The sequence below is a fragment of the Mirounga angustirostris genome, unplaced genomic scaffold, assembly GCF_029215605.1.
Source record: "Mirounga angustirostris isolate CCGP_5_RB_7025 unplaced genomic scaffold, mMirAng1.0.hap1 SCAF_4, whole genome shotgun sequence".
Classification (NCBI taxonomy): Eukaryota; Metazoa; Chordata; class Mammalia; order Carnivora; family Phocidae; genus Mirounga; species Mirounga angustirostris.
The window spans coordinates 149,422,409-149,654,514 of NW_026991712.1; the positions used below are offsets into that span (position 1 = coordinate 149,422,409).

The following is a 232,106-nucleotide window of genomic DNA, read 5'->3' on the forward strand; positions in this document are numbered from 1 at the left end:
GAGAAGCAAACTCCCTGCTGAGCAGGGAGCCTGATGCAGGACTCGATCCCAGGACTCCAGGATCATGACCTGAGCCGAAGGCAGTCGCTTAACCAACTGAGCCACCCAGGAGCCCAAGAATAGAGATTTTATCTGTCTTGCTTACAACTGTATACCCAACAACCAAAGCAGTACCTGAAATATGGTTGTGCCTTCATGAATGTTAATTGAAAGAATACTCTCTCCTCCCCTGCAAAGAACTTCTGATGTAGCTCAGTTCAGCAATTCAATGTATTAAAATTGTATAGAGTGAAAGACACTGGCTTATGGATATATGGATGCAGTCCCTTCCCTAAGAAAGTTTCCAGTCTAGTGGGAAGGATGGGCCACACACACAAAAGTCAGAGGAAAATAAAAGTCATCAAAGAGGTACAAAGAAAATGCAACTGGAAGTCATAGAAACAAGAAACCTGATCAGGGAATTAAAACTGATGGTCAATCAGCAAAGGTGCTTGTTAGGAAAAGGCCATTCTCATAATTATTGAAAACATATCATATGTTTCCTACAGTCATGAGTCTGTCTGAATACTGGCAGTTGGAGAATTTGAGTTTTTCGTACTGCTCATTGCAAACCACAATTTGTCTTTTTTTTTTTTTAAGATTTTATTTATTTATTTGACAGAAAGAGAGAGAGAGTACAAGTGGGGAGCGGTAGGCAGAGGGTGAGGGAGAAGCAGGCTCCCTGCTGATCAGGGAGCCCGATGTGGGGCTCGATCTCAGGACCCCAAGATCATGACCTGAACTGAAGGCAGACACTTAACTGGCTGAGCCACCCAGGCACGCCATAATTTGTCTTTTTAAAAGAAGTCCATGGGGCTCAGTCGTTAAGCATCTGCCGTCAGCTTGGGTCATGATCCCAGAGTGCTGGGATCAAGCCCAGCATCAGGCTCCCTGCTCCGTGGGGAGTCTGCCTCTCCCTCTCCCACTCCCCCTGCTTGTGTTCCCTCTCTCGCTGTGTCTCTCTCTATCAAATAAATAAATAAAATCTTTAAAAAAAATAAAAGAAGTCCATGGATTTCAATGTACATAAGGAATATTTTCTTTATTATCCTTATTTATGTGACTTTTCAATACTTTTCCATATGAGATAGCAAAATGGAATAGAAAGAACTTGATCCTAAAATTAAAGAGCTGAGGATGAGGTGTCCTAGTTTTGCCATTTTGGCTATGGCTTGGGTAAGCCTTTGTAAGACTTAAATTCCTCTTCTGTAATCATGAAAGTAATCATCTCTAACTAATTTAAGGAGCAAATGAGAATATATATGAAGGGAACAGCAGCCAATAAAAGTTACCTTCCTTCCTTTTCTTGGGATAGCCTCTTTCCTATAGGTTACAATTCAACAAAATTTGTTGAGAACATGGCACCTATTTGATACCTTCAAGAAAGCTAGAGATGAAGAGACAGTTTTTATCCAGTAGCTAGCCTGGGGCATGAAACATGCATGCAACTGAGTATAATACAAAGCTGTTCTCTTCTTGGATATCTTTTTTCTCATTAATTCTGCTACCTATTGAGTATCTACCCTGTGCAAGGGACTGTGCTAGGAGAGTGATATACCTTTTCACATTTAATCATTGTAATAACCCTATCAGTGTATTAACCTACATATTTCGCAAATAAAGAAAGTGAGATTCAAAGAGATTGACCAACTTGTCCAGCATTAATAGTATCAACCGGTGAGCATCTGAGTCCATATAAACACATGTCTATCTTTTTGTTATGCTACATGGCCACACTACACACCTCTCATAAAAACTTGATATTCTAGAAACATTATTCAGCGGAAAGCTTCATGTTGCTGCTATCTTCTGGGATAAACCAAGTGTAGGGATCTTGAAGCATCATGATTCAGACTGAGTGAAAAGATTTACATAGTGTTAATTACTACTTCTCTATTAGCTTCTTGTTTTTTTTAAGATTTTATTTATTTGTCAGAGAAGGAGAGAGAGAGAGCACAAGCAAGGGGAGCGGCAGGCAGAGGGAGAAGCAGGTTTCCTGCTGAGCAAGGAGCCCGACGGGGGACTTGATCCCAGGACTCTGGGATCATGACCTGAGCCAAAGGCAGACACTTAACTGACTGAGCCACCCAGGCGTCCCCTCTATTAGCTTCTTAAGAGCAGCAACCAGGTCTTACTTATCTTTGTAGCCCTAGAAACTAGCCCAGTGCCTGGTACACAGAGGTGCTTAATAATTATTGCTTGATCTGAATTACATATTCTGTTGAAATTGACCTAAGTTCCAAGGACTGTGCTAAGAACCATCACCTACCTTTTCTTCTTTAATCCCCACAACAGTCCTTTAAAATGATTACACCCATTTTATGGATGAGAACATTGGAACACAGAGTTATTGAGTGGCTTGTCCAAGGTCACACAGTTAGTGAACAGCAGAACCAGAATTGGAATCTAGGTCTTTTCAGCCCTGATCTATTCCACCCCAGCTGCAAGCTATATTTGCATTGTCTATGTCTAAATAAATGTCCTGGACATGACACAGGCAACACCATCAACTACTGAATCAGTTTTAACTTTTGTCAGGGTCACCAGAAATCAGCAGGCTCTACTTAGCTTCAAATGTCAAAACACGGGTCCTCAGGAAAAGCCAGAAGCAAGGGCAGTTTTTGATTCCTAAGACCATATCTAAGTGCACAGCACTCTGTCTACATTCTACACCAACTGTCCAACTACATGCTTTAGATCATCATCTAAAATTAAACATTGCAGAAATACATCAGCTCTCATTCCCACATTCCTCAGAGACTGGCCTCTCGTGGAATGAGGTAGCAGCTGAAGCAGAGCAGAAAATGAGGATTAGATTCAGAATCAGAGGTAGAGATGATATTAACCATTGAACATCATAAGTTCATCAAGAGTAGACACTTGGACTAATTTATCCTGCCACTTAGAATACCAATAAATGTTACCATAAAGATATGATTTTTAAAAGATCACTCTCAGCAAAATTGAGAACAAATTGAAGAGGGGTAAGACTAGAGGCAGGAAGACAAACTGACTTCTAAAAAGCCAACCAAGCAGTGGAAAGAGTCTAAATTTGGTCAGTGACAACAGGGATGGAGACTGGGAAAGATACTGTACTGTATATTTATTGAGAAATATTTTGGAGATGAGATTTTAAATCTCACTAAGCAATGGAATTAAATGAAGATGGAATAAGAGGAATCAGAGACAATACCAAGGTTTCTAACTTGTGTATAACTGAATGAGTATTTAAGCGATCAGGTTTGTTTGTTTGTTTTTTGTTTTTTTGTTTTTAAGGAAGAACAAAAATGGCTTATGTTTCTCCATATGAAGTTTCCTTCCTCTACACAGCTGTTTAAAAATGTGATTTTTTTTAGTTTCTAGCAAAGATGATTTCCAACTTTTCCACAGCCAAAATTGTAGGTGCAAATTGCTTCGTAAGGCATTCTGTTGTTGCTGGTTTGCTGCCCTCTCTTCTTAAACTTCCCACCAACTGCTTTTTGTTGTTGCTGTTATTATTGTCATGTTTCTTAATTGGCAGTTGTTGGGAATCAAATAAAACAATGTTTACAAGGGGCGCCTGGGTGGCTCAGTTGGTTAAGCGACTGCCTTCAGCTCAGGTCATGATCCCAGAGTCCTGGGATAGAGTCCCATATCGGGCTCCCTGCTCTGCGGGGAGCCTGCTTCTCCCTCTCCCACTCCCCCTGCTTGTGTTCCCTCTCTCGCTGTGTCTCTCTCTGTCAAATAAATAAAATCTTAAAAAAAAAAAAAAAAACAATGTTTACAAAATGCTGCCTTCTTAAGGGAAAACAGAAACCGATCAAAACTTGACTGTCCTTTGCTGAGTGTAGAGGAAACAGAAGATCAAGTGTAAATATGGAAAAAACAAAATAAGACAGACTATTTTGTCCACAAACAAGTCCTAGTTCTTTCCCACTCTTTCTTCTAGCTAGAGAGTAAGAAAGTGAAAAATGTGGTTATGGGGCGCATGGGTGGCTCAGTCATTAAGCGTCTGCCTTTGGCTCAGGTCATGATCCCAGGGTCCTGGGATCGAGCCCCACGTCGGGCTCCCTGCTCTGTGGGAAGCCTGCTTCTCCCTCTCCCACTCCCCCTGCTTGTGTTCCCTCTCTCGCTGTCTCTCTCTCTGTGTCAAATAAATAAACAAAATCTTAAAAAGAAAAATGTGGCTATGATTTTGAGACAGAAGGGAGCTGGAGAAGGGAGAGAAAATATTTTAGATTTAGGCTTTCTAATGAGAGAAAAGAGGAATGCACTCATCTTTTGCCGCCCTCACGTAATGTCCCCTTGAGATCCTCATCCCAGTTACCCCGGGCTTTAAACATTTCAGAAACATCCTCCCTCTCTCAGATGGAATTGACCCCTCATTCCCTTGTACTCCACCTGTACTCTGAACAAACTTCTAGCAGAGAATCTGGAACACCCTGCTGCATCTACTGATTCACAGAGTCTGAGTGCCCACTTGACAGTGGGTTCTTTGAGGATTTAGTCATATGTACCTCCTCAAATTTGGCACAGTACATGATATGGACAGTGAAGGAACAGTGGAAGCAATTTAGCAGCTGTAGGCAATCTGGATGAAAGGTGAGGGGAAGTTGGTTTGCTGGAAACACAATTTTTACTTGTATTTTATATTTATTTGGATTGGCTTAGAGGAACTAATAGAGATTAAGGAACTAAATCTCCTAAGCCACCCTCCTCAATAAATGATAGTCAAAAAGTAGCTCCTCCAGGGGCACCTGGGTGGCTTAGTCAGTTAAGTGGCTGGCTCTTGATTTCAGCTAAGTAAGAGCTAGGGTTCTGGGATTGAGCCCTGAGTCACGCCCTGGGTCAGGGTCCGCACTCAGTGGGTAGTCAGCTAGAGCATTCTCCCTCTCCCTCTGCCCCTCCTTCTGCTCGCTCTCTCTCTCTGAAATAAATAAATAAATCTTTTTTTTTAAAAGCAGCTCCTTTGGACTATAATCTTCTTGAGGTCAGTGACTTACTCACCTCTATATGTCCAATGTTAGAAAACTGCCTGAGTCAGCAGCCCACACTGAATGTCTGTGAAACTGATCTGACCTGAGCTCTTGCCTTTCTCTTGTTATTCCTTCTCTCTGGATTGTCCTTTCCTTCCTTCTCTGCTTTGGGAACCTTTTCCTCAACATTTGAGTCCCAATTCAAATGACAATTTCTCTTTGAGGTCTTCTTTGGACACCCACTCTATGCCAACAGCCAGATAGAATTAATCTTACCCTTTACCTTGTCCCCCAGCAGATTACACACTCCTCTAATACAGATAGCAATATATTTTATAATGTCTTGAATGAGTTCATCCACAATGTATTGTGACCGTGCATGCGACATCATCAGGATATATTTTAGAACAATTCTATCTATCGTGACCGAATGGATGCCATGCTGTAGTCAAGAAGACCACAGTCTGTAAGAGGAGTCTAGAGGAGAGAGGCTAAGGACTGGATTAAAGAAGGAACAGAAGGGATGAAAAGGAAGGAAGACAATGGAAAGGAGAAACGTTAAGGGATTAGGAAAAGGGAGGAATCAGGTTAACTCCAAATTTCTAGCTTGGGAACTCTGGAAAAGGTGTGGATTTGGGGAAACTCTTGATAAATGTAATGTTGGACATGTTGAATTTGAAGGATGTGGCACATCCAGATGGAAGTAGATGTTCACCAGGCAAGAGGAAATACTAATTTGGAGCTCAGGAAAGAAACCTGAACTAGAATTATAAATTTGATAGTTTTAATCCATAGGTGGTAGCTGAAGGCATGGGAAGCATTGAAATCACCCAGAGAATGTGGACTGAGTATATGGGTCAGGATGGAACCCTGGAAGACACCAACGTTTAAAAAAAGGGTTGGGGGGGGGGTGCGGTGGAGAAAAGCCAAGAAAAAAGACTGAGAATGAACAATTAGAATAAAGGAAAATGAGCGGACTTGGGGAAATGAAGGCTGAAGGAAAATATTTCAAGGTCATATGCAGGAAATTAAGAGGTCTCCTCCTCAAGGGACTCTTTCTGTGTGAATTAGAAGGTCATTGGTAGATAATTAGAGGGGAAGTATGGGGTGGGGGTGGGGTAGGGAAACAGGGAGTAGACCAGATAGTGAACTTTAGAAAGAGGATGAAGTGTAAAAGGCAGGTGGGAGGGGCCCTGTGAAATGAAAAAAGATTTCCAAGTAGCAATGGGGGCCTAGCTGAGTTTAAGGCTACAAACTATTAGCAGCACTGGCCTATCTGGTTGTGGGATTATTTTCCCTGCAGCAATTCTTAGCAACTTGACTGTAGGCACAGAAGAGGTGCATAATTGGAATTATCCAAGTTAGGGGGATTTAGATGGTAGGCATATGGCAACAGCTAGGAAGAAAGAGTTGAGAGTTGGTTGAGTTGGAGAGGTCATGAGATTTAGGCTGACTATGGCAGAAAAGGAAAACAGATAAGGAGAAAGGAGTCAAGAGACTGGATAGGATCTCCTGCGAGGTTTGAAGTTTTAGTAGAATTAAGAGAGCTTGGAGGAAAAGAAGCTTAAATAATCGGAGAGAGGAGTTTCAGATTTTACTAGTAGAACAATTTCAGGTGATGGAAGGTTGAGGAAATAGCCATAGGAGTGGAGAGCTGAAGTGTGTTGGGAGGTATAGACTACAGGAGACCTGGAAGTCAAGGAATTGTGAGGCCACTATACTGGATAAATCATTCACATGGAAGTTGACAGGACCCATTTGATTGCAGGGGTTGGAGTTGAAAAGAAAGCTGTGGGACAAGTGCCACAACCTTAATGAAGGAAGTTGCTAAATGCCAATGACAAAAGGACTCCTCTGTGATTGCCCAACTTTCCCAGGGGCCTAAGCAGAAGACTCAAGAAGGCTGAGTTTTGTAAATTATTTGAGTTTTATAAAATATTTGTGGCTATAAATGATCTATGGTACCCTTTCACAAAGACCAGCATGGACATTCTTCAGTTACTGCAGCAAAATAGCATCAAGAACTTCTAGGAATTTACCAATAAGGAAGTAAGCGGAGATTTATATGCTAAGATGTTTTTTGTAATAATGAAACCCTGGAAATAACCTAAACGCACAATAATATGGAAAAGGTTAAATACGTTATAATAGATCCATATAATGGGCTAAGGAATAGCCATTAAAAGTTAAGATATAATGATAAGTGAAAAAAAGTTATAATATAAAATTATATATGTATATATATCAATAGGTATAAAATGGTTAAATATTATATGCAGGGTATGATTCTAATTTTATAAAAATGTTTATAGCTTCCTGGAAGACTGTAAGGATGTATAGAAAAACATCCGAAGTCGGTTTGTAGGATTGTGGTTGACTTTTTTTTCTCTTTATCCTTCTACTGTAGTCTCCAAATTTTCTACAAGTAACAATTGTGTTTATAATGAGAAAAAAAAGGTCATTTTGTGAAGGAATTTTAAAAATAATATAATAAAAAATACCACCAGGTAATTACATCAGCTCTGAATTTGTCCAGTATTTGTCATTTATAGTCATAATATGCCTGCCTTCTTAAGGATCTGGAACAAGCAAGCATCACAGTTCAAACAGTAATATCCTGTCACAGCCTCTGTCTTAATCAGGATGCCTGCAGAATTCCTTTGCCCTCTCCTTCATTCTGTATCCATCTGTCCCCATGTGAGCTGACCCTGTAGTATGTCACCTTTGCAAACTTAGAGACAAGTCACCGAAGCCATGAATTTGCAGTGTATTCATTCACTCCTTTTTTCAGGAAAGTAGCCTTCACTGAGCAGCAGTTCTGTGTCAAGCCCTGGACCAGCTGCTAAGGATAGAGATGAGTCATGCATGGTTCCTGTCCTCAAGGGGGTTCAGACTGTGTTGCTGCACAAGGTGATTTATGCTAAACCAGTGGTGAGCAAGGCTGTTAGGGGAGCACAAGGAGGCACCTAGTGACAGCCAGCCTAGTGTCTGTCAGCCAGCCTTGTGACAGGGTGGAGTTTATCTGTGTGCTAAGGAAATGAGTAACCTTTCCTTTTCATGTCCACTGCTACCATCTTGGCTCAAGCCTGCACTATTTCGTGCTTGGATCACAATAGTAGCTTAGAGTTATCAACTCCATTCTTGCCCTCTTCAACTTGGCTTCCATACTGACTGTAAGAGACATTCATATTTCTTTTAAAAAAAAAGACAAAATTTGGGCACCTGGGTGGCTCAGTTGGTTAAGCGACTGCCTTCGGCTCAGGTCATGATCCTGGAGTCCCTGGATTGAGTCCCGCATCGGGCTCCCTGCTCGGCAGGGAGTCTGCTTCTCCCTCTGACCCTCCTCCCTCTCATGCTCTCTGTATCTCATTCTCTCTGTCTCAAATAAATAAATAAAATCTTTAAAAAAAAAAAAAAAGACAAAATTTAACTCCTTGCTTTCCAATTTTGCTTTTTGTGTCACTCCTCTCCTCACATCCAAATATGACACTAGTTTCCTAAATTCATCTTACTGATGATCTATGTTACATCTCTGCTATTTCTGCCCACTCTAGGTGGAATATCTTTCCTCCTCTATGTTTGTCTAGAAAATACCTACTCATTTTTTAGGGTTCTGCTAAAAGATCTGTTATATCTTTTATGAAGATGTTCTTGATTTCTCTCCCAACTAATTAAAAATCACCATTCCCTCATTTGAATTGCTACTATAGCACTTGTAACACTTTTTTTTGCACTTATTGGTTTACACATCTATCTTTACAGACAGGAGAATAATCTTATTCATCTCAATATCCCAAGTACCTACCTCAGAAGCTGGCAAACATTTTCTGTGAAGTGCCAGATAGTAAATATTTTAGATTTTGCAGGCCAGACACTCTGTACCACAACTACTTAATTCTGTCCCATTGTAGGGCAAAAGCATAAGCGAATGGGCATGGCCACAGTTATTTATAAAAACTAGCAACAGGCCAGATTTGCCTTCTACCCATAGTTTGCCCATCTCTGACCTAGTATATGATGGACTTACAATAAGTACCTAATGAACTTCTTCTCAACGTAGAATGAAGTGGTAGAGGCAGGATTTGTATCTCATTATATTCTGTAGCAGATGTTAATGGTTTCTTGTCCATATTTTCTTGACATTCACTTCTATACACTGAAGGCCTCTTACAAAGAACACCTACAGCTGTTTGCTTTGAAGTTAGTTTGTTTGTATTTTAACTTTGTGGCCAGAGAACATACTTGGCTTGTGCTGACAGCAAACTGGGAATTTCAGAGATTTAATACCACCAGATGCAGCCCTGAACTCAGTCATGGATAGTGAGTTGGTGACTAATACCCCAACTTCCTCACCCCTCCATTAGGATACCCTAAATGTGTCCTATACTGTCACCCAGAGCTCCCCTGCATAATTGAGCTTCAGTTGGCTACCATGGTAACTAGCTTGGTAATGTATACATTTTTGGCCTTCGCTCCCTGACTCACAACCCTACTCCCGCCCAGGTTTTCTGACATCCTAAGTAAGTTATTTGGATTCTAGCCCAAACCAAGACACACATTCATTCTACTACACCACAATGTTTAGCCAGAAGACCCTAGTTAAAATGTTTTTGGTGCCTAAAGAGTAACATATAAATTATTAGTATCTCTCAACATCACTAATCATCAGAGAAATGCAAATTAAAACCCCAATGCACCTCATATCTGTCAGATGACTAAAATCAAAAACACAAGAAACAAGTGTTGGTGACAATGTGGAGAAAAAGGAACCCTTGTGCACTGTTGGTGGGAATGCAAACTGGTGCAGCCGCTGTGGAAAACCATATGGAGGGTCCTCAAGAAATTAAAAATAGAGGGGTGCCTGGGTGGCTCAATTGGTTAAGTGTCAGACTCTTGGTTTTGGCTCCGGTCGTGACCTCAGGGTCATGGGATTGAGCCTTGCATCAGGCTCTGTGTTCTGTGCAGAGTCTGGTTAGGACTCTCTCTCCCTCTGCCCTTCCCTCCCACTCTCTTTCTCTCTAAAATAAATAAATAAATCTTATAAATATTCTCTCTCTCTCCCTCTGCCCCTCTTTACCTCTCCCTCTCTAAAAAATAAAAAAATAAAAATAAAAATAGAATTACCATATGATCCAGTAATTCCACTACTGGGTATTTACCCAAAGAATATAAAAATACTAATTTGAAAAGATATATACACCCCTATATAGCCAAGATATGGAAGCAGCCCAAGTGTCCATTGATAGATGAATGAATAAAGAAGATGTGGTATATATATACCATGGAACATTACTCAGCCATACAAAAGAACAAAATCTTGCCATTTGCAACAACATGGATTTATCTAGAGGGTATAATGCTAAGTGAAATAAGTCAGAGAAAGACAAATGCCATATGATCTCATTCATATGTGGAACTGAAGAAACAAAACAAACAAAGAAAAAAAGAGACAAACCAAAAAACAGACTCTTAACTACAGAGAACAAACTGGAGGTTACCAGAGGGGAGGAGGATGGGGGATGGGTGAAATAGGTGAAGAGGATTAAGCGTACACATGAGCCTCTTTTTTTTTTTTTTGAAAGATCTTATTTATTTATTTGAGAGATAGAGAGAGAGTACAAGCGGGGGAGTGGCAGAGGGAGAAGCAGGAGCAGGTTCCAGCAGGGAGCCTGACGCAGGGCTCAATCCCAGGACCAGGGGATCATGCCTGAGCTCAAGGCAGATGCTTAACTAACTGAGCCACCCAGGCACCCCTAAGCATCTGACTCTTGATCTCAGCTCAGGTCTTGATCTCAGGGTCATGAGTTCAAGCCCCTCTTTGGATTCCATGCTGGGCATGGAGCCTACTTAAAAAAAAAAAATAAATAAATAAATAAATAAAAGATATATATATATTTGACAAAAAATTCACAAAGCTCTTTTTTTCTTATGAATAAAGTCTTATTATTGTGTTAAAAAATAAATAAAATACTGACACAGAATAATCCAGCTATCATTTTTTAAAAAAGAAAAAAACCAGGGCTCTTAGAGGCTGGAACCTAGAATAGGCTCTGCTATAGTATATGTGCTGCTGAAGCGAGCACTAGGCTCTGCTATAAACCAGCTGTGTGACCTTGGGGAAAACACTTAACCTCTCAAACAAAGAGATTTTGTTCCCTTTCTGGGAAATAGAGTCAATATCACTCACTTCACTTGGTTTTTGTGAAGATGAAATAAGCTACTGTATTAATAGTGTCCCATCGGGCTCCCTAAATGGAACGCTTAACATGGTTTTCTTTCTTTTTTCTTCTTTTTTTTTAACAACACTTTTTTTTTTTTTAAAGATTTTATTTATTTATTTGACAGACAGAGACACAGCAAGAGAGGGAATACAAGCAGGGGGAGTGGGAGAGGGAGAAGCAGGCTTCCCGCCGAGCAGGGAGCCCGATGCGGGGCTCAATCCCAGGACCCTGGGATCATGACCTGAGCCGAAGGCAGACGCTTAACGACTGAGCCACCCAGGCACCCCACATGGTTTTCTTTCCAAGTCTAAAAATCTTTTTCTCAGTCCTCATTCTCCTTGGCCTCAGTTAATTTATTATATGGGTATGCAGTGTTGTTATTACTAATAATATTTTGTTCATTATCTTTTTCACCTGCATATAGATTGTGTTCTCATTTACATTGCTAGCTTCCAAGGGCAGGGATTTTATCTTATGCTTATTTATAATTAAATGAACTCATATATTTGAAAATGGCTTACAGACTGTGAAGTGCTTTGTTATTATTCACCTCATTCCATCAAGATGTTTTGAACACCCACTGTATGCCAATTATTATGCCATATGTTAAGGATACAGAGAGAAGTAATAATTGGTCTCTGGGGGTGCCTGGGTGGCTTAGTCAGTTAAGCGTCTGACTTCGGCTCAGGTCATGATCTCAGGGTCCTGGGATCAAGCTCCACTTCTGGCTTCTCACTTAGTGGAGAATCTGCTTACCCCTCCCCCTGCTCATACTCTCTCTCTCAAATAAATAAATAAAATCTTAAAAAAAAAAAAAAAGAATTGTTCTCTGATTCAACAGTTTAGTGAAGGAGACAGCTTATGCTGGTGTATAAATAAATTACCACACAGTGAGATGTGTTAGGGTAGGGGTAAGATGGAAAGGCTGTGAGAGCACCAATAATAGAACTGATTTTCCCGAGAGAGACAGCCAGACAAAACCAGGGTCCAGTGCCACTTCCACCATTCACTAGCATGAGACCTCAGCTAAGACACTTAACCATTAGAGCTCAGGTTCCTAACCTGGGAACTGAGAATAAGCATACATTCCACACAAAATTGCTCTGAGGATTAAATAAGGAGATGATAAATGCAAAAGATCCAGCATAGTATTTCTATATAAGTATGTCCAGCACAAGTGCATTCCTTTTCTTCCCTTCTAGAAAGGGAAGGTAAGAAAGTCTTCCAAAGGATGGGGCGCCCGGGTGGCTCAGTTGGTTAAGCGACTGCCTTCGGCTCGGGTCATGATCCTGGAGTCCCGGGATCAAGTCCCGCATTGGGCTCCCTGCTCGGCAGGGAGTCTGCTTCTCCCTCTGACCCTCCCCCCTGTCATGTGCTTGCTCTCTCTCATTCTCTCTCTCTCAAATAAATAAATAAAATCTTTAAAAAAAAAAAAAAAAGAAAGAAAGTCTTCCAAAGGAAATAGCATTTGAACTGAGCTTACCAACATGAAAAGTTCGCATTCTTACTCAGGAGAAACTAGTACTTGTAGAGTAGCTACTAGGAATAGGTACTCTCTCTAGGGTTTCCCAGAATGAAGAGGGGAAGAATATTCCAAAGAGAACAGTATAGGTAAAGACACAACATTTTGAAAGTATGTATTATGCATTTGGGAAATGGCATATCCTTCTGGATGCAGTGGGGTTAGGGGAACCAGTGAAACCATGGTGGGAGAGAAGGCTAGAGAAGGAGAGCAGGGCAGGATTGGGTAGCTGTTTGCAAAATTCTTTTACTTCTGTTATCTATTGTTTGGAATTTAATTGTCCAGCTAACTCTTGCAGAACTGCAGACACACTGTGTTTAGACAGAAAAAAAGTTCACATGGATCCACCAGGTTTCAACCCTTAAGTGGGAGCATATCAATTACAAAGATCTAACCTCCTCTCTAATTCCCAAGACTACACAGTGATTTCCCAAACACGGGCCGTGGTACATAATTTATGCACTCACTTTGTAGCTTTGTAGTTAAATCTGCAGAGGATCTGGAGCTATGCAGCAGTACGGTACAACTCCTTGCATGTGTAAACATACCACACACGACTATAAAATTGCTGGTTTTCCAAACTCCCCTCTCCTATCTATATGGTTAATAATAGATCGCGTTCTACTATACCACCAATGACAGCTGCACGATAGATTGTGTTACAAACGCAATTAGGGGACCAAGGCATGGATGCACTGGCAAAAAATTACACAGGATATGAACTGATTGACCCACATAATCCCTGCTGACCCAAATTCCTGTTACAGTCAGGGTCTGTACATACACTCCAGCTTTCAGCTATCTATGCTGTATGTACTAAACTGTTCTCCAGGACTTCTGGTGAAAGAAATCTGACAGTTGTCGAGTGTTTACTGTATTCTGGCACCGTTTAGATAATTTCACATTCATATTATTGAGTGCTTACTCTGTGTCGAGTGCTCTAGGTACACAGCTGAAAATAAATTAGACTTGGTTTCTGCCCTCGTGCAGTTTCCAAGTATCACAAATAATCCTGTAACAACCCTCCAAAACTGGAATGTTTAAGGAGAAGAAAATGAGAACTAGGTGAGGTCAGCAATTGGCCCCAGAGCCAACTTACCATTCGGCTCAAAGGCACAGTGCCTAGAGCGCAAGAAAACGTTTTAACATTAATTTATTTTTTTTTAAAGATTTTGTTTATTTATTGACAGAGAGAGACACAGCAAGAGAGGGAACACAAGCAGGGGGAGCGGGAGAGGGAGAAGCAGGCTTTCCGCCGAGCAGGGAGCCCGATGCGGGGCTCGATCCCAGGACCCAGGGATCATGACCTGAGCCGAAGGCAGATGCCTAATGACTGAGCCACCCAGGTGCCCCAACATTAATTTATCTTAAAACCAGAAGAAAATAATGAATATATAATAACGAATCCAACCTGCATTATGTTTGTCTTTATGCCATGCAGTCATAAATATGTATATAAACACTTTTTCTTATGAGGAAGGGGCTCATTAAGGCAAAGGTGCCTGGGACCGGCAAAAGTCATAGTATGGCCGTGACTGGCCCAAGATGACGCTGCACGTAGGTGATAGAACAAGGTCAGGGAGGCCCTGGTAAGCCTGACGTCCCTTTTGATTAGATGCATCAAGAGGATGGCCTTTATTCCTCTCCTGGTGCCTGGTTCACAGGGGTAGCCCAATGAATGCTGAATTAAATTGCATCGAGTCACTCCGAAGTGCTCTATACAGTGAACAATCAACAGTACATTCTTTTTTTTTTTTTAAGATTTTTATTTATTTATTTGAGAGAGAGAGAGAGAGAGAATGAGAGAGAGAGAGCATGAGAGGGGGTAGGGTCAGAGGGAGAAGCAGACTCCCTGCTGAGCAGGGAGCCAGATGCGGGACTCGATCCCGGGACTCCAGGATCATGACCCGAGCCGAAGGCAGTCGCTTAACCAACTGAGCCACCCAGGTGCCCTCAACAGTACACTCTTACAAATTGAAGAAAATCCTGTGGATGCTGCAAAAATCATGTGGGCCTATCTGATCTGGAAAAGAAACCTGTAAATGAAATCTATGCATTTTATCAATTTGTACAAGTTTTGGATGAAAAGATTAAAACAGGCAAGCAAACAAAGATATTTGTCTTCTACGATGTATTAGACACCTGACAAATCTCTGATATTGGTATATCCTAAAAATAAATATAATTATGTGTATAATAAAGTTTAAAGATTCACCCATTCGTTTAACATTCCCTCTGCTAAGAAGAGAAAGTATAAATACAAAGAATCCCCACTGTCCTTGAGGAGCATGTGGTCAACTTAATATACTTGTTTCACAAAAAAATGAACAGACTGTGTGGAAATGTTACAAAGTAGTATGAGTGATTCCAACTTCCTGAGCTGAAACATAATACCAGCATTCACATGGTGAGCATAACAGTGGTAGAGATTATTACTGTTAAGAGAGCACTCTTAGTGTTCATCTTGTCCCATTCCTTTCAAAACCGGGGAGCCTGAGTGGCTCAGTTGGTTAAGCGTCTGCCTTCGGCTCAGGTCATGATCTCAGGGTCCTGGGATCGAGCCCCGCATCGTGTTCCCCGCTCGGCCGGGAGCCTGCTTCTCCCTCTCCCACTCCCCCCTGCTTGTGTTCCCTCCCTCACAGTCTCTCTCTCTGTCAATTAAATAAATAAATAAAATCTTTGAAAAAAACACAAAAAACCCAAACCCCACCAGTGCCTAGGGCAGCAATTCTCAACTGGGGACCGAGTTTGTACACACATGCCCAGAGAGACATTTGGCAATGTCTGGAGATATTTTTAATTGTCACAGCTGTTGGGGGTGGTGTTGGGGGGGTGATGCTAGTGGCATCTAGTATGCAAAGGCCTGAGATCGTGCTAAACATCCAACAAATGCAAAGGACAGTCCCCCACAACAAAGGATTATCTGGCCCAAAACGTCACTAGTGCTGAGTTTGCAAACTGGCTAGAAGAACCAAATCCAAATCCAAACTCCTGCTGGTGTTCAAGGCTGGGACAAATTTGGCCTTTCCCACCTTTTTACTGTATTTCCTGTGTCTTCTTCTCTTGACCCACCATCTTCCCACGAGCCTTATGCTTCAGCTGTATCAGACCGTCACAAAATTTTAAAGAGTGATTAAGCACTTGGGCTCTGAAAGTCAGGCAGACCTGGCTGTAGATCCAGGCTTTACTACTGGTCATCTGTGCATCCTTGGATAAGTTACCCACCATCTCCGAGACTTAGTAACTTCTATAAAATGGGGATGACTATAGTTGCTGTTATTGTGAGAACTGCATCCTGCCTGCCTATACTGTCCTATCTGCCTTTGTCTCCTCAGAACTTGGCACGGCATTCTGCCCACGGTAGGTGATCAGTAAATATTAGTTGAATTGCAGTTTTGACACTCCCTTTAAGAGAAGAACACCTTGTCGATGGGTAAAAACTTAAACTTCTAGAGGAAATTCTTTCTTTAGGGGCCAGTCTTGGTTTCCTTTGCTGTCTCCACTTTCTCTGCTCACCTCTCAGAGCTGGGGTTCTCCAGGGGTGGGGTACCTGGCATAATTCTTGGCCAATCACCCCTCCCTCTTAAAAAGATCTCATCTAGCTATGTGGCAAAAACTACTACTTATATACCCCCAAATTTGTATTTATAGCCAGGAACCTTTTTCATGAACTCTGGATTTATATATTTTAAATGTCTACTTGATATTCTCAATTGGTTAAATGTTAATATCCTCAACCTAGCACACAGCAGTCAAAGTGATCCTTTTAAAATGGAAATCTGATGATGGCACTCCTATTAAAGGCTTCCCATTGAACCCATTATAAACTCTTCCCATGGCCTATAGGCCTGTTTGGGGTCTTGATTTCTCACCTCCTGACATTGTCCACCTTGCTCACTGTGCTTAAGCCACACTGGCCACATTTCCAATGCTCAAATGAAACAAACTTATTCCCCATCTCAGAGCCTTTGCACTTGATGTTGTCTCTGCCTGGAACACTTGCCCCCAGATAAATACATGGCTTCTCATTCAAAGCTCAACCAGGGTCACCTCGAGAAGGACTTCCCTGCCATCTCCCAGCCAATCAGTCTTCCCCCATCTCCTTCTAACTCGCTAAGTCATAACCTTGTTTTACTTTTTCAGAATGCATATTGTTAGCTGCTATTTATTGGCTTTCTTGATGATTTTGTTTCTCCCACTTGAAGGTGGTCCCTGTAAGAGCAGGAGACTTGTCAATCTTGTTCTCCACTGTATCTTCCGCACCTAGCCCAGTGCCTGGGACATAATGGAACCTCAATAAATAGACATTGAGTAGATGAATAGTGGAATCAAGGGCAGTGAAAGCACTGGAATGTGAAGACCTTTGTTCTAGTCCCTATTTCATCTCGGTGTGACCTTGGCATATTACTTTGCATCTCAGAGCCCGTTTGTTCGTCAGTAAAGCGAGCATAACACCGACCCCATGAGACTGGTGTGAGAATCAAATGATATCATGCATGTTAAGTGTCTGGTGCAGTGCTTAGCATACAGTATGATGATCAACAAGTATTAGTGCTTTTTTCTCTCTTAGATCCTCAGTTTCCTGACAACAGGGGAAATTCCACTGATTGCAGGGTATTAAGTTGTTGCAGAAGTCACATTAAAACTTACAAATCTTTCCCTTCCCTGGGCCTTTGCACATAGTATTCCTTCTGCTCCTCTCTCCCCTCTGCTCATTTCTTCCTGCCTGGCTAACTCAGAGTCACCTCCTCCAGGAAGACTTTCCTGAGATCTCATACTGGATTAGGGCCTCTTCAGGTCCCTCTAGGACCTTAGGTGTTTCTATTAAACTAAACAGATACCACACTATTGTTGTTCTGCATAGGTCCAGAGGATTGATGGATAGATAGAAGGTAGGATAGAGGGATAGAGGGGAGGAAAGAGAGAGGGATAGAGCGCATGCGCGTGCACCGAAGGCATGATGGAAGGAAGCATGTGAGAGCACTTGGAAACTGACCACACCAACATTAAGCAGGCTCGTGGGACCCCAGAGGCCAGCCCTAGCTGGCTCTGCCACACCCCCACTCCCTAGGAACCCTGCCCTGTAGCTCCTTCAACACTTAGTTTTCCCCCTCCACCTTGGTCTGTACTCTCAACAACGATTGGCTGCGGGGCTTATTACCCTAAGGTCGCAAAGGAGAGGCAGCCAGGTGCAGCGTGCAGGTGATCTCAGCCCCTGCGCCAGCGTCCAGGCAGAGGTGGCGACATCCGCGGACCACCTGGCATGGTAGTGGCTCTCCAAGGCTGAGCACTAGGATGCCCGCCCGCGGGATGAAGAGGCCGCAGCGGCTGCTGCTCCTGGCCACCCGCAGGCTGGGGGTGTGGACGCGGAGCCGGGTCTATTTGTGCAAGCAGATTGAAGACCAGGGTAAGGGGCCCGCACCAGGTCGGGGGTGGCAGGGTAGGGGAGGATGTGGAAAGGAGATGTGAGACCAGACCCTACCTGCTGTTCATCAATCACCTGCCCCTCCAGTCTGCAGTTCATATCCCTGCTGGTTCCTTCCTGACTGTGGGGCCCTGGGTGAGGAGCTCACCCTGCCTCTGTTTCAATTTCCTTCTCTATGAAATGAGGACAACAATATGGATCTTGCAAAATTGTTCTGAGAATGAAATGAAATAAGGTATGAAAAGCATTGGGGCGCCTGGGTGGCTCAGTCAGTTACGCATCTGCCTTCACCTTGGGTCATGATCCCGGGGTCCTGGGATCGAGCCCCACATCAGGCTCCCTGCTCAGCTGGGAGCCTGCTTCTCCCTCTGCCCCTCCCCGTGCACACACTCTGTGTCAAATAAGTAAAATCTTAAAAAAAAAAAAAAAAAGGTATGCAAAGCATTGCCCCCGTATATAGGTGGGCAATAAATGCTTGTTCTCCTCCCTTCATCCTAAAAACACAAACAAATAAACTCTAGAGGGAAAATGTGAGCACTACTTGTGATAGTGAAATTTTTTGTATTTCATAAAATATCAGAGCTCAGAAGATCTTGAAGGTTGCCTTGCCTAACCCCCTCCCTGGAACGTGTCATGAGCATCAGGGAATTATGGCAGAGTTTACTTACTGAAGGACAGATGTTTAATGGTACTGCTTCATCCCATAAAATACTCTCTCTGTGTGTGTATAAAATCTGATTGATTCTTTAAGAGTGAGGTGAGTAGGGCACTTGCCTAGGAATCAGGATTTTTTGGAGTTGAGTCCATATTCACCTTGAAAGCCTGGATAAGCCCTTTCCCTCTCCCGAGACTCAGTTTCCCCATCCATGATACAAGTAACACTGTGTTGAGAACAAGGTGCAGAGGTGGTACAGAGATAGGAATGAATAAGGCCAGGCAAGGGGACTGGATAGGAAGACTTCAGGGAGAAAATAAAACCAGAGCAGCACTTTGAAGGATGAAGAATTTATCAGATGAGCAGGGATGGAAAGAAACGCATTCCAGTCAAGAAGAACAGCATGTACACAGCTCCAAGTTATGATACGGCCGGCACTGGCAACTTCAGGGAACTGGAAAGTATGAAGGGGAAGGTAGTTAAGGTGAGGCTAGAGAGGAGGCAGGACCTAGATCAAGGGAGTTAAGGAGCCTGGCCTTTCTCTGAGCAGTGGGGAGCTAGTGACAGTGGTAAACAGAGGAAAAACAAAACAAAACAAAACAAACAGATCTGGCCTGGGTATTAAATAGAGCACTTTAGCAAAAATATGGACGATATATTATGAAGCTGACCAAAGTTCAGATTGGAGACAGAAAAATCATTTGGGAGACTATGGCAATCTTCTTGGTGAAAAGTGGAGAGGCCTACATGGGGGCATGGGAGTGGTGGGGAATATTAGGGGAGGAGCAACTAGGAGAGATGGTTAGGAGTTGGCTGACAAGTGGGATGCCAGAAGCTCACAGTTTCACTGACTGGTTGTGGGGGAATCTTCTGACAAGGCACAAGCCTCACCCAAGTGTAGGTTGGTAGTTCCCCATTTCCTGATTGACCTCAGCTATCCTTTGCAGTAAGCTCTGTGAGGCTAAGCTTCTGACTGCTAACTCCTGGGCCCACCCCTCTGCCTGGGGCGGCTTTACTCACACTGTAATTCCTCCTGTCCAAAGGCAGAGAGCATGTACAAACCTGCAGTCACTTCCCAAGGACTGAACTCCCCTTACCCAATGTGGCAGGAGTGAAATGCCCAAGGATGTCACTGAGAAATATTTCTGAAATTCTCCTCGGAATCAAAGGAAGAACGGCTTCAAGTCCCAAGTTCCAAGACAGTTGATGAGGTTAAAATCATGAATAAAACCCAGTGTTTTATGCATAGGAAAGATTGCTCTACATGACCTCACCTTCTCCAGGAAGCCTTGCCTAGAACTCCCCTAGTTCCCTCTACTTCTGTGCTTTTTGTGTTTCAGCCCTGCTCACACTGTGGTTGTTTATCTACCTGATTCTCCTGTGTTGCCAGCATCCAAGTCAGTGCCTGGCATAGAGAGGTGCCCAGTAAAGGATTGTTGAATGTTGAACCCTTTGACACACACACACAACCAAAAAATCACACACCGTGAAGAGAATCGATGTTCCAAGAAATCTTCCTGCAGTAGGATTTAGAGATATGTACTTGCTGAGGTCAAATGTCTACTTTAAAAGAATCAACCCAAAATATGATAATTATGCCAAAAGGAGAGAGAGGTCAGAGGAACGTGCTGAGGGGCTGATGCTGCTTAGACTGCCGGCGCAGGATTAGCTAGTGGGTCACCAGGGTTCTAAGGTGTATCCTCGATTTAGTAGATCCAGAAATCTAATACTGCTAGGGTATTCAGACCTAGGAAGATCTAGGCACCGACTTGTTCTACCAAACTCATGAGTGGCTGGTGTATAAACCATGTCCATAAATTCATGGGCATCTCAGATTTAACATGTCTAAAGCAAGCTCTTGTCTTTGCAAAACAAACTCTAGACTTGTTCTCTGCCGGTCTTCTCCATGTTAGTAAATGGCCCAAACATTTCATCTGGTTGTTTAGGTCAAAAATCTGAGTCATCATTGATTCTTTTATTTTCTTCTCCTTTACCAAATCCACCAGCAAGTCCAATTGATTCTACTTTCAAATTATATTTTGAACATATTTCTAACTCCCGTATTGCTACTCACCCTAGTCCAGGCTACCATCATCTCTCATTTGGCCTATTGCAGTAACTTGAATGACTTCTTTGCTTCTGTTTCTGCTTCTCCCTAGTCTCCTCTCATCAGAATGATCCTTTGGAAATGTAAATCAGATGGTATCCTTCTGGAACTTAAAAACGTCCACTGCCTTCCTGTTAGATTTAAAATAACATCCAGCCTTCTCACCATGATCTACAAGAACCTCCATGATCTAGAGGCCCCTCCCTTCCTCTACAGTCTTATCTCTTTCTTCTGTATTACATTCCATCCAGATTGTCTTTCTTGCTGTTTCTCAGACATCCCAAGCTTAACCCCATTTCAAGTCCTTTGTACTTGCTGTGACTCCTGTCTAGAATCTTCTTCTTTTAGGTCTTCACGTGGTTTATTCCTTCTCACCATTCAGGTTTCTGCTTAAGTGTCTCCTTTTTTTTTTTTTAAACTTTTTTTTTTTAAGTAATTTTATTTATTTATTTGAGAGAGAGAGCACAAGCAGGGTGAGGGGCAGAGGGAGAAGCAGACTCCCCGCTGAGCAGGGAGCCCGATGTGGGGCTCGATCCTGGAACTCCAGGATCACAACCTGAGCTGAAGGCAGACACTTAATGACTGAGCCACCCAGGGGCCCCAGGTGTCTCCTTCTTGATGGGCCTTTCTTCTTCATCCTAGTAAACATTAGTCCAACATACACAGTTATGTTATCCTCCTTTAAGTGACATTTTTTGAAAACTCAACTTTCTTGAGGTATTGTTTATTTATTTATTTAAGATTTATTTATTTTAGAGAGAGAGAGAGTATGCAGGGGGTGGGGGCAGAGGGAGAAGGAGAGAGAGTCTTAAGCAGACTCTGTACTAAGCACAGAGCCCGACACGGGCTCAATCTCACAACCCTGGGATCATGACCTGAAATCAAGAGTGGAACGCTTAACCAACTGCTACCCAGGCTCCCCATTTGAGATATAATTTATATACGATAAAATGCACCCATTTGAAGTGTATGAAGTATATCATTCATTGAGTTTTGAAACTGTGTGACCACCACCACAATTAATATGTAGAACATTTCCATGCCCCCTAAAAGTTCCGTGTGAACCTCTGCATGATTAATTTTTTAGAACACTTTTCACTATATGATAAGTTTCTTATTTGTGCATTTATTCATTGATTCTCCCTCTTTCGTCGCTGTTACTTTAGCTTTCTGATAACAGAGTGCTTCTCTGTTGTGTTCATTGCTCTATCTGTAGCCCCTAGAATGACACATAGTAGGTGCTTAATTTTTTTTTGAATGAATGAAAGAATTGCCCTAGAAAGTGACCCTTTCTAGAGATAAGAATGCTCCTAATAGCCAAGATAAACCCTTCCTGGTTGTCAGGGACACAGGAAACCAAATGCAATGAATCAGAACTTAATTTCTGTTGAATGCCTATTGTGTAACAGTGGATCTTTTTTCTTTATACATTATTTTATAGAATTTCTCAACAGTTCTTTCAGAAAGATGCTACTATCTCTCTTTCACTGATGAGAAAACTGAGTTTCAGAGAGGTTAAATGACTTTCCCAAGGTTGCACAGCTAATGTCAACAGTGGTTTAGAGGCCAATAGAGCAAAGTCTGGAAAACATTCACGCATTTTATAGTTAGAAGGCCATGTGATGACTCAGTGGAATGATGGAGGCGGTAGGCTGACTATAGTAGGTTTAAGGGTAAATGAGGACCTAGAAAATGAATAGAACAGGTATGGGCGTGTTTTGGAGAACTGAGAGAAGTAGAGATCTCAGTTAGGTAATTTGGAATGCAAAGTGAGAGTGGAAGGTTTGGATGAAAGGTAAATGGGCAAGTGAGTTGAGAGGAGTGAGTAAGGTGAAAGATCCACATCTCCTTCAACATTACAGACTTGCATTTGGTGCAGTACCTGGCACATAGAAAATGCTCAATTAAAATTTTGTGGAAAGAAGGAAGAGGGAGGGAAGAAGGAAGCACTGTGAAATTTAGATAGGAAGGAGCCAACCAACTGGAAAAAAAAAAAATGGAGAGGATCAAAGAGCAGGTGTACTTCAAGTAACAGAGTATGAGAACTTGAGGATAGGAGGCCACGATCATGCAGGGGAAGTTTGAGCTTGAAATTTCAGAAGTGGAAGAGTTCCTGGTGATGGTAAGACCCAATGTGTGAATGTAGGGGCAGATGGCTAAACTGCTGTGGGGGGAAGGTCGGTGGAGTTGGGGGTACATTATCAATAATTGGGAACATTTGGAGACAAACCTAAATGTCCAATGGAAGGGGCCCAGTCAAATAAAATATGATACAAACATAGAATGTTTGGGAAGCCTTTATTGTAGTAGGGAAATCTTTATGATAAAAGCTTAGATGTAAAATGAACAAGATTGTATCTAAGATATACATTGTCACTATTATAAAATAGATTTGTGTGTGGAAAAAGGAATAGAATATACTAAAATGTAAAAGGTCGATGTTGGAATTCCAGATGACTTTAATGTTTTATTTCCTACAATGAACTGGAGTTAGTCTTTTAATAAAAAAAAAAAAACACTATTAAAAAATTAAGAGAAGTGTTTTGCTGATCCATTTCTGCTTGGAACTAAATTTCCTCCTCTTAAACTCTAGTTTTTATAGCAAAATTGTATCAGAAACCTTAACTAACCTTTATTAAGCACAGTATTACTCAGTAGGCACAATGCTTTACACACTCCAGTCCTCACCTGAACTCTGCAAAGTAGCTATTTTTTTCCCCAGTCTATAGACAGTCTAACTGAAGCCCAGAGGAGTTGAATAATTTGTCTGATGTCACAGTTATTAAAAGGCAAAGCCAGAATTTGAACCGAGGCTATACGATATAAAAACTGATCTTTCTTGCATTACCCCTGCTCCCTACCTCACTGCCTCCCATGAGTCCAGTAAGTTGAAGTCCTTCTAGTTCACATTTTAAGCAGTATTTAGCAACCTCAAAGAAGGTAAATCTTAGTTTCTTCGATGTCAATACTAAAAGGGCCCTGAGAGCTCATCTAGCCCCAAATGGCTTCCTTCTTCCCATAGACAGATGAGAAAACTGAGGTCCGGAGAGAGGATATGACATGGCAGGGCCATTTAAAGGGTTTGTTCCAGGGTTTGATTCAGGCTCCTTTCTTTCTGCTGTTTTCCCAGACTATTCCAGGCCACAGGGCAGCTCAGCAACCAGAGGGCCTGCCAGGCCTTTAGAATCCAACCCTCTCATTGTACACAGAAACTGAGCCCCAGGTGGTTTTCCCAAAGTCACATAGTGGCAAAGATGCTTGTTGACCGCAGGTCTCTTGCCTCCATAAAGGAAGGATTGGCCACTGCTACCCGCTGCCAAGTGTCAGTTAGCCAGCAGGAAATAAGACCAGTGGCCTCAGGGGTAAAATGAGCTTTTGGAATCTGAGACCTTGCATAGAGGCTGGCACATTAAGATATGCAGGAATGTTGGTTGATTGAATTGGAGAATCACTGAATTAGTGATACAAATAAGTGTGAGGGGAGGGCTAAGGCAACGGCAGTGCCATTTGTAAAAGTACAAAATCAGGCAGAAAGAAAGAGGACTTCAGATGAGGATCTAAATGATGCAGAAGTCACAAGGGGATTGTGTGTGTGTGTGTGTGTGTGTGTGTGTGAATGTTAATTCTGTCAACTCTTAGACTTGACCATGAAAACTTGGCTGAAGAGACATTCTGAGACAAAGGGCCTCTGTGCCCAGCTGGCTCAGACCCACGGAGGACAGCTCAGAGGGCTGAGGAGCAGCCTGCTGCTCAGGCCTCCAACTGATATGCGATTGGGACCATCTGCCAACTGTGGGTACTTGGACATGCTTGGCCTGAGGAAAAGTCACCCTGGACAGATGCCCAAACCAAAGAGGCTGGATCCAGCTGGCCTTTCCAGGTCTCAAGTACACACTGATGGTAAGGGTCTCTGCAGAGGCCGCAGGGATGTAGAGGTGGGAGCAGGGGCCATTGTTAACATACAGAAAACAACAACAAAAAGGCTGGAAGGAGATATATCAGAATCTTGACAATGGTCACCTCTGTGAGGTAGATCATAGGTGTTTTTACTGCTTATCTGCTGCCTCTGGGCTTTTTACATTCTCTACAATAAATTATTTTGCTTTGAATAATCAAGAAACATAAAATAAGAAAAATAGACACTATTTGCCTGTCTTTCTCATTAGACTGTGAGCTCCTTGAGGGCTTGAGGGCTCAAGGAATTATGACTTACTAGTACTTTGATGTTTAGCACTCACGCTGGAAGAGTATAGGAGGTCTGTAAATATTTAAGTGAATGATCTATATGGTCTTCTACTTCAAGCATTTAGGCTCTTATTCAATGCCCACTTTGGCATTGTGCTTGGCTATGTGCTTCCAATGGCCTCAGACTTGGCTATGTGCTTCCCAGGGTATAGTTGATTAGAAATGACAACCTGTAAAATGAATGGAGGACCTACTAGAGGTGCCCATTCAATGACAGCAAAACTAATTATTTTTAATAATTATTATAATCACAATAATCTTTATTATTATTATCTTATTTAATTGGGTCCTCATGCCAATCTGTCATTCAACAAACATTGAGCACCTACTATGTGTACAGGATTACTTTCTTTGAAGAGTTTAAATATAAACCTTATTTACAGATGAGCACACAGATTCAGAAAAGTGATTGGCTCTAGTCATATACAGAAATAGGTGGAAAGGCTCAGATTGTTATCCAGTGCTGTTTATTACCCCACAAGGCATTTTTATCAGCTGATAAATATTTGAATGGCTATGGTCTATGTGGCAAACATGCAGACAGACTGGCCGGTAAAAAGAAAGGAAAGTAAGTGGGCGGATAAGCTGGTAGACAGGTAAGCAGGGACGTAAGTTCCCTGGTCTTGAGAATTGAGTAGAGGCAAACACATTGACCCCAGGGAGAAGTGAGTGCTCACAGCAGAACCAAAACAATGGAGAGAGAAAAATTTCAAAGCAAACCCATACCTCTGCTGTACATTACAACCTAATACAGAGTTTGAGTATTCAAGAAACTTTGTATTTTGTTTAAGGTTCTCTATACAAGGGGCGCCTGGGTGGCTCAATTGTTAGGGTCTGCCTTCAGCTCAGGTCATGATCCCAGGGTCTTGGGATCAAGCCCTGCATCGGGCTTCCTGCTAGGTGGGAAGCCTGCTTCTCCCTCTCTCACTCCCCCTGCTTGTGTCTCCTCTCTCATTGTCTCTCTCTGTCAAATAAATAAATAAAATCTTAAAAAAAAAAAAAAAGATTCTCTATAGAAGAGGTCAGAGTCTTTTACAATGTTTACAAAAAGTTTCCATTGAAAGTGGTAGGTAAAATGTTGGCACCCAAAGAACTAAACTTTAGTTCTTCTAGCAAATTTTCTTTTGCAAAATAAAATCTGATGATGCTGGATAAATGTTGCAGATATATTTTAATGTAATTATACAAGCATTTTCTAAAGGACCTATTGTATCCCAAGTTCAAGACTGGGTGTTGAGGAAGGCACAACTTTTATCTTCAAGGCTAAAAATATTTCTCTCTATCTTTGATGTTATATATCTTTGTATACATATACACATGTGTACAGATTCTGCTTCAAGTAGTATTTATTGAGCACTTACAATGTGCCTGACATTGTGTTGCATGCTATTTTATTTAATTCTCCCAGAGACTCAATGAGTTAGGTTACCTCTTTCTATAGACAAAGAAACTCAATCTCAGCAAGGTTAAAGATATTCCTAAAGCTTGTGGTGGAGATGAGTCCCTAGCCCAGTCTTTGGATTTGAGCTCCATCACAAGCTAGACATGGTAGGAGGTGCAATGTGGAGATAAGTTCATTTGACATAGGAATCATGGTTATGTGGCCTCCTTGGTTTTTCTCTCTACAAACTTGGATATGATTATGTGCTTATATCAGCTAGATGTACAAGGTTTCCAAACTCCTGTTACTTTTTGTTGATTGGATCTCTGGGGACATACAATATTTGACCAATGTGAAGGACAAACTTATCAGAGGAAAAAAGATAGTAGCATCCAACCTTCGTTGATACGCAGGTCTCTTGCTCTCAGTTAGTAAGAGCTCTCCTTGAGCTGGCCCCTATTTACTTTCCTCTCTTCTTCCCTGAAAACTATACAGTACTCTTTGCATTTCCCTTGAAACACCATGCTCTTTGATGCCTCTGGGTCTTTTTATGTGCAAGTTATTCCATTTAGAACACCCACTCCTCACCTTTTCTGCCTTTTCAATTCTTACTTCTTCAGGCTTGCATTCTCTGAAGTCCACCCTGTCTTTGGAGAGCAGACAGTGCTTTTCTGAATTTCACTGTCCTTGTGCTTCCTTCTATCACTGTCCTTACCACACTGTATTGTAACTCTCTACTTGTCTGTCTCTTCCACCAGACTCTGAGCTTTCTGAAGCTCATAGGTCCCTAAAGGGAACTTGTCAGATTCACGTCTGTGTGCCTAGTGCCTTGCACAAAGTGAATATTCAAGAAATATTTGTTGAATGAAGGAACAATGAACCCAGAGCCAGGGTGCAGAAGAACTGGGTTCTAATCTCAGCTCTGCAGCTGACAACTTTGTGTCTGTAAGCAAGTCATTTCCTTCTCCAGGCTTCAGTTTCCCTGCCTGTAATATGAGGTCAGACGAAATGACCACTAAGAGTCATTCTGGCTTGAGCCTTCTGTGATGTTTAGATGTTATGATGCTAAGAAGAAAAGTCTAAAACATTAAAGTTGAACTTTATTAACCATGTGACACTGTTCTCCTAACAAGAAAGGCTCCTTATTTTGGAACATCTTTAATTGTGTCAGGTTTGATTTGTATCAATACTGTTCACCCAGAAAAATAATTACTCATAAGAAGTTCTGAGTTCTGCCCTAACCTTTCTTACCATAGAGTTCAAGATTAAAGTTGTACAACTGTTTCTACATACTCGTTAAATTCAATGAACATTTGTCAAATGGATTAACAAATGGGTCAATCTTATTTGCAAAGCTGAGAATCTTATGGAATAGGCAAAAGGTAAGGTCATACATACATCCATTCAGCCATTCAACAGATATTTTGGCAATTAACTCTGTGTGAGATACTGGGACACAATGGTAAGTAAAATAGCTACGGAACTTACCAGCCTGGTGGTGTCTGGGGAAGACAGACATTACTCAAATTATATGCAAATAATTTTATTAATTACAAACTGTAAAGGACTATGTCTCTTACCTTTGCTGTGCACTCTTTAGGTTATAAAGGGCTTTTCACACACTTCACCTCATGGGAAGCCATATAGCATAAGGGTTAAAAGTAACGATTTTAGTGTTGTATAGGGCTGGGTCTGAATCTGGCTTGCCCACTTACTTACAAACTGGGCTCTTGGACAAGTTTCTAAGCTTCACTTTTCTCATCTTTTGAATGCGGGAAAAATAGCACATTCATCACAGAGCTATCATGAGAATGCAATGAGCTAATGCATGGGAAGCACTCAGCACAATGCTTGACATATGGTTGCTGAACAGTAGCTGTTAGTATGATTATACAATTTTTTGTTCTTCATAGCACTTTTCCCTGCATCTCCCTCTTATTCCAAAAGAAAGGCCGGGTCTGAAATCAGACAGGTTCATATCTCAGATCCACCACTTACTAGATACAAAATGAAACTAATAGTATCTTTTCACAGCATTATCCATCGGAGTAAATGAGGAGAAATTTTTAAGGGACCCACACGAAGGCCAAACATATAACAGGTCTTTTGACTTTGGTATTAATCCTTATCCTTCATGGGACAAATTGTGGTCAGGGAAGTGGTAATCACTCCAGTCTAACCACAGCAACGTTAGATGGAAAGGAGCTCTTGGGGCCCCACTGTCAGGAGTAGTGGGTGAGGTGGCCACTGAGATGTCTTGGCCTGTCTAACACTGAGATCTTGGGAGGGATAGGGGAAGACTGGGGAAAGCAAACCCACTCCCTGGGCCTCATGGGGGAGGTAGTTGAGTTGTTAGGTTTGAGTCACAGGAGCTGACAGAACCAGCTCAGAGTGATCTTCCAGGATGTGCGATAAAGTGGGGTTTTCAGGGGCAGAGCTAAGGCAATAACCCTAGATATTGGGTAGTGGAATTTGAGAAATACCCATTCAGCTGTGGGGAGAGATGAAATGAAGGCTACACCCAAGGCTTCTTCCATCTCAAGCTGCCAAATTGCCCTGTGACTCTTGGACCCCTGTGGGACCGGGAAGTGGGAGTCAGCATAAAATCAGAAAGAAGGAGGCATAAAATCAGAAAGGCACTGAATGTTTGGATGGAGTGCCAGGTCCCAAAAAGAATGCCTCTTTGTCTGTAGGCCATCTATGCCAAAGCAAAACAAATTTATCAGCATCTTCTCAAAATTGCAAGGGAGAGTCTAAAAAGTTTAAGCAATAAAAAAGGGCAAATGGAAATTGATTCTTTAATATCATCATTACTAATTCAAGAAGTATAAAATGGTATTACTAATCTCTTTACTTGAGGTGAAGTGATTTTATTATTTTACCTTATTAGACATAAATATGTATAATGGCTTTGTTCCCCTAGCCATATTTTTTCTATTTTTAAGAGAATGCCTCACGCCTTTCAACCATACATTGCCATGGTGGTTTTTAGGACTTCACTCCTACAGAGGAGGGTAGGTGGAGCATTAATGTGTACGTGGCTCAAATATTTGGTAGTCAAGCCTTTCCACATGGTAGGGCACAAATGGTAGAGTTTAGGCATCAAATAGTGAATGGGATTTCAGAAATATCAGAGTTATCCCATGATATTCCCTTACTGTTCCTGCAGGCTTGGTCAGCCTTAGCTGCATCTTACTGTCTTTAAGAAAACACAAATCAGGGGTGCCTGGGTGGCTCAGTTGTTAAGCGTCTGCCTTCGGCTCAGGTCATGATCCCAGGGTCCTGGGATCGAGCCCCGCGTGGGGCTCCCTGCTCAGCAGGAAGCCTGCTTCTCCCTCTCCCACTCCCCCTGCTTGTGTTCCCTCTCTCACTGTGTCTCTCTCTGTCAAATAAATAAATAAAATCTTTAAAAAAAAAAAAAAGAAAGAAAACACAAATCATTCTATATGTTCCTTAATTCTTCTTTACCCCATGGATGGATGGAAAAAGTGACGGGTGGAATCTAAACTTATGCTGGATTATGGTAATTTCAGTTTACCACAGGAAAATTTTATGGAGACAAAGGAAAGGATAAAGGTAAATGCTGGAATTCAGCAATATACTAATTGACTGGAAAAAAGTTCTGACTTTTATACAATTGTTTTTACACATGTTATCAATTCATTTCTCTTCATTAGAATAAAAAAAGTAGTAGATGGAAAAGAATGAACTGTCCACAAAAATAATAATGTCCACTTATTAAATAACAGGTATTCAGGGGCACCTAGGTGGCTCAGTTGGTTAAGCGTCTGCCTTTGGCTGAGGTCACGATCCCAGGGTCCTGCTCAGCAGAGAGCCTGCTTCTCCCTCTTCCTGCCACTCCCCCTGCTTGTGCTCTCTCTCTCAAGTAAATAAATAAAATCTTTAAATAACAGGTATTCAAAACTAAACTCTTAGACCCATTATCCCCATTAATCTTCCTAACAACTTCATGAGATGGTTACTATTATGTTCCCAGTTTTGCAGAGGGGCCCCAGAAAGGATGGGTAATTTGCCCAAAGCTATATACACAGCTAGTGAGAGGCAGAGCTGAGATTGGATTCTAGGTCTGACTCCAGGACTGTGTTCATTACTGCTGGACTAGCCTGCTTTTCCCCCACCCTGGGATTTTTTATATAACACTGTACTTGAAACAGGGAAAAGCACTGTATAACCTCCAAATGTTGCTTTCCCCTAGAGCAGCTTGATACAAAGGAGAGTGGAGCAGACAGACCTAAGGCTAACTCCCATGACTCACTAGCTGCATAATTTGGGCAAGTCTTTTCACTTCTCTGAGCCTTGATATTAGATAGAGATGATAATCATCAACTGCCATGCTCATCAGACAGGGCTGCTAGAAGAGCCAAATAATATAATGAGGGAAGGGGGAGCTCTGAGGACAAGGTCTACAAGCAAGGTTTTATTTATTTTTTTTTTTGTCTGAGAAAGCTTTTATCCTATAAATAGAATCCATTGATTGTCCCCAGGAGTAACTTCCCATCTTTTCTCTCCTGGCTACTGTTATGAATCTCATTTTCATGTTTATTGAAGGACAGAATTACAAACTGGCTTGAGCATTTAAAATCTCATTTAAATCCACTCTGGAAAATTGTTTCCAAAGGAGAGAGAATTGCAGACGGGGTGACTCGTGGGATGTCAGCTTCTTGGTGGCTCTGGGGGTAGTCTGCATAGCCACCCATTTCCCCTCAATTTGATTTCTTGTGTGTTGCTCCTCATGTCTCATCTCGCTCAAGTTCATTAGGTTCCCCTTGGTTGTCTAGAAGGGCTCTTGGGTACAAATGAGGCTCAGTAATGGGGGGGATTGTGTTGGACTACATAGCAGGATCTGGTAGAGCCGAGATTCTGCTCATGGTCTTCTGCTTATGGGTTCAGTGCTCTTTTACTTGGGCCCACACCCTTTCCCTAAAGTCTTCCCTGGCTACTCTAGCCTCACGTGAGGTCTTCGGGAAGTAAGCATACTCTTTAAACTACAGACAGTTCCTAATGCAATACAGACATGAAAGTGCTTAGCACTTAGCACTGGTGTGCAGTAAGCGCTTCAGAGACAGCTGAATCAGGAGCTGTGCTTCTTCTATGCAATTTAACACTTATTTATTGAACACTTCTATGCCAGGCCTTGGCCTAGACGCTAGGAACATAAAGATGCCCCTGCTCTTCAGAAGCTTAAAAACTATTCAAAGAGACTGAAATAAACCTCCTTGCAACCTAGTGTGACCCAGGGAAGTACAGAGAGCTATGGAATCATGGAAGATGGATCCTCTCTAAGCACGAATAATGATAGCCCTTTGCATTTTATGTTGGCAGTTTACAAAGTGCTTCTCACAGCTCTTACTCATTTGACTTTCATGGGATCCCTATGAGGTAGGAATAATTATCCACATTTTCTGATGAGGCAACTGAGGCTCAGAGAGTTAAAGTGACAGACAAAGTCAAACCAGTAAGCTGGATAGCAGCATGCAGCATGGGATAACGGAAAGACCGCTGACTTGGAAGTCAGGAGACTTGGCTTCTGTGTCTGCCATTTGTGACAATGTGATCTTGGATAATTTTCCTTCTCTGGGGCTTAGTTCCCTCATCTATAAGATAATGTACTTAGACTAGAAATGTTCTGTGAGTCTCGGGATAAACAGGGCCTTGTTTTGTAAAGCTGCAGAACAGTATTTAACTATCTTGAAAATTGAAGGCAGAATGGTATAAGGGGGAGAAACATGGATTAAAATCCCAGTTTAGTTCCTTATTTGCCATGTGGGCCTAGGGATGTCACTCCACCTCCCTATAACTCAGACTCCTAATTTGTAGAGATAATACCCATTTTGCAGAGTTCCTCTGAGGCTTGAATAAGGTAATGTGTCCAGCATAGCACCTGGCGCATAGTAGGTGTGTAAGAAAGTACCAAAGATTGGTGAGACCGAGTACTGGGTCTCTCTGGCTGTTCTTTGAGTATTTAAGCCTAAAGATTCTGTGCTCTCTGCTCCCAGGTCTCCAGACCAGTGAAAATGCCAAGTTTTGTGCCCTTTCATCCAGGTTTAAGCCATTCAGCATGAGAATAACACCTTGGTGGTCCAGTTTTCAGTAAAACATGAGCAAGGCATCGATTGTGGTGGCGGGTATGTGAAACTCTTTCCTGACACCCTGAACCAGGAGGATGTGCATTCAGAATCCGAGTATTACATCATGTTTATAAGCTTTCTGATAGCAGTCAGTATAAGCCCCATGAGGTCTTAATGAGAGCCACTGTAATTATTGAAGAGACTCAGATTGACCTGAAACAGGAAATTTCTAATTCACCTTCCTACGCAGTAAAATTCTTCAACAACCTGAAAACAAAGCACTTTAAACCTAAGTGTTAGTATAAGTAAACCAAAGAGGTAGAGAGCCACATGGCATTAGAAGGCTGTAGTACAGAGAGACAGTCCCCAGTTCTCAAAAAGGGAGAAAGGAAACATAAACTGTGTAGACAGTCTCAGAATGTACCTACTACAGTAGGCTTTATGCTCTGAAGGAGGTTCCAGCCCTTGATGAGGGAAGGCACAGAAGGTCAAGGAAATCACCTTTATCTAGCATTTATAATGAGTCCAGAGTATTGCATCTCCAACCTCACTATGTCACTAGGCCTCCTTGGGGCAGTCTAGGTCTTACTTCACTCCAACCTTGAATGGTGGTTGAGATTTAAAAAACCAACAAACAACAAAAACTAACCCAACTCCCAAAGCACTGATGAAGAATGTGAATTTTACTGAATGTTTTTATACAAAGTCAGAGGAAAGTGTTGCACCACATTTTGTTACAGCAAAATTTCCTTAAAATTCTCCTTAAACATTTCTTTCTTTTCCTAGGGAGTTTTACATCTCTTGCTTCAAGCCCTTACCAAAATCTTCCTCTTCAGCCTCTTTCCCTTTTTCTGTCTGCACCCCCTCCTCCCAACTCTTTCTCTCTCGTCTTTCAATCTTGTCCATGCATAGAATGATATAGCACTCTGGGGGCCTAAATGCCCCCAGAGTGCTATATCATTGCCCATCTCTATTCTCTTCAGAATCCACCCTCATCACAAGGAGTTTATGTGTGTGTGTGTGCGAGGTGGTTGTATAGGGAAATTGAAAATAAATTTTCAAATGTGATTTTTTTCATATGAATATTATTTTTTCAATGGTCAAACAATCAAACCATTTTCAGCTGTTATCAGGTCCATTTTACAGATGAGGAAACAAAGGCAAGAAATTTGCCCAAGGTGAGTAAGTGGGAAGCCAGAATTTGAACCCAGTCCATTTGGCTTAAAGCCTGTGCTTTTTTCTATTCTATACTTTGCCTTCTATTTGGTGGGGACACAGGCAATGTGAATTGTTTTTTAAAAGGCAGAATGAAAGACATACTTTAAAAAAGATATTGGTGAGGAGCTATGAGACCACAAAAGATGCACGACTCAGTCCAACTGGGGGCTTTTTGGAGGGGGTATTAATTGCTCTTTGAAGAATGAGTTAGATTTTAATAGGCAGAGAAGGAGGTGGAGGGAATATAATGAAGACAGAGGAAGCTGTGCAAAACTTCAGACACATGAAATAGAAATGCAAGTAGAAAAATGATGAGACCAATATGGCTAGAGCACCGTGTGTGTGTGTGTGTGTGTGTGTGTGTGTTTAGGATAGTCAGAGAGCAATAACATGGGGAATGAGGTTGAAAAACTAGGTTAAAACCTATTCTCAGAACTTTGTCACATTAAGCTCTCTAGGCTCAGAGCCACTGATCAACAATTGCCTCTGAAGTTTTCACAAAGCAGAAAGAACCCCAGGCTCTGTTTCTCGGTTGGCTTGGGCTGAATCCCAGCAATGCTACTTATTAGCGCTTTGACCTTGGGCGAATTGCTTAACTTTTCTGAGCCACAACTTTCCCAGCTAAAGGTGGAGATAATAACAGCTGCTAAATGGAGAGAACTAAATGATTTGATATAAGGTACCCTGGCACAGGAGGGGCTTTCTGATTGGGTTTGGTCAATGGAAGCCTTGGCAGGAGATCAGAGGGAGGCAAGAAAGCTGTGTCTCTCAACTGAAAGGCACAGCCTCCCTCCTGGCCATCCTCCCCAAGGGACTTTTTTTCTTCCAGGTTCTGGTAACTACTCTTGCTCCTTGCAAGGGTAGGGGTAGGAATAGCCCTACTGTTGCTAGCTGACAGCACAGTACTATTCCTATGTCTTCCCAATGTCCTGCCCCCTTCTTTGTAAATAGTTCCTTTATTAAATTCCCCTCAAGGAATCCTAAATTAGAGTGTGCTATTTATTTCTTGCTGGGACCCTGATTAATACATAGGCTATGTCTGTCTTAGCCTCAGACCTGGCAAACTGCCTAAAAATGATATAAAATCACGCATTAGGATTTAATTTCTAGGCCCTGACATCTGTGGCTTTGGCAACAACAAAATACAGGTCATCTTTTGCTACCAAGGGAAATACCATGAGAACAAAAAGACCATCAAATGCAGGGTGAGTATGTGGGCTGGTCCTCAGCCTGGGGGGGAAGGATAAGCATTTTATATATGTTATCTCACTTGATCCTTACAAGAACCCTATAAATTAAATACCATCAGAAAACAGATATAGAGGGGTGCCTGGGTGGCTCAGTCAGTTAAGCATCTGCCTTCGGCTCAAGTCATGATCCCAGGGTGCTAGGATCGAGCCCCACATCAGGCTCCCTGCTCGGCAGCAAGCTTGCTTCTCCCTCTCCCGCTCCTCCTGCTTGTGTTCTCTCTCTCGCTGTCTCTCTCTCTCAAATAAATAAATAAAATCTTAAAAAAAAATAGATATAGAGAAGTGCTACAAATTATAGAAGTTCACATAGGAGCAGTTTCTAAAAGCCTAGGAAGTCAGATAAGGTTCCCGCTTGGAAGAATATTTGGCAAGGTCTATTTGCCCACTACTAGATATTGAAAGGATGGGGGAGATGGGGAGTGCTGAGCTTAAATATGGGTGATGGGTATATCTTAGTAACATCCGGTTAGAGAGATCTAGGTTGGTTGGAGGATAGTAGCTGGATTTTATTAACAACTCAACAGGCATTCACCAATGCCAACTTTGTGTTGGGCCTTGGGCTAGGGATAGAGTGAGCCAGACATGGCCCCTGACCTCACAGAACTCACAGTCCAGTGAAGGTACAAATCAAAAAAAGGACAGGACTGCTTAGTTTGCTGAGGGTCTGGGGAAGCACAGAAGAAGCCCCCTACATAACCTGGAGACTCAGGAAATGCTTTTTAGAGGATTTCCCTGTGCTGAGTTTTGAAAGATGAGCATGAATTGGTTTTGTGAAAGAGTGACAATTTTAGGGAGGATTTAATTCCTGGAAGAGGTAATCACATGAAAAAAGTCAAGAAGACTTGAGAAATTTGCAAGAAATTTGGCACAACTAGAGTGCCAGAGAGGAGCAGGAACTGAGTCTAGAAAAGCCCGTAGGACTTGCGTCATTAGAGAACTTGTGTTCAGGCTCAAGGCCTTTGTTAGCAGGACTGTACATGCAGGGGCTTCCTGAGGTCCTCCTCTGGGGTAGGTCTTGTGCTGGAAGCTGCAGACACAACAAATGAGTCAGACATGACCTCTCCAGTCGAGAAGCTTACAATCTAGGGGGAGAGACAGAAAAACAGACAAGATCAGAGAATGAACACAGCCATGATGGAAGAAGGGTAGGGGCTAGGAGAAACCAAAGGAGTGTGTACTTAGGAGAATGAGATCCAGAGTCTCTATTGGGGTTAACCACTGAAATGGGATGAGAGATGTGGTGAAGTATGTTTGTGTATATGTGGGGGGTGGCATTCAGGAACTGTTTTCAGTGGTGCATTTAATGCTTGAGGTCCAAAGATGTCCAATATGGGCTGAAATATTCCCCATCCCCTTTCTAGATCAATAAAGACATTGACCTATACACTCTGATCATTTGCCCCAATGCTACTTATGAGGTCAAAATCAATAACTAGCAAGTGGCAGCTGGGGTTCTGGAGGATGACTGGGACTTCCTACCTCCCAGGAAGATAAAAGACCTCTGTGCCTGGAAACCAAGGAAATGGGATGAATGTCTGCAAATAGAGGATCCTAAAGATAAGAAGCCTGAGATCAGACAGTGTTTGTCAGGGAAGCAGGTGGAGAGGTCAGCTATGGGGCTGGGAAAAAAAGTCTGGGGAATAGAAGCAGAAACTGGGGCATTAATCCCTCAAGGAGGTGTCCAGCTAAGTATTGGTATCCAAAGAGGTGTGGAGGAAAGAGGAAAGTAAGTCACATTTGTTGAGACATTATTGATCCTTCTGTCAGCCTCTGTGAACAGTGTGCTCTGAATAAGGAAACTGACACTTAGAAAATGAAGTGACTTGCCAAGTACATATACATTAGCACCAGCATTTGAACCTGAATCTCTGATTCCAGAGTTATTGATATGGGGAGTGTATGGAGTATATTCACTGATTTATTATCATTCACTGGGAAGCTCTACTAGATATAGCTATGGATAGGACAATCCAGGGATTGAGAATCCTCCTGGGATTCAGAATCTTTTTCTCTCAGAAGGTTTTTTTTTCTCCTGTATTGGGTTTGTTTACAGAATCTTGAGATGGGCTTTCATAGGGGTAAGGACAGGAGGGTGGCAGGGTTAAGGAGCCAGGTCTAGCCTGACTATATGGATCCCAGTTTCATCCCAGCCCACTCACCTGTCCTCAAGGAGGAACATTTTGTTTTAGGACTGGGAGGACTTTGAATACATCCCAGACAGAAACGTCAAGAAGCCAGACGACTGGAATGAGGCAATGGATGGGGAGTAGGAAGGACCTCTGATACCAAACCTGAAGTATAAGGTGAGGGCGCCTCTCCTTGCAATGGGTATGAGAAATAAGACAGAAGAGATGTAAGGTTTAATTAATAGAAAAGAAACTCTGAGATCCTGTGGTCTTCTCTCACCACGCCCCACCACCCACTGCCCATAAGACTGCAGCCTCATCTGGGCCCTCCTCTCAGGGCTGTGCCTCCCTGGGACAGGGTGTTCTGGTAAAGGTCAATGCTGGAAGGGGGAGGTCCAGGAAGTGCTAGACAAGGGGTTTGTCCAGAGTGGTAGAAAGCAGCTAAAGGAACATGGTCAAAACAGGAAATGGGTCTGGGGTCAGGAACTGGAAATCTCAGCACTGATCCTGAAAGGGAAAAGTGGGACATGAATGAACCAAAGGTGTCAGGGGTGGGGATGGGGAACTTCTCTTCAAGGGCTAACTCCTGACCTCCTATCAGAAGTGAGAAGAAACTAAAGAAATCAGCGATCAAATGGTCCAGAGATAAAACGACACCAGCATGATTTTATTTGGCCACAGTTTCCTGTGTTACATATCAGGAAGAGAATGGCCCCAAGTCCCAAAGTCCTTAAATGGTGTTCCCTGTGAAGCTACATTTTCTTAATTTCGTGAAGAATTTAGGCACAGAGATGGGACCAGGCTCAGAATGGGTTTCTGTCACCTTGTTCAGCTCCCTCTAGGCAGAAAGGAGAACTTGGAGGAGTCTCATGCATTAGCTCAAAAAAAGAGAAAGAAACTACAGGAATCCTGCTCTGGTACACAATTGTCTTTATGAATTGATTGGTCTTATGGGAAAATACCGATGCCGTGTTCACTCTTTGGTTCTTTGTTTAGGGACAATGGAAACCTCAGATCATTAACAATCCCAATTACCAGGGGGAGTGGATTCATCCAGAAATAGACAAACCTAAATGTAAGCCTGACCCCACCATTTGTCACTATTAGAACATCAGAGTTCTTGGCCTGGACCTTTGGCAGGTAAAGTTCTCTGGGCTCAGAGCCACTGATCAACAGTCCCTCTAAAGTTTTCATAAAGTGGAGCTGCAGGCTAGAAATCACAAGACTTGAACGAGTCTTGATATTTCTAAGCCTCAAACTGCTCATCTTTAAAATGGGACTAATTATATTTGTCCTGATAACAACAATAGCTAAAATGTACTGAGTCCCTACCATGTACCAAGTACCATATTAGAGACTTTGCAAATACTACCTGATTCTCACTATGAAATCTCCTATTTCTAAATGTGAAAACTGAGGCTCAGAAAAGATAAATAATTTGCTCAAAGACACATTTGGTGAAACGAAAAGCTGAGATTTGAGCGTAGGTCTTTCTGAGGCCAGATTCAGGCTTCCGGTACTTTATATTGCCTTCCAGTACTTTATATTGCCTTGCTGGTCCTGCATGATTCTTGGGGCTAATTTTGGGCAAAGGGAATCATCAGAGATGTGGTAAAATTTTGAAATATTAAAATCCCCAGGGGCACCTGGGTGGCTCAGTTGGTTAGGTAGCTGACTCTTGTTTTTGGCTCAGGTCATGATCTCCAGGTCCTGGAATGGAGCCCGGCTCAGGCTCCCCACTCAGTGGGGAGTCTGCTTCAGGATTTTCTCTCTCTGTCCCTCCTGCTGCTCTCTCTCTCTAAAATAAATAAAATCTTTAAATAAATAAAAAATAAATAGGGGCGCCTGGGTGGCTCAGTTGGTTAAGCGACTGCCTTCAGCTCAGGTCATGATCCTGGAGTCCTGGGATCGAGTCCCGCATCGGGCTCCCTGCTGAGCAGGGAGTCTGCTTCTCCCTCTGACCCTCCCCCCTCTCATGCTCACTCTATCTCATTCTCTCTCTCAAAATAAATAAATAAAATCTTTAAAAAATAAATAAAAATAAATAAATAAATAAATAAATAAAATACCCAGACAGATGTCAGATGTGATTGACCCAGCCATGATGGCAATTCTTTTTTTAAAAAAATTTTTTTAAGATTTATTGATTTATTTTACAGAGAGAGAGTGAGAGAGAGTACAGGGAGGGGCAGAGGGAGAGGGTGGGTGAGAATCTCAAACAGACTCCCTGCTGAGTGTGGAGCCTGAAGCAGGGCTCTATCTCATGACCCTGAGATCATGACCTGAGCCAAAATCAAGAGTCAGATGCTCAACTGACTGAGCCGCCCAGGGGCCCCATGATGGCAATTCTTGACCTAGCCTTTCTCTCTCTTCCAATCATCTTTCCTGGCTCTGGTTGGAAGGGAAAGAGGAGGGCTCAGATACTCAGGCCTTCATGGAGTTGTTCTCTCTCTCTGTCTCTCTCCCCTGAGACCTGTTATTGAAGATGGGAAGGATTCTTTCCCAACTCAGGGGAGAAGAGAGCACCTCAAGTGCTGGCCCTAGAATGAAGGCCTTAGCCCAGAAGGCCTCTGAAAGACTACAATCTATACAAAAAACAAACAAAAACAAAACCCCTGCAATCTACATAGTCTTGGAATTCCCTTGGAGAGTAAGGGAATTCACTTTTGTTAAACACAGACCTGGGATCAATGCTTTACCTATGTTACCTCCCTTAATTCTCATAACTCTGTAAAATAAGTACTATTGTCTCTTATTATCCCATTTTACATTTGACAGAATTGAGACTCAGGAACGTCAAGCGATGCACCCAAGAGCACACAGCTAGCGCATGGTAGAGACAGGAATCAAACAAAGGTCTGTCAGCCTTTATTTACTACTATACAATAGAGCCTCTAGAAACTTGTCTTTGAGTGTATCCTGGAAGGTTCCATAGCCAGGGAAATCTGAATCTGACCAGCCAGGGAAATCTGTCTATAGTACAGGGCTGCCAAAGGGCTCTTGGACAGACACCCACTATATGAAGTTTTCTTGGTTTATTTATTTTCCACTTTATTTATTTCCACTTTCTTGGTTTCCTGGCTCAGTGAGACCAGCATAGGAGTGCAGGGATATAAATTGCCACATGCACAGCAGGGGTTCAGGAAAGAAGGAGGGGAGGGAGGAAGGGAGGGAAGGAAGGAAGGAAGCAAGGAAGACATGTCCTTTCCTTCCTTTCCTATCTGAAGAATGTGAATACAGTTTGCACAAGTTCCCATTGTTATCTCTTTTTTCAGTTGTCTCTTTTTAATAAATAATAAGAACTTTCTATATCTTGTGTAAATATGTGGTCATGTTAATATGTCTAATCTGATTGTTTCCTTAAAATGCATTGTAGTTTTTTTCACTGAAAACATTAAGGTATACATTTAAAACTGTATCTTTGTTAAAAATTTTGTACAAAATTTTAAAATGATTTGGCACTAATTGTTTTGAGTTGTATCAACTTCTCCAAGCAGGCAAACCTTCTGTCTGAGAATTTAAACCATGCTGAAGGAATGCTTCTCACACTTTAATGTGCATATGAATCACTGGAGGATCTTATTAAAATGCAGATTCTGATCCAGCATGTCTGGGATAAAGCCTGAGAGACTACATTTCTAAAACTTCAGCATTATCTCTTTAGATTGTTGTTTTTCTTGTGACAAAGTTCTGCATCATGCTCACATTATCCTTGCAGGCATCCTTTCCTTCTCGGTTCTAATCAGGTCTGATACTCCTAGGTCTTACTTCACCCGACACACTTAACCAACTGGACACATCCAGTTTACCACTGGATCCCTGCACCTTATTGGAAAAGCCTAGTGACTTTCAGCCTGGAGATAGGTGGGAATTCCCTCACCTGTCCCGGCCCAGCTGGGGTTTCCAGCCTTCAGAGGCTCTGTGAGCCCAGTTGTCCTCCTGGTGGGACCTAGCCTAGAAAGCTGGTCAACTTTCCTGCCTGGTCCCTGACCCTTTCACCCTTTGTTCTGACTCCTCGATACACAATCCCCTTGCTTTTGTTGTTGTTGTTGTTTTTAAGCAGAAGTAGTTGCATCGTTTCATCAGGTAGAGGCTGGGAAAAGATGGCCACAAAGAAAGAAAATTCTTTCTCTTGGGTGCCAGGGTGGCTCAGTCAGTTAAGTGTCTGCCTTCTGTTCAGGTCATGATCCCAGGGTCCTGGGCTTGAGCCCCACATTGGGCTTCCTGCTCAGCGGGGAGTCTGCTTCTCCATCTCCCCCCCCCCCGCCCCACACACACTTGTGATCTCATACTCTCTCTCAAATAAATAAATAAAATCTTAAAAAAAAAAAAAAAGAAAATTCTTTCTCTTACTTTTGGGACCTCTTACGATCTTTGAAGGAATAATGACACAGAAGGCAATGGTGTAGCTAAGCCACAAAGCAAACACATTGATGTCCCTTAAGTAGTATGGTCTGTGAGGCTGGAGGACTACTTACCATCTCCCTTTTACTGATGAGGAAGAAGAGAGCTCAGAGAGGTGACTTGACTTGTCAAGATGCGATAGCCAGTAAAGTGCCCAAACCTACACTCTTTCCATTTTATGATTCCAGTGGGATATAGCACAGGAAACAGGTAACTTTCAGTGAGCTAACTTTTCAGGCTTTACAGTCTAACCAGGTGCTTTCTTGTGCATTGTTTTCTTCTAAGAGCTGTATGAAGAAAGCAGGTAAGGTCCAGTTTCTTCCATTTGTCAGATGAAAACATGGAGGCACAGAGAGGATGTATGTAGACCAAGATCATTCCACTAGCAAGTTTTAGGAAGCAAAACTGGCCCTTGTGTCCTGATTTTTAATTGAATGCCGAACCATGAGTTTAGTGTGAGGGGGATGGGAATAAAGGGGCACTGAAGAGAACAGGGAAGATTAGAAATATTTTTTGTGGGAGTAAGGAAAATGGAAGAGCCAATAAATGAGCTGTTCTCTAGCCAAAACTGCTGATAACTCAAAAGAGAAAAAAAAATCACAAAGGTAAAAAAATCTCTTACAGTTGTACAAGGAATTATTAAAACCAGCTAAAAAATGGCTCAGAGCAAATAACAATCTCTATTCAAAGCAGCTATTTTGTCATTTATTCTATTGGAGGCAGGGTTGGTGGGATGATATAAGCCAAATAAAAGTCTTCTCATCAAAACAAAACAAAACAAAACTTTTTTCAAACCTTGGAGGAGGGACACATGATAACTCATGTTGCAAACTTTCTTTGGGTCACACAACTGCTCCCACACAATTAACTAACATACTGCTAAAGCAAAGAAATACAGAATGACCCTCTTTTTGCTCCTTCTGAAACAGATCCAGATATTGAAAAGTTATGATAATTATTGCGATTTACTGAGTGACTATTATCTGCCAGACACTGTGTTTTACATATATTATTTCTAATTCTTATGACAACACTGCAAGGGAGTTATTCTCAATATTTTACTTATGAGGGAAGAGGCTCAGGGGAGTTGAGTAATTTGCCCAAAGTCATACAGCTAGTATGTGGTTGAGCTGGTCTGTCTGACTCGATGACTCATGCTCACTGTATTCTGTTCCTTTATCATTAAATTAACACACACTGGACTTATATATATGCCATTGACTTAGTTCATCTTTTCCTTTAATTGTAAATACTAAATATATTATTTTAAGAAAACAGAGAAATATGGTAGAGAATCTAAGTTCTGCTCATACTTCTTGTCAACCCTTTTTCTTTTGTTCTCTTCATTTTTCTGATTACATTAAAGAGAGAATCTTTAAAAGGGCATCTCCAGGTGGCATCAAAGGTAGGTCCCATCAGTATGAGCTGGGGCAAGAGCCACTGGGCAGCAATTTGGAGCCTAGTAAAGTGATGAAAATCTCTTCATAATAGTGGTCAGAGGTTTGAGGAACACAAATCTTGGGAACTAGTAAATTAACTTCCTTCTAGAGTGGATCAGCTAAGGTGGTACATTTTGGACCCTCTATATTATTAATCACCTTTGTATTCCCCCATTCTGCCTCAATTATTGATTAAAATCTCTGGGCCCATGGCCTTTGAATTTGCACTTAGCAAGTGAATTTTTAAGCCCTTCAACCTCATTCTAATCCCACTGTTCTCATTTCAATAGGTAAAATCAGGTAGCATCTTTGAAAATTGCCTTCTTACAAATGATGAAGAGTTTGCTGAAGAAGTTGGAAATAAGACCTGAAATAAGAAAAGTAAGGTATTCCCCCACCCTGAATTCCAGATGTCTGACTCCTCAGTTGTGCAGTGTTCTTTACATTTGCAAAAGCAGCCTAATAGTCATTATCTCTTTTGCTGGTCACATTTTCCTGAGAGGAGGGGGGAGGAAAGAACTCACATTCATCAGACTTATGTATATGCCATATATATAACAACTTTGTACTTGAGCACTTTCCAAAAGTTATCCCACTTAGCCCTCAAAATCACCTAACAAGACAGATATTACTCCCATTTTTCGGATCTGGGAACTGAGATTCAGAAAGTATATATAAACTGCCCAAGGTCATGCCCAGCCTTAAACTTGGTGAATTAGAAGTCACACTCCTCTGTGTCATGCTCCCTGCTCACAGTGTGGTGATCTAGAAGGCGGCTGCTGAACCTATACCTAAGCATGCCTTGGAGAAAGAAGGAAGGTGTTAGTGGTGTTCACCAGCTTTCCTGCTCTCCTAGAACTGTTTTATGGGTGGAGTAATAATTGGGACAATGGCTTCATGACTACCTGGTTCTGTAGGAAGGTCCATTCAAGCAGGTTTGTGGCCAGTGGCAGGTCTGATTACCCAGTAGGCAGATTAAGCTCATGCTTAGAATACCAGCAAAGCACAAGCACCCAAAAAAACCTTTTTGAGAGACTTTTGTACTTATTATTTCCAAAGAAGCATTGAAGTAGTCATCATGGAAAAATAAAAATCTATGAAGCCTTTTTACACTTTTTAGTCTGGTTTTGTTTTGTTTTTACTTTGGGGTTATCATCTAATATTGTTTTGTTGAGGCAATATTACATATTGGTTAAGAGCATGAATTTTATTTTATTTTAATTTTTTTAGAGAAAAAAATTCTTTATTGAAAAATAAAAGGAAACTAACTCTAACCCAGCCAAATTTACAGATCAAGGGAATTCAGTGCTTATTTATATACTATATCAGAAAAGCTGCTATCTGACATGAAACATTACCGAAGATTAAAAATGATATTGCTAAATATATATCTTTTAAAGAATGATTGCTACACAGTTATAGGATCTATAGTGAATTCCAGTTTCAGTAAGAGCAAGAGCATGAATTTTAGAGTTAGATTGCTGAGGTTCAAATCCAGGCTCCATCACTTACTAGCTGTATGACTTTGTACAAGTTATTTAACCTTTCTGATCTTCAGTTTACTCATCTATAATTTGAGAATGATGATAGCAACTCTCTTATAAGTTCCTGGCATACAGTAAGTGCTCAATGTATGGTACCCATTGTTATTAAACCATACATTCACTCAATAAATATTTATTGAATGCACTGTTATAGGTCCTGAAGATCTATCAGTGAAATAAAATAGAAGTTTCTGTCCTCATGGGGATTACACTCAGTTAGGAAAGACTAACAAGAAACATATAAATAAGTCAATACCATATGTGTGAGATAAGCTATGGAGAACAATAAAGCAATAGAGAAGGCTATGATCATGAGGTTTTTGCTCTTTTATTATAGGGGTGGTCAGGAGAGGCTTCATTGAGTAAACAACATCTAAGAGACTTGGAGGAAGGAGCAAGCCAAGCAGGTATCTGGGGAAGAAAACCCAGGGAGAAAGAATAGCAAATGCAAAGTCACCCAAGTAGAAGCATAACTTGCTTACTCAGGAGTAAGAAGCCCAGCGTGATTAGACCTGAGTGAGAGAGAATGAGAGTAGTTAGGTCCGTATCCCTGAGTAAAGTGGGGAACCACTGGAAACATGTTTAGCAAAGGACTGATATGAACTGGCTCATAGTTTAAAATATTACTCTGGCTGCTATGTTGTAAAAGATGATAGGAATAAAAAAAGACTAGTAGAACAAAGGCAGAAGCAGGTGATAGTGGTGGAGGTAAAAAGAAAAGCTCAGATCCATTTTGAAGGCAAAACTCACAGGAGTGATGGATTAGATAGGGAATATGAGTGAGAGTAAACAAGGGTGGCTCCAGGGTTTTTTACTCAAGTGACTAGAGGATGAAGTTACTGAGATAGAGAACAAAGAAGGAGCATATCTGGGGGTGGGGGTGGGGACAGAAATAAAAGACCATAATTGTTAAATGTTAAGTCACATATGATTATTAGAAATCCAAATGTCAAAGAGGCAATTGAGTATGAGTCTGGTTAAGAAATATAAATTCAGGAATCATAATCAGCCTACAGGTAATACTGAAAACCCCCATGAAGCTGGGTAAAATTCCCTAAGGAATGAGTAAAGGAGATTCAGGGATAAGTTTTGGGGTACCTCAATATTTAGAGATCAAGAAGATAAAGTGGAACAAGCAAACAAGACAGAAAGAGTAGCAAGTAAGGTAGGAAAAGAACCAAGAAAGAGTAGTATCCTATAGATCAAGTCTAATATTTTAAGGGGAGAAGGAATGATCACTGGTGTCAAAAGGTCAAGAAAGATGAAGACTGAGAATAGACCAGTGTTTTTAGGACATGGAAAATGTTGGTCAAGATTTTTTTTTAATATATATATATAGAGAGAGAGAGATCCTCCTGCCTACATGTATGCTAGTGGGTATGATCCAATAAAGAGAGAAATCAATATAGGAGACACAGAGGAGAATTTCTGGAGCAACATCCTTGAGAATATGAGAGTGGATGAGATCTAGTGCCCAGGAAGATGAGTTGGCTTTCCATAGGAGTATGGATATTTCATCCATAATTGCAGACATAAAGAATGAAAACATGAGAGTAAAAACAGGTGGGTGGGTAGATATGGTACTGAGGGGTTTTCATCAGTTGAATTCTCTGGGAAGCAGACACCAAGATGGAGCTAGAAATGTAGGATATTTTTGGGAATAATGTTGGGGAGAGATGAAGGGCAGAGGGTACAGAAATAGGTAGAAAAGTCTGACACCTGCAAAAGAAGGATTGGGTAAGAATTGCTGTGAGGGCAGCACAGCTCTGAGAAAGTCTCAACTACCCAACAGGGCTCCAGTGGAAAGACTGCCTATAGAGGAGTTCTCTGTCAGGGATGGCCAGACCCTAGCACCCCCTCCATGCTCAGCCACTGTCTGGGGGCTGCTTTGGAATAGCATGTCCTAGGTTCAAATGCTGCAGTCGATCCCCAGGCTCTACAGCTACGAGCCAACAGCTCACTGCACTCCTCACCACTGACTGACAGGTTCTTCTTCAAGGAAAATCCATGTGGCATAACTGCATGGCTGCCACAGAGTATGTGGAAAATTTCTTCTGATTGTGAAATAGGAAGTGAGATTTAACAACTTAACCTGAGATTGAGAAAGATGTGTTGGAGGTTTGAGGAGAAGAAGATGTGAAATAGTTAACCAAGGAGAAGTAGAGTGAATCAACCACAGAAATACAGTGGGCTTACTGCCTCACCTGAATTTAGTCATAATGAGTTTAAAATGAGAACAACAGGTTTGGTTTTATTGTTTTCTCTAGCTATTTTTTCCTAGGTGCAAGCATGGAGAGTTGGATTTAACCAGAGTTGAGGGTTTGCTTAATTAAGGGAGGGCAAGGGAATTGAGGATGTTTGCAAGAGAGTGATCACACAAAAATAAAGAAAGGAGAAAAGGGAGGACATGAGCTGGTTGAGGTCTAACAAAAAATAGATAGGCTCCAAATGGCCAACAGACACATGAAAAAGTGCTCAACGTCACTCGGCATCAGGGAAATCCAAATCAAAACCTCAATGAGATACCACCTCACACCAGTCAGAATGGCTAAAATTAACAAGTCAGGAAATGACAGATGTTGGCGAGGATACAGAGAAATTGGAACCCTCCTACACTGTTGGTGGGAATGCAAGCTGGTGCAGCCACTCTGGAAGACAGTATGGAGGTTCCTCAAAAAGTTGAAAATAGAGCTACCCTGTGGCCCAGCAATTGTACTGCTGGGTATTTACCCCAAAGATACAAATGTGGTGATCCAAAGGGGCACATGCACCCCAATGTTTATAGCAGCAATGTTCACAAGAGCCAAACTATGGAAAGAGCCTAGATGTCTATCAACAGATGAATTGATAAAGAAGATGTTGTGTATATATATATATATATATATATATATATATATATATACACACACACACACACAATGGAATATTGTGCAGCCATCAAAAAGAAAGAAATCTTGCCATTTGCAACAACGTGGATGGAACTAGAGGGTATTATGCTAAGTGAAATAAATCAATCAGAGAAAGACAAGTATCATATGATCTCAGATGTGTTGGAGGAATTTGAGAAACAAGACAGAGGATCATAAGGGAAGGGAGGGAAAAATGAAACAAGACGAAACCAGAGAGGGAGACAAACCATAAGAGACTCTTAATCTCAGGAAACAAACTGAGGGTTGCTGGAGTGGAGGGAGGTGGGAGGGATGGGATGGCTGGGCGATGGACATTGGGGACGGTAGGTACTATGGTGAGCACCGTGAATTTTGTAAGGCTGATGAATCACAGACCTGCACTCCTGAAACAAATTATACATTATATGTTGAATTTTGTAAGGCTGATGAATCACAGACCTGCACTCCTGAAACAAATTATACATTGTATGTTAATAAAAAGAAAAAAGAAAAATAGATAGGCTCAATGGATTGTTGTAGGTCCAGGTGGAGCTGAGGAGTTGGTGGAGTTGGTGGTCTCTGGTTACCTTTGGCAAGAGCAGTTTTGGTAAAGAAAGGAGGGTGGAGACTGATGAGCGAGTAGAGCAGTGAGGGGGAAGTGGAGAAATAAAGATCTTAATTGTAGCCAGTGCTTTCCAGACATAAGAAAATGAAGGCCTGATTGAAAGAGAAAGTTTTTTTCTCTAATAAATGTGGGAAACACAACAAGATGTCAAGCATTTGCTCCCAGCAGGATTCTAGAAGGCCCCAGCCTACTGGGCTTGCAGGTTCTCAGTCTAGCTTTGTCCCCCAAAACTGGGTAAAAGACCAGTTGGCTCAGGAACGCTAGGTGAAGATTAAAGCCCTAGAGGAATTTAGATTGTATCCCTTCTTTAATGACCCTTTGGGTAGAAAAATCTATGAAGTTGACTCTAGGGGTCAAATTCTGGGACCTAGATGAACACATTAGCGAACATAGAAGGAGTCCCATTTCTGACCTATGGCAAGTTTGTACTGATCACAGGTCAAAAGCAAATTCAAAGAGTTCCATAAAGATTGTGTTACTGGATATAGCAGAAACAGGACCAGACTCAGATCCAGAAAACCTGGGTTTCTAATTCTAGTTCTACCGCTCACCAGCTATACAGCTTGGGCAAGTCATTTAATCAGTCCAAACCTCAGATCCCTTATCTAGGAAGTGGGACTAGTAATATTTACCTCATAGATGGTTGTGAGGAATAGAGATAACGTGTGTAGATTGTCTAGCACTATGCTTAGCAATGCTGTAGGCATTCAGTAAACGATTGTTGAATATGAACAAGTTTTATTTATGAACAAATTACACACACACAGGGTTGTCTCCACCGCACACATACTGAAAATTTGTATGTAAACAAACACCATCCCAGAAATCTTTAAGAGTGTGGGAAGACACCCAACATTTCTAAAGTGAGTTAACTTTGTTTATACCATCTGTAAATTATTTTGAAATTCTACATTCTAAGCAGTACAAAGAGAAGAAATGGAGGGAACTACGTGAAGAAATGGAAAAAGAAAACAGGCAGGAGAAGCCAAGAAGAAAAAAGAAAAGGAGGAGGAAAGAGAAGATGACATCTGGGGAGTTGAAGAAGAGGGAAGTGGAGAGGATTCTGCTGAGGAACCAGGAAATGACAGGCAGCGGAAGGAAGATGATGCCAAAGGAGCCATTCTGGGTAAAAATGAAGAAGTCTGTGTTGACCAGAGGGATGAACTGTAACTGGGTTAAAAAAAAAACAACCTTACACTCAGAGGCAAGTGATGTTGCTTGGAAGGAGAAATGTTGATGAGGTTAGCAGAATCTGGGGAGCAAAAGTATATGCTCTTTTTGAACAAATTTTGGATTTGTATTTCTACTCTACCTCCTTTAGTCTGTATGACCTTGGGAAAGTCACAACACCTCCTGGGGCTTCTATTTCCTTATCAATGGAAAGGGAGTGATAATTCCTATTTCATGAGGTTGTGATATGGACTAAATGAGCCATGTGTGTACATTGCCTGATATAACTATATAGTCAACAAATAGTCACAATTCCTACTATCATTATCGTGGTGTTTAGGAAATTAATTGTTGGTAAATAAGCTTCTATATGAACTTGATCCTCACTTTCAATTTATCTCAGTACATCCAGGGAATTCTATTTTGTGTAAATATCTGTATTACTTAGTATTTACTGAATAGTTCTGATGGTTGTACTTGTGGGTGATGATGTTTTCTTCTTACAGATGTATCAAACACTTAAACACAAAATCGGACTTCCTCTTAACATAAAGAAGTTATTTTGTCAAAGTCCTTTTGCTTCTCTGCTGTTTTGTGCCCTAATTTTTAAATAATTGTTACTTGTTTGCAGGGTTGCTGGTCTTACACTTATCTTTTCTTCCCACCTGCTCACAACATCACTATCATAGGCATTCACATAGCTCTTTACAGAATGCAAAGCACTTTCCCATAAATTTGAGGAGTTCCTGCCATGTGCTCATTTAACCCTCACAGCAGCAATTGTAGAGGATACCATTATTATCTTCATTTTACAGATGTAGAAACTGCTTAGAACAGGCAAGTCATTTGCTAAGGGTAAGGGACAGGTCCAGTATCTGAACTCAAGTTCATCTGGTTCCAAAGCTTTTCCTTCCGTTGCACTAGGCTGTTGAATGAGTGAGCAAATAGCTCTTATATTGAATACAGATCGTAGGCATCATCTGACACAGAAGAAATACCATTTTAAGATAAATAAGCAAAATGTAGTTTTCCTCTTTAAAATTTTTTTCCCCCAAAAACCAAACATACAGAGAAGCAATTGAGAGAAGTGTGACAGTCTTTTCATATTAAGAAGTGATACAGCTAATGTGACAGCCGGCTGTTTGAGGCCACTGAGGTGGATTCCTGGCTCCATTTACTTATCAGCTATATTTTCTCAGGCAAGTGCTCTAACTTTCCTGTGTCTCATTTTTCACATTTGTGAGATGGGGTTAATAACAGGACCTACCGCAAACTCAGCTGTGAGGATTAAATGCTGACTCCTTCCTGCCTTTGTTTTACAAGAAGTACACCAAGGACTAATTCCAGGCTAGCGGGGGGGGGGGGGGGGGGGGGTGTCAGGCCCAGACCCAGCTGTCATATGATAGCACAGGGCTACAAATATGGCCCCGGAACACAGTAGGTGCTCGATAAAAATAGTTGAAAGATTGAACAAAACTCTGCCTGGTGTTTTCAGGGAAGATTTCATGAAGGAAGTGACTTTTGAGCCAGATATTGAAGAATGTGTATGAGTATGTCTGTGGACCAAATTTCAGAGTCAAAGAGCGGGGCACCCAGGTAACAGGAGTTGGGTGGTGAGTCAGGGAGGAATAGCAGGTATTCCTTCTCATTTTTTCCCATAGGTTGGTGCCTAGTGTATTTTCTGAGCCTTATAATCTTTGGAATATTCTGGCTTGGGAAACTTGGCCTTTGTAGAGGAGGCAAAACTTTACCTCTGTCCTTTTGGGGTCTTTGGCCGGGCCTGAAAATTGAATTGACATAACGCAGATGAACAGGAGAAAAGCATACACATTTACTTAATATAAATTTTATGTGACACAGGAGCCCTCATAAGGAAATGAAGGCCCAAAGAAGGGGCAAAACTTAAATGCTTTTAAACTAGGTTGAACAAACAGAGACAATTGTGGAAAGATAACGAAAACGTACAGGGAGGCTATAGGAAGATAAGAATTATTTTAACAAGGTCTGCTTGTGCAGAATTCTCTGTTTCAACTTTCTGTCCTTGATGATAAGAATGTTTCTTTTCTCCTGGTAGATGGAGAGCAGCTCTCACGTGGGAGTTTATCTCCTGTTTTCAGGAAGAAAAGAAATCAGAGTGTCTCCATTGTATCTGCTGTTTTTCAAGTGCTTTTCACTAAAAATAATCTTTATACTAAAGTGGCATTTTTGGGGTGGCATATTTTGGCACCCTTCATTTTTATACCTATTTATTTAACATAAGCATCTTCCATTGTGAACAAGAGTAAAGCTTTTGGTGCCTGAGCCTGAATATTGTATTGGGGCTGGAGGGCTGGCTTGTGGGTAATCTATATTTTAGGCATTCCAGTTTGATGCGAGCATTGTTTACTACCAATGTCTGCCCCCACCAGATAAAGATACTGATTTTCATGCAAAAGAGTAAAAGAGTAAAAAAAAAAAAAAAAGACTAAACAATATGGATCTATTTAAATATTTTTTAAAGCTGCTGCTTTGGGAATCTTAAACAAATTTTTTTTAAGTAAGGGGTGACTCTGCAGTTCGGTTGGTTGGGCATCTGACTCTTGATTTCGGCTCAGCTCATGATCTTGGGTTTGTGAGATCGAGCCCCACATCTGGCTCCATGCTCAGTGGGGAGTCTGCTTAAGATTCTCTCTCTCCCTCTCCCTCAGCCTCCCCCCACTCTCTCTTTTTCTCTCTCTAAAATAAATAAATAAATCTTAAAAAGAAATTAGGGGCTCAGTTGATTGAACATCCAACTCTTGATTTTGGCTCAGGTCTTGATCTCAGAGTCATGAGATTGAGCTTTGTGGCAGGCTCTGTGCTCAGTGGGGAGGCTCTCTCTTCCCTCTGCCAACCCCCTCTCCCCCTGGCTCACTCTCTCTCAAATAAATAAATAGATCTTAAAAAGAATTAAAGCTGGGCGCCTGGGTGGCTCAGTTGGTTAAGCGACTGCCTTCGGCTCAGGTCATGATCCTGGAGTCCCTGGATTGAGTCCAGCATCAGGCTCCCTGCTCGGCAGGGAGTCTGCTTCTCCCTCTGACCCTCCCCCGTCTCATGTGCTCTCTCTCTCTCTCTCATTCTCTCTCTCATATAAATAAATAAATAAATAAATAAAATCTTTAAAAAAAAAAAAGAATTAAAGCTGATGCTTTGGGGCATGCAACTCTTGATCTTGGAGTTGTGATTTCAAGCCCCACATTGGGCATAGAGCTTACTTACTTTATTTATTTATTTTTTAAAGATTTTATTTATTTATTTATTTGAGAGAGAGAATGAGAGAGAGAGCACATGAGAGGGGGGAGGGTCAGAGGGAGAAGCAGACTCCCTGCTCAGCAGGGAGCCTGATGTGGGACTCGATCCCGGGACTCCAGGATCATGACCTGAGCTGAAGGCAGTTGCTCAACCAACTGAGCCACCCAGGCGCCCCGAGCTTACTTTAAAAAATAAAAAAAATCATTCAAAAAAGCTGCTGCTTTTACATTTATTAAGTTGCTTTTATATTTATTTTGATAAATTGTACAAACATTATTTCAGAAATTAAGGTAATTTAACAAGGGAAAATACATGTATAGTTCCACCCTTTCTGCACAGACTTGGAAATTTTTTGTATTTCCTTCCAGGTCTTGTCTTTTGAACACCACCATTCTGCCACTGAAACATAATCCTCCAGATGAGGTTTTTGTTGTTGTTGTTTAAGATTTATTATTTATTTGGGAGAGAGAGAGAGAACATGAGCACAAGAGTAGAGGGAGGGATAGAGGGAGAGGAAGAGAGAGAGAATCTCAAGCAGATTCCCCACTGAACGTGGAGCCTGGCACAGGGCTCTGTCTCACAACCCCAAGATCATGACTTGGGCTGAAACCAAGAGTCAGATGCTCAACTAACTGAGCCACCCAGATGCTTGAAGTTTGTTTTTTTTTTAATTCTGATTATAGATTTTATTTTAGAAAATAACAGGTATTCGATATAAAAATTTGGAGTCTATAAGCATATTAAGAAGAATAAAAAAATTTCTCATTATCCCCAAATCCAGAGACAACTATACAATACCTATTGTCTTTCCTCCCAGTATTATGTTCATTCATTGATTGGATGGTTTGACTTTAGTTGTAGAGGGTTTAGTTAACCACACCCCTCAGTACATGGCATTTTATCATCTTAGGTTGGTATTATACTTTTAAGTTTTGTTATTTATTTTTTCCCTTTTAGTCCCCTCCCTTCCCCCACACAGGTAACTAAGTTTTACTTGGTGTATATCTTTTCATTTGTATATGTTCTTATAAAATGTGAATTTTGTTTGGTATGGATGTATTTTAATTTATGCAAATGGTACAGTGTTTAAATCTCATTTTGTTTCTTCAGACTTTTCACTGAACACTGTTTTTCAAATGCATTCATATTGCTGTGTATACATCTAACCCATTGCTTCTGATTGCTGTGTAATTCTTCATGATATAAAATTTTCTATATTTTAGTCATCTATTCTCCAGTGATAGACCACCAAACAGGTTGCCTTTAAGTCCTCACCGTCATAAATAACACTGTGATTAATATTTTAATCCTTTGTGTGTCTGCATAAGAATTTCTTTGAGATATATCCCAGGAGAGGAACTGTGGGTTCCTAGAGTATGTGAGTTCGTAATTATCATAATTTATATCAGATTGCTTTCCATAAAGGCCATAGCAGTGTACTCCTGCCACCATGTGTAAGGATTCCAGCATCCCCACAACTGCACCAGCAAGCATTATCATTCTAATTTTTATAGTTTGATAGGTGTAAAACAACAGCACATTGCTGTTTCAATTAACATTTCTCTGATTTTTTTTAGCATCTCTTCATATCCCTTTTGATTTTTGAATTTCTTCTCTGTTCATGTCTTTTGCTTATTTTTCTCTAGAGGTTGTTGTTCATATTTACTTGCAAGAGTTTTGTATGCTAAGTATTTCAAATAACTTCTCCCATTCTCTCATCCAGTTACTTTGTCTTTCATCTAGTTACAGCGTGTTTTGTTAAATGGGAATCCTTATTATTCATCAATATTACTGTGTTATAGTCTGTGACTTTGAAGTTTTGCCTTTCCCTTCTCCTTGGCCACAAACTATAATAGTCTTCTATTTTTTTTTAAATAATTTTTTCACATTTATTATGTCTTTAATTCTCCCAGAGTCCAGCCTTGTATGAGGTGTAGAATTGTTAAAATATGGTAATTTTAGGATTCAAGCCTTGATGTATCGGTTTCTGAGAGGGAGATATTAAAATCTTCAGTTACAATTATGCATCTATCTATTCCTCTCTGCCATTCTGTGTGTCTTAAGACTATATAATTAAGTTCACCTTTGTGTTTGCCTGTTGTTTCTTTTATGAATATATAATTACCTTTTATCACTTTTTATCTTTTGAGACTAAAATTTCTTTTTGACAGAATTCAGATCACAACTCAGTTCATATCTTCCTCATGTATCTCTTTTCATCTTTTTATTTTTAATCTTTCTATCCTTTTATGTTTTAAGTGTGTCTCTTTTTTTTTTTTTTTTAAAGATTTTATTTATTTATTTGACAGAGAGAGACACAGCGAGAGAGGGAATACAAGCAGGATGAATGGGAGAGGGAGAGGCAGGCTTCCCGCGGAAGAGGGAGCCCGATGCGGGACTCGATCCCAGGATCCCGGGATCATGACCTGAGCCAAAGGCAGACACTTAACGACTGAACCACCCAAGCGCCCCTAAGTGTGTCTCTTATAGCCAATTTATTGTTGGATGTAATTTTTAAAAATTCAATTGGTGAGATTAACTTATTTGCATTTGATGTAATTAATATATATTAAGATTTAGTTCTACCATCCATTCACTACGCATTCCTTTTTATTTTTTATTTCCACCATTGGCGAGGCTGAATTTTCTTCTGCAGGTTTAAATTTTATATATAATATTATACTTCTTGTGGTAGTTAGCCACTGGCTTCAGACTCATACCCATGGGTTTAGAGAGTTCCTCCATCTTAACAGCTTGGACAAAAGCCTAAACAAAAGTTCCAAGCTTGACACTCAAAGATCTGATGTGTCATGTGCTCATGTTGATCCAATCACTATTGCTGAGATGCTAGGTACTTGATTTCTAACGGAAACACAGGGTACCATTACAAAGGAAGAATGGAGGCTGGGAGACCATAGAACAATGTATGTCCACTTCATACTAAATCAACTTCTTCAAGCCTCATTTTCTTCATCTGTGAAATGGCAATGATAATACCTATCTCAAAGGGGTGATTTGAGGAGCAAATCGGGTAATAGATATGAATTATTACTCTTGTGAATCATACAGTGCTATACAAAGATTAGTTTTAATTCTTGCTCTTGCATTTCTCACATGGTATCATTTGTTTATCTCTATGTATTTGTATTTATTTGTATTGTGTATCTGTATTTATTGTTGGTATTTATCTTTACTGCCAAATGGGAAAGTGTCATCCTAGCCAGCACTCTCCCTAAATTGTGCCAATGCCTGTAGAACTGATTTTTTTCTTTCCAGAGAACAATGAATGGGCAAGATGTCAGGATGGTGTTTGACTGGGGAGTAAGTTTCTATCCAAAGAGCCCTGAAGTTTCAGAGCAGGTTAACTTGCTAGTAGACAGCTGAAAGCTTGGTGCAATAGAGCCAAACTGGGCTCTGGTTCTTTCTCTGCCCCAAATTAGTTGTGTGGCCTTAGGCAGATCACATAAACTCTCTGAGCCTGAAAAATGGATGTCACAAGAAGATCTACCTCTTAAAGTTGTGGTAGGGTTAGATAAGATTATATGTAAAATGCCCTGGCCTTAGACACTAAGTCTTAAACTTGTGAGACACATACTCAAATCTCTTTCTTGAGCACTTATCAATTTCCATTCTGCTACATCATGGCTAGGTTGAATGCAGGTTCTTTCTCATCTCTGAAGTACATTGAATTGCTCTGTTTTCTTAGAGAATAACTGTTGTTTCCCTCAAGGTCCCATGTCTTCAGAATTTAGGCCAGGAATACTTGCCAGCAGAATAGAGTCTCACAAGAGATTCTGTTTGTTATAGGCAACTGAAGTTGATAATTCTTTTTTTTTTTTTTTAAGATTTTATTTATTTATTTGACAGAGAGAGACATAGCGAGAGAGGGAACACAAGCAGGGGGAGTGGGAGAGGGAGAAGCAGGCTTCCCGCTGAGCAGGGAGCCCGATGCGGGGCTCGATCCCAGGACCCTGAGATCATGACCTGAGCTGAAGGCAGACGCTTAATGACTGAGCCACCCAGTCGCCCCTGAAGTTGATAATTCTAATTTTTTTCACATGTGAAGATTTCGATTCACCCTAGACTGAAAGTGTATACCTGCTAAGTTTACTGGACTAGGCTCTTCTACTACATGATTGCTCAGAAACCTATAATAATCCCGTGAATTAGGTACTAATATCCCCATTTTACTGACAGGGAAATAGAAGGTCATATAAATTAAGTAACTTGACCAAGATGACACAGTTGAGAAGAAGGGAGACAGTCTAGTGTAATGGAAGGAAGATGGGCTTTGGAGTCAGAAAGATCTAAATTAGGATCCCAGCAGGACCATATACTAGGTCTTAAACTTGGAACAGTGACCTAATCTCTTAAATCTCAGTTTCTTCAGTGCGGATTAGAACATCTACCTCAAGTAAGTTTTGTGAGGTTGAACTGAGATAGTATTTGTAACACAGAGTGCCTGGCACATGGTAGGTGCTCTCTAAATCCTTTGGTACTTGATAAGTGTATTGGGAACCCAGAGCCTGTGGAGCCCACCTATAGTGCTATTTTAGAGGAATCTTCAATCATTATCAAGCTTCTTTAGAACATTTGACGAGACATTCAAATGAGGCAGTGAGATATAGTGAAAGGAGCCCAGGCATGGGAGTCTAGAATCTGGGATTTGGTGCTACCTCTTATTTAGTATGTATCTGACTTTGGGCGAGGAAATTGAGCCTCAGTTTCCTTATTTGTAAAATAGAGACAATATTCTTTGCCTCACAGGGTTGCTGGACTTACGCATGCACACGGATGCAAACACTCTTTTTAGTCTTAGAAATGTAAATATGTGGGCTGTAAATATGAGGGCTTTCAATTTGTGTTTATTATTCTCAGAGGGAAGGTAAACAGGACTCAAGATAACCTGAGCCCTGCCTCCTAGAGAACAACTATGGGGGAACTTGAACCTTAAGTGAGTCCTGATTAACTATTTGCCACCACTGCTGCTGGGGTTGCCAATTGTGCTCAAATATCAATCATCGTGCCTGCTAAATCCTCAGCCCTGCCCAAAGGCAGCCCTGTGCAGGACGTCCCCCCCGCCCACACCCTGCCCCACACAACTGTTTGGACCAGGACTGGGAATCTGACCCAAAGGCAAGCAACCCATGAGCTTGTCAATGACCTACAAATGTGGTCTGTCTTCTAGAAAATGAGTTGGACAAATCAATATTTCTCTCTCTGGAATTTGAGTTGGGAAATATGAGGTGATTGAGGCAATTAGTAGCAATAGAAACTATGACCAAAGGGATGCAAAGAGAGAGGTCATGAGGTTGAGTAGGGGTCCGTGTGAGAGGAGATGGCGTCTAGGCTGTGACAAACCAAAGTGATGAGGAAGCAGAAATTATGAGTAAGCAGAAGCTATGAAGTAGAACACAATAACATATGTTTATTCAATACATGTTTCTAGAGTTCCTCCTATGAACAAGGCACCGTGTTAGGCTCTGAAAACACAAAAATGACCAAGACACAGCCTCTGCCTTCTTTGCACTTAATTTTAGTGGGGAAGAGAGACAAAACAAGTAAGCAAACAAGTAATTAGAAATTGTTTTAAGGCCTAAAAAGAAAACAAATATGAAGCTGAGATAGAACATACCAGGAAGGGAGCCACTTAAGAAATAGCACCATAAGGGAAGTTCTGTCAGAACAGATCATTAAAGCAAGACCTAAAGAATGAGAGGGATCCAGGGAGAAGAGTAGTTGAGGTGGAGGATAAGCAATGCTGACTGGCAGGAAAGGGCTTATCACGTTCAAGGAAGCTGAGAAACAGCAAACAAAACAAAACAAAACAAGCCAGGCTGCTGAAGGAAAGGGAAGGAAAGGGAACAGCATGAGATGAGTTTGGAGGGGTAAGCAGGAGTCATGTCCCAGAACCTAGCAGGCCTATGTATGGAGTTGGGAATTTAGTTCCAGTGAAGTTAGTCCCAGTGAGCCCCAGTGAGAAGCCATGAAAGTATTTGAGGCTTAGTAACCTGATCCAATAGCATGTGTAGATAAGCTTGAGGGCTAAAAAGTCACTCTGGGTTCAAACCTACATTCTACCATTTACCAGCTGTGTGGCCTTGGGCACATTACTTAATCTCTCTGTGCCCCAGTTTCCTTTTCTATAAAATTAGAGATAGAATTGGGTTTTACCTCATAGGGTCATTGTGAAGATTAAATACATATAAAGTGCTTGCAGCAGTTCCTGGCACATAATAAACACCCAATAAATGTAAGCTTGTATTATTATTTTGTTTTCAAAAAGGTCATGGTAGCTACTGTATAGAGAATGAATGTGGGAGGGATAAAAGGGAAGCCAGTTATGAGGTTGATGAATAGCCTAGGGAAGAGATGATGAGTGAAGTGGTAATAGTGGAGACAGAGAGAAATGGACTAATTTGACATGTTTTTAGAGGTAAAATATTCATATTTTGCAGGTGGTTTGGACACCGTGATTGAGGAAAATAGAGGAATCAAGACTGACTCCTAAGTTTCTAGCTAGAGCAACCAGGTGGAGGGAGGTGACATTTACTGAGAAGGAGCTTGGAGGAAGCAGGTTTGGCAGAGAAATTAGGAGTTCTATTTTAGACCTGTTAAACTTAAGATGTCAGTGAGATCCAAGGAGATATCAATCAGGCAGTTGGTTGTAAGTTTGGAGCCCAGAAGAGAGGTCTGACATAAAGATACGAATTTAGAAGTCATTAGAATAATCAGCATTTGAAGATATAGAAGTAGTAGAGATTATCAATTATCAGTGAAAGTGGAAAACTTTCAGCACAAGTTTGAGAAGGAACAAAATATTTATACAGTCTCAAAATACCTTTCCAAAGATTACTCATTATTTACATAGAGAAAAATGATAACTTTACAGTGAAAAAAACTGACAGATGCCACCTTAACCAACTGATCAAAGTGAACACCATCAATAATGGGACCAAGTGACACCATGTTTTTTCTCATCTTATGCACTGAGGACATAATATCCCATGGGTAGTATGCCTGCTCCCTCAAAAAAAAAAAAAAAGAAAGAAATTGAATTATAAGAAAACATGGAAAAAAAAACAAAGAGAAAATTCTACAAAACACTGGCCTGTACTTTTCAAAAATGTCAATATCATGAATAACAATAAAAGACTGGGGAACTCTCCCAGATTAAAGGAGACTAAAGGGTCATGACAGTTAAATGCAATGCATGATTAGGGATCAGGCACTGGATCAGAGGAAAAACTACTAAATAGGACAGTATCAGGCCAATAAGTGGAACTTTGAATATGGACTAAATATAAGGATTTTATCAATGTTAAATTTCCTAAATTTGATCATCATACTGGGAGTGGGGGGAGGAATGCAGGTATATAAGAGAATGTCTTTTTTCTTAGCAGATACCCACTCAAATATTTAGGATATTAGGAGTAAATACTCCAAATCAAATAGTTTAGGAAAAAATTGTATATATGCGTGCATTCATACATGTATGCATACACACAGATAAAGAGATTGTGCCAAATATAAAGTTCTGATGCATTGGGGTAAAGAGCATATAGGAATTATATGTAATATTCTTGCAACTCTTCTGAAAGTTTGAAATTATTTTGAAGTAAAAAGCTTAAAAATAAATTGGAGATGAGGAAATAGAAACAGAATGCAGATAACTCTTTTGAGAAATTTGTCTGTGAAGGGGAGTAGAGAAATAGGACTGGAGAGGGAGTCAAGGTTATAAAATAGCTTGTTAAAGATAGGAGAAACTAGAACAGACTTGTACGCTGATGAGAACAATGATGAGCCTCAGCCCATCCTTTATAAGATAAGAGATTCGATCAAAAACACTCACCTCAGGCTCCTCTGAAAATATTTTATTCCTTAAACTGCAACCAGCAAGACATTTGGGTCACCACTTGAGGGCAGTACAAAATGATGTTACATGTCCTTCTGGTGGTTTTACTGTCTCAGCTGCTGCAACAAAACAAAGCCCTTTATGTGATTTTCTCTCAAATGTGTTGTATGAAATAAACCTCCTAACATACCACTTTTTCCAAATGTTTTAAACAAGAAAAGCCCAACATAATTCATAACAGGGGTTTGGGGTGAGGAGAGAAGGGGTGAGAAAGAGGGTCTCATGCTTAGAAACATGCCTGGCACATATTATGAGTTTAATACAGAATAAAAGGTAACAGGAAGATTAGAGCATGTCAGAGCTAGAAGCAGCCCTAGAGAAGGATGAATTTAGCCTTCTCATTTTATAGACAGGACCTTGGGTCCAGAGGAGGGTCCAAAGCCACAATAATGTGATAGGGAAGGTAATGGTTTCAACACTTACCTGGTTAGTCTATAAAGACAGAGTTTCTGATACTTTCCAATGACATCATAAATACAGTCTGCAAAGGGGACCGACACCATCATTGGCATTGATACTGAGTTCCCAAAAAAACTGTGACCTCCGTTGTGAGACTGTGCCCCTTGTGTCTTTCTCTCTCCTGGGAGGATATGACTCTTCACCTTCAACTCTTGTCCACTTCACCTGGTCCTAATGTTCTGGACAGGTTAGTTCTGATCACAGCCAACCTATGTCTCACCCCTTTCTGGCAGGGCCCTAGGGGGTAACATGTTAGACTTTCCTACCAACACTGAGGGATGAAGGTTGAAGCTGGAAGATGACGTTGGGAAAAAAGTGAATGGGCATGTGTCAGGACACTATTTGGAAAGAAATTAACAGTATCAGTGCAATAGACTGGAGATGATCTTACAAGGACAATCAGAAAATCCTAGTGAAACACAAAACTCTAAATATGACATAAGTACATAATGGAAAAGAAAGCAACTTTAGACTAATTAAAATACAGAAACCAATATGACTTCTTATCATGCTAATAAGTGGGCTCAATTATGCAGAAGGGCCCCTAACCTCACTATTAACTACAGAAGAATGCTCACGCACTAGCTTTGCATTTCAGAGATCTCCTAACCTGGCCCCAGCCCATTCTCTAGTCTCATTCCCTGCCATAGTTCCCATTCCATGCTCCAACCACTATTTCTGAACACTCACTGCAATGGCTTAAGTCCTGTGGTATATCAGGCTATGCTTTGCACTTGCTCCATTTTGAGGTTCACCTCAAATGACACCTTCTTTGGATGCTTTCCTTGATCTGACCCTCACATTTACTTGAAGATTCCTTTTGGTTCTTACAGGCACTGCATATACTTATCTTGAGCATTCATTTCTGCCTTACCTTTGGTACTACATAATGAGTACTTTGATGACATGGATTGGGTCTTAATACTCCTATTATTTTTTAGGGATTGTTTCCATTTATTAGTAATCTACCAATAATCTTTCTTATCTTTCTACCACTCCAGTCTTTCCAGCTCACTCCTTCCAACACCCCAATTCCAACAGTTCTCTAATAGCCCCTGCGCCAGTGATCCCAACACCTCTTGACCATTCCTTACCCATCTTATGTCCTCACTTGCCTTCTTACCCACTTAAATTCCAAGGTCCAATGTTAAAATCATTCCCTTGATATGTCTTCTTCTCTTTTACTCTTCTTGCTTTGTTATTCTGCCTCACAAAACCCCTACTCTGGACAATCTAACTCTCCATCTACTCTACCTTTTGGAAGGTGGTTGAAGAAAAACCCACAACTGTCAACTGGATTATTCAAATTCATTACCACTAACCTCAGGTAAGCCTTTAGTGCTATCTGGTAATCATTTTATGTTAAAAGTCCATCCACTTTCCCTAAATGATTATATTTTTTCTTCAAACTTCCAGCACCTCTTTTTTTTCTCTCTCAGTAGATAACCACCCACCTGCATCATCCATGCCTGCATGGATAATTACACCTCAGTGGTACTCTGAAAGCCAATTCTTGCCTCTGTGCTCCAGCAATTCTCTCTCTTGTCTATATCATCAGTATTTCCCTTCCCAAAGTGTCATCCCATCAGCTTAAAAAAGTGCTATGGTGGGGTGCCTGGGTATCTCAGTCAGTTAAACATCCAACTCCTGATGTTGGCTCAGGTCATGATCTCTGGGTTGTGAGATGAAATCCTGCAGTGGATTCTGGGCTCAGTGGGCTGCTGAGAGTCCGTTTGAGATTTTCTCTCTCCCTTTGCCCCTCCCCCCACCCTGAACAAGCCCACGCGCGCGTGCGCACACACATTCTCTCGCTCAAATAAATAAATAAATCTAAAAATAAAAGTGCTGGAGCATCTGGGTGGCTCAGTCTGTTAAGTGACTGCCTTCAGCTCAGGTCATGATCCCGGGGTCCTAGGATCGAGCCCCGCATCGGGCTCCCTGCTCTGAGGGGAGCCTGCTTCTCCCTCTCCCACTCCCCCTGCTTGTGTTCCCTCTCTCGCTGTCTCTCTCTCTCTCTGTCAATTAAATAAATAAATAAAACCTTAAAATAAAAATAAATATAAAAATAAAAGTGCTATGGTATCTCTCATCTCATCTTAAAAAAAAGAAACCTCGGGGCGCCTCGGTGGCTCAGTCATTAAGTTTCTGCCTTCGGCTCAGGTCATGATCCCAGGGTCCTGGGATCGAGCCCTGCTCAGCGAGGAGTCTGCCTCTCCCTCTCTCACTCCCACTGCTTGTGTTCCCTCTCTCACTGTGTGTCTCTCTGTCAAATAAAATCTTAAAAAAAAAAAAAAAAAACCTTTCTTGACTCCATATTCCCTTCTGGCTACCACACTGTTTCTCTCTCTGCTCTTCATTTCAGCCAATATCTCAAAGAAGTATCTGTGTTTCTTGATTTCAAGTCCTATCTTTTCATTCTCTCTAGAGTCCACTTTAATCAGGTTTTACCCCCTTTACTAACTGAAACTGTTTTTACCAAGGTCACCAAAGACCTCCGTGTTAATAAATCTGGAAGTATTCTCAGTTCTCATCTGACTGGCCTTATGATTAGATCTGATAATTTGCTAACTCCCTCCTTCCTTCCTCATTTCTTCCTGAAACACTTGTGTTTACTTGGCTCCAGGACAGACACCATACTTTCCTCGTTTTACTCCAAGCTCACTGTTGGTTGCTCCTTCTCAGTTCCTTCTCTTTTGCTAGTTTCACTTCATTTCCTTGAACTCTTAACATTGGAGTGGCTACAGTTGGACTTCTTGGATCTACAGACACTCATTGTACAGATGGTCTTACCCAGTCTCATGGCTTTAAATGCCCCCATATGCTATTGACACCCAAATTTGTATCTCCAACTCAGATTTCCCCCATGAACTCCAGACTCTTATTCCAATTGCATTCTTGACATTTCAGCTTGGATGTTTAAAAAGTATCTCAAACTTAATGCAAGACAAAATTCCTGACATTCTTCCCAAATTGGTTTCTTCCACAGTTTTCCCTATCTCACTCAATCACTCCAGTTGCTCAGACAAAAACCTGGCATCATCCTTGACTCTTTTCTTCCTCTCATACCTTATAGTTAAACCTTTAGCAAATCTACTGGGCCCTACCTTCAAAATATTTATTTACTATTTTTTTATTGTTATTTATTTATTTGACAGAGAGGGACACAGCGAGAGAGGGAACACAAGCAGGGAGAGTGGGAATGGGAGAAGCAGGCTTCCCACTGAGCATGGGAGACTGATGAGGGCCTTGATCTCAGGACCCTAGGATCATGACCTGAGCCAAAGGCAGATGCTTAACAACTGAGCCACCCAGGCGCCCCGGGCCCTACCTTCAAAATATATACAGATCTGACCACTTCTTACCACTTCTTCCCCCAAACCCTCATCCTCCTCACCATGCTAACTCTCTGACCTAAGCCATTATCATATCTGGATTGTTACAATGATATCATATTTATTTTACTGCTTTCTGCTCTTGTTATCTGTGACCTATTTTTCCCACAGTAGTCCAAATCATTTTTTTAAACCTAAGCCATACCATGTTCTTCCTCTACTCAAAACTCCAGTAACTTTCCATCTCATTCAGTGTAAAAGGCAAAGTCTTTACAATGGCCTACAAGACCTCACTTGATATAGGATACTATAACCTCTCTGACTTCCTTTCTTAATCATTCACCCTTACCCTCACTCTGCTCCAGCCATGTTGGCATCCTTGATGTTTCTCAAACCTACTAAGCACATCCCTGCCTTGCACTGATATTCCTTTTGCCTTGATTGCTCCCCACCCTAGATACATTCTTCGTCAGTCTCTTACTTTAAGTCTTTTCTCTAATGTTTTCTGACCACCCTTGAAATCTCAACCCCTCCCCCTTTCTTATATACTCTTCCATCTATCTTTCTCTCCTGATATATTTGTCTCCTTATCAACTTAGGATTTTATATATACTATATATATTTATACATTTATGAATAATTTATATAAGCTACCTGAAGGCAGAGTTTTGTTTGTTTTGTTTACTGCTATCTCCTCAGTACCTAGAATAGAGCTTAGCATATAGTAGTTACTGAACAATTATTTTTGAATATATGAACAAATCCTCATGATAACTTTATGAGCTAGATTCTATTTTTTATAGCTTCTATTTTATAAATGAGGGAACCAAGGCTCAGAAAGGCTTAGGAACTTAACTCAAATCACACAACTAGCAAGTAGCAGAGCTGAGGTTGGATGCAAGATGTCTTTTTCTTTAAAGCCCACAACTTTAACCACTATGGTATTCTACCTTCTCTATACCTTTAGAATCAGTCCTCTTAAGTATATCACCACTGTGCTATAGGTTTGGCCCCAACAACTCTTACCTGTATTTCTTTAAAGCATCCTTGACCCTATTGCTCCATCCTTTACACAGAGCCAGAGTGACACATCTTTTTTTGTTTTTAAATGTACATTTAAGTGGTTTTTAGTATATTCACAGAATTTCACAACCATCATCATTATCTACTTGCAGAACACTTTCATCACTCCAAGAAGAAACCCTGTGTCCATTAGCACTCACTCCCGTCCCCCTTTCCCTCAGCTTCTGGCAACTGCTAATCTAATTTCTATCCCCATGGATTTGCCTATTCTAAATTTTTTTTTTAAGATTTTATTTATTTATTTGAGAGAGAGAGAGAGAGAATGAGAGACAGAGAGCATGAGAGGAGGAGGGTCAGAGGGAGAAGCAGACTCCCTGCCAAGCAGGGAGCCTGATGCGGGACTCGATCCCGGGACTCCAGGATCATGACCTGAGCCGAAGGCAGTCGCTTAACCAACTGAGCCACCCAGGCGCCCTGCCTATTCTAGAGATTTCATATAAATGGAATCATATAATGTGAGGCATAAGAGTCTTTTACATCTGGCTTCTTTCACTTAGCATAATGTTTTCAAGGTTTACCCATGTTGTAGCATGGATCAGCACTTCATTCCTTTTTAAAAAAAATTTTTTTTAAGTCTTTATTTATTTATTTGAGAGAGAGGGGAGAGAGAGAGAGAGAGCATGAGTGGGGGGGAAGGGCAGAGGGAGAGGGAGAGGGACAAGCAGACTCCCCACTGAGCAGGGAGCCTGATGCAGGGCTCAATCCCAGGACCCTGAGATCATGACCTGAGCCAAAGGCAGAGGCTTAACCAACTGAGCCACCCAGGCATCCCAGTACTTCATTTCTTTTTATTACCGAATAATACTTCATTGTGTAGATATACCACATGTATTTATCTATTCACCAATGATGGACATTTGTTTTTACATTTTTGGTTGTTATAAATAACATTATTGTGAATATTCATATGCAAATTTTTATGCAGATATATGTTTTAAATTCTTTTGGCTATATACCTAGGAGTAGAATTGTTGGGGCATATGATAATTCTATGTTTAACCCTTTGAGGAACTGCCAAATTGTTTTCCAAAGTGGCTGTATCATTTTATATTTCCACCAGCAATGTGCGAGGAGTCCAATTTCTCCACATCCTTGCCAATTCTGGATGATTGTGAACAATCTCAACAACATTCTTTTGCATGTAGATATGCAGTTGTTATTGTCCATTTAAAAAATTATAACCATTTTAGGGGCGCCTGCGTGGCTCAGTTGGTTAAGCAACTGCTTTCAGCTGAGGTCATGATCCTGGAGTCCCTGGATCAAGTCCCGCATTGGGCTCCCTGCTCGGTAGGGAGTCTGCTTCTCCCTCTGACCCTTCCCCCTCTCATGTGCTCTCTCTCTCTCTCTCATTATCTCTCTCTCAAATAAATAAATAAAATCTTTAAAAATAAATAAATAAATAAATAATTATAACCATTTTAGTTGGTGTGAAGTGCTATTTCATTGTGGTTTTGATGTGCATTTCCCTAATGATTAATGATGGTAAGCTGTTAGAGCATATTTTGTGCACTTTTTGGCCACTTGTATATACTCTTTGGGGAAATGTTTATTCAAATAATTTAGCCATTTTTAAAATTGGGTTATTTATCTTCTTATTGTTGAGCTGTAAGGCTTTTTATATATTCTGAACAATTCATTTATCAGATATATGATTTACAAATATACCCTCCCATTCCTTGGATTGTCTTCACTTTCTTGATGGTGCCCCTTGAAGCACAAAAGTTTTTGATTTTGATGTTCAATTGATCTATTTTTCCTTTTGTTGCTCATGCTTTTGGTGTTATAGCTAAGAAAGCATTACCTAATCCCAAGTCATAAAGATTTATATCTACATTTTCCTCCTAGAGTTTTAGAGTTAGGAAACTTACTTTCCTCTAAGAGCTTTATGGACTTACAACTTATATCAACCTCTATAATAAACCTATTTTGAGTTGGTTTTGTATATGGAATGAGGTAGTTGCCAAACTTTATTCTTTTGCATGTGGATATCCAGCTGTCCCAGTACAATTTGTTGAAAAGACTATTCTTTCCCCCATTGAATTGTCTTGGCACTCTTGTTGAAAATCAAGGGGCACCTGGCTGGCTCAGTTGGTAGAGCGTGAGACTCTTGATTTCAAGGTCATGAGTTTGAGCCCCATGTTGGGTGTAGAGACTACTTAAAAAAAAAAAAAGAGGGCTCCTGGGTGGCTCAGTCGGTTGAGCGACTGCCTTCGGCTCAGGTCATGATCCCGGGGTCCTGGGATCGAGTCCCACATCGGGCTCCCTGCTCTGCGGGGAGCCTGCTTCTCCCTCTCCCACTCCCCCTGCTTGTGTTCCCTCTCTCGCTGTGTCTCTCTCTGTCAAATAAATAAATAAAATCTTTAAAAAAGAAAAAAAAAAAAAAGAAAAGAAAACCAACTGGCCATAAATGTATGGGCTTATTTTTGCAGTCTCAATTCCATTGTATCAATTTATATGTCTTTCCTTATGCCAGTACCACACTGTCTTGGTTACTCTACCTTGGTGGTAAGTTAGAAATGAGGAAGTATGAATCTTTCAACTTAGTTCTTAATTTTCAAGATTGGCTATTCTGAGTCTTTGAATTCCAAATAAATTTTAGAATCAGCTTGTGAATTTCTACAAAGAAGTTAGCTGAGATTCTAATGGGGTTGCAAATGAATCTGTAGATCAATTTGGGAAGTATTGCCATCTTAACAACCTCGAGTCTTCTAATCCATGAACATGAAAAGCCTTTCCATTTATTTAGGTCTTTAAAAAAAAGATTTTATTTATTTATTTGAGAGAGAGCAGAGAGAGAGAGTGCGTGCGCACAAGCAGGGGGAGGGGCAGAGGGAGATGGAGAAGTAGGCTCCCCCCTGAGCAGGGAGCCCAAAGGGGGCTCAACCCCAGGACTCTGGGACCATCCTGGGATCATAATCTGAGCCGAAGGCAGATGCTTAACTGACTGAGCCACCCAAGCACCCCTTATTTAGGTCTTAAATTTTTTTCAATGATGTTTTAGAGTTTTCAGTTACAAGTCTTAAACGTCTTCTTTTATTTATTTACTTTTTATTTTTATTTTTTTAAAAGATTTTATTTATTTATTTGTCAGAGAGAGAGACCACACAAGCAAGGGGAGCAGTAGGCAGAGGGAGAAGCAGGCTCCCTGCTGAGCAAGGAGCCTGAAATGTCTTCTTTTATTTTTTTATTTTTTTTAAAGATTTTATTTATTTATTCAACAGAGAGCACAAGTAGGCAGAGTAGCAGGCAGAGGGAGAGGGAGAAGCAGGCTCTCTGCTGAGCAGGGAGCCGGACGTGGGGCTCAATCCCAGGACCCCAGGATCATGACCTGAGCCAAAGGCAGCTGCTTAACCAACTGAGCCACCCAGGCGCCCCTGAAATGTCTTCTTTTAAATTTATTCTTAAGTACTTTTTCTTTTTGATGCTATTGTAAATAAAATTGTCATCTTAATTCACTTTTAGATTATTCATTACTAGTATACAGAAATAAAACTGATACTGATCTTAAATCTTTCAGTCTTGCTGAACTTGTTTATTCTAATAATTTTTTTGTTTCTTTAGGATTTTCCAAACATACACGATCATCTCATTTGTAAATAAAGATAGTTTACTTCTTCCTTTCCTATTTGAATGCCTTTTATTTCTTTTTCTGGCATAATTGCCATGGCCAGAACCTCCAGTACAATGTTGACGAGAGTGACCTTACTTTTTTTTTAAGATTTATTTATTTGTTTATTTTATTTATTTATTTTTTAAGATTTTATTTATTTGTTTATTTGAGAGAGAGAGAGAAACAGCATGAGAGGGGAGAGGGTCAGAGGGAGAAGCAGGCTCCCCGCTGAGCTGGGAGCCTGATGTGGGACTCGATCCTAGGACTCTGGGATCATGACCTGAGCCGAAGGCAGTCGCTCAAGAACTGAGCCACCCAGGCGCCCTATTTATTTGTTTATTTGACAGAGAGAGAGAGAGAGAGAACACAACCAGGGGGCACAGGAGAGGGAGAAATAGACTCCCTGCTGAGCGGGGAGCCCAATGCAGGGCTCCATTCCAGGACCCTGGGATCATGACCTGAGCCAGAGATAGACGCTTAACCAACTGAGCCACTCAGGCGTACAAAAGTGACCTTTCTAAAACACAATTTTGGATTTTTATTTCCCACCCTTGAAGTCTTTCAATGACTCCACATTGCTCTTAGAATAAAGATTTCACGGGGCGCCTGGGTGGCTCAGTCGTTAAGCGTCTGCCTTTGGCTCAGGTCATGATCCCAGGGTCCTGAGATAGAGCCCCGCACCAGGTTTCCTGCTCGGCCAGGAGCCTGCTTCTCCCTCTCCCACTCCGCCTGCTTGTGTTCCCTCTCTAGCTGTCTCTCTCTCTCTGTCAAATAAATAAAATAAAATCTTTAAAAAAAAAGGAATAAAGATTTCACTTCTCATTTGCTTATGATGCATCTCACCTTAGCTTTGCATCCTTAGCAAAATCCAACCCAACTGAATCACAATACTTTTCCCAGCTCTTTGCTCTTTCTTGCTTCTGGGCCTCTGTGCACATTATTCCCTGTGCCTGATACGCTCCCTTCTGCATCCATCCCTTGCTTCACCAGGGCAATTGCTACTCATGCTCCAGATATCAGCTTATATACAGCTTCTACAAGGAAGCCTGCTCTCCCTTGTCCCATAGCATATGTGTATTTCCACATTATTGGGATCTTATTCTTTTAACTTTATTACATTGCATTTATAATTGCCATTTTGCTTGTCTGGCCTCCTCTCTAGGCTATGTGCTCTTTGAGGGTGGAGACTTAATCTTACTTTTGTAACTCCTCTGCCTTACAGAGTGCTTGGGGCATAGTATGTCATAAAAACTTAAGTTGTTGGGGCGCCTGGGTGGCTCAGTCATTGCGTGTCTGCCTTCGGCTCAGGTCATGATCCCAGGGTCCTGGGATCGAGCCTCACATCGGGCTCCCTGCTCCGCAGAGAGCCTGCTTCTCCCTCTCCCACTCCCCCTGCTTGTGTTTCTTCTCTCGCTGTGTCTCTCTCTGTCAAATAAATAAGTAAATAAAATCTTAAAAAACACCCCCCCCCAAAAAAACAAAAAACACCTTAACTTGTTGAATAAATTAATAAATGGGAAGAAGCCCATTTATCTGCTCTTTGTAAGTTCCATGCTTCAGTAAACCTGTCATTGGTAGTTCTAATCAGTGGTCTGAAAATGTGCCCACCAGGCTAGGAGTTTGCAGGATGTTGTTCAATGTTCTCTTGTGGGCCTGAGATAATGTTCCCTTGAAGTTCCAATCAGAATCTTCTGTTAAGTAGTAAAAAAAATTGTTTTAACAGTGCCCTTTGGGTGGACATTTAATTATAGGGATAATTTGTTTTATATAGAATTTCAGATTTATAGCCTTTAAAAAACAATTGGTTTTCTTGAATCCAGTTCTTCAAAATTGATGATTTTCTAGGCCCCACTGCATTTTGATGTAACAAAACTACCCAAAACATGTAGTGAGGTAGGGAGTATCATTGCCATTTCATCCACAAGGGGCAGAATAGTTAAGTAACTTGCCCAGGTTCCTGGGGGCAGAGTCAGAATTCGAATGTAAGCCTTTCTGACAATAAATCCATACTTTTAACCATTTACTTCCTTCATCTTACCTACTTATAATGTATAATTTTGCAAAAAGAACAGCTGTGTCTTACTTGAGGCTAAGCTTGACACTTAGTAAGCCAAAATTGTATATTGTCAGAGTTATCCCTGAAAAATTCTAGAACTTATTCAGTATAATATACAGACATATTGTATCTGCATAAGCTCAACACAACCAATTATTTTCTTCAGGCTTAAATCAAAACCTTGCCTCTTTGGTTGAGTATCAGCTGAAATCCTTGGCTTGCATATAGAGATAATATTGAAAGTAACAACAAAAACCCCTTTCTTCAAACACTGAGCACTGAGGGTGTATAATTACATTCCTATACAGTTAAATGCAAACACGATGCTACTCCCCTTTTTACATTTACTGATTTTCTGGACTGTAGGATAGAATGGATAGTGCCTCCAGTAAAATATGTACCTTTTTTTTTTTTGTATCTTTCAGTGCCAAATGTTGCTATGAATCAGGATAATCTCCTCAGACTTTCAAAATTTGACAGATTTATTTGAGATATCTGTTATGGGTGAGACACTGACAGGGTTTACTAGTAAAGCTAAAGAACATGGGGCAGTTATAGAGATAATTAAATCCTTAATTATCATTGCCATAACCATAATGTGATAGTCCCCATTTGTCGAGCACTTATTCCCATGTGCCAGACACTGTGTAATGTGCTTTATAAGCATTGTCCATTTAATTTTCTTTATCACTCTGATGTAGTTTGCATGAAACTGAGGCTCAAAGACTTTTAATAACTTGTCCATGGTGTTATATCTTATAAATGGAGGACTTCAATCCAATCTCAAATTTGTCTGATTCTACAGCCCATCCTCTTAACCATTGTCCTGATGTCAGGGTTTCTGACTTCCTTTTAAAGGGGTAAAATAGATTCCAGATTGTCCTTTTAAAAAATCAAGGGGATTAGATTAAAAAATGTCATCAACACAAAATAATAATGGTCCCTTTTGTGTCCAGTAGAGATTTTGCTTGTCTGAGAATCTCCAGACAGACACATTTCCCTGAGCCTCTTCTGGCCCAGCCATGATTCCTTCTGAGTATATCCTAATATGTCCTCTATCTTTCTCTGCTCGTTCCTCCCTCTCCCATCCCCACCATGCTCCATTCCACAAAACATTTCAGCATGCTCAGAACATACTTGCTCTGCTGTGCTTTGCTGACTCATACTTTACCTGGAAAGACCTGGCCCCATTGGAGGTGTTGCTCAGGAGTTTGAGAAGTCCCAGAGGGTTTTAAATAGGGAAATGACAAGATCTGGTTTTTGTTTTGTTTTGTTTTAAAGATTTTATTTATTTGAGAGAGGGAATGAGATAGAGAGAGAGAGAGCACGAGAGGGGCAGGGTCAGAGGGAGAAGCAGACTCCCTGCTGAGCAGGAAGCCCAATGCGGGACTCGATCCCGGGACTCCAGGATCATGACCTGAGCCGAAGGCAGTCGCTTAACCAACTGAGCCACCCAGGCGCCCTGTTTTGTTTTGTTTTTTTAAAGATCACTGTCTCTGATAAGGAGAGTTGATAGATGTGGGTACAAACATGAAACTAGTTAAGGAGTTTCAGCTGTGGTCCAGGAGAGAAAGGATGGTGGCAGTGGAGACAGTGAAAAATGGTCAGATGTAGAATATATTTCGAAAACAGAATTGGAATTTCAGATATATATAGGAGGTTGAGCCAACAAAACTTGCTCATAGATTGGACTTGGGCTATGAAAGAAAGCACAGAATAAACGAAGAAAGGCTATGGACTGAACAAGGCATCCTCTATTTGTGTTATAAGATATTCAATACACAGTCATCATCTCAAACTGAGACACAACTGTGATTATGGCTTAGAAAATCTTTGACTGAAAGAGTTGTTTGTCATTATGTGTGTATGTGGAGTGTCTTAGTTTTCACCAACTACGCGAACCTGCTAAGTGCAGGATTTTGTGCTAGGTATTTTCACAAAAGTTGCATCATTTAACTTCCCCTAAACCCTTAGAAGGAAGAATTAATATCCCCGTTTTAGAGAAAGAAACTAAGACGTCACTTATGATTTGACTGAGGTTACACAGTTCATAAGGAACTGAGCTGAGATTTGAAGTCAAAGTTGACTCTAAAGCCCATGTTCTTGTCACTGCAATGATTCAAAGGTACAAAATCAGAATTCCCCAAACTTTTCTCTGCATTACTTGAAGCCTCTGTTGACTCTCATGTGTCCTACTTTAGAGCCCAAGGCTGGCAAACAGGACAGCTTTGTTCTGTCTGTAGCCCATCCGCTGACTTGCCTTGTGATTTAGGGCAAGCTTCTTAATTTGATGGTGTCTCAGCATTCCCACATGTTAAGCAGGGCTAGTAATTAGTGATGGAGACAATGCTTTGAAATCTGCAGATGAAAGGACCTGCAGTCTTGAGCACAAATATTTTCTTTCCAGTGGTGTTCTTTTGGTTTCTTATAGTTTTCAGGACCCTTCATAAGAGGAAAAAAGAAAAAAAAAAAAAAAAGAAAAAAGAAAGAGAAGAAAAGAAAAGAAAAAAAAAGAAAAGGAAAGGAAAAAGGACAAGTATAAAACTGCATTTGCTTGCTCACTGGAAGCCAATGGAACTTTAGGGACATAAATGTAATAATCTTCCTTACTCTCTAGTACTCGATAAATATTACTAATGGATGAATTAATTTTATTAAAAAAACCATTAAGGTAGGTTTGGAAAACTACTGATGATCTTTAAAAATGATTTCTATTTTTGTTTCTGGTTTCTTAAACCCTAAATATTCTCTAGTAAGAAGAAAAAGGAGCTAATACTTATCTAGTGTCCACTGTGTGCCGGGCATCAGGCTAACTGCTTTCACACGTAACTTCACTTAAGCATCATAACAGCACAATCAGGTAGGTGCTATCAATACCTTCAGTTTATAGGAAACAATGGCTTGGTATAGTTCACTGACTTGTCCAAGGTCACAAAATTAGGAAGTAGCTGAGCCAAGACTGGGCCAGATTGGGGCTTCCCAGTTCTAAATTCAGGCTCTTCCCAGGACACCCCATTGCCCTGAAAAATTAGTGATGGAGACAGTTTTGAAATGTCCTATCACACCCTGGGTGTATGTGGCATTTAAAAATCTCTTACTGCTTGTTCTTTTCAGTTCCTGGCACAGGGACAGTTATTTGTATAGCACAATTGTTATTATTGTGCAGCCTCACATATTCTTTCTGCCCTGGGCAAACATGAACAATAATGGGAGATATTTATGCAACGGACAGCTTGGAAGCATGAGCTCCAGATTATCATTACAATTGTAGTTTAATTTTTTTTTTTTCTGTAGCTTAGCACCATTTATATGGGAGGCCTTTCTCAAAGTCTCATGCAAATAAACTGGTTCTTTGTGTATTCAGAGAGCTCCTCAGTTTTTTTTTTCCATAGTTTCAATCAAGCATCCTGTATTTCTAAATGCTGACATCACAGATACGCAGTATTCATGAGGAGTTGATATAACAGTCACCTCTAAAGTTGGAATATAAAGAAATAAAAGCAGCTCTGGTGTCCCGGAAGGGTTGGTTGGGGAGAAGGAGTAGGATAGAAAGATGGAAAGATAGGCTGATGACAAAGTTGTTCAGGATCTAAGTTCTCCTCTTCAGGATCAGGGCTATTATAAATCCAGGGCCTCATCTTCAGCTTTCCATGGTCAAAAGCACCATTTTATCAAGTCTTCTTGGTGGTGATCAATGTCTACAGGACACCAGCAACATGCCCTAGTAAAAGGCACTTTTAAGTCAGAAGACCTATGTATAATTTCTAGCTTTGTCACTATGAATTTGGACAAATTCCTCTTCTGTAAAACAAAATTAATAATAATCCCCATAGGGTTGTTGTGAGGATTAAATGAAATAATGTACATGAAAGCAGCATCTGTTGGTTGTCAGTACGCAGATTTAAGTCATCAGACACAACTTTATTACCTAAGGAACATCTACCTTTCCTATAACAGGGATACATGTGTCAGCTGTTCAAGGCACTCCTTTCTTAGGGCCAATGTAACTGCAAAACTCTCTTAGTAATTGGAGAGTTGTCTGAGGGGTAGAGTTAAATGGTGATCTTGAAGAATGGTGTTCTTATAGCTACCATGAATTAGGCATCTACCCCAGTCAAGGCTCTTTAATAGGACATTTATGCATGATTTGTAGTCCTTATATCATCCCCATAAGGTAGGGATTATTTTTTTTTTAAAGATTTTATTTATTTATTTGAGAGAGAGAAAGAGCACAAGAGGGGGGAGCGGGAGAGGGAGAAGCAGACTCCCTGCTGAGCAGGGAGCCCGATGCGGGACTCAATCCCGGGACTCCAGGATCATGACCTGAGCCGAAGGCAGTCGCTTAACCAACTGAGCCACCCAGGCGCCCCCATAAGGTAGGGATTATTATCTCCAATGGACACATGAGGAATATGAGGCTTAGAGATCCAGAGACATTAAGTTGCCCTAGGAAAAACAGGCAAGTCCTTTTTGTCTGCTCCATGAAGCTCATTCTTGTTACAATGAATTAGATCACAACGTATCTTCCATTAGTTACATTTTACTCTCCTAAAATAGATTTGGGATATGACCCAGTGCTTTGATGAGATCTGGGACAGGCATTTTCAAACTGTCATTGGTGTGTCATTTAAAAAGAAATCCAGTCCTAGAAGTTCTAGGCCTTTTTAGGAGTTTGGACCATCACTCCTATCATCCATCACATGTCGTTTTAAATTTAAACCAGAACCAATGAGTGGAAAAGGAAGCCAGTACTAATTATTGATGATTTTTAACTTGTCTTCCCTTGCTGAGGGCTCTGATTATCATTATAATTATTTTAATCAAGGCCCAAACCTGCTTTAAGTGGCCTTTACTGAAACAAGTTATCTACAAAGTATTTGTTCCTTGGTTTTTTTATCTGTGAAATGGGGATAAAATAAGGATGCGAATAATAACTACACATGACATTATGCATTTAATTCATTTCAACAAACCTTTATCATGTGCCTATTTGATTCCAGGAGTTGTGCTAGATGCTGTATGTGAAAACATATATAAACTGTGAAAAGCAATTCTGAAAAAATAGAGTGTATTGTTTTTGATTTACTATAAATCACACGATTATAATGGTAATAATTCCTTATGTTTCCTCCATATTTTCCACACTGATCTGCTCATTTTTTTTTTTAAGATTTTATTTATTTATTTGACAGAGAGGGACACGGCGAGAGAGGGAACACAAGCAGAGGAAGTGGGAGAGGGAGAAGCAGGCTTCCTGCGGAGCAGGGAGCCTGATGCGGGGCTCGATCCCAGGACTCCGGGATCATGACCTGAGCTGAAGGCAGACGCTTGACTGAGCCACCCAGGTGCCCCTGATCTGTTCATTTTTTTTTAAAGATCTATTTATTTATTATATATAGAGAGAGTGAGTGAACAGGAGCAGGAGGGGCAGAGGGAGAGTCTTAAGCAGACTCTGTGCTGAGTGTGGAGCCCAATGCAGGGCTCGATCTCATGACCCTGAGATCACAACCTGGGCTAAAACCAAGAGTGGGACATTTATCTGACTGTGCTACCCAGGCGCCCCTGATCTGCTCATTTTTATATATGAGAAGCTGAGGCTCAAACAGGTTAAATGGTTTGTTTGAGGCCACACACCAAATGATTCCCTATTCTCCTTACTAGCTGCATACTGCATTTCTGGAAAACGTTATACACAAGGAATTCCACTCTATTCACCCAAGAGTAATATCTTCTTCTACTTCATATTGTTTGGAGGAACCTCTTTGAAGAGCAAGTGAATTTGTATTTCCCATAGTAACTTATTCCATGGCTTTCAGATTTCTTAACCTACATCTACATCTACAACTACCTCCATCTTTAGGTATTTTCATATATGTTATCACATTCATCCTCACCACAACCCGAAGGTTGGTTGTACAGCTAGTAAATGGTAGAGCCAGAATTGTAACCTGGATGTTTCTGGTGTCTAAGCCCTGTTTATTCCACTATGCTATACTGCTTTGGTTATTAGCTGTATAACTGGGCAAATCAATTAACCCCTATAATCTTTTTTTCCCCCTATAATCTTCATTTACTGCATCTATAAAGTGGGGTTATACCTTTTAGAGTTGTGAAGCTCAAATGTGATAATGTAAAATAGAAAAGTCAAATTACTACAAATTACTACTCTACCTGGTAGAGTAATTTAAAACAGTATCTCCCCTCCTCCCTTGAGTTAAAAAGAATAACAGCAGAAAGAGACCCATGGAGACTGTTGAATAAGTGGTTGTTCACCAGACCTACATGGCTGGCTCTTTGTGGCTGAACCTTGTAAAAAGGGGTCTGAGCAGAGTCAGGAGTTTCTGGGGGCACTTCTGGGATGGTTTGCCCATTTTGGCAAAGGACTATAAATTAGGTGAGGCTTACTCCATCATGGGCCTTGTTCAGTTGGCCATCCTGGTATATTAAATGGGGACTGCAGGGCGCCTGGGTGGCTCATCGGTTAAGCTTCTGCCTTCGGCTCAGGTCATGATCCCAGGGTCCTGGGATCGAGCCCTGCATCGGGCTCCCTGCTCAGTGGGAAGCCTGCTTCTCCCTCTCCCACTCCCCCTGCTTGTGTTCCCTCTCTTGCTATCTCTCTGTCAAATCAATAAATAAAATCTTCAAAAATAATAATAAATAAATAAATGGGGACTGCTATGATAATGGTGACAAGGTCATGGGCCTGATTAGAGTTGTGGTTTGTTGGTGTGGGAAGCCACCATGACTGAGAAAGGAAGACCAATTCTGGGCAAAAACATTTACTGAGGCCTACTCTGTGGTAGGTTAACCTGTGAGTGGGGTGTAGTAATGAGTCAGTCCCCTGTCCTCAAGGATTTTACAGTGTGGTGGGGTAGAGAAAAGCCTTTAATTAACTCTTAAAAACAAGGCAGAGTATAATAAGGATCATATCAGAACAACTAAAAGGTGGGGTGGGAGTTCCTAGAAGGCTTCTTGAAGTAGGTGGCATATAAGTCAAGTCTTTAAAGATCAGGGTTTCTAGTAACTTGTTGTTTATTCCAACTGAAGATGACAGTATGAGATAGTGTAGGATGTATTATGTGTAACACAAGCAGTAACTGAGGCTTTTTATTGAGTACCTGCTATATGCTAAGGTCTGAGGATATAGAAATACATCAGAAACTGTCTTTGCCAGGCGCCTGGGTGGCTCAATTGGTTAAGCGACTGCCTTCGGCTCAGGTCATGATCCTGGAGTCACAGGATCGAGTCCCGCATGGGGCTCCCTGCTCCGCAGGGAGTCTGCTTCTCCCTCTGACCCTCCTCCCTCTCATGCTCTCTGTCTCTCATTCTCTCTCTCTCAAATAAATAAATAAAAATCTTTAAAAAAAAAAAAGAAGGAAACTGTCTTTGCCATTGAGAACTCTCAGTCTAGAGGGGTAGACAAATGTAAAGTCATTAGAGTGATAATGACTTCATAGGGTAGAGAAGAAATGTCAGAAAGAAGAGTGTGTAACTCTGACTTGGGGAGGTCAGGAGTTGCTTTGCAAAGGGGATAGTACTTGAGTGTGCCTTCAGAAACTAGGAGAAGTTTGTCAGGTTGACTATGGGAAGAGTTAGGAGTGCTGCAGGCACCTGAGCAGGTCCCAGTGCCCTTTCATTAAACAATGTAAGTGTGGCAGGCAGCAAGCAGGCAAGGACATTATTTATCATCCCTCCCACTTGGATTTTGACTCTTGGACGGAATGACTTAAAAGTGTTCTTTTTCAACATCATATTCTAATAGCAGATGGTTAAATGAGAGGTTTTGGAGTGAGACCTGGATTCTAACCTGGCTCCCTAATCAGCTGTATGATCTTAGGTAAAATACTTATTTGTGTTTCGGTTTCTTCATTTATACAACTTACTTGTGTCTTAGTTCCTTCCATTCAGACAATTGAAAAATTAAGTGTCTAGCACAGAATCTAGCATATTTTAATAAAGTACTGTTATTTCTATCATGATCTCATTTAATTTTCACAAGCAACCTTTCCACCCTTTCTTTGGGTAGAATTTCCCCCATTTTTCAGAAGCAGAAGCTTAGAGTAGGTAGGCGACCTGCTTAAAGTTTACGGCACAATCTGTAGTAGTCTCCGCCTACGCAGCCCGTCCGCCTTACTTTCATGTCCGCGCCGGGTTTTCGCAGGCGGCCCTGGGGGGGGTGGGGTAGGTTCCTGTCCGGCAGCGCTAAATCCGGATCCAGGATTTGGGTGCCGCCGCGCTGGCGCCAGGCGGGCGGGGCCAGGCGGGGCGGGGCGGGGCGGGGTGGGGCGGGCGAGAGGAGGGAAGTTGTCGAAGTTAGGGGAGACGCCCGCCCGCCTGCCCGGGCCTCGCCTCTGACCGCTCCCTCCGCCTCCTCCCCGCCCCGAGCCCCAGTCCGCCCGTCCTTCCTTCCCCTCCCGTGCATGATGGAAACACCATGGCTGCGGCGGCCCAGCTCTCCCTGACACAGGTAACGCCGCCTCCCGTCGGGCTCGGTGGGCCGGTGTCCCCGGCCCAGCCCCCTCCCCCACCGTCCTGTAGTTCACCGACCCGGGCAGTTTCTCTCGCCGCGGGCGGGGTGGCCGATGGTGAGAGCGAGAGCGTGTGTATGTGTGTGAGTGTGAGACTGTGTGACTGAGGGAGGGCGCCATCCCGAGCCCGCAGCTCCGTCGCAGCAGCCGTGACCCCGCCCCACGCCCCCCTCCCCCGCGCCCTGTCCCGCGGCCCCTTCGTCCCACTGCTGAGTGGACTGTGCCCCCTGCCCTGTTCAGCCGTCGCCTGGCGCCTCTCACTCCTTGCAGCTTTCACCCAGCGAGGAAGTTTCCTCCTTCCAGGCCAGAAGTACTCCAGGTGAGCTCCTGTTGAGCTCGCGCGGATCAGCCTCACCCCCAGTTCAGCCCTCGCCCCCCACGAGGCTGGCTCTCTGGGCTATGCAGAGCGCTTCTCTTCGTTAAAAGTCACCTTCCCGACCCAGACGCCCAAGGCCCCCTTTAAGATAGCCTTTCCTCTCTAAACCGGCCTTTTCCCCCTGGAGTCCAGCGAAAGCCCTCTCTTCCCCCAGCAGTTTCCGATAGTCAGCCCCTCTTCCAAATAAGTCTTATACTCCCCAAGTACTTACCCTGCTAGCCTCTTCCTGAATTCAGCCTCTTCGCCTCCTGATCAGGTTTCCTTCTGAGTTAGACCCCTAATTCCGTCTCTTTCTGCTTCCACTCTTACTGGGTGGGGGCTTTCTCTTAATCGCTGCCCACACGGATAACAGGGAAACATCCTTCAACAGGTGTGATGGTTCCTCCAATCTTGGCGCTGGGAAGACTGTAGAGATCACTCATTGTGGGGGAACCTGTTCTCAGGGTCTTTCCTCTTGCCTTTCTGTTTCCTTCAGAGACCAGTCCTTATGCTTCCCAGAAAACCTTGTGCTTCAACATCATTCACTCTGGGAACCTCGTTTCTCCCTCTCTGTAAAGAAACCCAATTGTAATCTTCTCATGATGTTCAGGATGATGAGGACTTGCACCTGTCAGCCCCTTCCTGCTCCTCTGACCAAAACTCACCCCAACCATAAACTTCTCAGCTTGTTCTCTCCAAAGCTGGTGACCATATACTTCCCCGCAGGGGCCCATCACAGCCTTCCTTCCTGCCTTATATCTCCCTGCCACCTTGTGGTCTCCTTGGCCTAGATTTGTCAGTGCTTATACATTTGGGCCATAGAGTTTTCTGTGTTGGAGCAAAAGGCTTTGGGATATTTCACCTAGCACTCTGGAATAGAGAAACTGAGTGAGAAATGTTCTCTTTAGGAACCTGGAGTCGCATATAAACATGTGCCTCAGGTAAAGTAACTAACTTCAGTTTGCAGGAATTCTGTTTCATAAGTGAAGTTTGTTTGTTTCCCAGTTTTCTTGATGTTGCTTATCCTATTTTGACAAGCAGATAACAGGGAAGAATCCTTGGAATGTAGTGGTTTAGTTTTGGTGGTGAATCTCTTTGGAAGGGTTCTCCTGAGATTTAAATTTGAGGAGTGGCAACATTGACTTTTGGATGTTCACTTTTTATGAGTAGACTCATAACTAGAGTTAGTGACTTGCATTATACAAGATCCTGTTGGCAGGCTCTTGCTCCCTGGCTGTGTTGGCCAATTCAGGCAGGAGTTTTCCCGTCTTGAAGTTTTTGTTCTTGAAGTTTCTATAGATTTGTTTCTTAGTTGTTTGCATACTTTATTCTCTCCCTGGGTAATGTTTTTAGTTTCTGTTTACTGTCATTTATCTCTGGAGATTTTCTTTAGGTCTGTCAGTTTTACAGACAGTTAAATAATTTAAATATGTTCTTGTGGTTGTGTATTTAAATACTAACATGTACACAGAGTAAATACTGAATCAGGAATATTATCCTTAAGAGTCTCACATATGAGAGAACATACGTTGATGATTCATTTATATTGATAATTCAAATTAAGTCAATTTAGAATATTTTGATTTTAAGACATTAAGAGGCAATAAGATATATGTTAAGGGACAGAAAAAGAACCTTTTTAAGTGTTAATATACCCTAATGTGCCTCCTATTTTAAAACTTTTCTAATTTGTATTTTTTTTTATTTTTTAACTGCTTGAAGCAAATAAACGAAGGTAACATGCAACCTGGTTTCACATTCATTATTGATCTATTTGTGTCATGCCCCACCGTCCATCCCCAAATATACACACTTAGGCATACTCAAGTGAGAAATCCTCCAGGGCAGGGACATCATTTAATTCATCTCTCTTCCTCAGTGCCCATCTGGAAGAAAGTGATTAAAAACTGTCTTATGAATGACTGAAAATTTTAAAGGGCTCTGTGACAGTTAAAAGATTAAACAGATGCTGGCGTTAGTTTCTGCCTCTGGTCATGAGATAATAATGACTTTGGAGTAGGTTCTTTCATTCAAAAAATATTGGTTACGTACATATTATGTGCTAGGCACTATGCTGGGATTGTCTTTATAGTTTTTTGCCTTTATCAGTTAAGCAAAACTGACAGTTTGGGGGGAAAATGTGAAAAATATTTTAATTTACTCCTTCCTTCCTCTTTCTCTGCATAACAACCAACCCACCAGCTCCCAGCCACCAAAATAAATTATTTAAATTATCATATTCTAGCTACTAGAGAGGATAGAATACTAGAGTTATGAAATTTAGATCCAGTCCTAGATCTGCCAAGAGCTAACTCTATGGCATTGAGTTAGATCTCCAAAGCCTGAGTTTTCTTAATTTTAATATTCACTCAACAAATATTTGTTGAGCATTCACTGTGTGCTAGGAATTATGTGCTAGGGACTGAGGATGTAATAGGAACAAAATAAATAACAATTCTTGGAGACAAAACATGGAACTTACATTCTAGTAGGAGAATTTGAATTAGCTGATCTAAGGCCCTTTCCAACTGACATTCTTTTTTATAGATTATATTTTATGATTTGTAGCTCTAGTGGGACTTTCCCAGGGTACTTTAGTGCTGTGTAGTCTTAGTGTTTCTTCCTTCCTTCCTTTCTTTCTTTTTAAAAATTTTAAGTAGGTTCCGTGCCCAGCGTGGAGCCCAGTGCGGGGCTTGAACTAACCACCCTGAGATCGAGACCCAAGCTGAGATCAACAGTTGGATGCTTACCAACTGAGCCACCCAGGTTCCCCTAGCCATAGTGTTTTCTAATTTCAGTTGTCTTCACTAGACATTCTATTTTCTTCTAATCAGTGAGAAGTAAAACTTGAATGAGAAAGTTCTTGTGATTTTTGCTTGTGGTGATAGATTATAAAAAAGATATTAATACTTTCTCTCTTTTTAAGCTTTTCCAGTTGCCCATTTCCTCTTCAAGCCTGTATTCTTAATAATACTACTGCTATCAGTCTTTTTTACTATATGTAAGGAATGTTTACTATATACACAAGAGTGTTACAATATGCAAGGAATTTTACTTCATTTAATTTAAGAATGAGGGAAGTAATTTACATGAGCTAGTAAGTAGTAGATCTGAGATTTGAACCAAGGTCTGTAGGATTTCAAAGCTGTGTATTTCACTCTCTTTCTCTGTGTACAAGATGCTTGGCATGTCCAGTGCTCCCTTGTGTTTTTGATGCTCTTTTTTGGTAAATGCCCTATTGTCCTAATTAGTAAACTTCTTGAGGATGGAAACCAGGTCTTTTGACTCTGAATATCCAGTGTCTTTTATGATATGTTGACAGTACAACTGTGGGTATACAAGTGGTGTTCTTGGTGATGATAAAAGTTTTATTTTATTGAAATATGACATGAGTATTTTAAATGATATTCCAGCAGTTCAGCTTTATGCTGAGGTTTTCTTGTTTAATTTACCAAGGATTCTTTTTTAATAATAAAAAAGCCCTTAGAATGGGACTTAATTGAAAAAAAATCTTAGTATATGGTCTAAACCAATAAGTGCTATAGGTATACTTTTCCTTTTAATGCTTTGTTTTTTTTTAATTGCAAGAGTGATATAACTGTATTACAGAAACTGGAAATTGGAGGAAAAAGTCTCGTAATTTTACAGTTTGTGGTGTTTATTTTCAGTTTCATTAAATAAAAAATACATGATATGTTAATAAATGTGTCATCTTAGTGGTCTGATTTAGCAATTATGACAGTAAATATCAGGACACGATATAAAAATTACATGTTCTCAGAGGCAGAAAGAGAGTATTTAACATGATGTATTGTTTGAGTTCCTACTATGGGAAGGGCACAATAACGATATTTTCTTTTGTGCTTGCAGTTATAGTCCAGTATACTCAGGAAATCCATACTTCTTTGAGTGATATCCAACCGTTCTCAAAAATGGCTTGGAATGTTCAGCATTTGGGAGGAGTTGTCATAGTTAAAATTAATTAGGAACAGTTGGGTTTGTTCAATACAGAGTCTCCCAGGAGTAACCTAAGAGTGTATTCCTTTGTTTTCACTCTATTTTCAGACAGAATGGTAATGGACTAAAATATAGTAGAAAAAGATTGAGCATCTTTATTTAGTAACGAATCATAGTTCTAATCTCCTCTCTCACTAATGGTCTGATTTAAGGACTTAACCTAAGGTGTTTTACTTGCTCTTCAAGGAATTAAACAGACTTACACACTTCTTTGTTTTGTGAGTTTTGCACTTAATAATATTGGAACTCTGGAAACTAGAAACAGGAAAATGGGTTGAGTGAGAGAGAATGAAAGAGAAAGAGAAATATCTAGTTACTTGGAGAATTGGTAGAACTAAAGGAAAAATTAATGCAGGCAGAGTTCATTAGGTAATCCCATACACTGGAATTTCATGTTAAAGTGGTTGAACTCTCATCAACAAGATAAAATATTATGCCTTCATTAAAAATTATGTTTATTAGGAGCTTGTAATAATATGAAGAATGTTGTAATTTGAATGCTGTATTACAGCAAAGTGGAGACATTGTATTTAGAAGAATGATCTAACCCAGTTAAGCATGCACAGAAAAAAAGACTGAAAAAAAAACCAAGATTTTATAGTAGCATGGTTATAGTTTTTATTTACCTTCTTTTCAACAGTGAACACATATTTCTTCTGGAATCTGCTGATTTAGCATTTCTGTGTGACAACTTTTTTTTGAATGTTTACTGTTAAATTGAAATGAATGACTATATATAAAGTGAAAATCTATTCTAAGATTGCATTTATACTCGCATTTCATCTTAAACATTCCTACCTTTGCATTTAGAGAAATTGGTCAGAAGAATGATAATAATAACTATCGTTACAATTGGTGTAGTGTAGAGAATTGTCAGAGGACTAATTTATAAATTTGTGTGCTGCTGTATAATTTACAAAGCATTTTATTCTCTCATTTGATTTTCACAATAACTAACACGCTAGGCTATTATCATTTCACATTGGACAATACTAAGGCTCAGAATTTGCGACTTAAGTTTTACAGTCAGTAAATAAAAACATAAACCCGCGTTAAAAAAAATTCAAACAATACCAGTGAAAGTCTTCTTCCTGCTCTGGGCTCTGAGTCTCCTTCCTAGAGGCAGTCATTCTTGCCACTTTGTTCTGTGTATTTCCAGCAATAATCTGTGATGTATATGTAAATATGCATGATTTTTCTTTTGAGTAAGCTGCGTATTGTTTCATGGCTTATTATTTATTTATTATTTTTTTTAACTTAATCTAGGAGGTTGTTCTCCACCAGCACATATGGATCTCCCTCATTATTTTCAAAACTTTAGGATCTTTCCTTATATGAATATTGTGTAATTTATTTAACTGGCCACCTAATGATGGACATTTATGTTGCTTCCAATTGTTTGCTATTACTAACAGTGCTGCAGTGAATATTCTTTTTTTTTTTTTTTAAGATTTTATTTATTTGACAGAGAGAGACACAGCGAGAGAGGGAACACAAGCGGGGGGAGTGAGAGAGGGAGAAGCAGGCTCCTGGCTGAGCAGGGCTCGATCCCAGGACCCTGGGATCATGACCTGAGCTGAAGGCAGATGCTTAACCACTGAGCCACCCAGGCGCCCCTGCAGTGAATATCTTTTACATACCTTTATGCACAGGTTTGAGTAGCTACTTTAGTTTTTGGAAGGTATAATTGTTGGTCCAAAAGGATATTTGGATACATATTGCTAATTTGCATTTGCAAAGGTTGTACCAGCAACTCAAACCAGTTTGAGTGTGCTTTTCCTCTTCCATAGCTTCATCAATACAGTATATTAGCAAACTTTTGTTCATTGCCAACTTGATATAGAAAAGTGATGTTAAAAGTTGGCCTTATGCACTGTATTTCCTATCACATAAATGTGAATTTTTTAATATTTTGTTCAAAAGTAAGGTAGAAGTGAGATATAAGAAACTTAACTTTGTGATATAAATAATGCTTTCATGAATTGAGAGTGCAATTAAAAATTTAAGGTTGAAGCTCTTTTAAAAACTTGTTTTTTATATGGTACATATATACAAAGAAAAGTAAGCCTCACTTCTTCCCCCTTTAGATTGGGGATTTTGTAATGGGAATTTAACGGTACCAGGAGTCTCTCATCCAGAATAATCAAGCTGCTTGTATATTGTTATGTCTCAATAAAAATAAAAATTTGGCCAAGAACAATGAGGCAAGACCATACTTTTTTTGGGAAAACCTTCTATATTATAATACTTTGGATTTTTTAGATCATGGTTTTTCAGCTTTGGCACTATTGACATTTTGGGCCAGGTAATTCTTTGGTGTAGGAGGGCTGTCCTGTGCATGTGCGATGTTTTGCAGGTTCCTTATAATGAGATGCTAGTAGCACTCTTCCCATTTGGGACAATCAGAAATATCTCTAGATATTGCCAGATGTTTCCTGGGGGACAAAATTGCCCCTAGTTGAGCATCACTTGTTTATATATATACTTTTCAAACTTACTGATCCAGTAGGCATATAGGAGATAAAGAAGTATGTGCTTTCTTGGGATAGGGTTGGGAGAATAGTTTATCTTCATATTTTTATTCCTAAACCTGCCATGAGGCATGAATGGCTAATTGTGCATAGATTTTGAACTTAAAAAACTTAAATGGTAAGAAACTGCAAATTGTGAATTTAATTTTATATGTGATTTCTCTGCCTTTCTTAGTGCGGTTTTTAGTTGTGGAACAATTCTATCTAGTGGGCTAAGTATTAATACAAAGATATGGGAAGGAAAACATTCTTACGCCGTTATTGAGAAAGAAGAGGACTGATGTTTCTTAAACTCCTAATAAGCAATAGATACTTTCAGGTTATTTATGTACATTATTTCACTTAATCTTCATAGTCTTTATAAAGTTGCAGTTAATCTTCTGCATTACTTAGGGTTGTGTTGTAAGTGGTAGCTTTTTGAGATTTGAACCCAGGCACATCTTTTTTTTTTTTTTTTTTTAGAGATTTTATTTATTTATTTGACAGAGAGAGACACAGCAAGAGAGGGAACACAAGCAGGGAGAGTGGGAGAGGGAGAAGCAGGCTTCCCGCGGAGTAGGGAGCCCGATGCGGGGCTTGATCCCAGGACCCTGGGATGATGACCTGAGCTGTAGGCAGATGCTTAATGACTGAGCCACCCAGGCACCCCCAGGAACATCTGTTCTTAAACACATTTGCTATACTGTTTCCTGTAAACAGTCATTGACAATAAGTCAGACAACTATGAAAATGAACATTCACATGATATTCTGTTCCTCCATTGTTATGTAAAAGGAACAAATTATTCAGAGTGAGGTGTGTGTGTATGCTTGTGTGTGTGAGAGAGGGAGGGAGAGAGAGAAGAGATCAATATTGGGATAATAACAATAATTAATACTTATTAAGCACTTATGTGTCAGGCACTGTTTTTAATAATTTTTACAACCTGATGAATTTTTCAGTAATCCTTCCAATTTAAATGGTATGATAACTGGATCATCCTTATTATCTTTGTTTCACAAAAAGAGGAAATTTAAGCTCAGAGGTGAAGTAATTTGTTCAAGGTCAAGCTGCTGCTAAATAGTAGAGCCAGAATTGTGAGCTAGGTAGTGTAAACAGTTCATATAAATTGAATGAATGTGTTTTTGAGGGCAGAATAATAGCTCTGACAGATTTAATTATGTACTAATGCTTGGTTAACTGAACATATGTTCTAGGCTGCAACATCTTTTTATGTGAAAATCAACTCATCATTATATAGACCACATCTCTAGAAAGTGATTATTAGGGGCGCCTGGGTGGCTCAGTCGTTGAGCGTCTGCCTTCGGCTTGGGTCATGATCCCAGGGTCCTGGGATCGAGCCCCACATCGGACTCCCTGCTCCGCGGGAAGCCTGCTTCTCCCTCCCACTCCCCCTGCTTGTGTTCCCTCTCTTGCTGTGTCTCTCTCTGTCAAATAAATAAAATCTTAAAAAAAAAAAAAATGAAACTCCTATAAAAAAAAAAAAAGAAAGTGATTATTATACCAGATAGTGGAGAGTTTTTGTAGACTTGATAGAAGGTTGATAGAAAGTGTTATATTTTGCAACCTAGGAATTTATTACTCATGAAAACCTAAGCCTGTCTCGGTTTGTGTACATCGTGCCAATATTTATTTTCAAGCTAATATTCTCTTGGACATCATAGTTTGGACTTGGAGTTCCTTCAGTATTTTAATGCTAACGATGATACCATGTATCAAAAAAAAATTCCCTAAGAAACAAACTGTTTTATTAAATAAAACCGAGAACCACTAAGTTTAAGGATTTCTGACACTCCAGATAGAACATTGTAGAGAGCTAGGGTGAGATAGTGGGAGATCTTGGGCTTTGCAATGAATGTCTTAGGTTAAATCCTTTATTTGATTGTGTAATAAGTTTCTTAGCCTCTGTTTTTCTTTTTGTTTTTTTAAGCCTATAAAATGGGGGATATACTTAACTTGCAGGATTTGTCATGAAAATTATGTGAAATAATGGATACAAATGTCCAAGATCAGTTTAAATGGTAGCAGCTAATACCAACTACAACAACAACAACAACAACAACAACAACAACAACTGCCAGCACTAGCCAAATGTTTATAGTCGGTGGATTTTACTTATTTATAGGGCCATTAATTTTTATGAAATGTTGTACTTAGAATTTTCACAGATCATTGATACCAAGGATTATTGGTAACTTCATTTTATCTTGTATTCTGTAGTTACAACACAGATATATCATTAGGCATATATGAAAAATGTGAAACTTCTGTGCACCAAAGATGCTTCTGTTATTGCTGGTTGATCTCTTTTAGTTCAGAAACCATTTACTGAATGCCTCCTGTGTTGTCATCTCTGGGTTAGGCCTTACACATACAAGGAGAGTGAGGCCTAGACTCATGCATGCACTGACCTTCCTTTGTCTTTTAGGAGATAAACACTGACTTTCTGGGATGATAAGTGCCTTGAGAAAGGGTGATAGAAGTAAGACACTGGGGTGCTATGGAGTATTCTGTGATTATGATGGAACTTTTTGTGGTAGTTTAGTTTTTGAGTTGCTTGACACCGTAGATGACAGTTTAAATTGTACTTGACAGCATGAAACCATAGAACATTTGACTCAAGTCAAAATGTATTTTGGTGCATAGGGTCCACATTGGGGGATATGCCATTTTCTTATGATTTATTCTCTGCTTTTTTTTCTCTGTAATAAAGCAAGAATTTTTAATCTAGAGCATAGGACATTAGGGAGGGGTTTCAAGGATAGGCTTCAAAGAATCTGTGACCTACTCTAAATACTATGTAAAAAAATTAAGAGAATCAAGTTTTCTATCCCAGGGATACTCAGAGAAGTTTTATTTTTATTTAAGATTTTATTTATTTGAGAGAGAGAGAGAGCACAAGCAGGGGAAGCGGCAGGGAGAGGGAGAACAGATTCCCCACTGAGCAAAGAGCCTGACGCAGGGCTTGATCCCAGGACCCTGGGATCATGACCTGAGCTGAAGGCAGACGTTTAATGACTGAGCCACTCAGGCGCCCCGAGAAGTTTTAGATAGTGGGGGGAACACTGGATTTAGTACAAGACAAACCTGGGTTTGAATTCTCCCTCTGCCATTTGTACTTTCTGTGGGTGCCCATGGCAAGTTACCTAAACTCTTGGAACTTCCTTTTCCTTATGGATGATATATATATATTGTTGAAATACAGGAAACATTCAGTAAATAGAAGTCCTGTTGTTGTTATTGATACTTACATGCAGAACTCATATAAATACTATTTTAGATATTTTCATTTCCAAAGTTCTTCACTCATTGAAGAAAACTTAGAACATGCAGAAAATTAGAAAAAGGATGGATCACCATCTACCCCATTCTTTAAATTTTAGTTTTTTTTACTTTTTTCCTTTACATGTTTTTTACAATGTAGTTGTAACCTTGCTTTCTAACCACACATCACATACATATATTCATATAAATGTATAATTTTATATTCTGTTTTCTTTAACTTAATATTATAGGTGTTTTTCTATGTGGTCTTCATAGCATTTTTTTATGTCTTTAGAATATATTCATTAATTGGATGTTTTATAGTTTACTTATGCCCTATGTATACAGGCAATTTTTGTATCAATTATAATTAATGCTGTTGTGAATAACCTTTGACATACCATTTGCTGAATCCTTTTTTGTAGTGTTCTACATGGTACTTACTACATAATTGAATTATTTTTCTGTATATACCTTTCAGTTTTGAAGTTAAGCTTGAGTGATTTTTGTTTAGTTTATAAGATCTTGAATGGCAAAGCAGACAGCAGCAGTATTTTACTCAGGAACAGTAATTTCAAAAATGCTCGTGAAGGAATTAAGTTGAATGTATTTAATTTGGTTTCAAACTACATTTATAGTTTGTAAAGTTCACTTAGCATGGGAAATTGGCATTGAAAGTTGTAGCTTGAAGAGGATTGGATGATTTCAGTTTGCATATAGTTTTCATTCTTCTTTGCAGGTTGGGTTGCTTTCATTCTTAGTTTTGTTCTCTACATTCTGTTCCATGTTTTATGTTTTTTGTTTTTTATTATTCTGGCACACTTTCATGCAGGGCCTTATAAGACCTGGGGGTGGGTTCTGGACCATCTGGCACCTTAAAACAGTTCAAAAACTTAACTCTATTGACTGTACTTTGAGCCAGACTTGTTTGAAATGTCCTGGTTTTTCTCTGTGCTTGATGGGTTTTTTTCTTTGTACACTCACAGCTTTTTATGACTATTTTGTTCTTTATTTTAGTACAGAAATTTTACCAGTATCAGTGTTCATAGATTAAGGTGGACAACGCTTATCTTCCTATAACCATACACACACACACACACACACACACACACACACACAACTCTAATAAAGAAAACTTCCCCAAAACATTCTATTTTAAAAATAAGTGTATGATTGTCATGACTTATACATGTTTAATAAATATTAAAAATTGATTATTTTTTAGGTAATAATTAGTTTTTCATCATGAGGCTAGGTGGAAGGAAGAGCATACTCTGAAATTGTAAATTTACTGAATTTGTTTCTATTACTAGTTTAAAAATATTTCATATGTGAAAATTAATGGTATTTTTGACCTATATTTGCATTTAGAAATATGAGCTATCAAACACTATTAAAAAGTAGTAGAGGTATTCAATTTATAAAAATGTTTAAAAATTGTTTGGTTGTTAACAAGCTTTCTTTGAGCTTCCTGCCATATTTTCTTTAAAATTTTTAAAATTTATTTTTTAAACAAACAGTGACATATAATTTGTATATCATACAGTTTACCCATTTAAAATGTACAATTCAGTGATTTTTAGTCTGTTTATAGGTGTGTGCAACCATCACCATAATCAATTTTGGAACATTTAATTGTCTCAGAAAGAAACCTCGTACCCTTTAGGTATCGTCCTCTTCTCTTCCATGCTTTCCCCAGCCCTAAACAACCACTAATCTATTTTCTGTCTGGACTTTTCCTAGTCTGGACTTTGTGTGAATGGAATCATGTACTATGTGGACTCTTGTGACTAGTTTCTCTCACTTAACATAATGTTTCTGAAGTTTATCCAAGTTGTAGCAAGTACCAGCACTTCATTCCTTTTTTATGGCTGAGTAATACTTCATACTATGGTTATACCACATTTTCTTTATCTTTTTGTCTGTCAGTGGACATTTGGGTTGTTTCCTCCTTTTGGCTATTATAAATAATATGCTCTGGACATTCATGTACAAGTTTTTGTGTGGATATATGCTTTTATTTTTTGCTGGATATTTATCAGGTCATATAGTAGCTTTATGTTTAATTGTTTGAGGAATTGTCAGACTATTTAAAGCACCTGCACCATTTTGCATTCCCACCAGCTGTGTATGAGGATGAGGACTTTTCCACCACTTCAGTTCCAGCTGTGGGCAGAATCCTAGTGGCTGTGAAGTAGTATCTCTTGGTTTTGATTTACATTTCCCTGATGATAAATGTTTTCTAGCATCTTCATGTGCTTATTTCAGTCATTTGTATATCTTCTTCAGAGTAATGTTCATTCATGTCCTTTGCCCATTTTTCAATTGGGTTATTTGTCTTTTTATTATTGAGTTGTAAGAATTTGTTTTATATCTAGATACATATGTTGCTTGTGAGGTATACGTCGCTTGTGAGATAGATGATTTGCAAATATTTTCTCCCATTCTCTGGGTTGTCTTTCCACTCTCTTGATAGCATCCTTTGATACATAAAACTTTTAAATTTTGGTGAAGTCCAATTTATCTATTTTTTTTTTCTTTTGTTACTTGTGCTTTTGGTGTTTTATCCAAGAGTTTTTTGGCAAATATCATGTCATGAAGATTGATCTCTCTGTTTTCTTCTAAGAGTTTTATAATTTTAACTTTTATATTTAGGTCTTTGATTCATTTTGAGTTAGTTTTCACATATGGTGTGAGGTAATGGTCCAATTTCATTCTTTTATATAGGTCTCCAGTTCTCACAGCACTGTTTGTCAAAAAGACTGCTTTCCACACTGAATAATCTTGTCAAAAATCATTTGACCAGGGGCGCCTGGGTGGCTCAGTCAGTTAAGCATCCAACTCTTGATTTTGGCTCAGGTCATGATCTCAGGGTCCTGTGATCCAGCCCCAGGCCAGCCTCTCCCACCCCCCACCCCCCACTCCTGTATGCCCATGTGCACATGCTCTCTCTCTCAAAAAAAAAATTCATTTGACCACAGATGCATGAGATTATTTCTGGACTCTTAATTCTCTTGTGTTGATCTATATGTTTATCCTTTTGTAATAAAACACTGTCTTGATTATGGTTGCTCTGTAGTAAGTTTTGAAATTGGGAAGTGTTAGTTCTCTAACTTTGTTTTTCTTTTCAGGATTGTTTTTTCGAAACTCTGGATTCCTTGCAATCCCATATGAATTTTAGAATTGGCTTGTCATTTTCTACAAAGAAGTCATTTGGAATTCTCATAGAGATTGCATTGAATCTGTAAATTAGTTTGGGGAATATAGTTATCTTAATGTTAAGTCTTCCAATCCATGAGCATATGATTTTTTTCTATTAAATATATCTTCAATTTTGTTCAAGTTTGGTACTTTTTTGTAAAATTTATTCTTAAGTATTCTTTTTTATTCTTTAGTTATTTGAATGGAATTGATTTCTTAATATCATTTTCATATTGTCATTGTAAGTGTACAAAAATTCAGTTAATTTTTGTATATTTACCTTGTATCCTACAACATTACTGAGCTCCTTTATTCTAATAGTTTTTTAGTGGATGCCTTAGGAATTTTTACGCACTATATAAGATCATATCATCTATGAACAGAGAGAGTTTTACCTCTTCCTTTCCAATCTCTATGCCTTTTATGTATTGTTCTTGTCTAATTTCCCTGGCTAAGACCTCCAGGACAATGTTGAATAGCAAGTATTGAGAGTAGACATTCTTGTTTTGTCCCTGATCTTTGGGGGAAAGTGTGCACATTTATATACAGTACCTTGAAGATGCGTAGTTAAGCAATTGATTGTTCAAGAAACCTAGTATTATTTGAAAGGGGTTTAATTCACATTTTGGTTATGTAGCTCAGGGGTTCTTGAGAGTGAACTTGTATATCAACATCACTGAGAACTTCTTAGAAATGCAAATTCTTAGACCTTTCTCAGTCCTACTTTGAATCAGAGTCAGAAACTTGGGGGTGGGGGATTTACTTAACCTTTTGCATGATAAAGTTCATATTTTGAAAAAATTACTAATGCTACTAATGAGTAACATGCAGGGTTTTAAGTATATGAAGCATGTGGTATTCACAAAGACTGTTTAGAGTAGGTATTTTTCTCTTTCTTTCTCTCTCCCTTTCTTTCTTTCTTTTTAGCATATGTAGACCAACCCAGGGAGGTTGTCAGTTTTCTGTGCTTTTGGGCAAGTGGTTAAAAGAGTGAGCTCTGGCATTGTACTGCATGGCTTGAAATTCTCATTCTGCCATTTACTAGCTATGTGAATTTGGGCAAGTCATTTAATCTCCTTGTGTTTCAAATTCTTCTTATGTAAAATGTGAATAAGAGTGTCCACTTTATAGATTGTGAAGATTAGATGAGATAATACAGGTAAAGTGCTGAGAATAGTGCTTGGCCCATAAGTAAGTCCTTAATAAATAAAAATATCTGCTTTTACAATTATTATTGGTCAAGAGGACCCAGCCGTGGCCCATTTTTCATGAATTTCTTTACATTTTTCTTGCTGTGCCTGAGTTTTTCTTCCTCTTCTTTGCTTTACTCATTTGACAGATACTGTGTACCTCCTCTGTGTGAAGCACTGGTGTTTGTACTGTGACATACATAGTAAGCCACATGGCTTACTTATAGTCGTTGGCCCCATGGGTTAATATTTCTGGTGAAGGAGACCAACAGAAACAAATAGATAATAAATATGTCCAATTGTGATAAGAGCTAGGAAAAACAAAGAGTGAGGTAAGAGAAGAGGGTGCCATCAGGAGCTAGTTTAGATAGGGAGGTTAGAAAGGCCCCTCTGAGGAAGTTATATTTGATCAGAGATCTGAATGAAATAAGTGAGCCATTGAGTATCTTTTTTTTTTTTTTTTAAGATTTCATTTATTTGAGAGAGAGAGGAAGCAAGAAAGAGCGAGCACTAGCGGTGGGGAGGGGTAGAGGGAGAGGGAGAGCAGACTCCCTGCTGAGCAGGGAGCCCCATGTGGGGCTCGATCCCAGGACCCTGAGATCATGCCCAGAGCCGAAAACAGCTGCTTAGCGGACTGAGCCACTCAGGTGCCCTACCATATGTGTACGTATGAACATGTTCCAGGTAGATGAAACAGCAAGTGCAGGGTTCTTGAGATAGGAGTGCTCTTTACAGTTGCTTGACTGGTTCCTTTAAGATTTAATTTAGGTGTCACTTGTAACTGACTTCCTCAGCTTTTGCTATTAGTTATACAATAATTCAGACGTGACTTTTATTGACTTTTCCTCTTTGGCTTCCCTTAGGTATCTCTGATTCCATAGCAACTGTGTTTGCTCCCTCTTGTTGCATTTATCACAATGGATTGTTACTGTTTTTAGTATTCCCAGTATCTAGGCATATAGATGTACAACAAATGTCTAAATGCATGAATTTTCAACTTTGTATTTCCCCAGTATGTTTCTCTCTGTACTTTGTTTTTGCCTGGTAATAACGATAGTAAGTACAGTTTATTTGAATACTTTCTTATTTGTCTAGCAGTCAGCTTAGTGCATTAAATACATTTTTGTATTTAGCCATTGTGTTATAATTTCTTTCTCTTTCTCCTTTTTTTTCTCTTAAGGCTAAATGACAGGAGGACAAACAAGTTGTCCTATTTGTTCATCTATCAGAAGTGCCTAGTACAATGACTCATGATAGATGAACAGTTGTGTAAATGGGAAATGACCGATATTAGTATGTTAATGCATTGAGTTTTCTACTGAATCACATAGACTGTATAGTATAAAGCGTATTTGTATAGTAGTCCATAGACCCTGAATTAGGAATTTTAAGCAAAATAGATCATTTTGGATATCTCTAACCTTCCTAGCTGCTTTCCCTCAACAATACCTCATCGAGTCAACTGTTCGTGTAAGTGCTCCAGCCGGAGTTATTGTATTTCCTCAACTAGAAATTGAAATGAATGGTCCAATAATTATACAGAACACTTGAAATTGAGACTGGATGAATATTACCTCAGTACCCATGCGCCAAAATTATCCCTTCCTCCAATTCCAGTAGAAATTCTTATTCCTAGTACTTTCCAGATAGAGGTTAAGCAATTAGTTTCTGGTGTAGGTAATTCTCTGCAGAGGCTGCATGAGTGATCAGTAGACAACCCCCAGAGCAACACTTGAATTTTAAGAGAGGAGTGTGCTAAGTAGGCCAAATGACAAATTGGTGGAATATGTGTGGCTGACAGTAGCACCCTGCTAGTATTTTACTAAACTATGGATTGAAAAGCAACAGATCTTTTCACATTATAGTATAGGTAAGTTGACAATATTTTTCCAGTCAAAGGTTCAGTCATTTGGCTGAAAAAGGATGCGTTCTATTTCCTGGCTTAGGGATTTATTCCCAGGAAAAGACAGTGAAGCACTTGCAAAGATGGTTCATATGAAAATGAATCAATATAATATACCACATTAATAGAATGAAGGGGAAAAAACCCCACATGATCATCTCAATTAATGCAGGAAAAAAGCATTTGACAAAATTTCAACACCCTTTCATGATGAAAATACTCGATAAACTAGCAATGGAAGGGAACTTCCTCAACATGATAAAAGCCATATATAAAACCCCACAGCTAGCATCATACTAAGTGTTGAAAGACTGAAAGCTTTTTTCTTACTATGAGGAGCAAGATGAACATGCCTGCTTTTACCATATCTATTCAACATAGTAATGGAAATTCTAGGTAGCTCAATTGGGCAAGGAAAAAAAAAAAATAAAAAGCATACAAATTGGAAAAAATAAAATCATCTCTGTCAATGACATGATTTTTTAAAAAATTTATTGTGGTAAATAACACATAACATGAGATATACCTCCTTAACAAAATTTTAAATGAATAGTACAGTATTGTTAACTGTGTAAGCACAATGTTGTACAGCAGCTCTCTGGAACCTTTTCATGTTGTATTACTGAAACTATTCACACTGAATAGCAGCTCCCCATTTTCCTCTTCACCCAGTCCCTGACAACTTCCATTCTGCTTCTTACTTCTATGGGTTTCACTGCTTTAGATACCTTATATAAGTGGAGTCATGTGGTATTTGTCCTTCTGTGACTGAATTAATTTCCCTTAGAATGTCTTCATGTTTCATTCATATTGTAGCATATACAGGATTTCCTTCTTTTTTTTTTTTAAAAGATTTTTTTTTTTTTTTAATTTGACAGGGAGAGACACAGCGAGAGAGGGAACACAAGCAGGGGGAGTGGGAGAGGGAAAGCAGGCTTCCTGCGGAGCAGGGAGCCCGATGCGGGGCTTGATCCCAGGACCCTGGGATCATGACCTGAGCCGAAGGCAGATGCTTAACGACTGAGCCACCCAGGTGCCCAGGATTTCCTTCTTTTTTATGACTGAACAATATTCCATTATATATATGTACTGCATTTTCTTTCTTTTTATTAAGTTTTTTATTTTAATTTCAGTTTTGTTAACATACAGTGTCATATTAGTTTCAGGTGTACAATATAGTGATTCAGCAATTCTGTACTTTCTCAGTGCTCATCATAATTGTATTCTTAATCCTTTTCGCCTATTTTACCCATCTCCCACCCACCTCCCCTCTGGTAACCATCAGTTTGTTTTCTATAGTTAAGAGCCTGTTTCTTGGGATGCCTGGGTGGTTCAGTCGGTTAAGCGGCAGCTGCCTTCGGCTCAGGTCATGATCCCAGGGTCCTGGGATCAAGTCCAGCATCGGGCTCCTTGCTCAGTGGGGAACCTGCTTCTCCCTCTGCCTGCCACTCCCCCTGCTTGCCACTCCCCCTGCTTGTGCTCTCTCTCTCTCTCTCTGACAAATAAATAAATAAAATCTTTAAAAACAAAGTGTTTCTTGGGGCGCCTGGGTGGCTCAGTTGGTTAAGCGACTGCCTTCGGCTCAGGTCATGATCCTGGAGTCCCTGGATCGAGTCCCGCATCGGGCTCCCTGCTCGGCGGGGAGCCTGCTTCTCCCTCTGACCCTCCCCCCTCTCATGTGCTCTCTCTCATTCTCTCTCTCTCAAATAAATAAATAAAATCTTTAAAAAAAAAAAAAACAAAAAACAAAAAACAAAAAAAAAAACAAAGTGTTTCTTGGTTTGTCTCTGTCTCTTTTTTTTCTTTGCTTGTTTTGTTCCTTAAGTTCCACATATGAATGAAATCCTGTGTGTACCACATTTTCTTACTCCATTTGTTGATACACAGTTAGGTTCTCTCTACTTCTTGGCCATTTTGAATAACGCTGCAGTGAACATGGGAGTGCATGTCTCTTTGAGAACCTATTTCAGTTCTTTTGGATAAGCACTGAAGAAGAGGGATTGATGGATCATATGGTAGTTCTATTTTTAATTTTTTGAGGACCCTTCCTACTGTTTGACATGATTTTTTATATGTAGAAAACTCTAAAGATTCCATAAAAACAGTCGTAGAGCTAATAAACAAATTTGGCAAATTGCAGGATACAGAATCAACACACACAAAAAAGGTTGCATTTTTATGCAATTTTTACTAGCAATGAACAGTTTGCAAAGGAAATTAAGAAAGTTGGGGTGCCTTGGTGGCTCAGCTGGTTAAGCATCTGCCTCCGGCTCAGGTCATGATCCCAGGGTACTGGGATCAAGCCCCGAGTCGGGCTCCCTCTCCTCCCTGCTCCTGTTCTCTCTCGCTATTTCTGTCTCTCTCTCTCTCTCCAATAAATAAATAAAATCTGTTTTTATCTTATTCATTGGAGAGAGGGAGAGACAGAGATAGCTCGAGAGAGAACGAGCGAGGAGAGAGAGAAGCAGGCTCCCCACGAAACAGGGAGCCGGATGGGGGGGGCTCAGTCCCTGCCCCCAAATCAAATCTTTGAAAAAAAAAAGGCAATTTTGGGGGTGCCTGGGTGGCTCAGTCGGTTGAGAGGTCAATTCTTGGTTTCGTCTCAGGTCATGATCTAATGGGTCTTGAGGTTGAGCCCTGAGTTGGGCTCTGAGCTCAGTGGGGAGACTGCTTGAGATTCTTTTCCTCTCCCTCTGCCCCTCCTCCCACTCACATGTGCGCCCATGTGTGCTCTCTTTCTCTCTCAAATAAATAAATCTTTAAGAAAAAAAAAAAGAAAGCAGTTTCATTTGTAGTAACATCAAAAAGAGTAAATACTTTGAAATAAATTTCACCAAGGGGACAGAAAACTTGTACAATGAAAACTAGAAGACATTGCTTTGACTTAATTGATTATGATACTAGAGAAATAAGAGTGGATAAATGTATAAATGTATATAATTTGGGATTAATAAAAAAGTTCTTTTAAATTATCTCTATTTTCATACTAAGTTGTGTTAAATAGGTGGCCCTTACAACTAAAGGTGTCTTAGAATTGGAACATGTGGTAATACCTCTCTGAGCGTTATGGAGGTTCAAATGATACAATGCATATGAAAGATGCTAGTAAGATAATGATGAAAATAACAACATTGATGATAAAGACTAGTAAGATAATGGTGAAAGTAACAGCATTGATGGTAGAAGCAAAGGAATGATTAAGAGCAAAAAGTCTTACAATCAGACTTCTTGGATTTGAATACTGGTTCCAACACTTAACTAGGTATATGACTCTCAGTTCCTCAGTTTATTAATGTCATTTTCCTCATCTGTAATGGATATAATAGTAGATGCTTTCTCAGGTTAAATAGGCTTAATGTGTAAAGTGCTTAAGACTAGAACTTGGTGTATAAGAAATACTCAATAAGGATTTAATATACGTTACTTATTATGAAGCTATAATACACTGTGTATGTGTATGTATGATTTTAAAATGTGTATTTAAATTCTTACTTTATGACTTAACTTACCTTTTTTTTAAATTTATGTGTTTATTTAAGTAGGCTCCACACCCAGTGTGGGGCTGGAATTCATGGCCCTGAGATCAAGAGTCACATGCTCTTCTTACTGAGCCAGCCAGCCAGAAGCCCCTTAATTTGCCTTTTTAAAAAGCAGCATTTCATTGCTGGGTCTCTGGTACCCCATTCTTTTGGGTCTCTGGTTCCCCATTAATTGTGAATTTTTTTTTTGTTTTATTTGTGCAAATCTACTGAATGAGCTACTCTTCATATGTCTCTATTAAATTTCAACATGTTTGTTTGCCTTTGATAACTATGGGCCAGCTTTTACTAATCAAATCTGTTAGTTCTGAGCTATTAATCATCCCACCCAACTGAGTGTCAGTGGTAGACTGTGAGGGTTTACCCTCTTTCCCATTTTGTAAGTCACCATAATGAAACTTCTTTTTACCAAATTCTTTGCTATTTTAGAAATGAACAAACAACTAATAAACATGCAAACATGCATGTTTTCTTAGTTCACTTTAAGAAGTTTATTTAAGAAATGGTGTTTATTTCAAATTATACTTGAGACAAACAAAGTAAGGTTGTGTGGATATTTTTTTAAATATTAGGTCTCTAGTATGAAAAGAATTGAAATAACAGAGATTTCTGTTGCTTTATTCTTTGAGCTGTATTTTTCTGAAAGCCAGTCAAGAAGTATATAAAATTCACTTTATAGCTAGTTTTATTGCTATAGCAGAACCTTTTTATGCAAGTGATAGGAAACGCCAGTTCTTAAGTGGAAAGGGAATATGTTTATATAGTTGATAGGTCTGGGAGTAGAGCTGGCTTCAGATGTGTTAGGGTCTCAATGATATTACTTCTCAGTTTTTTTTTCATATCTTGGCTCCAGTCTCAGGCAGGGTTTCTGTTGTAGCACTAAGATGATTGTAAAGCTTCAGGCTTATATACTTTATAACTACTAGTACCATGGAAAAGAGAATCTCTTTCTGAGAGCTCCCACAAAAGAACTGAGATTTTCTGATTGGTCCACCCAAAGTTCACATTTCTCCCTGAAATAGTTGCTGTGGAGAATGGGTTGAAGAGTAGGTTTGCCAGAAAGAATTGAGGTTACCAGTTGTTAAGGGTTGAATTGTGTCTCTCTCCCACTCAAATTCATATGTTGAAGTCCTAAAATGTGACTTTGCTTGGAAATAGAGTCATTATAGATGTAATTAGTTGAGATGAGGTCATACTGGAATAGGGTGGGGCACTAATCCAGTACAACTGATGTCTTCATCAAAAGCAGAAATGTGGACACAGACATACAAGGAGAATGCCATGTGAAGATTGGAGTTATGTTGCCACAAGCTAAGAAACTACCAGAAGTAGGAGAGAGGCCAGGAACAGATCTTTCCCTGGTGCCTTCAGAAGGACCTTGGCCCTGCCAACACCTTGATTTTGGACTTCTGGCCTCGAGATTGTCAGTAAATTTCTGTTATTCTAAGCCACTTAGTTTGTGGTACTTTTTTATGGCAGCTCTAGCAAACTAATGTAGTGATCATGAATTTGTAGTAATACCAGTCTTTCCTGTTGAGTGACTTTCTCAGTTGCAGCCTCAAAGAAAAGAGTGTAGTTGGGTTCATCCAGGTTTGGGATTTTGCTATATTGGTGTGACCAAAAGACAAGAGGAGTAAGAGAATTCAGGTTATTGACAAGAATATTATTGAAATGGTACATCATTGTATCTAAACTGAGTAAGAAGGAAAGTATAGTAAAAGAGGGTCTGGTGGTTCAAAGTCAAAATAAGAGGTCTTATGGAGGCAGAGGATGATAACTTGAAAGAAGACATTATGTTTGGAGAACAAGATGCTCGAAGTATAATTTAGGAGGAAGAGCGGGTGCAGGTAAAGGTAGAAGAGCCAGGAAGGATGTTACCATAGGAGTAAGAGAGTTACTGGGCCATACCATATGTATAATCCATGTTTTGCAGTGACCACTGGAGTTAAGAGGTCTAGGAAGTAAGAAGCCAGGTTGTTGGATGGGTTGTTTAAGTCCATGGTGAAGTAATCCATTGATGATGAGATTCAGAGTAGAGAGGAAGACAGTGAGTCAGTTGCCGAAACCAAAAGATGCCAATGTTAAGGAAGACGAGAGAGTAATTTTGTTGAAAGGTAAGAACCTCAAAAGAGTAGAGCTTTGTTTGCTTGTTTGTTTATTTTAAATAGGCTCCACGCCCAGCATGGAGCCCACCGTGGGGTTTGAACTCATAACCCTGAGGTCAAGACCTGAGCTGAGATCCTGAGTTGGATGGACGCTTAACCAACTGAGCCACCCAGGTGCTCCCCCTTTTTAAATTCAAGTTAGATGACATATAGTATAGTATTGGTTCCAGGAGTAGAATTTAGAAATTCATCACTTAGATATAACACCCAGTATTCATCCCAACAAGTGCCCTCCTTAATGCCCATCACCCATTGTTTTGTTTTTAAAACAAAAAGTTGAGTAGTGTAACTACAAGCTGCAGAGGTAGTCAAAGAGGAGTTTATTCCCATTTCTGGGCCCTGAGATAGGCTGGATGTTAAAACTGTACTATTTGAGAGTGCTATAAGGGAGGTAAGAGATTGAGTTTCATTTAAATTAGGGAGTTGAAGGTAACATTCTGAGAAAAGACGTATCTGACTTTGTCTTCAGGAGAGGACCAGGTGTTATTTCATGTTGGGAGGTGGAGGGAAGGTTCTCAGAAGAGATTGAGGAAAAAATGACTTGCTTACCTTTTCCTTTCTCTCTATACTAGACAATAAACTTCTTGAGTGTAGGGACTATGTATCACTGTGCCTAGCTCAGTCTTTGGGAAGTAGTAGGTTGTCAAAAAATGTTGAATGAATGAATTTATATTCCCAGCAATATTTGAGAATTTACTGTAAGAAGGAATTTCATTAATAATCATTCATTCAACTACTATTTATTGAGGGTTTCCATATGTAGATACTGTGCTAGGTATTGGGGATATGATGGTGAACAAGATAAGTATGGGCTTCTGCTCTCATGGAGCTCATCTTATAGTGAGGGCCACAAAAAAAAAAAAAAAACCCACACAGACAAAATTAAAACAAGTTGTATTAAGGTCTCTGAAGGAAACAAGCAAGGCTGAGGTAGAAAATAAAAGAGAAAGAGGCGCCTGGGTGGCTCAGACGGTTGAGCGTCTGCCTTCGGCTCAGGTCATGATCCCAGAGTCCTGGGATTGAGTCCCGCATCGGGCTCCCTGCTCCTTGGGAGCCTGCTTCTCCCTCTGCTTCTCTCTCTCTCTCTCTGTCTCTCATGAATAAATAAATAAAATCTTTAATAATTAAAAAAAAAAAGAAAAGAGAAGAGGACCTACTTTATGATGATCCAAAAAAGTCTTGGAGTGGGTAACATAGCTTAAGCTAAGTCCTAAAGAAAATGAAGATACCAACTGTGCTTTTCAGGAAGAGAGAATGACACCTGCAAAGGCTGTGAATTGGGACAGAATTTGCTCTTTTAGAAGAACTGAAATATCAGAATGAAGTTAGTGGCCCTAAGTGAGGCTGGAGAGGTGAGCAGAAGCTGGATCATGCAGGGATTCTAAGCCATGGCAGAGTTTGGATTTTATTTTTTGTCAAATGAGAAGGCATTGAGGTTTTTAAACAGGTGAATATTATTGTCCTGATTTATATTTGTATATGACCACTCTACAGTCCATATGGAGAAGGAAGAATAAGGGCAGAGAGGGTAGATAAAAGTTTATTACAATAGTAAAGACAAGATACGGACTGAGATATGGAGAGAGGTGGATAAGTTCAATGGTATGTTTTGGTATTAGAGTTAATAGGACTTGCTGATGGATTGAAAAGAGAGTGAGAGGTAGGCAGACTCAGGTATTTGGCTTGTGCACCTTTGGTGGTTGGTGGTGGGGGAGGAATGGGTTTTTAGAGAAAAAAATTCGTATGTCTGTCAGATGTTTGGGAGATAGCCAAGTGGAAATGTAGATGATTAATATAAAAGTTTGGAGTTCAGAGAAGGGGTCTGAAGTAAAGATAACAGTTTGATAGTCATCAGCATAAGTGTGGTATTGAATAATAGGAATTGATGTGATCATCTGGGTTAGTGTAGAGAAAGGACCTGAGAGGTGAGGTTGTTACTGTCCTCTGTAAAAGGTGAAGTGTTATACAAATGCAGGAGATAGTTATTTTGTTTCATTTCTTCCTTATTTGAATTTTTATATATTCATATATTATTCATACTTAAAGATAATGCTTCTCCCAGTGATTTTATTTTGGGCTGTCTAGACTGGCATGTATAGGGCTTACTATCTTCTGATGAGAGACCAAGCTACTCTTTGTGTTCATTCTTTGTCACTCTGCCACTTAGATTTTTGATCAGGTTGAACTGGATTTAACAAAAGCTGGTTCATTATTGGCCTGAGTTGCTAATATGGTCTGTTTATGCCCATTGTTTTTCAGTGGGATACAGCTATGTCATCTCTTGAAATCCTTTTGTCTACTTAAAGTACCTTTACCTTTCATTTCTGATCCTCTCCAAAGCAAATATATTCTTAGATCTAGATTTTGAAAGCTTTCTTTACAATACTGTTCTTGGAGTATTCCTAGGTTTTTGCCTGCTATGTTACCAATTTATAATGGTTTGTTATGGGACAAACATGAGATGTTAGCATGTTTGCAGAATAGAACATTGCAACTTTAAGTAGAGGATAAGCTGTTTTGGGAGCAGGAGCCCTGTATGATTTTTATAACCCCAGATACCTAAACCTATTACTCTGTCCCTAGAAGGCATCTAGTACATGTTTATTAAATTATTAAATGAGTTGTGACTCAGAGCTGAGGGTTGATACTGTGCATTCTTTTTTTTTTTTTTTTTAAAGATTTTATTTATTTATTTGACAGAGAGAGAGAATACAAGCAGGCGGAGCAGCAGGCAGAGGGAGAGGGAGAAGCAGGTTCCCCATGGAGTGGGGAGCCTGATGTGGGGCTCGATCCCAGGACCTTGGGATCATGACCTGAGCTGAAGGCAGACGCTTAACTGACTGAGCTACCCAGGCGCCCCAGTACTGTGCATTCTTTAAGTGAACTGCCCAGATGGCTGCTTATGTTTCCTTGTGCTCCTTCTCGTCAGCTTTTCCTCTACTCAGCTTCAGGGCTTTTTTCCTTTCTAAAGTTCCTTATTACTGACATTCTTTTGACTCTTCAGACATCCTCAGATTGCTGTTTCTTTTGTCAGTTTGGATTGCTCCTTTTTATTTTTTCATTCTTCTGTTTACTATTCGTTTTTATCATGTTTTCCTTTGTATTTTGAAATACACAAGTCTGTTTTAGACATCACAAGACTGTCAGAAGATTTTAGTCCACTTTGCAAGCCATTCACATTGAGGAAACATACGTGTCTAAATGCATAGGCTTTTCTGGTTGTATTCATTTGTTACTTTAGTCTTTGGAGCTGCTGTTCCATTATTAAAGGAGTTGGTGGTTGTGGTTGTGATGGAGTAGTTGAAAGTATGTCAGGGCTAGTTCCCCTTCTGGTTCCTCGGTTCTCTTGAAAATGGAGTAATAGAAGGATGTATTCTAAGTAGCTGAATTTTTGTGTGTTAATATGTCAGAAATACTTACATGGAAAATTGTGTGCATAATGACACTTGTTTTTTTTATAACTTTTTTTTTATGTCTACTAGTACTGAATTGTTACTCATTTTCTTAAATTTTTAGAGAGAGCAAGACAAAAAAGATTTTGGGTGGTTTATTTGGAAAAATAAAGTCTATTCCATTGTCTCCTTTTCATTACCTAGACTTCTGTATCTGCTTGCCTTTATACACAGTGTTCTTCCTGTCTGGATTGCTACCTCTCTACTTCGTAATGGTTTCCAATACTACCTTTTCATGGGAAGTTGCAAAAAGTACTATAGAGAGGTGGCATATACCTTTTACCCAGTTGTCCCTAATTGTAATACCTCATGTAACTGTAGTACAATAGCAAAACCAGGAAATTGACATTGGCACAATTCACAGGCCTTATTCAAATGTCATCGGTTTTATAGGTATTTGTGTGTGTGTGTGTATGTATGTAGTTTTATGCATGTGTAGTTTTATCAGGATTCATGTAAGTAACAACAATTAAGATAAATGTTCCATCACAAAGATTTTTCATGTTACTCCTTTATATTCGTACCCACTCCCCTCTTCATTTTGTTAATTTATACACTGGTTATTCTTTATCATATATTATTCACTGGTTATTCTTTATCGTATGACCTTGTGATTAACAGAAAAAAGATAAGCGTCATGTTTTAGAAGTTATCTCTTTATTTTTACCCTTTTCCCCCACATTGTACTGTAACCATTTACAATAAACCTAACTCTAAAGTTTCAGTTCCTTTTGTGCTTTATAGACTCATGGTCTCTTGAAGTCCTATGATGTAGCATCTACCCCCCACAAAGCCCCCAAAAATGAAACTAAAAATTCCATATGAAGCAATTCTTGACATTTATTTACTAACCTATGAATTTCCCTAATAACCAGGACCTCCTCCTCTTTTTTTTAATTACCTGGTATTCTTTGGTATTAGATTACCTATATGTTTTGCTAGATTATGTTGCAATAAGAAGTAACCCAAAACATCAGTAGCTTACAATAACAAAAGTTTAATTATTGCTCACATTATAGGTTCCCTAGTAATTAGCTATGGTTCTACTCCACGATTCTTTTTCATTCTAGGATCCACACTGAAAGAGCACCCCCTGTTTGTGACATACTGTTCTCTTGGTAGAGAGAAAAGACCAAAAGTTGATGGAAAATACAATAGCTCTTAAAACTTCTACTTGGAACTGGAAGTTTCTCTTATTTCACTGGCCAGAGTAAGTCACATGGCCAAGCGAACTGTAGAGTTGTACTTGCCAGAGAGAGGCACTACAAGTCACATGACAACAGGCAGAGATGTTAATACTTTGATAAGAGGAGAATAAATGATTGAGAATTATAATGCAGCCTGCCTTAGGATGGAATAGTATGCAAGACTTTTGTAATAACTTTTTTCTTACTGAAGTTTATTATACTTTAAATGATTTTTTCTTAATAAAAATAACAGCTCTTTTTTTTTTCTTTGTCGCATTATTTAGGATATTGGTTCAAGCCAAAATCACAGTGATAAACAAGAGAGAGTTTATCTCCCTTGAGCAACTGTCCAGGTAGGGTAAGTGGTATAGGGCTGATATGGCATCTTCATGATAGCATCCAGGACCTAGGCCCTTTTTCTCTTGTCATTCTTTTATTCTCAACTATGTTTTCCATCTCTGAATCTGGACAGCTGCTCCATATTCTGCTACCATATCTGCATTCTGGCAAGCTAGAAGAAGAGCTAGGAGGTAGAAAGCATTTTTCTTCCCTGTAGGTGCATGAACCTGGAGTTGGACACATTATTTCCTTTCTTATTCCATTGAGGAGAACTGGGATTGTAAGCGAGGTTGGGAAATGTAGCTTTAGCTAGGTGTCCACATGTCCAGGTAAAGCTTAGGGGTACTGTTCCGAAAGAAGAGAAGAAAGGATATTAGGAAACAAGTAGCCATGTCTTTATTTCAATTAATTTAACTCATATAAGACCTATGAGAAATAGATATTACTAGCACTTTATAGATGAGGAGACAAGCTTTTTATTTTATTTTTTATTTGTTAGAGAGAGAGAGAGAGAGAGAGAGAGCACAAGCAGGGGGAGGGGCAGAGGGACAAGCAGACTCCCTGCTGAGCAGGGAGCTCTATGGGGCCCAGTGTGGGGCTTGATTCCAGGACCCTGAGATTATGACCTGACCCTAAGCCAGGTGTTTAACTTACTGAGCCACTCAGGCTCCCCAAGGAGACAGGCTTTTTAAAGAGGTCAAATAAGTTGTTCAAGATCATCTAAGAAGTGGAATGGACTTTGAATCTAGGCCTATCTCAAAACTTGAGTATTTTTTTTTCAAAACTATATTTGCTTTCTAATATCTATTATTTATAAGCACTTGACATTTTTTTCAGAGTAGTAATAAATAGCTACTGACTCTTTAGAAGGAATTCTTACAGGGGTGCCTGGGTGGCTCAGTTGGTTAAGCGACTGCCTTCGGCTCAGGTCATGATCCTGGAGTCCTGGGATCGAGTCCCGCATCGGGCTCCCTGCTCGGCAGGGAGTCTGCTTCTCTCTCTGACCCTCCTCCCTCTCATGCTCTCTGTCTCTCATTCTCTCTCTCTCTCAAATAAATAAATAAAATCCTTAAAAAAAAAAAAAAAAGAAGGAATTCTTACATTTATGAATATTTTACTTTGTGGCAGCTAATGAGAATTTATTATATAGCTAATCAATAAATAATTGCTTTTAAATAAGAAAAGGTCAGATTTTTATTTTGACAACTTTAGTTTAAAAGTTTTCCTTTAGAAATTAATTTAGATGCTAGGGGTGCCTGGGTGGCTCAGATGGTTAAGCGTCTGCCTTCGGCTCAGGTCATGATCCCAGGGTCCTGGGATCGAGCCCCGCATCAGGCTCCCTGCTCAGCAGGGGGCCTGCTTCTCCCCCTCCCTCTGCTTCTCCCCCTGCTCATATTCTCTCTCTCTCTCTCTGTATCTCTGTGTCTCGAATGAATAAATAAAAAAACCTTAAAAAATTAATTTAGATGCTAAGAATTCACAGGCAATTTTGAATACTGATTTCAAATTTAGGGATTTTTATATTTTTCCTCAAATTGAAAATACCTTTATTGTTTTATTTTAATTATAAAAATAGGAAATGCTTAGGGTGCCTGGGTGGCTCAGATGGTTAAGCGTCTGCCTTCGGCTCAGGTCATGATCTCCAGGTCCTTTGGGGAGTCTGCTTCTCCTTTTCCCTCTGCTGCTCCTCCTGCTTGTGCTCTGTCTCTCTCTCTCTCAAATGAATAAATAAAACCTTAAAAAAAACAGGAAATGCTTCTTATAAAAAATTTTCAGAGAATATAGAGTAGTATAACGAAGAATGTAAAAATAATTTATAATCCCATTATTCAGAACTAATCACTATTACCATTTTACTATGCCTTTCAAATTTTTTTCTCTCTGCATTCATTGTGTGTGTTGTGTATCTGTGATTTCTTTTTGATCTAATTTGATCAATTTTCAGGAAAAACATTTTTTTACTGAGACAAGCTGAAAACACTTGGTTTTTTTTGCTTGATGAGTGAATTGGCAATTTGGATGGCTTTTTCCATTCTCACTTAGCTGTATCGTATTAGTATACTAATCAGCACAGGGTGTACTTTAGAACACTTGAGTGAGCTAATGCCTTCTCAGATGTGTTTATGTAGTAACCAATGAGTCTGTATTGTGATGATTAATAAAGTACAGTTTGGAGCTCAGAATTTTTTCCTGTGTATGAGATTCCCACCCCCCCCACCCCCGGGGGTCCTAAAAATTCAACTGAATTATCTTTTTTTTCTTCAGATTTTTTTTTATTATGTTATGTTAATCACCATACTCAACTGAATTATCTTTAAAAATTAAGTCTTCATTATTGATGGTATGTATTTTATTTGCTTTCTCTAGCAAAGTATCTTCAACCTTATCTGTAAGTAGGATGAGTATGTAATTTTTCACTCAACCTGGACATTTTTGAGAATGAAAAGGATACTTACAAATATTTAAAATTCTGGAAGTTTTTAAAAATTTTTTTATTGTTATGTTAATCACCATACATTACATCATTTGTTTTTGATGTAGTGTTCCATGATTCATTGTTTGTGTATAACACCCAGTGCTCCATGCAGAATGTGCCCTCCTTAATACCCATCACCAGGCTAACCCATCCTCCCACCCCTCTCCCCTCTAGAACCCTCAGTTTGTTTTTCAGAGTCCATTGTCTCTCATGGTTCGTCTCCCCCTCCGATTTTCCCCCCTTCATTCTTCCCCTCCTGCTATCTTCTTCTTCTTTTTTTTTTCTTTAACATATATTGTATTATTTGTTTCAGAGGTACAGATCTGCGATTCAACAGTCTTGCACAATTCACAGCACTCACCATAGCACATACCCTCCCCAATGTCTGTCACCCAGCTGCCCCATCCCTCTCACCCCCCACCATTCCAGCAACCCTTAGTTTGTTTCCTGAGATTAAGAATTCCTCATATCAGTGAGGACATATGATACATGTCTTTCTCTGATTGACTTATTTCACTCAGCATAACACCCTCCAGTTCCATCCACGTCATTGCAAATGGCAAGATCTCATTCCTTTTGATGGCTGCATAATATTCCATTGTATATATACACCACATCTTTTTTTTAAATTTTTTATTCTTATGTTAATCCACATACATTGCATCATTAGTTTTAGATGTAGTGTTCCATGATTCATTGTTTGTGCATAACACCCAGTGCTCCTTGCAGAATGTGCCCTCCTTAATACCCATCACCAGGCTAACCCATCCTCCCACCCCCCTTCCCTCTAGAACCCTCAGTTTGTTTTTCAGAGTCCATTGTCTCTCATGGTTTGTCTCCCCCTCCGATTTCCCCCCCTTCATTCTTCCCCTCCTGCTACCTTCTTCTTCTTTTTTTTTTCTTAACATATATTGCATTATTTGTTTCAGAGGTACAGATCTGAGATTCAACAGTCTTGCACAATTCACAGCACTTACCAGAGCACATACCCTCCCCAGTGTCTATCATCCAGTCACCCCATCCCTCCCACCCCACCCCCCACTCCAGCAACCCTCAGTTTGTTTCCTGCGATTAAGAATTCCTCATATCGGGGCACCTGGGTGGCTCAGTCGTTAAGCGTCTGCCTTCGGCTCGGGTCATGATCCCAGGGTCCTGGGATCGAGCCCCACATCGGGCTCTCTGCTCAGCGGGAAGCCTGCTTCTCCCTCTCCCAGTCCCCCTGCTTGTGTTCCCTCTCTCGCTGTGTCTCTCTCTGTCAAAATAAAGAAATAAAATCTTTAAAAAAAAAAGAATTCCTCATATCAATGAGGTCATATGATACATGTCTTTCTCTGTTTGACTTATTTCGCTCAACATAATACCCTCCAGTTCCATCCACGTCATTGCAAATAGCAAGATCTCATTCCTTTTGATGGCTGCATAATATTCCATTGTATATATATACCACATCTTCTTTATCCATTCATCTGTCGATGGACATCTTGGGTCTTTCCACAGTTTGGCTACTGTGGACATTGCTGCTATAAACATTGGGGTGCACGTACCCTTTCGGATCCCTACTTTTGTATCTTTGGGGTAAATACCCAGTAGTGCAATTGCAGGATCATAGGGTAGCTCTATTTTCAACTTTTTGAGGAACCTCCATACTGTTTTCCAGAGTGGCTGCACCAGCTTGCATTCCCACCAACAGTGTAGGAGGGTTCCCCTTTCTCCGCATCCCCGCCAACATCTGTCATTTCCTGACTTGTTAATTTTAGCCATTCTGACTGGTGTGAGGTGGTATCTCATTGAGGTTTTGATTTGGATTTCCCTGATGCCGAGCGATGTTGAGCACTTTTTCATGTGTCTGTTGTCCATTTGGATGTCTTCTTTGGGAAAATGTCTGTTCATGTCTTCTGCCCATTTCTTGATTGGATTCTTTGTTCTTTGGGTGTTGAGTTTGATGAGTTCTTTATAGATTTTGGATACCAATCCTTTATCTGATATGTCATTTGCAAATATCTTCTCCCATTCTGTTGGTTGTCTTTGGTTTTGTTGACTGTTTCCTTTGCTTTGCAAAAGCTTTTTATCTTGATGAAGTCCCAATAGTTCATTTTTGCCCTTGCTTCCCTTGCCTTTGGCGATGTTTCTAGGAAGAAGTTGCTGCGGCTGAGGTCTAAGAGGTTGCTGTCTGTGTTCTCCTTTAGGATTTTGATGGACTCCTGTCTCACATTTAGGTCTTTCAACCATTTTGAGTCTGTTTTTGTGTGTGGTGTAAGGAAATGGTCCAGTTTCATTCTTCTGCATGTGGCTATCCAATTTTCCCAACACCATTTGTTGAAGAGACTGTCTTTTTTTCATTGGACATTCTTTCCTGCTTTGTCGAAGATTAGTTGACCAAAGAGTTGAGGGTCCATTTCTGGGCTCTCTATTCTGTTCCATTGATCTATGTGCCTGTTTTTGTGCCAGTACCATGCTGTCTTGATGATGACAGCTTTGTAATAAGAGCTGGAAGTCCGGAATTGTGATGCCGCCAGTTTTGCTTTTCTTTTTCAACATTCCTCTGGCTATTCGGGGTCTTTTCTGGTTCGATACAAATTTTAGGATTATTTGTTCCATTTCTTTGAAAAAAGTGGATGGTATTTTGATGGGGATTGCATTGAATGTGTAGATTGCTCTAGGTAGCATTGACATCTTCACAATATTTGTTCTTCCAATCCATGAGCGTGGAACGTTTTTCCATTTCTTTGTGTCTTCCTCAATTTCTTTCATGAGTATTCTATAGTTTTCTGAGTACAGATCCTTTGCCTCTTTGGTTAGATTTATTCCTAGGTATGTTACAGTTTTGGGTGCAATTGTAAATGGGATCGACTCCTTAATTTCTCTTTCTTCTGTCTTGTTGTTGGTGTATAGGAATGCCACTGACTTCTGTGCATTGATTTTATATCCTGCCACTTTATTGAATTCCTGTATCAGTTCTAGCAGTTTTGGGGTGGAGTCTTATTGGGTTTTCCACATAAAGTATCATATCATCTGCAAAGAGTGAGAGTTTGACTTCTTCTTTGCCGATTTGGATGCCTTTTATTTCTTTTTGTTGTCTGATTGCTGTGGCTAGGACTTCCAATACTATGTTGAATAGCAGTGGTGATAGTGGACATCCCTGCCGCGTTCCTGACCTTAGGGGGAAAGCTCTCAGTTTTTCCCCATTGAGAATGATATTCGCTGTAGGTTTTTCATAGATGGCTTTTATGATATTGAGGTCTGTACCCTCTATGCCTATACTCTGAAGAGTTTTGATCAAGAAAGGATGCTGTACTTTGTCAAATGCTTTTTCTGCATCTATCGAGAGGATCATATGATTCTTGTTCTTTCTTTTGTTAATGTATTGTATCACGTTGATTGATTTGTGGATGTTGAACCAACCTTGCAGCCCAGGGATAAATCCCACTTGGTCGTACACCACATCTTCTTTATCCATTAATCTGTCGATGGGCATCTTGGCTCTTTCCACAGTTTGGCTATTGTGGACATTGCTGCTATAAACATCGGGGTGCACGTACCCCTTCAGATTCCTACATTTGTATCTCTTGGGTAAATACCCAGTTGTGCAATTGCAGGATCGTATGGTAGCTCTATTTTCAACGTTTTGAGGAACCTCCACACTGTTTTCCAGAGTTGCTGTACCAGCTTGCATTCCCACCAGCAGTGTAGGAGGGTTCCCCTTTCTTCGCATCCCCGACAGACATCTGTCGTTTCCTGACTTGTTAATTTTAGCCATTCTGACTGGTGTGAGGTGGTATCTCATTGAGGTTTTGATTTGGATTTCCCTGATGCTGAGCGATGTTGAGCACTTTTTCATGTGTCTGTTGTCCATTTGGATGTCTTCTTTGGAAAAATGTCTGTTCATGTTTTCTGCCCATTTCTTGATTGGATTCTTTGTTTTTTGGGTGTTGAGTTTGATAGTTCTTTATAGATTTTGGATACTAGTCCTTTATCTGATATGTCATTTGCAAATATCTTCTCCCATTCTGTCGCCTGTCTTTTGATTTTGTTGACTATTTCTTTGCTGTGCAAAGCTTTTTACCTTGATGAAATACCAGTCGTTCATTTTTGCCCTTGCTTCCTTGCCTTTGGCGATGTTTCTAGGAAGAAGTTGCTGCGGCTGAGGTCTAAGAGGTTGCTGTCTGTGTTCTCCTTTAGGATTTTGATGGACTCCTATCTCACATTTAGGTCTTTCAACCATTTTGAGTCTGTTTTTTTTGTGTGTGGTGTAAGGAAATGGTCCAGTTTCGTCCTTCTGCATATGGCTGTCCAATTTTCCCAACACCATTTGTTGAAGAGACTGTCTTTTTTCCATTGGACATTCTTTCCTGCTTTGTCGAAGATTAGTTGACCATAGAGTTGAGGGTCCATTTCTGGGCTCTCTATTCTGTTCCATTGATCTATGTGCCTGTTTTTGTGCCAGTACCATGCTGTCTTGATGATGACAGCTTTGTAATAGAGCTGGAAGTCCGGAATTGTGATGCCGCCAGTTTTGCTTTTCTTTTTCAACATTCCTCTGGCTATTCGGGGTCTTTTCTGGTTCCATACAAATTTTAGGATTATTTGTTCCATTTCTTTGAAAAAAGTGGATGGTATTTTGATGGGGATTGCATTGAATGTGTAGATTGCTCTAGGTAGCATTGACATCTTCACAATATTTGTTCTTCCAATCCATGAGCGTGGAACGTTTTTCCATTTCTTTGTGTCTTCCTCAATTTCTTTCATGAGTATTCTATAGTTTTCTGAGTACAGATCCTTTGCCTCTTTGGTTAGATTTATTCCTAGGTATGTTACAGTTTTGGGTGCAATTGTAAATGGGATCGACTCCTTAATTTCTCTTTCTTCTGTCTTGTTGTTGGTGTATAGGAATGCCACTGACTTCTGTGCATTGATTTTATATCCTGCCACTTTATTGAATTCCTGTATCAGTTCTAGCAGTTTTGGGGTGGAGTCTTATTGGGTTTTCCACATAAAGTATCATATCATCTGCAAAGAGTGAGAGTTTGACTTCTTCTTTGCCGATTTGGATGCCTTTTATTTCTTTTTGTTGTCTGATTGCTGTGGCTAGGACTTCTAATACTATGTTGAATAGCAGTGGTGATAGTAGACATCCCTGCCACATTCCTGACCTTAGGGGGAAAGCTCTCAGTTTTTCCCCATTGAGAATGATATTCGCTGTAGGTTTTTCATAGATGGCTTTTATGATATTGAGGTCTGTACCCTCTATGCCTATACTCTGAAGAGTTTTGATCAAGAAAGGATGCTGTACTTTGTCAAATGCTTTTTCTGCATCTATTGAGAGGATCATATGATTCTTGTTCTTTCTTTTATTAATGTATTGTATTACGTTGATTGATTTGTGGATGTTGAACCAACCTTGCAGCCCAGGGATAAATCCCACTTGGTCATGGTGGGATTTTTTTTTAATGTACTGTTGTATCCTATTGGCTAGTATTTTGGTGAGAATTTTTGCATCCATGTTCATCAAGGATATTGGTCTGTAATTCTCCTTTTTGATGGGGTCTTTGTCTGGTTTGGGGATCAAGGTAATGGTGGCCTTGTAAAACAAGTTTGGAAGTTTTCCTTCCATTTCTATTTTTTGGAACAGTTTCAGAAGAATAGGTATTAATTCTTCTTTAAATGTTTGGTAGAATTCCCCTGGGAAGCCATCTGGCTCTGGGCTTTTGTTTGTTAGGAGATTTTTGATGACTGCTTCAATTTCCTTAGTGGTTATAGGTCTGTTCAGGTTTTCTATTTCTTCCTGGTTCAGTTTTGGTAGTTGATACATCTCTAGGAATGCATCCATTTCTTCCAGGTTATCTAATTTGCTGGCATATAGTTGCTCATAATATGTTCTTATAATTGTTTGTATTTGGAAGTTTTTTGAAATATATTTTTTTGGCCATTAAAATGATTTCATTACATTGGTAGATCAGTATAGTAGTTCTAGTCAAACATGATTTTCAAAAAAAATTTACTAAAACATTTGTACTACATTATAACAAAATTAAGTCATTATATTGGTTATCACAATATTAAAAAACACATACAGAATAATAATTTTTGGTATCATATTTTCTATCAGTTTCTTAGCCATACCTGTCTCTAATATTGTGTCACTAATACTTTTCTGAACAGTGTAATTATTTTTCAGTATAGTTTAGTTTAAATTTTTTCATGAAAGTAGTTTTCAGAGTTACATATTGGGGTTTGTAGTTGTTAACCTTTACAGTTTGTTCTCTATAACCAGTAATATTTTTAATTGCTAATATACTCTATTTTTTGTGATGTACCTGGTTAGCTCAGGAAAAAACTTGCTAAATGGAGACTATTCTTAATTCTCATTTTTTGTTATTGAAAATTATAAATTTGTCAGCCCCAGTAGTTTTACAGGTTTTGTTTTTCTTTTTTGCCTCTATTAAGGTACTCTTTTTGACAAATATTTTTATAAGATAAATCTTGTCACAAAAGTTGTCCCTTTTTATGATTATTTTACATGTTCCACTAAATTTAAATGCTGCAAAATTGTAGGCTTTCTGTAATTTCATTTCGTTCCAGTACCGGTGTCAAATACTTCTTCCACTCCTTCACAAGCTTATAAGGAGTTAGCTGTCTAAAGTTGCTTGTGTCTGAGGATACTTTTCAGTGAGTCTTCTGCATGCTGTTGTTGAAAAGAAGGTGTGATATTGTATCTGTGAAGAATCAGGAAAAGAAAGATGGAATTATCACTAGTCCTCTTTCAGATTTCATGGCTTGTTCAACTGGATAAAGCACTTACACTACTAGTTGATACCTTGGCCAGAAGTTAGATGTATACAGTAGAGATGTACTAAATTCATTGTTGTTTATTTTAAGGTATTTTAATATAGTGACTAGTAATAATAGTTCATTTAAGAAAATGCAAAATCTGGGGCGCCTGGGTGGCTCAGTCGTTTAAGCATCTGCCTTTAGCTCAGGTCATGATCCCAGGGTCCTGGGATTGAGCCCCACATCGGGCTCCCCGCTCTGCGGGAAGCCTGCTTCTCCCTTTCCCACTCCCCCTGCTTGTGTTCCCTCTCTTGCTGTGTCTCTCTCTGTCAAATAAATAAATAAAATCTTTAAAAAAAAAAAAAAGAAAATGCAAAATCTGAGGCAAATGGTAAACTGAATGGTATGCTGGGACAACAGATTGTAAACTAAGACTGTCCTGAGCAATCCAGGGCATGTGGAAAGCAGCATGGTATTGTGAAAGAGCATGGAACTTGGAGTGGGATAGATCTGCATTTAACTCTGGGCTTTGCCATTTAACAGCTTGGATAAGTAACCTCTTTGAGGTTAGGTGTGTTAGGGTTTTTCAGAGAAACAAGACCAACAGGATAGACACACACACACACTCAGATACACTGTGATTGATTTTAAGGAATTGGCTTATGTGATTGTGGATGCTGGCAAGTCCTAAATCTGTATGGCAGGGCAGCAGGCTGGGGACCAAGGGAAGAGTTGATGTTGCTTCTGAATCTAAAGGCTTTCTGGAGGCAAAAGTCCTTCTTCCTCAGACAGGGTACTTTTTTTTTTTCTTAAGGCCTTCAACTGATTGGATGAGGCCCACCCACATTACTCAAAGTCTACTGATAGAAATTTTAATGACAGTAAAAAAAAAACCTTTAGAGTAACATCTACATGGGTGTTTGACCAAACAACTGGGTTAGCCTAGCCAAATTGACACATACAATTAACCTTCACATTAGGTTTCCTCATTTGCAAACTGGAATGATACTATGTGGCTCACAAGGATACTATGGCTCACACTAGGTTTCTTCATTTGCAAACTGGAAGGATACTATGTGGCTTACAAGGATTATTAGCATAATGTGTTCTCAAAGTTGGCACTCAATGAATGTTGATTGCTTGCTTGCTTCCTTCCTTCCTTTTAGATTTTATTTATTTAGGGGTGCCTGGGTGGCTCAGTTGGTTAAGCAGGTGCCTTCAGCCCAGGTCATGATCCCAGGGTCCTGGGATGGAGCCCTGCATTGGGCTCCTTGCTCAGCAGGAGCCTGCTTCTCCCTCTCCCTCTGCTTGCCACTCCCCCTGCTTGTTCTCTCTCTCTCTCTGGGTCAAATAAATAAATAAAATCTTAAAAAATATATATATTTTATTTATTTATTTGACAGAGAGTATGGGGGGGGGCAGAGGGAGAGTGAGAAGCTGAATGTTGATTTTTTTAATCCAGTTTTATACCCATTAAGGCTATAGGCCCAACCTTGATGCTTGAAGATTTTTTTCCTGTTTATCTTTGTATTTCTATCTAAGCCTCTCTTGCCCCCTCATCTACTTAATAAGTCCTGTCAAATCTATCTTACAAACATTTATTCAGACCATACCCTTCTTTTCTGCCATTGCCAATGTTCAGATCCTCTACTGGGCCCATTAAAATTATTTCCTAAGTAGCCTTCTACTTTCCATCCTATTTTTCCTCTTCACAAATAATCACCTAGACCTAATACTATGTTAATAACTCTTGAATCTGTCCCTTTGTCCATTCTCATTTTCTTTACTTTTGGCATGTCAATCCCTTCTTAAGTTGTCTTCTACAAAACTTCAAAATCTTATCTCCAATTCCTACCACCATTCAGAACTCCTTATTATTTTCAAACGTAACTGAGCTTTCTGTTGATTGCATGCTTTGTGCATGCTCTTACCTCCATATAGAATCACCCTCTCCCCTTCCCCTTCATACTTCAAATTCCTGCACTGATGTCACTTCCATGAAGCCTTCTTGGACTCCCTTCCTGGTTCCAGAACACTCTTACACATTCATGTCCAGGTGAACTTGAGCCTTCAGACATTGATACTCCTAAGCTGCCTTTCACATTAGATAGTAAACCTGTTTATTAGCTGACCAGGGAACCCTTTGAACTATGGTATGAATTGAATGGCACTCCTTGCCTACAAGTGTTTCAGGTCTGATGATATAAATGTAATCTTTTTGTATATCAGTTTATGTATTCACTTGATTATTTTATCAAAATGGTTTTTGAATTGTATTCATAGGGACCTTGGACACTTGGGTAAAAGATGAATGCTGAAGGCTTTGGGCCTTTCACCTGTCTTTAACCAAAGCATTTCACCCCTAATTTGTTATATGTTGGGTTTCTTGGTAAAATTTTATATGAGGAAAAGAAGTTTTGATACAAAAAATAATTTTAAAATTCTTGTTTTATTTTGTCTGCTTGATTCTTAATATATATGTCTGCCTTTATTCACTTTCCTTTCCCCCTCGAAACTAAACCAGACTTTTCAAAATCAAGGATATTTTACTCTTACTCATCTTTGTTTCTCAAATATCTGTTGAAAGAATGCAAATATACTAATACAGATTATTGAATAGCATTTAATTTTTAATTATTTATTTTAGTTATCAAGTGGGAATCCTGTATATGAAAAATACTACAGACAGGTAAGATTTTTGTTTCTTTGTTGTCCTAGATTGAATATAAAAATACTTCCAACTCTTGATGGTATATTTGCAGATCACCAGCCATCTGAACACATTTGATGTGTCTTGTTTTCAATTTCTTGTGCTTTAACCTCCTGCTTTGACTGCTTAATGCTTTTGACAAGCTATCAGAAAAATAAAGGAAAGAGATAATTAAGCCCAAACACTTAATTGCTTAAATGTCTGTCTATCCATATTATGTATACCATTAGATATGTTATAAAATCCATGTAACATTAGATATATTAATCTAGATATAAATATCCAAATTAATTTTAAGCCAAATAGAAAAGACTTTTCTGGGTTTTTTTTGTTGTTGTTTTTTTAAAGATTTTATTTATTTATTTGACAGAGAGAGAGACTGTGAGAGAGGGAATACAAGCAGAGAGAGTTGGAGAGGGAGAAGCAGGCTTCCCGCGGAGCAGGGAGCCCGATGTGGGGCTCGATCCCAGGACGCTGGGATCATGACCTGAGCTGAAGGCAGACGCTTAACGACTGAGCCACCCAGGCACCCCTTTTCTGTTGTTTTTAAGACTTATTAAAGGTTAGGGACGCCCGGGGGGCTCACTTCGTTAATCGGTTGGCTCTTGATTTCGGCTCAGGGCATGATCTCAGGATTGTGAGATCGAGCTCTCCCCCTACCCCCACCTCGTGGGGTTCCATGCTCAGAGAGGAGACTGCTTGTCCCTCTCCCTCCGCCTGTTCCCCTCCCCTCCCTCGTGCCCTTTCTCTTGAATGCATGCTCGCTCTCTCAAATAAATAAAATCTTATTAAAAAAGACTTGTTTAATTTTCACAAAGTTAAAACTATGATTTTCATACAAATATGAAATGAACATGTGTCAAGGATTTTATTTACCTCAATTAATTACTGGAAGAACCAGTAAGACGTAAAAATGAGAATATGAGTTGTAGAGATTTATATTCTCCACCAGACAAAATTCATTTATTGGTATGGACAGGAATAATTGCATTGCCATCAGTTTTCTGTAATTTAACTTACACTCCTACTAGGGTAAAAGAGCCTAGTCAATAGAAAGTCAATCAGGGGTGCATACATCAAATTTCTTGAGGGTGTAGACAATCTCATTTGTGCATTTCCAAATACTGGATCATTTTTCCTAACAATCTCCTCGCCTGTGATCATGATCACAGAAAAGGCTATAATTTGACCTGGCTATTTACATAATTACAGCAAGTTTATTAATGAACCATCGTAAGTCTCCTTGGGTATGACTTGCAAATCTACAGACATATAGTCATTATTTAACAACTTCTGAGCCTGGAGAATTAATTTCTACCTGAAATTTCTAAAGAATCTTGGATTGTACTTTTTAAAGCCTTTGCTATTTTTCCTCTGTCCTGAGACTAGAACCCAAACCTTAGAATTTCTTTCCCCCATATTTCATCTGCAGCACATATAAATTTAAATGAATTCTCTCTTCTTGAGGTTTCCCATATCTGCTAACGTTCCTAGCCTGCTAAGTGACCTTGCTTTACTATCTCTGAGACTGGGACCTTATAAACCAGGTTGCAGGCCAGTTTTCTTGGGAGGGCTTTCTAGACATTGTCTCTGCATAAGTCAGTCCTTTTTCCTTAATAGTGGCTTTTTCTTTCTAAATAAAAGATACCTATTCTCACATAGGCCTTATTTTTTTTTTTTTAAGATTTTATTTATTTATTTGACAGAGAGAGACAGCGAGAGAGGGAACACAAGCAGGGGGAGTGGGAGAGGGAGAAGCAGGCTTCCCGCTGAGCGGGGAGCTGGATGCAGGGCTCGATCTCAGGACCCTGGGATCATGACCTGAGCCGAAGGCAGACGCTTCACGACTGAGCCTTCCAGGCGCTTTATTTTGTGCAGTTTATTTATTCAACTATATCCTGAGAAAAAGAAAAAATTATTTAGCCTGTTAACAACTATATTGCCATAAAAACAAGGACATTCCATTGAAAGATTTGTTTTTGAGTTCTGAAAGGTCAGTGAAAATCAGATACCATTGAAAGCTATTTCATTCAGTTTACAAAAGCAGAGCCTACTAAATTGAGGGTTAAAGATAACATAAGGAGAAAAAAAGAAAGGGCTTTTCTACATATCCATTAGAAAACAGAATATTAAAAATAATACCAGTGGTATTCCAAGTTAATAATCATAATTAAATATTCCTCAACAGTTTATTCAGTCCTGTGTAATTAATTCTTCTTCCCCTGAATCTTGGGTCAGGAGTCTGCTTTCATGAAATAAAACTACTTCTAGACTGCATAGTCCCAGATATTCTGCTTAGTTCACCAGTACAGTCTGAGAGTTGTCTAAAGCGATATCAGCTCAGAAGTCTTTATACAAAAGTCTATGTTTTGCAGGGTTAATAATTCAGATTATGTGGGATAGTTCTTTCCATGAGGCTCTGAAACCGTCTTACTTTGTCTTTGATGAAGACACAGATTCTAATCTGTAGCTTATGGCAGAGCAAGCCTTTGGGCAAGTGTCAGAGTATAACAGAAACTCCTGTACATGACAGAGACTAAATGGCTGTGTTTAATTTATGATAGTAACCAAAAGAATGGAAGATAGTAAAATTGGAATATGATACATAAATATTTCATGAGCGTTTGATCAGTGTTTCCCTTGATGGTCTTTCTGTTTAGGTCATGCTAGGGATAATGTCCCCCCACCCCAACCGCCCAGTCAGGGAGTAGGCAAAGAAGAAGGAGTTCTGCAGATTTTTAGAGGCAGGTTTCTCAACTCTTTTTGTACTTCCTTGTTACCCCAAATTTGGATTGGGCAATTTTTTCTTTTTTGCTGAGTGCCTGATTTATCCCATGTTCCAGCACTTGAAAGAAAGGATTTCTCTTTTGCATCTTTGCTGGGATTGGCCTGTCTGAAGTGCTTTGTGTATGTTTACAACAAACAATCTTTTAACTAAACTGGAAAAACAGCTAGCTCACAAATATCCTTGAATCATGTTACTTTTCCCATGACTTTTTTAAAATTTACTTTTCATTTTTACAAACAATTTTACTTTAGGAAATTTTTACAGAAGTGAAAATCATTTTTTTTGAGCTGTTTTTCTGTTTTAAAGGAAAATCCCTATCAATTAAAATGACGTGTTTCTGTTAATGTGCTTTAGGAACTTAAGAATTTTTAAAATGTTTCCTTAAGTTTATTATGGAATCACTGCTGGTTTTAGAGCTGATACTGCTTTGATTTTTTTTTTTAAGTTTTGCAGTTTCTAAGAATAAGTATAAAAGGAGAAGTTAATGATTTAAAGATGTTTGAAAAAAACAGATAACATATACAGCTATTCCCATTTGTCAAAAGACCTCTCCAGAAAATGCTACCCTTTTCCTCCTATTAATATTAAGTTTTTTAGAATTTATTTATTTATTTATAAATTTATTTGAGAGAGAGCAAGAGAGAGAGCATGAGCAGGAGGAGGGACAGAGGGAGAGGGAGAAGCAGACTCCCTGCTGAGCACAGAGTCCGACGTGGGGCTTGACCCCAGGACCTTGGGATCATGACCTGAGCCGAAGGCAGACACTTAACTGACTGAGCCACCCAGGTGCCCTGAATTTATTAGAATTTAAAGGGTACCGGGTGCCTTGGTGGCTCAGTCAGTTAAGTATCTGCCTTCGGCTCAGGTCATGATCCCAGGATCCTGGGATCAAGCCCCGCATCGGGCTCCCCGCTCTGCGGGAAGCCTGCTTCTCCCTCTCCCACTCTCTCTGCTTGTGTTCCCTCTCTCACTGTGTCTCTCTCTGTCAAATAAATAAATAAAATCTTTAAAAAAAATTTAAATGGTACCTATAGAAGACTTAGAGTCAGAAGATATATGTTAACGTTGTGACTCCACTAATTTTGCTGTACTTCCTCTGAGCTTCAGTTTTTCCATTTGTGTAATGGACGTGATAAAAAACTTTGTAAATTGCCAGTGCTATTGAGATGGTATTCTACACATGTGGTTCTCCATATATTTCTTGCCTTTGTTAGTCAAAGGATTCCTGTTCCCTTTCTGAAAAAGCCAGTTCCCAAGTCATAGGGAGGAAGGCAGGTAAAATGATGATAATTTTGTCTTTGTGGTTGTCGTCAGCTTATGGTTTGTATCTTTTCAGGTTGATACAGGCAATACTGGACGGGTATTGGCTTCTGATGCTGCTGTTTTCCTGAAAAGATCAGGGCTTCCAGACTTGATACTTGGGAAGGTAGTATTTGTTCATTTTATTTTTATTTTTATTTTTTTAAAAGATTTTATTTATTCATGAGAGAGAAAGAGGCAGAGGGAGAAGCAGGTTGCCCAAGGAGCAGGGAGCCCAATGTGGGACTTGATCCCAGGACCCTGGGATCATGACCTGAGCTGAAGGCAGACGCTCAACCATCTGAGCCATCCAGGCGCCTGTATTAATGAATATTTATTTAGTAGTATAAATAAATTGGATGCAGATTTAGAAAGATACCGTCAAGAAACTTAGAAGTAAGAATTGAATCATTGAAGCAGTTACAGTAATGCAATGGAGGAAATTTGTGGTGCAGTGATTTACCCTTTTGAAAAGTAAGGTGTTTTTCAGATTTTTAGAAAACCAGTTACTTTTTAGTGGGATGAAATGAGGAAGTAAAAGTACATTTGGGTATTGTGGGGAGAAACAGTGCAGGCTGGGAACCTTGCCACCCACTCAGAGAGTTGGCTCTGTCTCTGCTTCCTCTATTATAACTGTCTCTAACTGTGTTTAATTTGTGGTGAATAGAGTTGGGGATGAGAGGCTTAGAAAAAAGCACAAAAAAGTGGAAAGTCCCTCTCCTGGCTAAATCTCCTTGTGAATCCTTATACATGATATTGATAATAGTTATTATAAATTAATAATTTAATTATTCACAAATAAACATGAACTATTTCAGCTTGCCCATAAGGAAGAATATCATCTTAACATGAAACTAAAATCAAGGTAATAGGTTCTAGTAGAAAGAGCATTGGATTTGGAGTTAGAACCTGGGTTAATGAAAAAGGCATTGGACTTGGAAGTTAGAACCTGGGTGTCACTACTTTACTTGATGCCTTGAATGTTCTTGAGTAAGTATCTCCACTGGGCCTTAGTTTCTTTGTGTAGGATTGCACTAAATGACCTTTAAGGTTTCTTTCCACTTTCAATTCTATGATTCTTAAATCTGAGGACCAAAGAGAATGAAGTTGTAAATTACAGGGATTTAATTTATCTTTAAGATGATTTTTGTTTAAAATATAGATTGACTTTTTTTTTTTTTTTCTGAATTTCAGATTTGGGATTTAGCTGACACAAATGGCAAAGGAATCCTGAACAAACAAGTAAGATTCAGAGATACATATGAAAAATTTTTTGAGTGCTTCAGAATAAAAAATAACCAGAATTTTTTTCTAATTTTAAACTAGGAGTTGGTTTTTTACCAACATTAGGGTTTTGCAAAGGCAAGTGTTACTACAATATATTGGAAAATATTTCCAATTCAGTAGACATTAAAGTAACTGATTCCCAAAGGTTAGTGTTCATTTGGTGACATTGTTCTCCTGGAATGTCTTAGTCTGTTGGGGCTTCTCTAACAGGATAACAGGGGCTTCTCTAACAGGCTAACACAGACTGGATGGCTTATAAATAGCAGAAATTTATTGCTCACAGTTCTGGAGGCTGGAAGTACAAGGTCAGGCTGCCAGCCTGTCTTCTTGGTCGCCGACTTCTTGTATCCTTATAAGGCAGAAGGGGCTAGGGATCTTTCTGGATCCTCTTTTTTAAAGCACTAATCCCATTCATGAGGGCCCCACCCTGATGCCTTAAGCACTTCTCAAAGGCCCTACCTCCTAATACCATTACCTTTGGAGGTTAGGATTTCAACATTCAGTTTCTTGTACAGTATACTTGTGAGTATTCTGGTCTAGGTCTTACTTTTGGCGTATAAACCAAAAAATGGTTTACAGGCCATAAGTAAATCCTAGACTAGAAATACATGAAAGCGATTATGGGTATTGGATACCATCAGTGTACTTTGAAATTCAGCTTGTTGGGGATGAATTTCAGAGTTCCATAGGACTGAATTCCAAGCTTGTTGCATGCTGATACATTGGCTGAGCACTGCTACTCAAAGTTAATTCCCCCATATGGGATAGCTGAAGCAGCATCATACTCAGAAAAGGGATGGGAAATTTAGATGAGAGGGTCAGAATATCCAGTCCCTTAATTAAGATTCCAGGGTTAGATTGTAGTCCCCATTGGAGCCCCTGAGCAAGAGGGCCAGTTGGTCCATTGGAGACATAGGAAGACTAACTTCATATGGGCAGCCAGGGTACTGTGCGCCCAGTCAGCAAGTATTTGAGTACCTTTTTTGAGTCAGGCTTTGGAAGTGCAGAAGTGTACATGACAGATGTAGTCTCTGTCTTCATGAGTTTGTAGTATAATAAATTCTTCACTGATATTCCTGGACGTTGGATGTTGAGTTTGAATTGTCTTTGTTAAATCCAGGTGGCTGGATTTGTGGGTCTGCAGTTAAACTTTTTTTTTTTTTTTAAGATTTTATTTATTTTTTGACAGAGAGAGAGAGACAGCGAAAGAGGGAACACAAGCAGGGGGAGTGGGAGAGGGAGAAGCAGAGGGAGTGGGAGAGGGAGAAGCAGGCTTCCCGCTGAGCAGGGAGCCTGATGCGAGCCTGATGCGAGGCTCGATCCCAGGACCCTGGGATCATGACCTGAGCTGAAGGCAGACGCTTAATGACTGAGCCACCACACGCCCCTGCAGTTAAACTTTGATATTTGCATTGGAGAAATAGATTTTTGAATTAACATCAAAGAAAGGAAAGAAACCAATATTTATTGAGTTTCTATGTGCCAAAAATGACAGTAGGTGTTTTCTTTCTATAGTATGGTTTTTATTTTGTTCCTCATAATACACGGCAAGGTAGGTATTAGAAAAATTTTGCAGAAAAATTTTATTTAACTTGCCCATGGCCTCACAACTTTAAGTAGCAGAACTAGAATTTAATGCAGGACTATTTCACTTCAGTGCCCATCCATACTATGGGGGTGGACCTGATTACCTAACAGTAATTGAATCTCTCATCAATGAGAAAGGAAAGAGGGTTGATGTTGGAGTACTTAGAATACCAGCATTTATTTATTTATTTATTTATTAAAAGAGTTTAATTATTTGAGAGAGAGAGAGAGAGCAAGCACATGAAGGGGGAGGGGCAGAGGGAGAGGGAGAAGCAGACTCCCTGCTGAGCAGGGAGCCCGAGGCAGGGCTCAGTCCCAGGACCCTGGGATCATGACCTGAGCTGAGGGCAGATGCTTAACCAACTAAGCCACCCAGGCACCCCCAGAATACCAGCATTTAAAGGTTGGAGGAAGCATTGACTCCAAGAGAAGAGACTTGAAAGGTCAGAGAAAAGGTAGAAGAGTTTATGAAGCTATGTTGGTAGAAGAGAGTTTCTGGGAGTTATACTGTCCAGACTTCCAAAAGAATAAGTAGGATGAGGTGGGTTTTTTTGTGTTTTGTTTTGTTTTTTTGAGGCTATTGTATTTGGTAGCTAAGAGGTTATTTGTGACATAGGCATTGGTTTCTCTAGCTAATGGTGGGAGTTGAAGTCAGATTGTATAAAAGCTTGTGGAGTGAATGAAAAGGGAAGGGGAGATCTTGAAATACCATCTTTTCAAGAAATTTGTGAGTGAAGGCAAGGTATTGTATAAAGCAGACAAACCTGCAAGGTTCTAAGAATAGGTTAGGAATTGGGTAAGAAGGGTATAGGTGAGAATAGGAGGTTTGAGAAAAGTGGTGATGGGTTGATTGCATCAGCAACTAAGTACTAAGTTCTAAGTGATTATAACTGGAGTAAAAGCATTTGTTATGTCTTTTCCCAGACCTGACTTTAACTCAGAACAGCTGAAAACCAGTTGCTTCAGCATCTCTGCATTTATTTATTAAATTTTAGACTGAGGTTTCAAGTGCCAGAAATCCAAGGACCTTTGGGAGAGATTTTCAAGTATTTTAAGTTAGGCAGTTATGTAATTGTTTTAGATGCTGTACAGTAGCTCTGTATTCTCTGTAGCTTTCCTGGAATAGCAGTGGTTGAGTCACTTCAATGATTGGCCCTGTTTCAAAATTGTCATCTTAAATCCAGAGATGACTTTTGATAACATTCAGTTGTTATTTTTTTCTAGGCATTTTCCAGGCTCTTTTTCCTCAATTAAATGATAAGAACAATTTTTAACATCATTAAATATTTTTGAAGCATGTATTAATTTTGTATAATTTCCACTCTCTGTATGTATCACAGTTTATTTAAGTATTTTCCCATTATATTAATACATTTTGCTATTTATAATGTTAGGAACATCTTTGTACATAGATGTCTTCTTAATTTTAAAGCAAGTGTTTTCAGGCAAATGTGCTGTTATATTTGTTGCTACATAAAGATCTTGGAATAATTATGAATTGTTTTATATTTTCAGATTGCAAGTGTGTGGATGGATGGATGGATGGATGGATAGATAATGCACTTAATTTCATGCTTCTCTTTCTCAGGAATTCTTTGTTGCTTTGCGTCTTGTGGCATGTGCCCAGAATGGATTGGAGGTTTCATTGAGTAGCTTAAACCTGGCCGTCCCTCCACCAAGATTTGTAAGAAATGATCTTAAATTTAAATTGTATTTAATTTAAAAAATGATACTACATGATTTAAAAATTAAAATTGCCATATTAAAAAATTCCTCTAACCCCTATCAGCCAGCTACCTGATTTTCTTTCTTAATGGCTACTGCTGTTATTAGTTTCTTATATATCCTTCTAGACTTATTATATGTGTATATAAAGAAATATAAATACCCACTTCCTCATTTTACATTGATAGTAGTATACAATTAATAAACATAATTCTATACCTTTTCAAATAATGTTTTAGAGATCTTTACATAAAAGCATCTTTATTCTTTTTATAGCTGTATAGTATTTCCTTGTTTCTATTTACATAAAATTTTTAAAGTTTTTATTTAAATTCAGTTAATTAACATACAGTGTAACACTAGTTTCAGGTGTACAATATAGTGATTCAACACTTCCATACAACACCCAGTGCTCATCACAGCAAGTGCCCTCCTTAATCCCCATTGCCTGTTTAACCTATCCCCCCACACCTCCCCTTTACCATAATTTGTTTAACTTCCTGTTGATAGGTTTTTAGCTTGTTTCTAATCTTTTATTATTAAAAAAAATGCTGCAATGAAAAATGAACTTGGGTATATGTCATTTTGTATGTGCAGAAATATATTTATATGTGCATATTCTCAGAAGTGGAATTGCTGTTTCAGAAGTTTGCTCATTTGTGCAATTTTCATATATAATATAAACTTGTCTTCCATAATGGTTGTACTCATTCACAATCCCGCCATCAATTGGTTGAGTGCACTTTTGCTAACATACTGTTGTTAAACTTTTTGATCCTTGTCAATTTGAGAGGTGACAAATGGAATGTTAAGTGTAGTTTTAATTTGCCCATTTGGTTTTATAGAGTGAGTCTGAATAGTTTTTCTCATGCTTATGGGCCATTTACATTACCTTTATGTGAAATGTCTGTTTAAAGCTTTTGCCCATTTTTTTTAGATTATTGGTCTTTTTTTTAAATTGAATTCTAGAGGCTACACTCATACACACACAACACACATATTTTTTTTTCTCCAGTTTGTCATTTGTCTTTTGACATTTTGATGTTTTTTTCCCATAAGGAGGTCATTGTTCTTTATGTAAATGAGTTAAAAGGATTTAATTTTTTTATGGTTTCTTTTTTCACGTTTATGTTAGTCTTGATATCAAGTATGAGTATGGATTCAAATTTATGTTTTTTTCAAGATGGCTACTTTAGACCTAATACAGTTTATTAAATAACCAGTTTTTTCCTTACTGATTTGAAATGCCACCCCAGTCATGTATTTTGGTTTCTTTTTGGATTTTTCTGTTCTTTTTGGTCTGTTTATCCATATGCTCATCTCATATTGTTTTAATTGTCATATTTGGTAATTTGTTTTTACATCTGATAGGGCTATTCCTCCCTACCCTATCCCCCTTTTCAGAAGTTTCATGGCTCTTACTTTTTTTTGGTTTGTTTGTTTTAGTATTTATTTATTTATTAGAGAGAGCATGAGTGGGGGGCGGTTAGGGTTAGAGGGAGAGGGAGAAGCATATTCTGAGCAGGAAGCCTGACACAGGGCTCGATCCCAGGACCCTGAGATCATGACCTAAGCCGAAGGCAGACACTTAACAGACTGAGCCACCCAGGCGCTATGACTCCTAGTTGTTTTTAAATTCAGTATTTTAAAAGTATTTGGTCTGAATATTATGAATTCAACTTCAGTTTTGAGAATTTCTGCATTTGTAGGTTTAGGCATGGAATCAGAGGGTTAATTTAGGGATTTGTTGCCTAACTATATTATTAAAAAATGTTTCAATATATCCATCTGTCTCTACAAGCAGATAAATATAACAACTTGGGCATGCTGTTAATAGGTTCATGTACTTGTAACTTAAGAAATCTTAAGTTGGGTTCTTGTCCCAGTTTGCTTTCCTTAAATAGTGTTGGGAAAAAGTCATCAGTTAACAGGGCCACAAATATTTTTGTTACATTGAGATATCTTTATCTTGATATCAGTTGTAATAAGATTTCTTCTATAACACTTAAATGTTTCAGTTAGTGCTCTAATATCATTTATGCAGCTAACTCAGATAACTTTGTTTTTGTTTCATTTGTATTTAGATGAAAGTCTAATAGAGTCAATGTTAAAATAGTGTCCTGTGTGCTTTGAGTTCCAAATTTTGTATGAATGTATTTAAATCCAAGGACCACTTTTTCTTTGTTGTTTATTGATGTGAGGTTTTCAACTCTTCATGTGCTCTGTTTTCCTTTCTAGCATGATACCAGTAGTCCTTTGCTAATCAGTGGAACTTCTGTAGCTGAGCTCCCATGGGCTGTAAAAGTAAGTAAACTTTGTAACTGCTTTTTCCTTACCACTGCTTTGCTTCCTACCCACATAATCCTCTTCCCCTATTTCCAAAATCTATTGTAATCTGCATGAGATTTTCATTTTTACTGTAGGAGAAATACTAGTACTAGAAATCTTTTGAGAGATGTTACTGTTCTGTCAATCATTTTGTGACAATATGGCTTAATCTCATTTCTGTTAGAGTATAAACTAAAAATGGTGATATCATAATATTATTTTATGAATAAGTAGTTTACCCCACTGGTATTATTTCCTGTTCAAAAATTATGATTAACCAGATAATTCTCCTTATGGCTCTAAAACTAACAATTTTGTATTAAATCTTTTTCTGAAGTGGATCATTTTATCTGTTTGGAGACATCACACTAGTTATAGCTATCTTACCAGATTTTTTAAATTGTAATTTTTAAATAATACTAGAATATAGCAGATCAGATGACCTTTAATAAATATGAATAGTTTTGTCAGAAAGTCATTTGGTTTGTAGGTCTATGCTTGTGTATTTTTAACTAATTCTAAAAAGTATAGGGACCTGGCTTTGGGCAAATCACAAATGATAGGGTTTTTTTTTTTTTTTCCTTAAAGATTTATTTATTTATTTTAGAGAGCACACATGCAAGAGGGGGGAGGGGCAGAATGAGAGCATCTCAAGCAGACTCCGCTGTGAGTGCAAAGTCTAACTTGGGGCTCAACATGGGGCTCGATCTCAGAACCCTGAGATGATGACCTGAGCAGAAATCAAGAGTCTGCCTCTCAACCGATGGAGCTACCCAGGTGCTCCACAAACAGTAGTTTTTTATGTTATACAGATAACTTCCCAGGATTCTAGGGAATGCCTGTTATCAATAAGAAAAGGAAATCTAGCTTTGGGAAAAATGGGGGAAACTTGATGTTTATTCCTATAGTGGTTATTTTCTTTTTAAAATCTGAGTTTGAAGTGTGACTAATACCATGTTGAGAAAGTCATAGAATGTCACTAACTAGCTGTGTGTTCTCTCAAAAGTTATTTCCTTGCTATGGATTTAAGTGAGGGTTGGACTAGATGCTCCTCTCAAAGCCCTTCCTATCACTAAAATATTTTGATTAAGCTAACAGAAAAGCAAACATAGTGTTCCAGCTACAAAAGGAATGGAAGGGATACTGGACTCTTGAGTAACTTTTAAATTGTTATTTATAATAATATTTTTTGATGAAAGCAAAAAGTATTTTTAAATAATTTTTAAGAATATGTTGCCTGTTCTTTGAGGATTTGATTTTTATAACTGCAGTTAAATGCTTATCACCAGTATTAACTTGTGATCTTTTTTACATTATAGTCTGAAGATAAGGCCAAATATGATGCAATTTTTGATAGTTTAAGCCCAGTAAATGGATTTCTCTCTGGTGATAAAGTGAAACCAGTGTTGCTCAACTCTAAGTTACCTGTGGATATCCTTGGAAGAGTAAGATATTAAATTCTAAATGTAATTTTTATGTATCTTACTTTTGTATCTACCAGGAGCATTTATAGCTCATTGTTAAAAAAAAATACTTAGATCTTATTTTGAAATTATATTATTATAGAATTTTTTGTGTTCTGATTTAGTATGTAAAATTGCCAATTTTATTTGATATTCCCTCTAAGATATGAGTGCTTGAAATTAGTTATATATGTAAGCCCTTTGAGTAGATCCTTTTTTCTTTGTGCTGTATGCTCTGACTTCCCAGTTCCTTGATTTAATTTCTGGAGACCGTCTTTATTTTGTATCTGCCTCCTACTTAATAGCTGTATCATGGGGCCTTGCCATAAGGAATTGTTTCATCTCTGAAATAACTAGTTCTACTCTCTAAATAGAACTTCACACCTTTCTAGATCTCTTTCATAACTACTTGGAAGACCAATTCTTTGACTTCACAAGACTCAGAGTCCTTCACTTTCTCCATTTTTCAAATTTATTTTTTTTCCTCACCCAACTCGGTCCACAGTTTCATGTTGGTATCTTTAGCTCCCTTTGCCATGTTTTCTAACTTTCCCCTGAGCTGGTGAAAATCCAGCTTTGTGTTAAGCTAGTTACGTGTCTTCTCTGTAGTTGCATATGGACTACTGAGAGTCTAATAAGATTGATACCATCATAATTTCATGATCACCAACTTTAGCTGGGCTTTCCCTACTCGTGGGCTGTTTCCATAGTGATTTCTCTCTAGGCCTCTTAATACAAACCTCATCTATTCTCATTAAACCTCCAGCCATTTCTTTAATCCCTTGCTTAGTCATAATACATAGGGTCAAATCCTGTCTGCACCATTTCTTAGATGTGTGACCTTGGGTGAATCATCAGAAAACCGTGTTAGTTTTTTAATCTTTAAAATGAGCATGATTCCCAGTTTATAGGGTTGTAAGGATTGAATGTGATAATGTGTGTATTTAGCCCAGTGCTTCGTATGTATTCTTTGATGCTAGCTGCTGTGATGCTGATGGTGATAATGACTTACCACCACACCACCAGAAGTCCTACTGGATCAGTAGTACTCGATAAATACTAATTTAAAAGCCATTTTCTCTACTATATGGTCAGTATGAGATTTCTTTTTTTTTTTAAGATTTTTTTATTTATTTATTCATGAGAGACAGAGAGAGAGAGAGAGAGGCAGAGGGAGAAGCAGGCTCCCAAGGAGCAGGGAGCCCGATGCGGGACTCGATCCCAGGACCCTGGGATCATGACCTGAGCCGAAGGCAGACGCTTAACCATCTGAGCCACCCAGGCGCCCAGTATGAGATTTCTAAGCTATAAATATAATCCTGTTATTTTTTGACTTAAAAACTAATCCTCTTAGTAGCTTCCTGTTGCATTAGGATAAAGTCCACATTCCTTCAAGGCACTTAATGACCAGACACTTGCTTATCTCCATTCTCATCTCTTACCAATATACTTTCTCTTCCTGCCCCAAGTAAAATTTTGTTGTTGAATGACTTCAATATCTTCTTTTCAAGAATTTAACATAGTTTTATAGCTGGTCTAAAGGTATGGAATCTACTCTATATTTAAACCAAATCTACTAGGTTCTTTTAGATTTATTTTTCCCTGGACATTAGTTGGTTCATAATTAATAATACAGTATTCACTGGATTTATCTTTTAGTTTATCAGAGATTCTGTATGGAAAATAATAATGGACTTAGTTGGAAATCTTCATGTTGAATACTGATTCTTTAACTTAATAATGGTCGCATGATCCTAACTAAGTCCTGTCACCTCATGTCTAAAAGCAGGTTGATAGTACCACATGGAGTTGTTGCATGAATTAACTGAGGTGATGTTTCTGAAAAAGCATTGTAGCTGTTTAAAGTGCTGTGTACATAATTGTTTTCTTGAGAGAAACAAAATATTTTCTTTAAAATTTTGTAAGGAATTTTTATTTAAAAAATACTTGTATTAAGAACTATTACTTTTTATAATAATGTTAATACAGAATATAATAGTGATATAATAAAATGTTCAGCATAAATGAAATTTCTCTGAGAAATAGATACTTTAATGTTTAGATGAAACTTTTGCGTGCGTCCCTCTTCCCCCCCACCCCCATTTATGTATTTGGTGTTTACAGGTAGCACATGAAATGAAAGAACATTAATTTTTGTCAGTTCTTTTCTTTTTAAGGTTTGGGAGTTGAGTGACATTGATCATGATGGAATGCTTGACAGAGATGAGTTTGCAGTTGTAAGTAACCTAATGCTCTTAAAATCTTAAACATCTTAATGGTTTTTCAAGTGAGAATTTCCCTGTTTATCCTCAGAGGAAAACTATATTTCCTTAAGATTGTTGGTACGTGGATTTTTATCTAAAGTGTACAGGTAGTCAATAAATATTTTTAAACAAATGGATAATAGAAAATGTATGTTCTTACCATCTTCATTTTATTTGACTTTAAGGTACATAGGATTATCTGCTTTGGATAATATACTGTAAAGATGCTGAGTGGTATTGAGCCTTTGTTTTCCATCTTAACCAGGCACCACATCTCAGTACCTCCTTCTGCTATGGAATAATTTTACTTCATATATGCCCCCAGATTTTCACATTTGTTTTATTAAAAGAAAACATGGATAACACTGTAGTTGCACTTCATTTATAGAGTCAGAGAAAGTTTTGACATCTTATCTGAAGACATGTCATCTCTGGAAATTGGAAGTTAATTCCAAATAGAGTTGTGGTCATCTCTTCCTTAAAGGCTAGATACAACTCTGCTGTGAGCTCATGAATAGTAAATCTCTAATCCCCCTTTTAATCTCTTACTTGGAAATCTGTCTGTTCAGATTTTCTGTCTTTATTTTGCTAAGAAATTACCTATTTCTTTGACTTTTTGAACTCATGACAGATTGGCATTATTCTTTTAATCTCTTCTGGGGTTGTGGTTGTGCTACTTTCTCATTCCAAATCTTGTGTATTTTTGCCCCCTCTCGAGAGATCTTTTGTTTAATTGAATTTTGTCTAGTTTTAAATCTTTTAAAAGAGCCATCTTTTGGATGTAATCATCCTTTCTATTATGTTTTGACTTTTTTATTCTTCTCTGCTTTTACTTTAGTTCTTTCTTCCTAGTTTCTTTTGGTTTGCCTTTAAAAAAAAAAATTTCGGAAAATGAGTACTAAGTCCCTTTATTTTTTATCATCTTTAATATTGAAAACATTTAAGGTATATATTTTCTCTTGAGTACAGGCTTAGCTGGATTCCATAGATACTGATATAAAGTATTCTCCTTTTTGCTACTTTTTAGATAATTTTTAGGGTTTTTTTTTACTATCTGTTTAGGAATATATTTCCTAATTTCAAAGTAGTTAAGTTTGGTTGGTTTTTAGTTACATATGTATATACTTTTAGCTTGATTAGATTACACCTCGAGAATGTGGTCTTTAAAATCTCTATTTAAAAAATTTCTTGGGGGGCACCTGGGTGGCTCAGTTGGTTAAGCGGCTGCCTTCGGCTCAGGTCGTGATCCCAGGGTCCTGGGATCAAGCCCCGCATCAGGCTCCCTGCTCAGCAGGGAGCCTGTTTCTCCCTCTCCCTCTGCCTGCCTCTCTGCCTACTTGTTCTCTCTCTCTAGCTCTCTGTCAAATAAATAAATAAAATCTTTAAAAAAATCTAAAAAAAAAAAATTTCTTGGGCGCCTGGGTGGCTGAGTCGGTTAAGCGGCTGCCTTCGGCTCAGGTCATGATCGGACCCCGCATTGGGCTCCCTGCTCAGCGGGAAGCCTGCTTCTCCCTCTGCCTGCCACTTCCCCTGCTTGTGCTCTCTCTCTGTGTCAAATAAATAAATAAAATATTAAAAAAAAAAATTTCTTGAGGTTTTCTTCTTTACCAAGTTCATGACCTGTTTTTACATATGTTCCCTGGATGTGTCAGCATTTCTGCTCAGAAGATACTACACCTCTAAAAACTCATCATATCAATTTTATTGATTATGTTTTTGTTTCTCGTTTGCCTTATTTTTCCTTTTTTGCCCTTTCATAAATTCTGTTTATCTCCCAAGAGTCAACTAAAATAGGAAGAATAAGTATTATTACATTTGAAAAAAAATTGAGAAATGGAAACTTAAAGTGTGACTTGAGTTGATGGTCTTTAGTCCCTAGTATTTTTATTTTAACTTGAGTGATAATTGGGAAGTGGCAGGGGATACCCACTCAAGTGGTGACAAAAGTTTTCCCAGCTATATATTAAAGGTTGATTCAATGTTTGGCGTTTTTTTTTTAAAGATTTTTTCTTCTTTTTTTTTTTTTTAAGATTTTATTCATTTGCGAGAGAGAGAGTGAGAGACAGAGAGCATGAGAGGGAGGAGGGTCAGAGGGAGAAGCAGACTCCCCGCTGAGCAGGGAGCCCGATGTGGGACTCGATCCCGGGACTCCAGGATCATGACCTGAGCCGAAGGCAGTCGCTTAACCAACTGAGCCACCCAGGCGCCCCCAATGTTTGGTGTTTTGGGGAAGGAAAGTGGTATATTGAGATTTGGCTGATGTACTTTGAAAGACTGTCAAACTCTATGTATTAACTTTTTATAAATAGCTTTTGTGTTAAGAATATTGGCAAAAAATCTTTGCATTGGTAAGATGTGTAGAGGGATTTTTTTTCTTATGAAGACAACAATTAAAAATTTCAAAGAAGCGTTTGTATAAGCATAGTTAAGATAGATGGAGAATAGTATTATCCTCATTTGATTAATGGTAGTATGTGCTAAGGTAAGTGATTAAACACAGTTTATCTTATATGCCCTGAAGCCTTTTACTAGGTAACCTACTCTTTTTTAAAATAAAAGTAAGCCTTTATTGAAAGAATAATTTAAGAATGAATGACGCATTTATAGGAAGTTACTACTTAAAAAAAAAATAGTGAACATCCATGTGCCTTCTAGATTTACTAATTTTAACATTTTGCACATTTGATTTCTTTCTATGTGCATTCCTCAGAAATGCTTACCAACTTTATCATGCCTTTAATTTTGGATTCCAGCTCATGTGATATTTTTTTTTTTAAGATTTATTTATTTGAGAAAGAGAAAGTGTGCACGAGTTGTGGGGGAGGGGCGGGAAGGGAGGGAAAGGAGAAAGAGAATCTCAAGCAGACTCCCTGCTGAGCATGGAACCCGACTGGGGGCTCAGGGCTCGATCCCACCACCCTGAGATCATGACCTAGGCCAAAATCAAGAGTCGGATGTTTAACCAGCTGAGCCACCCAGCCACGCTTCATGTGATATTTCTACTGCCTCTGTTCTCTTTTTATCTGGATTACCTGATATTTCTTATATTTAAAATGTATCTCTTGAATACATTTTACTGTGTATTCACATTGTTGCTGTGTTTCAGTTTTTTACCTAATTTGACAGTTTTGTCTTTTTTTTTTTTTTTTAAGATTTTATTTATTTGAGAGAGAGAGAGAATGAGAGAGAGAGCATGAGGGGGGGAGGGTCAGAGGGAGAAGCAGACTCCCCACTGAGCAGGGAGCCTGATGTGGGACTCGATCCCGGGACTCCAGGATCATGACCTGAGCCGAAGACAGTCGCTTAACCAACTGAGCCACCCAGGCGCCCGACAGTTTTTGTCTTTTAAGATAATGATGCAGATATTGATTTTATTCCCCCTACCTTATTTATTTAACATTATTATTTTCTCTTTTTTTCCTGTTCCTATTGTTCCTGGTTATCAAGTAGGGATTCATTGAATTTTCCCTTCTTATTAAAGTGGAAATTCTGTTATAATGTCTATGCCATTAATGATTAATAACACCTATCCCTGTACTTAATCATACTTTCTCCAGTAGCTGAAAGTAAGTTAATCTTCACTCCAGTATAACAAGTCCTTTAGATTATTTTCACTTCTTTCTTCTTCACCTCCTAACCCCAGAAGATTTTAGAACATTTTTTGGTAACTAAAATTCTAGATTTTACTTGGTTAATTTAGTCCTTTCGGTTCTAGGATTTTCCTTGTGGTTTTGTCAATATCAGTAGTCTCACTAGCATTGTTTTGGTAGACTTTGCCTGATAAATCTTTTTCCTTCTTTTTATTTCATGAATGGGGCAACATAGTGCATAGTATTTTTTTTTTTACTTTTCAGAATTTGTAACCTTTTTTTAATTGAAATAATATAATTAACACACAGTGTTGTATTAGTTTCAGGTGTACAACATAATGATTCAACAATTCTATACATTGCTCAGTAACCACAATAACCATAATAAGTATAGTTACTGTCTGTTACCAATGTTATTACAATCTTATTGATTATATTCCCTATGCTCTGCTTTTCATCTCTGTGACTTATTTATAACTGGAAGTTTGTACTTTTTAATCTCTTTTTATCTATTTCACCCTCCCCGCCCCGCCCCCCCGCAACTACCGGTTTGTTCTCTGTATTTAAGAGTCTATTTTCTTGTTTGTTTTCTCTTTGTTTGTTTGTTCATATATTTCTTAGATTCCACATGTGAGTGAAATCATGGTATTTGTCTTTGTCTGACTTATTTCACTTAGCATTGTATTCTCTGGGGCTATCCATATTATTTTATTTTTTTAAAGATTTTATTTATTTATTTGAGAGCGAGAGTGCACAAGAGAGGGTGGGGTCAGAGAGAGAAGCAGGCTTCTCTCTGAGCAGAGAGCCTGCTGCTGGACTCGATCCTGGGACTCCAGGGTCATGACCTGAGCCGAAGACAGTCGCTTAACCAACTGAGCCATCCAGGACTATCCATATTATTGCAAATGGCAAGATCTCATTCTTTTTTTATGGCTGAGTAATATTTCCGTGTGTGTGTGTACCACATCTCTTTATCCATTCATCTATCAGTGGACACTTGGGGTGCTTTGCTATTGCAAATAATGCTGCAATAAACATGGAGGTGCATACATCTTTTTGAATTAGAGTTTTTGTTTCCTTTGGGTAAATACCCAGTAGTGGAATTACTGGGTCATATAAGATTTCTATTTTTAATTTTTTGAGGAACCTCCATACTTTTTTCCACAGTGGCTGCAGCAGTTTACATTCCCACCAACAGTACAGCAGGATTCCTTTTTCTCCACATCCTTGCTGACACTTGTTATTTCTTGTCTTTCTGATTCTGGCTAGTCTGACATGTGTAAGGTATTATCTCATAGTGGTTTTGATTTATATTTCCCTGGTGTCTCCTTTAGTATATGGTAGTTTTTCTGTTTTGCTTCTATGACTTTGGCGTTATCAAGGAGCACTAGCTAGGTATCCTATAGAAGGTCTGCCAATCTAGGTTTGTCTGATGTTTTTCTCATGGATAGATTAGAGGTATGGGTTTTTGGAAAGAATACCACAGGTGTGAAATGCCTTTCTCATCACACTTATCGGGATGCATAGTGTCCACATGCCATTACTGGTGATGTTAATCTTCGTCACTTGGTAAAGATAGTGTTTGCCAGATTTCTTCACTATAAAGTTATTATTTTCCTCTTTTCCTATTCTATTCTCTGGAGAGGCAGACTCTTGCCCTTTTTACTTTGTATTCTGTCTTCATATCTTTGTACTGGTTTTTACATTCTTACTAGGCCTTAAGTTTTTCTGTTAAGTCTAAATTTTTTTTTCCATTAAGTCTAAATTTTAGTAGCATTTGTTGGGTCCTCATGTGAAGAGCTTTTGGCACTTTGAGATTTATTAACTGTATTTGTATTACATGTTCACATTGTACTGAAATTAACTTGTTACGTATTTGCTGGTTCTATCAGGTAGTAAACATAAAATATCTTTTTAGTTTTCTGTTTCTAGTGCCTAGCACAGTGCCTGGTGGCTAGAGATTTCTCAGTAAATATTTTGTTGAATTAAATTGATGAAGAAAACTTGTATTACTTGGCATACATAAGAAATGCCCATTATTTTCATCCCAGAATGCTATTTTAAGAAATTAAAACTGGCAGTTCAAGTGATTGAGTAGATGAATGAGCAAATAAAACTCTAAAGGAAACTCCTAAAATAGTGGTTCTCAAAGTATGGTCTCCCATCAGCAACATCAGCATTACCAGAGAATTTATTAAAAATGCAGAGTCTTAGGCCTTAGCCCAGCCCAACTAAATCAGAATGTCTGGGGTAGGGTCAGAGAAGCCCTCGCAGAGATTCTGATGGCCACTAAAATTTGAGAAATGCTCCCTAAAAGGACAGAGAATAAAAAGAAAACAAAGTGAGAAGCTACTGGTAATTGACTGCAACAGTAAAACTAAATCCCCTTTCCCTGCTATCACTGAGAAAGCTTAGGCTTAATTTTGCCAGATTTTTTTTCTTTTTTTCTTTCGATGAACATGGTGCATCATTTGATTTAGTTGCCATTTTGTTTCAATGGCAGGCTTTGATTAGGATGAAGTACAATATAATAAAAAAAAAAAAAATCACAACCCAGCAGTATACTGTTCACTTTTTTGTTTTATTTGGTAGAAAATTTTTTGGCTTCAGTTTTGTCAGGGAAACTATTTTCAACACAACATGAAATTAATGATACTTTTTTTTTTTTTTAACTTTCAAAAACTGTGTTGCCTATTGGCAGCAGATAGCTGACATAGCTTTTTTGCTTCTAGTGTCTCCTTTTCCAGGAAGTGACTGCCATCTGCATCAAGAGGAATGCTGACCTTTAATGTGCATGTTAGTCACTTCTTTTAGCTCAGTGCCAATTTAATAATATTGCCTATATCACGAATTTGGTTGAAAGTATGTGCTAGCCAGATTGTTTTCACTCTGGAGTTTCAAGCTTTTGAAGATAATAAAGTTTGTACTGGTGTTTCTAAAACTAAATTGAATTCTTCAAGTTGACTAGTGAATGGGAAGAAGAGAATTCTTGGTTTGGGCCAAATGGTTAAATATGGTCCCAGGACAAAGAGCATCAGCATCCTTGGAGACTTCTTAGAAATTTAAAATACCAGGCCCAACCCAGACCTAATGATTCTAGAATTCTGGGAGTGGAGCCCAGAAATTTGTGCTTTATAAAGTTGTCCCGGTAATTCTGATACCTCCTACAATTTGGGTCCCATTGGGTGTAAGTTTAGTTTTATCCTTCGTGGAGGAGAACATGGTATTGTAAAATTATATGTGTGCTCCTAATGAAGCTATCAAATCTGAGAAAAACAAGAGCTTTGTAGCCGGATCTTTGTTTGAACCCTATACTATCTTAAAAGGTATCAGGCAAGTTACTTAGCATCTCTGAGCTTCAGTTTCTTCATACATAAAATATTTGTAATCACACAAATCAGGGATCAGTGTTGTTGTATTAGATGCTCAATAAATACTGATTTGAAAGCCCCATAAAACTTAGAATTGTAAGCAAACTTTTTTTGGGGAAAAATGTTACTTTATTTTTAATAAAAGATTTTGTTGATTTATTTGACAGAGAGAGACACAGCGAGAGAGGGAACACAAGCAGGGGGTAGGAGAGGGAGAAGCAGGCTTCCCGAGGATCAGGGAGCCCGATGTGGGGCTCAATCCCAGGACTCTGGGATTATGACCTGAGCCGAAGGCAGATGCTTAACGACTGAGCCACCCAGGCGCCACCGAAAAATGTTATTTTCAGTGGAAGAAAAATAATTAAGTACTTAAGCTTCCTCCCAGTTGCTGTTGGAATCTTTTTGGAGGTTCCAGGTTGCTTTTTTTTTTTTTTTAAAGATTTTATTTATTTATTTGACAGAGAGAGACAGCGAGAGAGGGAACACAGCAGGGGGAGTGGTAGAGGGAGAAGCAGGCTTCCCGCTGAGCAGGGAGCCCGACACGGGGCTCGATCCCAGGACCCTGGGATTATGACCTGAGCCACCCAGGCGCCCCAGAAGTTCCAGGTGGCTTTGAGCAATTTCATATACTTGAAGGTTGTCATGGAAACTATCTTTTGAAAGTCTTGAAGGTGTCTTGAATTCTTTAAAATGAGGGAATATCCTGGAACATTCTATATGTAGGTTGTTCCACTTTGTGCAAATGCTTTATTTAATAATAAAAAATAATTTTAAATAGGTAATACATTCTCATGGTTCAGAAAGCAGTGCAATATAAGAAGATATTCAGTGGAAAAAAACTCAGTTCCATCCTTGCCCTCAGTGCTTCATTTATACCCACTCTGTAATCAACCACTTTTCTTAGTTTCTTGTTCATTCTTCTAGACTTCTAAAATGCAAATATAAACACATATGAATAAATATTACTCCCTTACTGCAAAAGATAACACACTATACACACTGTTATACACATTAACACTGTACTTGGATATCTTCACATAGAGAGCTCTATGATTACTAACCCCCCCGCCCAGGTCAGCTTTAATTGAAGAACTACTTTACATACAGTGAATTGCATTCAATTTAAGTATATAATTTGATGAGTTTTGATAATTGTATATATTTGTGAAGGTACTGCAGTTAAGATAGAGAATGTTTTCAATGGCTTTTGTTCGTTGGTTTTTGTTTTTGCTTTTGTTTCATAGTATTTTATTGTATAGCTGTATCATAATTGTTTAAAACCAGTCTTTTGTGGTTGAGCACTTGGGTGCTGCTACAAAGAATTCTGTGATTAACAATCTTTTTCACACAGTGTTTTTTTTATGGAGGCAGGTAAGTCTGAGGATAGATTCCCAGATGGGGGATTGCTGAGCCAAAGGAGAAATTTGGTAGTTGTTGCCAATTTGTCCTTCATAGGCTTGGTACCAGTTTGAGCTCCCACTAGCAATGCCTGAGGGTGCCTGTTTGCCTAGTGTAGTTAAGAATGTGCTTTATGAAACTTTGGATTTTTGCCAGTTAAATGGAAAATGGTATTTTAATACAGTTTTAATTTGAAGTTTTCTTGTGAAAGTGAGCATATTTTTGTATATTATAGACCATTTGTAGTATTTACTTTTCTGTAAAATACCTGTTTTTACTCTTTACCCATTTTCCTATTGGATTTTGTTTTTTTCTTCTGTTAATTTCTAGGGACTCTTTTTAGGGAGATTAGCTCTTTCTTTGCAAATATCTTTTTCCCAGATTGTTTGCTTTTGACATTGCAAGATCTCTAATTGAAGGGTGTGTGTCTGAGTTTTTGCTACTTTGGATATATTCCTAAAAGTTGCTTAGCTTTGATTTATTTCCTTTTCTCCTTTCTTCCTTTCATCTCTCTCTCTTTTCCTCCTTCTTTCTTTCCCAGCCTAATTTCTTAAAAAAAAAAAAAGAATTTGAGACAGCTTAAAGCTGCTTTGTGTGAACAATAATCAGTTCAGTGGGTCGGTGTTGTTAAATGATTTTAATATATATGACCCTGATTCATCTCTCTTGAAGGCCATGTTTTTGGTATACTGCGCATTGGAGAAAGAACCTGTGCCAATGTCCTTGCCTCCCGCCTTGGTGCCACCTTCTAAGAGAAAAACGGTCAGTATATCAGGCTCTGTGTGGTTGATCCCCTCGTCAGCATCAGCCGAGGAACCTTACCACTCCTTACCACCTGTAGGCATTTTACCTACCAAAGCACCGTTAAGACAGGTATAGATCTATCAGTGTTAAAGGACTTTTTTTTAAGTGCATGGCATTTAATAGTTGATTGCTTGATGAAGACAGAAGGAGCAATCAAAGGGATCAAAGATTTAGAGCACCCTCTGGTTGAACCTGCATAATGTCATGTCCCGGAGAAGACATATAATCCTTCTCCTGCATTTGGCCTTACTTAGGTCATATGGATGTTTTATTGGCTTTGCCTTAATCTACCTGGAATTAGAGTTGGAGACAGAAGATACTCCATGCTAATCTGGCATGCTTGCCCGGGCATAGTTAATAGATATTTTTGTTTTTTTAATCCCCAGTTAACTCTTGATTCTTAGGGATCAAATTATCCAACTTTGGGTTGTCGAGAGCCTTTTTTCCTCCAGCCTGCTGCTTGTCAGGCTGAGTAAAGGCAAATAATGGCAGGATATGCAAATCAGCTAATTCAGCTACAGCTAAGAATGCTGAATGAAACTATAAAAAATGGGGATTGAGAATTATCTGAATATTTTGTTTATACAGACTCTCACAGTTACCCATATTAATGTGGTCATTCATAAGTCAAGAGTTAACTATGCTTGAATTTACTCATTACTTAAAAGGAAAAAAGTGAAATGGGCATCTATAAGTATAGTCCCAACTAACCTATATTTTTCATCTGTAATTTTCTCTTCACCACAGCATTTTGATTAGGGTGTGATGGAATGGTACAGTTAGTGGGGTGGAATTGCTCAGAATTTTGACAGATACTATCATGGATTGCAAGAATGACATTTCAAAGTCTGTTTCATTCTGACAGAAATTCTCTCTCTCTCTCTATATATATACATATTTACTTATTTTTATTTTTATTTCTTTCCTGTAGTGGGTTGTATCCCCTGCAGAAAAGGCTAAATATGATGAGATCTTCTTGAAAACTGATAAAGATATGGATGGCTTTGTGTCTGGATTGGAAGTCCGTGAAATCTTCCTGAAGACAGGTTTACCTTCTACCTTACTAGCCCATATTTGGTAAGATTTTATTTAAATTGATTTAGAAAACAAATATGGTTTTGTATAACTCTAGTTTTGTGCATTCTTATTTTTAGGCATTTGTAAATTGGACAGTTTTGTTTCAGAATTTTTTGTAGAGAAAATTTAAATATGAGAATTTCTTCTGGATAATGGATAAAAGCTTGAGAATGGATTACCTGTTTTATAAGATTGACAATGTCAGTTAATGATTATTAAAATGTTAAAATGCAGCATTTGTTTATATCAATTAAACTTAAATTTTTAAGGGAGAATCAAAAAATCTGAAATTTAAACAATATACAAAACAGTATCTTCAAGGTGTGCTCTTATAATTCTGTAGGTCATATGTATTCTGTTATACCTTTACAAAGTGTAAAGGTCCTTAAAAAAGACAAACTTGAGTGTCTCTAGTGCATACCATGTTAAATGAGACCATGCATATGAAAATTATAGTGTGCCTGTTGTCAATCCACCTGACTATACCAGAGGTTATGTTGAGGTTTTCATGAGGCAGCAAACATCAGATGTGGAACCACATAGCTGCAGAGATACTTAGAAAAGAACAAATGAGGACAGTAGGTCTGCCTTAAGAGGAACAAGAACTCAAGACTGGGAAAGATTAAATATGTGAAACTAATAATAATTGCCACTTTCAAGAGCCTAGGCCAGACAGTGTGCTCAATAAATGGCAGTTGTCATGGGCTTGGCAATATGCCCAGACTTTATGTACTTTACCTTTAATTCTCACTGTAACCTTGCAGAATGTGTGTTATCTCCACTTTATAGATGAAGAAACTAAGGCTTGAAGAGGTTAAAAAAAATTGTTCAAGGTCACAAGAAGAAATAAGTAGAGAAGTTGGAATTCAGGGTTTCTTTGACAACTTACCCATAGTCTGTTCATCAGGCCACATTGGGTTTCAATGAATGAAACAGATCAGGACTTCAGAAAGCTGAGCTTTAGAGAGAGAGAGAGAGGGGGGAAGGGAGGAAGGACAGAAAAGAAAACAGGATAAAACATTTGCTGTTTCTCTTCAAGTGATTTTTTTTTTTTTTTTTTTTTTTTTAAAGATTTTATTTATTTATTTGAGAGAGAATGAGAGAGAGCACATGAGAGGGGGGAGGGTCAGAGGGAGAAGCAGACTCCCTGCCGAGCAGGGAGCCCGATGCGGGACTCGATCCAGGGACTCCAGGATCATGACCTGAGCCGAAGGCAGTCGCTTAACCAACTGAGCCACCCAGGCGCCCTCTTCAAGTGATTTTGTAAAGCTTTCCACATTGCTGCCTTCTCTTCACATGTGATCTCCATTTGCAGCTGTTGTTTCTGCTTTGACTTGGTGATCCTTATATCCGCCTACTCCCTAGAGTTGCAGGAAGCAAGCCAACGTGGAAATTTTTGCTTGTTTTAGAATCATTCTAATGCCACTAATGAACCAAATTTGTTGAAACTTAGGTTTCATTTTTAACATCTTTTTATTTTTTATTTTTTATTTTTTTATTTGCGAGAGAGAGAGAGACAGAGAGCATGAGAGGGAGGAGGGTCAGAGGGAGAAGCAGACTCCCTGCTGAGTAGGGAGCCCGATGTGGGACTCGATCCCGGGACTCCAGGATCATGACCTGAGCCGAAGGCAGTCGCTTAACCAACTGAGCCACCCAGGCGCCCCTCATTTTTAACATCTTTTAATGTTGAGAACGTTGGGATTCTTTGGCCCATCACAACTCTTACTCTGTAGTGGTTCTGGAAATTGGTAAGGAAGCACAAAGCAAAGCCGGATAAGAGACCTCTGCTCAGCACCAAGGTGAACATTCTCTTTCTCTCTCTCTTTTTTTAAAATCATTTCAGCTGATCTCTCTTTTCTAACATTTGAGTTTAAGTTTTGGACAGGCCAAACACACAGAAATATGAGTTTCTTTTTTAATTCAACTGATAATTTTTAAAAAGCTATCTAGTCCTATTACTTTTTCCCTGGATTTTTAGAATAGCAATTGTAGCATTTATATTCTGTTTGTTTTCTTTATTTGTACAGGACATTATGTGACACAAAGGACTGTGGGAAGCTTTCAAAAGATCAGTTTGCCTTGGCTTTTCACTTAATCAATCAAAAGTTAATAAAGGGCATTGATCCTCCTCACATTCTTACTCCTGAGATGGTCCCACCATCAGACAGGGCCAATTTACAAAAGGTAAGACAACTTAACAGAAAACCTGAGTGTATTAACAGAAAGAAACAAGTGCTGTGTTAGATGACAGACTTGATTTGAATGAAACGGTGGAGAAAATGTATCTGGCTAGGAGTAGAGCAGTATACTGTTTGTGGTTCAGTTTGTGTCTATAAATATGTTCAAATGCCTTGTATGACATCGTTGGGCTGCAGTTCATTTACCCCAACATTCATTACATATATGGCAACCATATTTTCCAATCTAAAAATTGGAAAAATGTGTCTTTTTCCCCCCTCTTGGATTTGTGAATTTTTATGAATAAGGTATAAAATTTAAATGAAATGTATAGGAATTAAATTGTTGTGTTTCATTTGATGATTCACTCAATACAAATTTGAAAACAAAATCTAGGAGATTATGATTGTTTGGTGTCAATTTTTTTTTTTAAGATTTTATTTATTTATTTGACAGAGACACAGCGAGAGAGGGAACACAAGCAGGGGGAGTGGGAGAGGGAGAAGCAGGCTTCCCGCGGAGTAGGGAGCCCGATGCGGGGCTTGATCCCAGGACCCTGGGATCATGACCTGAGCCGAAGAAAAACATTATGTTGAGAAGAAATCTTTGTGGTTTTTGCCATGCAGATGACCTTCTTTTCCTGAGCATATGGCCAAATTTCATATCTGAACAGCTAGAAGCAGGTTTTAGCAACTTCTGGTTTCTGGCCAGCAGCGGGAGTTTTCAAAACTCCTTGTTTTAGCCATGCTATGCCTTGATTTTTCTCTCCTCCTCCAGACATCCTTCCTAGCATAGTATATTTACAATATCTTGGCCTTAATAGAGCTTCAAAAGGACTTATATTGTCTAGAGGCTATTTGCCTTTAAAAAATACATACCTTGGGGCGCCTGGGTGACTCAGTCGGTTAAGCGTCTGCCTTTGGCTCAGGTCATGATCCCAGGGTCCTGGGATCGAGCCCTGTGTCGGGCTCCGTGCTCAGTGGAGAGCCTGCTTCTCCCTCTCCCTCTGCCTGCCGCTCTGCCTGCTTGTGCTCTCTCTCTGTCAAATAAATAAAATCTTAAAAAAACAAACAAACAAAAAAACCTTGCATTTTTAAATATGTTAAGACCTATAAAGTAATTATTGCTGTGGTGATTCTTCAGAGTTAGATGTAATAGAAGTTGTCAAATGTGTGGTGTAAGGAGAGCTGTCCTTAAAATATCAGTAGACTCTTTTGGTTTTACAGTAATTTTGTCACATAGGTTAAAAAAAAATCCCATTTTAACCTAATAAAAGTCAAAATTGATTTTTTTATAAGTCAACTAAATGGAAATTTATAGCCACCAGGTTTGGAAATTACTTATAAGAGTTTTTATCCTTATTTTTTAATAAAATAAGTATTTGATTATCTCTTTTGTGAGTTTTGGGGGAGGGGAGAGCATTTTGTGAAATTTTTGAAATTTCTTGTGACATAGGATATGGGTTCCCTAAGTTGTGGAAAAGGCTACAAGGGATGCCACCCAGAAAGATAAAAGTTACAAATTTGTATGTGTGCTCTCTGCTATAACTGTATCTCAGTTGTTTCATCCTTTTTTTTTTTTTTTAACCTATGCAGACTTTTTCCCCTTGTCACCTTCATTTTATACCCACTAAGTCTCCCACCAGTGCAAACTACAGATATGACAGAGCTTTCTGAAGCAAATGACATTAGTAGACACTCCAGGTTGCATCTGCTGTACAGAGTTTTTAATAGATTTGTCTGAAGTCCATTCACCAGAGCATAGACATCTTTGGCTATTTATAGCAGATACCAATATTATACATTAAAATGGGATTTTATCATTATTGTCTTACCTATTAACCAAAATTTTTAACCTAAATATTAAAAATTTGCATTTGTTTTATCTTTCAAATAGTCTCTTTTCTCTTTATAATCTAATTTTTTTAGAACTGCATTTTTTTGCAGCTTTGACTAATCATTTTTTGAATATTGCTTTCCTTTCTGTGTTTTTTCTAGTTTGGACTATTTTTTCCATTCTGCAGCACTCTGCTTTTCGCCTTTCTTGTACTGTCAGTTTCTTAACTCTACTCTCTCAAGGTTAGAGCTTTACTTTTTGCCTTTTTTAGCATTACAGTTTTTGGTTTATAATTTTGAAATTAGAAGCTTTTTAAGTGGCAAAGTTGATGCAGAGAAAATATCTAAACAGCATGATTTTGTCACATGTCTGTCACTTGGTCCTCGTGTGCATTTTAGATGGCCTTCCTTAGGCTTTTTGATCCACTTAAAATCACTAAAGTGGAATTTTTGTGTAATGCACAAAACTGGGTGAGAGAAAATATTTTGAAAGAAGAGGACATGCTACATCTTTCTCCATATGCCCTTCTTATACTTTATATACTATTAGCTGAACTTTTTCCATGTTTGTTGGTTGGATGCCATTTTATTACTTTAGAGTGGGAGTTTAATTTCTGTGTTAGCAGTTGAGGAGTGACACAAGCTATACCAGCTGCAGTACACTAATCTTCCTTCTAGAGTCATCTGTGGTATCACCTAACTTGTTTGAGGTTAAACTTATTTGTCTCACTCTTCTTATTTGAGATTTTTAATAGTGAAAGACTGTCAACTGTGAATCACTTTTTTTGAGTTAGAGTGACAGAGGTGTGGAAGTCATGAGTTTCTTGGTATACTTGCACCTTTCATAGCGAATTTCTCAGTAGCAGTTAGGTGATATAAGTTACTCTTGGTGATAAAAGTGAGACCAAGTCCTAATTTTTCATTTTGTTCAACTGTCAAACTGTCTGGCCAGGCTTAGCTCATAAATCAAGTTTAGACAGACTTAAAATTCTAGTGAATACCTGTCGTCCTCAGAAATCCACTTTAAAATTTCTAATTTAATTTAGGATGATAAGGGTCCCTGTATTAGAGAAACACAGTAAAACAGTAAGAGGTACATTTGATAAAAATTTGTAGTTAATAATAAAATTGAGACTAGCATTAATTGAATCCTAATAGATGAATTTTGGTATTGATAGACAAAACATCTGAGGACTAATAATGCAGTGTGCCTAAAGAAATATGGAGGAAATTATTTGCCAGATTTTATTGACATACCTGTTTATCAAGTTGGCTTTTAGGGTGATGGTTTCATTTACCTATATGATCTTGATATGCAAGTGCTAAGGGGCATAATGTGAAATAGACTTGAATTTAATCAGTGGTCTCCTAATCAATATCTCCTATTTGCTGGGTTCAACTTTAGGCAAGTCATTTAAATCTAGTTCCTTAGCTATAAAATGGGGTTAGTAATAATATCTGCCATACCTACAACCCAGTTTTCAGATTAGTTTTGAGAATTGATTAATGGATTTGAAAGTGCTTAGTAAATTGTAAATCATCATATACATGTGAAGAGATGGGATATTGGGAACTTTTAGGTTTCTTCTTCCGTTATCCAAGTTGGTGACATACATTAAGTCCATAACAACATAAGTATTAATTCTAAGTTTTATGTTCTGCTAATAAGGTCCTCAATATATTTTAGTTTTACATATAGGCCTCAATTTTAACATTTCCTAATGGTGGTTAGGTTGGTTGTAGCACTGGTTGTAGCACTCGAGGTAGGTTAGGTGTTTAAAGGAGCAGTTATCTTCTTGCCCTGACTTCAGCCAGATATATAACGCATCAAAAATGGTTCACAAACCATTGTGAGCCAGGGTGGAAGCAACTCATTGGGAGAGCGTCCATCTTAAGAGTATATTCTGTTGAGGAAGTTAATTATAATAATACCTTACATTTGTAAAATGTTAAAAGTTTTAGAGTGCCTTTACATACATTATTTATCTCATTTAATTTTTTAAAATATTTTATTTATTTATTTGATAGAGACACAGCGAGAGAGGGAACACAAGCAGGGGGAGTGGGAGAGGGAGAAGCAGGCTTCCCACTGAGCAGGGAGCCCGATGCTGGGCTCGATCCTAGGACCCTGGGATCATGACCTGAGCTGAAGGCAGATGCCCCTATCTCATTTAATTTTCAAAGAGAGGGCAGAGATTATTTCCCTATTTTATAGTGAAGATCGTGCAGCTAGTAAAATGGCAGAGCCCAGAATAAACCCAGCTAGATTTTCTAACTACAGGTACCATTCAGAGACCAATTTTGACACTTTCATTATTGAAAGAAAACCATATGTAAAGGATGTCATGTATGAAAACAGTTTCATATATGGTGATATTAATATTTACTATGGAACATCCTGAGCAGTTGGTTCTACTTTAAATAGAGTAGGCACTAAAATTGGTTAAGAAAAGTAAATGTTGAATTGAATAAAATCAACTACCATTATGATTCTGAGATTCAACAAAAATTTGTTTACTTACTTTGTGCCAGATGACACAAGTACACATAAGTCAATGTCCATCTCCCCCCAAAATTTATTCTTTAATGGAGAATTAGCTTATAAATCTGGTATCTGCTTTACTTCAAGGTTTAAACAGGCGCTAGGATCAAGTGACAAAGACTTTGGGATCTGAAGTGGTGGTACCTATTATAGAGCAACAGCTTTTAGAGAATTTAAGGGAAAATGTCTCCGTTTATAACTGTGTGTGTGCGTGTGTGTATAAAATTACACTAGATATGATTTTCTTAAATGAATTTAAAGTATTAGTAATACTGTAAAATGTGTAATAATCTGTATTCATGTAGTGCTTTTAAACATTTTTAATACTTCACCATATATAGATTTATAGTAATAATGTTATAATTGTGAACTTTTTGTTTTTAGAACATCATAGGATCAAGTCCTGTTGCAGATTTCTCTGCTATTAAGGAGCTAGATACCCTTAACAATGAAATAGTTGACCTACAGAGGTATGTAAAGTAAAATTACAGCTGACTATGTAAATACACACACACACACACGCACACACTTCTGTTTTTAATATATATCTTGGTAAATGCTACTTTATTTAAGTACCATAGTTCTTGAATTGGGAATCCATGAAGCCTGTTTCTTTTTTTTTCCAGTATAACCTATCAAATCTAAGGCAACCCTTTAATTGCAGGATGCACTATTTTCTTATGTACCACTAAACTAAAAATCACTGCCAAATAAACAGTGGCATCAGCTATAAATACTATCTGACTTTAGGCAGTGAAAAATGTGTATCTTAGAATGAATAGAAAACAGTTTTCCTCCAGCTTTAGATATTTGAATAGCATATTAGAAAAACATTATTTAATACATTTTATGGAAGGAGTGTTAAATGCATATACTATGCCAAGAGCTTTCATAACTGTTACCTCATTTGCTTCTCACAGAAACCTTATGACTTGAGTTAGATTTTATTGTTCTTCGTTTACAGTTAAGGAGTTCAGGTGCTTAGAGAGTTATTTTGCCCAGTCATACAAACCTGTCAGCAGTAGAACTAATAATACCTGATCTCAGGACTACTTGATTTGGAGTTAAGTCTTCTCTCTTATACATAGGTACTATGTAGAATGGACTTAAATACAATTGGATTTGAATCTAAATACAGCAGGCACTATTGATATTTACTAGAAACTTTATGGTAATACTATAAAAGTGACCTCCTAAAATTACTTTTTTAAAAATGAGACCATTTTCCATCTACAAGGCATTGGGTTTAAATATCACTTTATATTTACACAAACCTTTTTCTGTTTTTAACCTTCATAACACTTTGAAGCAGATAATGGCTGATACTTTATTTTATTGATGGTACTGAGACATAAGGGGGTTGTTGAATGATTTATCTGGGCCATATGGCAAGAAATAGCGAATGATCTTTCCTCATTCATGAGGTTACATTAAAATTGCTATAGAGAAACTTAGTTGTTATGATTTTTCAGTTGCAAGAAAGAATTCAACCCAAGCTAATTTAAGTGAGAGTGAATTTATTGACTTGTGAAATTAAGATCTCTTAGAGGTAGAGATGGCTTAAGGAATAGCTTCATACTGGGGTTCAAATGATATAATCTGTTTTCTTGCTCTATTTATTGTCTCCACTTCCACTGGGTTGTTCCAGTCTCAGATGGAATTTCCCATTATATTGTCAAAAGGGCTATAGCACACCTAGCCTTGTGTATTTGTAATTTCAGATCTAGTGGAGTACCTCTTTTCTGGCAGTTCCTGCAAAATCCCTAAGATTCCATGTGATTGTACTTGCTTAGGGCCATGACTGTCCCTGAAACAGGGGCCAGGGATGTATAGTTTATTGATTTGCCATGAACTCTGTCATGGGAGTGGTGGGAGGGTAGTTTGTTACTAGGACCACATAAGAGGAGTGGGTATCCTGACATGAAAATTCTGCCAGAAGGAGGTATGGATTCTGGGGAGGTAAATGTCTACTGAAGGCAGCATAGCTTCAAATCCACAGTAGTTTCTTTTTTTTTCTTTTTTTTTTAACTAACATATAATGGATTATTTGTTTCAGGGGTACAGGTTGTGATTCATCAGTCTTACACAATTCACAGTGCTCACCATAGTACATACCCTCCCCAGTGTCCATCACCCAGCCACCCCATCCCTCCCACCCTCCACCCCTCCAGCAACCCTCAGTTCGTTTCCTGAGATTAAGAGTCTCTTATGGTTTGTCTCCCTCTCTGGTTTCGTCTTGTTTCATTTTTCCCTCCCTTCCCCTATGATCCTGTCTTGTTTCTCAAATTCCTCATATCAGTGAGATCATATGATACTTGTCTTTCTCTGATTGGCTTATTTTGCTTCGCATAATATCCTCTAGTTCCATCCACATCACTGCGAATGGCAAGATTTCATTTTTTTGGTGGCTGCATAATATTCTATTGTATATATATATACAACATCTTCTTTATCCATTCATCTGTTGATGGACATCTTGGCTCTTTCCACAGTTTGGCTATTGTGGACATTGCTGCTATAAACATTGGGGTGCACGTACCCTTTCGGATCCCTACTTTTGTATCTTTGGGGTAAATACCCAGCAGTGCAATTGCTGGGTCGTAGGGTAGCTCTATTTTCAACTTTTTGAGGAACCTCCATACTGTTTTCCAGAGTGGCTGCACCAGCTTGCATTCTCACCAACAGTATAGGAGGGTTCCCCTTTCTATGCATCCTTGCCAACATCTGTCGTTTCCTGACTTGTTAATTGTAGCCGTTCTGACTGGCGTGAAGTGGTATCTCATTGAGGTTTTGATTTGGATTTCCCTGATGCCGAGCGATGTTGAGCACTTTTTCATGTGTCTGTTGGCCATTTGGATGTCTTCTTTGCAGAAATGTCTGTTCATGTCTTCTACCCATTTCTTGATTGGATTCTTTGTTCTTTGGGTGTTGAGTTTGATAGTTCTTTATAGATTTTGGATACTAGTCCTTTATCTGATATGTCATTTGCAAATATCTTCTCCCATTCTGTTGGCTGTCTTTTGATTTTGTTGACTATTTCTTTGCTGTGCAAAGCTTTTTATCTTGATGAAATCCCAATAGTTCATTTTTGCCCTTGCTTCCCTTGCCTTGGCGATGTTCTAGGAAGAAGTTGCTGCGGCTGAGGTCAAAGTGGTTGCTGCCTGTGTTCTCTTTTAGGATTTTGATGGACTCCTGTCTCACATTGAGGTCTTTCATCCATTTTGAGTCTATTTTTGTGTGTGCAATAAGGAAATGGTCCAGTTTCATTCTTCTGCATGTGGCTGTCCAATTTTCCCAATGCCATTTGTTGAAGAGACGGTCTTTTTTCCATTGGATATTCTTTCCTGCTTTGTAGAAGATTAGTTGACCATAGAGTTGAGGGTCCATTTCTGGGCTCTCTATTCTGTTCCATTGATCTATGTGTCTGTTTTTGTGCCAGTACCATACTGTCTTGATGATGACAGCTTTGTAATAGAGCTTGAAGTCCGGAATTGTGATGCCACCACCTTTGGTTTTCTTTTTCAACATTCCTCGGGCTATTCGGGGTCTTTTCTGGTTCCATACAAATTTTAGGATTATTTGTTCCATTTCTTTGAAAAAAGTGGATGGTATTTTGTTGGGGATTGCATTGAATGTGTAGATTGCTCTAGGTAGCATTGACATCTTCACAATATTTGTTCTTCCAATCCATGAGCATGGAACGTTTTTCCATTTCTTTGTGTCTTCCTCAATTTCTTTCATGAGTATTCTATAGTTTTCTGAGTACAGATCCTTTGCCTCTTTGGTTAGATTTATTCCTAGGTATGTTACAGTTTTGGGTGCAATTGTAAATGGGATCGACTCCTTAATTTCTCTTTCTTCTGTCTTGTTGGTGTATAGGAATGCCACTGATTTCTGTGCATTGATTTTATATCCTGCCACTTTACTGAATTCCTGTATGAGTTCTAGCAGTTTTGGGGTGGAGTCTTTGGGGTTTTCCACATAAAGTATCATATCATCTTCAAAAAGTGAGAGTTTTACTTCTTTGCCGCAAATCCACAGTAATTTCAGTGATTAGCCTTAGTATCATCTATCTCTCTGAACAATATGACCTGACATTCTATAACATAAGTCTGGGCACAATGTCATTGTGTAGTTTTTTGTTTGTGTTTTCTTTTTTGTTGTTTTTCTTTAGTTTTGAGGTTATCTGCCTTCTAAGTTCTGTCATATTCTTATTTCCTGCTCAAAAATTGGCCTTTGTCTATTTACATAAAGCCTCTACTCTTGGCATCACAGAAAGTAAAAAACAAAAACAGAAACAAAACTCTTGGGGATTATATAGTCCAATTTTTTCCTTACTCATGAAAAAAACTCAATCACACATCAAGTCGGCAACAGTGCTGTATGGCGCCCCAAAGCCAGTTGTGTTAAGTTATAGTTCTGCATTCTTTCTCTTACATATCTGCCTCTCATTAAGATTTAAAGATTTTTTACTTCGGTTCAGAATAGAAGAAGTAAACATTTCATTATTGAGTCTATAATGGTGTGTAGACTTTTCATATGGTCTATATATGGTCCATTAACATTTTTGCTTGCCTTACGTGTAATATACATTGAATAATAGCTAGATTTGAAAATACTTGTCTTCTGTGCCTCTCGCAGATATGCCCCAATATTCTAGGACTTGCTTGACTTCCAACAGTAATTAACATATGAAATGTTTTTGTACTGAGCTTTAATAGGAAATAGAGCATCATACATAAAGTGTTCTTGCCAGTGCAGACATTTTTAATATTAGTTACATTTTGGTAAACTGAGCTTTCACTAACTTCTATAACCATAATGTTAAGTTATACTAGTGACAGTCTTCTATAGTGAATCACAACTTAAACATAAAAACATATCTAACATTTTGTGACTCTCTTATTAAGAAAATCATAGAGCTCCAAAACCTTGTTAGGTTTTAGGTTGTAGTCATACTGTATAAATGTGTAAAACACTTATACATGATTTGGCATTTGTGAAAATATTTTCCCCAGGCTTTTATTTTAGATGAGATCTACAGTGTAGGCAAACTTCCATCATCTGTCAACCCCAGTAATGTCATAATGAGACTCATCAACCCATGCTAAAATTATGGTTGTTAAAATTCACTTTTGTAAATGGTTGTGTTAGGTCACTATATCACCAACTCTTCAAGATACTACATTATAAATCTCGGTTTTTGTTATTGTGAATAACAATTTTTTCTGTGCCATAGTATTACTCTTCAGCCTTTGAATTGTTTATTAATATATCAGGATGTAATAAGTATAACTATGAAACAGGAAAAAAGAATTTAAACAGATTTTGCTTATGGCTTTTACTAAATTGCTATCTGACAAAAGATTAGCCCCTCACCCTTTAAAGATTTTATTTATTTATTTGCTAGAGAGACAGAGAAAGAGGAGAGAACGAGCAGGGGGAGCTGCAGGCAGAGGGAAAAGCAGGTTGAGCAAGGAGCCCGATGTGAGACTCTAGCAAAGGACCCTGGGATCATGACCTGAACTGAAGGCAGATGCTTAACTGACTGAGCTACCCAGGCACCCCTAGATTAGCTCCTTCTTATTTGCTGGTTTTTAGATGAAGATATGTAATTTCAGGCCAGGGACCAAATCTACAAATAAACAATAAATAATATGGAATTATAATGAGTATGTAATGAATATGGTGCTTTACAAATTTATTTTTCCCCTCTTGATGATCGTTATAATGCATACTTGTAACCATTTTGAAAATACAGAAAAGCATAATAAAGAAAAGAGTATGTTTCTTAGAATAATATTTTGTTTTGACCATTGAAAATCAAGAGATAAGAAAAGCAATATATATAACCTCAAGAGTTAGTTGGGTAAAGAATGTTCTTTGTCACTAGTCAGAAAATGAGACGTTTCTATCTCTGGTTCATGAAGTTGTTTTCTTGTTGAAAATATTTAAGACATTGAGAGCCTGAGGCAGGATGCCTTTTTGTCATTTTTTTCTTTAAATTTTTAATATAATTTCTTCAACATTTTCTATATAGGAATTTAATTCTGTCCATCAGGTTAAATTAGCATGATATTTTTAACTTAAGGAAAAGCAGTAGTTGTAATACCAGGGCAGTGGTGCTGGGAGCCTCGTGGGCATGGTGCCATTTGTTACTGGCAGTCGGGGGTGGCAGCGACACAGCGCTGAGTGTGCACCAAACCGCAGCAGCAGCACCACCTCCGTCTGCTGTTCCAGTCCCTGCGCTGGGGCAGCCACTCTCACTCCCTCTGCTCTGTCTCCCTTCATTCGCACCGTGGCTGATCAGCTGACCGAAGAACAGATTGCTGAGTTCAGGGAAGCTTTTTCCCTATTTGACAAAGATGGTGATGGTATCATCACAACAAAGGAACTTGGACTGTCATGAAGTCACTGGGTCAGAACCCAACACAAGCCAAATTGCAGGATATGATCAACAGGGTGGAGACTTATGGTAATGGCACCATTGATTTCCCGGAATTTTTGACTCTGATGGCTAGAAAAATGAAAGATACAGTGAAGAAGAAATTGGTGAGGCGTTACGATGGGTGTTTGATAAGGATGGCAATGGTTAATCAGTGTGACAGAACTATGTCATGTCATGACAAACTTACAGATGAAGAAGTAGATGAAATGATCAGAGAAGTGGATATTGTTGGAGGTGGACAAGTCAACTATGAAGAACTTGTACAGATAATACTGCAGAATGACCTACTTTTAACACCTTCCTCCTGCCCCCAGAAGAATTAGAAGAATCAGACTGAATCTTTTACTTACCTCTTCCTCCCCCTGCCCCCCCAAAAAAGTTCATTTACTCATTCTGTTTCTAGATAGCAAAACTGCATGTCAAAAGTGTGTTCTGGCCATACACACAAAATCTGCATGTATTGCCTGGTGGCCCTGTCCCTTAAAGATCAAGCTATGTATCAGTTTTATAATATAAATATTTGTACTACCTTAATGATCAGGAAGCAATTAGTGGACTCCTTGTAGTTCCATTTGCTAATGATTAATTCACTGGGCTGGCCAGTTTTTCATGCATACAGCTTGACAACTGAGCACATTCAGGCATTTGTATTAAAAACGAAAAATGAAAAAACAAATTTAAAACCTATCCAAATGGCTTCTAGTTCAGTTTGTTAGTATCAATTGTCATAACTGGTTTACTCAAAACAAACATTTAAAATTGGCTTACCTCAGGATGCGTGCAGAAAAAATGGGTGAAGGATAAACTGTCTAGATGTAGCCCCTCTTGTACTTGGATATGCCCCGACCCATGGTGACGCCACATATCCTGGTGGCATGCTGCATGTATTAGTTTAGCATTATCCTCATTGCGCTTGAGTGAAATGCGTGTCAGGCTGTCACCACTCACACAAATTTTTAAAAAGAAGCCTTTACCAAGGGAGCCTCTTTGGACTCTGTGTTTTTAAAGCCTTCTGAACCATGATGTGGAGCCAGCAGAGAGTAGGCTGCAGCTGTGGACTTTAGCACAATCATCAACATTGCTGTTCAAGAAATTACATTTTCTGTCCATTCCAAGTTGTAAATGCTAGTCTTTTTGTCCAAAAAAAGACCATTTACTTAAAATATAGTTGGGATGTCAATCTTTTCAAATACTGGATCTCCTACTTGAGCCTAAGACCTATATTTTTCATTTGCCTTCTAGAGAATGTCCAGTAGACATGACTTCCCAATCTTCCCCTGACCACTATCCTTGTCTCATTTATTTGCTTTTCTCAGTGATGTCACCATTCATCTAGTCACTCAGGCTAGAAATCTGAGATTTTTCTTCCTCTTATCTGTATTCTTCTATCTTTGAAATATTTCTTGAAATCATTCCTACCTTTGCATCTCCTTTGCCTGATCACCTCCTTCTGATCTTTCAGATCTCACCTTAGACATCATTTCCTCTGGGCAGGGGGGAGCCTTCTCTGACTTGTTTACCTCCCAACCCTCATACTAACCAAATCTTAACTAATTTTAATATTTATAGTAGTCATAGCATTTATCATACTTTATTATAATCATCTCTTTTATTTGGATCTCTCACTAGCCAATGTACTTCTTAAGCATAAGGACTATTTGCTTGTTCACTGTTCTATCCTTAATGCTTAGCTTATATAATAGATGAGAAAATAACTTTCAGTATTGTTGAAATCTGTCCTATCTGTACTATTATTTCTGTCTTAGTTTTACTAACCCTTTACCTCTTCTCTGGATTACTGTTGTAACCTTCTAATTGACTCTGTGCTTTGTGTCTCTCCTTCCTTCCTTTGCACCTCCAAATGATGTATAAAATACAACTCTGATCCCTTAGTGATTTCCTATCCCCAACTGGATCCAGCTCACTTTTCTGAGCATGACATAAAGTCTCTTCTTTCATGGTTCTCCTTTGGCTTCCTGACCATTCTTTTGTCTTAGCCATCTCCCACAGTAAAGGAGAATACTTTTCTTCTAGGGCACCATCAAGCTCCTTGAGAGCAGACACCATGTGTTTCCTTTTGCACTCTCAAGTTGAGCATAGTGCTCTGCATTTTGGTTTTATCCCTTCTCTCAAGCCATGTGGTTGGGTGGACCTCTCCCGTCAACATGCCACACATTTTTACTCTTTGCTTCTCATCCTGTTGTTCCCCTTTGTCCGAGCATACCTTTTACCTTGTAAATTTTTACTTACACTTTAAGACCCAGCTTAAACATCATCTGCTTTGTCAAACCTTCACTGAAATCTTGATTGCTAATTGCTTTTTTCTTTCTACTTCTAGAAACTTTATTCCTTTGTGATAGTACTCACCATATTTTATTGTGGTCTTCATTTTAATTTGAACTCCTTTAGGGCAGGGCCTATGTCTTATTCACTTGGATAGGTCTAGAAGTTAATGCACACAGTACCTGACACCACAGAATCTCAGTATAGGTTAGTTGGTTGAATGAATCAATCAAAGTATGTTATAAATATTAGAATATTTCCCAGACTCAATTCCTGTCAAGTTTATGGCAGATTAGAAGCCATGTATTAAAGGATGAAAAGACAAAAGATCTTCTGAATAATAGCTTATTTTCAAGACTGTAGAAGAGGATTTTATAGACAAAAGGATTTTTAATCCTCCCAGGGACATTAAGTATTATATGGGCTGATTTTTCATATTTTTTTTTTTTAAAGATTTTATTTATTTATTTGAGAGAGAGAGAATGAGAGAGAGCAAGCACATGAGAGGGGGGAGGGTCAGAGGGAGAAGCAGACCCCCCGCCGAGCAGGGAGCCCGATGCGGGACTCGATCCCGGGACTCCAGGATCATGACCTGAGCCGAAGGCAGTCGCTTAACCAACTGAGCCACCCAGGCGCCCTGATTTTTCATATTTTGACGACCTATTTTTGTGTTAGGGATTCCTCTGAGAATCTGATGAAGGCTTTTAGGCCCCTCCCCTCTCCAAAAGAACATGTGTATCCATGTACACCATTTTGTATTTATTTCAGGAGTTCCCAGACCCTTAAAAACTATCCATGGATCCATTTTTAAGAATACTTGCTCTGAAACTAAAATGTCTCAAATAGAGAAGTTCTTGACAGTGAAAAGTCAAGACTTGCTTCAGTCACTAAGATAGCATAGTGGTGGTGAATTGTGCTGAGGCAGGAGTTAATATTTATTTGTCTTCTATCAGCTACTACTTCCTTCCTGTCTCTGTCCTTTTAGCAAGTACATCAGGAAGTAAAAGCTACATCCTGTCAGGCCAGTTTATTATCCTGGTCTTGGGCCAGTAAACGGGATAGATAATTAACAATAATAGTTATTAGAGATTTTGCTATGCCTGCTTTATATAATTTCTCTTACTTGATTCTTGCAACATCACCTAAGGATAAGTAGTTTTATCCTGATTTTTCAGATGAAAAATAGACAAGTCTTCTTTTCTAAGAAGCTTTCCTTGGTATCTACCTCAGCTCAGAGAGCATTCAATTTCCTTCTCTCAGAATGCTTACAATACTGAATTATATTTCTCCTTCTAGTAAATTCTGAGCCATGTGTGATAGCACAGACTGTTTCTTATTTCTAATGAGGCAATATAGTATATTATTTCAGAGCATGGCTTTCCAACCAGATTGCCTAGTTTGGCTCCTGACATGACTTAGCCTAAGTAACTTAACTATCTGTGGCTCAGTTTCTTCATCTGTGAAATGGAAATATGACTAATATGTAAAATGCTTAATATCTTTCTTGGAACATGATAAATTCTCAGTATACATTCATAGTCGTTGTCATCGTCATCATCATCATCTCCAACAACCAGCTTAGCACTTTAATGAATAGGTGCTCAGCACACACTGGTTCCAGTAACTGAACGAATACTCTCTTTCCCTGGTTAAAGGGATACTGGAACTATGTAGCCAGGGAGCCAGAATTTGTGTTCCTAAATATATAGATCTCTATTTCAGTCATATTTAGGAACTGATTTAAGGCAGCATTAGCATACAGTTTGAACTTTTAAAAAATTTATGTTTTAGGGGTTTAGTTCCGTTCACATACCATTAGAAACCATTAGCTCTGAAGAGAGCATTGCTTATACCATTGAATCTGGAGCTCTTTTGCTTATATGATCCGACCTGACCTCTTTCTGGCCCTGTAAAGATCTGTGGTAGTATCAGATCTCAATCGTGACTACCTCAATAGTAGTGAGACTGATTGAATAGTTGAAGCTCTAGGTTGTAGTGTGCTTTTGTTGGTAATGAGTCAATCTAATTTTCACACACAGTGCATGGCTCAGCATTTAAAACCTTTGTTTAGGGAGACTTCCCTTATTTGAAACCCTCCCTGCTAAAGTTTGAGTCTGCACTGTCTAATACAGTAGCCACTAGCCACATTTGGCTATTGAGCACTTAAAATACGGCTAATCCTAATTAAGATGTGCTGTTAGTGTAAACTATATTGGATTTCAAAAAAGAATGTCAATATTTTGGCTATACTGGATTAAGTAAAACATAGAATAAATTTCACTTGTTTCTTTTTACTTTTTAATATCTGGAAGTTCGATCGTTTAAAATTATGTATGTGGCTTACATTGTATTTCTGTTGGATTGCTCTGGTCTCAGTCATTTATTTTTATTATTTATTTATCTATCTATTTATTTATTATTATTATTATTTATTTTTTATTATTAATTAATTAATTAATTATTATTTTTGCACACTCACTCTCCCTGTATACTTTTTTCATTATTTTAGGACTTCAAAAATTTTGAAATTGTGAACTTTCCACTCAGGCATGAGCTGGTTTATCATTATTTGTTTTTCTTTTTTTTTTATTATGTTATGTTAATCACCATACATTACATCATTAGTTTTTGATGTAGTGTTCCATGATTCATTGTTTGCATATAACACCCAGTGCTCCATGCAGTATGTGCCCTCTTTAATACCCATCACCAGGCTAACCCACCCCCTCATCCCCCTCCCCTCTAGAACCCTCAGTTTGTTTCTCAGAGTCCATAGTCTCTCATGGTTTGTTTCCCCCTCCGATTATTTTTTATTTTTAAAGATTTTATTTATTTATTTGACAGGGAGAGAGAGAAACAATGAGAGAGGGAACACAAGCAGGGGGAGTGGGAGAGGGAGAAGCAGGCTTCCCGCTGGGCAGGGAGCCCGACGCAGGACCCCATCCCAGGACCCGGGGATCATGACCCAAGCTGAAGGCAGACGTCTAACCACTGAGCCAGCCAGGCGCCCCTGGTCTCAGTCATTTATATTCTATAAAAATTATATTTGCTTTTATTATTTTGTGGCACTGGTAGCTTACTAAGGGGCTCTTACCTCTTTTAAGAGAGCAATAATTTTTAAGATGTGTTAAAGTCTGTCTTTGGGAAACAAAAATAACTACCAAGAAATTTCAGCTCCTGAAGGATAGGAGTCAGTTTCTACCCACATATTTAAGTCCTAAATGCCATCACTGTGGATGCTTGATTGCAACTTTTAAAAAGCCAGTAAATATTGTACTTTTATACCAGTAAATAGTATAATGGTAATAATAATAGCTGACATTTATTAAGCACTTAATGTGTGCTGGGCATTGTGCTGAAGTCTTTCTAGATGTAATATAAATTAGTCCTTCTTATCAACTTTATTACCCCTGTTTTATAATTAGGAAAATTAAGGCCTTGTTTTACATTTCTTTTCTTTTACTTTTTTCATCTCCTTTTGTCCTGTCAGATACATAGAATAAATTAATTATTTGGGGTTTGCAGAATAAGCTTTTATTTCTCCTTTTAAAAATGAACCATCAAATTTTGGATTCTGCCACTGACAGGGCAGCAGCTGTGTGAGCAACACCCCAAAGTTTGTGTTTTCCTTGATCCCAGCTAGAGTTTCTTTTCAGTAATTTTTGCCTGTGAATACATTCTCTTGAGTTATTTTTAAAAAATAAAACTTGTTAAAACAGTCAGCTTTGCAGAATTAAGAAGTTTAGTTATTCCCGTAGAACCATATGCACTTAAACTGTTACAGCATCTGTCTTACTGTTTTATGATTAATGGCTATGTTTGTTTCCCCAGCAAACTATCCGTAGGGGTCCAACATCAGTCTTGTTTGGCATTTAGTAGATATTCAATAACTGTCAAAAGAATGAAATAATATACAGTCATATAGAGATTATATATTTAAGGCAACTTTTAGAGAAATTAAATACTTAAAGGTACAAATCAATGTCTTTACTCTCAAACTTTAACTCAAGTTTTTATCAAGTCACTGTGAATTCTTAGAGTGAAAGGCTGTCTAACTTTCAAACCAAAAGGCTGGTTTAAGTACAAGTCAAGATTTTCTTCTCAACTCTCTATAGTTGTTACTCTACTCTAGCTCAAGACTTCTGACAGTTCTCAAGATAAGCAGAGTCAGAGTGTTCTATTGCCTTTCTAGCAGTTGTCATCAGCTTTCTGAGCAATAAGAGCCTCTACTTCCTCTCTTCTTCTACGGAGCAGAAGTCAGCAGAAAAAGAAGAGTTATGTTGCTAAATAATGCCTTTCAGGGTTCAAAAAAGCACAGCTCAGAAACCTTTAGGGACTCTCCTTTCCTGTATATTAAAAGACTATGTCTTTACCTAGTACTGAAATTCTTTTATTATCCTACCTTGATTTTCAATTCCAGCTTCATTTATCACACATGAACTCTCTATCCTAGATATTTAATCTATCTAGAATTTTCTCACCTCTGTGCTTTCTTCTTTTTCATTATTTTTTTATTGTGATAAAATATACATAGCACATTTACTATTTTAGCCATTTTTAATCATGTAATTCGGTGTCCTTAAGTACATTCATGTTCTTGTACAACTATTACCACTATTCATCTCCAGAATTTTTTCATCTTCCCAAGCTGAATGATTTAATTGGACTTGATAGCAACTTAACTTTAATCACATATAAAATTCTACTCCTATAAGTTCTGTCCCCTCCATTTTGTTATTGATGTCATAAATCATATCTTTATACATTCTGTATCTACTAACAGATATATAATTATTTTTTATGTGTTTGTCTTTTAAATCCTGTAGAAAATTTAAAGGGAAGTTGCAAACCAAAATTACAATAATACTGGTTTTTGTTCTTGCCCATGTATCTTCATTGGAGATCTTTATATTTTCATATGGCTTCGAGTTACTGTCTAGTAGCATCCTTTCATTTCAACCTGAAGGATTCACTTTAGCATTTCTTGTAGCACAGGTCTAATGGTGGGGAAGTCACTCAGCCATTGTTTATCTGGGACTATCTTAACTTCTCTCTCATTTTGGAAGGACAGTTTTGCCAGATAGTGTTTTCTTTTTTCTTTTTTTTTTTTTTTTTAACACTTACATATATCATCCCACTGCCTTCTGGCCATCAAAGTTTTTGCTAAGAAATCTACTGATAATCTTATTGAAGATCCTTTGTATGTGACTAGTCTTTCTTACTGCTTTCAAGATTCTGTCTTTCAGCAGTTTCATTATAATGTGTCTCAGTGTGGTTCTCTGGGTTTTCCTGCTTGGAATTTGTTGAGCTTCTTGGATTATAGATTAGTGTGTTTTATCAAATTTGAGAAGGTTTCTTCTTAGTCTGCCTCTTAGTCTGCTGTTTTGCTGACATCTTGTGTGCTTTCTTGCATAAGTTCTCCTTCATTTTGAAATGCCACTTTTCTATCTGACATTCATTATTTCCTTCAAGGCTTAGCTGAAGTCTCACCTCCTTCACAAAGCATGCCCAGGCTGGAGTAATTTCTGTTGATAAACATACCACTTACTATCTTTACAGCTTATCTTGTGGTTAATGAACCTGCCTTCACTGATACCAAGCAAGCCTTTTCTGACCGTCTCCAGGGAGAGTCAGGTACCCATGTACTGTGTTCCCACAGCAACTTGTGCTTGCCCGTTCTGGCACCCAGTACACTGCATTGTGATTATCTTTTTATATTTTTCTGCCAAACCCTTCATATACATTGAATTCTGCATTTCTTAATGGCAGGTACCTACCTCATTGTTTTTTGTAGCCCTAAAGTGTAGCACAGTAACAAGTATATAGTAAGATTCAGTATTTGTTTGTTGAATCAGTAGATAGGTCTTAAAGTTCTATAGGGATGTATTATTGAGTTTTGTTGTGTATTTTCTTTTTCACTCCTTGCAGCAATCCCCCCATATGATATATGAAGTAGATACTATATTCAATTTATTTTAAGGAATTGGCTCACACAATTGTGGGAGCTGGCAAGTCTGAAATGTGTAGGACAGGCCAGTAGGTTGGAGACTCAGGGAAGAGTTGATGTTGTAGCTCAAGTCCAAACACAGTTTGGACATAGAATTCTCTCTTCCTTGGGGACCCTCAGGTTTTTTTTTTTTCTCTTAAGGCCTTAAACTAATTGGGTGAAGCCCATTCATACTATGATGAGTAATTTATTTTACTCAAAGTCTACTGATTTAAATGTTAATTTCATCTAAAAAAATATCTCTACACCTGCCTGGGTGGCTCAGTTGGTTGAGTGTCTGACTCTTGGTTTTGGTTCAGGTCATGATCTCATGGGTTGTGGGATCAAGCACCCTGTCCGACTCCACGCTCCCAGACTCACTGGGGAGTCTGTTTGAAAATTCACTCCCTCTGCCCTTCCCCAACTCTAAATAAATAAATATTTAAAAAAAAAAATCTCTACAGCAACATCCAAATACCTGTTTAACCAAATACCTGGGTACCATGGCCTAGCCAAGTTAATGCATAAAGTTAACCATCATCAGGGGGGAAAGGAGCCAGAGCCTAAAGCCCTACCAGGATTCTCTTGTCTGCTTGCCTTTCACCTCAGCTTTTTTGGGTTTTTTTTTGTCCATTGAGGCATTTTATTTGCATGTATGTATTACATCTCCCTAGAAAAAGAATCCCAGGATCTTCCCTCCTGTGTGTTTTCGTCTTGCTTCTTCATGGTCCATGATGCCAGCTGAGGTTGTCAGTATAACGAAACCAAACTGGCGGGACGGAAGCAGGTTATTCTGCCATTTTTCTAGATCTTTCAATTGTACATCAAATCTGGGGCTGATCACTCCACACTTGTTTAACCTGCCCATGAGGTTCACAACAATTTTCCCCATTCTGTGATCATCAGTGATTTCAAATTCGCCAGTGTAACCATGCTTCATCATCACAGTGAGAAACCGGACGATGACTTTGGAGCATAGCCTAATAAGAACCTGGCGTTTGCCTCTCTTCTCAGCATTGTTAATGCTCTTGAGAGCATCTGCCAGGACATTCATGCGCACTGTTATGGCGGGACGGAAAGACGGCAGAAAGAGGACCTCACCTCAGCTTTTTATGTGAAAATTTTATTATCATTAGGCAGGGACAACAAATATCCCCAGCACCTGGACTCACATTTGCCCGTCTTCATCATTTCACAGGAATAATTCTTCCTGAGAATGAATGAGATAATCCATGTAAAGTGCTTATCACATAACACCTATTGTGTAGTAAATGTTTAATAAGTGCCAGTTTCCATAATTATAATATTATTATTATAATTATTATTATTATTAGTTGTAATGATAGTAATAGTAGATAGTATAGTGGTAATAATAGTTTTCTATTAGTTCCAAATAAAGGCATCCTAGATAAAGATCCTGACTGCCTTGTCTTGAATTAATCCCTGTGATGGTGAGTTGGTGGAATGTGACTGGTTAAGCTTTGGTCAGGAGCCAATCCCTGGCCAGTGATTGCTCAGAGAGGTTGACTCTAAAAAGATGGCATCTTCTGCTTGACTTGTTCAGGCAGAAAGGTGATAGGTAAGGGAGAAAGAGAGGAGCAGTCTCCCAAAAGGATTTCTGGGTCCTAGGAGAAGGGAGGGTCAGCCAGAACAAATAACTGTTACTACAGTGATTTAAGTAAGATGCCCTGTGATGGAGTCAGTATTTGAATTCTGGGCTATTTTACACCAAATCTTACGCTTTGAAAACCATATAATGAGTTTCTAAAGGTAGAGAATTGTTATTTGAATATTAAGCAAGATTTGGGGGTAGAAATTTCAGTGATTACATTATATATTCTATGCATTAGATCAGTGTGTTCTAAACTTTATTGCAACCCATAATTCCTTTTAACAAATTTAAAAATTACTCCATCAGTGTTATTTAAAATTATAAGTAATGTTAATGTTATCAGCAAAAAGCAAGCACAGCATAGGCTCAAAGCCTGCTTTTTTCCTAATTACGTGACATCTTGTACATTTTACCTTGCAAATCTTAAGATGGTAGAGATATTAGCATCTGCATAATGAAAATTAAGACTGAGGCTGTGAAAGTTATGTGATCATCAGAGTAAAAAAACAGCTGTTTCATGGCAGAGCCAGATTAGAATCTGAGTCTCCAGTTTTTAGTCCCATTTTCTTGTTCTCTGTAAGACCTAGATGCTTTACTAAAGATTATCGTAGTGGGGTGCCTGGGTGGCTCAGTCCTTAAGCATCTGCCTTCAGCTCGGCTCATGGTCCTAGGGTCCTGGGATCGAGCCCCGCATTGGGCTCCCTGCTCCGTGGGAAGCCTGCTTCTCCCTCTCCCACTCCCCCTGCTTGTGTTCCCTCTCTCGCTGTGTCTCTCTGTCAAATAAATAAATAAAATCTTTAAAAAAAAAAAAAAAAGACTATTGTAGTAATGAGAATAGTAACAAGACTAATGAGAATAGCTTGCTTTTCTGTGTTTGCTTGATAGATTTTGGCAGTTAAGCTACTTAATAAGATGATCCCCAAATGTGCCCAAAAAGATTTTTATAAATAAGTTTCAGGGTTGAAAAATACACCTTCATGAGTTTCTTTTTTTCTTTTTAAGATTTTATTTATTTATTTGTCAGAGAGAGCACAAGCAGGGGGAACGGCAGGCAGAGGGAGAAGCAGGCTCCCTGCTGAGCAAGGACCCCAATACGAGATTCGATCCCAGGACCCTGGGATCATAACCTGAGCCAAAGGCAGATGTTTAACTGACTGGGCCACCCAGGCGTCCCTCTTCATGAGTTTCTAACTAACTGGTTTTTGGTTTCTAACTTGTTTCTCTTTTTATTGCTCTATGGTTGGAAAATAATGGATATTTATATTCAGGGAAAAAAACTAAAACTATGTTTCTGGGAAGGGCTTTGAAGGTGACTTAAACCTGTTTTTCTGACGATGTTGGTATTCTATCAAAATTAAGACAGATCGCTCACTCGCTTCTTCCCATAAACAGAGCCTGGGGAAATGAAAGTGAACTTCATGGACTTGGGTCCCTGAGCCTGACTGTCCTTGTGAATAGCTTTGACTCCTTCATAGTAGGTTTATGCAGTTGTCAACTTTAGGCTTCTGAAAGCCTAGCTTGGGTTTTGCTTTTCTTGCTGGTTTACATACTAGTTTCCACCGAATCAGAACCAGCAGCTTTTGGAAACTAGGGAGCCTTATCCCCAGCCTTTCTTTATTTAAAGCATTGGTATTTGTGGGTTTTTTAGGATGTGCCAGAATCTTGGGAGTGAATAGGGTCACAGAGATAGTCTAAGATAGAAGGTATGTATGATCATTTCTTTTCCCTTCTGGAAGTTTCTAAGCTGAAGGCAATAGCTTTCCTGTCATCCAAGATGAGTAGTGCTTTGGCCAAAATGCTCACACACCTATTTTTGAAATATATCTTAAATCTGTTTTACCCACATATATTGGTGGGCTCCTTGGAAAACTGCATATAAATATTTTTTATTGTGGCACAGAATCTTGAAAAGAATTAAGTTTTTGAGGGGTGACTGGGTGGCTCAGTCGGTTAAGCGTCTGCCTTCAGCTCGGGTCATGATCCCAGGGTCCTGGGATCGAGCCCTGCATCGGGCTCCCTGCTCTGCAGGAAGCCTGCTTCTCTCTCCCTGCTTGTGTTCCCTCTCTCTCTGTGTCTCTCTGTCAAATAAATAAATAAAATCTTAAAAAAAAAGAATTAAGTTTTTGAATTATTAATGTTAAACAGAATGCTTTGTATAGTTATGCATCCATCACTTGTAGAAAAATATACGTTATTTGAAAGAAAGGAGAATGTAAGAAATATGACCCAGGTCCCGTTCTCTTGCACCTAAGCATCTTCAAGCACCTAAATGTACTTGCCCAAAATGAGAAGGATAGCTATAGAGGTTAAAAGTCTATGGACTCGGGCGCCTGGGTGGCTCAGTTGGTTAAGCGACTGTCTTCGGCTCAGGTCATGATCCTGGAGTTCCTGGATTGAGTCCCGCATCGGGCTCCCTGCTCGGCAGGGAGCCTGCTTCTCCCTCTGACCCTCCCCCCTCTCATGTGCTCTCTCAAATAAATAAATAAAATCTTTAAAAAAAAAAAAGTCTATGGACTCTACATCTGAAACTAATGATGTATTATATGTTGGCTAATTGTATTTAAGTAAAAAAAGAAAAGAGTCAATGGAATATCACAGAATAACAATTTGGCATCCCTGAAATTATAATCTAAGTTAATGAGAAATATGAGAAAATAATTTGATTTTTAGTCTGATTTGTAGGACAGATTTTCAATTGTGATGGTTTTAATAGAAGGTAATATAACTGATTTTTTTTTTTTACACATTTTCTCTTTAGTAATTTACACATTTACACATTTTCTCTTATACTAACTTGGTTTTGATAATAAAGGAATTATTATGAGGCCAGAATTTTACTAGATAAAAGTGGGTCAAAAGTTAAATTTAATTGATCTCAGTACTATGAGAATTAATGTCTGACACTCCCATATTTTGTTTAGTTGGAAATGGTCTTTGGGATATGTTTGGAGATATCACTACTGCTACCCTCACTCCCACACCCAAAATTATGAAGCGGAATCTGTACTTTCTAAGCTTCCTCCATTTTACCAAAACACAGACTGTATTTGCTGGTTTGAGCTGACAGTCCTTTGTAATCTGTTTTCCTTTTTCACCAAGCAAGCTTCCTTTTTATTTTTTTTAGCTCTCTTACTCTTCTGTCTTGGCTGCGTTGTCAGCTCACTGCTTTCTTGCAGCCCTGTTTTCCTGCTGCACACTTGATCTTTGAGCAGACACTGTCAGTAACAGCAGTTAACAGAGAAGCAGAAGGGGTTGAATACAAACATGCACATTAGTGTGTGCCGTGCTGATCTATGATACTGTGTGATGTTTTCTATTTTTGTTATTAGCTGCTGTCAGAAATTGATACTCACCCTGTGTGGAATGCTTCTGAGAATTTGGGGTTGGGGAAGGGGGCTAGTTTTTCATGTGACTTATCTCTGACATGCTGCAGCAGGAGAAAACACTCTTCTGCTCACTTAAGGAGGAAAGGAAAAATTTCCAAGATTGAGCTTGCAGAATTTGTGTGGTATATTTAGATTTTTCTTCCTGTGATTTCTATTTTTTTTATTTTATCTGATTTTATAAGGGAAGTGGGGGATGACCTTTGCATAATAAGTAGATTGAGGTATGGGAGGAGTGGGCTGCAACAATGATTCGCATGGTAAGGGACTGTTTAAAATCTCTGCGACATCATGACCCACATTGCGACCCATCTGACAAATGGTTAGTGAGCTCCTTGGCCATCTCAAGTATTTAAAAGTAACAGTATACAAATAGCTTTTATTCTTGGGCTTTTTTTTTGTCCTTACAAATCTTAAGAACATTGTGCCTGCATATCCAAAACAGTTGATTTTTGTCTACATTTAAAATATCACCTCAAAAAGGGTCGAGAAATATAAATATAGCATTAAGTTGTCCCCTAAGTATCTCCTCTGGTCTAATTTTCCCACTTGCCTTTATGCTACAGCTTAATGGAGCCTGAGCTTATGTTTTGGTGATGTCTGGGATGAAACTGAAATAATAGTCTTGAAGCTCTAAGGAGAAACTCTACAGTACTAGTTTGGAGGACTTCTTGAATGCCATCCCCCCTTCTTCATGTTGCCTTCTTTTACCTTTACCCCCACCCAAAAATGTATTGCTGCAGAGTTCTAGGGATTTTTCTCTCATTTTGTAGAAAAGAAAAGAAAAAAGGAAGAGAGCAAGTCAGTGTGTGTGTGTGTGTGTGTGTGTGATTTCAGTACAAGCAGTTATTACATCAAAAGAAATAGCTTTATATTGTATTTCTGAATCTAAGGTTGCTTAGGACTCATTCGTTAGGAATCTAGCTCTGATGGAAGCATGTAAGAATTTAGATAATGGTATCTCAGACTACCAGTGATCCTAGTATGTTTGATCTGAAGAGTATAGAAAGAGATAAATGCTAATGCAATTCTTTTTTTTACTTAGTATACACTGTTTTATGTATTTGATCAACTGGAATTGATAAGTGGTCCTAAAATAGTTTTTTTGAGCAGAGCGGTATTTGATGGAGCAAATGGACTGTGTATTGACAGTCTTATCCATTTCTTCTATGTTGTTTCATTCTAAAAGTGGTACACACCAGTGATTTAAGGGGAAATTAACACTTCATTAAATGTCCTTTTCCTTAATATTGTTGACTATTTCTATTAGCCATTTTCATTTGATTTGACATGGTACTTAAGGGTTAAGCTTACAGAGCTGATGCAACCCCTCCTTTTTTTCACCAGCAATTTTCATTGGACATCATTTCCATAGCAACAGTGAGATCAGTGCAACCTGAGTGTTTCATTGATTATTTTTCTCCTCTTCCTTTTTTAATCTATTCTCTTTTCACCACATTTTAGTGAGAAAGCAATTTTTTTTTTTTTTACAAACGGCTTATATTGATTTCTATTCCATAAATAATTAAAAGAGGGTGGAAAACTCTGCCCTTCACTTAAAAATTGAATGTTTCACTATGTATTTAAAAAGCGATTCAGGGTTAGGAGGATGGATAACCATACCAGCTGTAGCTGATGTTCTCAAATATTCTTGCATTGTTTGCTGGTCTTCTAGGGAAAAGAATAATGTGGAACAGGACCTTAAGGAGAAAGAAGATACTATTAAACAGAGGACAAGCGAGGTTCAGGTAAGTGAACTGTTAAATTCAGTATTCTATTTCTGATTTAGGAGGATTCATTTTAAATATATAGGGTCATTTACCATGTGATGGTTGTGGTATTGATGAGTAGGTCAAGGGAATACCCGTTATTTATGTGATATAAATATTTGCCTTTTGCAAAATGATAGTTTTTCTCTGAATTCTGGCCTGCAAAGATTATACTACAATGAGAAAGCAGTATTTTTAGCATAAATTTCTGGTTTTGAAAGTATTTTTAAGATAATATTTACCTACATATTATATCATTAAAGGTAAGTTTGAGTGACTTACGATGTAAATATTATTACACCAATAAAATTAAATGAGTGAGATCATCATCACCATCATCATCATCATCAAAACACAAATTGCTTTTTACGAATGTGAAATTTTGTTAGCTAAGGAGACCTAGTGTTTTTAAAGGGCTGTTTCTCATAATACTATAATACTGATAGGATGGGAAATGATATGAAACAATTTAAAATAGCATTTTGTAAGTTGCTTAGTAGCCAGGCTATCTTAAACTTCAGCATAATGAGATTTAATTCATTTTCACTAAGTGCTGCATTATGTACCTTCATTTTACAAATAGAAAAGGTAATAAAACCTCAGTTTCTGATTGAGAAATGATATAAAAAGGGGTATTTCAAACATTAAAAATATAGAAAATTGAGCAGTGTTGCATTTAGAGCAGTAAATATTGCATGTTACCATGTTATTGGGGCACTGTTTCCTGAATGTTATACCAGCACATACAGGAGGTTGGATGTAGAAGCACTGTTGTCAGTTGCCAGTAAAAGCATATGGATGGGCCTTTTAAAACATGTTACTTGTATGTTCGATTTTCTTGCTTGTGCTGATAGTTTTAAATGAATGAAAGCTCTGAATTGGTAGATCCATTGTTTTGTTTTGATGTAGGACATACACCAGAGATAGTCTGAGATGTATTGTGCCTGGGTGGAGAGAATGATTTACTGAGAGATTGAGGAAGAAGCCAGAGACTTCTTGTTACAAGTTGGCTATTTTATTAGATTACTACATTTATTATATATACTGGAATTTTCCTAAAGGTGATGGAAAAGTCAAGAGATCATCACTAATATATTTCCCTTTGTGGTAGTGAAATGGGGGGTGGTTACCTCAGTTACATTATTTTTGTGCAGTTTTTGAGCTTAGGAAATGAAAAGAGACACAGACTTAAGCAATTATTGCTGAAAATAGCTTAAGAATGGAAGATAAAATAATCTATAAAAGTTTCCTCAATCTGAAGAGATAGATATAGTTACTGATAAAATACTGGACAGCTTCTAAATTTAGCCAGATAGTGTTTCAAAGTATGCAGGTTTTTGCAATGGACAGTATTTTGTTATTTATGTACATCTACCTGTTGGTTTTTCCCTACTGCATCTTTTGAGAATGTGAATTTAAAAGGCTGGTTTAGAACAACACTGAAATTTATATTGTTCTTTCAGGCTAAATGGGCTATCCTTGAATATTTGATTTCTTAAAATTTTAGAAGTTTTTTATCAGTCAAGATTTCTTCATGATTTTTTTTTTTTTTTTGTCCTTTTTCACTTAGTGGTGATGGTAAGGCATATGTTAAATCTTAAACTTTGCTAAATCCAAAATGTATAATTAGCGGAGGGAGTCTATTTAATTTTTCTGTATTGGGTGCTGTAAATAAAAGGCACGTGGAGCATGCAGAGTACAGACCAATTTGTAATGTTTGAACATAAGTTTGTTGAAAAGATAACATTGGATTAAAGCTTTGTATTAGTAGATTCATGACTCATTCCACCCCAATACAGGTATCTATGTATTATACATGATAATGAGACACTAGACTAAGAATGACATGGATAAGTAACATCTACATGTAATTAACACTTTTCATTTTAGTGATTATTCTCAGTTTTCTGAAGCACATGGTAATAAGTAGATTTCATTACCTATTGATTAACTCTGATTTACCCATTGGTAATGAGGCACAGACTAAGGAATAACATGGATAATTAAAATCTGTAAGTAACTCTTAAGTCCTAGTGCTTTATTTTCTAATTTCTCTGGCAAAAGGCAGTTTACTGGAGTTATTAATTAATCGCAAAATCAAAGAACTTCAGTGCTTTCTGACCTGACTTTCTAATGTAGGTGCTATTGAGAAATGCCATAATGAAGACATCAGGAGAAAAGTAAGGGAATTTTGACCTATTAGTGAATGTCTGCCTAATCCAAACTCGGCTTTTCTGAGTGTTCTTGCTTTTATCCATATTTATAAAGTCATAGATAGTAATTATATGAGCTCATATCTCCAGCACAGAAACCAAATTTTAGATGCAACCAAAGTGCCAAAAGACTAGTTCTTTTTTGTTTTGTATCTCTATAGTCTTTAGTCCTAATACAGGTAAGTTAGAAATAATCTGCTATATAATTAATTTCTAAATTTTTGTTTCCTATCTATATTCCTATGAACTACGATCTTGAAAACTTTAAGTTCAAGATTTTTTTCTTGAAAAACAAACCAGCAGGTAACTTCAACTTTTTTTCCTGAAATGATCACTTTTAACGCATATGAGGTATTCTGCTAGTTCCTCAAGTTCTATGGAGAAATTAGGCCCAAAGTGATCCAAGGGGAAAAAGCTATAAAAGGCCATTCTATCTCAAAGGTATATGGTTTGGACTTTTGTTTGTTTGTTTGTTTGTTAAGGGGAGAAGGCAGACCCACATTCTTTCCTACCTTAAACTGCCTATATACAAATTTATTAAAGTTTTTCTTCTGAAAGTGAACAAATTAGGAATTCACTCTTCTGTGTGCTTTGCTTCAGTGTTGCATAGAAGTTTGTAGGAACAACATGGTATCTGACAAACTTGAATTCAGATTCTAGTTCTGACTCTTACAAGGTTTGTAATCCTAAGTAAATAATTTAACCACCCTATACATTAGCTCTCTATTCTGTAATATGGAATAATAAAAATACCAAATACTTAGAGTTGCTATAGGAATAAAATGAGATAATGCAGTTACAGTGCCTCAGAGAGTGATTGGTACCAGGTAAAAGTTGAATAAATGTTCTGATTAGTAGTAGAATTCTATACCCTATCATCTCCTTATTATCTATCCTCCAGCTCTTCCTTCTCTGACTTCTGCCTTCACTTAGGGCTATCTGCACACAGGACTCACCAATTTGAAAATACCTTTTTGTTTTTTGTTTTTTCTGTTATTACTGGCATGTTAGCTACCAATCTGTTTTTTTCTTTTCTTTTTCTTTTTTTATGTGGCCATTTTTTCCTCTTCCTATCCTTTCAAGTAATCCTCTTTAGTCTGCTGTTTACCCATGCTTTAATTTTTCTTCCCAGAACCAATAATAATCTTAAGGCCAGATCCATTGGTCTTTCCTGCATTGGTTCCTGCTTTCTTGAATTTTGTTCTCTTAGATATTCTCCTGCCTGTCAGACCCTTTGCTTCTGTTGCCTTTGTCAGGGATTGACTGATACATGCCTCCACCTTGTTTCCTTCCTTTTTCATACCCCCTGTCATCCATATGCTGGTGACTACCAAATATTTATCAAGCCCTCTACTTTTTAATCTCACATCTCCAATTAGACATTTTAGTGTTTCTCATTGCAAAGTCAGTGTATCTAAAATGAGTCTCATTTTGTTGAAAATAAAATTGGCTTCAGTTTTGGACTTTCCTATTTCTGTCAGTGTTTTCTTTCTCCTTATTGCCACCCTTTTACCTAACATCTGAAATTTTGAAATCAGATCATAAGTGCTCTTCTTGCCATCCTCTTCTTGCCCTTCTTCCTAAACCAATTTTAGTATCATGACTCTCAGCTGTGAAAAATCTTGACTGCTGCCCACTGCTGCTGTTAATGATGAGAGGATGTCCTATCTCATGGGTATATTGGAGGTAGGAAAAAAAGATGAGATACAAATCCTCCTCTTGTACTACTTGTTTTTTTATTGGCTGCCTCTAAACTGTGCCATACACATTCTCTTTCTTATTCCTATGCTTATATCTGTTGTTGTGATCTAGAATGTTCCCTACCTCCCTGCTTATGTGAATTCTGCCCATGCCTTAAAGCCCAGCTCAAATCCCACCACTTCTCTAAATAAAAGTTTTCCTTCTCTGTCTCCTAGTCTATATTAATCTTTCCTATGTTGGAACTCCCAGAGGAGTGTGTATTTACTTAGATGATATGTCCAATATGTTACCTTCTTGTGCTAGTATAGTGTGTATGATTCCAGTATCTTCCAGCCTCTATTGTAAACTCCTTAAGCTAAGAAATTGTACTGTGGAAAATTTCTTTCACTATATTTAATAATATATTATTACATGGAGATAAATTTAAGGAAGCTGTTGACCATAGAAATGAATAAACTTCAGTTTTGTACATGAATTAAAAATAGGACAAGACACACCCAGAAGCCCTACACAGAAAGGATTGGGAGCATGGTAGGTTCACACAGAGTCAGACTTTTCCATAAAGTTCATACTTGTTCATGCCACTCTCATGCAAAAGAAGTTCCCACTTGTTTATACTTTATCAGTAAATGTTCAGTAATCATAGTAATTGTCCTTTTTTTGTTTCATTTTAATCACTTAGGGGTTTTTTTTTTTTTTCTTAGATGAAGAGGGATGACTTATTTTGGGTAGAAATAAAATTAGATACATGAGCTCAACATTCTTTTCCTAGCGATAATGCTCTTAGAACATGCTGGGAAGCATATGATTGGGAAATAAAGGCAGGCTATTGGTGAGGATTTCTAACACCCACCTAGTTTAATAGACTTCCTTTCTGTTCTTTGACCTAAACATCTTGCTCTATAGTTGATACTTTTTTTATATTAAGAATACTCCTCAGAGTCCATTGTCAGCTGAGGGTTCTAGAGGGGAGGGGGTGGGGGGAAGGGTTGGCCTGGTGATGGGTATTAAAGAGGGCACGTTCTGCATGGGGCACTGGGTGTTATACGCAAACAATGAATCATGGAACATTACATCAAAAACTAATGATGTGTAATGTATGGTGATTAACATACCATAAAAAAAAAAGAATACTCCTATAGGGGCACCTGGGTGGCTCAGTCGGTCGAACATCTGCCTTTAACTCGGGTCATGATCCCGGAACCCTGGAGTTCCTCATTGGGCTCCCAGCTCAGCAGGGGGGTCTGCTTCTCCCTCTACCCCTCTCCACTGCTTCTGATCTCTCTTTGTCTCTCAAATAAATAAATAAAATCTTAAAAAAGAAAAGAATACTCCTGTAACTTCCTTTTTGAGAATTAGGCCAACATAATGAATGTTTTCTAGATTATTTCTAGTTTTGGATTAGTCTGTAGAATTTTTAAAATCAGTTAAATAGCATTTTTGTAAGATTACTGAAATATTTAAAATTCCCCTTGCTCTCTTTAATAATTCTTCAGGTATAGATATACTAGTATAAGTACATGTCTTTATATATGCTTTGGGGTTTTTAAATAAGTATTCATAAGTTAGTGGTAATTTTATTTTTTACTCTGTATTTTATGTGAAACAGATGCAAATGTATTCATTTTGCTAATACTTAACAGCTTTAATACTTAAGTTACTTCTTAAGTCGTATACCTGACTTGGATTGCTAAAATAAATTTTACTCTTTTTAATATAGCTAAGAGTTTTTATGTATTTGCTTAAATTCTATTTTCATTACCTCTGTTGCACTTCATGGGGTGTGGAAGGATGGGGATGAGTTTATAATTTTCATTAACTTGTGTGATTTCTAGAAAACAGGACATTTTCCTTGAAAGTTCTTCTTAAATAAAGCCAAGATACTAACTCAAGGATCCCTTCATTTCGTGATGAGGAATCTTGGATGTGGCTGCTTTGGTATTTTTCTAAAACAGACCTTGGCACTGTGTTACTGTAGTTTTGTTCACTCCATTCTTGCCAGTCTCTTAATTGCTGCTATCCTTCTTTCTTCTGTTGATGGCACAGATAGGCAAGTAGAGCATGACCATGGAAAATAGAGCATAACTAGGAAGGCTTCTGCAAATGTCTTCAGTCACTTACTTGATGGGATGGCATTTGATAGTGCTGAGGTCACGCACTGAATCAGAAGAGGATTTTCCCAAAGGGCTACCTTAAAGTTAAGAGACAATTATCTTAGTTTGGTGGAAGATACTGTTTGCTAGGAGAGCCTGCCACTGCCCTAGTCAAGGGTGGGAGTGGGAGCGTTGGGGAGGTGGGCAAGGAGGGGAGATGTGCATCTGTTGCCTTCACTTAGTCTCAGGATAAGCAAATCTATACCAAAAATAAAATAGCCAAGTTTATCTGAATACTGATGTTGATAGGGAAATTGCATTGCAGTGGTGGTAGTATTACAAGTAATTTTGCGGTGAAATTTTGATTCTGATTCTTGTAGTATGTATGTTTGCATCTGTTCGTTTTGATTTTGTGCAGTTTAATAACTTTAAGTTTGCTTACTGAAAAAGTAGGCCCTTTGTGTATGGATTAATGTTAAGATTTTTTAAGAGATGATTTTTTAAAAAAGATTTTATTTATTTATTTGAGAGAGCGAGAGCAAGAGCCAGAGAGCACTAGTAGGGTGAGAGCACAAGCAGGGTGAAGGGCAGAAAGAGAAGCAGACTCCCTGCTGAGCAGGGAGACCGATGGCAGGGCTTGATCCTGGGACTCCAGGATCATGACCTGAGCAGAAGGCAGATGCTTAACTGACTGAGCTACCTAGGTGCCCCAAGAGATGATTTTTTTTTTTTTAAGATTTTATTTATTTATTTTGACAGAGAGAGACAGCGAGAGAGGGAACACAAGCAGGGGGAATGGGAGAGGGAGAAGCAGGCTTCGTGCTGAGCAGGGAGCCCGACGCGGGGCTCAATCCCAGGACCCTGGGATCATGACCTGAGCCGAAGGCAGATGCTTAATGACTGAGCCACCCAGGCGCCCCAAGAGATGATCTTTTATCATATTTAGAAATAGACATGAAGATGGGGCCCCTGGGTGGCTCAGTCAGTTAAGCATCTGACTCTTGATTTTGCCTCAGGTCATGATCCCAGGGTTGTGAGATTGAGCCCCACGTTGGGCTCTGCACTGAGCATGGAGCCTGCTTGTCCTTCTCCCTCTGCTCCTCCCCTGCTCTCTCTCTCTCTCTCTCAAATAAGTAAATAAAATCTTAAAAAAAAGAAATAGACATGAAGAAACATTAATTATAATTAGTTTTAATATGGACATCTATCCAGCTTAGAATATATCACTAAGGTGAGGTATTTTCTCAGTAACCTTTCCCTTGAAGCCTATACTTTTGTATTACTGTGTGGATTTTTACTATAGCTAAGAAGTGAGGCTGGGAAATTGTAGTGAATTTGTTTGCTCTGTGGAAAAGAAAAGGTCAAGAATGAGTAAATATATTGGCTTGTTTATTCCCTTTCCTTTTGCACAAACTTATCTTCAAAGAGTGTATTTAAAGTGGCTCACTAAAAATACTAGTTTTGAAAAATGTTTCAATTTATTAAAGGAAACCAGCATTATTCCTACTATTGGTAGTTTTTACATAAAAATTCAGTCACATCTGAATATTTTTATACTGGTATGAAACCGCCAGAGATATGTGATACTTTATATGTGAAACTGCAAACTTGACATTTTCAGATTATACAAGCAAATGGGTCCATAGTAATCTTATAAAATATAGAAAAGTATAAAAAAACCCCTACAATTTCACATTCTAGAGAGAGCCATTGTTAACATTTTGCTATATTTTTTATGAATATACATAAATGGCTTTATATTTATTTGTGATTATACTGTACATGCCTCATATTCAGCTTTAAAACATTAGCATTATGTTCTAGACATTTTCTTTTTTTTTTTTTAAGATTTTATTTCTTTATTTTAAGAGAGAAAAGAACAGGAGGGAGGGGAGGGGCAGAGTGAGAGAGAGTCTCAAGCAGACTCTGCACTGAGTGCAGAGCCTGACTAGGGGCTCAGTCCCACGACCCTGATATCACAACCTGAGCCAAAATCAAGAGTCAGCTGCTTAACTGACTGAGCCACCCAGGTGCCCCGCCCCTAGACATTTTCTTATGTTATGTGACCCATTTAAGGTAAATTTTATTTTTAATTAGATTTACAATAGAAGTAGAGACATCAAAATTGCATCTATTTATAAAGACTAGATATTATTAGAGATCGAGTCTAAGATTTTTTGGTGGGGGGAGGGTTGGGAGAGGGTGGGAAATCAGACTAGAGTATTTGAGGATGGGAATAGGTAACAGATATTTCTTTCCTTTTCCCACCCCTAAACATTTTTAATTAAAGGGAAAGAGAAAAAAGTTTTTCCACAGGATTCTTAAAAAATGCTTTTTAGGTTAGCATATCATTATATATAAACTATATAATAACTTTATGACCAAAGTAAGGTTTTTATGATGGATTATATTCCTAAACCAATAAAATTACTTGAGCTCTAGGTGGCATTTAAAAAAATATTTTATAATTTACTTATAAGAAATTTTCAAACCATTGTAGTTTTCCCAGTTACTGTGTTAAAGTAAAGCTATTATTCCACCTTCCTGAAGAGTAAGAATAGTACATAATATTATGTAAAAAACACAAATATATAAGCTTAAAAACACAAGAAAGGTATATGCCACAGTAATGTGCTAATAAGGCAGTAAAGATTATTTCCATATAATGGAAATTTTAAATGTCAAATCAGTCTTGGTCTATAGACTATAAAAATATTGAACCAGTATAGAAATTTAGGTATGATTTTAATTTAACAGAAAGCATTTTATCATAGGTCAGTTTGAGGCTCCTATTCATATTTACTTAAATAGTTTAAGTGCAGAGTGAAGCTTTTCACAGAATGGTAAAAGAACATAAAATCCTCTCTTTCTATCAACCTCTGGCACATTTTCCAAGAGTTTCTACCAGGTACTAGAGGCTTTGTGATAGTTACACATCATTGTTTAATTAATCCTCTGGAATGTGCTACGCATTGTACTAGATTGTGGAACCTCAAAGAAAGATGAGACATTGGCTCTGTCCTTCAGTTTATTGTTTACAGTTTATTGTTTACAGTGTCCTACAGTTTATTGTTTATTGTTTACAGTGTAGTATGTGTGATAATAGAGGTTAAGTACAAACTGCTATAAGAGCACAGTAAAGAAAGCTCAAGGTGAGTCAGAGGAGATTAAATTTGGCTGGGCTTTGAAGAATGAATAGTGTTTCCAGGTAACGATGGTGTGGAAGGACACTCAAGGCAGAGGAAATGGCTTAGGAAAGGCACAGGGACATTGAAGTATATTGTCTCTTGGAGAAAGAAGATGGTTTATTGAGGCTGGGGCACAGATGAATATAAGGAAAAGAGGGTAGTAGAAGAAGAGGAAGGATAACATGGAGCCCAGAATTGAAGGTTCTCATGTATCTTGTAGGCAGTTTTACTTTATCCTACAGATAAGAGGGACCCATTATATATTTTGCAGAGGGACTAAAGAACTCTACTTTGCAATGAGTTTTTTCTTTTTTTAAGAAAGTTGGAGATTTGGAATAGGAAGACAGAAAAACAAAGTATGAATCAAGGAAGGGACAATGAAAACTAGTATGTATTTATTGAGAGCCAATGCCAGGTGCATATCTAAGACTATATCTTCATTTTGAGTATGGATCAGTTAACCATATAGGCAAGGTTAAAAATTTAGGCATGAAAAAAATTTAGGCATGCTGGCAAACTAATGATAAAGTACTAGTGGAGCTTACCATTATGAATCTGTAATCACATAGACTCATGGAATGTCCACACAAGAAGAGTCTTTCATGATCATTCATTGTGTGGGCCTTTTTAAAGGAACTTTTTAAAGAAAGCAGCATGATAGTAATTTTACTTTTAGATTAATCAGTTGGTTGAGAAAATATAAGTGAAAATCAGTTATTAAAAGCATTATTCAATGTTTTACCTAATCACAGAAGCATCTACATATATTTGAAAAATAGCGTACTTGTGAAACATTTAGTCTATAGACACTGTATAGCTTAGTGATTAAGGACTCAGACTCTGGAATCAGAACCTAGTTTGAATCCATTACCTGCTAACTGTAACTTTGGATAAGTACTTGTCCATTTGTGCCTCAGTTTTCTCATCCATGAGATGTGAATAACAATAGTACCTACTTCATAGATCTGTCATATGGATTATAAATGAGTTAATATATGTGAAGAGTCTGGGACAATACCTAGCACATTTTAAGGGCTATTGTAGAAGTCCTTGTTTTGAATGCAGTAATTCAGAGACCTTCTTCTAAGTTTTTCTTTTGTTGTTCTTAGATTCTTATTCTGATGAATGATTGATGGGGTCTTTGAATAGTATGTTATTTAAAAGATATTATTTTTAGAAATTTGTGTTCACAATTTTATTTCACCCTTTTTGAGATTTCTGCCCACCTGCTGCCAAAACATGCCTTAGAGTTATCAGTCCCTTCTTCCTTACTTGTGGTTCCTGGAGAGAATTAAGTCCTAATTCCTTTGGAAACCTTTTTATAAACAGTGAATTAATCTCTCCCTTGTGTATCTACAATGGTATTAATATTGTACCATTCTTCAAAGAATTGGGAAAATAGTCACTCAAATGATTTTTTGTGGTCCAGGTGAGGAAGCCCAAATGTTAGAGGACATATAAATCAGGCCATCTTGGCTGCTCTGTTTTATGGTGGTAATGATAATGGCAGTGCTTTCATCTATCTCCCAAGGTCTCTTTTGTATTTTTTTTTAAATAGACTTTTTTCTTTAGAGCAGTTTTAGGTTCATAGTAAAATTAAGCAGAGGGTACAGAGATCTCCCATTGTAATTTTTTAGTTTCTGTAGCCTTTATCATTAAGCAAAAAGTATAGTACATAAATAAATATAGCATTTTCAAAATGATTTATCTTTAGGAAATTCCTTCCTACACTGAGATCTCTATTTTCGTCTATACATTTTTTTAAACTTTATCTTCCATACATTTTAAAGTTTTGATTTTCATGCTTAGGTCTGTAATATACCTGGAATTTATTTTTCTCTCTGGTGTGATTTAGGGACTTCATTTTATTTTATTTTATTTTTTACCGTACGGGTATGCCCAGGATATTTATTGAGTATTTAATTCTTTTTTCTTTCCAGTCAATTTTTTTTTCCAAGTTCACACCAGACAGGTAATGTGCCGAGGTTGTAACAAGGTTTGAGGGGATGCACATGTCACACAACAGCGTGAACACCCAATCATCATGCTTACGAACTACAAAAGGATCCTCCTTCCAGTCAATTTTAATGTCATATTTTCACATCATTATTTCTGTATATGCCAGATCTGTGTCTAAATTCTCTTTTCTGTTCCTTTAATCTATTTGTCTATCCTTGTATCAACATCAAACTGTCTTAATTATTTCAGTTTTCCAATAATTAATACCTAGTAGATTAAGTCCTTTTACATTTTATTATGCTGTTTCTTTTTCTTTTTTCTTCCAAATGTGTTTTAGAACCAACTTGTCAGGCTCCTTGCAAAACCTTGTTAGGATTTTCATTGGAATGTATAGATTAATTAGGAAAGAACTGACATCTTTATGATACTATTCATCATTTACTAAATATCTATGGAGCACCTCTGGTATACTGGGAACTCTGAATATAGCAGTGAACAAAACTCACAAATATCTCCTGACTCATGGAGCTTATATTGTAGTGGAAGGAAATAGACCATGAACAAGATAAATAAATTATATGCTCTATTATTCATAATAGCCCAAACTGGGAGCAATCTAAGTGTCCATCAAATGTGTATTCATACAATGAAATACTACTCAGCAATAAAAAGGAACAAACTAAAACCTATACATTGCAACAACTGAGACAAATCTCAAAAATACTATAAGAGGTGTAAGAAGCCAGATATAATAGATTATGTATTGTATGATTTTCCATTTATGTGAAATTTCTACAAAAGGCAAGAACTGGAGCGACGGCAGATCATTGGTTGCATGGGGCTTCAAATGGAAATGAGGATTGACTGCAAAGGAGTAAGATAATGGAAGTGTTGTAAAACTGGATTGTGATGATGGTTGCACAATTGTATATTTGCTAAAACTTAATTGTATGCTTACAATGGGCAAATTTTATGGTATGTAAATCAAATCTCAGTAAAGCTGTTTAAATGTTATACCAATACAGATGAGCCTTGAAAACATGCTAAGTCACAAAGAAGCCAATCACAAAGAGCCAGATGTTGTATGATTTCATCTGTATTAACTATCCGGAATAGACAAAGCTTATCGAGATAGAAAGTAGATTGGTGGTTGCCTAGGGCTGGGGTGATTGGGAGGGAAATAGAGTGACTTGCTAGTGGGTATGGGGTTTCTTTTTGGGGTGATTGAAAATGTTCTAAAAAAGTTGTGATGGTTGCATAACTCTGTAAAGGCACTAAAAATTGAACTCAAAGGCATTGAAATTGTACACTTTAAATGGGTGAGTTTTATGGTATGTTTATCTCAATAAAGCTGTTCTAGAAAATGAATAAAATTACTGCTATATATGAAGGAGACTTAGGGGAGGGAGGTGGTGGTAATGGTACCGCACTGTAGCCTCATTGTGGAAAGGTTATAGTTGAACGAAGACGTGAAAGTGATGAGCGTTTGAGCCATATGGATACCTGGGGGAAGAACTTTCTAGGAAGAAGGGATAATTAATGGAAGATCCTGAGAAAGGAGCCTGTCTGGCATGTTTGAGGAGCAGCAGTGAGGCCAGAGTGGCTGAGCAAGGGAAACGCAGTAGGAAATGAAGTTGGGAGATGCAGGGCCATTGTGAGGACTTTGGTATTTACAGTAAGGGAGATGGGGATTCAATGCAGAATTTTGAATAGAGGAGTGACTCATTTGATGCAGGTTTTTTACAGTGACTACTGGGCTGAAAATAAACTGTAGGTAGCCTGGGTAGAAGCAGGGAAACCAGTTAGAAGGCAGCAATCCAAGAGAGAGAGAACAGTGACTTGGACCAAGGTTGAGGGAAAAAGTGGCCAGATTTTGAATATATTTTGAAGGAAGAAGCAATAAAATTTGCTGACAGATTGGAGATGAGATGTGAGAGAAAGAGTCAAAGAACATGCTGGATTTTTTGGCCAGAGAAACTGAGAGGGGGAAGATTGAAGATAAAGCAGATTTGGGTTGGGGGGAAAATGCCAGTTCTGTTTTTGACATGTTCGAGAAGCTCATCAGACATCCAAAGACAGATTTGAGTAAGCAAATCGGATTTTAAAATCTGGAGTCTAGGGAAGAAATCCTGAAGTAAAGACAGTATTTAAAGCTGGGATTCCTCCAATCTACCAACACAATATATTTAATAAGACTTTATTTTCCCTTGGGGCGCCTGGGTGGCTCAGTCGTTAAGCGTCTGCCTTCGGCTCAGGTCATAATCCCAGGGTCCTGGGATCGAGCCCTGCATTGGGCTCCCTGCTCAGCAGGAAGCCTGCTTCTCCCTCTCCCATTTCTCTGCTTGTGTTCCCTCTCTCGCTGTCTCTCTCTCTGTCAAATAAATAAATAAAATCTTTAAAAAAAAAAAAAGACTTTATTTTCCCCTAAGATAGGCTTTTAAAAATTGTTAACCTTCCCCCTCTCCAAAGATAATAAATATGTTAATTTTCTTGTATTTCAGGATCTGCAAGATGAAGTTCAAAGGGAGAATACTAATCTGCAAAAACTCCACGCCCAGAAACAGCAAGTACAGGAACTCCTTGATGGACTAGATGAGCAGAAATCCCAGCTGGAGGAGCAACTGAAGGAAGTTAGAAAGAAATGCGCTGAGGAGGCCCAGCTGGTAAAGTCTGGCCATTCGCTGCTGCCTGTATCTGTACCTTAGTTGCTTTTCCTGGAAACATTTCTTTGCTTCTTGTTGTTGCTACTGTTGTAGTCAGGTGGCAATCTAGTCAACAGCTGGGGCACATGAAGGAGTTGGAGCCCTCCTGTTCATCTGGAAATTGTAGTACTACTTTTCCAAATTTTAGCTGAAAGTGTGGTACCTATGTCTTCAAGTCCCCTCTGTTTCTCTCTTAATTGCCCTTCTCTATCAAAAATATGTACTTCCAAAAAAAAAAAAAAAAACAACCCACCAAAACAGTAAACTGAACAAATAAACATATTTGCATTATGGAACATTTTAATGACAATTCTTTTTTTTTAATCCCCGTTTCTTGTCATTCACTCCCATGTTACAGATCTCATCCCTGAAAGCTGAATTAACTAGTCAAGAATCGCAAATCTCTACTTATGAGGAAGAGCTAGCCAAAGCTAGGGAAGAGCTGAGTCGCCTACAGCAAGAAACGGCAGAATTGGAGGAGAGTGTGGAGTCAGGGAAGGCTCACCTGGGACCTCTTCAGCAGCACCTGCAAGACTCACAACAGGAAATCAGTTCAGTAAGTCTTTGTGGCAATGAGAAATATGCTCAAATGGGGCCTCACCGTATCCTCTTAGTAAATAATACTTTCTTGGTTTGTGTTCCTTTTCCCTCACTTTTCATTCATTTTATACAAGTACATTTCTTGTTGCCTGTCGTGAGTTAAAATTGTCATACATCTTGTACATCTGATTATTATCACTGGAGTCATGGCCAGGGGTATGGGTTTAGGTTTAAGTCTGGCTCTGCCACTTAGTGCCTGAATCATCTTAGTATCAGATTCCTCATCTTCAAAATTGGAGATTTAACAGTACCTCTACCTTTTAGGTCTGCTGTAGGGATTAAATGAAATGTAAAGGACTAAACGCTGTGACACAGTTTAGCAATAAATGCTAAGTTTTGCTTATTTTTATAAATACCGCCCCCCCATGAACATTTGCTTATTTGGAGACCTTTATTATTTTAATTAGGGAATTGTTCTTTATATAGATAAACATGCTGTGTTGTGTGGGTCCAGAGTATAGATCTTTTGCTTTGTTATTCTAGGCTTCCCTAAATGGAGAGTAATATTTTATAGAATGATAGTAAGATGGGAGGAGAGAGATCATGTAGCTCATTCTTTTCATTTTGAATTTGAACGAACTGAAGCCAAGGAAGGTTAAGTAATTTACCTATGGTTACATTGCCTTTAAAAGAGCCACAGCCTAGAATCCAGATCTTCTAACAGGTAGTCCAGTGTTCTCCGTTAATTATTATGTATAATGAAGTCCTACCCCTTGATATGCTTTCTTCTCCTCTCTTGTCTGACAGGTGAATACCTACTCACTCATCTTGCAAGACATAGCTTAACTTTTTATTTCAATATAGCATTTTCTGAACCCTGCCTGTATTGGACTCTACTTCTATTACAGCAATAGTAACATTTTCCCCTGCATATTTGTTTATGTATAGTCTGTCTCCCCCAGCTGACTGAGCTTTTTGGTCTAGGAACTTAAACATTTTTTTTTCTCTCTTATCATTTAGCACAGTTCTTATCCTGCTGTAGGTACTCAATAAACAGGTATCCCAAAAGAAGGCTGTCCTAGTGGGAATGCTACCAGCTGAATGAATAATCTTTAAAATAATTTTCTTCTTCGAGTTTATTTAAAATTGTTTTTTTATGAATAATTTACATACCATAAAATTAACAGGTTTTAAGGATACAATTCAGTGATTTTCAGTAAACTTAGAAGTGCTCAATCATCACAATCCAGTTTTAGAACATTTCTATCACTCCTAAAAGATCCCTTGCACCCATTTGTAGTGACTCCCCACTTCTACCCCTAGGTAAGTACTAATCTGCTTTCTGCTTCTATAGGTTTGCCTTTTCTGAGCACTTCATGTAAATGAAATCAAACACTATGTAGTCTTTTTCATGTGGTTTCCTTCACAAGCATAATGTTTTTGAGGCTCGTGCGTTTTGTAGCATGTATCAACATTATATTTCATTGTATATTTATAAAGCATTTTGTTTATCCATTCACTGATTAATGAGCATTTGGATTCTTTCTATTTGTTGGCTATTATGAATAATGCTGCTATGAACATTTGCATTGTTTTCATTTTTCTTGGGTATGGAATAGTTGGTTATATTGTGAAGTTATGTTTAAGGTTTTTTTTTAACTTTAAATTGCCAGGGCGCCTGGGTGGCTCAGTTGGTTGAGCGACTGCCTTCGGCTCAGGTCATAATCCTGGAGTCCCGGGATCGAGTCCCGCATCGGGCTCCCTGCTCGGCAGGGAGTCTGCTTCTCCCTTTGACCCTCCTCCCTCTCATGTACTCTCTCTCTCATTCTCACTCTCTCAAAAATAAATCTTTAAAAAAAAAAATAAATAAATAAATAAATTGCCAAACCGTTTTCCAAAATCGCTATACCATTTCACATTCCCACTAGCAATATATGAGGGTTCCAGTTTCTCCATAATCTTACCAACACTTTATTGTCTACCTAACTGATTTTAGTCATTCTAGTGGGTATGCAGTGGTATCTCATAGTCTCTAATTTGTATTTCTCCTTTTCTTTTAAAATTTTTTTATTAACGTATAATGTATTATTTGTTTCAGGGGTACAGGTCTGTGATTCATCAGTCTTACGCAATTTACAGCACTCACCATAGCACATACCCTCCCTAATGTCCATCACCCAGCCACCCCCTCCCTCACACCCCCCTCTACTCCAGCAACCCTCCGTTTGTATTTTTCTAACAACTAGTAATGTTGAATATCTTTTCTTTTTTTTTTTTTTTTTTAGATTTTATTTATTTATTTGAGAGAGAAAGAATGAGGCACAGAGAGAGCATGAGAGGGGGGAGGGTCAGAGGGAGAAGCAGGCTCCCTGCCGAGCAGGGAGCCCGATGCGGGACTCGATCCCGGGACTCCAGGATCATGACCTGAGCCGAAGGCAGTCGCTTAACCAACTGAGCCACCCAGGCGCCCCTTGAATATCTTTTCATGTGCTTATTAGCCATTTGTATATCCTCTTGGATGAAATGTCTGTATAAATCTTCTGCCCATTTTTTAAAAATGGATTGTCTAATTATTATTAAATTACAGGAGTTTTAAAAAATATCTTCTGGATAGAAGTTCTTTATCAGATATTTGATTTGCAAATAATTTCTCCCAGTCTCTGGCTTGTCTTTTCATTTTCTTTAAGTTTTTTGAAAGGGAACTTCTTTCAAAGGAAGGAACATAAATGAGAAAAGTAGAAAGGACTCTGGATATTATAAATTATCACTGAGAAAATAAAACAGTGTTTCTGAGCAAGGAAAATAATCTCAGCAAACTATACTACCAAGCGTGCCAGATAATATTTGCTATCTGTAATCTGTGGAAGGAATTATATTATCTATATCTGTGGAAGGAATTGTATTATATCCTTGCATCTGATCTCCAAACCTTAAGAACAAACATACCAGGGGGCACCTGGCTGGCTCGGTTGGTAGCGCATGTGACTCTTGATCTCGGGGTTATAAGTTCAAGTCCCACGTTGGGTGTAGAGTTTACTTAGGAAAATAAATAAAACAAACAAACAAACCACACACACACACACACAAAATACCATTTTCTTACATTTGACGTAGTGACTTGTGTGTCTTTCCCACAGAGGGCAATATTTTCCCATGGGCCTATAAAAAAATGAAAATCCAAATTGTAAATTATCCTGAAACTTTAATTGCTCTTTAAAGCTAAACTATAGCTTTTCTGGAAAAAGGAATAACTGAGGAAAAATTTCTGACTTGCTGAATTTTCATTTATACTTCTTACCTTGTATTTATGGTAAGAAAAAACAAAGAACCTTTGTACCTCTGTATCTTACTTACACAAAGATACTGTTTTTATCAAAATGTTTCTGGCAATCTGATAATTTATTGCATTTCTCTTGCACAGTTTGCAAAGAGCTTGTGTTGTGTGATTTTTTTTTTTTTCTATATCCTCTAAGTTTATGCAGAGACTAAGGAAGAGACAGGCTAAGTGATAGGTATGTGAGAGGGCCAGACACAGGAATGCCTAGTTTTGTTCAAGATTTTATTGTCTCAGAAGTAACTATAAGAAATAAGCTGTGTAAATAGTACTCTTTGGTAGGCAAGTATTTCCATGTACTGCTTCATCTATATGATGGTTATTATTTTCGTGTTAAGGTTTTAAATTTTAGACTGTAAAGGTTTAGTGGATATTGAAATTGTTTTAATGGTCATGATAAAATTTTTTTAAAAGATGAAGTAAGACAGGAGTGTTCTGGAGTGTTCAGAGCTTTTGAGTCTTTGGTGCTGCTGACCACCAAAGTGTTCATTACTTAGGACTCCATGAGCTGACCCAGCTTGACATACTGGTAACTAGAAGCGAATAAACATCATCTTATTGCTCTTCAAACGCATGCGGCCTGAGGTGTTAAAATCATTTTGTGAGCTTCATAGATTCAGTCAGGGACAAGAAAAAAGTCAGAAGGACCATGGCTGGGAAAATAGGAAATACTGGGCAGCCCTGAAGCAGATGGACAAGAGGAGAGCTCTGCTTCTGGTCCCCACAGAAAACATCTCCCTGGCCTATAGAGTCGGTGATTGTGCCCAACTCAGTGAGAAACACTGCCTTATCCATAAAACATAAAATTGTTTTCTCCATATAACATAAAACCGTTTCATACATGCACATTTGTTTTCCTAATATACATTGCAAGTTTTTCATGTATAAAAATATTAAATTAACTATTGTTAATAATAGAGTACTACACTATGTGCATCTTTTTTTTAAAGGTTTTATTTATTTATTTATTTGACAGACATAGCGAGAGAGGGAACACAAGTGGGGGAGAGGGAGAGGCAGGCTTCCCGCTGAGCAGGGAGCCCGATGCGGGGCTTGATCCCAGGACCCCGGGATCATGACCTGAGCCAAAGTCAGACGCTTAACGACTGAGCCACCCAGGCACCCCCACTATGTGCATTTTTAAAATAGAAAGTGAAAAGTCTGATAATTCTACCTCCTGGAGAAAAACAATGTTTGCAGCATGGTATCTTTTTCGAATTCTGTCTGTACGTAGATGCACCTCTCTGTGTGTATCTGTGCATTCATATGTATACCTATACAAGTTGTTTTTGTTTAGAAAAAATGAAGACATACTTTGTATACAAAAAATAAGAATGAAATAAGACAATAGGAAATATGAGGGTGCATTACATGGAATAAGGATACATATTACTTCATGAAACTTTTCCACAACTGTATGTGCATGTGTGTGTGCATGTAAATTATGCATGTGGATGAATGTGTCTGTATTACATATATGTGTTTATGTATGTATATACACACAGAGAGACCTATCCAAATACATATATTTACTAGGTTAGGGTGTAAAATCTATTTCTTTCTATAGATTAAGGTAAAAAAAAAGTTTATAAGCCACAACTCAATATCACTAGGAATATACAAGGCATGTGCTGTGTATTACAAATGTCTAGTATTTTGGATTGTCAGTTTAAATTCTAAATACAGTGCAATTTGATAGATGCATATGCTTACTGATACCCACGGTTTAAATTTATAAGCACAATACTTATGTCCATTTGGTGAACATAAATTAAGCACTTACAGTATATACATCATTGTGGTAGATTTTGGAGGTACAAAGTTGATAGCAAAAGTTCTGGTCCCTACCCTCAAACAGCTCAAGGTCTTTAACTTTTTAAAAATGGAGTGAGTTAGTGGAAAAGAAACAGGGAAACTTAATTGGTATAATAGTGAGAAATGTAGTGTGCTAGGCACTTTTATACACATTGTCCATTATTTACACAGACCTTTACATTTTACAGAGTTCTTTCAAATATATCTTTGCTTAACTTAATCATCTGTGGAGATAGTTCTTACTTTATGGATTAAGAAATGAAGGCTTGGAGGGGCGCCTGGGTGGCTCAGTTGGTTAAGCGACTGCCTTCGGCTCGGGTCATGATCCTGGAGTCCCTGGATCGAGTCCCGCATTGGGCTCCCTGCTCAGCAAGGAACCTGCTTCTCCCTCTGACCCTCCCCCCTCTCATGTGCTCTCTCTCTCTCGTTCTCTCTGTCTCAAATAAAAAAAAAAAAAGAAATGAAGGCTTGGAAAGGTTACTTCGACTAAGATCACTTAACTAGAAGGTGACAGAGCTTGACTGACATCTGTTTTCCCAGTTGAATATAGTGTTCTTTTCCCAGGTTATGACCCTGAAAAGATCTGTGGTAAATTACAGATTCCAAAATGAGCAACTTAAAAACCTTATGCAGGAAATAAGATTAGGGGAACTGAGCCTTGATTTATGAAATGTCAGTAGGAAATTTTTATGTTTGCTAAAAACAAAAAACACAGTATGGTAATAAAGGGAATTCCAACATAATGTAAAAAATATACTTTATGAAAACTGGGAACTGTTCAGTAAAATTCCATTCATTACTCCTTTTCACTAGAAACATTTTGATTTTGCCCTCTCTTCAATTTCTTTGAGATATTTATTAATTTATTTTTCTTTATTATAGATGTTTCTATCAATGAGCATCAATTTTTTCCTGCCTCTGCTCCCAGTGTTTTTCTTTTAATATATATTACAGTTTATTAAATTCTGCCTCTCTTTCCCACTATTGTTCCAGGAATATAAAGTCACTTGGATACTGGAATCCAAAATGCTTTGTCCTTTAACGTGTTTAGGATAGCTTAGGTTTAGAGACCACTTCCTAGGGCTCTAGCCCATTAATAAATAATGCCAGAGCATAGGACAGTAGCTCATTTTACCGTAGTCTTCACTCCTCTCCTTCCCAATAGAAGTATGAATGGCTCCAATTCCTTGTGTGCTCTCCCTCAATTTCCTTTATGTTTCCCAAAGCTTCATCACAAAATCTTCTCTTGTTCTGTTACTTTGCTATCTTTTTCCCAATACCCTGATCCTTCTAAAGGACACCAAAATGTAGATATTTGAATCAAAATTCTTGGAGCTTTCAAAAGATGTGCAAAAGCAAATCCATATATACTGGAATGTCAAGAGAACTTACTAGGATGGATTACTGAAATCTCTCCAAGTCATGCTGCATTCCCAGAGGATTCTCTTAATGGAAGCAAATTTATTTTTGACTGAGTCTAAGGATGTAGCTATTTTTATGTTCCGTGTCCTTCTAGTAATAAATTCTGTTCTGTATTTCTACTTTGTGTTGACAGATGCAAATGAAACTGATGGAAATGAAAGAGCTGGAGAACCGTAATAATCAGTTAAATTGGTGCAGTAGCCCACACAGCATTCTTGTAAATGGTGCTACAGATTATTGCAGCCTCAGCACCAGCAGCAGTGAAACAGCTAACCTTAATGAGCATGCTGAAGGCCAAGGCAACCTGGAGTCAGAGCCCATACACCAGGAGTCTCCAGTGAGTCTAATAGTTCTATAATCTTCATAATCAACTTCAGAAGAAAAAAAATTGATTCAGGTCAAAGTTTTTGTTGACATCATACTTAATATAAATATGGGACCTTGCCTCATCTGAGAACAGTTGATTTTTTTTCCCCCAGAGGGAGAGAGTAGGTACTGATCCAACAGTTCTGACACTTTTAACTAGTGTAAAAATGTAATTTTAACCAATCTATTTGTTATAAAGTGTGTTTTCAAAACAGTAGCTCTATAGATAGTAACTTTTAAAACATTTTTTTAAGTATTCTCACCCAATGCTGAAAGTAATTCTTTATTTCATAATGTTGAGGACATTTATTTACCAGTTATTTAGAGAGCACACAGCAGTGCTGCTATTATATGTGAGAGCCGCAGAGACAAAAAACTGTAACCCTGCCTTTAAGCAGCATGTAGTCTAGTGGTGTAACACTGTGTGAAAGGGCTGTGATATTCAGGTAGGCCAGCTTGGAGGGGGGCTCAAGACTGTATAGAGAAAGCTTTATAAGTGAGCTTCAAAGTAAGAAATGTTAAGCAAAGAAGAAGGTGGTATATTCCTGGCAGAGAAAACGGCACTGGCATAGGTATGAGATGGGAGAAACATGCGGCACAGGGTCACAAGAAGTTCTCGAAGGATATCTTGTGATGGTGGGGGGAGTATTGGTAGGAGATGAAGCTCTCTTATAGTGGCTCTCTGCATTACCTCTTACTTAAAATATAGATGGCTGCACCCCACTACAAACTTGCTGAATTAGAGTTTCTGGGATGGTACCAGGTACATATATTTTTACAAAAAATTCCTTGGGTGATTATGATGTGCACCTGGATAAAAATGACCACTTTTAGGTCAGAAAGGGACAGAGAGTAAGAAATTTGGATTCATTTTGAAGCATTGGGGGATTTATCTTACTGCAGTGAGTAGCCGTTGAAGAATTTTAAGCAAGATGTGACCTAACTGCATTTACCTTTTAGAAAAATGTAGAAAATGACTTTGAGAGTGTGACTGGACACACAGAGATTTGTTAAGAGACTATTGGAGTGGTCTGTGTGAGATTGTTTTAGCCTAAACTTAAGCAGTAATAGGAGGGATAATGAAGAGAAGAATACAAGTTTGAGAAATACTAAAGACATAAAATTAACAGACTTGATTTGTATTTAGGTGTTGCAATCTTGGATACATTATACAATGTTCTTTTTAAGTGCAAAAGGTTATCCTTCAAAGACATAGGGTGGTATGAAATGGAGATTTCCCCTGCCACTTCTTAAGCCCTATTACCTACTCATCTAAATCCAGAAAACAAGGGAATGCCATCGAAGGACCTTTAACCAGAAGGATCATGATCAGACTCATATTTTAGATCTATTCCTTTAGCTACTATAAGAAGGATCAGTGGGAAGGGCACATATTGGAGGCAAGAAGGCAGTTGGAAGGTTACGCTGGATCAGAATGGTGATACTGTAAATGGATGATAGTGACAGTGAGGATAGAGAGGAATGGATTTGAGAAGGAGGTAGGAGGTGAACTCAGCAAGACTTGGAGGCTAGCTGGGAGATGACCAGAGAGAAGTGATTAAGTGGTTAAGTTTTCTGGCCTGAGTGACTTTGATGCTTGATGATACCATTTTTCTAAGAAAGATTTTTTTTTTTTTAAAGATTTTATTTATTTATTTGACAGAGAGAGACACAGTGAGAGAGGGAACACAAGCAGGGGGAGTGGGAGAGGGAGAAGCAGGCTTCCCGCGGAGCAGGAGCCCAATGCGGGGCTCGATCGCAGGACCCTGGGATCATGACCTGAGCCGAAGGCAGATGGTTAACGACTGAGCCACCCAGGCGCCCCTCTAAGAAAGATTTTAAGAGAAGAACTCATTTAATGAATGCATTCTGCTTGTCTTCTGTATTTTTAGCAATTTTTGGTTATCCTTTGTCACTTTCCTCTGCCAAGTAGAAAATACATTGTTAGTCCATGTAGCATTAATATTTTGTAGGCAAGAAGTAGTCCTGAAATACTGCCTTCTGGTGTGACTGATGATAATGAAGTGGCGACAACAGCTGTTAATGAGAAAGTTTGCCCTGAATTTAATAGTGACAGACATTCAAAAGAGGTAAAAATAATTTTATATGTAACTATTCTCATTACTGGTTTTCCTAGATGGGTTATACACTGTTTTAGGCTAAGGAAAGAAAAATGCATTAAGTGAACTTTATGACTACAGAAATGTTTGTTATATTACCATCCATTGATTTTTCAAAGCATGTTATTTTATTTTAAAATGTTACATCTTAAAACTGGTTCCTAAAAGAATACTTTTTAATTTAAAATTATTTTTAGGGAGATCCATTTAATGTAGAATCAAGTTCACTGACAGATCCAGTTGCAGATACAAACATGGATTTTTTCCAGTCTGATCCTTTTGTTGGCAGTAAGTACTCTTATTTTTATATTATGATTTACCAAAAAAAAGTCTTTTTAATGTAACTGTATAAGAATTAGGGCTCAGTTTTGAGATCCTACTCAAAGTAGAGGGGTGTAGAGATATGATATGCTTATATTTGCTGGAATTTGTCCTCGTCAGGCAACTAACTCCTTGGACTAAGTGACTGATTATGTCTGAGGAGCCCCTCCTGATTAAGAGCATGCTTCTTCTTCAGAATAAGGACCAAAAGAAAGATATTATGGACCAGCAGAGGAGATTAGGTACTCTTAAGTCAACCAGCAATTTTTTTTTTTTTTAAAGATTTTATTTATTTATTTAATTGACAGAGAGAGAGAGAGACAGCGAGAGAGGGAACACAAGCAGGGGGAGTGGGAGAGGGAGAAGCAGGCTTCCCACAGAGCAGGGAGCCCGATGCGGGGCTCGATCCCAGGACCCTGGGATCATGACCTGAGCCGAAGGCAGTCGCTTAACCGACTGAGCCACCCAGGCGCCCCTCAACCAGCAATTTTTTACTAAAGTGCCAACACCCTGCTTTTAAAACAGTGGAATCTATAGCAGTTAGAACCTGGATCCCTGCCCTTAAGGGGCCTATAGTGTTGTTGAAGAAATATAAGTGTAATAAATTGAAATACCTGATGTCAGTGTAAACTATGTTAAATACCACTGGTGTCAAAGCTCTTTTTGCATTTTATTTATTTCCAGATCTATTTGTGAAACTGGTCAGTTTACAACAGTTTTATTTTTTTCTCCAAGTTTTTATTTAAATTCCAGTTAGTTAACTTACAGTATAATATTAGTTTCACGTTTAAAATTTAGTGATTCATTACTTACATACAACACCTGGTGTTCATCACAAGTGCTCTCCTTAACACCCATCACTGATTGAACACTCCCCCCACCGCCGCCCCAACCCACCTCCCCTCTCGTTACCATCAGTGTGTTCTCTATAGTTAAGAATCTGTTTCTTGGTTTGCCTCTCTCTTTTTTCCCCCCATGATCATTTGTTTTATTTCTTAAATTCCACATATGAGTGAAATCATATGGTATTTGTCTTTCTCTGACTTATGTCCCTTAGCATAATACTCTCTAGCTCCATCCATGTTGTTGCAAATGAGAAGATTTCATTCTTTCTGCTGGCTGAGTAATATTCCACTACATATATACACACACACATATAATACATACATACAACCCACCTCTTCTGTATCCATTCATCAGTTGATGAATATTTGGTGTGTTTCCATAATTTGGCTGTTGTAGATAATACTGCTGTAAACATAGGGGTGCATGTATCCCTTCAGATTAGTATTTTTGTGTTCCTTGGGTAAATGCCTAGTAGTGCAGTTGCTGGATCCTAGGGTAATTCTATTTTTAACTTTTTGAGGAACCTCCATACTGTTTTCCAGAGTGGCTGCACCAGTTTGCATTCCCACCAACAGTGCAAGAGGGTCCCTTTCTCTGCATCCTTGCCAACACCTATTGTTTCTTGTGTTGTTAATTTGAGCCATTCTGACAAGTGTGAGGTGGTATCTCATTGTAGTTTTGATTTGCATTTCCCTGATGAGTGATGTTGAACATCGTTTTATGTGTTTTTTGGCCATCTATATATCTTCTTTGGAAAAATGTCTACTCATGTCTTTTGCCCACTTTTTTTTTTTTTAAGATTTTATTTATTTGAGGGCGCCTGGGTGGCTCAATTGGTTAAGCGACTGCCTTCGGCTCAGGTCATGATCCTGGAGTCCCTGGATCGAGTCCCGCATTGGACTCCCTGCTCAGCCGGGAGTCTGCTTCTGCCTCTGACCCTCCCTCCTCTCATGTGCTCTCTCTCTCTCATTCTCTCTGTCTCAAATAAATAAAATCTTTAAAAAAAAAAAAAAAGATTTTATTTATTTGAGAGAGAGTACGAGTGGGACAAGCAGAGGGACAAGCAGACTCCCTACTGAGCATGGAGCCCGATGCGGGGCTTGATCCAGGACCCTGATACCATGACCTGAGCCAAAGTCGTATGCCTAACTGACTGAGCCACTCAGGAATCCCTGCCCACTTTTTAATTGGATTATTTGTTTTTTGGGTATTGAGTTTTACAAGTTCTTTATATATTTTAGGTACTAACCCCCTATTTTTATGTCATTTGCAAATATCTTCTGTGGAACATCTTTCTGTTTGCTTATTGGCCATTTGTATAACTTCTGTGGAGAAATATTGATTCAAATAACTTGCCCTTTTTTTATTGTTAGTCTTTTTATTGTTGACTTGTAAGAGTTCTTCATATATTCTGAATACAAGTCCCTAATCAAATATATGATTTCCAGAATATTTTCTTGTATTTTGTGTTGTCTTAATTTTGATGAAGTCCAGTTTATCTATCTTTTCTTTCATCACTTGTGCTTTTGATGTCATGTCTAAGATCCAAAGTCATGAAGATTTACTCTTAGGTTTTCTTCTAAAAATTTTATAGTTTTAACTATTACATTTCAATCTTTGATCCATTTTTAGTTAATTTTGGAATATGGTATGAGATAGGGGTCCAGCTTTATTCTTTTGTTTTTTGTTTTTTTTTTTTTTTTTTAAGATTTTATTTATTTATTTGACAGAGAGAGACACAGCGAGAGAGGAAACACAAGCGGGGGGAGTGGGAAAGGGAGAAGCAGGCTCCCCACAGAGCAGGGAGCCCGATGCGGGACTCAATCCCAGGACCCTGGGATCATGACCTGAGCTGAAGGCAGTCGCTTAACCAACTGAGCCACCCAGGCGCCCCCAGCTTTATTCTTTTGTATATGGATATCCAGTTGTCCCAGCACCATTTGTTGAAAAGATTATGTTTTCTTTCCCCATGGAATTGTCTTGACACTCTTGTCAAAAATCAAATGACCATAAATGTAAGGGTTTATTTCTGGACTCTAGTTCTAGAATTATTTATTAAAATAATTTTTTAGGCTCAGTGTCTTTGTTTCTGGAGTAGTGATGGAAATACCCATTCATTATTCTTATGAAGAGTAGAGAATCTTGTTAGTAAAATTGTTGCTGTTGTGCCTGTCTTTTCCCTTCTGTTTGTAACCTCAGCTTGTGATCAAGGGGTAAGTATAGTTGGCTCCAATTAAAATTTGCTTCTTTTGGGGCACCTGGGTGGCTCAGTTGGTTAAGCATCTGCCTTCCATAATCCGCTCAGGTTATGATCCCAGGGCCCTGGGATCGAGCCCCACATCGGGCTTCCCTGCTCAGTAGGAAGCCTGCTTCTCCCTCTGCCCCTCCCCCTGCTCGTGCTCTCTTTCTCTCAAATAAATAAATTAAATCTTAAAAAAAAAACAGCAGTCATTAAAAAAATTGCTTCTTTTATGAGGTATGTTGATGTTCTGCCTTTACTCTTTATTATTTTAAATGTTTCCTACAGATGCATGGCATTTAGTGTTTTGTCTACTTTGAGGTAGAGCTAATGAAACAGACTGTGCTTTAAGAAACTTTGCTTCTGTTTAAAGTTACCTTTAAGTAATGGTGTCACAACAGTAAACATTATTATTGTGATTTCTGCTTATTTATTTTATCACAGGTGATCCTTTCAAGGATGATCCTTTTGGAAAAATTGGTACGTATATCATTGAGGTCCAACTTAGCTGTAATTTAATTCTGCTTAATTATAAACTTATGTTGTATTTAGAAATGAGAAATCAAAGTAAGGTAGTTATAGGAAGTGGGCTTCCTTTTTATTCAGTTTTTAAACTGATGTAAGGCGCCACTAAAATGTTGTATGTGCCTGGCATTTTCAGAGGGAAAGTGGTAGATTCTTGTGAATTTGCTTAATGAACCATTAGCTTTATTTATTTATTTATTTATTTTAAGATTTTATCCATTTATTTGAGAGAGAATGAGAGAGAGAGAGCCTGAGAGGGGGGAGGGTTAGAGGGACAAGCAGACTCCCCACTGAGCAGGGAGCCCAATGCGGGGACTTGATCCTGGGACTCCAGGATCATGACCTGAGCCAAAGGCAGTCGCCCAACCGAGCCACCCAGGCACCCGTTAGCTTTATTTTTAAGAAAAATGACATTAGTGTTTATATTTTGATACTTTTAATAATACTTAGACTGATTTCTCCTTGGTAGCCAAGGATTAGATGCATATAGTGATCTATGCTACTATAGTGTTTAGAACATTTTTTTTTCCTAAGATTAGAGCATATGAATGGGGGGAAAGGAAACATCTTAAAGAATTACTAAATGTCAGGCTTTATAAGATAGTCTTTCCCTGGGATTTTACATTAGAATAAAGCAAATCTTGTGTACCATTTGTTACGCTTCCCAAACCTGTTCCAAATAAGTTTATTAGGTGAAAGACTATCTTTTAACAAAATCACAAAGGAATTTGTGATTCCTCCTCCCCTAAAATTAGAATCACCAGCTTAGAAGAATTTTTAAACCTGGCATACAAGTAATCTTTGTGTAATAAGTATTGGAATGATTGATTTGCTTTGGGTGAATGATGAGCAAGTAGGAAAACGAATATGAATTAAAGCTATTTTAGGTGCAACTGTCTATATTTTTTTATAATCAATAATCATAACACCAAGTACCTTAATTTAGATTCTGCAGAAGTTCAAAATATCTTTTAATTAAGGCAGTTATCATACCTTCAGGTGATAGGAAATTTAGTGTAGTAGTTTTTAGTCTTTAATATATGTGCTGTATTTTCTTAGATCCATTTGGAGGTGATCCTTTCAAAGGTTCAGATCCATTTGCATCTGACTGTTTCTTCAAGCAGTCTTCTGCTGACCCTTTTGCCACCTCAAGTACTGACCCTTTCAGTGCAGCCAGCAATAGCAGTAATACATCGGTAAGTGGGAGGGTTAAAAACTGTTAAATGGAGAACAAGCATCCTAAGTGAGTATCTTGAAATATAGTGTTGAAAGGATCCTCTTTTAGATTACTTCTGATGGGCTATGTAAAAATGTCAATCTCATCCAGTCCATCTAGTTTTTGTTTTTTTTTTGTTTTTTTGTTCAGACTGGCATTTCACAGCTTTATCACTCCCTGTAATTGGCTGGAATAACTTATTTCATCTAAAAATCAAGTCCATCCTTAATAAGGATCAAATATTATCCCATTGGGGATATTTAAAATAAATGATTTGAAATCCATTAATAAATAAAGCTTTTCAGAAATGTGTGGTATGCATTATTGAAATAATAAAATAATAAAAATCAACCTTAAAATAGCATTGATGTTTTAGAAAGATAAAATCATTTATATTATAGACACATTTTATATATATTATATAACACATACGTGTTAATCTTGTAGAGAAATACAAATTCCTACTAAATGTCAGACTCTCTTGTAAATCTTCACAACCTGCAAAGTAGGTGTTGGTAGCCCTATTTTAACAGTAAGGACACTGGGACTTGGAAGTAACCAAGGTCATACAGCTCAGTGGCTTTTAAAAAGAAAATATATTATGGCTTTTTAAACATACCCAAAATAGAGTCATATAATCAAATATTTTAAGAAACCTCCATGTTATCCATTACCCAATTTAAATAATTATGAATGGTTTTGGAAGTTTTTATTTTTTATTTGGAGACTTATTTTTTTAAGCAGCGTGTTTCACCCAAAAAAGAACAATTGATTTGATGGGCATTTGGAGCAAAAATTTTGTCTTTTAATTCTCTTAGATTAAGAATACTCCCTTAAAAGAGGAATTGATTGTTTTAAAGTTGATAGATTTTGTATTCTTTAATTGCTTTCTTACTGTACTCAGTAAAGAGCTATTTGGCTAACAACTGGTATTTTCCATTGATGTAAAAGTGAGCAAGTGCCTCTGTAACTGAATATTTGTGGTTTCCACAGGCTACTGGATACTGTGTTTTCCTACAACACTTAGTTTGCAGTGTGGACCCATTTGCCAAATTCTTCTAAAATTGGCTGCGACCTGAATTTTTTTCCTCTTACCTTATTCTAGTCTCTTATTCTCTACTCTTATCATTAAAGAGCAAGAAAACCAAAGCAGCTCTTCCTAATTTAAAAATAAAACAGGTGTCTCCTATTCTTCTCCCCTGATGAAAATTTTCCACCATTTGCTCTATTTACTTTTTCTCTTCCCTCCCCAGTTTGTGAAAGCAATATTGCCCTTGCTGACTGCTCTTGATTTCTCCATTAAAAACAAAACAAAAAATCAAATTGGCAGTATAATAATAGCTTTGTTTATCTCATCTCTTCCATGTACCAGGCATGGTGCTAAGCTCTGTTCATGTGTTACCCATTTAATCTTCACACTATTCCTATGAAGCTCATGTTACCATCCTCATTTTTAAGATAAAGTAAATGAAGCTTAAAGAGGTTAAGTGATAGTAAGTGGTAGAACTGAATTCAAACCGTGGTCTATCTGACCAAAATCTAAGGTCTTCACCCCTATAGCCCAAGATTTAAACTTAATTCTTCCCAGCTACAGAGCCCTTGTGTTTTGTGATCTTCCTTCTTTTTAAACAGGCCTCTGATTATGTTTCTAGCTCTCTCCCCAAAAGTCTTTCCTATTCCCTCAAGGCTAGTCTCTGCTCTCAGAGGGACATAATTTAAAAAACCAAAGTGAAACAAAACAACTGGCATTTCTTACTCTCCTAGCTGGTGTATGGTAGCATACAGTCAACGTGGGGGATAGATGACTGATGTTGAAGAGCGAGAATTTCAGTGATAAATTTGGCGACCTTGTAGGAGGATTTTGGAACATTAATTCTATAAAATACCACCTGAATTGTAGTTATGAAAATTCCTTTTATGTACTAAATTGCCTAATTATCAAACTGAACGTAACCTAGAGTTTAATGGCCTCTTAATCCTTCATAGGCTACGCATTCATTCCATCCTGTTCCCCTTGCTGTCTCAATGGTCTTTTAGGTGGTGGCACAGTGTATGAGGAAGGAATAGAAATTAAACCTGACACTTATGTAGGCCTGCTTTTTCTATTTCTCTCTGTGATGGCAAATAAAAATCTATAAGCTTTTGTTAAAAATCAGGCCTATTAGGTTGTTTTTCCCCTGAAAGTCAAGAGAAGAAGCAATAATAGTTGGTGACTTAAGTCAGTGACTATCTCTCACACTGGTGTTTTGACTATTATATTAGGAACCATGTGACTATACAGACCACCTTAATGTTTTTCTTTTATTTCTCTTTATTCATTCAATAGATATAATAAGAATATAAGCCATTATGCTAGTTTTATAATAATATCATTGGCATCAGTTAAAATAAGTACTATCATCCTCAGTTCTAAAAACTTCATTAGTATTAATTACATCTTTCTGATAGTAGTTTAAATGGGTTCTCTCGCCTTTTTTTTTTTTTTTAAGATTTTATTTATTTCAGACAGAGAGAGAGCACAAGCTGGGGGGCAGGGTGAGGGGCAAAGGGAGAAGCAGACACTCCGCTGAGCAGGGAGCCCAACGTGGGGCTTGATCCCAGGACCCTGGGATTATGACCTGAGCTGAAGGCAGATGCTTAACCAACTGAGCCACCCAGGCGTCCCTGGGTTCTCTTTTATAAAGAGAGAATGTACTACAAGTCCTGGTTAGCAATACTTTTCTCTTTTCAAATACATTTGTTTTATTTGGAAATTTATCAGTTGAGCTCTGTGATATCATTTGACATTCAATTGTAATAACCAAATTTCTTAATGATTAGAAATAGAGCCTGTAATACAGATGACATTGATAGCCATGAGTCAGAGGAGATAAATGTTCCCAAACCCTTTTCATGCCCCTTTCATCTAACTGTCTGCTAAGGCTTTCATTAGCCTCTTAACAAGGGCCTGATGCCAGAAAGAGAAGGTTCACTTTTCTTCCTAGATATATAATTGGTTTGACTGTGATTAAAAACCAAAATAATTTAGGAAAACAGTTCTATAGCAGGAATCTCTGGCTTCTGGTAAAGTCCTCACTCTGTAGCCACTCACACTTGCCACTTGGTCCAGATTCTTACATGGCTTATTATTGAAAGTAGCAGGATCTTATTAGCAGAGCTCCCTCCCTTCCTCTCTCCCTTCTTTCCTCCTCCTTTTCCTCCCCTCTTCCTCTCCCCACCCCTCTACCCCCGTCTTCCTCTGGTACATGTGTATGTTCCTCTGATGGGCAGAATGCTAGAATTATTTTTAGATAACTAGAAAATAAATCTAGCTTCTGATATTTAAGTACTAGGATATTTAAGAGTTAGAATAGTATGCGCCTAAAGGCAGCATGTCATCCTGGAATAGGAGAAGAACCTTAATGGAAAATCTAGTGAAATCCAAATTAAGTCTATAGTTTATAGTTTTGTACCAGTGTTAATTCCTTAGTTTTAATAGATGTGCCATGATTATATGAGGTTATGAGGTACTAACATTAGAGGAACCTGGGTGAAGGATATATGGGAACTCTCTGTATTATCTTTACAACTGTTATAGAAATCTAAAATTACTTCCATGTAAAAAGTTAAAACAGTGTGTATCTGTACTAGTAACAAAATTATGAAGAAAAGAAAAAAGATGAATGCCACCAAAGTCAGGGTAATAATTACCTCTATAGAGGAGGGATGGGATTGTGTTTGGAGAGGGGCACGTGAAGACTGCTCAGGTGTTGGCAGTTTCTTGGAAGGTGATTACATAGGAATTCATTTGATAGTTACTTGTTAAACCATATATGTTTCATATACCATTTTGAATGTATATTATATTACTCAAAAGATTAGAAAATGATATGTGTCATTTCAGTTTAATAAGATTGCAAATCAGTAAGGGGAAACATTTATTCCTAATGCCTTGTATTTCTTAATTAAGAGTTGGTAAAGAATATTTTCTTTGATGTGGCCATGAGGTTTCAGCTATGAAATATTGCCTCTCTTAGTCATGATTTTGTGTAATTTGTTTAGGTAGAAACATTGAAGCACAATGATCCTTTTGCTCCTGGTGGAATAGTTGTTGCAGCAAGTGATTCAGGTAAGGAAATAATTGATCAGTTTCTTTGAACAGTCAATATGACTCTTTAAGCTTCTTTTTCTGGTCTCCAAATATATTTGTCCTATTTACTTACGTAAGGCTGTAAAATTATTGCATAGTTATAGCCAATTGTAATCTACCAGTAATAATGGTGGCAAGTGTTGGCATATCACTTTCTACTTTTCTTATCATTTATTTATCTCATTTATTATTCATGTTAAAGATCTTACTAGATGGGAGTGGGAGACAGGCTTCCAGTTATGGAATGAATAAGTCATGGGAATGAAAGGTACAGCATAGGAAATACAGTCAATGGTATTATAAAATAGTGTTATATGGGGACAGATGGTAGCTGTGCTCATGGCGAGCATAGCATAATATATAAACTTGTCAAATCACTATGTTGTACACCTGAAACTAATGTAACATTGTGTGTCAGCTATACTTCATTAAAAAAAAAACTTACTAGAATATGTACTCTAGCCAGTAAAACCAATATAATTTTTTTTTTCCTTAATAAAAGGCAGCGTTGGCAGTTTCAAAGTCAGCAATGACTCTTATAGATCTTGGCCTAAAATGAAAAATTGCTTCCAGTAGGTAATGATAATAGCTTTACAAATAGTGGGTAAGATCTTTAATAATACAGAGAAAATCGAAATGTTACTCTAGCATCCAGTCTTCATGCTTTATTTATGGCAGCTAATTTTCCATTTTATCCTTTTAAGTAATATTTCCATTTTAAAGATCAGGAAACTGAGGACCAGAACTTTAAGTAACTTGATCAAGATTATATAGTTCACTAGATTTGAACCAGGTGAAGCCAGGATTCAAAACAAAGTCTGACAAAGACTAAAAGCTTCTGCAGCTTTCTCACTACTCATTTAAAAATAAAACAGACCAACTATTGTGTAGGAGAGCAGGGAATTAGAGGGAAGTGGACTCAAACCTGTAAATACCTCAAGTATCATGCTGATACAGGATTCCTTATTTTTCCAGATGAAAATAAGGTGAGTTATTCAGTACACAAATTTGCTGATGTGACAAATTTGCTGATGTGCTGAAGTTGAGGATCATGAGCATAGAGAAAGATTAGTAGAAATGCCTTCACAATTTAGATTTCTGGTATTGTACAAATTAAAACAAGATGAGATTTAGCACTGTGTGTTGTTTTCAGGTTGAAATTTAACTTCCAAAATGAGTAACAAAAAGGAATTGAATATAAAAAGCAGATATGTCGAAAACAAGATTTAATGTAGTGCTAGGTATTGATTTAAACCAAAACTTAGAATAACAGCAAATAAGATTTCTAAAAGACTTATTGTAGTAAGAGTGGTTAAATTAATATATTTTTAAAATACATGTGCTTTGGGTGCCTGGGTGGCTTGGTTAAGCGACTGCCTTCGGCTCAGGTCATGATCCTGGAGTCCCGGGATCGAGTCCCGCATCGGGCTCCCTGCTCGGCAGGGAGTCTGCTTCTCCCTCTGATCCTCCATCTCATGCTCTCTCTCTCTGTCTCATTCTCTCTCTCAAATAAATAAATAAAATCTTAAAAAAATAAATAAATAAATAAAAAATAAAATAAAATACATGTGCTTTTTTTAGACTCTCATTGAGCTGATGAATTAATATATAGCTAGGGATATTGTATGATTAGAAAGGATAACCTAAGAAAATGAAAAGTTAATATATTTATACAGGTGACCCTTGAACGATATGGGGGTTAGGGATGCTGACCCTCCCCCCACATGCAGTTGCATATCTGCATATAACCTTTGACTCCCCAAAACCTTTACTAATATCCTACTGTTGACTGGAAGCCTTACCAATAACGTAACCAGGCAATTAACACATATTTTGTATGTTACATATATTCTTACAATAAAGTAAGCTAGAGAAAAAAATGTTATTGAGAAAATCATAAGGAAAATACATTGACAGTACTGTGCTGCATTTATTGAAAAAATCTGCATATTAGTGAATCCACACACACCACACCCATGTTGTTCAAGGGTCAACTGTAATTAACTCTTGACTGAAATGGTAATTGCCATAAAGTTCATTAAAGCTGCAAAAATTTAAAGGAAAGGGAGATCACCTCCATTTAGGGTAAGTCATGAATGGTTTCAAAGCAGAAGGTAGCTTTTGTTGTGCAACCATCACAAATCCAGTTTATCTACTTTTTCTTTTTTTGCCTATGCTTTTAGTGTCATTCCAAAAAGTATAGCTAAATCCAATATCATGAGGGTTTTCCCCATGTTTTCTTCTTCTAAGAGTTTTATAGCTTTAGCTCTTACATTTAGGTCTTTGATGCATTTTGCGTTAATTTTTGTATTTGTTTTAAGAGTCTGACTTCATTCTTTTAGAGTGGATTTTCAATTTTCCCAGTACCATTTGTTGAAAGGACTTGACCTTTCCCCATTGAATGGTCTTGGTATCGTTGTAGAAGATCATTTGACTGGGGCGCCTGGGTGGCTCAGTAGTTAAGCGTCTGCCTTCGGCTCAGGTTATGATCCCAGCGTCCTGGGATCGAGCCCCACATCGGGCTCTCTGCTCAGAGGGAAGCCTGCTTCTCCCTCTCCCATTCCCCCTGCTTGTGTTCCCTCTCTCGCTGTGTCTTTCTCTGTCAAATAAATAAATAAATTCTTAAAAAAAAAAAAAAGAAAGAAAATCATTTGACTGTATATGCAAGGGTTTATTTCTGGACTCACTCTTCTGTTCCGCTGGTGTAAATGTCTATCTTTGATACCTGTAACTTTGTTATTCTTTTTCGGGTTCCCTTGAGATTCCATATGAATTTTAGTATGAATTTTCTATTTCTGCAAAAAAATATCATTGGGATTTTGATATGGATTGCTTTGAATCTGTAGATTGCTTTGGTTAGTATTAACATCTTAACATTTTCCAATCCATGAAGTGGGCTGTCTTTCCATTTAATTGTATCTTCTTTAATTTCTTTCAGAATGTTTTATAGTGGTCAGCATACATGCCTTCCTTGGTTAATTCTTGAGTATTTTATTCTTTTTCATGCTATTGCAAATGAAATTGTTATCATCTTAATTTCCTTTTCAGGTTGTTCATTGTTAATATATAGACATGCTACTGATTTTGTGCATTGATTTTGTATCCTGCTACTTTGCTGTTTATTCTAAACAGGTGTTTTTGTGGAATTTTACGGTTTTCTACATGTGAGGTCATGTTGTATGCAACAGAGATAATTTTACTTCTTTCTTTCCAATTTGAATGCCTTTTTTTTTCCTTGCCTAGTTACTCTGGGTAGGACTTCTGTGATGAATTGAAGTAGTGAAAGTGGGCGTCCTTGTCTTGTTACTGATTTTAGAGAAAAAATTTCAATCTCTCACCATTGAATAAGATGTTCACTGTTGGCTTTTCATATGTGGCTTTTACTATGTTGAAGTAGTTTCTTTTTCTAGTTTGCCAAGTGTTTTTATCATGAAAGGATGTTGAATTTTGTCAGATGCTTTTTCTGCATCAATTAAGAGGCTAATGTGGGTTTTTTTTTCCTTTATTCTGTTAATGGGGTGTATTATATTGATTGATTTTCATATGTTAAACCATCCTTACATACAAATGAGCACCTGTATCTTCCTAGTCTGCCATTTAGCTTGCATCTTGATTTGAATGAGAATCTTAGAAGCAAAAACTTTTTTAAAAAAGATTTATTTATTTGAGAGAGAAAAGGTGTGCATGCACATGCACAAGTGGGGGAGGGGCAGAGGGAGAGAATCTTCTAGCGGACTCTCTGCTGAGTGGAGCCCCATGTGGGGCTCAGTCTCACGACCCTGAGATCATGACCTGAGCTGAAACCAAGAGTTGGTCACTCAACCAACTGAGCCACCCAGGCGCCCCCAAAAAACTCTTTTGAATTGGATGGGCTACATATTAGTGTGTCTGGGGCAGAGTTACACAGACCTTCCACGGATTCAGAAATACCAGAGGTCTAAACTTTTTTTCTTTTTTTTTTTTTTTAAGCCATACACATAAGGTCATCCAAACTTCGCTTTTGCATTTTCCTCATTTAATCTTTACAATGGTTATAGAGACAGGTACCGTTCGTTCTCATTTTAAAGATGAGAAAAATGAGACTTAGGTCAAGCAATTTGCCCAAGGCTGTAGTAGTTGTTGCCATGCTCAGTGTCCAATCCATGTCTTATTTCAGAGCTCATTCTATAGTCACTTCATTATGGTGCCTCTGCCTTATCTTCTCATCCAATCCTGACAATATAAAAATGGTAGTAGGGTGATGCCACAGATTTTTTTTTCTGTCAAACTTAATATTGCTGCCCTTTTTAGAGCTGGAAAGAATCTTACACATGCTATGGGCCAAGAGTTTTCATATTATTTTTCACAAAACTAGCTTCCAGAGAGGTCTTCAGAGAGTTGGCAAATTATTGTTTCATATTTTTTAAGTGTCTTTAAATTTTTAAAAACTGCAATTTAATTAAATGGATGCATTCATAAATGTTACAAACCATATTAACATTGTAGTGCATTGGTGCTTTAACGTACTCTCAGGTTAAGTGGTTTTTGTGCAAACCTCTGGATAAAAATTATTTTAAACTACTCAGATTGCAAGACTCTTGTTTAAAAATGTGTATAACTACTTCTTTGGGTGAATTGTTTTTCAAATAGAGCAATCAAAACCAACCGCAGAAATAAGTTCAACTCCTGACTTTAAACATTTGTGTTAATAAAAATTGCTTTGTTTTCACTGTCATTGTGATAAGTAAATAATATAAATTCGAACTTAAGATGATTTTAGAGTTAAGGTGCCTAGGTGGCTCAGTCTGTTGGGCAGCTGGTTCTTGGCTTCAGCTCAGGTCATGATCTCAGGGTCCTGGGATCAAGCCCTGTGTTGGGCTCCATGTTCAGCAGGGAGTCTGCTTGAGGATTCTCTCTCTCCCTCTCCCTTTGCCCCTCTCCCCAGCTCTCTCTCTCTCTCTCTAATAAATAAATCTTAAAATGATTTTAGAGTTAATTTTTAAAATCCCATTTATTTGTTTCATATATTGGAATTTCATTTAAAATTTGAAAACTGTTATCAAGCCTGATTTCCTAATATATGAAAGGAAAAGCTAAGCCCCAGAGGCACTTACCAGTTTGCTTCTCAATCCATGCCCATTGATTTTCCTCTGTGTTATCCTGCCTCTTCACTTATCTACTATGTAAGTGAGAAAAAAAGAAATCCTTGGGAACCCAAAATTTCATAAAGGGTACTGGGAGTATAGGGAATATAATCAGATGAAAAATGTTAAAAAATTAAAAGCATTTTAGTAAGAAACTTGTAGAAGATCCATGAAAGGCTCTTGGGGATTGGTGGAGATAATTCAACCTTACTATGCTCTTATTTCAACAACGAAAATAATTAGGAGTGGGTAATTTGAAACAATCACAAGCAGTAACTTTGGAAATCATCAAGTATAGTAGCTTTTTGGTCTGAGGACCCCTTTACACTTTTAAAAATTAATGAAGACCCTCAAAGAGGGTTATATCTATCAGTATTTACCATATTAGAAATTGAAACTAAGAAACTAAACATTTTTTAAGTCAATTAAAGGCAATGATAATAAACCCATTACATATAAACATAAATAACATATTTCTTTAAGAAAACTCCAAACCAAAAAAAAAAAAGAAAGAAAATTGTGACAAGAGTAGCATTATTCATGCATTTTTGCAAAGCTCTTTAAATGTGTGCCTTATAGGGCACCTGGGTGGCTCAGTTGTTAAGCGGCTGCCTTCGGCTCAGGTCATGATCCCAGAGTCCTGGGATCGAGTCCCACATCGGGCTCCCTGCTCAGCGGGAAGCCTGCTTCTCCCTCTCCCACTCCCCCTGCTTGTGTTCCTGTTCTCGCTGTCTCTGTCAAATAAATAAATAAAATCTTTAAAAATAATAATAATAAAATAAATGTGTGCCTTATAAAAAAGAAGATAGCTGGATTCTCATATCTACTTCTGCATTCAATCTCTTGCACTGTATTGTTTTGCTTGAAGTATGTGAAATGAAAAAGATCTGCTCTCACACAGATATGTAGTAGAGGGGTATTTCAGTAACCTTTTTAGGTAATTTTGGATATTCTTCTTTGATACTATACCAAATTTCAACATATTTTAGTTTCTTTAAAGTTAGTTGCAATGTGGTACGTGAAACCATATCAGTGACCTTTTCATGCTCTCTTACATGAAAATCCATTGGTTTTTCTTGCACTTTGAATGAATTTTTTACCTATATATGATTCTGTAATTTGCATTGATCATTTTGGAAATATTGGTTCACTGCTGACACATTTCATTATAAATATTTTAAAAATTATATTTATTAATATCACCATCCATCTTACCAGAGTCTTTAAATATTGGTATAGTGTTAAGATTATGGGACAGATACAGCTTTCTAAGATTCTGATTTTTACTTGAAAGCTTGAATTTTTACCACCAGCAACAAATACTATCAGTTGTTTTCTTTAAAGTGACAGCCTCACTGTTTGTTTTGGAGGAAATGTTGCCAAATACCCAAATCTGAATAACCATTGTTTAGCTGTTACTTCTTTCAAGTAAAAAGGGTATTCCATGAAAAAAGCAGCTAGTTCAACTTGTTTTGCACACCATCATGCAAGTGCTTTTCCTCCAGATAACTATCATACTTTCCTACTCAACAGAAGTGCTTTGTGTATATTTCCCATTTGTTACTCAGAATTTTAAAAAGATGTGTACCTAGAGGCACCTGGGTGGCTCAGTAGGTTAAGCATCCATCGTTGGTTTCAGTTCAGATTGTGATCCTTAGGGTCATGAAATCAAGCCCCAACTTGGGCTCTGCGCTCAGTGCAATCTGCTTGAGATTCTCTCTCCCTCTCTTTCTGCTCTCTCCATTTGTGTTCTCTTTCTCTCTAAAATAAATAAATAAATCTTAAAGAAAAAAAGATGTGTACCTAAGGATCATGACTTATTAAAACTAATAATTTTTATCAATTCATCAAGGACAGACATTTTTTTTTTAAGATTTTATTTATTTATTTGGCACAGAGAGAGAGAGACCGTGAGAGAGGGAACACAAGCAGGGGGAGTGGGAGAGGGAGAAGCAAGCTTCCTGCAGAGCAGGGAGCCCGATGCGGGGCTCGATCCCAGGACCCTGGGATCATGACCTGAGCCGAAGGCAGATGCTTAACTGATGAGCCACCAGGCACCCCAAGGACAGACATTTTTAAACACAACTGGCCTTTTTTCCCCCCTGCCAAGTTTGTGATGGTGCTACTACTGCCCTGATTCGCTGTAAGACACTAGCAGTTCTATCTACATTGTTGCAAATATTAACACATTAAGAAATATAAATAACATCTTAATATTCAAAATAATTTTGACCTTATAGATCTCGGTAAAGAGGTCTTGGGGACCTCCAGGTCCATGGACCACACCTTGAGAACTCCTGATCTAATATGAACTAAAAGATTTTTCCTGTTGCCCTGGTCTCTGTTCCCTCAGGACAGCTTGCTCCCAGGAGGCATCTGGGACAGATATCTCCTTTTATTCAAACAAAACAGGATCAAGAGAATAATCTCAATGTCCTGGAGAAAAAACTGAAGAGTGGAGGCTATCTTTTTAGTTATGTATTAGCCTAGTGCTTCTGCTCTTCTCACACTACACACTTTTTATGGTAGTGATGTCTAGTTCTGTGCCTTCAACTACAGCCTGTTTCTTAATGACTTCTTGATTTAGTCTTCCAGTGTTGAACTCTCTCCTGAACCTCCAGTACCTTCAGGTTATCTGCTGGATATTTCCCCTTAGGTGCCAAGCTCAACAGTGCTTAAAATTGAAATAATCATCTTTTCCAGTTAGTCTCTCCTTTAAAGTATTAGTATTTCTACTTTCTGTATTAATGATACTATTAGCCAATCATCTTAGACTTCTTCTCTGCCATACCTCACCTCCAATAAATTGCCAAGTTCTGTTGTTTTACCCCCAAATAGACCCTGATTGTTCCTTCTTATACTCAGTTTTGTTTGGACCGTCATTTTGTTTTATCTGGACTGTGGTATTAAATTGCCTTCATTCTCTCTACCTGCCAATCTGTCATCTACATGACTGCCAGAATTGTCTTTTTTAACATTTGATCATGTTACTAACCACAAATCTAAGTCACTAGCCCTGTGTTCCACACATGTGTGTGTATAATTTTTTAGTTATTTATATTAGTTAATATAATGTTTAATATATATCTATATTATATTTATATTATATGTATATATATTTAATGGTCTTTTACTTAATGTGTCACAGGTATATGTCTGAAAGTAAAGTTGTCCACCTGATGAAATAAAAAACATTACTAAACATCTTCTTGACATTCCATCCCTGTTAATAGTATTACCATCTACTCAGTTGCCCAAGCAGAGATTTGGGAGTCATCCTAAGTTGTATCCCTACTTTCCCACCCCAGAGCTTCTGGGACATAGCAGAGTCTCATCAGTTGAATGCTGAAGAAATGAATAAATGATTTGTCTCAAATCTGCTATATTATTGTAAGATTTTGAATTGAATGGAAGCATAAACAGTCTAGAGGGGGGTTGTCATCATTAGGACATGGGTGTTTGAAGCCAACAGCCTGAACTTACTCAGATAAAATGCTAATTCCTTAGGTTTTCTTAGTCTCCATTTCCTAAACAATAAAATGAGGTTAATAATTATACTTCATGGGTTTGTTTGGTAGATTAAAAGAGAGAATGTATGTTAAAGTATTTATTGTGATACCTATCACAGTAAATGGTAGCTGCTATTACTATTATTACTACTATTTTTTAGTTTAATGGTTTCTAAATCCTGACTAATGTTACTTGGAATATACTCTTTGATAGTTCCAAGTCAAATAGGGATGAGAGAGAGAAAATGAGAATGAGAATTGTTGCCAACTCTCTTTTCCTGGAAAGGATTCTTTCCAGTCTAAGATTGTTTTCTCTTCTTTTTAGTTTTTAAATCCTTTTGTTTGTGAAATGAAAGATGGACTCCTTTTTTAAGTTCTTTTTAAGTTAAGCAAATCTCTGTATGTTGTTGTTTTCTCTATGTGTGTTGGTTTTAATATATTTATTTAGTTTACTAAAAATAAAATCCCAACATCTGGAAACCACTGAGACTCAGAGAGGTGGCATTACACACCCAAGGTCACAAACAGGACTTTTGTCCTCTTACACTCCAATATCCCTCTTCTTTTTCACCAAGAAATAAAGTGTTTAGCCAGAAAAAAAGATTAATCCTGCAGAACAGGAAAAATAGAAGCTTTCAAAATAAACTAAAAACCTAAGGGTGAATTTTTGTTCTTAAAAATTAAATGATAAATCACCCATTATGATAGAGATAGAAGGACATCAGATATTTTTAATATTTTGACTCACAATGGGGTCTTTTTAGCATTTACTCCTTGTGAGTAGACACGTTGCAGACTAAAAGAATACTAAAGAAAGCAAATGCAGGTTACTCAGTTTCTACATATACTTTATTTTGTCTTGTAAGAGTTCTTTTTCCATTTCATTATAGATGGGATTAGTTCTGGTGCCAGAAGATTTTTTGCATGGAATATTTTACTAACTCCTAACTGAGGAAATGAGAAGTCTTTCCAACTCTTAATTAAAGCTTTATAACATCCTGAGGATTTAGAGGGGAACTTGTGGTCTCCCCAGAGCATCTTTGACTCTAGAGGCAGTAAAATGCCACGTAGGTCTTCATTTTTACAGGCAATGACTCAGGCTAAGCATACAGATGTTCATATGTTTTATTATTCTTAGCCTCTGCCTTCTTTCATGTTTCTTCTCTAATTTTCTCTATTTCCACAAACCACAGGCCATGACTGTCTCTTCAAGGCCACTTATTTTTTGCCTGGAAAAATGTGTGTGCATGAGCAGGTGTGTATTTGTATATTTGTGTATAGTGTGTATATGTTTCTCTCTTCTCCCACCTCCTTTCTGTCCACAAGAAAGTAAAACCCTTTTTGGAAAGTCTTCTTGGCCTCTTTCACATAAATCTAGCTGTTGCTTTTCCTTTACTCTCTTTGAACTTTAATACTTAGTGTGTAGCAGTTGTATACATATGTATCACTCAAACCATGAGTTCCTTGAAGGTAGATGTTGTGTCTTATTCTCCTCTAAATCCCCAGTACCTAGTCTTGATGCTTAGTAAATGTGAGTGGATGAGTGGGTCAGTGAGTGAGTGAGTGAATGATTTGGAGACCAGCTTGAGAAAATGGATTCTTTATTAATGACCAACACCTCAGATTATTCATTGAGTATCTCTTAAAGGTTTTCTGAGTTTGAACTTGATTATCTGATGACTTGTGCATGGGTCATGGAAAAAAAAAATTTCTTCCTTTTCCCAGGATTCTCTGGTTAGATACCTATTCTTGGTTATTATTTGTGAGCCTTAAAACTGGTTTCCCTTATTCCTTGTTGGTCAGCTGGTTATGCTAAGAAGTATTATGGTATCTGTTTGGAAGATCCTTAATAAGTAGACAGTTTCTGTCTCCCTTTTCTCTCAGTATTTTCAGTGAATATGAGCATCTTCTATTTATCAGACCTTTTTCTAGGCCTTGACGATACAGTAGTGAACAAAGCGAGTTCTCGTCTTTATAGGGTTTATATGGGAAAGATAGGCAATAAACAAATATGTAATATGTCAAGTACTGATGAATGCTATGAATTAAATCGGGATAAGGGGATTAAAAATGATATGCCTAAAATGTAGCTTTAAAGGAAAAAAATACCAGGAAAAAAAGCTGTTAAGCATGCTAAAATAATTGATAAGGGTTATTTCTGATAATGAAATTATAGATGATTTTTTAAATTATGCTTTTATGTAATTTTCCGAAGTGTTCATCGCCTTTATTCTTGGGGAGGAGAGGGTGCCAGTGAGATCACATTTGCATTTAAAGCCTCATTCTGATGGTCTATAGCTTCTGTGTGATCAAGAGGAAGAAAGCCACCTACTGATTCCTCTCTGAATATTTCTGGGAATCCGCAGCACATGGTCTGGAAAAGTTCATACCCAGTGAGTCCTTCCAGTCTCTGGACAGGCCTTTACTTCATATCAGTCATGATCAATATCTGAGGAGGTGGTTGCCAAAGTCTTAATTCCCCAATTTGGGCAAAAGTCCTTTGTCATTCATCCAGGACACATTCCCCACTGTTTGGACCAATGCCGAATAGGTCGTTTTTTTCTGATGAAGAAAGTGTAGAAAAACTCTAGTAAAACTATAAGTAGCATATTCTTTATATACAAATGTCATGTATTTTATTAATGTATTTCACAGTGTATACTTAACATTTCAGTCAAACTTGACCTAACTCAACACTGTTGCCATGAGCATTATAACTTCTTGTAAAGGCTGTGGCAGAGAAAAAGCATGAAGCAGATTTTTTAGTTCTCTCCAGTGAAAGGAGCCAACTCCTTTTCCCTCATCACCTCTCTACCAGTCAGGAGAACATCTGCACCCTGGTTGTGCCTCAGCTGCTTGTGGCATCAGGAATTACAAGGCGCAGAGAAGGAGAAAGAAAGGAAAGCCTAAAACAACACCCATGACTAGGCTGGGCCCCAGGCTGTGGGACTTAGATATGTCATTATAAAAAAGCATCTTTTATGGCTAATGCCGTAGAATTTCTTATAACTCTGGACTTTCAACCTCCTCTTCAGGCTCAGAGTTGTTGGTCTATCTCTAAAGGGCTAATTTTCTTTATGCTTCTTCCCACCCTCTTTACCTGCTTCCTCCACCTCATGACTGTCTTGGTGACAAAGCAAGCAAAAGTAATATATACCTTCTTGCCCCTCTTCAGTTTATGTCCATGGTATACTGATTTTTAGAGGTAAAGATACACTTTACACATTTAAATGGGTATGTGGGCACACTTTTGTTTTAAGACTGATTTGATGTAAAGATGACGATTTGAGGGAGAACAAGGAAAAATTTTCAGTGCCTCTTTGCTCTTTCTTACCCTGTCTCTTGCAATTCTCTTTCCCTTCCTTCCTTTGTTTCTTTCTATTTTCCTATATCAAGTAACAATTCCTATAAACATTCTTAGCCTTTATGCCTGAATAGGGGAAACCTATCTCAAAGTAGATCCATTCATTCCAGCCAAAAATGTTAATCCATTTGGTAAGTGCAGTGTGATGGAACAGATAACTTCTCATGCCTGGGAGCAGGTTAAATAATTACTTTTGCAGTTACTGTTCCCTCTGCCTGGAATATCTTTATCTTTCCCACCTCGATCTATTCCTTATTTAAAAGACCTAGCTCAAATGTAATAGTTTCTTTGATACATTTTCTGATTCTCCCAGTTAGTGACTCCTACTGTGGGGTTTTCATACCTCTCTAATAGCTCATTTAAGATTGTTTTATTATTGTTTTTTACATGTGTCTCATTAGACTGTGAGATTTGGGGGCTAGGAACTGTCTTTTCTTATTTTCTTAGATCTGATATTCAAGAAATGTTTTTGACCATTCTTCTTGGATAAGCCTTATTCACTGTTTTTAAGGACTTTACAATCTAATGTGATATATCAATCACAGATAATCATAGTACAAACTAGAATGCAGTCACTGCCACAAAGAAGAAAGAAATCACTGCTTGCTATGGGAATTAGAGGTTTTCCCAGGCTTAGTGGATGAGGTGACATTTAAAATGCACCCTGAAGGATAAGTGTGAAATGTGGAATTAATGGAATCTACCTTCTCTTACTTCCTGATAGCTTTATTAGAAATAGTTTCAGTGCATGGGAACTATATTACTTGACATGTATTCCAAAGCCTTAAACCTAGAGTTAGTTTTCTTGTTTTTCATCTGAAATAATTCATCAGTTGATTTATACAAAAGAGTGTATTGTGTGTGTGTCGGGGGGTAGGTATCAATTTGTTCACTGGATTTAAGTCATAAATTCAGGAATGATATTTAGGATTAGATCTTTTTCATCTGTCTGAACGTTAACCAACCAAAAAAGGACATGAAATTTTGATGCCTATTGCACTGATTTTCTTTATTCATTTTAGCCACGGATCCCTTTGCTTCTGTTTTTGGAAGTGAATCATTTGAAGACGGATTTGCTGACTTCAGCACATTGTCAAAGGTAATCTGCAGTGATTAGTGGGAAGTTTCCACCAATGGAGCAGTCCTTCCTTCCAATTATGTAACCCTGTCACAGACATCTCAACTTGATTTTAATGTTGATTTCAGATAGAAATGATAGATGTAATTCAAGTAGACATATTTCCATACATAAGGACTATGGTGATGGTACAGGTAATTATAATTTTCTACTGACAGGTTAACTCAACAACTTCATTTTAAGAGTCTTCTGCCTTTTTAAACATATTTCTTCCAGTTGAACTAATTTATCCCCTGTTGACTGGGTCAATAGATGTAAAATTTGGGCATTCATGCCATCTTCTCTGCATTGATTACTTCATTTTGTGTTCTGAGGCTGTTAGGGTTAGTATTTTTTTTTTTTTTTAAGATTTTATTTATTTATTTGACAGAGACAGAGAGAGGGAACACAAGCAGGGGGAGTGAGAGAGGGAGAAGCAGGCTTCCCGCGGAGCAGGGAGCCCGATGCGGGGCTCAATCCCAGGACCCTGGGATCATGACCTGAGCCGAAGGCAGACGCTTAACTGAGCGTTAGGGTTAGGGTTAGTATTAAGATAATGAATACACATAGTCATATGTGTATTCCACTATATGTCCACTACCTATTTTCCAGTGTAGCTGTATGATTGATTCAGGCCAAAAGAGTAAAATTAGAGTATATGTGAAATTGTCTATATCATCAGTTCTCAGCTGGATTTATTTTCCCTCCACCCTCACCCTCAATTATTTGGCATTGTCTAAAGACCTTTTTGGGGCGCCTGGGTGGCTCAGATGGTTAAGCGTCTGCCTTCGGCTCAGGTCATGATCCCAGGGTCCTGGGATCGAGTCCCGCATTGGGCTCCCTGCTCCTAGGGAGCCTGCTTCTCCCTCTGCTTCTCTCTCTCTGTCTCTCATGAATAAATAAATAAAATCTATAAAAATAAATAAAGACATTTTTGGTTGTCACAACTGGGAAGGGGGACTATTCATATCTAGTAGATAGAGACCAGGGGTGCTGTTAAACATCCTACAATACAGTATCCAGCTCCCCATAACACAGGATTACATCCAGCCCACAATGTAAGTAGTACTGTAGAGAAACACTGGTCTAAAGAGATCTAAAGTCACAATGTCTGGGGCGCCTGGATGGCTCAGTAGGTTAAGCGGCTGCCTTCGGCTCAGGTCATGATCCTGGGGTCCTGGGATCGAGCCCCATGTCCAGCTCTCTGCTCAGCAGAGAGCCTGCTTCTCCCTCTCCCTCTGCCTGCCACTCTGCCTACTTGTGCTCTCTCTGTCAAATAAATAAATAAAATCTTAAAAAATAAATAAATCTTTAAAAAAAATAAATAAAATCACAATGTCTGATTCATTATAGAAAAGTTAATTTCTCATTATTAGAAAGGCAGAGTCTTCAGACCCTCATTAAGACTTGTTATTCTAGAGGCGCCTGGGTGGCTCAGTTGATTAGGCATCTGCCTTTGGCTGGGGTCACGATCCCAGGGTCTTGTTATTGAGCCCTGTGTTAGGCTCCCTGCTCAGTGGGGAGCCTGCTTCTCTCTCTCCTTCTGCCTGCTGTTCCCCCTGCTTGTGTCCTCTCTCTCTGTCTCTCTGTCAGATAAATAAAATCTTAAAAAAAATAAATAAAATTTTTTAAAAAGACTTATTCCATGGGATTAATTTGCTTTTAAAAATTGACTTTCGATTTTATTTATTTGAGAGAGAGAGAATGAGAGACAGAGAGCATGAGAGGGAGGAGGGTCAGAGGGAGAAGCAGACTCCCTGCTGAGCAGGGAGCCTGATGTGGGACTCGATCCCGGGACTCCGGGATCATGACCTGAGCCGAAGGCAGTCGCTTAACCAACTGAGCCACCCAGGCACCCTGGAGTCTGTTTTTTAACATCTTACCATAAAGGGGTTTTTACTTAACCTTTTTTTCTCTCTTTTAACAGGATTTCTAGGTTAATTCCATGTGTTCAGAGAATGTGGTCTTTGTGATTTTTTGTTTTTTGAAATTTATTTAAAACATTTTTAATCCAGTCTGCCATTGCTTGTTAATTGAAACAGTTAAGTTCGTTCGTGATTAGTGTTCATTACTGATGAATTGGAATTTATGCCTACCATTTGCTTCCTGCTGCTTATTTGTTTTGCCTGTTTCTGTTTCTTTCTGTCTTTGCAGTCCTCTTTTGGGTCGATTTGCTATGTTTTCATCCCTTTTTTCTGCCCCTCCCTCCCATGTTTGGAGGTTGTTCACTGTTTCCAGTCTTTTGGTGGTTATCCTGTTCATTTCAACATGTACATTTAACTTACCCAAAACTAAAGTTCACTCACAGCTGCATCTTCTTCCTGCATAATATAGAGGACCTTAGAAGACTTGGTCCCTTCTTATCAATTTTTAAGCTGTTATTTTTGTGTGTTTTAATTCTTTTTCAAAAAAGGCCTGGGGTGCCTGGGTGGCTCAGTCGTTGGGTGTCTGCCTTCGACTCGGGTCATGATCCCGGAGTCCTGGGATCGAGCCCCGCATCGGGCTCTCTGCTCAGCGGGAGGCCTGCTTCTCCCTCTCCACTTGCCCTGCTTGTGTTCCCTCTCTCGCTGTGTCTCTCTGTGTCAAATAAATAAATAAAATCTTAAAAAAAAACAGGCCTTTGAATCTTTCAAGGTATTATTGCTATTTCACGTAGTTTAAAAGGTCAGTGTTTGTTCAGATTTACTCACATGTTTACCACATTCTGTGTTCAACATTTGCTTGTGCATGTCAGACCTTCTGTCTGGGATCATTTCTTCTTGAAGTGCGTCGTTTAGATTTTCCATTAGGGGAGGGCCACTACTTTTGAGCAGATTTTCTTAGTCTGGAAATGTCTTCATTTAGCTCACATTTTGTAGACACGTTTTTGATGGGTATACAGTTTTGTGCTGATAGTTTTTCTCCCCCCAAATTGAAAATGATATCCACTTTATTATTGCCAGTAAGAAGTCACCTGCTATCATAACCACTGCTTCTTTGAAAATAGTGTCCTTATTTGCTGCTTATAAGATTTTTGTCATTGTTTTTTGGGATACAGTTAGGATGGATTTCTTTTTTCTCTTAACATTTTGTTTATTTGAGAGGGAGAGAGAGAGCGAGTGTGCGTGCATGCACAATTGGGGGGTGCAGAGAGAGAGGGAGAAGCAGATTCCCCGCTGAGCGGAGACCCAGACGTGGGGCTTGATCCCAGGACCCCGAGATCATGACCTGAGCTGAAGGCAGTGACTTAACCGACTGAGCCACCCAGGCGCCCAGGATCGACTTCTTTACATTTGTTCTGCTTAGTGGTCTTTGGGAATCTTGAATGTTTGGGTTAGTGTCTTTTATTCTAGAAAATGCTCATCTGTTAATCTCCTCAGATATTGCTTCGGCTTCATTTTCTGTCATTTTTCTTCCTGGGACTCTACTTATATACATGTTTTAACCATCTTGTTTTCTTTTCCATATCTCGTAATATTTTTTTCTTTAAAAAAAAAATCACTGTGCTTAATTATTTATGGCTTCTTAAGATCTATTTGAGTAGCAGACATCAGAAAACATCACAAATACAGGGGTACCTGGTGGCTCAGTCGGTTAAGTGTCCGACTCTTGGAAGCAAGAAAAAAATAGAAGAGTTCGTGTGAGACTGATACTATTTCGTCTATAAATTCTTGTAAAAATTCAGCAGTGGAGTCATCTGGGTCTGGACTTTCTTTAAAGGAAGATTTAAAATTACAGGTTCATTCTTTAAATGATACAGAATTATTTGTTTCTTCCTATGTCAGTTTTGGTATGTTGTGCTTTTCAAGGAATTTGTTCATTTTATTTAAGTTGTTTACTTTATTGGCATAAAGTTCATAATCTTTTTTTTTTTAAGATTTTTAAAAATTTATTTTAGAGAGAAAGTGCATGCACATGCATGGGTAGGAGAGAGGGGCAGAGGGAGAGGGACAGAATCTCAAGCAGACTCTCCACTGAACGCTGAGCACAGAGCCCAAATATGAAGATCGATCTCAAGACCTGAGATCATGATCTAAGCCGAAATCAACTGAGCCACCCAGGACCCCCCATGACCTTTTTTTTCTTAATCATGCTTTTAATGTCTTAAGGGTCTGTAGTGATGTACTTTTTTCCATTTTTAATGTTGGTAACTTATGGGTGTGTTCTTTTTTCAAAGGTCGGTTTTCCTTCGAGTTACCAACTTTATTTACAAGGAACTGACTTTTAGCTTTGATTTTTCTGTTTTATGTCTGCGTTCTGTTTTATTTCCACTGTTAATATTTTTTTCTCTGCTTAATAAAAGCTTTTATATTATCTTTTGAAAAAAAAAAAAATTGACTTTCGGGCGCCTGGGTGGCTCAGATGGTTAAGCGTCTGCCTTCGGCTCAGGTCATGATCTTAGGGTCCTGGGATCGAGTCCCGCATCGGGCTCCCTGCTCCTTGGGAGCCTGCTTCTCCCTCTGCCTCTCTCTCTCTCTCTCTCTGTCTGTCATGAATAAATAAATAAAATCTTAAAAAAAAAAATTGACTTTCACGTTGTCTTTAATGTTTTTCAAGATGCCATTTTCTTTGTCATTAGTATTAAATCTTTCCTATATTTAAGTGCATTGGGAAGTGTGGAATCAGTATTTTTTTTTCTTTGATTATCATTTGGATCAGATACTCATTTGAAGAAAAACATATAGTCCCTTTAAAATGGACCTCAGGTGGTTTTGTACTGCCTAAAGCTTGAAAAACTTTTAATCCAGAGTTGACTTGTTTTGGTATGATCTGTTGCTTTAGTAAGTAATGATGTTATAATCACTACTCATATAGAATAGTTTTTTAAAATATTTCTCCCTTTTGGCTCCAAATGCAAAGGTTAACATGTTAGTGCTCTCAGAATTGAAATAAAGCTGCATAATACTGAAGATCATTATTCTAAATGTTACATAACCATATATATTTTTTGGTTGGTATAATTTATATAACCACATATACACATTTCTTTTCAAACAAAGGTCAACAACGAAGATCCTTTTAGTTCAGCCACATCGAGCTCTGTCAACAATGTGGTCATTAAAAACAATGTGCTTGAGGAAACATCAGTCAAAAGTGAAGATGTACCCCCAGCACTGCCACCAAAGATTGGAACTCCAACAAGACCCTGCCCACCACCACCTGGTATGAGAGTTGGTATCTTTCCTAAATCAACTGAGATGCTTTTTCTCTTTCTGAAGAATATTGGTGTGAGCCTTATAGACTTAAATAAAGGGCTTTCAACAAAACAAGTCAAAAACCATGGCAGAAGCCTGCTACTGTCATGTGTTCCGACCTCAGTGCAGAATGACAGACATGTGCCTAAAAGGCCAGCATGTGTAACGTGAACCCCTTTTCTGGCAAGAGCTCATTTCTTTTTAATTCATTTTAGAGAGGGCAGTAAATGAAAAGAGGACAGTATCAGTGAAATGGCTTGCTTTCTGGAAACTCATTGATTACCATTTGCACAACAGTTTCCTTCATTTTGGTACTTTAAATTAATTTCTGTAAGAAAAGATTAATTTGAAGTCCCGTTCTTTTCCTGACCAATGTGAAGTCTTCCTTAAATCTTTTAATGTGAAAATATATGGCCTTTTTGGTGTCCAGAATTCAGCAACATAACAATTTAAAAGAAAGTATTGTTTTTCTTGAAGGAAAATAATATCTTTACTTACCTAATAAGAGACTCCTTTATTTTATAAAAGTAATTTTTTTGTCCAGGAACAAATTCTTAATGCTTTTAGTGTTTTGTTTTTAACAAAGATGATAAAGTTCACAAGAAGTGGCTAACAGGGCAATCCCCTGAGTAGGTGTAGTACTGCTAGGCTGTTCTGTGAGAAGATACGTCTGATACATGGTTATTTTAATAATCATGTATCATTCCTTGGTAAATTTTTAGCCACAGTAGTTACAGATTTTTATGCTTGCCTTTCATAATAACCTCCCTGTGGTATTTCTTGGGCAGATAATTTTTCTCTTTTTTGACTTAAAGTGTACAATTGTTAATACTCAATTATCTGTTGAAAAATCAGGTAAACAAATTAAGTGACTTCTATCTTTTAAGGAAAGTAGCCTATATCATATATTGCTAGAGGCTAAGTTTGTCAGAATATATTAAAAAACAAATGAGCCAACAAACAATCTAACTAAAAAATGGGCAGAAGATCTGTGATTCATCAGTCTTACACAATTCACAGTGCTCACCATAGCACACACACACAAAAAAAGGGCAGAAGACATGAACAGACATTTCTCCAGAAAAGCATACAAATGGCCAACAGACACATGAAAAGATGCTCAACGTTACTTATCATCAGGGAAATGCAAATAAAAACTACAATGAGATACCACCTCACAACTGTCAGAATGGCTAAAATTAAAAACACAAGAAATAACAAGTGTTGATGAGGTTATAGGAAAATGGGAACCTTCATACTCTGGTGGTGGGAATTCAGACTGGTGTGGCCAGTCTGGAAAACAGTATGGAGTTTCCTCAGAAAGTTAAAGATAGAACTGTCCTAGGATCTAGCAATCACATTACTGGGTATTTACCCAAAGAATACAAAAATACTAATTCAAAGGGATACATGTACCCAATGTTTATAGCAGCATTATTTACAATAGCCAAATTATGGAAGCAGCCCAAGTAAGTGTCCATCAATAGATGAATGGAGTAAGATGAATGGTGTGTGTGTGTGCGTGTGCATGTGTGTATGTATATATATGCAATGGAATATTATTCAGCCATAAAAAGAGTGAGATCTTGCCATTTACAATAACATGGATGGATCTAGAGAGTATAATGCTAAGTGAAATAAGTCAAAGAAAGATGAATACCATATGATTTCACTCATATGTGGGATTTAAGAAACAAAACAAGTGGATAAAGGAAAAAAGAGACAAACGAAACAAAAAAACAGACTTTTAACTATAGAAAACAAACCGGTGGCTACAAGAAGGGTGGTGAGTGGGGGATGGGTGAAATAGGTGAAGGGGATTAAGAGTACACTTAACATGATGAGCACTGAGTAATGTACAGAATTGTTGAATCACTGTATTGTATATCTGGAACTAATATAACACTGTATGTTAACTATACTGGAATTAATTTTTTTTTTAAATAAAAAATGAGTCAATTTGCCATTTAAGTTTTACACGTATATGATGCCAATAGCAAAGTTATTTTTAAAATCCTAAGTAAAATAATATACTAGTGCGTTAAGTAAATCTAAGGGTCTTCAGCAAAGTGAGTATATATCACTATAGAAGTATTAAGGAAAAAAGAATGATTTGTTGGAGAGAGTACTGAACTGGGAGCTTAAAGATCTGGCTGTTAATTCTGGATGTCCTCAGACTAGCTCTGTGATTTTGAGTGTGTAATTTCATATGTTTGGGCTTCAGCTGTCTGAGCTGTTAGATGGTGGCAGTAACTCTAATTTGCCTACCTTCCCAGGAATGTTGGAAGGATCTAATGAGATACGAACATCTTTCATAAGCTGCTACACTCATGGAAAGACTGTTATAATTGCTATTACCAGTTTAACACATTTTAGGAAAAGTGAATATTTGAAAATATTTTAACATGTATATTTATCATTTTCTTTCAAGAAGTACTAAGTTAAGACTTTAAAATTGAAGAACTTGAGAATGGTGATGAGTTCAGCAAGGGTACACTGTTGTTTGGTCAAATATGAGTTTATCCACAACCACAAAGATTTAGACCCCAGACTTCAAAACATCTCTTTATTCTTCAATTTGAAATATTGTAGATGGCAAAAAGTAGGTGAGGTTTTCCAAGGTAATTCTTAATCGTGTTCCCAGGTGTTATATATAGATCTAGAGACAAAATCAGAAGAATATGGTCATTTTTCAAAGGTCATTTGCCCTTAGACTGCCACTAGTGGACAGCTGGATCAGGCTGAAGTTACAACAGCAGAGGCCATTTCTGTCTTTATTTTTTGTCATCCTCATCCTGTTTCATCCTTTCCTCTCCCTCTCTTTGGGAACACACTGCTTTGGGGAAGACAAGGTTTACACTCTGGGCAAAAATATGATTCCTGGCCTGTTCCCTTCCCCTTTGCTATTTTTTCATTTAGCTACATAGAGCTGGAATGTATTTGAGAGATTGTGTGTGAAAATTTTGAGGACAGACTGTTGGTGTAGTCATTTAAGACCATACTAAGAATGTATATTTTAGGCACTTACCTCCATTCCCCCAACCCCAGTTCTTTAGTGCTCTCTGTGTTCATGTTCTTGTGTGTTTGTTTGCTCTATTTGCTGGTTAATTGTAATGATTTTGATCCAGGGAAAAGACCCATCAACAAATTGGATTCTTCTGATCCTTTTAAACTGAATGATCCATTTCAGCCTTTCCCAGACAATGATAGCCCCAAAGAAAAAGATCCTGATATGTTTTGCGATTCATTCACTTCTACTACTACTACCACTACCAATAAAGAGGCTGACCCAAGCAATTTTGCTAACTTCAGTGCTGTAAGTACTGTGAATGGGCTGTTTGGGGGAAAAAATCTTTCCATTTACAGTTTAAAGAGTTTTCAGTGATTACTTTGGAGTCTGCCAAATTTGCGTCATTTTCAACTAAATTTACCAACTTACTAAAAATGACCTATATGCCTCCCCCAACCAGAATTTGATTCTGTTTCGATGCTTCTAACATTGTTCCATGGCACAAATGATTTTAGTAGTCTTAGTCCTTGTGATGTGTATACCAGTTGTTTTGCAAACCCTTCTTTTAGTCTACTTAGTAAACAATATAAATAAAATCTTGACATTTACTATTTTGCAAATTGTTATGGATGATGGGCCATTAGAGAGTCATTTGTCTGCCCACTGGATGAATAATGGCAATAATGAGCTTGTGTATTTGTAATTGTGTATGTTTGTTTGTGTATAGAGTTTTGATGATTTCTGGAGACCTGTCAGTAACTATTATATGAGGGGATAAAGCCAGGGATCTTTGAATAGAAAGCGAAACTCTGGTTTTTATATAGTAGCGTTTTTAAAATGTAAATGTCAATTTTATGAAGTAAATACAGTTGTCAAGAGCTAAACAGTCTTGGGGCATCTGGGTGGGTCAGTCAGTTAAGTGTCTGCCTTCGGCTCAGGTCATGATCCCCAGGTCCTGGGATCAAGCCCGGTATCGGGCTCCCTGCTTGGTAGGAAGCCTGCTTCTCCCTCTCCCACTCCCCCTGCTTGTGTTCCTGCTCTCGCTGTGTCTCTCTCTGTCAAATAAATAAATAAAATATTAAAAAAAAAAAAGAGCTAAACAGTCTTTAATTATTTGGACAGTTCTAATTTACTAACCTTCCATATTTACCCTGCATTCTCCCAGAGCTGACTAAAATAAATTTTTTTCATTTCATCCCATTGTGGTATTCCTCTATATGACAGGACTTCAAACCAAGTAAAATTTTTTTATTTAGTGTCTCTCAACATTGCTGTTTTAGTTAGACAAAAATATTTCCCTGACATAACGTTAAGGTTTAAGGTTTTATTGATGTTAAGTGTATGGTTTTATTTAGATCAAGTCAAAAAGTTCTCAGTGCCTGCAAAAGTCTTTATAATGCATTAAAAAATAATTTGGTCCACATCTTGTTTATTATACCCAGTACTTCTTGTTTAATATATAGCAAAATCAGCATATTCTTTGCTACATAGTTTTTCTGTACCCGAGAGCAAGGATAAGGTAGGAAATCAGTGGGATTAAGTTGAAATGATTCATCATGTGAGGATGCTCCCTGAAGTTGAAGTTATAAATGTTACATTAGATTAAAAGGCTAGCCCTCCCGTTGATAAATATCCTAATTCACCTTAAGCATTTCTACTTTTTAAAAGTGATTTAATGTTTAGTTTTATAGACTTTCTTTTTTTTTTTTTTTTTAAAGATTTTATTTATTTACTTGACAGAGAGAGACACAGTGAGAGAGGGAACACAAGCAGGGGGAGTGGGAGGGAAAGAAGCAGGCTTCCTGCAGAGCAAGGAGCCCGATGCGGGGCTCGATCCCAGGACCCTGGGACCATGACCTGAGCCAAAGGCAGACGCTTAACGACTGAGCCACCCAGGCGCTCCAGTTTTATAGACTTTCTATCAGTAGACTGCAATAATTTTTAAAATTAAACCACATTTAATAACTGGTAAAACTAAATGTGTTTTCAGGGGAAAAAAAATTAATAAGTAACAAATAAGACTATTTCCAGAGTCCTGTAGGTGAAACAAGTAGTGAATGTTCTTTGTAACAACTATTTTCCTTCTTTTCTTTTTGTTTTACTCATTAATGTTCATCCATCTTTTAAATGACAGTATCCCTCTGAAGAAGATATGATTGAATGGGCCAAGAGGGAAAGTGAGAGAGAGGAAGACCAGAGGCTTGCCCGACTAAATCAGCAAGAGCAGGAAGACTTAGAACTGGCTATTGCACTCAGCAAATCTGAGATATCAGAAGCATGAAGAATTCTCCTGTTCTTTGTCAACCATACAATATTCTTCTTCCTGAATACTGAAGCTCTTTACAGTGTGTATCAAAACTACCTATGAGCATGGGAATACAAAAGGTTTGAGATTCCTATAAATGTGACAAAAGTTTGTTTTTGTTCCTAACTCCATTTCAGATTTGTCTTCCTGCCCCCACCCCCCGCCCCCATCAAAGCAGTAACCCAGTCAGACAACATCACCTATGCTCCTGTTCTGATGTGTATTTACTGTGAGCTTCTGCCTGCCTGTGCTCCTTTTACTTGTAAAGCTAGAGTACCCAAGCTTCTGCCTTCTGGAATATAGAGAAATAGTTTCATCCCTGTGCTACCCTTGTTCTGTAGTTACTCTGATGATAGCCAGTGGGTTTCTTAAAGTTTGCAGTATTCTTTGATTTGAATGGTTGAGGGAGGGGAAGGGAAAGAACATCCTATTTCTTTGATGATAGTGCAAATTGGCTAGTTTAAAGCATATGTTTGTATTTCCTTATAATTAAAATACTGTTCAGTTTGTTTTTATAGGAAAAATACTTTGCATAAATTGACTCCACTATTGAAAAAGGGATGCTTTAAGGTTGAACCATTATAGCTTCAGACTCAATCTTTTCCTAAATAAAAATGTTAAAGCCTCATATGTGAATTATATTTTTTAAAAATTTTCTCTGGATTTAAAGAATTTTAGATGAACAGATACCTCTCCATAATTTTAAGTGCTAGACAGTGGAGAAAATGTATCACTTAACATATACCCATCAGTGTAAGGTAAGCAAAAATCTAACATAGCAGTTGTTCTGCCATTGCTCTGGCACTGTCCCCTTTAGTTCATGGTAGGTTTATTTTTGTACTTTGCAGAAGAAACTTCAGCATGTGAGAACTGGAAGGTACTTTAAACTTTTTTATATATATATTTTGTTTTCTTTAATGAAGGCTCACTTACTTGAAATGTAAAAACTTTCACCGAATACAAATGGGAAAAGTGATGTGTATTAAATCATATTATTGCTTTTTGTCCATCTTTGTATTTTAATCTCTTCCTGGTTTTTACCTATAAAATTGGCAGGCTAGCAAAAAAATCCTGTTTTTTTTAATTGAGAGAGAAGAGACCTGTCAAATTGTCAAAGCTCTTCATGTATTAAAAGTCTATCTCCTGTAAAACTGACCTAGCAGGCAAGCTGAATTTGAAATAGACTGTGATGTAGGCTGTAAACTGTGGAATAACCTTAGTTTTCTTTTAACATCAGTTACTGACTTAGGTAATGTATTAAATACCAAGATAAAGAAAAATGCACCTACAAAATAATTAAAAGTCTCTGTGGTCACCAAGTCAAGGTGGTATTGATCTGTGTTAATCAGAGTAACTTATTGCCTAGTCTATGAATAAATTCCAAAATATCCAAATTCATTTCATCTTGAAATGGTGCTTTTTTTCCTCTCCACACACAGTTGGACTGCTGCAGTTTAAAGCAAACTTACACCACGTTCTTGCACGCTAACTTTTTTCTACTTTTATAAATTGAAACATTTCAGGATAAAAGTCCTACATATGAAGCAAGGGCTGAATCATCGTAAGGCTTTAATTTTGATAAACTAATCCAGTGGCCTATGGATATACCGCTAAAAGTTGATTGAGAAGGTAGTGTTGGGAGCTGTGATAGGTAGTCGTTTTGGGGTTTTTTTTCCCTTCCCCTTATACTTCAGGATAAAGGTAAGTTGACTTGAATAACCTTCTTTTGCACTGGGAAAATGAACAGATGTTTGAAATGCTTTTAAAATATTTTTTTTTAATTAAAAAACCACTCTGGAAAATATTAAATATCTGTAACTTATAAACACCAACCTTCAATGTAATAAGTGTACCCTAATCTTCTGTATGTTTAACTGGATTACACAGACTCTTATCTTTTGTTAAAATATGTATACTCAGTGGACCAATATAATATTAAAGTATGTATATATTATATAAATATATATATCGCTCTTTCTCTCCATGCTCACTTGTGGAGGATGAATGTTTTAGAGTCATTTGTGATTACATTTTACGTCATTGACTCTGGCCTGTGCTTTCAGAGGACAGACAAGTATTCCTGAGAGCTCAGTGGCACTACTTACAAAGTTTTAACCACCTTCTACATACTTGTTAAAGTTTAGTTGGGCTCTCTTTATAGAATTTTCTCTTCTGTTTCAAACTTCTAAATTGTAGCCTGTAATTATGAGAACAATAAACTTTAAGTAACAATAAAGCATACTATCCATACATTCTATTTGAAATGGAGTTTTGCAGTTCTCTGTTATGTCCATGCTGTGTCCAAGGAGGGGTAGGTATACAATCAGCACAGATTAATATGTGTAAAGTGCTTGAGGCAGTGCCTGGTGTAGAATAAATACTCAACAAATGCTAGCTATTATTTTTAGTTATTGTCCTGCTTCTGTGAAAGAAAGATGGAAAATGTATATGCATAGAGACAGAGCCTGAAACACAGATAGTTTGTATATATTTGTTGAGTGAGGATTTGTGACATGGATCTTAGGAGGGCACCATGGTATAAAAAATTATTTACAGTCCTGGGATAGAATCCCTAGTCTACCATTTTTGAGAAAGATGACTTTGAGAAACTTACCTAACCTCCCTGAGCCTCATTTCCGTCATCTAATGAATATCATACTTAACTCATGGGATCATTCTGAAGGATTTGACTTTGGCAGCTTTTTAATATTACATATTTTAATCAAACAAAGTCTGCCATGTTATTATTAGTAGTGAAAATAGCTATTGTTTTCCTTGTGGCAGCAGTGCAAAAGTTGAGTATGGCAGGACAGGCATTTAGAAAGTTTCTTTCCCTCTTTGACCAAGTTTTAGTTGAAAGGAATGCAGCTAAAATTGTAACCAAAGGAGAGGCATCATGCTTCCAGAAAAATCTCAAGGAAAAATCCTGCAAGCGACAGTAGTAGCTGTTGGATCAGGCTCGAAAGGAAAGGTGGAGAGATTCAACCAGTTAGCGTGAAAGTTGGAGATAAAGTTCTTCTCCCAGAATAGAGGCACCAGAGCAATTCTACATGACAAGGATTATCTCTTATTTAGAGATGGTAACATTCTCAGAAAGTATGTAGACTAAAACAAGTCATTGTTGAAATGATTTTCATGTGAAGGAAGCTGCCCATTCCACTGAAGTAAGGTCTGAAATCTTTCCATGTAAATAATTTCCATTTCTGTTTTATAATAAACTAATGATATCTCAAAAAAAAAAAAAGAAAAAAGCTATTGGTTATTGGATACATGTTGTGTGTGAAGCACTAAACTAAGCACTTTATGTGTGTCTTCTTGTTTGATCTTTACAACAGACCTAAGTCTGTTGTAATAGCCTCTATTTTGAAATGGGTAAACTGAGGCTCAAAAAATTAATGTGCTTCGGATCTTAGGGCTAAGAAGTAGACGCGCCAGGAATTGAACTCTGGTCTCTCTGATTCTAAAACATGATACTCTTTCCAGTTTACCATGCTTTGTCTCATTTTGTGTGAAAAAGTTTGCTCCTAGGAAATGCTAGGAATAGGACATGATAAATAATAACAACAAATAACATGTTAAGCACCAGGCAGGATCCCTAGTGCTTTACATACATTAGTTCATTTAATCCTCAACAGCAGTAACTCTAATGTGTGTGTGTGTGTGTGTGTTTAATAACAATAACCATCATTGTCTCCATTTTACAGAAGAGGTGCCCTAAGCCATTATTATGCAGCTAGTAAGTGGCAGAGCTAGCCACTTTTGAATTCAGGGAGCTGACTCCAGAGTTTTAAACACTACTTGCTATTTCTGTTAAAGGGGTGAAGCCAGAGGAGAAATATCATAAAAAGAAGAATCCATGTGATCTCTGCTCTTGATTGATGAAATAGACCTACTACATAGCACATGACATCTTATAAAACATTTTCTAATTCATTCTCCTATGTAATCCTTAAAAGGATTTAATACAGTTTCTGACATACGAAAGCATTCAACCATTGTTAGTATTACCATAAGTGATAAATAAGTACATAGGGGAGATGGCCAACATTGCTTTTCTTAAAGAAATACAAATCTTTAAATCACAAAGGTTGCAAAAATGAAAACT

General features: G+C 38.3%; 2 protein-coding genes, 1 non-coding gene and 3 pseudogenes across 8 annotated transcripts; 4 read left to right on the plus strand and 2 right to left on the minus strand.

Annotated features, from left to right (window-relative positions):
- Nucleotides 1–24,571: 24,571 nt before the first annotated feature.
- Nucleotides 24,572–43,447, plus strand: LOC123860370 (calreticulin-like; annotated as a pseudogene).
- Nucleotides 43,448–79,324: 35,877 nt separating this feature from the next.
- EPS15 (epidermal growth factor receptor pathway substrate 15) lies at nucleotides 79,325–230,265 on the plus strand. Of its 6 annotated transcripts, none has more exons than XM_064589156.1 (25): nucleotides 79,327–79,495; nucleotides 118,591–118,632; nucleotides 122,778–122,867; nucleotides 123,935–123,982; nucleotides 127,203–127,298; nucleotides 129,578–129,643; nucleotides 130,987–131,112; nucleotides 133,308–133,367; nucleotides 142,426–142,626; nucleotides 143,489–143,634; nucleotides 145,662–145,818; nucleotides 150,574–150,659; nucleotides 171,577–171,649; nucleotides 185,326–185,487; nucleotides 185,885–186,082; nucleotides 192,771–192,974; nucleotides 194,977–195,093; nucleotides 195,321–195,411; nucleotides 198,974–199,009; nucleotides 200,114–200,250; nucleotides 204,312–204,378; nucleotides 217,418–217,494; nucleotides 222,492–222,654; nucleotides 225,815–226,002; nucleotides 227,831–230,265. In XM_064589156.1, exons 1-25 carry the CDS (start codon nucleotides 79,463–79,465, stop codon nucleotides 227,975–227,977), a joined length of 2,811 nt encoding a protein of 936 aa, XP_064445226.1. In that variant the 5' UTR covers nucleotides 79,327–79,462; the 3' UTR covers nucleotides 227,978–230,265. The 6 variants fall into 6 exon arrangements, with proteins under 6 accessions (XP_064445230.1, XP_064445226.1, XP_064445231.1 ...); XM_064589158.1 differs by having other exon boundaries at nucleotides 79,329–79,495; nucleotides 142,426–142,515; XM_064589160.1 differs by lacking the exon at nucleotides 225,815–226,002 and having other exon boundaries at nucleotides 79,325–79,495; nucleotides 227,831–227,971.
- Nucleotides 155,496–157,767, plus strand: LOC123859619 (calmodulin-like; annotated as a pseudogene).
- LOC123859620 (small ribosomal subunit protein uS8-like) lies at nucleotides 165,539–165,994 on the minus strand. Its single transcript, XM_045897725.3, has one exon. The coding sequence runs from the start codon at nucleotides 165,958–165,960 to the stop codon at nucleotides 165,577–165,579; it is 384 nt and encodes a 127-aa protein (XP_045753681.1). The 5' UTR covers nucleotides 165,961–165,994; the 3' UTR covers nucleotides 165,539–165,576.
- LOC123860739 (small nucleolar RNA U13) lies at nucleotides 182,828–182,932 on the minus strand. The gene has a single exon (XR_006794852.1). It is a non-coding gene; the product is annotated as a small nucleolar RNA U13 (small nucleolar RNA).
- A 125-nt stretch (nucleotides 230,266–230,390) lies between the features above and the next one.
- LOC135364181 (10 kDa heat shock protein, mitochondrial-like) lies at nucleotides 230,391–231,501 on the plus strand (annotated as a pseudogene).
- The last annotated feature ends 605 nt before the right edge of the window (nucleotides 231,502–232,106 follow it).

What these genes read in the sequence shown, in the direction of transcription:
- EPS15 (XM_064589156.1), top strand. Translation starts at nt 79,463, where the DNA reads ATGGCTGCGGCGGCCCAGCTCTCCCTGACACAG. An exon ending in ATGAAAAATACTACAGACAG is followed by an intron (nt 118,633 to 122,777) that starts GTAAGATTTTTG and finishes GTATCTTTTCAG; the next exon opens with GTTGATACAGGCAATACTGG. An exon ending in CCAAAGCACCGTTAAGACAG is followed by an intron (nt 142,627 to 143,488) that starts GTATAGATCTAT and finishes TCTTTCCTGTAG; the next exon opens with TGGGTTGTATCCCCTGCAGA.
- LOC123859620 (XM_045897725.3), bottom strand. Translation starts at nt 165,960, where the DNA reads ATGAATGTCCTGGCAGATGCTCTCAAGAGCATTAACAATGCTGAGAAG.